This window comes from Giraffa tippelskirchi, chromosome 3, assembly GCF_054371585.1.
Source record: "Giraffa tippelskirchi isolate mGirTip1 chromosome 3, T2T-mGirTip1v1.2.pri, whole genome shotgun sequence".
In the NCBI taxonomy this organism is placed as follows: Eukaryota; Metazoa; Chordata; class Mammalia; order Artiodactyla; family Giraffidae; genus Giraffa; species Giraffa tippelskirchi.
The window spans coordinates 31,018,694-31,307,051 of record NC_137277.1 but is presented as its reverse complement, the minus strand read 5'-3'; the positions used below and the strand labels follow the sequence as shown (position 1 = coordinate 31,307,051).

At 45.4% G+C, this 288,358-nt stretch overlaps 3 protein-coding genes, 1 long non-coding RNA gene and 1 other non-coding gene across 13 annotated transcripts; 3 read left to right on the top strand and 2 right to left on the bottom strand.

Moving 5' to 3' along the window:
• Positions 1-97,019: 97,019 nt before the first annotated feature.
• TRNAH-GUG (transfer RNA histidin (anticodon GUG)) lies at positions 97,020-97,091 on the top strand. Its single transcript has one exon. It is a non-coding gene; the product is annotated as a tRNA-His (tRNA).
• Positions 97,092-100,980: 3,889 nt separating this feature from the next.
• On the bottom strand, positions 100,981-105,136 carry LOC145542239 (uncharacterized). Of its 9 annotated transcripts, none has more exons than XR_014079709.1 (7): positions 104,723-105,136; positions 104,428-104,572; positions 104,097-104,200; positions 103,736-103,905; positions 102,204-102,321; positions 101,340-101,426; positions 100,981-101,232 (listed from the first exon to the last, which is right to left on the bottom strand). XR_014079709.1 is itself a non-coding variant. In XM_081580655.1 (4 exons), exons 1-4 carry the CDS (start codon positions 104,673-104,675, stop codon positions 101,098-101,100), a joined length of 546 nt encoding a protein of 181 aa, XP_081436781.1. In that variant the 5' UTR covers positions 104,676-105,136; the 3' UTR covers positions 100,981-101,097. The 9 variants fall into 9 exon arrangements, 1 of the variants encoding a protein (XP_081436781.1); XR_014079703.1 differs by having other exon boundaries at positions 103,736-103,846; XR_014079707.1 differs by having other exon boundaries at positions 102,216-102,321; positions 103,736-103,846; positions 104,097-104,194.
• Positions 104,575-217,218, top strand: COX10 (cytochrome c oxidase assembly factor heme A:farnesyltransferase COX10). The gene is made up of 7 exons (XM_081580654.1): positions 104,575-104,708; positions 109,387-109,520; positions 111,253-111,574; positions 127,868-127,992; positions 189,824-189,894; positions 203,309-203,541; positions 215,357-217,218. Exons 1-7 carry the CDS (start codon positions 104,666-104,668, stop codon positions 215,758-215,760), a joined length of 1,332 nt encoding a protein of 443 aa, XP_081436780.1. The 5' UTR covers positions 104,575-104,665; the 3' UTR covers positions 215,761-217,218.
• Positions 217,219-232,647: 15,429 nt separating this feature from the next.
• On the bottom strand, positions 232,648-234,714 carry LOC145543018 (uncharacterized). The gene is made up of 3 exons (XR_014080357.1): positions 234,566-234,714; positions 233,629-233,781; positions 232,648-233,384 (listed from the first exon to the last, which is right to left on the bottom strand). It is a non-coding gene; the product is annotated as an uncharacterized LOC145543018 (long non-coding RNA).
• A 7,303-nt stretch (positions 234,715-242,017) lies between these two features.
• On the top strand, positions 242,018-286,334 carry LOC145540846 (heparan sulfate glucosamine 3-O-sulfotransferase 3B1). The gene is made up of 2 exons (XM_081576014.1): positions 242,018-243,867; positions 282,647-286,334. Exons 1-2 carry the CDS (start codon positions 243,320-243,322, stop codon positions 283,263-283,265), a joined length of 1,167 nt encoding a protein of 388 aa, XP_081432140.1. The 5' UTR covers positions 242,018-243,319; the 3' UTR covers positions 283,266-286,334.
• The last annotated feature ends 2,024 nt before the right edge of the window (positions 286,335-288,358 follow it).

Genomic DNA, 288,358 nt, shown 5'->3' with positions numbered 1-288,358 from the left:
CCCCAAATTTTTAATTAATGCCCAGAATTTTAAATATTGGGAGATACGCATGCACACTGATTTTGAGGGCCAGTGCTTTAGGAATGCTCTCCTATCTTTTGCAAAAAAAAAAAAAAAAAGCTACCCAGACATAGATGACTCCAGAACAGATGAATCCTACCACAGAAGGAATTTTCTTTGACTCAAGACCAGACTCTGAGTTTCAGTGTGGTAGCAGCAACACCACGCCTCCATGACCCTACCACCCCCATCCATGACCCTACCTCCAACCCCGCCAATGTCAGGTCAGGTCCAAGCAGCTTTCTGGCTTTATAGAGATGGAGCACAGATGAGGCATCCTCTCCAAGGAATCCCAAAGTAGATATGGCTTCTGAGATTGCTCCATCTTGGAACGACTTGCTCCAGGTTTTCCCAACTCAGTTGGTTAGTGATGACATAGGAAATTATTGCTAGACACCTGAATTCTCTCTCTCTCAGCAACTGGACTTCTTGATCAATTCGGGGACTCCATTCTCCCCATCTTTTTGTGGAGCCTCCTTCCTCATTTTTCCTTTTTTCAGAAATTCTCTTTCAGTGGTTCTAAAATAGCTTTATAGAACAGTTTTTCTTCTGGCCACTCTCCTAGCTCCAATTTATGTCTCACATGTTTATCTCATATTCTCTGTCAAAAGAGAACTTGTGAGATTACATATGATATGCCACATTTAATTTATACAAACTGACCAATAAAGGAGAATTCTTATTTCATTACCTTCTTCCACAACCATCTATACTCATCAACAAGATTGCCCCTTGCCTCCTGAACATGAAGTGCAGTCATTTGTCATTTTAAAATGTTACAGGTAGAAAAGTGGAGATGAAGCAGGACTTTTACAAGGAGAGACTTTTCCCAAACTCCTGTCCCATTGTTGGCGGAGCCCAGGGGACCACACTCATGACCCCAAGCCCAGCACCAAAAAGGAAATAATGAATTACCACTTGCTGAATGCATTTTAAGTGCCAGGTAATGAGCTAAGTGCTTTATAGAGATATATTATCCAACCAACCCCATGATAACCCTAGGGGTAGGTGCCTGCATTTCCAAAGGAGACATCTGAAACTCAAAAATATTAAGTAACTTTTGTTTGTATACCTTGTAAGAAGGACAGTCATTATTCAAACTAGGTCATTCTGATTCGAAAGACACAATTCTTAATGACTACAAGATGGATATAACATCTGAAGGTGCTTTCAGCAGAATAGCTTGGAAATTAGATATGGGATTCTAATGTATCATTGCAGATTCTGAAATATGGTAGTCATGAATTTTCCCTCAACACTCAAAGTGAAAAAAATGCAGTATTCCTTAATTTTCATAAATCATATTAAAATCTGGCTTATAGCCTTGACACACCAAAGTCAACTTAGAGTTCAAAATCAGTTACAATCGAGGCTTTCTCCTCTCTCTTCCACTGGACTTATTTGGGTCTGTAAAAATGGGTGAGGGGAAGTCTGGTCCCTAGAGTATTCTGGTATCTGAAACTTCTGAGGGTCTATATTCCTTCACTATCAGTGATCTTTGTGTCTCCTGGCTTGCTTCCCTGTTTTTCACCTGTACCCAAGTTTCCACTCTACCATCAAACCATCCTCAGATGAGATCTTGCTATCACTGAGCTGTTGAACCCAAGTGGATCCCAGTTTCTTTCTTTCTTTTTTAATTGGAGGATAATTGCTTTATATGTGGTGTTAGTTTCTGCTGCACAACAACATGACTCAGCCAAATGTATACATATATCCCCTCCCTCTTGAGCCTCCCTCTCACCCCTGTAGGTCATCACAGAGCACCGAGTTGAGCTCCCTGTGCTATACACCAGCTTCCCACCAGCTATCTATTTCACACATGGTAGTGTGTATATGCCAGTCCCAAACTCTTGATTCATCCCCCTCTCCATGTCTACACATCCATTCTCTACATCTGTGTCTCTATTCCTGCTCTCTCTCTCTCTCTCTCTCTCTCTATATATATATATATATATATACACACATATATATGACATTTACATGTATATAATTTTTTTCTTTCTGACTTGCTTCACTCTGTAAGACAGACTCTAGGTCCATCCATGACTCTACAAAGACCCAATTTCATTCCTTTTTATGGCTGAGTAATATTCCATTGTATATATGTACCACATCTTCTTTATCCATTACAACACTTTCCCCAAAACTTGATCTAGCAGAGTGACTTTCTCTGGCTTTGGACTGCTGACAGTGATTCAGGATCATTTTTACAGCAAGTTCTCTTACTTAAAAACTTAACTTGGATACCAACCAAGTCTACGTAGCTTCATTCTTAGACTGCCAGAGCACCTCAACTCCTCTGGAAGAGGAGTCTCTCCCTAGGAAAAGGGACAGAACAGCCTGAATAGGAGGACGATTACTCTCACGGGTGTCGGAGGCTGCATATCCATGACTCAGGCTGCAAAGTGCATCCTGGGATGCCAGCCAGTGTAGAGGTCCAATCTGTGGAGCACAGACCGCACTCGGCAGGGGATCAGAAGTCTGGGACACAGTCAGGAGGAGTAACTAAGGAGGTGTGTGTGTGCTCTGGCTTTCGAATCCTGTGAAGACAGAAATCTTTGGCTTTTAGACTTGGCTTTCTGTTCTTCTCCCTCTCAGTGTTGAACACATCAAACTTTAGAAGAAGCTATTTTGCCTGATCTCTTTTTAACGATAAGTACAGTCTGACTGATGTTTGCCAGGTCATACAAAATGTCTCCACAGCCTGCTAATGTCCCAAATTAATCCTCGGTGCTTTCTTTAATAAGATAGAGGAAGCCATTATGGATAAGACATTGTGTTCTTGTTTTGTTGTTTAATCCATCTAGCAGTTTTATGAATCAGATATGATCATTGTCTTTCCTAGAGAAAGAAACTGTCAGGGGAGTGAAAAGACAAGCCACAGTCTGGGAGAAAACAAATTTCAAAGGACATATCTGATACAGGATTGTTCACCAGAATCAACAAAGAATGCTTAAAACTTAATGATAAAAAGCAAACAACCCAATTAAAAATGAGTTGACGACTTTAACCTCACCAAAGAAGGTACTCAGATGGCAAATAAGCTTTTTAAAAAGTGCTCAACATCACGTGTAATTAGGGAAATGCAAACATTAAAATGATAGTGAGATACCACTACACTCATATTAGAACGGCTAAAACACTGATATACCAAGTGCTGGTGAGCATGTAGAGCAACAGGAACTCACACTTTGCTGGTGGGAGTGCAAGATGGTACCACTCTGGAAGACAGTTTGGCTATTTCTTACAAAACTATGATTCAGCTATTGTGTCCCTTGGTTATTTACTCCAAGGAGTTGAAAACTTATGTCCACATAAAAAAACTGCACAGAGATATTTACAGCAGCTTTATTCATAATTACTGGAACTTGGAAGCAACCAAGATGCCCTTCAGCAGGTGAAAGGATAAACTGTGGTCCATCCAGACAACGGAATATTATTCAGCACTAAAAAGAAATGAGCTATCAAGCCATGAAAAGACATGGAGGAACCTTAAATGCATATCACTGAGTGAAAGTAGCCAGTCTGAAAAGATTACATACTATATGATTCATCTATATGACATTTTTGAAAAGGCAAAATTATTGAGACAATAAAAAGATCAATGATTCCTAGGAGTTAGTGAGGGGAGGGAGGGAAAAAGGATTGATAGATGGAGCACAAGGATTTTTAGAGCAGTGAAATTACTCATAATGATGGATATATGTCATTAGACATTCATCCAAACCCATAGAATGTACAGCACCAAGAGTGAGCCATGATGCAAATGATGGACTCTAGGTCATAACAATGTGTCAGTGTAGGTTCATCAGTTTTAGCAAATGGACCATTCCAGTGTAGCATCTTGATAAAGGAGAAACCTGTGCATGTGTGGACACAGGAACTATATGGGAAATCTCCATGCCTTCTGCTCAGTTTTGCTGTGACTTGAAACTTCTCAGGGAAGCCTGGAGTGCTGCAGTCCATGGGGTCGCAAAGAGTCAGACATGACTGAGAGACTGAACTGAACTGAAACTGCTCTAAAAAATAAAGTCTGTTTTAAAAAGAAAGGAAACAAAGACCTCCCTGGTGGTCCAGTGGTTAAGCGTGCGCTTCCAATGCAGGGGCATGGGTTCAATTCCTCATTGGGGAACTAGATCTCACATGTATGACCCCAGAGAAAATATATTTACTCTGAGTTAGAGGACAAAGCCTGGAATGGCCAGAATATGGAGAGAGAGCTGGGTCTGGTGTTCATCACCTTAAGAGGTTTAGGGAATCAGTTAAGGGAGGAGACTGTGTTGGCCTGAAGGACAACCAGCCCAGAAAGAAAGGAGTGAGCAATCCTGGGGTAAGATATGAGAATATTATACAGATCAGAGAAGCTACTTTGAGGATGATATAGGGGGGACTGAGAAGATGGAGAAGGTGGAACAGTTGCTCAGCAATTGGAGAGACTAAAGGAGAAACTGATGTGGGAGTCGAGGTCGAGAGGGGTGATCATTTAAGAGACATGGAGCTGAAGGGGAGGACAGGGCAGGGAGAGGACTCAGGAAGGTGCACTTGGGAAGTTAAAGGCATAGGTGAGCTGACAGATGGAAGAGAGGCTGCCCAGGAGCCCTGGTGGGTGGACTGTGATATCAGAAGGACCACAGAAGAACAAGTATGTTTAACAGTCAGATGCAGAATTTTGCCCAGGAGCTATATCAATATGAACATTTTAGAATGTCATGTGTCTTTTCTATTCCCCTAAATTGAGATCATCTGAACTTTGCTGATTGCTGGTCTAGTTCTAAATACACACACACACACACACACACACACACACACACACACACACACACACACACACACACACGTCCCACTTACTGAGAAAGGCATATATGAGAATGAATTAGTCCAAAAGTGGGACTTCAAAACAGTAAAGAAGAGAGAGGTAAAGTAAAGAGCAAGGGACCAGAGAAAGATAATCACCAATGTCAATCGATCATAATCTCAGATGGCCTGTCTGCAAATGATTCAGTTATTATTACAAATGTTATAGTTGATCAACCCTTGCTTTACAGCAGTTCCTCTGCACCCACTTTTTCCAGTCCTGACAGCACTAAATACTATGCATTATCCTCTTTCTGAAGATCAAATAGCTGAAGCTCAAAGAGGTGAATCAAGAGTTCACATTCAGTAAGTGGTATATTTAAAATTCAAATCCTGGAGTAGCACTTGCGGCAAACTGAATCCTGTGTGTGTTGACCTTAAGTGGATTTGGGGATGATTAAAGGATTCCCTTAACTGTTGTGAAGAAACCAAACTTTAAAAAGTAGTAGTCCACCCTGCAGAGTAAAGACAAATAGTTTTATTTGGTATAAGAGGCACCTAGAAACATGCGGCATTTCCTAACTCTTTAAAACTGCCACTTCTGGAGCACTTCAAGTGTAGTTCTGGGCTAGCTAAGAATAGATTTTTTAATTAATGTATTTTTTTCTTGCTAAGTAATTTTACAATTTGAAAAAAAAATCCCTTAATATGCAATTGGGGATTTTAATGCTCTGTGCTCCGTGAATATATCTGTAGAGCAACCCGCTCAGAGACAGTTCCTCTAGCAGTGTTCTGGGAGTGATGAGTATCATTAACACAGTGTGACTGTGTTAAAGTGAGAGAGTCTTTCACCCAGGGAATCTAACATGCAGTTAGTGTCTTGATAATTAACCCATTGCCCTTGAAAAAGAAGGTGATTAGAAGCAAAGGCGATTAACTCCTTCCAGGTGATTACCCCTGAGTCCCACTTCCATCTCAGAAAGGGGATTCCAGAAGGGTTTGAAGGAAACAGGATGACAGAAGCAGATAGATTGTGCCAGGAGTGCTAACAGTGCCAGGGAGGGCTAGATGGTGCGGTGGGATGTGGGAGGCTCTCTCTTCGTGACTTGTGTCCTGTTTCTTTGACACCTCGGAAACACGGAGAGCCACAGCTCTCAGGTGCAGGGCTAAAGCTAGATTTGTGTTTGACCCCTGGTTGGGGAACTAAGATCCCACATGCTACAGGACGACTAAGCCCGAACTACACAGCTAGTGAAATCTGTGCCATGCAATGAAGACCCAGCACATCCAAAAAAAAACAGCAAACATCTAGAAAAAGGTAAACCATGTAAACAGGAAACAAAAGAAATCAATAGTGTATGTGTCAGGCTATGTAAACCTCAGAACAAAGAAAATTACCAAGGACAAAGAATGAGATTACATAATGACAAAAGGGTCAGTTCATCATAAGACATAACAATCCTGAATATATATGCACATAACAACAGATTAAAAACACATGAAGCAAAAACTGACAGAGCTAAAAGGAAAAGTGCACAGATTCATAATGTAGCTGGACATCCTCTTAAGTAATTGATCAACCTAATAGATTAAGAAAAAAAAAAACAAGCAAGGATATAGAAGGAATGAATAACAGTATCAGCTAACTGTGTCTAATTGACATTTATAAAACCCTCCACCCAACAACAGCTGAATATACATTCTTTTCAAGCACCCATGTCACAGTCTCCAGGACAGAGCATATCTGGATTTATACAACAAACCTGAACAAATTTAACAGAATTAAAATCACACTAAGTATGCTCTCTGTTCATAATAGAATTAATCTAGAAGTCAATAACAGAAATAGAAAAGGGAAATCTCTTAACACTTGGAAATTAACCACACACATCTAAATAATCAAAGTGTCAAAGAAGAAGCTTCAAGAGAAATTAGAAAATGTTCTGAAATGATATGAACATGAAAAAGTCGAAAGTTACAGGTGTAGCCCAACAGTATTTAGAGGAAAATTTTATAGAATTAAATGTGCATGCTGAAAAAGAAAAGAACCTATCAGATCTTCCTTTATACTGAAACTTCAAAATAAACCCTGATTTCTATCACTTCTTGCTGCCTTGACTCTAGACAGCAGTCCACACTATCTTGACTCTTCATACATCGTTATTTTTTATCCGTCAAACAGAACTTAACACTTTCTAGACCAAAGGTTAGCAGCATTTTCTCTAAAGGGCCAGATAGTAAAAATTTTAGACTTTGCAAACCATACAGTCCCTGTAGCAATTACTCAGCTCTGTTATAACACAAAAGTAATCACAGACAATCTGTAAACAAATGATCATGACTGTGTGCCAATAAAACTTTATTTATGAAAGCCAGCTGTGGGCCAGATTTGTCCCCCAGACTGTAGTTTGCCAGCCCTGGTCTAGAATCCTAATGTGGGAAGTTCTAAAGCATAATTTTCTTTTTGTGCTGTGTCTTCACTGAGGCATATGGGATCTTTAGTTGCAGCGTGTGGGATTTAGTTCCCTGATCAGGGATTGAACTCGGGCTCCCTGCATTGGAAATGTGAAGTCTTCCCTGGAGTCCAGGGAAGTTCCCCTAAAACTTAATTTTCAGTCTTCATCTTTACTTATTATAAGCCAAACCACTTTTTTAGGTCATTATTTTACATGATATTATATACCATCTTTTTTTGTCTTGTATTTTATTTACACCATTTAAAAAATATGGTCATATATGCTCTTTCACTTGGCCACAGGTCTGTAAACATGCAACAGAGAAACTTTCTACCCAGGGCTGCAATGGAATTATCCTAAACACCTGAAATCAATATTTCTTCATGTCTGACCTTTCTAGATAATCATCCATGTGACAGAATTGCTCCACAGACACTCATTTTTATCCCCGTAGGAAAACTCAACATTCTAATTAATGAGTCCTCTAATTAAACGTTTTCCTTCACCCTGAACTTTAGCTAAAAATATAAGGACAGGCAAGATGAAGATGAATCAAGCTTGAATTTTTCTTTCTGCTGGAGAACAAATAAGGATACACCCATGCAGTTTGTTTCTAGAAGTTCTCCAGGATGGAAAGAAGTCATCCACCCTTCCACATAGCAGGTGCGGCATACACATTCATGGGAAAAGGAAGGAGGAGCTTGCGATAAGGCAGACAGTACAGCCCAATGGTCCATAGACTAAATCCAGCCCAGAGACATGATGTCTGGAGTTCACACTGGTTTTAAACAATGTGAGCCACCACTAAAAAGACCAGAACATTTTACATTAAAAAATTCAGATTTCCACTTTATCTTTTTTTTTTTAAGATTTTTTTGATTGGACCATTTTTAAAGTCTTTATTGATTTTGTTATAGTATTGTTTGCTTTATGCTTTGGTTTCTTGGCCCTGAGGCACATGGGATCTTTAGTTGCAGCATTCAAACACTTAGTTGCAACATGTAGGGTTTAGTTCCCTAACCAGGGATTGAACCCACTCCCCTGCATTGAAAAATGAAATCTTAACCACTGAACCACCAGGGAAGTCCATCCACATTATCTTTTAAATAGTTATTTCGGGCAATATGGGGACCAAATTATTCCAGGGCAATAACAAACTAAGCTGAACAGAGGCGGATTACTTTTATGTAGAGAGTATTCACTAGTTTTCCACAATCTCCACTAATCCCTATTGTGCTAAATATTGGAGTAAAGTGTCAGCTGTCAATTATTATTGTTTTCACACTTTTTTATAATAAAGAAATATATTTCTGTGACCCATTCCCATCAAAGGCAAGAAAAAAAAGGATTGTGAAGGCCATGGAACTTAAGAAAAATGACATCAAGAACACATCTTTGTTGCCTCTCTGTTTGCTGTAGGTATTTGAACTTATCTCTGGTGCAGGAGAAAGAGCTTAGTCAGGAAGCTGAATTCAGGTGCTAGTCTTAGTCCATATTTAGTACAAGGGGATTTCTGAAGGAGGTACAGACCTGGTCTTGGCCTCAGTTTTTTTTCCCCATAAATTAAAAGCTATTGTATAGGGACTTCCCTGGCAGCCCAGTGGTTAACAATCTGCCTTGCAGTGCAGGGGATGCAGGTTCAAGCCTGGTCGGGGGACTAAGATCACATGCCACAGAGCAACTGAGCCCACTCACCACAACTAGAGAGTCCATGCACCACAATGAAAGATCCTACAACTAAGACTCCACAGAACCAAATAAATTTTTTTTAAACTGTTTTTGTAAAAATTCAAGTGTCTTGATTATAAGAGAAGTAATTAATTAGAATATCAGATGTCATGGAATTGAGTTGAAAGCTGAAGATCCAGGTTCAAGAAATAATGAAGAACCAATACACTGGAAGGCACTTGGCAGCAGAACTCGATGTACAATAGAGCAAACCAGGCAACACTGCCAGCGTGGATGCCGTCCCTGGCCTTTCAAGGACCTGTGCCCCCTGTTCACTATGCACAGTTCTAGCGGGTGATGGCCGTGCTTGGGGTCAGTGGCCTTTTCACCAGTTGCAGAAGCCAGAAAGCAGGCAGATCTGAGAGAAGGAGCCCCCGAGATCCCTTTTATCTCCCACTGCAGAGTGGCTCTAGTGGTAAAGAATCTGCCTGCTAGTGTAGGAGACAGAATGAGACTTGGGCTCGATCCCTGGGTCAGGAAGATCCCCTGGGGAAGAGCATGGCAACCCACTCCAGTATTCTTGCCTGGAGAATCCTACGGACAGGAGCCTGGCGGGCTACAGTCCATGGGGTCACAAAGAGTCAGACACAACTTTAGTGACAGCATGCGTGCAGAGCAGACACCCGGATGTCCAGTCCCACCAAGACTAGACATAGTGTGGGAGAGGTGAATCCTCAAAAGGAATCATCACTTCCCCTCCGACCCCTTGCTTTGTGTTGGAAACTTCTGCTGACCCAAGAGCCCCCTGAAACCCAGCATCAGAACCCCAGGGACGGATAAACCATCAGAGCCCTCAAAGCGGCAGGTCTGTGATGTGACGGGCAGAAGAATTAGTTGAGTTTCCACTGGTCGACTCAGCCCAGAGACTAAGTAGACAATAAATCTTGACAGCCCACTGAGCCATGAGAATGGGCCCCCTGGGAAGTTCAAGGACACCAGTAAATCATTCTCACTGTCTGCTGATGAGAGGGACTGGCTTCCGGGTGACCACCACCAGAGGCAGAATCAGAAACAGTGACCTCGGTGTTAACAGCTGAACGGCTGATCCTCGACCCCGGCACCACTGCATTCTCAACATCCACGGATGCCTCTGCTGTTGGCTTCGCGAGAACATCTCTGCGGCCCACCTCTGTCCTGTGCACTCGTGTCTCTTTGTTCAGCTCAGGAATGCAAGAGGGGAGGCGAGCAGCGCCCCTGTGGCCTCTTAGCATGAGCCATCAGCAGGAAGAAATGAGGAATGTAAGAAAAAATATCATATTTACCAAAGATTTGTTTTGAATAACCAGCCACCTGGGGTAGCAAGGAGCTGGAAGCACATTATAAAACTATTGCAGTATTGAAACAGAGCTGTACGAATAAAGCATACACAACAGTGCAGAAAGCCCCAGATAAAAAAACCATGAACCCTTTGGAGATTTCAGAATAATTTTTTTTTTTTTGGCCATTCTGGAAATATCCCAACCTCACACCATTCTGTTTACTAAGCGTCCTGGGGCTTGTTGCTGTTGTCTGACTCTTTGTGACCCCATGGACTGAAGCACTCCAGGCCTCCCTGTCCTTCACCATCCCCTGGAGTTTGCCCAAGTTCATGTTCATTGCATTGGTAATGCCGTCCAGCCATCTCATCCTCTGACACTCTCTTCCCCTTCTGCCCTCGATCTTTCCCAGCATCAGGGACTTTTCCAATGAGTCGTTTGTTTGCATCAGAGCTTCCAGTTTGCAACTGGAGCTTCAGCTTCAGCATTGGTCCTTCCAGTAAATACTCAGGGTTGATCTCTCTTAGGACTGACTAGTTTGATCTCCTTGCTGTCCAAAGGACTTTCAGGAGTCTGAAACTTGAGGCTTAACTGGTGTTTATATGGAAGGACATGGAAAGCCTGGTTGGCAAATCAAAGTCTTCCCCTTGCAGAAGGGTCTTGTTTATTGTCTCATCTTAACTTGTTCTTTATTTGGGCCTGTGAATTAGCAGTAAGAAACTCCATCACCTCAGAGGGAACTGAGCCACAGGAGGAGCTCAGGTGTGACATTATAAGAAACGCTGTCTCGGATTACAAGTAGAAATGTGCATATCTGGAATTTTTTACAGGCCGCAATGGCAGTGATGATGATGATGATGGCCTTTGCCAGAAGAAAGCAGAGGCTGTAGAGGAGAGAGCTGACCTGGCTTCACGGACCACGGCTTCCGCCCACCAGTCCCGCACATGAGGAGTGGGGATTACGCTTCCAGCTTTGTGTTTACTCTAACCCCTGAAGTCATCAGATTCTGTTGGGCCAAGTTAACAGGTGTCACATAAACTATTTACTTTACACTTCCATTCTAGAGCTCAGAACCAAGAGCCGCTTCCAGATTGTTTCCTTGCTTTTCCTTCCTGTGATTCTCAGAAATGGAAGAAAGGATGTAACGGGTGCTTTTCTTCCCGCATGGAGATGATGCTCAGTTATTGAGCTCCACCTTATGAAGAACCACAAAGAGATTTATATACAGATGCTAAGGATAGGGTGGTATCTGGTATTGAATGGGTTGAAAACCACAACCCTAAAGGGATAAAACATCGTTCAGAATATGAAGCTCTGCTCACGTGAAGAATCAAGCAGGCCTGGATCACCCATCACCTAACGGGAGCGTCCTGAATCCATTTTAGGGCTGTGTCCACAGTGGCCAGGATAAAAGGCAAAAACTGGTCATGCAGAGGCATTCTGAAGGATATGATTCTTATCATCCCATTCAGATTTGAGGCCACAAGGACACGTCTCTGGAAAGCGTGACATCCGACTGTCTGGGTGAGCATCTTTGTGGACTGCACCGAAATTTCCTTTGAATTCCCCCATGCTTCATTTAACTATGATGAAAGTCAAATTAAGCTGACTAAAGCCCCACACACTCTACAGGGGGCCTCACCCTTGGCGTTAAGGATGCCGTACCGTTCGCTCCCATGATAGCGATTTCTAATAATCAACCCGGCTGCTCATCCAGCAAAACAGGCTGGTCGCTCTGTGAGTCATCAATTAACAATGACGGAAGCCTGACTCTGGCAGGAGTCTCTCTCCATCACTCAAACCTGCGCTTTGAAGCGCCACAGGGTTGCCAGGAGCTGGCGTTCAGAGGTTTCTGTTTGAACGGGTAAACTCTCATCTCGGGAAGACATTCCAGGGGACGTCAGGGCTGTCATCAGAGGATCCAGCTGCCGCTGCAGCTCTGAGATAAAGAGCTTCCTCGTCCTCTTTAGAACTGCCCATCATCCACTCTCCTGGCAAGGTTCGCTCGCCAGTTAGTAAAACCATCCCAAGCAGCAGTGACGGGGGTAATTACAGCAGAAAGGCACTCCTGACACAATGTTTTTAAATAAAAAAAGAGGGGAAACAGGGAGAAGAAAGCTTGCTTCAAAGGTCTGACTTCAAATAGATTCAAAGAGGACGACTTTAATTCCCTGCGTGAGTTTATTCAGTGTCCATCCCCTGGTCTAATGGAGTTACCGAGATAAGATAAATCCCTGGGAAGTGGCAGGGATTGCCGCAATTCCATAAACCCTGCGTGGTTCCAGGGAAGCTGAAGGCCTGGTGGTCCAGGGCATGGGCTGTGGACCTCCCTCTTCTTCATGGAATCACAGTCTTAAGCACCAGGAGTGCATTCAAGGCCACGCTGCACCAACTTCTCCCCAGCCCGACATCCCTTGTCGCTTGCTCTTGCTTTCACTTCAGTATTTTCAGTGATGACGAGCTGTATGTGCTGTAAGGTAGCATGATCTTTTTTGAACGGCTCCATTTGCTCAAAAGTTCTCTACAGGAGGCTGAATAAAGCCTGTTTCCTTGTGGCATTCACATGTTGGTTCCAGAATAAGGTAAAGTCATCCTTCAACCAGAGATGGCTGCTGTACTATCAGTCCCCCGGGATAAATAGCCTCAGCACCAACAATTATTCCGTGCAGGAGTCACCCTCCAAACTGTTCTTCATCGGGGTTACTTCCCCTGAGCAGACTAGGGCAAGGGTCTGTCTCCTTCACAACCCCAAGAGGAGTGCTGTTTTCAGCCATGGGTCCCCAGGGGCTTTGCAAGCATTGTCCAAGTATTGTACACTGTGCACAGGTATTGTTATTAAAAAGTGCATGCATGCATGCGTGCTCAGTCGTGTCCAACTCTTTGCAACCCGGTGGACTGTAACCCCCATGGACTAGATTCCTCTCTCCATGGGTTTTTCCAGGCAAGAATACTAGAGCAGGTTGCCGTTTTCTCCTCCAGGGGGTCTTCCTGATCTGGGGATTGAACTTGTGTCTCTTGCATCTCCTGCATTGGCAGGCAGATTCTTTACCACTGAGTCACCTGGAAGCCCCATTATTATAGATGATGGCGACCAGCTTGGTTCCTTATCCAATAAACTCCAAGAAATAGGGGAAGGGTGACAGTGTTCACAGCAGCACTATTTACAATAACCAGGACGTGGAAGCAACCTAGATGTCCACTGATAGATGAATGGATAAAGAAGATATGGCACATATATACAATGGAATACTACTCAGCCACAAAAAGGAAGGAAACTGGGCCATTTGGAGAGATGTGGATGAACCTAGAGTCTGTCATACAGAGTGAAATAAGTCAGAAATAGGAAAATAAATATCATGCATTAACACATATATATGAAATCTAAACAAATGGTACCAATGAACCTATTTACAGGGCAAGAATAAAGATGCAGATGTAGAGAACAAACTTATGGACACAGCAGGAGAAGGGGAGGATGGGATAAATTGAGAGAGTAACACTGACGCGTATCCACTACCATATATAAAACAGATAGCTACTGGGAAGCTGCTGTACAGCACAGGCAGCTCAGCTCGGTGTTCGGTGATGACCTGGAGGGGTGGGAGAGAGGTTCAAGAGGAAGGAGACATGTGTATACTTAAGGCTGATTCACACTGTACAGCAGAAACTAACACAACATTGTAAAGCAATTACACTTCAATAAAAAATAAATTAAAAAAAAAAAGAAGGGCAAGTGGTGGGAAAGTTAAAAGAAAGAGCAAAAAATGTCTCACAGAATGCTTGATCATTTCTTCATTCATGCCAACAGAAATTGCCCATTGAGTTAGCAAATTCATACTGATTGGAGAATAGCTGCTGGGAAATGGAAGATACCTGTCAGCATGCTGGGCGCTGCTGGCTGTTCTTGGGAATTCTACCATTTCTGAGGAACTCCTGAGGCACAGAGACTTCCAGGGAGGAGGGCTCACCTGCAGCTTTCTCTTCTTGCATTGGGTAACGGCACAAATGATGCTCTCCATGGGTCTTAAAGGTCCATCTGTCTTTTCACGCTCATGACCTACCTCCAGAGGCACCCACTGCCTGGATGTCCATGTCCCAGGGGTCCAAGCCTTTGAAACTGAGTTGACTTGTCCAAGAGATTAAAAATCAGTCAAACCGCTGTTGACATGGGCTTTGACTTTGTTCCCTCCACAGACTGATCCAGCCAGCTAGACTTCTGTTAATCTCCGCCCCCTCCTTTGCCAATATTGACACTGGAGGACAAACAGTGTCTCAGGAATAGATCTGTCCATTTGCCTGGAGCCCCAGGTCAGTCATGCTAAAGCCAGAGACACTAACAGAGGTTACAAGATAAGCCCCTCACACAGCGAGCTGTTTGTTGTTTTGACAGAGCAGAGAGGGTAAGGACGCCGAGGACAGTTCATTTAACCTGCCAGTGTCCTTGCAGGAGACAGATGTTTTCCGGAACAAGAGCCAGAGAAGCAAGAACCTCAGCACAAGGCCAGACCGTCCTATCCACGTCAGTAGTTAAGAGACTCGACCCCCAGCACTCAGGGTCCTGAGGCTGACAGATGAGGGGCTGCCATCAGCAACACAGGGCATCAGGACCGCTGGACCCCAGCCGGTCTCCGAGAAGCACCAAAGTCAGCCGTCCTGTGATTCATCCAAATGGAAGCCCTGACAGGCGGGGAGTCTGTGATTCACAGTATCCTTGTGAGAAATGGGCCCGGACACAGCACTGCCCGGCGGATTCAGCCTACGTGAGCGATGCCTGCTGCTGCTTGATGACGTCATCGATTGCCTCCCGCTGTGTCTCTTTTCTGTGCTGCGCACCAGCTTTGAACAATCTCACAGTTTCCAGAGAAGGAGGAAAATAAATGCAAAGCTCCCACATGGATATTTAACACTATTTTAAGTTTATATACATACCCTAAGTCCCCTACAAATGAACCTTCAAGTTGCGAACTTTCAAAGATGCAGACATGCGTTCTATCAGCGTCAGGCGTGAGTGACATTGCAGCTTGCCCTCCGTCTCCTGTTGCTGACAGTCCTTCAACTTTACCGTCTCCCACCTCCGCTTCCTCCTCCATCAGTAACTCTTCCTGCCTGTTCATTCAGTGCAGCCCCTGTATGCAGGCTGTTGTACTATATTACTGTACTTTTCAAGGTGCTATCCTGTAAGATTTAAACTGTTTATTTTTTGTGTTTTTACATATTATTTGTGTGAAAAGTATTATAAACCTACTACACTACAGTACTATATAACGGATTGTGTTAGTTGGGCACCTAGACTAACTTTGTTGGACTCACAAACATGCTCTCAGAATGGAACTCATTTGTATGTAGGGAACTTATTGTATATGTATTTTAAATCATATACATATATGTCTTATTTCTATTGCACATAATAACATATATTATGCATTTTTATTAGTACGCACCAGAGTTGGCTTTGTATTAAAATTATTCATGAAATAACTTTTCAAAATAAAATGATGCATGAATGTCCTTCCCTTCCCTATATATCATCAGCATCTCAGGGGCTGGGATGGTGTCTTGCCCACCTTGGCTTTCTCATGCACTGAAGATGTTCCATCAGTGCTAGTTGAGATGTCATCTCAGTTCAGTGGGCCCATCCCCACCATGCTCTGTGTGGTCTTATAACACTGTTTATTATCCTAATTTCCTGCCTATTATCTGGGTTAGCCTGTTTGTCTTCCTTATCCTGTCTCTTCTGTCCATCCCCGCATCCCAGGAGAGGAAGGCAATTCTCTTCCTCCCCATAGTGGCCACCTTCCCTCAAAGAGGGATCTTGCAAAGCTCCCTCTTATGTCAGCATTGACTCCACAGTGCTCCAGGAAATTACTTTAAACATCATCTGTCAAACACTCCCCTTTGGGGGGTTGAAAGTGGTCATTCGGCTTGATGAACAAAGGATGCAATTTGCTTCCTCCCCTACCTAAAACTTTAAACAGTAAATATTAACTGATAGCAAATTGTAGTCTTCATATGAGCTTGACAGGCTCAGATTTGTATATCCAAATGCATATCTCCTTCTCCAACCTGCTCATCACTGCACTGAATCTGTACTTTTTGCCAGTTTGTTTTATTTCTCTCATTTGTTGTGACAAATAAAGAAGAAACGTCTCTCTTCTATCTCTGTCTACTTCTTCTCTAGTTACTGCTGATGTCTCCTGGAGAAATGCAGTGACATGTAGCCAGTAAATAGTTCCTTTAGAGTAATTCACCAAAGATGTGTTCCTCCATGAAATAGATGCTCTTACAAATACGACAACTTATGCTTTGAGTTTCTAGATCCTTCTGCCTATTAGCCTTATAAAATGCTCAGTTGACACGCACAGTGTCCTATATTAGTAGATACTAAATTTTTGTTCGTTTAATATATGAAGACCCTATTTTAAGTGTCCTTCATCCTGTAGTCCAGCCCCTGACATCCACCAGTTTGTCAGTGTTTCTTCTCACTACCAGAGTAGAGTGTTCCTGGGATGTCTTTACAACAGCTATAATCAGATATTTGCTTAGTAATTTGACAAATATTTAATTCCTATTCTATATCACACTTAATAGGTTGCACAAATGGTTGTTGAATGAATGAATAGCAGAGCCTGGAGAGATCTAAATACTATGTCCTGTAAGAGAGACTTGAAGGACAGCAAGATGTTAATCCAGAAACAGAGGCTCTCAGGATATAAGGATACCTGTCTAAAAGCAATTGAGGGACCTCCTTGGTGGTCCACTGGCTAAAACTCCGCACTCCAAATGCAGAGGGCCCAGGTTCGATCCCTGGTCAGGGAACTAGATCCCACACGTAACAACTAAGAGTTCGAAAGCTGCAACTAAGACCCGTCAGGGCCAAATAAATAAATAAATATTAAAAAATAAAAAAGACCAGAAGAGATCTAAGTGTGAGTTCTGAAACACTTCGGCATGTGAGGTGGAAAAATGACAGAGATTGAGTCGATGGAGAAAACAACATCCAGTGAGTCAGGAGGAAGATGAAGAGAAGGTGGTGTTTGTTTTGAAAGCAAGAGGGAAAATGCTGCCAATGGTTTAAGTTAAGAGGAGGGATGAGAAAGGGCTGGTGACCTTGGAAGTGTGGAGAACACTGACGGCCTTCAAAAGAGGACGATGAGAGACAATGGAGCTCGGCCTTATCACCGTGCTTATACTGGGCTCGCAGAAGCGGGATGGGGAAGGGAGCAGGTTGAGCATGGGAGGGCTTGTGGAGAAGACAGCACAGGAAAGGGTCGGTCCTCACGTTTGCCTTCCAGACCTTGTTCATCGAGCTCTTCACAGATGTTGTCAGGGAGGACATTCACAGGATTAGAGCTGGATGACAAGGACGCCCTCAACAAGAGTCAAGCACCATCCATGAAGGATGCTGGAGAGGCCATGTTTACCATGGAAATGCCTGGAGTTTTGATTTTTACAAAATTATCATAAGATCCTGGACTCTATGATCAGTGCCCAGAGGATGAGCCCCTTCTGCACATTTTCTTTGTTTTTATCTTTTAAATTTTATTTTTAATTGGAAGATAATTGCTTTACAGTATTGTGTTGGTTTCTGCCGTACATCAGTGTGAACCGGCCTTAGGTACACATTTGTCCCCTCCCTCTTGAAACTCCCTCTCCCCTCCCTTCCCCCTCCCTCCCCATCCCACCCCTCTAGGGTGTCACATAGCACTGGCTTTGGGTTCCCTGCATCCTACAGCAAATCCCCACTGGCTATCTATTTTACCAATGGTAATGAATATATTTCAGTTCTACTCTCTCAAATAGTCCCACCCTCTCCTTTCCCCCATTGTGTCCAAAAGTCTGTTCTTTATGTCTGGGTCTGCTTTGCTGCCCTGCAAATAGGTTCATCCGTACCATCTTTCTAGATTACATATATATGTGTTAATATACAATATTTCTTTTTCTCCATCTAACTTACTTCATTCTGTATAATAGGCTCTAAGTTCATTCATCTCATTAGAGGAGACAGACCAGAGGCTGATGTCATTTTGAGTGAAAAGTTTTACTGAGCTGATGAAGGCTTTTTGCTGGCTATACTTGGAACTCTTTCATTTCTTAAATTAAAAGAAAATACTGTAGCAAACTATTATATACAGGATGGATAAACAACAAGGTCCTGCTGTACAGCACAGGAGACTATGTTCCATATGCTATGATAAACCAGAATGGAAGTTATGTGTATAACTGAGTCCCTGTTGTACAGCAGACATTAGCACAACTCTTTAACTCAACTCTCCTTCAGTACAATTTTTAATCCTGCATAATACTGATGTATGTGACTGTCCCAGCTGAAGACTTAGAGAAATCAACAGACCAGGCTCTGCTCACCTGACCTCCTTACCCCCTCCAACCTCCAGCACACAAACATACCATAACCAGCCAGCAGTCATCCCATCGTCTCTTGTAAAGCTGTTTGTTTGATGTTTTTCTTTTCGCTTATTGAAAGTTTTACTTGGGAGTCCAGGACACAAATCTATTCTTCCACCTAGAAGGGGCTTCCCTAGTAGCTCAGCTGGTAAAGAATCCACCTGCAATGCAGGAGACCCCAGTACATTTCCTGGGTCAGGAAGATTTGCTAGAGAAGGGATAGGTTACCCACTCCAGTATTCTTGGGCTTCTCTGGTGGCTCAGACAGTAAAGAATCCACCTGCAATGCAGGGGACCTATGTTTTGATTCCTGGGTTGGGAATATCCCCTGGAGGAGGGCATGGCAACCCACTCTAGTATTCTTGCCTGGAGAATTCCCATGGACAGAGGAGCCTGGTGGGCTACAGTCCATGGGGTCACAAAGAGTTGGACACGACTGAGCGACTAAGCACAGCACAGAAGAGTTCCTCAGGACTGTCGGAATTCCACTTCCAGTGCTGAACTTCCCATAGGTGAAACTTCACAGCACTGTGCACGTAACTCAAAAACAATCAGAAAATAGTGAAGGAAGCACGTTGAAAACCTTTCTCTCTTTGTTCTGGTCACTTACCGAATAGACCAAGAGCAAACAATTTTTTTTAAGAAGCATCAGTTGCCTGGATTAAGGATATACCAATGTAATTTGTGTGCTAAATTGGCTAAAAATCCTTTCTTTAAAATATAACATGTCTGATGATGAACAATAGCCAGAATTTTCAGCTAGTTGATTTTCTTTAATTCCTCAGCATTTATAATTAATTTTTTTTAAATCGTCTAGCAAGAAACTCCCTTTCAAGATATGTATCAGTCATGCAAGTAAAACTAAACAGATTTCTCATCTCCTCTCTGGGCCCGTTGCCAGAATTAGTCATTTTACTAAAAAGCTATTTTGGTAGTGCTTCTGGTTGATTCCTCTGTTTTTTCAGGGTATAGGAATGTGATGTTGTTATGAGAGGGGTTAAGAGCCAGGCTCTGGATTCAGACTGCCCAAGTTCAAATCCTGGCTTTGATTCTAGCTGTGTGATTCTAGGCAAATTGATCAGCTTCTCTGTGCTTCAGCCCGTCTCCTGTTTAAAAAAACGAATTACAGCAACAACCTCACAAAAGTCTAGGAAGAATTACACAAGATCATGCTATATACAAGAGATCTCTCTCTCCCTCCCACTCTCCCTCCCCACAACCTTTACATGCAGGTGTGTGCATGACTGTTTGTTGCCTTCTTCACGACCAGGGAAAGAACACTGGAGCCCAAGGAGAAATGAAAACGTGAGAAACAGGAAATGTAGATCAGATAACACATGATTCCCTCAGTCATTAGGACCTTGTGTATCTTTCTGTGCCTTTTTTGCCCACTTGGAAAATAGAAAATGGTTGCTAAGATCTTCCCTATGGTGTCTTCTACAGAAATATCATGGCAAGTTGTTGTTGAAGTTCATATCTATAAGGAAGGTTAAAATACAGTCTTAAGTAGCATAGTGAGCCTGAATATTAAGCACAGTTATTAGAATCATCTTAGAGCCAGGGGAAAAAAATTGGTTCCACATTTGAAAGGCTTTTCTAAAACCCAAATTTGTACTAATTTAGTAAAAAGTCAACTATCCCAATGTATATATTTATTGCAAACCATTATAATGTTTCAAATGAAAAGTGTATTTTCTATTAAAAGCAAAAAAAAAAAGCCAAGGCAATTAAAATAAGGCTTTGTCAGCCTGCACAGATGTAAGGGTGAATGCATAATTTTCCTGCACATAAAGTAGTTCAGAGAGCTTACCACCTTTGTGCTCCTCTTGAGGTTAGGGAACCCCAAGTTGAGAGCCATTTGCCTATTAAAACCCTGAGTCAGTGCTGATAAGGCAATAGTAGGCTGGCCCGCAAATGTATAAGCAATAATGATATTACTAATCATTTACAACAGCCCACGAGGGACTTCGGAAATAACCTCAGAGCCATTAACTAATGACCTGCCTTTGATAACATCTCCGGTTCTGAAAGCTAAAGGTTAGAGTTCATATGCCAAACTCATGTTGAGAGAATGACACGGCCTGGCAGCCAACTCCCTTCCTGAGCAGGGCCCTTGACGCCTACCTGCTTATCCGCCTGTGCATGCACTTCCAGAAGATGGTAATCTTTATAGCCTTTTAACATGTTTGTAACATCTTTTTTCATTTTCGTTAAAACTATTGCTCAAAGCAGAAAACTTGGAAACTACACAGGAAGGCACAAAAACAAGATGTGATCCACAATCCCACCATCCATCCCCAAATTATTTTATAACATTTCTGGGTTTGTCTCTTCCATTTTTCTACCTATCGAAGTATAAAATTTTACTTGAATATCAGCAAAATGTTAACACCATTGTTTCACCTGTCTTCTTGAATCACAGCCTGTCATAAGCATGTTTCTGTAACAATAGATATTTTTACACCGTTGCGTATACTTTATTTAACTAATTCCTTTCTGTTGGACATTTAGGCCATTCTGAATGTTTCATTGGCTTCCCTGGTGGCTCAGTGGCAAAGAAATCACCTGCCAATGGAGGAGGCAGGGGTTTGATCTCTGGGTCAGGAAGATCCCCTGGAGTAGGAAATGGCAACCCACTCCAGTATTCTTGCCTGGATAATCCCGTGGACAGAGGAGCCTGGTGGGCTACAGTCCATGGGGTTGCAAAAGAGTCAGACTCGACTTAGTGACTAAACAACAACAACAAAAATCCAATAAAACTTGAATTCTGCCATTTCATTCATTTAGGAACATGCTTTGAAAGGCTTCCTTTCACAGACAAAGAGTCTTTTTCCTCTTATGTGCTTATGTTGACAGGATAAAATTTTAGAAGGAAAATCAACATCACTACTATCTACAGGTTTTGGAGCATATTACAGATACAGTATTTCCCTCCAAACTTTAATTTTTATTCTGTCTGGAAGTATGCTTAAGAGCGCTATCCTCACCGCAAGGTTTACCAGTTTCAATAACATTTCAAATGCTGACATGGGACAAAATCATCTCATAGGATTTTCCCTTGCATTTATTTGATTATTAATCAAGTTGCACATTTTTCACATGGTAACTGGTAATTTGTACTTATCTTTTACTGATTCGCTGTATAGGTCCTTTGAACAATTTTCTACCAAGATATTAACCTTTTCCTTATTGATTTCCTGATGGATTTCCTTATTGACTTATTTTATTGTCATTTTATCATGATCATCTCTACAAGGCAGTACTTACAAAGCTAACTCACCCTTTGTAAAGATTGTGTTAAAAATGTTTTATGCATATACACAAAATGGACACTTTTCCATAAATTGAATCCTCCCATGCACTGATGGGATTTATTAACATAATGCTGTCTTTGCTTTTTCTTGCCTTTCTGACTCTTACCTACACCCTCCACATCTTCACCAGGCCTTCCCACAATAACCCATCTTAACAACCGAGTTTATATATTTTTTATTTTTCTCCATTTTTCATAAGTATGTTTCAATATACATACAGATGTAAAAACACATAGAGCATTTTTCCATTTATTATTTCATAAAAATAAGATCATATTAAAAATTTTCTGCATCTTATTTTTCTCACTCAAGGATATCTCATAAAAATCCTGCCAAGGTAATTGGTATAATTCTAACTTGTCCTTTTTAATAGCTACATAAGATTCCCTGGGGTGGATGGGCTATAACTTATTCAGCCATTCTCCTATTACTGATATACACTTTGTTTCTAGTTTTTTGCCACTACAAAAGAGACTGCCATAAACATCTTTGAACAGATACACTTACTTATGGGTGCTTTTGTTCTGATGAGATAGGTTCCTACGACAACTATTGCTGAGTGAAGAAGTATGTTCAATTTATTTTTACATGTATGGGGGTTGGGAAGTTTGTTTCCTGAAAAGGTGGTACCAAGTTACAGTTCCACTAGCAATGTGTAAGAATTTCTCCATAACTGAAGTAGCAATTGGTATTATGGCTCTTTCCAATTTTTGCAAGTTTGAAGAGTAAAACATAACCCTGATCACGCATGAATACGAATGATATATGATAGATGATATGATTTACTGAATGTTCACAGTTTACTTTTCTGAATTACAGCTAATCCCTAGGTCCATTTTTTTTTCATTTTTTTCATGTCAATTTGTATAATTCATATATACTATAGATTTTAATATTTTGTCAGCTGCATTGTAAATAACTTTCCAGAGCTCATACACGTATATGTACTTTGTTTATTGCAGTGTACCTCAAAGTCTCTGTGGCAAAGGACCACAGAGGACCACAGTATTTTAAAATTTTGAATTAATGGCAGATAAGTGTTTTGTAAAATAAAAAAAATCATGGGACTTTCCTGGTGGTCCAGTGGCTAAGACTCCACACTCCCAACTCGGGGGGCCAGGGTTCAATCCCTGGTCAGGGAACTAGATCCCACAAACCACAACTAAGAGTTCACATGCCACAACTAAAGATCCCACATTCTGTAACAAAGATCTGACACAGCCAGATAAATAAATGAATAAATATTTTTAAAAACATGAAATCACACACTTGGATGTGATAGCAAAGTTGAATTGCTGTAAAAGTTTCTTCTCAGCCGGTGTGCTTACTAAGACATAGGTTGGTAGTAAATTGTAGATTGGCACTGGCCCAACCAAAACACTGGGATTAACAATGACTTGTGCCATCTTTTTTTGCGATCAATATTTCACTTTACTTAGTTAGAATATTTCCTTCTCTGGACTTTCTTTCTTGCTTAAGGAGGTAGTTTAAGATTTATTTATAAGAATTCCATTGCTAAGCTTATTCCATTTTAGTCTCTGGTCCTTGTAGATTTTTTTCAGATTTTATTAGGCCCTCCCTTTTTTGTCTGGATTTTTTAGTATTGCAGGATATGGATCCGAGCTATATTTTCCTCCCAATGTGCTATCACATTGCCTTTGCCATTGTGGGAGATATTATGATCTGGCTTTACCTTCTTGTAGATACTGAATCTAGAAGACTAAAATCCTACATTCTTAGATCAGTTGTTCTGTGGCTTCATCTATCACGTGTATTGCACTGAGCAGACACACCCAAGCCAGTCTTGGAGATGAGAGAACAGCCCAAAATTGAGCTGCTCACAGGGGTCCTCGTTTCCTTGGTAAACACAGTAGAGCAGGTATTTTGCTGTCTTAGGGTGGCTGTGAAAGGTTTCTCGAGGTCTTATATTGTAAATGCCAAGCAGTAAGAGCAGCAGCAATGACACTTCTGCTTGAAAAGTCTTGAGTATGATTTGACTTTCTGTGTGGCTGCATAACACCCAGCCTTCTATCTTCCCAGATGGTTTTTTTTTTTTTTTTTTTTTTTTTTTTTTTATAAATTTATTTATTTTACTTGGGGGCTAATTACTTTACAATATTGTAATAGTTTTTGCCATACATTGACAAGAATCAGCCATGGGTTTACATGTGTTCCCCTTCCCGAACCCCCCACCCACCTCCCTCCCCCTCCCATCCCTCTGGATCATCCCACTGCCCCGGCCCCGAGCCCTTGTCACATGCATCGAACATGGAATGGTGCTCTGTTTCACATATGACAATACACATGTCTCAATGCCATTCTCCCAGAACGTCCCACCCTCACCTTCTCCCTCAGAGTCCATAAAATTGTTCCATGCATCTGTGTCTCTCATTCTGTCCCGCATATAGGGTTATCGTTACCATCTTTCAGATTCCATATATATGCATTAGTATACTGTATTGTTGTTTTTCTTTCTGGCTTACTTCACTCTGTATAATGGGCTCCAGTTTCATCCATCTCAGTAGGAAGAAATAGAAGATCTTAACAGACCCAGATGGTTTTAAGAAGCTTCTTGGCCTTCCCTGGTGGCACAGACGGTAAAGAATCTGCCTGTCATGCAGGAGACCCAAGTTCAACCTCTGAGACATGAAGATTCCCTAAAGATGGGAATAGCTACCCACCCCAGTATTCTTGCCTGGAGAATTCCATGAACAGAGGAGCCTTGTGGGCTACAGCCCATGGGCTCACAAAGAGTCGGACACGACTGAGTGATGAACCCTTTCATACTTCACTGAACCATCTCAATAAACTTTTTCATTTAAACTACCTAGAGGGAATTCTGTTGTCTGCAACAAAAATCTTGACAAAACAGTCAATATTAAATTATTTTATACACTGAGATCCTTTACTATATTTACTCTTTTGATTCATTGATCCATTTTGAATGGATCAATATCAATACATTCAAGCCAATTTCATGTCAATCTTATCACAGTGGATTTATATTGTCCAATAGTATTACTGTTTAATTTGTTCATTTAGTATAGTATATGGATTAGCTTCCTAATATATTCTAGAATAAGGTTTACTTGATCATTCTTTTGATTGCAAGGTTTTATTTCCAGTGTATATTTAACATTTTGGCATCTATATTCACTAGTGAGATTAAGCTTCAGTTTTTTTTTCTTGTGCTATCATTTCAGGTTTTTATTTTGTATTTATTCTGGTTGCATGCAGTGAGTTGAGGTGGTTTCTATTTTCCAGGATCTGGAATTATTTAACTTCCGGTGTAACTACCTCTTTTTTCAGACCTGAGGGAGAATTCAGCTATGTTACATCCTTCTGTCAATGCCCTTTCCAATGGTGCCTCTTTAACCATTTTTCTAATCTCATTTATTGGAAATTTTCCTATTCAAATTTTCTACCTCTGGAGTCAAATATTTTGAACTATATTATTATATAATAGGAAATCACCCCCTCCTCCTAAGGTTTTAAATCTAATACCATCAGAGTTGGATGTAGAAATTTTTAGAAAGTTTTTCATTTCTTCTGTATCAGTGACATTTCCTTTCTTATTTCTAATCTTGGGTGTTTTACTCTTCCTCTTTTTTTACAATCAGGCTCGAAAAGAGTTGACTTATTTTGTTGGCCTTTTCAAAGATCCAGCTTTTGAATGTGTTTATCTTTCATGCTATTTGTCTCTAATCCATTATTTATTTGTTGAACACATAAATGCTAGTTATCAACAAATAGGGGGGTTGAAGACCACTGGGGAGAATACGTGTTGAGTGAGAATGGTGAAGCGCTCTTAAGAACATCAATACCTTAAGAGCTGAACAAAAAAAAAGCACAAAGATTTCAAAGACTCAATCTGATAAGTGGGAGAAAAACCAGAGACCAGAGAACACAGGGTCACAGAAACCAAGATAAAAGTGCTTCACAATGGAGAAGATTGTCAACAGTTCCAAATGTTGCCCAAGGCGGGATCTCTTGCCAGAGGACTTAGACATGTCCATTTCTAATGCCTACAAGTAGGTTGCAGATGGTCCTTGCAAAAGTAGTTTTATGGTTTTACGGTCTGACAAGAAAAAAAGTCAGATTTCAGTTGGTAAAAGAGTAAGAGAAAAGTGAGGAAGTGAAGATAATAGTCACAGATAACTTAAAAGACCTCTGGCTGAGTGCTGGAGGAAGGAGAGCAGGGACAGGACATGGAAAAATTAGGGTTAGGGTGGAGAGGCATTTTTATAAAGATGTAAAAGGTTAAGCACATTTAAGTGTTGACAGGAAGCAGCCAGTAAAGAGTTAGGTGGGAGATAAGCAGGGGGAAAGCGATGCAGAGCACAAAGGCAGTAATGGACTCATATAGGAGGGAATCATATTTTCCTGTATTCTAAGGCAGGAGGCTAAGATGTCTGGGGGTGAATGTGGCTAAACCCTCTTTTGTTGACCTGATGAAATGAAGTCATGGAACTTGGACTCTAGTTCCTCTAAGAAGTATCTTGGCAGAGTCATTTGCTGAAAGTAAGTAGGAAAGTGGAGGTTGCAGGCATCTGAAAGTAGAGCAACATTGACACGGGCTCAGGAAGTCCTGGGAGAAAGACCCAGCTTGGGAACTGTGGAAGAATTTCTTGGTTGTGTCAAGAGCCTAGGTGAGTTGAAAGTCACACAGTGCAGAGGCACCGCGCACAGGAATGAGGCAAACAGATGGGGCTAGGTGACACCTACTGTTGTGGGGGACCCTCAAGCCCTGCCCTGTCACTCAAAGCCTCCTCTTCCAGCTTTGCTGTGGGAAGAAAGGAAATAAGCCTGTGTTGGACTTACTGTAACAAACTCTCTTTCCATCTCTCAGAGCCTACTTCCACATTAGAGAGAAAAGGAGTGAACAGGCCTGGGGTCTGTTTCCTCTTACTCGGAAGCAAGTCCTCCCAGACAGCACAGAGATAAGCACCTGCTATCAGAACTACGAAGACCAGGGTGAACCAGAGATAAGAGAGACTGTGGCCTGATGTGGGTCTTATAACAAAAAAATCACAATCTACTTTTAGATCCCAACTATGAGACCCTGGAGAAGGGAATGGTTATCAACTCCAGTATTCTTGCCTGGAGAATTCCATGGACAGAGGAGCCCGGCAAGCTACAGTCTATAGGGTCGCAAAAAGTCAGACAAGACTGAGAGACTAACAACTACACCTTTCAAGAGACTCAAAGCAGAATAAACTCAGACATTCTAGATCTTTAAAGCGTATCTGAAATACATGCATCCCTATGTTCATAGCAACACTATTTACAATAGTCAAGACATGGAAGCAGCCTAACTATCCATTAACGGAGGAATGAATAAAGAAGGTGTACATATATGTGATGGAATATTACTCAGCCATAAAAAAGAATGAAATAATACCATTTGCAACAAGATGAATGGACCTAGGGGTCATTGTACTAAGTGAAGTCAGTCAGAAAAAGACAAATACCATACAATATCACTTATATGTGGAATCTAAAATATGACACAAATGAACATATCTATGAAACAGAAACAGACTCACAGACATAGAGAACAAACTAGTGGTTGCCAAGTGGGAGAGGGAGTGGAGTAGGAGTTTTGGATGAGCAGATGCAAACTATTAAATATAGGATGGATAAACAACAAGGTCCTACTGTATAGCACAGGGAACTGTATTCAATGTCCTCTGATAAACTGTAATGGAAAAAATGTGTAAAGAGTATCTCAGTAAGAAAGTGGTTATATCTATTTATCATCTGTCTATCTACCCACACATCTACCTCACAATGTCTTTTATTAGCTCCTAACTTCCCTCAGAACAAGAATCATGTGATCCTCAACCAGCCAACCTCTTAAGCAGTATTTTAAAAACTGTGGCATTTTAAAGTCACATGAGAATGTCTCTCAAAACATGGTCTTGGACTGACTGAATTAGATCCCTGGAATTGAAAAAAAATTCATTTAAAATCCTCCCTAAGAATCTCCAGGAATGCTCCAAAGGCAGATACCCAGACTGGATCTCAAATCTTCTAATTCTGAATCTGGGTCATACACAGAATACTCTAAGGAGTATTCTGGGGTATTTTTAATGTATTATTAAGGAGTAATTCATTTTGTGATTCTGACGCACATCAAGATCAATCAGGCTTTTCTATCTACACTGGTTTACCTGTTGACCTTCTGCATAAATTTTATTTTGCATAAGGACTGCTTAAAGGAAAGTGTTAGCCACTCAGTCATGTCACTCTTGGCGACCCCTATGGACAGTAGCCCTCCAGGCTCCTCTATCCATGGGATTTTCCAGGCAAGAGTACTGGAGTGGATAACCGTTTCTTTCTCCAAGGGATCTTCCGGACCCAGGACTGAACCTGCATCTCCTACATTGCAGGCAGATTCTTTACCACTGAGCTACCAGGGGAGACCTGCTTAAAAGACAAAGGATGTTAATTGCTCTGAAGCACCCAACAGGAGAATTCAGTGTGGGATGGGGTAGAAATGAGGAGAAATCACCAAACCTTTAGAAGAGTAAAGCCAAACAGACATGGAGGCCAGCAGAATTGGCACATGGTGCTCACGGACATCTGACCAAGTCTAAGTGGGGGACAAAGAGTTACTCTATAGCCCTCAGGGTCAGCGCCCAAAGGTTTTAGCCAAGCAGCAAGTTAGGAGCATTTTGGAGGCCTTTAATGAGCTGTCCAGACAGAGCTGAAAAGACGACATTAGGGTCCCACTGGGACCCTCTGAGGGTCTGTAGTGTTGTGCTGTTCGCTCAGTTGTGCCTGACTCTTTTCAACCCCATGGACACAGCCCACCAGCCTCCTCTGTCCATGGGATTCTCCAGGCAAGAATACTGGAGTGGGTTGCCTTGCCCTCCTCCAGGGGAGCTTCCAGATCCAGGGATCAAACCTGGGTCTCTTGCATTTCAGTTCAGATTCTTCACCATCTGAGCCACAAAGGAAGGCCTTGAAGGTCTGTACTTGTGTTCATGACATACCTAGGCTGCCCTTAAGAATTTCTGCCTGATCCTCACCAGAGTCCCACTGAGCTGAGGAACGAGCACAGAGGGAAACCTGAAGCTGGTCTTTGTCCTGCTCTAAGCCTCATATCCTCATCCCTAAAGCAAGGGGATGGGCCGAGAGTCTCCCTGTACTCCTGCCCGGAGCAGCTTTCTGAGCCTGTGGAAAAGCTGCCAGCCCATCCTAGACCTGAACATCCATGGATCCCATGTAGGTTTAAGAGCAAAGACCTTTCTGAGTTCATGGAAATCAGAATAATAACTGGTTAGCTATCTTTTGGAAGTAGAGTAGAGGCACTTCCCTGGTGGTCCAGGGGTTAAGAGTCCGACTTGCAAAGCAGGGGATGCAGGTTCCATCCTGATCAGGGAACTAAGAGCCCACATGCTGCAGGGCAACTAAGCCCGTGAGCCACAATTACTGAGCGTCTGCTCGCCAGAGCCCACGACCCAGCAAGAGGTCCCGCATGATGCAGCGAAGATCCTGCATACAGTAACTAAGACCATATGCAGCAAATAAATTAGTAAATAGTTGAAAAATAAGATACTTCTTAAAGCAAACAAAACTAAAAAAAAAGAAGCAGTACTATAACAACCTGAAAGTGAAAGTCGCTCAGTCATGTCCAACTCTTAGTGACCCCATGGACTATACAGTCCATGGAATTCTCCAGGCCAGAATATTGGAGTGGGTAGCCGTTCCCTTCTCCAGGGGATCTTCCCAACCCAGGACTCGAACCCAGGTATCCCACGTTGCAGGCAGATTCTTTACCAGCTGAGCCATAAGGGAAGCCCAGGAATACTGGAGTAAGTAGCCCATCCCTTCTCCAACGGATCTTCCCAACCCAGGAATTGAACCAGGGTCTCCTGCATTGCAGGTGGATTCTTTACCAACTGAGCTATCAGGGAAGCCCTAGAGGGGTGGAGAAGGGTGGGAAGTGGGAGGGAGACACAAGAAGAGGGGACATATGTACACCTATGGCCAATTCAGGCTGATGTATGGCAGAAATCAAACCAATATTGTAAAGCAATTATCCTTTCATTAAAAATAAAAAAGAAGAAGATGAGTAGAGTATCAAGGATGAAACAATGTTTGTAGTCTTGCCTCCATGCATGATTCATTTAGGAAAAGATGACTGCTTTCAAAGACATGGAGAGATTCCTTGCATGTCATAAAAGGCTTCCTGTCCACAGGAGGGGGATGGAGAAGGTGGCCGTGGGCCTTGCCAGCCCCGGGCCAGCTCTGTGAGCCCGAGACGCTGCAGTTCAGAAGTTGGCTCCCTGGCAGACACAGGCTGCTCCAGGAAGAGCCAGGGGTCTGTGTAGCAGCCTCGGCTTGCTTGGAGAAACCATTTTCGCCCACTTCTCAGGAGCCAGATCTGGATTCCAGGGCAATTTTATGAGGTGCTACTATAAGGTAGGGAATAGATTTTAACCAAATGTTCCAGAACTTAACGAAGTGAGTGTTGAAAACACCCCTTTGGTAGAATCCCCAGAGCCTGAGGCAGAAATGAAGCCTTTGAGTGGGATGTGAGGTCGGTTAACAGGCGACAGACAGTTGGAGCCAAGCAAGGTGAACTGGGTCAGGGCCTAGGCCAGGTCTTGGGGTCATAGAAAGGGGAAGTTTCCCTGTAATGAAGACATATCACTTTTATCATATAGCAAAGAAAATTCAAAAGCATCAGCCGGACTTGGTATGTGACTCAAAGTGTTAGTTGTTCAGTTGTGTTGGACTCTTTGCGACCCCGTGGACCACAGCCCATCAGGCTCCATGGGATTCTCCAGGCAAGAATACTGGAGTGGGTTGCCATGCCCTGCTCCAGGGGATCTTCCCCACACAGGGACCAAAACTGCATCTCCTGTGTCAGCCCATATAATGTAGGATGATGGAGATATTGTCTGTCTTGATTATGATGATGGCCATACTCGTGCATTTATTTCTCAGAACTCATTGAATTGGATTATGTCAATTACTGTCAATCAATAAATTGAAGGAAAAAAAGTCTTAAAACTAAGGAAGAAGAATAGGTGAGGAAGTTTTGTTCTTTTTAATATTCTTTTGACGTGGACCATTTTTAAAGCCTTTATTGAATTTGTTACAATATTGCTTCTGTTTTATGTTTCGGTTTTCTGACCAGGAGGCATGTGGGGTCTTAATTCCCTGACCAGGGATCGAACCCACACCCTCTGCATTGGAAGGCGAAATCTTAATCACAGGACCACCAGGGAAGTCCCCAGTGAGGAAGCTTTGAATAGGTGTGTTAGTTGCTCAGTTGTGTCTGACTCTTTGTGACCCCATAGACTGTAGCCCACCAGGCTCTTCTGTCCATGGGATTCTCCAGGTAAGAATACTGGTGTGGGTTGCCATTCTCTTCTCCAGGGGATCTTCCTGACCCAGGGATCGAACCCGGGTGTCTAGCATCGCAGGTAGTTTCTTTACCGCCTGAGTCACCAGGAAAACCCTTGAAAAAGTGAGAAGTCCAGAACTGTGGCCAAGAACTGAGCTGAGCTGCCCTGAGGGCCACCTCTCCAGGAGCCATGAGGGCCTCTGGCCAAAGTTGAAGGCAGAGAAGAAACACAGGTTGCTGCTCCTTCCCGCCTCACAATATCACAAAATCACATGTCAGAGCTGGATCACTTTCCTCAAGTAAATTCCACAGAGCACTGACTCCATGAGCTCCTCCCTGAATAAAAAGAATCTGAAGTCAAATAAATTCTGGAGACGCTTATATTGCATTCACCTCTTGCATGAGCACAAGATACATGAGACCAGCACCAGCCAACGGGACTACAATGTCGGTTACATTTGTAATTTAAGATTTTTTTAGAGGAGTCGCATTTTGAAAAATAAATTTAAGTTTAATAATATTTTTATGTAACCCAATATATTTAAAATATTAGCAATCCAACATGCAATATATATAAAAATTATTAATGAGATATTTTTACATTCTTTCTCATAATACTAACCTTTTGAAATCCACTGTGTATTTTAACGCACAGCACATCATCTCAACACAGACAAGCCATGTTTCAAGTCCTTAATAGCCACGTGTGTCAAGAGGCTGCTGTATCAGACAGTGTAGCGTTAGAATATTTAGGGCTCCAAGAAGCCCTACAGTAAAGAAGTGTCTTTAAATTTGTTTAATCCAGTGTTTCCAAAATTTATTTGACCACCATATCCTTTTGGGGGTCAGTTCCATTTATTAGCATCTACTCTAAATGAAGACACTTCAAAAATATCATTCAGTTCAAAGATTGTAAAGATGAGGTCCAAAAATTAGGTATAATCTAAAGACAGGTTGGGTGCGGGGGTGGCTTCCCTGGATTCCCAGTGGTTAAGGCACTGAGCTTCCATCGCAAGAGGCATGGTTTCAATCCCTGGTCAGGGGACCAAGATACCGCATGCCACATGATACACCCAAAAACTAGAGAGAAAGAAAGAAGGAAAAACAGAAGGAAAGATAAGCTTTGACTTGTCAGTACAATGCTTTTGGGTAATCTAAGCTGGCTTTTAAAAACTGGTTGTTGTTGTTCAGTTGCTCAGTCATGTCCAACTCTTTGCAACCCCATGGACTGCAGCATGCCAGGCTTCCCTGTTCTTCACCATCTCCCAGAGTTTGCTCAAACTCATGTCCATTGAGTCGGTGGTGCCATCCAACCATCTCATCCTCTGTTGCCCCCTTCCCCTCCTGCCCTCAATCTTTTCCCAGCATCAGGAAAGAGTACTGGAATGGGTTGCCATGCCCTCCTCCAGGGGATCTTCCAGACCCAGGGATAGAACCTGCGTCTCTTACATCCCCTGCATTGGCGAATGGGTTCTTTACCACTGGCACCAGTGAGGGAGACAGTCCCACATTCCTTAGGTAACCATTCACTCTTCTTGTTTGGACTTAATCAAAACAGCATGTCCACTGTAGAGAACGGACATCGAGAATCTCTGAATAGAATCCTCACGCACGGCATTGGGAGACAGTGCCTCTGGGCAGGAGGCCAGAGCTGCCAGGGTTTTACTGCTCCCATGGGGAAATGCATTCCTCCAAGCATGACTCAAATCTCCTGTGGCTGATGCTTATCTCGGGGCCAAGGCCAACAGCATCCCTTTTTCTTTATAGCAACAATTAATTTCCCCAGGGAGTTTCAGCTATATTTCATAAGAGAAAATTTACCCAAGAATGTGGAGAGGTGTGTGTCTGTGTGTTGGAGAACGTGTGGGTGCTCCTATACCTGTCTGAGTGTGACATCAAGTAGCCTTGAATGCGGCACACTGTGTTCTCATGTCCTTTGGGACTCCTGCTTAGTGGAAAGCTAGGAAGCATCTGCAGAATAGAATGAAGGAAAGAGCTGAGAGCTTTATAAAAAGGTACACTCAGAGCAGGCTTCCCAGGTAGCGATAGTGGTAAAGAACCCACCTCCCAACACAGGAGACTTAAGAAACACAGGTTCGATCCCTCGGTTGGGAAGATCTCCTAGAGGAGGGCATGGCAACCTACTGGAGCCTGGTAAGCTAGGGTCCATAGGGTCGCAAAGAGTCAGACACAACTGAAGCGACTTAGTATGCACTCATGCAAATTTATAGCGCCCCTCCTTTGCCTGAAAGGACAAAGAGCAGTATGCACGCAGAGAACGAGTCATCTGCAGTGGCCTTGCCTGGTCATCTCATGGACTTGTCAGCTCACTGTGTGCAGGGAGGGAGGGGGTCTAACAGAAAGATACAAAAATAGGGGCTTTCCTGGTGGTCCAGTAGTGAAGACTTCATCTTCCAATGCAGGAGGTAAGGGTTTGATCCCTGGTCGGGGAGTTAAGATTTCACACGCCTCATAGCCAAAACACCAGATCATAAACAACAGAAGCAATACTGTAGCAAATTCAATAAAGACTTTAAAAATGGTCCAAGTCAAAAAATATATATATCTTTAAAAAGGAGAAGAGAAAAAGAGACACCATTGTTGATGATCAAGGAAGATTTAAGACGCCTTCAAACAGGACACCTCTCCTCCCAGACCCGACACCTGGCTGAGGCTGTCACTGTCAGTGGCGGGGGGGGGAGGGATCTTAGACAAAGAACTTGGAAGGGACCCAGTTAGGGATCATGAGATCAGAGGCACAGAACAGACTGGATCAAGTCATGTGCAGGTTGTGAGTGCTGGACCAAAACGGAGATCAGAGGAGTCAGAGGAACAGAGTCGCATTTCTAGGATGCAGGCTTCATCTCATGGATGCTGGGAATTGACGAGGCATCCAGAGAGCGGTCTCGCTTTATCCTTCTCCCTCGTGACAGAGGGAGGAAAGCACAGGGGTGTGGGATGGACGTATCCTGGCTTCTTCAGCATGATCTTCTCCTACTTCTTCCTTCCCTCATTACAACAGCAAAGAGACAAAACACAGACAAAGCTACTTAAAATATATTTCTCTATGGTCTCTCTAGTCCTGTCTGCTTTTCCCCATTTAAGTAAAAAGGTCTCTACCCCATTCCCAGCTTTCATATAACTTACTAAATATTAAGAGTTTTGCTTAACATTGTACAGCACAACCATCTCTGGTAGAATCTAAATTCCAAGCGGGGTCATGCCTTCCTTTTTCTGCATATTGAAGCAGAATATAAAACTATTTAGAAATAAAAACACACAATGGTCTTAAAATTCCTGCCTTACGAAATTGAGGCTGTCAGTTCCAGCTCCCCCTTATCTGAAGGAATATTCGGGCTACGCCAACATGGAAATGAAGCATCTTGACAGCTCCTCGTGGGTAATGGTGCAGAACTACTTGTATTTAACATTCCCACTTCGATTCCATTAGCACACGGAACTCAGTTTTCTTGATCTGCCAGGGAGAAGTGGAACGAAAAATCAATATCCCACCAAAAAGCATTGATGGGATTTTTATCTCCCCTCAAATCACAAAGGAATGTCAGGTCCCTTTACAGAGAGACTTCCCCAAACAAATTGCAGGTTGTCGCCATGTAAACTGATGTCATATGAAATCCAGAGTTGAAACAGGTGCCCCCTCATTATATTTCTTTTTCCTTCCTTGCAGCATATATTTCATGTTTGCATTAGTGCATTCAGATGCCAAAAAGATAAGCGCTTTAACAACCCTGAGACAGAAGTCTGTGGAGGCGCTTGTTAATATTAATAATAGCTTCAGTACATTTCCTCATGTTGTAAATTCCAGCTTTCATATCTTTCCAAGAAGTTCCTCCCTCCATCTCGGCAGTGAATGATCTTGCCAGGAGGCCCGCCCCCAGCCCTGACTCTGGCCTGGCTTTACCAAAGTGCAGCTTCCACTGTAGGAATGAGTGAGGTGCTGGTGCCTCAGCTCCCTTGGCAAGGCTGATCCTCTGCTTCTCCCAGCGGAAGCCTCGTTCTCCTGGACCCTTCCTGGCCCCCAGGGCCATTCCTGCTTCAGCTGCCTTCTTGGACTTGAGCTTATGCTTGTCTGGGCTTCATCGGCTGCTTCACTCTCCCACTCCCGGCCCATCGTCTGGCTGATTCACAGGATCTGCAGACCCCAGCCTCGCCTGGAGACACGGCCAGCGCTGCCCCGTCTCTCCCTGCCTTTCACCCTCACCGCTCAGAGCCAGGGCCTCCAGGGAGTGTCCCCCGGGTTTTGAGTGTGTGCTTTTTGTGTCAGAACAGGGAGCAGCAAGCATTTCCTACAAAGAGCAAGAGAGTAAATATCTTAGAATTTCCTCTACAGATTGATAGCGATAGATTAGATAGATAGATGGGTAGATGGGTGGATGGATGGATGGAGATCAATAGATATATACAGATAGAGATCATATATAGATAGATACAGATATATAGAGAGATAGATGATAGATATACAGATGGATGGGTAGATGGATGGATGGAGGGATGGATGGATGGAGATAGATATAGATAGAGAGATGATATATAGATAGATATAGATAGATAGATGATAGATGATAGATGGATGGGTGGATGGATGGGCAGAAGGATAGACAGAGATAGACAGATAGCTAGAGATAAATACAGGTAATAAGGTTTATTGTGAGAACTGGCTCACATGTTTATGTAGGCAGAGAAGTCCCACAGTCTGCCATCTGCAGACTAGAGAAGCAGAAAGTTTGTCATTCTGTCCAAGTTAGAAGGCCTGAGAACCAGGAGATCTCGTGTCCAAAGCCAGGAAAAGATGGATGTCCCAGCTCAAGAAGACAGAGAGAAGTTGCCCTTCCTTCTCCTTTTTGTCCCTTTTAGGCTCCAAATGAACTGGATGATGTTCACCCCATTGCTGAAGGTGACCTTCTGAATCAAATGCTAACCCCCTCCAGGACACCTCACAGACACACTCAGAAAGAGCATTTCACCAATTCTCCAGGCCTCATCCGTCCAGTCCGGTTGACACATAAAATTAACTATCACATCCCATGATAGCAGCCCTAGGCAAAGTATGTAAACACCTGAGCCAGGTGATGCTCCAGCAAAATTGCACACACAACTGAAACTTGAATCTCACCTGAATTTCATGAGTCGCAACACGTCAATTCCTTTTTGACTTTTTAAAATAGTTTTAAAATATAAAAGCCATTCCTGTCTCAGGGGTCCATATGAAAACATGCAGAGGGCCAGTTTGGTCTGCAAGACTCTGTTTTCTGAGCTCTGTGTTAGAGATTTCAAGTAAGCATCTCCTATAGTCACCAGTGGAGAGAGGGTGCTCAAACCAACAACAAAATATTAATTTGTGAGTGAATTTAGAAAGAACTAGGAATGGGGCTTCTCTGGTGATTCACTGGTAAAGAATCCGCCTGCCAATGCAGGATACTTGGGTTTTATCCCTGGTCTGGGAAGATCCCATATGCAGCAGGGTAACTAAGCCCATGCACCACCTCTACTGAGCCCGAGGACACTAAAGCCCATGCTCCACAACAAGAGAAGCCACTGCAATGCTAAGCCTAACCCTAACCCTCACACCACAACTAGAGAAAAGCCCAAGCAGCATCGAAGACTCAGCACAGCCAAAAATACATAAAGATTTTTTAAAAGTGTAATTAAAAAAACAAAGGATGAGGAATGAATGATGGAGTGAAGGACTGAGTGAAGGAATGAAGGAATGAAATGAGTATGAAAAATATCTAACCAATCCCAGGGTACTCTGAAAATGTCTTTGATCATTTCTGTTTGTAATTCCAGCCTGAAGTTTCACCTCAGGACGCCCCTGCATCCTGTTTTTAACCTCATAAATGCCCCCACCACTCACTCATCCCACAAAGGCCTTCTGAACACCTGCTGTGGTACAACCAGGCTTGGCACCAGCCACTGAGGACAGACCAATGGATAAGAGAGGCCCCACGGGACTCAAGCTCCAGAAGGGGCTCTAAGATATGGAGAAGGAATTATATTAATGCCTATGAGACAGTCGAGGGCTCTGGAATCACAGGGGCTGTTACCAGTTGAGGCAGAATCAGGCTTCAGTACAAGCAAGGAAGGTTGAATAAGATGGGGCAAGTGGACCCTCCAGCTTCCATCAAGACAGGACTGACCCCTTACCTTCTGATCAGATCCAGCCCATGTAAGGCAGACATAAATTCTGGAATCCTCGATGGGGTTGAGCCCACAGGGTGTTTTATGGACTGAATGTTTGATATCTGCCAAAACTCCTATGTTAAGATACTAACCTCCAATGTGATAGTATTTAGCGGTGGGGTCTTTGGGAGGTGGGTGACTCATGAGGGCAGAGCCTGCATGGATGCCCTTTATTAGAAGAGGCAAGAGAAGATTATTTTTCTCTCACTCACATGGAGATACAAGGAGAAGATGGCATCTATGAACCAGGAAGTTGGCTCGCACCAGACACCATGTCTGCCGGTATCTTGATCTTGGACTTCCCAGGCTCCAGAACTGTGAATATTAAATGTTTGCTGTTGAAGCCACCCAGCCTGTGGTGTTCTGTTCAAGCAGCCCAAACTGACCAGAACCTGCTGGGTATTCAAAGCACCTCTCGGAAGTTCTCCAAGAAATCCTCTCATTGTTCATTTGCATGTTCCTCGGTTATAAATTCCGAGGAGAACTTGAGATAAATTTTAATCTGAAAACATATGTAAAATATTTTCTTCAAACAAAGAAAACCCCAGCGGCCATGTGGTTCTCTGAAAGATACAGAAAATTTCTCAAAATGGATGTTTCTCACATGGCCCTTAGATAAAAGTCAGGGAAATGGCATTAAATCTTAACGGAGTGGAAGCATTTCTGAAGGGGACTGAGATAATATGGACCAGACACAAGGCTCTCTGAAAAGCTAACTCAATACTGGCCCTGAGCTCGAAAAATGTGGATGAATGGATGTTTAACATGAGCCCTCGGTGCTCTCGAACACACGTCAAATGTCTCCAGCTAGCTTCTGGCAGGTGCCGAATCAGAGCAAATTAATGATGGGTTCTCTGAGGCATCCCTGAAATGTCAGTGGGTCCAGCTTTAATCATTGAAAAGCAAGGCCAGCCTTCCAGGAAGGTGGAGAAAGCCAGGTGATGGGAGAGGCTGGAAGGCCCACCACCCTAAAAACATCCGCATGCATCCAGGTGCCACAAAGACAATGCGCCCTTCCTGAGAGTGGACCTGATCGCATCACCGCCCTGGTTCAGCTCTCTTCAGGGAACTCCCCTGCCCACATCAACTTCCAAACAGAATCCACACTCCTTAGAGTGATATAAAGAGGTCTTCCTCGGGGGAAAAAAAAAAAATTAAGTTAGATCTCTACCTCATGCTTTAAATCAAAATAATTTCCAGATGGGTTGAAGAGTAAAAATATAAGAAATAAAACCTAAGAAGAACCAGGAAAAAAAAAAAGTAGGGAGAAGTACACATTCTCTGATCTAAGGATTGTAAAGATTTACTAAACGTGCCACCTAGAAAAGACAGGTAGTTTGGATCATATAAAAATGAGAAAGGCCTTTTGTATATCGCAAAAGCGAAACCAGTGAAATTGAAAGGCAAGTGGCGAATAGAAGATATGTTGTTATTTGATGAAGAGTTCATGTTTTTAAAATGTAAGGAGGACTTTGCAAAGGAAGAGGAGAAAAAGATAAATGCGGCAACAGAAAGAAAAAAAAAGGGTACAGGGTATGGAAGAAAGAGAAATTCAGTGATTTATTCGACAGAGATTCATGTCTGCTCCATGCGGAATGCTGCATTCGTCAATATGCACACGGCCTATAGGCTGAGGCTGAAAATGCTCTGCTTTGTCCGCCAGCAGAGCCCCGCCGCTGGGAGTGTTGGCTGCCTGAGTCCCTCGGTGGACCTTCCTCCTGCAAAGGTACCGATCACTCCCAAGGTGGTGTCCCTCCCCTGGGACAGCCCGCACACAGTGACTGGTCAAAGGAGGGGTTACAACAATAAGCCCCCTGGCCTTGAGTCAGGACAACTCTGAAGGTGACTCAGCTCTGCCTCTCTTCCTCCGCCCAGTCCTCCTCTGCTCCCCAGCTTTCAGGTGACGCCCCCAAGGTGCTTCCCCATCTGACACACGGCAGCCAACCCATCTCAGGTCTGTTTCCAGGGCATCTTCCTTGAGACAGGTGTTCAACTGGAACAGTGATCGAAGAAATACAATGAAGCTGTCTTTTGATTTCCCTTCCTGCAGAATGAAAGGAGGGCCCATAAAGGAAAACGACAACCAGGAATTATAGCAAAGAGCCAGAGACACGGACAAAAGAGAAAGCTACAGATTGGGGGTGATGATCAACTGTAACAAAGAATGCAGAAAAGGAGAGGGAGTTAAGGATTTTCAAAAGTGTCCCTTGAATTTACCAATAATAGGTTTTTCATAACCTGGGAAAAGAGTAGCTTTGGGGGAATGAAAGATGTCAGAGCTTTGAGCGGGGAGTGGGAGTTGAGAAAGAGGTGATGACAGATAAAGGTGACCCCTCCAAGATGTAATAATAGTTTATAAACATGCAGGGGAGTGTTCATGCTCATGATCACTCATCCATGTGTGTATGTGTGTGTGTGTATGTGTGCATGTATATGTAAATGTGTGTGCACGTAATGGCCAAGTGAAAGAGTTGGCAAAATTTTTCTGTAGAAAACCAAATAAATATTTTTGGCAGACCCTATGATCTATGTCACAACTATTCAACTCTGCCATTGTAGAATTTTTACAACACATCATTTCATGGTCTTTGGTGCATCTCCTTGGAACAGGAGTTCTAGAAACATTAGCTTGCATAAAGATCAGCTGGAGGGCTTGTTGAAATAGTTGCTGAGCCCCACCCCAGAGTTTCTGAGTAGGTTTAAGTTGGAACCTGAGAATCTGCATTTCTAAGCGATAACGCTTCACATTCTTAAGCGATAACGATGGTGTTGGTGCAAGGACCATGCCTGGACAAGCAGTGCTCTGGGCATCACTGCAGATATTAGATCTTCCCACTAAACTGAACGGGCCCATGGAAGAGAACAAACACATTTGCAATTTCTTTTCAGGATCACCTCACTCTCTCAGACAACTCCATACAGCTCAAGATGCAAAAACCAAGAGGCCACTGCCCCCGCCCCCTGTATATAACAACCTACCAGCAAGAGGTAAAATTGATATACAAGCATTTACTCTGGATTTTTTTCTTCCCAGGAGTATGTGAGAAGGTTCCAGCTGCCAGAACAAAAGGGAATCATCCAAATTCTTCAATTCAAGGATGTGAAGACAAATGTTAAACCACCAGCTTGCAAGAAAGTGTGCTGAATTATTGTCCTTGTTGTTCAGTCACTTCACTGTGCCCGACTGTGACCTCTTGGACTACAGCACACCAGGTTTCCCTCTCCTTCACCATCTCCCAGAATTTGCTCAAACTCATGTCCGCTGAGTCGGTGATGCCATCCAACCATCTCATCCTCTGTTGTCCCCTTTTCCTGCCTTCAATCTTTCCCAGCATCAGGGTCTTTTCCAATGAGTCAGCTGTTCACATCAGGTAATCAAAGTATTGGAGCTTCAGCTTCAGCATCAAGTCCTTCCCATGAATATTCGGGATTGATTTCCTTTAGGATTGACTGGTTTGATCTCCTTGCAGTCCAAGGGACTCTCAAGAGTCTTCTCCAGCACCACAGTTCGAAAAGATCAATTCTTTGGTGCTCAGCCTTCCTTATGGTCCAGTTCTCATATCCGTACATGACTATTGGAAAAACCATAGCTTTGACTAAGAGAAACCTGCGTACCACAACTAGAGAGTAACCTTTGCTCTCCGCAACTGGAGAAAACCCGTGCAGCAGCAAAGACCCGGCACAGCCAAATAAATACATAAAACTATAAAAAAAAAACCTGAAAGACAGCGATTTACCAAAGCACAACTGGGCTTAGAATCTGTGTCCTATGACTTCCAGCCCAGGGTTCCTTTTGATCCATCACCTTGGTTCTTGTGGCCTCAAAGGCAATGTCACTACAACTATTGAGCCTCTTGAACTTCCTATGACAAGGGCTTGGGGACTCGTGTGCCGAGTCCAGCCCCCTTTATTTCCATAAGGAAGTCCCTAATATTTATGTCACAGGAAGACAGACAAGGCACGACTTTGCTCCCCACCCCCATCTGCGGCATCAATAGTAAGCTCTCTTGGAAACATCTTTCTCCTCAGTCTGAAAAAAAATGTTTTCCTGACTTGGCATGCTCACAAATACTACAAAAAAAAAAAAAAAAAGATTAAATTTACTTTTAAGTTACCAAATGCACCATGCAGGTCTGTAATTGACCATGAGAGTGTCGGGAAAATATGATCTATCCTCTATAAATCAGGAAACCTTAAACAGGCTCTCTAATCGTAAATGCCGATCCTGGCAGTGTCCAAAGAGGCTCATGTTTATAAATTGTTCCCTGATGTTTTAAGTAAGTGCACAAACACAAATCATACTAAGGACTTCAGAAAAGACTTAGCTGTGTGGCAATTTATTATAAGCAGTGTAATTTTCATCAGTCAGGCAGCCCTAGACTGTAATTACCTCTCCACCAAAAGAGTTACAATTGCTTTCATTACATTTTCCTAGTCATATGCTCGTCTGGATTGCCACAGAGACACTGAATGGAAAATGCATTTATTTATTGTTAGTCCTCCTAATGGCTCGTTACTTGGTTTCTAAAGATGTTATCAAGTCACTTGCTTTTCCTACCCCTCCCACCCCCACCGGTAGAGGACAAAAGAGGTCCAACTTGAAAATCTCCACTCACGTGGAACATCCAGGAAGGGCCCAGAGTCTGCTGATACCCCAGCTCTGGCTGAGGAGTCGCCATCAGCCTGGCTTAAGTTCAAAACGCTGTGATTAATTAAAACCACACGCCACTGAGCACAACGACCAGCCTCCCGGTCACAACTGAAAAGAAACCACATTTTGTTCCCTATAGTTAGAGCTTTACAGGAACGCTTAAAGGACTCAGAAAGTGACCTGACAGCCCAGTCTTCCACATGGGTGGGTGGGTGGGTGTGTGAATTAGAGAGCATGGTTGCACCTTGGACCTCAAAACAAGCAAGAAGCAGGGGGCATTTTCATCCCCCGCCATGTCCCTTTTGGTCCCTGATGCTGTCAAAGAAAAATCTGGAAACAGAGATCCTAAATTTGGAGGGTGGACGTGGCTGGGAGATGAAGAGACCTGGTCTGCACGGTGACACATGAGCTTATCAAGATCAAGCATTTCGTCAGTAGATCAAGGGTTTGCATACTGCTCAGGGCAAGACTCAACTCCGGGCTGCGTCCATAGAAATCTTCCCACGTTTCAGCTGTGTGCAGGCAACTCTGCCGCTGTGACCTTGTGCAAGACCCTGGACCTTCAAAAAATCTGTGCTCCCTGAAGGTCTACTGAAGAACCAATGACAGGAATTCAAAACTTCGACTCTTTCCACTGTGACATCAAACTCTGGATGCATGAGAAAGGAAAGGGGTCATGTGTCAGCACCAGGAGAATTCCCTTCTGATGATGTTGGGTTTTTTCTTGTCTTCTCTCATTTAAAGCCATGTCACGACCTAGAGAAGGACCAGCCCTGCCTAGGAACTCCCCGCTAGCAGTGTTGAGAAGTTCAGTTCAGTTCAGTCGCTCAGTTGTGTCTGACTCTTTGTGACCCCATGAATCACAACACGCCAGGCCTCCCTGTCCATCACCAACTCCCGGAGTCCACCGAGTCGATGATGCCATCCAGCCATCTCATCCTCTGTTGTCCCCTTCTCCTCTTGCTCCCAATCCTTCCCAGCATCAGGGTCTTTTCCAATGAGTCAACTCTTCACATGAGGAAGGATGTAATAAACAACCCAGAACCATAGAATGTTAACATTTTCTAATTCAGAAAGACGAGAGCAGAGTGATCTACTTTGTGTTCCTATTTTACAGATAAGAAAACAGAGGTCCAGAGATTGTCAGTCACAGGTCAGAGTTCCAGAAATGTTTCAGAGCCAGCCTCCCAGTGACCAATCCCGAATCTGTCCCACCGAAGTCCATCCGTCCTTGGAGCACTTGATGATTGGCTTGCTGGGCATCATTAGGGAATGGCATTCCGTCGACTTTGCCCTGCACAATCCAGAGCAGGCACCTTCCTGAGCATGTTAGATGAAGTGGCTCAAGACAGGGGACCCAGTCATTGTTGTTTAGTAGCTAAGTTGTGTCCGACTCTTTGGGACCCATGGACTGTAGCCTACAAGGTTCCTCTGTCCTTGCGATTTCCCAGGCAAGAACACTGGAGTGGGTTGCCCTTTCTTACTTCAAGGGATCTTCCCACCCAGGGATTGAACCCGTGTCTCCTGCATTGGCAGGCAGGGTCCTATAACAATGAACCACCCGGGGGGGCCCAGTGGACCCAGTAAGTGCTGCTAAATCTGAATGCCCTGACTTCTTTTTCTACTCTTCCCTTAGAATTACTCTCAGGTCTGGATGAAGGAGGGGCTTCCCCTATGGCTCAGCAGAGAAGAATCTGCCTGCAGTGCAAAAGACCAAGGAGACGTGGGTTTGATCCCTGGGTTGAGAAGATCCCTTGGAGAAGGAAATGGCAACCCACTCCAGTATTCTTGCCTGGGAAAGCCCACGGACAGAGGAGCCTAGTGGGCTATAGTCCATAGGGTCACAAAGAGTTGGACATGACTGAAGTGACTGAACATGCATTGGGAGCAGGAATAAAATCTCACTCTTCCAGTGTGGACGAGCCCTGGAGATACCATCCAGGGAGTGGGACCCTTCGCATGAGGTGAGCAGGCAGGTGTGTCCCCCACATGTCCAGCTGCTGGGAGCTTGGAGCAGACTTACCCCCATCCTGAACGGCTTCTCATGAGAGTGGGGGACAGGCCGAGTGTCATCCCACCCCCAAAGGAGCCCAGGTTGGTTGTGCCACCACTCATTAAAAACTCATCCAAAATGCCTCCCAGTGACAGCTGGGCACAAACTCATCCTTCATACAGCTGGTTCACTCTAGGGAGAAATCCGTGCCGTGCACAATTTGTTGGCTGGAAGGGGTCTTGCTTTTGGATGAGCTTGTCACTTCTGCAGAAATCCTATACCCCTCATTTCCCCTCACTGGCTTGCATTTCACAAATGGCCACATCATTTTGTCAAATTGTGGAGCCACTTGGAAATTGGGCGTAGAGTTTTGCATAATCATTCATGTCATGCCGGTGACACTCTGTGATTATATATAATGGTCTCCGAGGAGTCCCAAGGCAGGGGAACGCTACCTGGCTGGCCTCACAGCCAAGTTCCATTACCACCATTTCACAGAGAAGGACCCCGAGGGGGAAAATCTCTCCTTCTACACTGGGTCCCTGTGTTCAGCTTGAGGCAGTGAGTTAGTGCCGGGAAAATGAAACAGTAGACTTTTCTAAAATCAACCCTCTTGAAAACCATCTCAGTACAACTGACTTCTGAACCTAGATGCAGAAGCCAAATTTCACTAAAATTTCACCAGGTAGAGGAGAAAAAAGTCAAGTTTTGCTTCAAGACAATTTCTTTCTGTCTCTGAAGATAAAGATGTAACCATTTCTTAAGAATGAAAAGATGTTCGGGCTTTTTTTTTTTTTCTTTTCAAGTCTATGTATTTTTAAAAAATAATTTGTATTTATTTCGGACTGTGCTGAGTCTTTGTTGTTGCATGGGCTTTTCTCAGGTTGTGGCAGTATCAGGCTAGTCTCTAGTTGTGGTACACAGGCTTCTCTTGCTGTGGAGCAGGGGCTCTAGAATGTGCAGGCTTCAGCAGTTGCAGCACGTGGGCTCAGTAGTTGCAGCTCCTGGGCTCTGGAGCACAGGGTCAATAGTTGTGGTGCATGGGCTTAGTTGCTCCGCAGCAAATGGGATCTTCCCGGACCAGGGACTGAACCCATGTCTCCCACATTGGAAGATGGATTCTTTACTACTGAGCCACCAGGGAAAGCACTTTATGTATTTGAAGTTGAAATACAATTGATTTACATTATTGTGCTAAGAATGGAAAGAGATTAGGAGCAGTGAATATTGGGTGACACAGGTACACAGACGTTCATTGCTATTCTCACTACTTCTCTATTTGAAATGTTTCATATTAAAACTTTTTAAAAGTGAAGCATGTGATGTTTCAGTTTGGACGTATTATGAAAACTTTTGCTGCTACTCTTCAGTCACTAAGTCGTGTCCGACTCTTTGCAACCCCATGGACTGTGGCCCCCCAGGCTCCCTGTTCATGGGATTCTCCAGGCAAGAATACTGGATTGAGTAGCCATTTCCTTCTCCAGGGGATATTTCCGACCCACGGATTGGACCCAATCTACTGCTTGGCAGACAGATTCTTTACCACTGAGCCACCAAGGAGAATGCTGCTACTGTTTAGTTGCTCAGTTGTGTCTGGCTCTTCGAGACTCCATGGACTATAGCCCACCAGGCTCCTGACAATGCTGTTAAATTCCAGACTGTATAGGGGAAAATACATACCCCCAGGGAATCCCAGAGAGAAGGAAACATCTCTAAAATGTGGCAAGATGAAAGGGCAGAGGTATCCTTTGGGGGAAGAGTCCCATGGAGGCAGTAAATCCCAGGAAAGAGAAGGCTGTGTGTTATGTCAAGGTGCATGCATGCGTGCTAAGTCACTTCAGTTATATCCAACTCTTTGCAACCCCATGGACTGTAGCCCTCCAGGCTCCTCTGCCCATGGGATTCTCCAGGCAAGCACACTGGAGTGGGTTGTCATGCCCTCCTCCAGGGCATCTTGCTGACCCAGGGATCAAATCTGCATCTCTTATGTCTCACTGCATTTACAGGTGGGTTCTTAACTGCTAGTACCACCTGGGAAGCCCCCTGTCAGGATAGATCGGTTTTATACAGTCACACAGAGTTTCCCAGAGCCTGCCTTAGTCAGAGATGCAGAATGGGTCCCCTACATCCCGGAGTGGCATAGACATGATGCAAACACCTGCTGGACTAGCTGGAGCTGTGCAAGGGAAATAAGGACCATCTCAGCAAATGCTGTGTAAACAGATCACACCATGAGCATCATTCCCCAGAACCTCTTTGCAATGCCTGCTTCCTCCTCCCCCTAGGCATCGCAACCCCAATACTCGGGCAATAGAAACTGAAATTAATTGAACTACAGAAAAGTCAAGTTGCATTCATCACACAACTGAAATATATAAACGAAGATCCATACCTGCTATGAGCCTGTCCCAGAGCCATCCTTTCCCATCATCGTGCTACCGAATTCTGAAGTCTCTGCCTAATAATCACCTCTTCCACGGACATTTCCCTAAAGATTCTAATGTGGAATCAATCCTTAATTCTCTCTCTTAATGCCTGTAATACTTCATCTATGCCCTCTGGTTTTAGGGCTTATTTATGAGTTGCTTTAGTCACTTGTGTCTCCTGTGTGTTCGACTTACCTCACCATAGACTGTAAATCCTTCTGGAGCTGGAATTACGCGGTCCCCTTTTAAAGGCTTTCCCCAGCTCAGCTCAGGACCCATCGTACTAGGTGATCATCTCTAATGACTACAGCATTTACCACTCTTGTGTCTAATGTTTTTAACCTCTGTGTTACAGTAAACATATTGGGGTATTCTTGGCACTCAACTTCCTTCTTTTATTTTTTGGCCACACCTCGCATTGTGAGGAATCTTAGTTCCCAAGCCAGGAATCAAACCTATGCCCCCTGCATTGGAACTGTGGAGTCCTAACCCCTGGATCACCAGGGAAGTCCCCTGGTTCTCACTTTCTATACCTATGTGACCTTTCATTATGACAGTCTGTTTCTATGTTAATGAAATCACAGAGCAATAACAACCCCTGTGAGATGCCGTGAAGGAAAGGAATAGATACTTTCATTTCTCTAAGGCTCTTCTTGGTCTCAGACCCCTTCATCTTTGCCCACCTGCATTCTGGATGTGAGAAAAGCTCTTCTATGGCATCTTGGTGCCTTCCCTGGCTGCCAGGAGTGGCCAGGAGACACAGCTTTGTCAATGAGATGGAAGAAGCTTGCTGGGGACTTCTGGAAAGGCTTTCGTGTGGGCATGCTTAGTCGCTCAGTCATGTCCGACTCTTTGCAACCTTATAGACTGTAGACTGCCAGGCTTCCCTGTCCGTGGGATTCTCCAGGCAAAAATACTGGAGTGGGTTGCCATTTCCTCCTCCAGGGGATCTTCCCAACCCAGGGTTCAAACCCAAGTCTCCTGCATTGCCAGGTGGATTCTTTAGCAGTGAGCACCACCTGGGAAGCCAGAAAAGCATTAGCTTTTCCCAATAATGGAGACAAATGTGACTAGTGAAACCTCCTCTTTTCCCATCTTCCTGCCCAACTTGTGGATTCTGAATGCGGTTCCTGAATTTGTGGGACATTTACTAAACCAACTCGAGATTATCTCTAAACTAGCTCTAAATTGCTTTTCCAATTTTCTCTCTTACAATTTCCTTCCATTTGAATCAAATTGACTTTCAAAACTTGTTCTTCTCAAGTCTGAGTTACTTTGGTTATTTTGTCTCTTCTCTACTGAAAGATCCCTCACCATTTTAACCCAAATTTTTAGACCCGGGCAAATCTGCCTCATTGGAAAAGCTGCCCTTTAACAAAATCATCTCTTCCACCTGGAGCCTCATAGCCTTTCTGACCCGACCACTTACATAGGCATTTGCAGAGTCCGTACAGTACTTCTTATTTTATTGCCTTTCTTTGATATTAATCCATATTCCAGTTAGGTTATTAGTCCATTCAGATTGCATGTTCTATTTCTTTGTATCTCTCATAGCACCCAAAATCACTGCAGATGGTGACTACAGCCATGAAATTAAAAGATGCTTGCTCCTTGGAAGAAAAGCTATGACCAACCTAGACAGCACATTAAAAAGCAGAGACATTGCTTTGCCAACAAAGGTCCATCTAGTCAAAGCTATGGTTTTTCCAGTAGTCATGTATGGATGTGAGAGTTTGATCATAAAGAAAGCTGAGTGCTGAAGAATTGATGCTTTTGAACTGTGGTGTTGGAGAAGACTCTTGAGAGTTCCTTGGGCTGCAAGAAGATCAAACCAGTCAGTCCTAAAGGAAATCAGTCCTTAATATTCATTGGAAGGACTGATGCTGAAGCTGAAACTCCAATACTTTGGCCACCTGATGTGAAGAATTGACTCACTGGAAAAGACCCTCATGCTGGGAAAGATTGAAGGCAGGAGGAGAAGGGGACGACAGAGGATGAGATGGTTGGATAGCATCACCGACTTGATGGACATGAGTCTGAGCAAGCTCCAGGAATTGGTGATGGACAGGGAAGCCTGGAGTGCTGCAGTGCATGGGGTTGCAAAGAGTCAGATACGACTGAGCAACTGAACTGAACTGAACTGAACTCAATATGTACTTATGGAATGACTGAATGTTATTATGTTTGCAACATTCTTGCCTTGTCATGAGACGTTCAAAGTATAAACCTATCCATCCCTGGCTGGATAGAGAATGGAGGTCTGGCAAATGAGTAGAGAAATACAAGGGTAGTTTGCATGATGAGTTATTGATATGGGTTGTGGACTTGTCTAAGTAGGGTGCTTTCCAAGTCAAGATGGGACAGGCTGCACTATGGTAACATACATTTCCAAAATCCCAGTGCCTTGTAAAAACAAAGAGTACAATACAAGTAAAGGGAGGAGAAACAGAGTTTTTGTTCGTCAGAATCACTTGGGACTGAGCCAGACAGAGGCTATACTTAACTTGAAAGAAAGCAGGACAGTGCCAGTCAACCATATGACCAGGTAGAGGAGAACCAGATTACTTGAGACCAACACAGGTGCTAACCTTGCCTAAAAGTATATCAACCAACATTCTTTAGCTGCAGCCAATAAAAGTTGTCTCTGGTTAGCTTGAGCAAAGAATAAATCTATGGGAAAGGGAGGGGTAGCCCACAGAATTAAAGGAAATCTACCTAGAAGAGAACAAGATCATGGCCTCTTCTGAGCATACAGATGAATAACCAGATTGACAGGCTCTTTAGAGAACCTCCAATAATAAGACCCAGCTACAACAATATCTTTGTGTTATTTGTTTAACTGTAAAATTCTTAGATGAGAGCATCTCATGGGCTGAGCTTGGACCATGTGCCACCCTTGATCAGAGATGAGTAAGTACTTGGAACAAGACTCCCACTAAGACTGTGTGCAGTGAAAGAAAGGGTAGCAGTCAAAAGAGAAATAGGACACTGTGAGAAGAAGGAGGAATAAAGGAAGACAAGAAAAAGCTACTCGTGTCCACTATGCACAGACAGTTGTACAATAATTTAAAGGCTGGTGGAAGTATAGCATGCCTATGCAGCAAGACATCACACAAGGAGTGAATATCTGTATCCCCTATCCAGACACCCCTAAGATCGTAACTTCCTCCTGGTTCTCTTCTTCCAAAAAGAAGTCTATCTCCCACTTTCCTCCTCAAGCGTGAATCCTACCTTAGGACATTAGCAACAGCATACTATGATTGTGGGGATAATTCATGGCTGCAATCAAAAGGCAAAAGTTTAACTGAGCAAAGTCGTGTGGCTGATCTGAAAAGCTTTCAGCGAATCCACGGCTGATTTACTCCTGTCTCCCCTGGTAGGAACTGAGTCTGAGCACAGATGATGGGATGTGCAGTCCTCTGTATGACCAGGGAATGGTTTAACAGGTGACAGATCAGCCATCCCAAGAAACTCTTTTCAGATTTCCAAATGACAGAACCAGAAGTAGTAGCCCCAGGACTGACAACTCAAGGCTCATTCACCAGAAACAGGAATATTCTGGAATGCTATAGATGAAACCAGACTCTCTACCTCTGACCATTACCCCCCAAAATATTCTGCTCCAACAAAAGCTTAAATGAAAGAGATACTTTTGAACTGTGGTGCTGGAGAAGACTCTTGAGACTCTCTCGGACTGCAAGGAGATCAAATCAGTCACTTCTAAAGGAAATCAACCCTGAATATTCATTGGAAGGTCTAATGCTGAAGCTCCAATACTTTGGCCACCTGATGCAAAGAACTGACTCATCGGAAAAGACCCTGATGCTGGGAAAGACTGGAGGCAGGAGAAGAAGGGGGATGATAGAGGATGAGATGGTTGGATGGCATCGTCAACTCAATGGACATGAATGAGTCTGAGAAAACTCTGGGAGATAGTGAAGGACAGGGAATCCTGGTGTGCTGCAGTCCACGGGATCGCAAAGAGTCAGACACGACTTAGAGACTGAACTGAACTGAAGAGCTAGCCAGTTCTTTTGCTGGGGTCATTCTGGCATCCGCAGTCTGCTGCGCATCAGCTAGGCAGCTCTGCCCACAGGGTTTGGCCAGCTGAGAGGACAACCACTGGGTCCCTCATCATCCTATGGATGTTCCTGGGCTTCTTGTGGTTTCTAAGAGTCTCAGGAGAACAAGCCTTAATGCACAAATGCTTTACAAGCCTTTGTTTGCATCACAATTAATAGTGTTCCACTGGCTGAGACAAGCCACACAGTCAACGGGTTCAGAGAGGAGAGGGACAATCTCCACTTTTTGGTGCAAGGAACTGAGGTGGTGAATTGCAAAGATATGGAGAAAGGAATAGATAAAAATCTATGGCCATCTTTTAAGCTTCCCTGGTGGCTCAGTGGTAAAGAATTTGCCTGCAATACAGGAGACCCAGATTCAGTTCCTGGGTCAGGAAGATCCCCTGGAGAAGGAAATGGCAGCCCACTCCAGTATTCTTGCCTGGAGAATCCCATGGGCAGAGGAGCCTGGCAGGCTACAGTCCATGGGGTCACAAAGAGTCAGACACGACTGAAGCGACTAAATGACAACAACAACAATGGCCATTTTTTAGTCTTCCCCAGAAGGCAACTTCTGCTGATACTCCATGGACCCAACCTTGGAAAACATGGACTAAGCTACCCGATGTGTCCACTCTCCGTCCAGCTGGCTGACTTCTCCACCTGAGTAATATGGCAGGAGACAACTATGTCTAAATCTCTTACTACTTTCTGAAGGCTGCTAGGGGAACAGGTTAGCAGATGGGTGCTCTGGCCCGGCGAAATAGACATTTATCTTGCCTCGCCAGACTTGGCCATCTGCCCTGACGCTGCTTGCTCCTTTAAAATGCAGCGTTAGCAGACAGAGACCCCTGTGCCACACACAGACCTTGGAAAGACAGGCTGGTTTTCCGCGAAGCACATTCTGCTGATGGTGAGGCAGTTCAAAGTGGGATAAATTAAAGTCCTTACGTAACTCAAAGAATTCATTTGTCTTTTGATCCACCTTCTACTCTGACAAATGCTCCCTTCCCTATCACATTCAAACACACACCCCCTTCAGAAGCTGGTAAACGCATCCCCTGGCAAGGAATGGATTTTCCTCGTACTCCGCTATCTGAGTGATAAAAGGGTTTCATGTCCCAGGTTCATTTCTCAGTAACTAACTCAGATACATCCGACGCAGCGAAGCGCCTAAGCTCTTTCTACAGTTATTAAACTGTTATCCCTAATTCCTCTGGAGACTCAACCTAGCAGCGAGGAGACTCCGAGGGCACTTTCCTATTAAATCTGCATTTTGCACAGAGAGATAAAGCAGACCCCTTCGACCCTGTTTACAGAGATGGCGGAAGAGCCCCTGCAGACTGCTGGTGCTGTCAGCACTTTTTCTCTGTCAGAAAGGCTGCACAGGGTGGGCCCCCACGGCTCATGGCCCAGACACAGCTACAAACTTTGCAGACTTTTCTAAAATTCTTCTGGGCTTCCTTGGTGGCTCAGAAAGCAAAGAATCTGCCTGCAGTGTGGGAGACCTTGGTTTGATCCCTGTTCCGGAAGATCTCCTGGAGAAAGAAACGGCAAACCACTCCAGTATTCTTGCCTGGAGAATGCCATGGACAAAGGAGCCTGGCGGGCCATAGTCTTGGGTTCATAAAGAGTCAGACATGACTGAGCGACTAACACATTCACACACACTAAAACACTTCCAAGGTGGGAGCTCAGAGTTGCTGGGTATGATGAGAACATCAGAAAGCTCAACCAACTGCCAAGAGACAGAAGTTCCTAGACACATCTGTATAAAGCCGTATAATACTCTGGAGACAGACAGACATACATGGTGTAAGATACAAGCAGGGTCTCCAAATTGTGTGCACATCTCTGGAGGGGGTATAAGACAATGCATTGGTGTATAGAAACAATACATTAGAATTATTTATTTTTGTTTTAAAAAGAAAACAAAAAAAGACTTCCCTGGTGGCCCAGTGACTAAGACTGCATTCCCAATGCAGGGGGCTTAATACCTAGTCAGGGAACTAGATCACACATACTGCAACCAAGAGTTCTCATGCCTTAATTAAAGATCCTGCATGCAGCAACTAAGACCTGGAGCAGCCAAATAAATAATGTTTTTTGAAAAGAAATTAAGGTTTTCTAGTTTCTAAGATACAGATTGCCTCTGGCACTCTCATGAACCTGCTATGTGAAATGGGGCAAGTCTCCTAGGCTACAGGTGTCCACAACAAGAAGACATCCCCTCCCTCATCTATGCTTTAAGCAGATTTTCACATTTCACAGTTTACATGAGACTGGTAAAATTAACATAATGACTATGTGATTTATTTTTTTATATTTTTAACTAATTTATTTTTAATTGAAGGATAATTGCTTTACAATATTGTGTTGGTCACTGCCATACATCAACATGAATCAGCCATAAGTATATGTTTCCCTCTTGAACCTCCCTCCCACCTCCTACCACATCCTATCTCTCTAGATTGTCACAGAGCACTTGATTTGAGCTCCCTACGTCATACAGCAAATTCCCACTGGCTCTCTGTTTTATGTATGGTAATGTATATATTTCCATGCTACTCTCTCAATTTGTCTCACCATCTCCTTCAGTACATATATGCAATAGAATATTATTCAGCCATAAAAAGAATCCATTTGAGTCCATGCTAATGATGTGGATGAACCTAGAGCCTGTTATACAGAGTCAAGTAAGTCAGAAAGAGAAAAATAAATATCATATATCAACACATATATATGGAATCTAGAAAGATAATACTGATGAACCTATTTGTAGGGCAGCAGTGGAGATGCAGACATAGGGTATGTGATTTATTTCAACACTTTCAAAATAGACCAGTGGCTTAAAAGGATTCTTGCAAAGATACTAGAATTGAAGATAATACTGATTCTAGAATTGAAGATACTACCGATAATGTAGACTTAACAGCAACAGTGGCCAAGCAGTCAGTCCAACTGCTGTTTGATCTCTCTGTCACCTACACAATGAGGAAAAAGAAAAATGAATGGAGCTAATTAGATTTGACAAAACTTTGAAATATGAGTGTACATGCACTATTGTTGATGACAGCCCTTGTGCAAAGTACAATGAGGTATGAGCTAATGAGGGTTGGAAGCCTGTAGGGTGAGAAAGACAGTTTATTGCTTATTTCTAATTATCTCAGCCTCTTCTAATTTCTATTTTGTGCATATCGCATAATATAAATGAAGATGCATATGTTGGAATGCATGGTAAAGCATTTTTAACCAATGGGGTACACAGTCAGAAAGAATTTGGACTGAGACCACATGGATGGACCTAGAGGGCATTGTACCAAGTGCAATAAGTCAGACAGAGAAAGACAGATACCAGATGATCTCACTTATATGTGGAATCTAAAACCAAAACAAAACCAAGTTCTTAGATAAAAAGAACAGATTGGTGACTGCAGAGGCAGGAGAGGGGTGGTGAAATGGATGAATGGAGTCAACGGTTACAAAATTCCAGTTATGAAATAAGTAAGTCTTGGAGATGCAAAGTGTACAGCATGGTGACTATCATTAATAATACTTTGTTGCACATTTGAGAGTTGAAAAGTCCAGTTTAAGAAGAAAGTGAAGACAATCGCCAATATTGGTGTGGTCCAGAGAAAGGTGCCTATGAATTCATAGGTTTTCAAACCAAACCTAGCATATTTCCCACTCACCACTCAGTCTAAGAAAATGAAATTGAGAGTGGTTATGGGAATTATTTCACTTATGAACTATTATAGGTGTTTGTTTTAACTGAATTCTGTCATCCCAGATCCCCTAAACACTGTTTAGAGACTTTCCAAGAGCAAGTACAAGGCAGAGACATCTTCTTCTGATGGTGATAACAACACTACCTCCACCACTACTGTCTCACTGTGCTTCTTGAGAAAGGGTCCTCTGCTAAGAGCTTTATGTGTATGAACTCACTTATTTACTCCGCACAATAACCCTACAAGGCGTAGTGGTGCACAGACTCTAAAGGTGACCCTAGGACCCTCACCTCCTAGTGTTCATACCTTTGTGTAAACACCTCCCCCCTGCAACTTTGAGTGGTGGGTAGGACCTGGGACTTGCATCTGCTCAGTGGAATACAGCAGTGATAATATGATAACATTGTGATCACGTTACACAACAGCTTGAATTCCTGAAGCCTCTATCTCCCTAGCTACTCTTGAGAAAGCAAGTGGCCTTTGGTTGGCAAATGGCCAACAAGAAAATGAGGTCCTTAGTCCTACAACCACAAGGACATCCATTTTGCTAACGTCCTCAGTAAGGTTAAAAGGGGATCCTCCCCCTGTAAAATCTCAGATGAGACCTCAGCCCTGCCACACACTTGACTTCAGTCTTGCCAAGGATCCAACTGAGCTGTCCCCAGACTCTTGACCCACAGAAACTGCGGACAAGAAATATGTGTTGTTTCAGGCAGCTGTGTGTGTAGGACCATTGATCCTCTTCTTGGCAATAGATAACAATACCAGTGGTGTGGATGTGTATGCGTGCTAAGTCCTTTCAGTTGTGTCCGACTCTTTGTGACCCTATGCATTGTAGCATGCCAGGCTCCTCTGCCCGTGGGATTCTCCAGACAAGAATAGTGGAGTGGGTGGCTGTACCCTTCTCCAGGGGATCTTCCTGACCCAGGGATCAAACCTGTGTCTTTTACGCCTCCTGCATTGGCAGGTGGGTTCTTTACCACTAACGCCACCTGGAAAGCCAGTGATGTGGATATCTGCACCCTACTCAACAGGAGGAAGGTCAAATAAAGGTTCACATAGTGAGTAAGAGGCAAGATGAAAAATCAGAAAGTCTGGTTCTAGAAGATCAGCCTTGACCACCGCAGGTCACTGCCTCTGCTAACACCAACTAGCCCACCTGTCTCACTCTCTCTCCCAAGAGTGGGAACCCCTGTCTTGAAGCCACAGGCCTCGTTAGAGCACCAAACTCAATCCCTCACAGCCCCGGTGCCAAGGCTTAAGTATGGCATTTGTGCCAGCACCCAGGAGAGAGCAGAGCAGGGGTAATGAGCCATGGTACCCCCCTCCCCACCCTCCACCCCCTACCAGCAGGGACATATGGGAAGGAGCAAAGCTTGGTAGCACACCAAAGGCTCCAGCAGTCTGTGCTCTGAATAAACTCTGCCAGTAACTCGAGCGTCCCCACATATAAAGCAGGACAATAAGTCTGTGGTGGTCACAGAAAGAATCTTGGCACCGAAGTTCACAGACTTAGGCTCTGATCACGGTTCTGCCAACCGGGATGCCGTGGGAACCGGAGGAAGTCACTTGACTCTTCTGGGCTCTGCTCTCTAGTCTCTAGAAGGAGGGTCTGGACTGGGGCAGTCTTTGGGGTTATTGATTATTTTTCTTGTCTTTCTTTTTTATTTTTATTTTTTGGAGTATAGTTGCTTTACAGTGCTGTGTTAGTTCCTGCTGTACTACAAAGTGAACCAGCTATACGTACGCATGAGTGAGTGAGTGAAAGTCATTCAGTTTCACCTGACTCTTTGTGGCCGCATAGACTGTAGCTGGCAGACTCCTCTGTCCATGGGATTCTCCAGGCAAGAATACTGGAGTAGGTTGCCATTTCCTCCTCCAGGGGATCTTCCCAGCCCAGGGATCGAACCCAGGTCTCCTGCATTGCAGTCAGATTCTTTACTGTCCAAGCCACCAGGGAAACCCATATGTACACATATATCCCCTCTTTTTTGGAGTTCCTTCCCATTCAGGTCACCACAGAGCACTGAGTAGAGGTCCCTGTGCTTTACAGTAGGTTGTCGTTAGTTCTCTGTTGCACTCATAGCAGTGTCTATGTGTCAATCCCAGTCTCAGTTCATCCCTTAATCCCTTCCCCTTTGGTGTCCATATGTTTGTTCTCTATGTCTATGCCTCTATTTCTGAAGCAGTCTTAAAAGTCTCCAAAACAAAACAAAGCATAATTTTAAGGTACTGTCTTGGTTTGAATTTATTCGATGTCTTTCTCCCCCTGCCCTGGACCTGAAAAGGCCTCCTTCATTTCGGTTACCTAATTTATAACCCAGGTAATAGATTTTTCAAAGGAGAAAAAGCTGAGGGGAAAAAAAAGGAAAAGAAATATTGTGGGGTAGCTATAAGGAAGGATGGCATTAATAGCCATAAAGAAGAAATTCTGACCCAAAGCTATGGAAACCCTGAGCCTTCAGCCTGGGCATTTTCTGCCCACCGTCCGCTCAGAAGCCAGGGCTCCCTCATCCATACGTTCTCTGGTAGACTGAGTCCCAGCTTCATGACAGTCTTATTTTTTCACTGAATGCATGCAATGAATGCTAAACCATAATCTCTTTTTGCATGCCTCAGTTCCAAATTCAAAACCGGAGGCGAGAGCCCACTGTCTGAAGCGGGCGAGCTGTGTCGGCCGCTCCACCGGCCCAGCCAGGCGGTCCTGCAGTCCTGCAACTTTTTCCGTTTCACACTTTGTCAAAATGCATCACACGCAATGCAAAGAAATGGCTGCTGGAAACTCCCTGTTTTCCAATCCTTTTACCCTCCAATTGTTCTTTTTCTCTGAGGCTTGGCCATCCTCAGAATAGGCTGGGGTCCCTGACTGGGCTGCTTGCATCTGAAAGCGGGGTGCCCGCACCCAAGAGTGGGGTGGGGAGGTGCCCATTGTCCTGGGCCCTGGGCTGCCTGAGATGCTGTTTTCCCATTACTCCAGGCTGTTCCCATACTATTAAAACTTGATCCTTTGAGGAAGGTATGGTAAAAAGAAAGTAAAGCAGGCATTCCCAAGAGAACCCTCTGCTGGCTTCAATTGCACTAGATGGTCATCTGGCTGCTGGCATGGTCCATGAGCCCGGCCGGCCTCTCTTTCTTCACCCCCACCAGGCTAGGGAGGGGCAGTGCCCTCCAGCCACCCTGGCCATCATGTCCTTTCTCAAGAAAAGGGCCTTTGCACACATGGTTCCTCTGGTCTGAATGCTCTCCCACTAGATCTCTCCATGGCTACCTCCTTCCTTTGTTGTCTGGGGAATGAGCCCAGTGAGGTCACCCCTGAAACAGCAGATGCTGCCCTGGTCAGTGATGGCCAGGCACATGGCATCAGTGATTCCTGGTGCTGGCACCAGTGTCTCAGACAGGTGGGACACTCAGACCCATCAAGCATCTCTGAGCACTGGAGCCCAGTCTGCCCAAATGCAGGGCTGGCTGGACATGCCAGTGAACTTTGCCCTAGGAGCAGCCTCAGTGCACACACAGCGTTCCGCCCCGCAGCTCACATAACACCGGCTCCCCAGGACTTGTGTGGTCCTTCCTTTGGCCTCACACCTTTGCCAGTTGCATCCTTCCCTGTCCCACTTCCCCATTCTGTGCTGGTACTTCCTGCCACGACCTCCCGGCTAGACCGCTTACCCACACATCTTCATCGCAGAGCCTGGTTCTCAAATTTCTATAGGTACGTCCGCACGCCTGCTCCTTCCAGCAGCCTTTCCTATTTTCTTCATGGCTCTTGATCCCTAAATATTTTTTCTGTGTATTTAATTGCTTGCTCTTTTGTATGGACTGATTTCTCTGCAATGAGAGAGAAAGCTCCACAAAGGGAGTGTGTCTGCCTGCACTACACTGAGCATAGCTGTTGTTGTTGTTCAGTCGTTTAGTTGTGTCTGAGTCTTTACAACCCCATGGACTGCAAGATGCCAGGCTTTCCCACCCTTCACTATTTCCCAGAGTTTGCTCAGATTCTTGTCCATTGAGTGGATGATACCATCTAACCATCTCATCCTCTGCTGCCCCCTTCTCCTGCCTTCAATCTTTCCCAGCATCAGGGTCTTTTCTAGAGTCTACTCTTTGCATCAGGTGGCCAAAGTACTGGAGCTTCAGCTTTCGCATCAGTCCTTCCAATGAATACTCAGAGTCGATTTCCTTTAGGATTGACTGGTTTGATCTCCTCCATAAATGTTTGTTGAGAAATGAATGAACCCTTTTACAGCTCACCATGATTCTGAGTTGTTCTTTGTCTTTCAGTGGAATTTTCCTCTTAAGGCTCAAGCTTTTCTACAAAGCCCTTCTACACATCTGACACCTCTGCTAAAGGAATTTAAAGAAACTGGAAAATTCTTCCCAGTGCCTTAGAAATCACACTCCAGTGACCAAGAAGCCCAGTGTCCACCGGCTCTGGGCGCCCCAGTCCTGCAGGTAAGACTGAACTTAAAGGGCAGTTAGACAAACAGTATGATAAAAATTAAATCAGTGCTTGAATTCTTGGGACAATGTAACTACTGGAACTCTGGACTCTTGCCTCAAACTGAGCTTGTATATTTCTGGCAGATGAAAAGCATGCTTGTCCCTAGTGGCCATTCTTTGCCCTGCAGGGTTTTCTCTGTGGTTAGCTGGTCTTGCCTGACCCATTTATCTAAACTTTCCTGGATACAGGGCACCAAAACCTCTCTCTGTTTGTTCACCTTGTGTTTCCAGTGTTTAAGGTAGTTACTATACACAGTGGACAGTCAATAAATACACAGCGGTTGAATGAATGAATGGATAAATGCATGAATCTCACTCTTCCCAGAAGGAGAACCGCTAAAACCCATCAAAGGAACCCATTGACTAGAGCAGGATCTCAGAAGCCCCTGTGGAAGCAGCAGTGACAATGACTAGCCCACCCAGAGAAAGTCACAGGGTCCAAGGACAGAAGACACACGGCATTTAAGGAGAAACATGGGATTTCCTGTGACTTCTGCACAGGCAACCGTGAGTTAGCCTTAAACAGATGGGCTCTTCTCAAGAAGGCTCCAGAATTAGGACCTTACTGCCGGAGCTGGGTTATGTTAACTTTACCGGTCCCACTCACTGGGGGAAAAATAAAGGGGAGGAAAAATCTGGGTGGTCAGAAAGCCAGGGTGAAATCCTTTTAAAATGTCAGATCATGCTACACTCCGGCCCCCGCCTCACTCAAAGGCAGATTCAATCTCCTTACTGTGTGGCCCACAAGCCAGAGACGACCTTCCTGTGGGACCTTGAGCATGGGTCCCTCTTAGAACCTCCCTCAAGTGAAATCTATATAAGGCACACACGAAAAGGTGCTCGACATCACTAGTCATTAAAGAGATGCAAGTGAAAACCACCACAAGATGCCACGTCACACGTATCACTAGGGCTATTGTCAAAGAAAACAGAAAACAGCAAGTGCTGGCAAGGAGCTGGAGAATTTGTGCACTGTTGGTGCGAATGTAAATTGATGCAGCTGCTGATGAGCCTCCAAACAGTATTGGAGGCTCCTCCAAAAAAAAAATTAAAAATAGAATCTCCATGAAGTGAAAGTATTAGTCACTCAGTCGTGTCCGACTCTTTGCAATCCCATGGACTGTAGCCTGCCAGGCTCCTTTGTCCATGAAATTCTCCAGGCAAGAATACTGGAGTGGGTTGCCCTTCCCTTCTCTAGGGGGATCTTCCTGACCCAGGAATCAAAGCTGTGTCTCCTGCATTGCAGGTGGATTCTTTACCATCTGAGAATTTCTACATGATCCAACAATTCTGCTTGTGGATAGATGCCCAAAAGCAGTGAAAACAATGACTCAAACAGATACCTGCCCTCACTGCTGCATTACTGACAAAGAACCAGGATGTGGAAACAACCTAAATGTCCATCAGCACATGACTGGGTAAAGAAAATGTGGTCTATACATTCAGTGGACTCTTTGTTGTTTTTCAGTCATTTAGTCTTGTCCAGCTGCCTGCAACCCCATGACTGCAGTAGGCCAGGCTCCTCTGTCCCTTACTACATCCCGGAATTTGCTCAAACTCATATCCATTGAGCCTTAAAAAGGAAGGGAGTTCTGACATGTGCTATAGTATGAACCTTGAAGACACTATGTTAAGTGAAATAACCAGTCATGAAAGGACAGATGCTGTATGACTGAACTTATATGATGTCCCTAGAGTTGTCAAATTCCTAGAGACGGAAAGTAGGATGGGGGTATCAGGGGTTGATGGAGTGGGTTGGGGGGTTATTGTTTAATGAGTATCGAGTTTCAGTTTGGGATGATGAAAAGTTTCTAGAGAGGGATGGTGGTGATGACAGAACAACAACGTGAAGGTACTTAATGCCACTGAACTGTACACTTTAAATTGGTTAAAATAGGGACTTCCCCAGTGGTCCAGTGGCTAAGACTCCTTGCTCCCAACGCAGGGGGCATGGGTTCATTCCCTGGTCAGAGAACTAGATCCCACACGCCGCACCCAGAGATTTTGCAAGTTACCATCAAAACAACATGTATGCCACAATGAAGATCGAAGATCCTGCATGCCGCAACGAAGACCCAATGCACCCAAATAAATTAATATTTTTTAAAAATGATTTAAATAATAAATTTTTTGTTGTATATGTTTTATTACAATTAACTCCCCCCCCCAAAAAAAAGAAGTGAAGAGAGTTGAGGATTCAGCCAAGCTTCTGGCTTTGGGACAATAGAAGATAGCGACATGCCCCACTAAAGAAAAGAAGAAAGGAAGAGAGCAGTGTCCTTGATGGCCACAAGTCCCCTGACTGGCGCTGCCTGGAGGAAGTGTCACTGCTATGGCCGTGTCAACCTGCCTGCCCGGGCCACTCAGACACTGGCTCTAATGACTCTCTCAGCAAGCTGTCAGCTTCTTTGGCTAAATGAACTCTACAGACAGATTGCTTGCTGCTGTTTAGACAAAGCTAATTCTGCCAGAAATAATGAGAGTGGCCTGGCGTGGAAGCGTCAGATCATGAATCACAGAAGTCAGGGTTCTCTCCAGTCCGTAGCCAGAAATGCCACCCCCTGGATTAAAAGGAAGGAGGCCCTGATGAAAGCAACAGAATGGATGAGACTCAGAAGCAATCTGCTACATGAAAGAAGTCAGGATACTGAAGTGGTGATGCCTTTCAAAGGAAGCTCTGGGTAAAATGACTCTCTGATGAAAAAGATTGGAACAGTGGTCACCAGAGTGAGGGGATGGAGCCTGGGGTGTGTGGCTAGCTGGGAAGGGCCACCAGGAAACTTTCAGAGATAAGGGACATGTTTTCTATCTTAATAAGGGTTTGCGCTAGATGATTCTATGGTTAAAACGCAAACAATGTGCTGGATCTATTCATTTCATTGTATGTAAATCTGACTTCTTAAAAAGAATGCACTTGGGATAGACATGTATACTGTGCTGTGCTTAGTTCACTCAGTCATGTCTGAGTCCTTGGGACCCCATGGACTGTAGCCCACCAGGCTCCTCTCTCTATGGGGACTCTCCAGGCAAGAATACTGGAGTGGGTTGCCATGCCCTCCTCCAGGGCATCTTCCCAACCCAGGGATCGAACCCAGGTTTCCCTCATTGCAGGCAGATTCGTTTCTCTGAGTCACCAGGGAAGCTTGGACATGTCCACACTGCTTGGACACGTCCACACATATTTAAAATGGATAACCAACAAGGACCTACTGTATAGCACATAGAACTCTGCTCAACGTTATGTGGCAGTCTGGATGGGAGGGGAGTTTGGGGGAGAATGGATACACGTATATGTATGGCTGAGTCCCTTCGTTGTTCACCTGAAACTATCACAACATTATTAATCGGCTTTAGTCCGATATAAAAGTTTAAAAAAGAAAAGAAAGAACCGCACAAGACATGGAACTCTAGTAAATACTTGTTATGTATGCAGAAGTATTGATGTCTACAACTTACTTTGAAATGAATTTAAAAATAAGATGAACTGGTATGTTAATATATGGGCAGTGGTGAGACAGAAAGAGCAAAACACTGGCAGTTGAGTCTAGGTGTCAGGTGTATGGGTGTTTATAATTCTTTCAACTTTTATCTAGAGTAATAAACTTGCATATAAAATGTGAAGGGGAATAAAATTCTAGTTAAAAAACCTTAAAACACTCAGTTCTTAGCACAGTATAGGATCAGAGAATGTTAGAACTTCATGCCCATCTGATAACATCTAGAATTATGGTTCTTCTTTTTCTTTCTCTCTCTGTTTTTCATTTTTTATTTTTTTGGCTGCACCTCATGGCATACGGGATCTTAGCTCCCTGGCCAAGGATGGATCCCATGCCCTCTGCAATGAAAGCAAGGATTCTTAACCACAGAACTGCCAGTGAAATCCCTAGAATAGTGATTGTTAAACTGTTTCCCCCCAAAATGTTTCATGGACCTCCTGCCTTTCAAGAAAAAAACAGCTCTCCTTAAATACATTTTACATTTTGGGATTCTGTGTAAGATTTTTGTTTGAAAAAATGCTTCCGCTACTTGAAAATGTAGCTGCCTCTCAATCCTCTGTCATCAGCACTTGGGACTGGCCAGTCTTGCCAATGGCTGCCCCTCATGCCGATGTGTTTGAGCATCCTTCATCTCCAGGCACTGAAAGCCAGAGGCAGCCCAGCCCTATCATTGTAGCAATTAAAAATTTTTTTTTACTTATTTTTTCTTGGCTGTGCTGGGTCTTCATTGTGGCTTCAGCTTTCTCTAGCTGTGGTGAGCAGAAGCTGCTCTCTAGTTGCGGTATGCAGACTTCCCACTTCGGTGGCTTCTCTTGTTGCAGAGCATCTCTGGGGCACGAGGGCTTCAGTAGTTGTCCCCTAGAGCACAGGCTCAATGGTTGTGGTGCATGGGCTTAGTTGTTCTGCAGCCTGTGGGATCTTCCCGAATCAGGGACTGAACCCATGTCTCCTGCACCAGCAGGCATATTCTTTACCACTGAGCCACCAGGAAAAGCCCTGTTATAGCAATTGTTAATTCTCACAGTCATCCTGGCCCCCACCCACACTGACTTGCTCACATCCCTTTGCCCCCACCCCCAGTAACTAGCACTACTACATTTAAGAAGCTCAGGTCAACAGGTCTGCCCTTCGGTGGAGAAAGCCGTCTTACAGTAGCCCCTGGCCTACAATTCTTCTTGAGCGTGAAAAATGTTAAAGGAACCCTGAGAGGCTTGTTTCTACCACCCAGGTACTGTTCTCCTTGGGAGAAACGATTGTCCTCCTGACTTCCCAGGCTGAGACAGTGCTGGCCTCCTAGTAAACAAATGGCTTCAGATACTTTCACATCTTAACTCCAGAGAGAAAAGGACTGTCATGAGCATGCCAACATCTGTACATCTGGTCTACCCACAACTCTACTGACTGTGAACAATGAATAAATTGGTGTTCTGGTACCCAAAAATAAAATTGAAAAAAGACCACCATGCTTAAAATCCTTGGTGAAATCCAACCAAGGGAGCAAGTGTTAAGGCACATCTTTGGCTTACACTTTTGTTTCACCCTCTACGGGGGAAGGTGGCACTAATAGTAAAGAGCCTGCCTGCCAATACAGGAGATGCAAGAGACACAGGTTCGATTCCTGGGTCGGGAAGATCCCCTGGAGAAGCAAATGGCAACCCACTCCAGTATTTTTGCCTGGGGAATGCCATGGACAGAGGAGCCTGGTGGGCTACAGTCCCTGGGGTCACAAAGAGTCAGACGTGACTGAGCACATGAGCACACACTAAGGGGGCAGTGGTTCCGTGGCACCCCATCTTCTCCAGACAAACTGCTTTTCCATTGTTTTCAAGTAAGAATGTGCAAATGGAAAATGAGTGGAAAGCGAGCTGGAACAGATGTCTAATATCATTAAAGCTGCCTCCAAAAGAATCCAGATCTCAGATTGGTATATTAATGCTCTATTTATCTTTAAGCACAGATGGATATTTTTATTAGTATTACTTTGTTTATCTGGTTTCAGGAAAGGTTAGCCCAGGGGGCAGATGCCTGCATTACAAGAGCGCATTCCTGCCGAGAGTCAGAGGAGAGGGGTTGCCTTTTCTCTGGAACTTTAATTAGAAAAGCCAAAGTTATAAATGTTGGCAGCTCTCGCCCAATCTAATAAGGCCAGTTGCAACAACAAACAGAAAGACGAATAGGACATTGGCAAGCCAGTGCCTCCCCACCTCTCTTCCTCAGCAACCCAAGAGAAAAACAACATACCACCACCTCATTCCCAGATGTAAAACAGACCAGGACAGAGTCCAAGTTCTCAGAAAACAGACACTTCATAAGCATCTGTTATCGGTGAGGACAACCAAGAGCAACAAGGCCGTTACTGACGTCCCAGTTATGGATGCATGGACCTTCCAGAAGCTTCTGGATGAAGCAATTTCTATTATGGACTTTGTGACTTTTATTATTCAGCAGTGTGGGATCCTGGGGGGAATACCCAGTGTCCCTGTATGGTCGTTACCTCTCAGTTTGTTTTTCTCTAGAGTTGATTTCTAATTAGTCTCTCTTTTTAAAGGACTTAGTGGGATTATGGATCCACTTTCACAGGAAATTTCTCACTGGGTTGGATTGTTGTTGCTGTTCAGTCGCTAAGTCATCTCTGTGACCCCATCGACTGCAGCACGCCAGCTCCTCTGTCTTCCACTGTCTCCCAGAGTTTGCTCAAATTCATGTCCATGGAGTCAGTGATGCCGTCCAACCATCTTGTCCTCTGTCATCCCTTCTCCTCCCACTCTCAATCTTTCTCAGCATCAGGGTCTTTTCCAATGAGTCAGCTCTTTGCATCAGGTGGCCAAAGTATTGGAGCTTTAGCATCAGTCCTTCCAATGAATATTCAGTACTGATTTCCTTTAGAATTGACTGGTTTGATGTCCTTGCAGTCCAAGGAGACTTAGAAGATTCTCAAGAGTTTTCTCCAACACCACAGTTCAAAAGCATCAGCCTTCTTTATGGTCCAACTCTCACGTTCATACATGACTACATTGTACTGTGTATTGACTACGTTCCCATTCTCATAATAAAGTCCTCAAGGGCAAGTCTTCTGTCTGACTTGCTTTCTGGCCCCGCTGCACCCCTTTTAATCAAGATGTGCCACCTGGAGTACACTCACCATTTAGTGAGCCGGGAGGTCTGGGCATGTCCAGCCTCCCTCGGCCAAGGTGCAGAAAGCCCTGAAGAGCCCTCTGGAAGGAGCCTGCCCTGAGAGAGGAGGTGAGCGGCCCCTCACAAAGACTCAGTCATGGCGCTGAGGCTCGGGTTTCAAGAAGAGCACAATGTCGGTCTTTCAGGGTTGCCTCCTTGCCCACCCCAGGGCTGTTTACTAAAAAAATCTAGAAGGTGCTGGAACACAAACAGCACAATTTAAAAATCCCTGGGAAAACACTGCGGGTGAAGAGAAAGCATTCTCCAGCTTCTGAAGGTCTCCCGAGGAGAGACACGCGGCTGATGGTCTGGTGCCTTGAAGATTGTTGTTCTTGTTCAGTCACTGAGTCGAGTTCAACTCTTTGTGACCCCATGGACTGCAGCAACCCAGGCTTCCCTGTCCTTCACTGTCTCCCAGAATCTGCTCAAATTCATGTCCATTGAGTCGATGATGGCATTCAACCATCTCATCCTCTATCATCCCCCTTCTCCTCCCACCTTCAAGCTTTCCCAGCATCAGGGTCTTTTCCAATGAGTCAGTTCTTCGCATGGCCAAAGTATTGGAGCTTCAACTTCAGCATCAGTCCTTACAATGAATATTCAGGGTTGATTTCCTTAAGGATGGACTGGTTTGAGCTGCCTTAAGGATGCAGCTCACCAGAACCTCATGGGAGCGGCAGAAGAGAAAAAAATTATGCAAACGTTACCTAACCATTTGTTAGGGAGCACATTCAAGTATCACCAGAGACTGCGCTGGAAGTCATTTGTGGGGAGCAAGGAACTGCAGAGGCTGGGGATGGGACACCAGCAGGTGGGGACCAGCAAATGTGGACGGAAACTCAGATAACACAGCAGGAATAAGGAGATAAGAGAACCGGCGTGTTTACAAAAGAATTTTTCAGCATATATACATCTCCCAGGTTCAGGTCGCTGTGATTAATTGGTTCTGTGGATTTCTCTTGGTTGTATAAACCCAGTCTCACAATTTTGAGTCTTTTTGCTCTAGGATTAACCTGTCTCCTGGGACCTCCATCCCTTCTTATGTGAAATTTTCTATTTTTCAATCCTCCCCCACCTCCACGTATAGCTTCCCAGGTGGCACAGTGGTAAAGAATCTGCCTGCGTGTACAGGAGATGAAGATTCAATCTCTGGGTCAGGAGGATCCCCTGGAGAAGGAAATGGCAACCCACTCCAGTATTCTCACCTGGAAAATTCCATGGACAGAGGAGCCTAACAGGCTACAGTCCATGGGGTAGCAAAGAGTTGGACACAACTTAGCAATTGCACACATACCCCTTTGTATTACATCTATTTGCGTCATCACTCTAAGGCTGCTACAAATAAATCTATTGAGCCAAGGGGGCTCACGTCACCGCTTGTAAGAACCTTTTGTCACTGTCCATATTTCGAATATCAGATACTAGCAGAGGATAAACCCCTGATGTCCCTGGCATTTTAAAAACTGGTGGACATAGCAGCAGGAGAGAGGGAGGGCAACAGAGAAGCTAGACTATCTTGTTTAACTGCTCCCCATTTCTTACACCAGACGATTATTAATTACATTTGTGCATTGATACAATTTGCTAGTTTTCTGAGTAGGCGAGTAGTGCTTAGTCATCTTGGTGTCCTTAACTGTAAATGAAAAATCACCCAGCGCTCCAAGCCAGAAGCGAGAAAGATAAATAACACCAGGAAGCTAGTTGCTGCCCGTCTGTCATAAAATTTCATTAGTTCTGACAGCCTGTACAACATAAGCCATGAGGGATGCTAACTGTACTTCCTCATCTCAGCTGCTCCCATAAGCCACCGGTGCTGCACGGGCCAGAGGAGGTGCCTCCTGCCAGGGTGCAGAGATGAGGGCCATGTGAGCCTTGGTTGGCCTCAGGATGGCCACCCAGCAGGGGGATGCCATTCACTCAAGATTCCCACTCTAGGGGGTGAACTCGGAGCCCTTCTAGTTATGTGGATGAGCTCGCGCTGGAGTGCTAAGACTCCATCTATCCAACACAAGGGAATGGACAAGCCCAGGAGGAAACCACGCCAGGGAAGGGGGAGGAGCCCTGACCCTGGCTAGTGAAGGGGGGCTGAAAGTTGCCACAGTGACCTTGGAGCCTCGTGGGCATTCGTGTCCTGGAAATCGGGGACAGCCTGGGGGCCCTAAGAGGGCCCTGGGGACCCTGTGGGTCTTGGGTAACTTGGCATAAATTAGGATAATGACACCTTGCTTCCTCTTCCCTCCTCTGCTCTTCCCATCCTGAACAATTCAGCCTTAAAGCCATCGAGGGGGTCAGAGTGAGGGCCAGTATCTGTGCTGGAACGGGAGGGAAGCTCAGTGGCCAGAGTCCTTCCGAGCAGGAGAGGAGGGCATCCAATGAGGGGAGGCTCAGCCATGGAGGGGGAAGGGGGATCGGTCACACACAGGAGCAGGGATCAGATAAGTAAATCAGTTACAGAAATGGGGGCTGGCTTCACTGTCAGAGAAGGGGAAAAGGAGAAAGCTAAAATGAACCCTGTGCTGGGACTTCCCTGGTGGTCCGGTGGTTAAGGCTCCAGGCTCCCACTGCAGGGGGTTTGATCCCTGATTGGGGAACTAAGACCCCACATATTGTATAGCCAAAAATTAAAAAAACAGGAAAGCATAAAAATAAAATAAATCCTGTGCTGTTGGGTTGGAATTGGAGAGAGCAAAGCGAACAGGTAGTTTTCAATTACTGAACCAGAAACAGAAATAAATACAGATGTATATACACATTCCCTCACTGCATCAATAAGAGAGCTTAGAAGCAGGAGAACCCAATAGAGATAATCATACGTTTCTTCTCGTGGGATGACTGGTAACAAATGTTTAAACATGCCCGTGGCATTGTTATCACCATAAAGGGAAAAGCTGCCCGGAATGAAGTGGATACCAAAGGAGGAAAGGAAAGAGACAGAATCCCAACGACTTCATTTGAACTCCTGGATCCAGTCATGCCTAAAGCTTACACTGTAAGAGAACACATTTCTTCTTTCCTTTCTTGTTTAAGCTTTTACTTGAGTTGCTGTTGCTTGCACAGGAAAGCATTCTGATTACTAATTCACTCAACAAATTCCTGATGATTGGTCTTAGTTAAATCACAACCTCAAATATTCCAAGTATCTTAGTTTTTTTGAAGGCATTTGCGTATACCTGCAGCCATTCACTTAGTAAATATTTATTTGGTGTCCACTACATGTCAAGCATCATTCTAGGTTTTTAGGATACAGCAGTGAAAGAAAGCTGCCAGAAATCTCTGACCTGTTACACTGACTTACTAATGAAGTGAGACAGACAATAAACAACATACAATAGCTAAATAGAAGTGTGTAAGTGCTAGAGTGAGGGGTGTGGAAAAGAAAATGTAGAGCACTGGGACTTCTCTGGTGGTCCAGTGGCTAAGACTCTGCACTCCCAACACAGGGGGCCCAGGTTTGACCCCGGGTCAGGAAACTAGATCTCATGTGCTGCAACTAAAGATTCTATATGCTGCAACTAATACTCTGTGCAGCCAGATAAAAAATTAATTATACATATATATAATTATATATACATATATATATATGCGTGCATGTGTGCAAAGTTGCTTCAGTCATGTCTGACTCTGTGAACCTATGGACTGTAGCCTACCAGACTCCTCTGTCCATGGGATTCTCCAGGCAAGAATACTGGAGTGGGTTGCCATTTCCTCCTCTACATGATCTTCCCAACCCAGGGATCGAACCAGCGTCTCTTATGCCTCTTGTATTGACAGGCAGGTTCTTTACCACTAGCACCACCTGGGAAGCCTATGGGAAGCCTATATTGTATGTATATAATGTAGAGCATATGAAGAGGGTAACAGGCATTCCAGCATAGGAAATAGCGTGCACTATTTTAAACAGGGTGGTCAGTGTAAGACGCAGCCAGAGGTGACATCTCAGCAAAGCCTGGGAAAGGCAGGGGTGTGATGGTCAGGGAAAAGAGGAAGCCTCCAGGACAGAGGCCCTGAGGCACAAGCAGGTCTGGGTGTTCCAGGAACAGAGCGAAGTCTCTGTACTGGGGAGAGAGTTGGGAGCCAGGGGGTCACAGAGGGAAAGGTCAGGGCAGATTAGGTAAGACCGTAAGGGCATCTTAAGCCATCAGCTTTGACTCTGTGTGAAAGGAGTCAGCAACAGGTCATTTTCAGCAGAAAATTGGTGGTGTCGGGTGTTGAAAGGATCACTCTGGCTGTTCCCTTGAGAATGGTCTTGGGGGCAGGGCAGGGGTTGGGGGGAGCCGAGAGAACAGGTGGGATCACCATGTGAGGGATGCTAGGGGCTCAGCCAGGGCCCTTCCAGGGACAATTGGGACACAAGTGGAGGATTCTGTGCCTAAGCAACCATCATCTCAAGACCCAGAGGAGAAGTGGCAAGGTCTTCCCCCTGCCATGAAAAGGACTTCATCTCACAGACGCCCTCCAAGGGTCTTAGGGTCCTCGGGGTGACCAGACCACGTGCTGAGAAGCTCTGGTATGGAGAAAGGTTCCCGTTTATGACCTCAAGGGCAACGCCCGGTAAGGAAAGACCGGGAGTGGAGGAGCAGATCTTTCTGCGGAGGCTGTTCAGTTGCTAAGTCGTGTCCGACCCTGCTACCCCAGGGCCTGCGCCGCATCAGGCCTCCCTATCCTCCACTATCTCCCGGAGTTTGCTCAAACTCATGTCCACTGAGTCTATGATGCTATCTGGAGAAGCTGAGCAGCTGTTACATCACTGGCAAAGCACACGAACAATTCCCAGGAAATAAACATAGAATCTGGGTAACAAAATAAAGCCCAACCTTTCTTTTCCTCTGTGCAGAGTCTAGTCTCTCTTGCTCAAAGAGGGCCACGTGTAGAGGCCTCATACTCGGGTCTTCAGTCCAGAGATCTTGTTGTGAAATGGCTGCAGCCAGCACCTCAGCTCCAGGGGCAGCGTTCAGAAGTAGCCTCGTGGGACACCAGATTCAAGATAGCAGCAGTGAGCTGTGTGTGGTGACGTGGCCCGACTCTGTGACCTCAGGCCTCCTGGAGAGAATACTGCCACATCCCGTGAGATCCTACACAGGGGTCCCCAACCTCTAGGCTGGAGACTGGTACCAACTATCAGATCACTGGCAGCATCAGATTAGAAGCAAAGTGAAAGTGAAAGTTGCTCAGTCGTGTCCGACTCTTCGCAACCCCGTGGACTATATAGTCCATGGAATTCTCCAGGCAAGAATACTGGAGTGGGTAGCTGTTCCCTTCCACCTTCTCCAGGGGATCCTCCCAATCCAGGGATGGAACTTGGGTCTCCCGCATTGCAGGCAGATTCTTTACCAGCTGAGCCACAAGGGAAGCCCAAGAATACTGGAGTGGGTAGCCTATCCCTTTTCCAGTGGATCTTCCTAACCCAGGAATCGAACCGGGGTCTCCTGCATTGCAGGTGGGTTCTTTACCAGCTGAGTCACATTGGAAGCAAAGTGCACAATAAATGTAATACACTTGAATCATCCTGAAACTATCTCCACTCCCTTCACCCATGTTCCTGGAAACACTGTCTTCCGTGAAATTGGTCCCTGGTGCTAAAAAGGTTGGGGACCCCTGAAGAAGCAGCCCCTCCCCCCCACTTTCAGGGAAGCACATGCTAAAGAGGGAGCGCCCACTTTCTCATACTCAGTGCAGAGAACAATGCTTGCCTTTGCTTCTGAACCCAAATCGATCTCTTTCTATCGGCTCCAAAGAAACTGAGCAAGAAGACCTTCATGGAGGTCTGACTCCAAAGGGTCTTAATAGTTATATTTACCTTGGAGTCTCAAAGGTAAATTAAGATTTTATTTAACTTTTGAAAACTTTTACAAAGTTAACTGATATTTAAACTGTTTATTGGAGGGTGAATTTCTAGGTGAAATACCATAAAGATCAAGGCAAAGGATCTCAAAACCTTAGCTTGTAATTCTTGGCCCTGACTCCTCCACTGCCCAGTTCTCCAAGGAGTGTGGTCTGGTCACTCCTGGGTGACCCTGAGACCCTTGGAGCATGTCTATGAGATAAAAACTACCTTCATAATAATAGAAAAGTATGATTCGCCTTTTTTCATTCTCATTCTCTCATGAGTGCATGGTAGAGTTCTTCAGAGAATACGTGGCCTGTGTTATCACAGTAAGCTGAGTACAGGAATGGATAGGAGAATACTGTGGTCTTCTGTTAAGCTGTGATATTGTGATATGTGTGCAGTAAGTCATGTCCAACTCATTGCAACCCCATGGACTGTAGCCCACCAGGCTCCTCTGTTCATGGAATTCTCCAGGCAAGAGTACTGGAGTGGGTTGTCATCTCCATCTCCAGGGGATCTTTCCCACCCAGGGATCAAACTCGCGTCTCCACTGAGCCACCTAACAGGAAATATATATTTGGTCTTTGTTCCCAGCTTCTGGCACAAGACTTTTACTTTAAATCTTTGGGACTTCCTGAGTGATCAGGGTGAGAGGAGTATCTTTTGTGTTACAGAATGAGCCCCTTTCAACCCAAGTTTATTCTAATGAGGTGACTCTTGGTGGCTTCCCTCAACCAGCCTCAGGGTAGCAGCTGGTTGCCAGAGGAACCAACCACGTATTAAAGGTTTGGGACTCCCAGCCCAAACTCCCCAACCTCCAGGCAAGGGACAGGGGCTGGAGATTGACTTAATTACCAGCAGCCAAAGATCTACTCAATGACGACTCCTTAACAGAACCTCTATTCCAGCTTTGGGATTGGTGAACACGTGGAGGTGGGAGGGCAGTGTGCTCAGAGGGGACATGGAGGCTCTCACGTCCTCCTCCCCATCGGTCCCTGTTTGGCTGTTCATCTGTACCCTTTATAATGAACCAATAAATACAAGTGCTTCCCTGAGTTTTATGAGCCATCCTAGAAAATTATAAAATACAAGGAGTGGGGGTGTGGAAACCCCAGTTTATACTTGGATGTTAGACTACAGATGGACACCTTAGACTTAATCGGCGTCAAATTTGGGGGCAGTCTTGTGGACTTTCCTGGTGGCTCAGTGGTAACGAATTTGCCTGACAATGCAGGAGACACGGGTTCAATACCTGTGTGGGGAAGATCCCCTAAAATAAGGAGGAAATGGTAACCCATTCCAGTATTATTACCTGGGAAATCCCATGGACAGAGGAGCCTGGTGGGCTATGGCTCAGAGGGTCGCAAAGAGTTGGACACGACTGAGCAACTGAACAACAACTTGTGTGAAGTGAAGTGAAAGTCACTTAGTTGTGTCCGACTCTTTGCGACCCCATGGACTGTATAGCCCATGGAATTCTCCAGGCCAGAATACTGGAGTGGGTAGCCTTTCCCTTCTCCAGGGGATCTTCCCAACCTAGGGATTGAACCCAGGTCTCCTGCATTGCAGGCAGATTCTTTACCAGCTGAGCCACAAGGGAAGCCCAAGAATACTGGAGTGGGTACTCTATCCATTCTCCAGGGGATCTTCCCAACCCAAGAATCGAACCAGGTTCTCCTGCATTGCAGGTGGCTTATTTCAACTGAGTTTTGAGGGAAGCCCCAACTTGTGTGGCTGAGCCCTTAACTTGTGGGGTCTGATGCTAGTACAGTGTAAGTAGTGCCAAAACTGGAGTGAGTTATGAGACACCCAGCTGGTGTCAGAGAATTACTTGCTGTGTGAAAAACCCACACAACTGGTGTCAGAAGCATTGTGAGTGTGTGAGTCAAGGAGAAACACAGGAGTGTGTTTTTTCCCCAACAAGACCATGATATGTTATGTGTGTGTTTTTCCCTAGCTCTGTCCTCTGAGAGAAGCTTGAAGCATTGACACTTCAAAAGCAAAATGCATGGACCGCCCTGGTCTTGATTTCTAAAAACCATTACGTGTTTGCTAACAGAAGCCAGAGAGCCTTAGAGAATTGGTCAGGGTGGGCAGCCTAGAAGGTGGGCCTGAGAAATTCTGCTGTGATGAAGGGAAAGATGGATTCTAGTTGATGGGCTTGCGTGGGACGGTCACGGGAAGTGCTTGTCTTTAATTGAAGTGCCAATAGCCACACGTAGGATGACTGGAACCTGGAAAAGAATAATGACTGCACTTAAATAAGTAAAAATCTATGATTCCACACTGACGATAATAGAGAGGAAAGGAACAATTACTTTTGATTTAGATGATACAAATATGATGAAAAACTTTAAGAAAAATAATTTTCCAAATATCAGGGTAGTGGTTGTCTATAGGGAAAGGGGAAGGAGTTGACTAGTGATTAACACAATTCACTTTATTTACATGATTTGTGGATATTTCTGCATGCATCTTATTTTTTTTTAAATAAACACACACAAAAAAAACAGTGATTTAAATCTGTCACAAAATATGTGTGTGTGTTAGTCATTCAGTCATGTCCAACTCTTTGAGACCCCATGGACTGTAGCCTGCCAGGCTCCTCTGTGAGTGGGATTTTCCAGGCAAGAATCCTGGAGTGGGTTGCCATTTTCTCCTCTGGGGATCTTCCCAACCCAGGGGTTGATCCTGTGTCTCCTGCATTGTCAGATGGATTCTTTACCATCTGAGCCACCAGGAAAGCCCATTACAAAATATATGACCCATCGAATAAAGCCAGAAAGATGAAAGATCAAAATTAATTACCTATGGAATTATAGATGATCTTTATATTCTCTTCCTTTTTCTAAATTTTTTTTTTTTGATGTGGACCATTTCTAAAGTCTTTATTGAATTTGTTACAATGTTGCTTCTGTTTCATGGGAGTTTGGGGGTTCGTTTTGCTTTTTTGGTCACGAGGCAGATGGGGGTCTTAGCACCCCGACCGGGGATGAAATCTGCATCCCCTGCAAAGTCTTACCCACTGGACTGCCAGAGAAGTCTCAGATCTTTTCCTTTTGCCTTTCTTTTTTCCTAATTTTCTGTAATAAATATACAGGACTCTAATAACACAAAGAGCACAAGGCCAGCAGAGTCTGCACAGAGCAGCATGGCAAAGATCCATCACTTTCATGATGGAACAGTTTGCACCTCTATTTTTTCTTGCATAGAATCTTTCCACTTTTCCTTCTTTATTCTTTAAGAGATGTTGTAGAAGCAGAAATTTAGTTACAGATGGAGCACAACTCTTTGACTGATGCACTTGGAATGCTTTTTCCAGATCAGTTTCATTTCTAAAACAATGGAAGAGAAGAAGATATGAAAATGTATGAGGTTGGATGGCGAAATAATGAGACTTGGATCTTTTTTTTTCAATACCAAAATGTATCTGGAACTCCTCTTGAGTTCTTCAGAGTTAAAGTCACATTTCTTAAGGAGCCTCACTTACATAAATCTTTCAGCTTTGAGGGTGGATTTCATATCTGGAAACAACCAAAAATCACCCAGAGCCAACTCTGATGAATAAGGTGGTTGATCAAGCAGGAAACTACTTCTTTTTTTTTGTTGTTAAAAATGAGGTGCAATTGTGGAGTGATGAGATAGAAAATATAAACTAGCTCAGAAGTAATTCCAAAGTGGAATTCCTTAAGTGTTTTGAGGCAATTTTGTGAAAGGTAAAAATGTAGAGCTTCCTCAAGCAAGTATTATGAAAGAACAGTCATTTGTCATCATCATCTTTTATCCTTTATTCTCACCAAATGAGGATGTAACAATCTCAGCCCCCAGATTCCCTGGGCCCATCACTAAACTCCCCCAGCAGGACCCCTCACTTGCCATAACAGTGTGCCCTCTCCCATTCTAGAAAGTGGTTTGAAATTCTGTTCTTGCCTCACAGAACCAAGTGCAATCATCCATAATTTTCCACACTTCGTTAAATTTAAAATTTTAGGGTGGGCATCCTAATGTCTCTGGACAGAATCTCTAGCTGATCATTCCACCTTCCATCCTCTGAAACTCTGTCTTGGCAAGTAAGGAACAATTGTCTCTGGTTCGCTAAAACACAGTGAAGGCCTTGTCGCAGTCTCTGGGTTGGGTTCCTCTCTGTCTTAGGATGGCTGTTTGCTCCTGGGGTCATTTGCCACCTGGACTCTTCTCTCTGTGCAGCTGGAGACTGGAAACTAGAGGAACCAGCACAGTTCATGTCAGAACGTGCCTCTTTCCAGTTTTAGATGCTGAGTAGTTTCTTCTGTGGACTTCCCAAGTGGGGCTAGTGATAAAGAACCCACCTATCAATGCAGGAGACATAAGAGACCCAGGTAAGACCCCTGGGTCAACGAGATCCCCTGGGAGGAGGGCATGGCAACCCACTCCAGTATTCTTGCCTGGAGAATCCCATGGACAGAGGAGCCTGGCGGGCTACAGTCCATAGCGTTGCAAAAAGTTGTGCACGACTGAAGCGACTGAACACGCACAGGTTCTTCTGTATCACAAACCCAGGCCACTCCCATCTCAAGGTAACCTTTCCAGCAGGACACTCTGAGTCTGCAGGGAGACCAATAGCCCTGATCCCACAATCTTCTGGAATCTCTCTTTTCTTGACTTTTATTAGAGTATAGTTGATTTACTATGCTGTGTCAGTTTCTGTTGTACAGCAGCGAATCAGTGACCCATATACGTGTATCTGCTCTGTTTTAGGTTCTTTTCCCATATAGGTCATTACAGAGTATTGAGTAGAGTTTGCTGTGCTATACACTAGGTCCTCATTAGTCATCTATTTTATGTACAGTAGTGTATATGTGTCCAACCCAATCTGCCGATTTATCTCTCCCCCACTTATCTCCTGGTAGCCATAAGTTTATTTTCTACATCTGTGACCCTAATTCTGTTTTGTAAATAAGTTCATTTGTACCCTTGTTTTTTTTTTAGATTCCACACATAAGCACTATCATATATTTGTCTTTCTGTGTCTGGACTCTCTTGATGAGAAAGTAACCCAGTGTCTGGGAGTGTCGCTGATCTGAAAAGAGTAACATCAAGCCAAGTCCCAAGGCTCCGTCTCCCCCATTCAGAGCTGAATATCATGCCAATGGCAGGCTGGCACAAAATAGACAAATCCCAGCCTAAAAATTCCAGTGAACTTTTAAATAACTACATTTCAAAAAAACTAAAAGGAATGGGTGAGGAGTTAAGGCTGGGAGAGCCGCATTGGCTGCACATTTCCTTAACTAGACTCAGTGTGCGCTGTTGGTGGAACTTGGTTCTAGTTTCAGCAAACAGTATTCATTTCAAAGGCCCCCTTATTTGTCAAACTAAGTTTATAAACACAGCTATTTGCTCATAAATGTGACCTTTAAATCTCATTGCTCTAAACACAGGCTTAGCTTTGTGCAGGCTGAGAGGTGGAGGATGGCAGGGGGTTGCCTAGAGAAAAGCCTCGAAGGCTTTTACACAGCCCCTCCCCAGTCACTCAGACCTTAAACAAACCCCCATGGCCCATTTCTGCCCACGACTTCACCAGCCTTTCCATCTAGTCAAAGATTTCTTTTAATTTTTTGAGTGTGCTGTATGTGCAAGGTGCTAGGTGAACAGAGCCAAGACATAGAACTTGAGAGAACATTCATCGTCTTTCAGGACTGCATGCAGGGCCATAAGACACCCACACAAATAGTATTAACTGTGGCAACTTTTGAGAAGTACGGTGTGAAACAGGTCTGGGTAAAGTCACACTTTAAGATCCATCTGCCCTGTGATGAGTTGGACAGGAAGCTTTTGAAGATGTTGACATCTGAGTTGGTGCTGGAAACAGTTATTATTTTGGGAAGCAGAGAAAACTTGAAGATTGTTCTAAGCAGAGCAAGCAACATTGAGTGCAGCCAAGGAGCAAATTAATACAGTGCGTTATTATGTATTAAGCACCTCATGTGTACAAGACATTCTGCTCTCTCTCATGGGGACAAAAAAAAAAAAAGGACAAAAAGTTCCATCAAAGCACATTGTTCAATTATTTCAAAAAGGAAGGTTTATAATCTTAAATAGTTCATGTATCAGGACTTCAGGCTTCCCAGGAGCTCAATGGTAAAGAATCCGCCTGCCAATGCAGGAAATGAGGTTTCGATCCCTGGGTAGGGAAGATCCCCTAGAGAAGCAAATGGCAACCCACTCCAGTATTCTTGCCCAGGAAATCCCGTGAACAGAGGAGCCTGGTGGGCTACAGTCCTTGGGGTCACGAAGAGTCGGGCACGACTGAGCACACACGCACGTCAGAACTGCATGAAGCAGGAAGTGGTAAAATGATAGATTACAGCACATTCGGACACCATCTAAAAGGCTGTCAGCTCATTCGAAGGCATTATCAGTAGTCTCGGACCCAGAATGCAGGGGTGGGAAGAGAAATAAGGCTGAAAAGGTGGTTAGAAGTAACTTGACGAGGTATCTTGAATGCCCAAATTAGAGATTTACAGTTTGGTTTGAAGACACTGGGAGGCGTCATTAAGGATTGAAAGGTGAACACAGCTGTAAACAATGTTTGGAAAAGGAACATAGCAGCAAACTAGGCAAGTAGATAAACCAAAATGAGGGAATATTGAGGAAAGGAAAACCAAGTAAGTTTTGGTCAAAGGCCTTTGTTTAACACTTATATACCAGGTAGTGCTCTCTTTGGGCTTCCCAGGTAGCTCAAGTGGTAAAGAACCTGCCTCCCAATGCAGGAGACATCAGAGACTCAGGCTTCATCCCTGGGTCAGGATTCCCTGGAAGGGGGCATGGCAATCCACTCCAGTATTCTTGCCTGGAGAATCCCGTGGACAGAGAAGTCTGGCAGGCTGCACTCCATAGGGTCACAAAGAGTCGGACACAACTGAAGTGACTTAGCATTCAAGCTTCTTATTCCTCCTCCAAGACCCGCTTCATCAACCAAATTAACGAATATTTTTTTAACATACTGAAGATATGATTTCACCCTGACTTCCGGCTTCTGCTGGTGAGAAGTTAGGCTACTTTCTAGGTGATCTCTTTACTCTTCAGCTTCATTTAAGATCTTGCCTTCGACGTCCAGTGTTCCACGGTATGTCCTGGTAGGCTATTCTCTTACACATCCTTTTTAGAACTTTGACTTCCTGAATCTCATCCATTCTGGTCATTTTCTTATCCATCATCTATTCCTTCAAACATTGACTCTACCCTCTCCCCCTTCATTGTCTCCCCTCCTTTTGCATTTCTGATTAAACTCTGTCCATCTCTTTTAAGCCTTTAACACTTACTTGTATCTATTTGCTAGCTCCGTACTTCTCTCTTCTCCTGGGTCTTATCTATTGTTAAGTTCAGAAGGTGAGTTTTAAAGTTTCATTTATGTTATTTTTTATTTCCAGAGGAAGTTTTATTTGACTTCTCCAAGTCTACTTGATCATTTTTATGGTTCCTTGTCCCCTGCTCATAAGTTTAATCTCTTCTTCATTTCTTTGGATATGACCCTTTTACAACCTGTCTTTGACAATTCCAATATCTGAAATCTTTTTGTGTTTCATATTGATGTTCTTAGTTTCTGTGGCCTCTCAATCATGGTCCCTTGCTTCATTATTATTTTGGCATTTCTTGTACAAACTAGGATCTTTTGGAAGTTTTTGCAAAGGAGTGTTTTGAGGCTTAAAGATGGGTTCTTCAGAGAAACCCTCAAAGAGGGTTCATGTTTGTGTCTGCCAGATGCCAGCTGGCATGGCTAACCCAAGATCACTTTTTTTTAAGTTTTTTTTATTGAATTTGTTACAACATTGCTTATGTTTTTTGTTTTGATTTTTTGGCCGTGAGGCATGTGGGACCTTAGCCCCCCAACCAGGGATCGAACCTGTACTCCTTGCAGTGGAAGGCGAAGTCTCAACCACTGGACCCTCAGGGAAGTCCCAGCCCAAGATCACTTTAAATCAAATTCAAGGCTTGAGAATTTTTCAGAGATTTCAGTTAGTCTAAAATTTGCCTGTAAAATCATGTGAGGAATAGATAGGCATAAACACAATTTCAAAGGGGGCCTTTTTTTTTTTTTATTTTTCCTTTACTTGGCATACAGTTTCAATCAGGAAATTTTCTTTGATGTCCACCGGGTGTCAAAAGAATTTCTAATTCAATTTTACACGGGTAGGCTTTGGACCAAGGAGTAGTCCCGGCTTTAATGATGGAGTCTGCTATTAAACACCACACCTTGGGCAGCTCCCAGGCCATGTCTTCTGCCCCTTGAAGCTTAAAAAACAAAAGCTTTAGGTCACCAAGATCCAGCAAATATTCTTTAGTTCTCTGCTCATCCCTGCACACTTATACTTTCACTTAATTTTGGCCTCTAAAAAATCCTTATTTGTATAACAGCTTAGCAGTACAGGCTTTTAAAATTTTGATTGCATTTTCACCAGACTTTTATTGTTTTTAGAGGGACAGTGGGTCAGAGCTGCAAGTCTGCCACCCTGTTGAAAATAACTGTCTGAAATATTTGTTTTCCTAATGGCCTCTCCTGATATTGAACTATGTGTAAATAAGGTACCATGACCTGTTTATGCATCACCATCTCTGTATGAGGAGTTCAGTAAGGGTTTGCTGATTAAATTTAGTAGTAAATACAATTTTGATTAAAGCACTCCTTCAAAGGGATACAGGTTTCCCAGGTGGCTCATTGGTAAAGAATCTGCCTGCCAATGCCAGAGACGCAAGTTTGATCCCTGAATTGGGGAGATCCCCTGGAGGAGGAAATGGCAACCCATTTGAGTATTCTTGCCTGGGAAATCCCATGGACAGAGGAGCCTGGCATGCTACATCCCATGGGGTCTCAAAGAGTAGGACACAACTGACCAACTAAACAATAACAACAACAAAATCAAAGGGATACACTTTTATTTTATTTGATAACTGAAAATTGAATGAGTCACATTCTCAAAGTTTTTTCTTTAGCAAAAAATGACTTTTGTTGCAACTTACTCTACTTTCAGGGAGAGGAAAAAACAATTTAAGGAAGGGTGGCAGTACATTCAAGGCAAAATCTGGAGGAAAGAATTTAGCATGCTCAGAGAAACTTCATGACTTACAAACCTCCAGAAAAAAAAGAACTAGAATTTCATTTTACGTCAGTCATTAGATAGCGCCTTATGTTAAATGGTGGCTATTTTTTTTTTTTTTAATAAAGGAGGCTTAGCAAACTCTTGGTTATAAAATCCACTTGTAATGGACACATACTTTAAGTGGAAAAAACACCCCAGAGTTTTGTGATCAAATATTTTCTTATGTAGGAAGAACCCCCAAATCTTTACATGAACACAGATCCAGTCCAAGCAGAAATTCCCTCAGATGAACACTGTGTTTCCAAACTTGGAAGAGAAGCATTCTCTGCTTATTCAGCTGCAAGTGCCACAAATAAATTAACTATATGGAACGCGGTGGTGGTGGTGCTCGGTCGTGTCCGACTCTTTGCAACCAATGGGCTCCTCTGTTCATGGAGTTCTCCAGGCAAGAATACTGGAGTGGGTGGCCATTTCCTTCTCCAGGGGATCTTCTCTACCCAGAGATTGAACCTGAGTCTTCTGGGTCTCCTGCATTGGCAGGCAGGTTCTTTACTAACTGAGCCATCAGGGAATACATACACACACATACACACACACACACACACTCACACACACACACACACACACTCACACACACACACATGCCTGCACAGAGCTGTCTTAGTTTAGCCATTCAGCAATGAGTATCTAGGACCAGGAATAGTCACAGAAAGACCCAGAACTTGGGTAAGAAAACTGAGGAGTAATGTGGGGGGAAAGAAGTATACCAACTAAAGGAGGCAGGAGTTTTGGCTCCAGGAAGTAGCAGCCTTGGATCACATGCATAGCCTCCCACTAATAACATACAGAAATGCAGGATAAAATATTACAGGTATTTAAATATCTATGACTTTCACAGCAGAAAATGGCACGATAGTTCCCCAAAAAATTAAACATAAAAATTACTGTCTGATCCAGGAACTCCACTTCTAGAATATATCTGTGCCCAGAAGAATTGAAAACAGGGACTCGGAGTGATATTTGCACATCTGTGTTCGTAGAAGTATTATTCACGATTGCCCAAAGGTAACAAAAGTCCAAGGGTCCGTATGTGGATGAATGGAAAGGCAAACCATGGTTTATACATACAATGGAATATTATTCAACCTTAGAAAGAAAGGAGATTCTGACACTTGCTCCAGCATGGATGGAGCTTGAGGATGGTATGCTAAGTGAAATAACTGAGGCTCAAAAGGATTGTATAAGGACTTCCCTGGTGGTCCAGTGGTTGAGATTTCGCCTTCCAATGCAGGGGTTGTGGGTTTGATCCCTGGCCAGGGAACTAAGATCACACATGCCTTGGGGTCAAACCTCCCCCTAAACATAAAACAGAAGCAATATTGTAACAAATTCAATAAAGACTTTTTAAATGATCCAGGTTAAAAAAAAAAATCTCCAAAAAAAAAAAAAAAAGGACTATATGATTCCCCTATGTGAGGTATCTCGAAGAAAGAAATGGCACCCCACTCCAGTATTCTTGCCTGGAGAATCCCAGGGACAGAGGAGCCTGGGGAGGCTACAGTCCATGGGATCGCATGAGATAGCAGATGACTGAAGCAACTTAGCATGTGAAGTACATAGAGTCACCAAATTCACAGAGACAGGAAGCGGGACGGTGGTTGGGGGGGGAGGGGAGTGACGGGGCAGTTAGTGTTTGGCAGCTGTGGGGTCTCAGTTTGGGAAGAGGAAAAAAGTTCTGGAGGTAGAAAGTAGTAATGGTTGCACAGCAGCGTGAAAGTACTAAGTGCCAATGACCTGTACACTTAAAGTGGTTTAAGTGGTAAATTATATGTTATGGAAAATTTATTGTAATTAAAAAAAAAAATCTATGGCTGTGCTCAAAAACAAGAAGGGAAAGCATACAGGTCAGATGATGGGAGAGGGGTGCGGGCCCCAGAGGTAGGGGCATGACCCCACACCCTAGCCATGGTGGTGCGGGTGGGCGTGGGTAGGGACTTATCTTATCTGGCTAGTTAGGAATTTGACCCTTGATGGATTGCTAACTCAGTGAAAACTAGGACTCAAACCCTGCCCGCTGGTCCAGAGGCACAATATGGAAGTTGTCTCAGCCGTAACTCTCACTGGAAAATCAGGAAACTGAGTCAATAAATAATTCCCCCATGAAAACTCAGCATCGCGGGCCAGTGTGTTTAGCGTTTGCTGTGCCCTGCATTCACGGTGTGGGAAATTCCTGAGCTGAAAGGTGATGTGAAATCGCTCTGGGGCTGGGCTGGCTCTGGGGTGTTCAGAAGAAGCAAACAGAGCGCACAGCTCAGGTTGCCAGGAGTCCCAAAGGAAAATAAAGTCCCTCTTGTAATCCCAAATTACAAAATGCACAGGGAAATGATTCATTGTGAATGAAAGTCAACAGAGAAAGGAAACATGGAAACTAGAGTCCAAACATGTAAGTGAAAAATAATCTGAAGGAGAACACAGTGTGACAGGAAGAAAGAAAGGGTTTAAACAGCACAGAAATAATAATGTGGAAACAGAATTGATGAACTGGATGCCAAATCTAGGTGAACTGCCCAGAACACAGATGGGACTATATTAGAAGACAGGAAATTTAGAGGACAAGTTAGAAGACATAGAACAGAGATTGAAAACATTCAACATACGTTCAACCCTTGAACGACACAGACTTGAACTGAGCAGTAGGCTTATATATGGATTTTTTCCCATAAATACATACTACAGTACTACACAATCTAAAGCTCCTTGAATCCTTGGATGCAGAACCAGGGGTCTCGAGTAAAGTCAGACATGAATTTTCAACAGCATGGAGGGTCAGCACCCCCAACCCCCACTTGTGTAAGGGTCAACTGTATCTCTAATAAGAGTTCCAAAAAGAGGGAATAAAGACAATGGAGTAGAAACAGTGTTCATAATGACAATAGTTGATAGTTTTCCAGACTTGATAAAAATAAATAAATTCTTCAGATTAAAGAAACAGGGCAAGTCTAAGCATAATAGATAGAAATACATTCATAGGTAGGCTCTTCAAAGTGAAATGAGGAAGCCAGAATACCCAGGAAGAAAAGATAAATTATCAATAACAGAGCAACTTAAAGGGCAGCAGAATTTCTTACAGTAATATCGGAGGCTGGAAGGTGCAGAGCAACAGTGTCAAAGAACTGACAGAAAATAATTGCAACTTAGAATTCTGTTACCAGAGAGTAAAGGTGATGGGGAAAAAATTAGCTATATGCTTTTTATGAAATATAATGAAAAGGTGAGTGATAAAGGTCTGAAAGCTATATACCAGACAACTATTAACTGAAAAAAAGCCACTGTGTTGACTTAAGTAACAGATAAAAGAATAATTAAGGCAAAATACGCCATTAAAGATAAAAAGGACACTACATATTAATAAAAGGGAGAATTTATCAGAATGCCGTATTAATCATATATGCACCTAAGAATTTAGCTTCAAAATATATAAAGTGAAAATTGATGGGAAAAAAAGGAAATTACAAACCAGCAGAGTGTAAGAGGTTAATATTCCTTTCCTAGAACTGACAAAATAGCAGACAAAAAGTAATGATAGAGACTGTTTGCACAAACACAATTAACAAGCTGATTAAAGAGACGTATGTGGAACTCTGAGAATTAAAGAATGTTTTCAAGTATACAAAGAATATTTTAAATAAATTGACCATATAGTATGCTACCAACGAAGTCCGAACAAATGTGCAAGAATTGATATCCTACAGGTTACATCACTGCTAAATCACTTCAGTCGTGTCCGAATCTTTGCAACCCCATGGACCATAGTTCTCCAGGCTCCTCTGTCCATGGGATTCTCCAGGCAAGAATACTGGAGTGGGTTGCCATTTCCTTCTCCAGCGGATCTTTCTGACCCAGGGATTGAAGTTGTATCTCTTACTTCCCTGGCATTGACAGGTAGGCTCCTTACCACTGTGTCACAGTAACATTAAAAGTCAACAGCAATAATAAAAATGATTTAATATGATTGGAAATTTTTAAAAATGTATCTTTAAGCAACTAATGAGTAGAGAAGAAATAATGGAATTTTAGAACCAAACCATAATACAAATGTTAAATACCAAATCTGGAAAACAAGAAGTTTTGTGTGGCTAAATGTTTTCCAGGAGGCTCCCAGTGTTGGTGTGTGCTAGTGTGTGTGTGTGTGTGTGTATGTGTGTGTGTGTGTGTGTGTGTGTGTGTGTGGATGGCGAGGGCAGGGGAGTACACTTGTAGCATTTGCCTACGCATAGTATGAATGTCCCACCAGGTCTATTTCAAATTGTCAACATCAAGTGTGGCATTGGGAAGAAATACACAAAATGAACTCTCACAACCCAAACTGAGCTGGCTACTGTTAGTTCCAGGACACCATTGTAAGCAATTGAAATGTAGCTTTAAATGCACAGATGTAACAAAGAGGAAGGATTGGAAAAGATTAGACTGTTCTTAGAAAAAGAACAGGGCAGCAGAGTAAACCCAAAGGAGTTAGAAGGAAGGAAATAATAAAGATAAGAACAGAAATTAATAACATTACAAACAAAGACACAGTCAAAAGGAGTAACGAGAGGGAAAAAATGGCTTTTTTGGAAGACAAATTAAATACGCAAACATCTGGCTAACATGATCAAAAGAAAAGAAATTAAAGTAAAAATAAACAACAGTCTGATTTGAGAGAACATAATAGAGACGCAGTAGAAAAATAAAAGATAAATGTTACGAACAATGCCAATAAACCTGAAAATGCAGATTGGAAGGGCAACTTTCTGGAAAAACACACTGATGAAACTGACTCAAGAGGAGATGTGAAATGTGAGCATACGTGTTGCTATCACAGAAACTGAATCAGCCACATGCCTCTTGCTGCTGCTCTCTTTTAAGACACATGCAGACAAGGTCACCGAGCCTGACTGGTTTTACAGGTAACTTCTGCCTTCAAGAGAGGGATAATTTTACTGTTATCATAATATCATAAAATTGCTTCAGAAAAATAGAAAAAAAAAATCCATCTGGCTCATTTTATGGGGCTATTAAGCCTTGAGACAAAACTGAAAAGTTTAGTCTCCTTTCATGCATGCACAAAGAGACAAATGTAAAACATCACATATTATTTTTAAAATCTGCAAAGTAATTTCTTAACTCCCTGCTAATTAATATTTATCCAAGAATGTAAAGATGCCTTAGAAGGTAGATTAGTATTATCATTACATTAATAGATGAAAGGATAAAGATCATTTCAAAAAACGCAGAAAAGACATTTAATACCATCCAACAATCATTTTTGATTAAACAAAGATACCTGCTCCAGATAAATAAATAAATCTTCTCAAGGAAACTAGGAATAGGTGGGAACTCTCTCAACTTAAGGAAGTATGTCTTCAAAAGCCCACTGCAAATATTGACGTTAACAGTGGTTTTCCCAGGAGTCATATATAAATGTGAGAGTTGGACCATAAAAAAGGTTGAGAACCAAATCAATGCTTTTGAATTGTAGTACTAGAGAAGACTCTTGAGATTCCCTTGGACTACAAGAAGATCAAACCCATCAGTCCAAAAGGAAATCAACCTTGAATATTCATTGGAAGGACTGATGCTGAAGCTGAAGCTCCAACACTTCGGCCACCTGATGCAAAGAGCTAACTAACTGGAAAAGACCCTGATGCTAGGAAAGATTGAAGGCAAAAGGAGAAGGGGCCAGCAGAAGATGAGATGGTTGGATGGCATCACTGACTCAATGGACATGAATTTGAGCAAACTCAGGGAGACAGTGGAGGAGAGACAAGCCTGGTATGCTGCAGTCCATGGAGTTGCAAAGAGTCAGGCACAACTGAGTGACTGAACAACAACAACAAAAGTGTTAAAAACAACACAAAAGTGTTATAAACAACACGATACCCCCTTATTCCATTTTAAATGTCAGGCTATAGGTCCTAGCTAACATAATGAGAAAATAAAAGAAAGCTAAAAACTGAAACATTTATAGCAGCCGTATTCCTAGTGGCCCCAAATTCAAAACAACCCAATTCTATCAACGAGGAGATGGGATAACAAGTTGCGGGTGATCCAAACGATGGAAGGTTATTCAGTCATACAAGGATGGATTCCTGATGCGGGCAACAACATAAATGAAACTGAAGACAACACTGTGCTGTGCAAAAGCAGCCAGTCCCCAAGTAAAATATCCTGTGTGATTCCTTCATTACAATATTTAGAAACTGGAAAAATTGATGATAATTACAAAAAAGCAGACTGTTGGTTCCCTAAGGTTGGGAGGAGGTAATTGACTGCAATGGAACTTCTAGGAGTGATGAAAATGCTCTGTATCTTGATTGGGGTGTTCATTGGACAAGTGTGTATAGTTGTTGGCAAAAATTGAACCAAATAGGTAGGACCAGTGCAATTTATCAGCTGATCAGTTCAGTTCAGTTGCTCAGTCATGCTTGACTCTTTGCGACCCCCTGGACTGCAGCATGCCAGTCACCTGTGCATCACCAACTCCCGGAGTTTACTCAAACTCATGTCCATTGAGTCAGTGATGCCATCCAACCATCTCATCCTCTGTCATCCCCTTCTCCTGCCTTCAATCTTTCCCAGCATCAGGGTCTTTTCCAATGAGTCAGTTCTTCGCATCAGGTGGCCAAAGTATTGGAGTTTCAGCTTTAACATCAGTCCTTCCAATGAATATTCAGGACTGATTTCCTTTAGGATTGACTGGTTTGATCTCCTTGCAGTCCAGGGGGACTCTCGAGTCTTCTCCAACAACACAATTCAAAAGCATCAATTCTTTGGCGCTCAGCTTTCTTTATAGTCTAACTCTCATGTCCGTACATGACTACTGGAAAAGCAATAGCTTTGACTAGACGGACCTTTGCAGGCAAAGTAATGTCTCTCCTTTTTAATATGCTGTCTAGGTTGGTCATAGCTTTTCTTCCAAGGAGCAAGTGTTTTTTAATTGCATGGCTGCAGTCACCATTTGCAGTGATTTTGGTTGATCAAGTAATTAATTAATGATTAATTAATCAGTTGATAATTAATTTCAAATTTAAAAAACACAGTAGACACAAAAAGCTGAAGTCTGCGGAAAAGGTATAACCTAAATAGCACAAGGAACACACATTTACATAGACTATCCAGGAGAATCTGCAAATAAATATTAGTACTAATAGGAAAGTTCAGTAAGTTTCCTAGAAATCAATATACAAAAATCAATGGTTATTGTTAAAGAACATTATTAACCATGACAATAAAAGCTTTTAAGGTGCCCAGAAATAAACCTGACAAATGATGTGTCAGATTTTTATGGAGAAAGCAACAAAACCTTATGGAAGGGGGAAAGAAATAAAGGATTTACTATAATCATGGCTGGGAGGGGTCAATGTTACAAAGCGTACAATTTTCCCCATATTTACCTATGAATTCAATATGATTTCAATAAAAATCTCTGTAGAGTTTTGCAAAGAACTTGACAAGAATATGCTAAAGAATTGCAAAGAAAAAAGAGGAGGAGAAGGGAGAGGGGGGATCTTTTTGCATACTGGTGTTCATTAAAAAGCCACAGTAGTAGTTTGAACAATGTGCTATTGCAACAGAGAACAAGGACCTTAGAGACAGAATGACTTAGATATGGAAGTCTGAAATATGGCTGAGATAGCATTTCATGTTGCTAGGCAAAGGATGAATGATTTCAATAAATTATGCTGGGACATCACCATACAGGAAGACAGGTCTAACTTTCACTTGAAATAGGGTAAAAATGACTATCTACCTTTTTGTTATACCCCCCAAATCATCTAAATGTTAAAGCAAAATTTAGAAAGAAAATATAGGAGGCTATCCTTATGACATCTCAATACTGTCATTTCTATCTAATGTGCCAAAAGTATAAATCATATTGAGAAAAGAAAATACTGGGAATACGACTGTCTCAAACTAAGAACTGCTGTGTATCAGGACAATGAAAAGAAAATCAAGAAAGAAAAGAAAGTCAATAGCCCCTATAAGGTGTATACAACCCATGCAACTAGTTTGATATAACTGAAATATAATAGAATTCCAAACAGCCAAGCAAACAATACTAGCAAAGAAGCACAAATAAACAAATGGAAAGAGGTTTCAATCTCTCTGGTAAACAAAGCAAAATCCACACTAGAATAACAAAATACCATCCCACACCTATCAACTGACAAAACTCAATAATCAATAACCAGCAATCAATCAATAATTCCAATACTAATAAGAACAGGTGAGGCTACTGGGAATAGCTTATACAGTGTTGGCATGGCTACAAATCGATTCTACTACTTTGGGGCATGCCAGGGGTCAAAGAACCCACCTGCCAATGCAGGAGACTCAGGACACATGGATTCATTCCCTGGGTCGGCATGATGCCCTGAGGAAGGAAATGGCAACCCCACTCCAGTGTTCTTGCCTGGAGACTCCCACGGACAGAGGTGCCTGGTGGGCTACAGTCCATGGGGTCGCAAAGAGTCGGACATGACAAGCACGCATGCACACGTTTGCCACAAAGCAACACATGCACGAGGAAAAACGTGTGAGACTGTTCACTGCGACATGGTTCACAATAGGAAAAATCTAGGAAAAAGCCACAAATGTTATCAAATCATATACTATAAGAAAGTATACAAATAAATCTGATGTATATTTATCATAGATGCATATATATTCAGAGGACATATATACTGATCCCCATCAATATGGGGATCGTGGTGGTATATGGGGCACCCATATTGCCTGGGCCAGAATCCTGGCTCCTCTGGTCACCACCTGTGTGACCTAGGCCAGTGACTTAACCAATCTTTCCTGAGCCCCTCGGCTAGAAAATGGGGGATAAAAATAGTCTGTACATCGTCCCATGTCTGTGGAAGGCTTTAAAGGGGTTAATGTAGGCAAAATGCCCAGATAATGGCCAGCATATAGTAGATTTGCAGTTTCTTTATCATAATCGTCATTATTCTCCTCATTAAGGCAGTGGTTGCTTCTGGGGAGGGCGGGGAGGGACGCGGACAAACCTAAAGCTTTATCTGCAAGGAAATCTGGCTACACGTGAACACACATTCACCCTGAGTTTACTGTGAGTTTGTGGCCGAGGGTACCGCGTACCCAATTACTTGTCACAGAACTTTCTAGACTTCACTGTGTGTTTCAAATAGTCCATATATTAAAAGTTTGTTTTTTTTTAAGTCGAAAGACAAATGACCCATGGAATATTATGGCGAAATATGTTTAAATTGCCTTGTGACTGTGAGAGGAAGATATTGTAGGATCGTATTTTTGGACTGACACGACATTTCAGACACAACTGAGCCACTTAGCGCACACACACACCAGAATCCCTTACCATAGAAAAATCTCTAGATCTAAAGTATGTTAGAAAAAAAATCTTTAATTTCATAAGAGCAATCTTTCTTTTGAAATAGCCGCTCACATCTGAATAGATCTACTTTACCTCTGCGCAAACTGACAATACACAGAGAAAGACAGAACATCCTTTTTTTTTTTTTTTTTTTACTTAAAGTGTTTTATCATGATTATGACTAATGACAATAGACTTAGAGTTAGTGGAGTCTAGTTCAGTGAATCTTCACTGCATTTGCCTTTGAGCATGGTGATTTCTGATTTGATGGTTTATCTTTAGATTTATTGATGAAAATAGAGTTACCTTGGAGATGATGGAGAGCAAGCTGACCTGTTCACACTTGATGTAACACATTTTGGGATTTGTGGACAGAGCGCCCAAGGCAAGTAGGATTCTAAGTCATGGTGAGTGTGCCTTTTGCCTTCCTGAGGACCCAGAGGGAGAGGAAGAGTGGTAAGCCTTGGCAGGAAGGCAGCAACCCAGACATAAAATACCTCAGCTCTGAATGTGTCCACTGGAGCAGAAATTTATTAAAATCCTGTTTTAGACCATAAGGCACACACATCAGTGAAGCAGCAGCTCCTGCTAAGTTAAGTCAGGTTTGTTTTGCGCTTTGTTGCAGTACTTTTTTTTTTTTAATGAAACTGTGAGTGGTTGAGCAGCCTTGGCTTTAAAAGGAGTCTCTCGAGGACCCACACCGTGACTGGTTGTAGCAGAACAGCCAAGTTGTTGCCTTCTCCATAAAACCATTTGCGAGCTTCTCACTATGGCTGTGTTGCACTTCCCTCTTCAGAAACCAGCAAGGACCAACTTGACCTGTAAATAGAATCTCTTCCTTCTTATAGGATGGTCATTTCAGCTGAATCCCAAGTGGAAGAGTTTCATTAGATTGGGGAAAAGGGGGAAGGCAGGTGGAGGATCAAAGAAGCTTTAAGGAGAAAGAGGGTGTTTCTGCTTCTAGAACTTCTTCACCATCCTTATTATCAGTTACTGTCTATAAGGCTATCTGCTCCTCCTCCCCACTTTTCATGGGATCCTGAAGTACTAGAGGAGGGTATGACTGCATTAATATTCTAAATGAGCACGTTGACTGTCAGGGTCATGAAAGACAGGAACAATGGAGAACCATCACATCCTGGAGGAGACAGAGAAGATGTGATATCTAGAGGTAGTGTGGGATCCTGGATCAAATCCTAGAGCAGAGAAAGGACAACAGTAAAAAAAAAAAAACAAAGAGGAAGTCCAGGTGAAGCCTATAGTTTGGTAAGGGATTTTGTACACTGTTAGGTTCTTAGTTTTGATGAATGTATCACAGTTATTTCAGATACAATTGGTAGTGTGTGAGTTACAGAAAAGCAATCTTTGTCGCTTTACAACACATTTTTATTTTTTCTAGGCATTAAAATACACTAAATAAGACCAAAATTAAAAGTAAAACATTCAAGAAATTGGTTGCTGTGTGACAGACGTGCAATGTGTTTTTCGCCAATAAAAATTGTTAGTTAGTGTTAGTTGCTCAGTTGTGTCTCTTTGCGACCCCATGGACTGTAGCCCACCAGGCTCCTTTATCCATGAAATTATCCAGGCAAGACTACTGGAGCAGGTAGCCATTCCCTTCTCCAGGTGATCTTCCCAATCCAGGGATCAAACCCAGGTCTCCTGCACTGCAGGCAGATTCTTTACTGTCAGAGCCACCAGGGAAGCTCAAAAATGGTGGTTGCAGAATGTTTATTGCCTGTGGAATCTGATACCAGCTATGCTGAAGAAATTCAGAGACCTCACTTGGCTAGTTGAAGATAAATATGATGTCCAGTGCTGGGCTATCTGCTCCTTGTCTCTTCAGGGCGTGAGAAAATTCAAGTATGTCACTGGAGACACTGTTACTCATAACCCACTTCCTGCACGGCAGTTTATTTACCCGCAGTGTTTTGAGCAAGAACTAGAGTTCTGGGGAAGCCAAGCGGTAGGGTGGGCTTCCCATGTGGCGCTAGTGGTAAAGAACCCGCCTGCCAATGCAGGAGAGAAAAGAGATGCAGGTTCCATCGTTGGGTAGGGAAAATCCCCTGGAGGAGGAAATGGCAACTCACTCCAGTATTCTTGCCTGGGAAATCCCATGGACAGAGGAGCCTGGCGGGCTACAGTCCATGGGGGCGCAAAGAGTCCGACACGACTAGTGACTAAACAACAGCAACAACAAGGGGCAGGGCATGGAGGTTATAAGGAAGCCCATCTAGTGAGGTCAGAGGGCTTCCGTGTGCATTGGGAGTTCTTGTCCTGGGAGTTCTAGAACCTGTTGAACTTTCTCTCTAAGTCACAGTGAAAAAACGGCAGTGAACCCACAATTGGCTAAGCTACCCCAATCTTGGTAGAATAGAAGCTTGGATTAGGAGATAAGTGGTTATGAAAAAAAAAGGAATAAAATACACCAAAGAAGATAACATTTCTTGCTTGCCTGTCTCTGTGGCTTGAGAATCACACCTGCTATACTTTCTGCCTAGCTGTGTACTGTTACTTACTTTTGAGACAGAGATTTCTAACACCATGAAACATCATGTTTTAAATCAGCTTGTTATTGCTATTTAGTCGCTCAGTCATGTCTGACTCTTTTGTGACCCTGTGGACTGTAGCCCACCAGGTTCCTCTGTCCATGGGATTTCCTAGGCAAGAATATTGGAATGGGTTGCCATTTCCTTCTTCAGGGAATCTTCCTGACTCAGGGATCCAACCCACATCTCCTGCACTGGTAGGTGGATTGTTTACCACTGAGCCACCTGGGAAGTCCTTTAAGTCAGCAGTTAGTGCATATTTCTATATTTCTTAACTTGGCAAATGAATTGGTTTATTAAAAAAGAAAGGTGGGGGTTTTGGTTTGTCTTTTTTTTTTTTATGGCATAATTCTCAACAACAGCCTTGAAGGAGTTCTTAAGCAAATTCAAGCTTCCCTGACACTCAATAATGGATATATACTGAAGTTGTATATTTTGGACAAAGTTTTCTAACAATATAAATATTTCATAATTTCTTGATAAAATAATAATCAGTATTAAATACTATTTTTCTGTGAATTTTAAAAACACCTTAAGGTACCTAAGTTCAGTGTGTTCATCTTCTTGTTTTTAAGGAACAAATTAGTTTCAGTTCAAATGAAATAGGACAAAATTAAAATAAAATAGGACATTTGACCCATTTTTAAAGCAACAGCCCAGTAAATAAATGCAGACATGGTAAATAAAGGTGTCCACTACCTTCTCTATAAAGCAATGGTTGGAAGTGATGAATCAAACAATTTGTTTAATACAGTAGTTTTCCTATTTGGCTCTTTTTCTAAACTCTCTTCAGCTCTCCATCATTTGCACCAAATTTGCCCTAGTTATAATTTGAAGGGGACAGTCATGGAAAAGTCCTGAGAAGTGTTGTCAAATTTGTTTCCTAATTGAGACACATTTTTTTTTTCTAGTATGGATTTTCTCCTTCTGTTTTCTGTGCTTAAAAACCTCTGGGGACATCCCTAGTGGTCCAGTGGCTAAGACTCTGTTCTCCCAGTGCAGGGGTTCAACTCCTGGTCAGGGACTCAGAGCCCACATGTGCCAACTAAAAGATACTGCATGCCACAACTAAGACCCAGTGCAGCCAAATAAATACATAAACAAATAAAAGTAAATACTTCTCAAAAAGCCTCTGGTATGCAAAAAAAAAAAACCTTTCTGACTTACAAGTAAAAAACAAGAAAAAATATACATCATTTAAACGTCTCTTTCACAAAGATGTACATCTCATAGGTGCACAGATTCAAATATATACCCTGGAATCTAAAGTACCCAACTCAGATAATAGCATAATCTATTTTAAATCAGAAATGTTTTGTTTTTGCTTTCTTAGTTCTCCCACCCTGCACTCAGGAATGTAACGACCTCAGCAAAGGGGCAATGGTTATTTATCAGCCTGTTTGAAAATTCTGTTGTTATGGAGGACTTTCTCTGCTTTAGGTTTTCTCTTTCTCTACTCTAGATAGAGGAATAGAAACAGTAATAAAATGATAACTGAGGACCTGCTAGACACAGAGAATGGTGTTTGGTACTTTAACTGCACCACAAGTTTAATGTATTTAAGTTGCTCTGTAAGTTGTATACTGATCCCATTTCACAGATGAAGATCAGAAAGGTTAAGTGGCCTAAGACTGACCAGGCAGAAAACTGTCATGGTCAAGCCTGCTTCAGGTCAGGTCTGTCCGGCTCCCTCATCTTTTGCTTTATTCTCTCTCACCCCACAATTCACAGTTATGTAGCTTCTAACTTGAACTCCATAGCTGCAGGCATTGCGGTGTCTAGTAGTTAAGATGGGAGAGTGGTGGGATTAGAAAGAGAATAAGACTGGCTGTGTGTTGATGGTTGCTGAAGAGTTACACCTGCCCCTGTTTGGGTAGGGTCAAATCACTCTGCTTTTCATACATTTTGAAAATTTTCATAATAAACTGAGGTGTATAGGAATGTTCATGTTCTATAAAGACATTCAATGGATATAAATGGCTCATCCCTAACTGGGACATTACAAAGGGTCCCCTCACCCCAACTGGCCACACACACACACACACACACACACACACACACACACACAGAGTCACAGAGTTAGAAACTTGTTCTACCAAGAGCAGTGCCTCCCTTCATTGCTCAGCCGTAAAGAATCCGCCTGTCAACGCAGGTGATGTGGGTTCGACCCCTGGGTCGGGAAGATCCTCTGGAGGAGGAAATGGCAACTCACTCCAGTATTCTTGCCTGGAAAATTCCACACACAGAGGACCCTGGTGGGCTACAGTCCATGGGGTCACAAAAGAGTCAGACACGACTGAGCAACTAAACAACAACAACAAAAGCAAGAGCAGAACAGATGTGAATAAGTCCTCAAGGTACAAAGCAGGAGTCGGGAGACCTTCGTGTCTCCAACACGTATCATGTAAGCACAGCGCTCAGCCCCACTCAGCATCTCAGCTCCTCTCTGTTTGCTCAAGCCCAGCCAAAGCCAAACAGGGATTACCAGCAGGGAGAACTGCAAATGTTTGCAAACTGTGAGCAAATTAGGAGAAAGCCCTCGATTTAGCTGTGAATGATGGTGCGCAGATATAAATAAACATTGTTCCTAGCGCAGATTCTGTCAACACCTCAGCGCCCTGGACAGACTCCTCCAGAGGTAAAAAAGAGAGTGTTCCTCAGCCCTGCTGAGCTCCAAAAACCACCTGAGGGGGCACACGCTGTACTTGGCTGAGCTTGTCTGCAGACTTCAGCCCTTGGAATAAAAAGCTACCACAAAGTATGCGGCCAGCTCTGAAATATGTGTGTGTTTTCAGGCAGCCATGAGGGCAGAACAGGCATTCATTTTTGATCCACACGTCAGAGTCTGGCAGTGGCCACTCCAGGAGTCTCACTATTTTTTTTTTCCCCTCCACCTTCTCCATTTTTTAAGTGATACATACTTAATGGACACGAATTTGAGCAAACTCCTGGAGATAGTGAAGGACAAGGGAGCCTGTGCTGCAGTCCATGGGGCCTCTAAGAGTTGGACACATGACCGAGCAACTGAACAACAAAACAAACACTTGTTGTAGAATATATGTATTTTTTAAATACAGAGAATTAAAAAGAAGATTTTAGATTGCCTTAATTCTACGAGCCAGAGATGACCGCTGCTCATTTTGAACAAATGTTTCTAGAAATTTTAGGGCATATATAAACTCCCTGGAATTAAAACAGGAACATACTGTAGGTAGCTTGCTTTATTCATTCAGATATAGCCTGTGAATATTTTAATGCCTATAAACGACCTTTACAACCATATTTACAATCTCTGTGCATATGGATGTAAAACAACTTATTCAGTCAGGACATATTGGTTACTTACCAAGAATTATTACTGAAACTTTTCAAACTTTTGCTCCTAAAACTGAGATTGGATGATGATTTTAATAAATAATTATTTCTACAAATGTATTATTATTTCCTCAGGATAAATCCCTAGAAGTAGACTACCCAGTAGGAACTTATTGAGACATTTAACAAACTGCCCTTCAGACAGAGTGCAGTCGTCAGCATTCATAGAGATTGATTCCAGAACCTGTTTTTTCTAAAGTCCGTGGATGCTCAAGTCCCTTATATAAAATGATGTGGTATTTCCATAGGACCTATGCACATCCTCCCTTACACTTTAAATCATTTCTAGATTACCTAAAATGCATAATACAAGGTAAGGGCTTTTCAGATGGCTCCGTGGGTAAAGAACTCTCCTGCCAAGGCAGGAGACATAAGAGACCCAGGTTCAATCTCTGGGTTAGGAAGATCCTCTGGAGAAGGGCATGGCAATCCACTCCAGTATCCTTGCCTGGGAAATCCCATGGATAGAGGAGCCTGGAGGGCTATAGTCCAGAGTCTCAAAGAGTCAGACACGACTGAAGCGACTGAGCATGCGTGCATGCACAATACAAGGTAAATGCTATGTAAATAGCTGCTGAAAGTGAAAGTGTAGTCACTCAGTCATGTCCAACTCTGCGACCCCATGGACTATAGTCTGCCAGGCTCACCTGTCCATGGGATTCTCCAGTCAAGAATACTGGAGTGGGTTGCCATTCCCTTCTCCAAGGGATTTTCCTGACCCAGTTATCAAACCCAGGTCTCTTGCACTGCAGACAGATTTTTTACCATCTGAGCCACAAATGGTTACTGGTGTGCAGCAAATTCAAATTTTGCTGTTAGGAACTTTCTGAAATCAATATATATATATATATATATATATATATATATATATATATATATTCAATTTAAAGCTTAGTTGGATCCACAGATGCAGAACCTGTGGATATGGAGGGCCAACCATAAATAAATTTATACTCCTCACGTCCCTACACCCTTATCACTTTCTTTAATCTTCGCCAATTCCAGTAGGTAGAGACTGTAACAGATTTTCTGAATTTCTACTTCTTTGATCCTAATGATACCGAAATTTTATGTTTATCGAAAAAGTGTCTTTCCATTCATATTATTTTCTCATTCAGTATGTCTTCAGATTGATACCTCTGTAGTTACTGTGATATGGGAAAACATGCTTTTTTAAAAAATTATGTGCTTCCCTGGTGGCTCAGTGGTAAAGAACCTGCCTGTGATGCAGGAGACCTAGGTTCAATTCCTGGGTCAGGAAGGTCCCCTGGAGAAGGGAATGGCAACCCACTCCAGTATTCTTGCCTGGAGAATTCCACAGAGGAGCCTGGCAGGCTACAGTTCATGGGGTCACAAAGAGTCAAACACGACTGAGCGACCAACACTTATTTACTTGGCTGCCCCCAGGTCTTAGTTGTGGCACACAGGATCTTCCATCTTCATTGTGGCATGCGGGACCTTTAGTTGCAGCGTGTGTATGGGATCTAGTTCCCTGACCGGGGATCTAACCCAGCCTTCCCCCCGCCTCCCCCGCTCTGCATGGCAAGTGTGGAGTCTTAGCCACTGGACCACCAGGGAAGTTCCGGGAAATCATGCTTTGATTTATCATCGTATTACTTTGTACCAGCTAGGAGGTCCATTTGCCTGTAGGTGAGGAAGGGAACACAGACTGGATGGGAACTTCACCGCGGTGCCTGGAAGACTCCATACCTGTCATTCCAGCTCACACTCAGCGAGGGACTCGGGCAACACTCCAGGGCAGTATTTCCCGACTCAGACCCATTTCCTCAGTTTGAAGCCAGCTTCACGGCTGGCCTTCTTTCCTTAGAGCAGGAATTCATTCCAAGTGTAAATGCGACTGAACCCTTGAAGCAGCCTCTCTGTCTGTACCTGATACGCTGGCTTCCATGTTCTGTTTGTCCTGGCTCCTGGCCCCTCTGGCTCTTAGCTTGGGGAGGGAGGTCGTGGTTGAATTTTGCTTGGCGGCTCCTCCTTTCTCTATACACGAGTTTCGCAGATTGATGGGCTCTTTTCTCACCTGGACTCAAATTTGCAGAAATGATAGCCAAATGGGCAGACCCTCAATTTGAAAGGCAGACGTCTTTTTACAGAGGATTGGGAGGGAGAAGTCATTAAATGGGCGAATGCAGATCATTATTTTAAACCAGTGATCCTTTCATGGCTGTTTTCACAAGAGCTTGAAAAAGATTGAGTGGAAATCCAGATGTCAGCCGAGGGAACCAGCTATCTCCTCCTCTCCGCTCTCTGTATGTGGAAGGGAGTAGCACTGTGAAGATTTACTTTCCCACTGCAATTTTCCTTAGGAGATGGAAATGATTATGGTCAGTTTCAAACCATATTTTCCCCCCAGTGGCAAGAATCCGGAGCGCTAGCCAGAACCCACTTTCACTTGTCCTTCTTTATGTTCACTCCCGTGATGTCCTGGCTCTCAAACACCCATTCATGGGTGAGATCTTATCTTCAGAAATAAGTTCTTCACTCCTCTGGGGTAAAATATATTAAACACAAATATTTTTTCATAAAGCTAAACTATTCCATTGAAGTAGCTATCAGATTATATCCGTTTTAATATTTTTGGCATTAAAATGGTCGATCTTTTATGAAGCCATTATGTGGACATGAAATGGTAGTTTGATTTGTTACAAATGCCTTTATGAAGTTAAAAGCTGGCAATCCCTACGCTGGTTTCTAAATTATTTTTGCGATTTTTTTTTCCTAGTCTATATAATCCCAAACCCTCTGAACCACTGGAATGTATCTTCAAATAGTTTTCAACACGTGGAATATTTTCTGAGCCCTAGAATTTCTTGAGAATGCCTGCCTGTCCCACTGGAAGACAAATTGCTGGGTATAAGGGTCTTAGCTCACAACTTTTCCCCCCTCAAAATGCTGTGTGGAGTCACTTGGCATCTAACTGTTACAGAGGAAGTGTCTGAGACTGGCCTGAAGTTGTGTGCTCTTGTAAATAAATTGTTACTGAATGATTGCAAGATTTTCTCCCCACTTAGCACTTCTCCTGCTTGAGGCAAAATGTTCCTAGCGCCTTCTCAAGACGGGATATTGGTGGCTGGTGGACACAGGGCTAGATTCTAGCATCACCCAAGTTCAAATCCAGCCCTGCACTTTATACCTATTGTATCCTTAGTGTAATGGGTTGAATTGTGTCCCCCAGAAAGATATGCTGAAGTCCTGTACCCCACGACCTAGGAGTATCACCTTCTTTGGAAATAGGATCTTTGCAAATATAACCAAATTAGGATGAGGTCATTAGGGTGGGCCCTCATCCAATTCGACTCATGTCCTTATAAGAGGGAAATGTGGCCAGAGACACACACAGAGCCTAGAATGCCTTGTGAAGACAGACACACAGAAGGAAGATCACCAGGTGAAGACAGAGGCAGGAAGGATGCTCCAGAGAGGCTTCAGATGGAGCATGGCCCTGCTGACACCTTGATTTCAGACTTCCAGCCTCCATAACTGGGGGATGGTACACAACTGCTGTATTAAGCCACCCAGTTTGTGGTACTTTGTCATAGTAGTTCTAGTACAAACAGATTTCTTAAAGACTGTGACCTCCAATGACTTGATCTATAAATGTGCATAATCCTGTGTTAGCTGCAAGATTGTTGCAAAAAAGGTGACATGTTATTAGATGAGACAAGCTATGTAAATTCTGAGACAGGGAACAACCTAAGCGGGGTTGTCTGTGGTTTTATCATCGTCATCATCACTACAACCACCACCCTCAGCACCATCACCACCACCTTCCTTGAGGACCCTTTCTCCTGGGAAGTCTTGCTTTCTTTTTCTGTACTCTTTTGACATTTTTATACAAAGCTTATGTGATTTTTAAAATAACAATAGAGTCATTTTGCTTAACTGTGGATGCCTAGGCCCACCCTCAAAGGTTTTTGATTCAGTAGGTCTCTGGAATGAGCTTATTTGAAGGTGTCCAGACATGAACTGTCATTAAGTTTGGAAAGCGCAACGGAATTGATGTGGTGGACCTGGTATTGGTATTCCTGTTCTATAAACACAGAAACTGAGGTCAGAGGAAATTGAACCCGAGTCAGAAAATGCAAAATCGAATAATTTTGGGGGGCTGGACTTCAATAACTTCACTTGTTTGATGAAATGTGAAACTCGACTAGTAGGGAAAAGGCCAGATAATGAGGACTCTATAATACATAAAATATGGGAGACGGCCCAGAATTAGGATTAAGAACACATGCCTTGGAAATCAGGCAGGTTTAAATTCTAGTTGTGGTACATGCTTTCTAGCTATGTGAACTTGGAAAAATTATTTCTTTCAAAATCTTTTAAGATCTCAAGCTCATCCTCTGAAAATGAGAATGACACACATCTGGGTTCCTGTGAAAGGTAAATGTCATGTTAAGGAACTTAATACACAGTAAGTGCTAAAGAAATGGCATACTTTTGGCAAACATGCATTGATACTTACTTCAAAAAAACCAACATCTTCATCTTCTGCTATTGTTTTAAAGGTACAAATGTAGGGGGGGAAGAAAGTCCATAGATGAGAACTAGTAACTAACTTTAGAAAAGGTGTAACTGTTTATGTTTTCCTAGTAGTTTGCTAATTATTTTTGTTCTGAGAATCTTCATTTTCTGCTGTTGTTTTAAAGGTACAAATGCAGGGAAGTATCATGCCTCCATAGATGAGAAGAAGGAACTAAAGTTAGAAAAGATGTGATGTTTATGCTTTCCTAGTAGCTTGCTAATTCTTTTTTTTCCTGAGAATAACCTTTTTGAGATCCTTCTTATTAATTTACATTTTAGCAAATCTCCTTGTACCTTGGAATTCTCCAGTTTAACGTCAACAGGTCATTTACCAGAACATGTAAGAATGGTTTTTAAGAGTTTCCGGTAGCTAACAGAAACCTACGTGTTTATGGATGCTCGTTATGTGTTATGATTTTCCCAACCAGTAGTGCCTAATAGGATTTGTTTCCTGCGACACTTGGAACATCTTACCATATTCTTCACCAGGCTTCAAGACTCTGAGCAGGAGGAAACCCAGAAAGGAATGCTTTCCTGATGTGGACCTTCTGACATCAGCGAAGGAACTGGGCACACATTCAACAGCCAAGAAACAAGACGGGAAGCTAGTTTGCACAAAATTGCCTCTTTTATTTGCATGTCATTTAAACCACTGTGGACTGACATCCTAGGAGAAACAGCCACGCTACTGAGTCTGTGCTACTTTTGTGAGACGCAATATGCATCTCAGCCATCTGGAACAATCTGGGCTGTTCTCCACGTCGTCTTCCTCAGCCAGCTCTGGGGCAGGACCCTCGGCTCCCGGGTCCCACTCGTGACTGTATCATCCGGGATGCAATGAACGGGAAACCCAGGAGGCAGCTTGAGCAGAACAGCCCACTTACAGTCAAGTTTGCAGACACAAGCTCCAGTGGTGCCCCAGCAGCCCCAGCAATTTCATCCAGAACGTGGGCTCTCTTTTTTCTCACCCTGCCTCCCTCAGCAGCTTGTTTCATCACTTCACAGCTGCAAGGCGGCTGCCTCAGTGCTGGGGATCCTGCTTTCAGCCCTGCTTCCTGGGGAGGAAAGGTAGGGGGAAGGCCCAGAGCCCTGCCCTATGCACGCCCAGCTTCAGCAGTAAAGGAGATTATTCCCAGCCATCTTGCCCAAACGAGAGTTTTCTCTCTCTCTGGGACCAGAACTGGGTCACAGGGCCTCCCTGGCCGTCAGAAACTCAAGGCAAGTGTGACTGAGATTCTCTGACGGACTGGAGGGAGGCACTCGTGACTCATCTCCTGGGCTGCCCATACTGCTTCCCCAAATATCAGAGTCTGCTGATTAAAGAGGTGGAAGGCCACAGCAGGGAACAGAGTTAACTCTAGCGCATTCCCCGGCTGCTCTGCCATTTCCTTTTCCTGCATTCCTGAACTGCTCTTTTCCACTTCTGATATCCCCAAGCTCCTGGATGGAATCAGCTCTGGGGTGGAGAGCTGGAAAAGGGCACAGCTGAGAGGTAATGTCTGATTGGAGTGACCTTACACCAGGATCCCTACTGGTCACCTTGAAGGAATTAAGTGAAACAAGGAGCCGATCTAGGTTATTCGAACTTGGAGAAGGTGGATTTGTACACTTATAGACTTCCCAGCAGTAAAGAACCCGCCTGCCAATGCAGGAGACATGGGTTATCCTTAGGTAGGGAAGAGGCCCTGGAGAAGGAAATGGCAACCCACTCCAGAATCCTCGCCTGGGAAATCTCATGGACACAGGAGCCTGCGTGGGGTCACAACGAGTCCAACACAACTTAGTGACTAAATAACAACAACCTGTACACTTAGAGCGGAACAGCTGTTCACCTGAGAACTCACAGAGCTTCTCTGTCCTGGCTCCAAACACCCTGATCCTGGGCCTGCGGTGCTATCATCGGAAGTCTGCAAACCACACTAGCAGGCTCGCCACGCCCACTGCTCTGCTCTGCCAAGAAGGGACAGTGATGCCTGAGGATGGAGGGGAGGGGCTCCCGGGCTCCTTCCTTCCTCCCACCTGAGGCTTCAGGGCACCTCCCTCCCCTGCTCCTTCACCGCATTAGCAGCAGCAGAGGCTGCATGCAGCTTTCCTAACACCTGAAGCTCCCGCTTGGCCGGGTGGGCACCGAGACCAGAGCACTGGTAGAGCTGCGCCAGTTCCTTTTGGTTTTTACACTGTGATAATCCAGAACTCGTCCTCGTCCCCAGGCACAGAGGCAGGAGCGATTCCCGAAGCTGCTACCTGGGTGACACCTTAAGAGTTCTTTTTTCGCCCTTTATATGACCTGGGTAACAACTCTGATGTGTTCATCTCTACGTTAAATTCTACTGGTGCGATTTCCGTCTCTGACCTGACTTGACTCAGCGGCATTGCCGTGAAGCCACGGGCAAAGGAAAGGTCCTGAAATATCCTTGGCTCCCAACACCAGAGCTGCCTACTGTGACAAGTCAACTTTACTAAGCCTCCAGAGAGGGCAGGTAAAGCCACTGCTTATCATTGAGGCCCTGAATACACACAGGCGAGCACACACATACACACCCAGGAGCCCTGAGGCCGTGAGCAGAGCCTCCCCTGCCCTCCACACACCCAGACACACACACACACCCTCCCCCCCACCCCCAGGAGCCCTGAGGCCATGAGCAGAGGCCCCCCCCCACCCCCGCCCTCCTCCAGGGAGCCCAGCTCACAAAGGACCTGAGCATCCACCTTTTCCCAGGGGCCCTTTCTAAGCAGGAGGCCTCCCTCAAGCTAGAAGCAAACAAGGCCTGTCTTGTCACCACCTATTCAATCGGTGAGTTAGTATGTCTTCATTTCTCCATTTAGGAGTGGAATGGCTGAGTCATGTGACAGCCCCTTAACTTTCTGAAAACCTGCCAGACTGTTTTCAAAGACAGCTCCACCATTTTCCATTCCCATTCGTGGCATACTAGGCTTCCAGCTTCCCCACACTCTCACTTTGGTGTTATCTCTTATCTGTACTTTTGACTGGAGCCACCTCAGGGAGCATGAAGTGATATCTAAAGGAGATTTTAAGTCACATTTCTCTTACTGCTAAAGATGTACACCATCTTCTCATGTACTTACTGGCCACCTGTATATTTTCTTTGGAAAAATTCTATTCATATCCTTTGCCTATCCTTAGGTTTTGAAATCTATTTTGCTTTTAGAAAGATAGCTCTGTGTCAACTGAGTGTATTGTGCATTTTAGGTTAGGATTTTGTCTACAGAAAGCTAGGTCTTTATCTATTGTAGTAAGTTCATCAAGGCTTTGAAAGAGTTAGCACCTACTCAGATGACACAAATGGCCACCTACAACCTTATCACTGAAGACACAGAAACTACCCTCCTAGAACCAAGTTACCTGTTTCTCTCTCCTCTTTCAGAAGCTGAATCTCTTTCCTTCAGTGCACTGTTACTTGCAGAATTCCAACACCAAAACCAGACGAAGGGAGAGCTGCTGACCACTGTCCTCCTAACCAGGGCACAGATGCTAATTTAGTTCTTAGCGGTGGCATGCTTCCGGCTGGCTACCTACTGCAGAGACATCATTTAATTCTCTCAACCATCTTAAAGAATATATACTACTAGGATCTGCGTTGTGCAGCGACAATGCCGAGGTTCAGGGGACTTGGGCCATTTGCTTAACAGGTCAAAAGGCCAGAAGGTGCAGCCAGGGATACAGAGGTCACTCCAGAGCCCGAAATCTTAAACTCTGCACGCACCTTCCTCATCCCGAGATGCTCAGACGATTCCTCGGGGTGGCTCGGGGTCCAGGAGCCCGAGTTCATCGTTTTCCGCCTTAACGGCGATTATGGTAACGCTGTAACTGACGGTGAGGGAAGGTGGAGGCACCGTCCCCAGAACCATTTCCTCCTGGCAGTCCAGAAGGACCAGGAGGTAACTGCAAGCTGCCCGCGAGCAACCCCCAGCCGGCCCAGCCCAGCCCAGCACCAGGCCCCTCGGTCCCGCCAGGGATGCAGGCCTCGGGGCAGGAGGCGGGGGATCGCCGTCGCGCGCAGCCTTTCCTCGGAAGCCTCTGCCACCCTCGGGTACCTCGCGTCCCTGCGAAAGCACCTCAGATCCCGGCCCCTCTGCCGAAGGCGCTCTACTCTGCTCTGCGGTCTTCCTAACCACTGCCGCAGCTCTCCACTTCCGCCTCGCGCCCGCCGGAAGTGACGAACAGGACGCGTCGCTCTTCCTAAGGAGGGGCGGGGAAGGAAGATGGCGGCGCCCAGCAGCCGGTGAGGAGAGAGGACACGGGGCTCCCAGGGGGCGGCTGGACTCTTGCGTGATGGCCGCATCCCCGCACACTCTCTCCTCACGCCTCCTGACAGGTACTGCACCTCACCTCGGGCACGGATTTGGGGGAATTCTCTTCTCGTTGCCGCGTGCTACACCGTGGTTCCGCCTGTCTTCAACCTTGGGAGCCCTTGGCGAGGTCGGCTGGGGCATCGGTGAGGGAAGTGACCTTCGGGGCGGCCTGAAGTGAAGGGGCCTCGAAGCTAGGGCCTAGTCTTGCATTGGGGTTCCGGTGGTCCGCACACCGCGTCCATCTCCTAGCCCCCGGAGGTGGGTAGGGGACGCGATGTCTGGTGCTTCTTTCAGTTTTCAGAGGCTGGAGGCTCAGGAGAGAGGAACCTGGGAGCTCCCCGAGCCTCTTGGCTTCTCGGGGCTTTAGGTTCTAGCGATGTGTAAGTTACTTGTACGTTGCACTTGTAAGGACCTGGCAAGTGTTTTGCTTCCCCGCCGCCCCCCCCCCCCCAATCCGGAAGCCTTGTTCCAATATAAAGGGTCATGATGACAATAATAAAGACGGTGATCACCTCGGACAGGGGGCCATGACCATCCCCCGCCCCCCAGGCTTTTGTCTTTCTACCATTAGCGTGGTCCCTGATACAATCCCACCACGCCAAGGACCTGTCACAATTACATGTTTAATGTAGATGTGCTTTCTTGCCCTTTGGCTGGGTCTCAGCTGAAATGTTTCCTGTTAAGAGAGGCCTGAGCACACTATCTAGGTAGAACCCCCGCCCCTCTCTTATCACATCACCCTGTTCCCTTCATCATGGTTAGAACAGCCTTTGATTGCTTACTTATAACCGATTTACCTATGTGTTTCTCCCAGCTGCAAGATTGAATCTTGTAAAGGCTGGGACGGTTTCTCTCTGGTTCATCTCTGTGTCTCCAGTGCCCGAAACAATACCTGGTTTGCATTGTTGGTGCTGAGTAATTATTTATGAGTGAATGAAATTTGTCCTGATGGAGACATTAAAGTGGAGGTTGGGAATTGTTTTGTCCCCAGTAGTTTAGGGCGATAACTGATGTGTGAGAAATGTGTCACTGGTTGTCCATATTCAAGATGGACTCCCTTTGGAAATCCCAGAAACTTTTTTTATTGGCTGAGCCACGGGGCTTGTGGGGTCTTAGTTGCCCAACCAGGGATCAAACTCAGGCCCATGGCAGTAAAAGAATGGGGTCTTAAACACTGGATCTTTAGGGACTTCCCATCTGGCAACGTTGATCACAATTACTCTGAAATCCCTTTCTCTTTTTTTCTAATAATATTGTTATTCTGTGTGTCTCTTTTGGCCGTGTGATCTCAGGGCATATCAACTATATTTTCTGGAATTGAGTTTACTCCTCTATAAACTGAGGCTGTTCAGCTAGATGATCTCAAAGGTCTCTTCTGGTTCAAAGGGTGTGAGGAGGGTGAGAAGTGGGAGTGTGTATAGATGATGAAAACAAGATTGGCAGAGATTTGAGCATTGTTGAACCTGGGGGATCAGTAATGGGGGCTCACTGGATTCTTCTGCTGTTGCATATGATTGGAATTTTCCACGATGAAACATTTTATTTGAAGGGTCTGTGGTTCTTTTTGAATTTGTTACCTTCTCCCATCCCTGACTGTGAATGTTCGATTCTGACGCTAGACAGTCATTCTCAGACTTTCTCCCATCCCTGACTGTGAGTGTTCAATTCTGACCTTAGACACTCGTTCTCAGAGAGCTCATCCTTTCTTAGTGCTGGAATTATCTCCTCTGTAGGGAGGTTTTTTTCCAGCATGCATTGCTCAAGATGGGGTGCTTTTCTGCTTTCATTTCTGTATTTTCAGCTTCCTATAGGACAGATCTACCGCTCTACTCAGAATTCCCCAGTTCAGGAAGTGGGCTGCTTATGGTTCAAATGGTTTGTTGCTATATCTGTCTTTTTGATGCTGGTATGGGAGGAATTAATAGACAGCCTGGCTTCCTCAAGCTATGAACCAAAACATCACCAAAAGATCTGCTATTAAGTGGTCTGTGCAGCCTGCTATGATACACTTGGAAGATCTACTGTAAGCGCTTGGTATGGAGGCAGCACGATGGGAAGCGGGCAGAAAGGTACACTGGGACTGTATCAGGTGTCTACATGCCCTCCTGGGTATGGTCATGCCTGACTGTTCTTCAAAAGCTTAACAGTGTTTTATAGCCATTGAAAACTTTCAGAACCTTTCCATTTCATATCCATGCACTTCATTTTTAAAGCCCTACAATCTTGACTCAGTGTTGATGATGAATAGTGGGTGTGATCATTTGTGTCCATATTTTTAATGCATTTGTTATAAGCCATGTGTACCTTCTAACCTATATTTCTTTATACTGGGCCAAATGTCTTTAAATTTCTGGACACTGATTGTTTTGACTAAATGAAGTGTTTTCATCATTTAAAAGTGCTGTTTCCAAGCTGGTTTTGTTTCCATAAAGTCTTGTTTTTAATCCACATAATCTTGAGAGATATTTTCCAAGATGGTTCTTTTCCTCCCAGGAACATACATTTCTCACTGGACCAGTGGAACTCACAACTGGTTTTGAAATTAAGGCGTCGAACCATGAAACTTGGTGTCTTCTTGACATAACCTTTTAATATTGAAATCCTGTTATCCCAAAGAACAATGTCAAGACAAGAAAGGAAAAATACATACCATCAGAAAAAAGATAGACTATCAGAGGACTAAATCAAAGGAAATTTCAATCAGTGGACTGATTTCAACACTACCATTCCTTCCTATACACATATACAGACACCACATATTCATGGATGTGGAAAATAAGTATGTCGTATTTACCTGAGGGCCGAGGATATGATTTCAATGAAGAGGGGACTTATCTCCAGTCTAAGATAATTGCCGTGGTTACCATGGGGTGGTGATAGCTCTCCTTCCCCCTGTCCAGGTGAGTGATGTGGGCGACCCAGTCATCAGCCCTCATCTCATTCTTATATGGAAGACAGTCTGCTAGGTGTTGTAGCAGAGGTCAGGACAGAGTCCCCGCTTTCAATGAATTAAAAAAAAAAATGATGTAGAAACAATCTGCATTAAGAAGTGCTACAAAAAAGAGTATAAAATGATAGAGTACTTGAAAGAAACTTCGACATTTGACAGGCAGAGTGGAGACAGGACGGTGCAAGCAAGGAGTTGCATAAACAAAGATAAGCAAACTGAAATCATGGGGGCAGGACAGAGAGTCACACGTACATGTTTGGGCAAATGATGTGTATTCTGGGCTTCAGAAAGCCTCTGGCTCTGTGGGACTGGGATTGGAAAGGAAAGGAGTTCACCAAAGTTAGGACGAGTGATTTGCATCCCACAACTCTACGGTATCCAAGTGTGAGATGATAAGGGTCTGTATCTCTCAGCAGCAGGGAAAGAAGTGGACCAATTTGACCAGTGTTTCTGAGTTGACAGGAGCTGATGGTTATTAGGTGATGAAGGAAGAATTCAAGGTGGTCTTGGAATCTCAAGTAGACGATGGTTTTATCTGCAATAGAGGACAGAGTAGAGATAAGGGTGAGACTAAAGTGTTCTGAGAGACATATTACAAGCCATCCACGTGGAGATCCTCAGCAGATGGAAACAGACATAGCAACTCTAGAAATGGCTTGAAGATTAAAAATTACCCTAGGTTTCAGGAATGGGGAAGTGATGGGTGGCTGAGAACCAGGAGTCCTTAGGATCATGGAAGCCACAGGAGAAAAGACTTAAAAGAAGAGGGGGGCGGGGATGTCTGTGCTGTGTTCCTGTCAGAGGCTTTCCCAGGATGGGGCTTTACACAGAAGCATTGGGTTTGTTGATATTTGAGAGAAGGTTTAGAGACGAATGACTAAAAGCCACATTTGGATACACCGAAAATAGCTTCTTCCTAACCAGCTTGATAGAGTCATACTTTAGTGAGAGTAATTTCCTCTGTCTTTTAGTTGGCTTACCCAATATGGCCAAAATATTAATCTGAAATTTATCTTCCGGTTTACTCGTATTTCCTGGAGGAGGAAATGGCAACTCGCTCCAGTATTCTTGCCTGGAGAATCCCATGGACAGAGAAGCCTGGCAGGTTGCAGTCCATGGGGTCGCAAAAGAGTCAGACACGACTGAGCGATTTCACTCACTTTATTGTTATTTATTGAGAAAAATTGGGCTTCTCATTTTATCCTCTTTAGAAAGTGACCAAGCTGATTGTTATACATTTTATTCTCTAAGAGATTGATGGTTTGGTCATTTCAACGTTTGATGTGATAAAAGCATAATGATCCTGAGGGCTTCCCTGCTGGCTCAGATGGTGAAGAATCTGCCTGCAGTGCAGGAGAGCCAGGTTCAATCCCGGGGTCAGAAAGATCCCCTAGAGAAGAGAATGACTACCTGCTGCAGTATTCTTGCCTGGAGAATCCCTTGAACAGAGGAGCTTGGCGAGCTACAGTTCATGGGGTCGCAAAGAGTTGGACACGACTGAGTGACTAACACTTTCACTTTTAATGATCCTGAGATGAACAAATTCCCTAACCCTGCTGGAAAATTACACTAGACAGTGAGCAGGGCCGATCGATACCGTTCATTCATGAGTCTGGATCAGGTCGTTTCAGAGTTCTGACCCATCGCACATGCACTGCCCACCGTGGTGCTGGCCCTGCTGCTGGGTCGGTCCACTCATCGCTTGGTGAGACATAATGGCCAGTTTAATTTTTTTCCTCTTTCTTTGATAGGCTGGGGAGGAGGATGCATCTGGTATCTAGAAAGAAGAGCCACGCGGGAGTCTCCTCGTAGGTTCCTGCATCTTCTCAGGAACGTCAATCAGCAGTGGGTCACATTTCAACACTTTAACTTCCTTCAGCGCATGGTAGGTTCAGAAGACCATGCTCACTGGGCTCTCTGCCTTTACTTTCCCTGTATGAGGGGATTTCAGAAATTCCTGTTGTCAGAAGAGCTGAAACAAGTACTCTTTGAAAAAGACTTTTATTTCCTGCCCTCTTAAGTTTTTCCACAACGTTAATCCCTTGTTTTGATTATGCTTAACTGAAACCAGAATAACTCTGGTGTCTTGAATTTTAAAGTATGATCTCGACCTTATTGATTAAGTCTGAAGAAAGATGGAAAGCTGCTGGCATGTTTTGAGTAGGCCACAGTTAGGAAAAGCTGAACTGTTATAATTCATTTTTTTAAATTCTTTAAAGTTCTGTGAATACATCAGTAATACAGATATAATTGCTTCAAGAGTAGGACCTCCCTGTTATCTTACATCAGTAGTGAGATTCAAACATGCACTTCTGAACAGATTCAAACAAATTGAGTTCTTGTGATTTTCTGGGTGTTTTACAGTGGGCATTCATAATATAGCCGTCTGTTTGTAGATCTTGGACCAGGTTGACTCCATGTTGTCGTCAGCATGGTAACTTACATTTGCCACTTTCTCAAATCATAAAGTATCGTAGAATGAAGAAACCACAGCTAAAAACTCATAATTTCAGTGCAAGCCTGAAAGAATAGCAAATTCATAATCTGAAGTCCTATTTGACATTTCTCTCATCTTTTTTTTTTAACCTTACAATGTCCATTTTAGCTTTTAAAATCTTTTAATAAAACTCCTTTTGATGAGAGATTTTAGTTTCCAATAATAATCAGACTTGTAAAGTTGAGGATGGAAGATAATGGATATTTAGGAGAGAAACTCAAATACATAGGATGCTTTTTTAATGTAAACAGAACTCTGAATTCATTCTGGAATTTGTAACTCCTTCCTAAGACAAGTGTATGTAATTTCAAGCCTTCGCGATATAATTGGAAAAAGTCACTTAACTAGTTATCAGGAAAGGGCTTCAGTTCTAGGAGCATCTGTAAGTAACTAGTTTTTGATTCTTGGCTCTGTCAGATTGTTTCCAAGCCTTGGTTTCCTCATTTGAAAATTAAAGTGAGAGATACTAGCAACAATCTGTCTTCTTTCACAATTTTTGAGAAGACTGAATGAGATACGTCTCCTGTAAACTCTAACGATGTATGTTGTGTAAAACTGTAAAGTGCCTCATGGATGTTAGCCACCGTTACTCCTTTTTGTTAGTAAGTACTAGAGGTTGTCTGAGTCTTCCGCCCAATTCTCTCCACACACCCACTGCCACGACGGTACTGAGCCCTAGGCTCTGCCCCCTCCGAGCCTCTCTGCACTGCTCGCTGGGCAACAAGGAAAGTCAACAGGTTGACTTGGGCTCTTGAGTTCAGAAAACTTTTGCACTGTATTTGGAATGTTAAACCTCCAACTTCTGAGTCCATGTTGGGGGAAATTCTGGGCAAGACGAATAAGAAATCAATTTATCTTTCTTTCAGGGAACTTAAACCCCTAGGATTTTTCTAAGTCATAGAATCTGAAAACCAGTTAATTGTCCTCTCCATATCTTAGTAGAGTGATCCCCACGTAACACACTCTGATAGGAGTTATTTCAGCGAGTATTTATAAAGATGCAGGAAAATCTTTTAAGTACTGTAAAAGTTGGACTGATGTAAGGTGTTATTGAACAACCACTTAAGAGCATTTTGGGCTGCAGTTTCCTAAGTAATGTGTACCTTTTTTTGTTATTCAGTATGTCACACAACTAAACAGAAGCCTCAAGCAGCAGATAAAAGCGAAGTCAGAGCCAGCAGAATCTCCTTTCCTTGAAAAAACTTCTTTGGATGAGGCTAAAGCCGAAATATGCGAGATGAGACCTCTTGTACCCACCAGCCTGTCTCTGTCCAGAAAGCCAAGTGAAAAAGCATTGATACAACTAGAACCCTCCTCAGTAATCAAGGGCTCCATAGCTCTGGGGAAAGAGACAAAAGAAGAGAAGCAGTGGAAAGAGATGAAGCTGTGTGCGGACGATTTGCCAGGAATTCTGGCCCGGCTGTCCAAAATCAAACTCACAGGTACTTTGGGATTTTTCTTGGTTTTGTCACTCTTACTTAAAACTATTCTTTTAGTTAAACTACTAATTTTATTACTGCCCCCAAAGGAATATTTTAAACTGCAGGTCCTCTCTTAGTATTTTTTCCTCTCTTCAACTTAATTGGGATTTGAAATCAAATTTTTGGAATTTTGTTTATGCAGAATTGTAAATAGTATTACCCTGAACATATTGTGGGGTTCCTTGGTGGCTCAGTGGTAGAGAATATGCCTGCCAGTGCAGGAAACCTGAGTTTGATCCCTGAATGTGGTAGATCTCCTGCAGAAGGGAATGGCAACCCACTCCCAGCATTCTTGCCTGGAGAATGCCTGTGGACAAAGGAGCCTGGTGGGCTACAGTCCATGGGGTTGCAAAAAAGTCAGACACAACTGACAGACTAAACAACAACAACAAAACATTGTATTAAAAAGAGTCTCTCTTTTACTTGCAGTCAAACGAAATGTCTATCCTGCTTGTTTCCTTGTCTTTTGTGTGTTTACACCTGCTGTCCTATAAAGACGCAGTAGGAGAATGCATCCTGATTCAGTTCTGAAACCAAGAAAGGCCACATTGCTGGGCTTGATGGGCCGTGAACCCACAGGCACCAGGAGCCCCAGCTCACTGCTGTGGTTGCTTCTCATAGGGCCTCTGGGATTGTCCTACGTATCCACGGATGTACATTGCTTCTCTGCAAAGAGTTTGGTACCAGATGTTTTTGCTGAATCCTAGCAGACTGCATCAAATTTTATTGTATCTGCTTGGGTATTAACCCATGAGTCATGTCGTTCGGTTGTTACAGCCACCCTGGGAGTCTGGCCGAGCTTCATTGTCATCTCATCTCATGGCTCAGCCTCAAAATGGCTTATTCTGTGCTAACCCTGTTAGAAGGCATGTTCTGGCCCACCCTGCAGGCTGAAGGCCTGGTCTCTCCTTTCCTTCTTGGATTAGAATAGTGGTGATTCAGTTGCTTAGTTGTGTCTGACTCTTTGCGACCCCATGGACTGTAGCCTGCCAGGCTCGTCTGTCCATGGGATTTCCCAGGCAGGAATACTGGAGTGGGTTGCCATTTCCCTTCTCCAGGGGATCTTCCTGATCCAGGGACCAAACCTGCGTCTCCTGCACTGCAGGTGATTCTTCACCGCCAGAGCCACCAGAGAAGCCCTTGGATGAGAATAAGGTGGAGAATACAGGTGGGGAATGGGTGGATAATACAGTAACGCTAGGTATTCTTCGAGGACAGAAAGTGGTCAGTAATGTTACTGAGGCAGAATTGGGAAAGGAAAGAGATGAGACAGAGCATTTTTGAAGTAGAGAAAATCAGGGAAAAAATAGTGCTTGTTTGTTTGTTTTTCAAGAATTGAGCCTGAAATTCAGGGTAGAAGAAGGTAAAGAGATGACCTCTTTCCTCAGCAACCAAGCTCACTTTAAATCTTTTTGGGGGGATGACAAATAGACACAGGAATTTGACAAAGGAGCTGGGGAATCACAGTAAGACTTGCACAACGTAACTAACAGTGAGCCGGATCGCAGGTGCTGCCTCTGTGTCTCACGATGGCTGAGCAGTCATCACATTCCTGCAGAAGTTATCTTGTGTCACTTACACAAGCAGTGTGCGAATCATGTGTTGACATGTTAAGAATGACCCCAGATACGATCGTAAGGATGTCACCCCCAAGATGAGACCGCTCTGTCTGCAGGTGTCGGAAGCGAGTTCCCCCAGCAGCGGGACCATCTTTCTCTGTGTGCACGGCAGTATCTCCCTCCCACCCGGCACGTTACTTCTCTTATCACCCCGCTTCTGTCAGTAATACCAGCATTCTTTACTTCCCCCAGACGGGAAACCCTGGAGTCAGTCTCAATTCTTTGCTCTCCATTGAGAGCGTCACCTCCAGTCTCGCCTCCTTTGTTAGCCCTGCAAGTTTCCGCACCCCCTCTCCGCAGGCTGAGGTCCAGAACCCCTGAGGCATTTGGTCCTAACTGCCCTCCTTTCTGGCTCATCTTCCTGCTGTACTGACTTTGCTTTTCTCGTCTACTCATAACCCACTCGAGAGTACCTTCCCTTCACGGTGCCTCCTACCTGAACTCTGCCCGAGTTTAAAGGAACGTGGTGACCTGGAATGATTAAGCTTTTTCCCTTTCCCCTGTCCCCCATTCCCACCCCTGTCCTAGCAGCCAGGCATGTCCCTCCTCCCCACCGTGCTCAGTCCTCCTGCCTCCTTGGAGACCAGTCTGCCCCCATATCCAGTCAGATCCTTTCAAGGGTTTTCCCTTAGTCCTGCTCTGGCCTGCTCTTGGCCGTCAATAAATAAAGAACATCAACATTTCATCCATCATATGCATGAAAATATTTCTGTCACATTTTGCTTTTTCTGTTTACAATGTTTACTTGGTGATGTTTTGTTCTGTTTTATTTTGCCCCATTGGAATTTTTAACTTTCGTGTATTAAGCCTTACTAGTTTTTTTAATGCTTAGAAATATTTTCACTACCCTGAGGTTACAGAAGCCTTCGCTTGTGTTTTTTTCAGACACTTCTGTATTTTTGCTATATTCTTTAAGGTTTGGGGACCATGTCGAAGGTATTTCACTCTAAGGTGTAGGGGTGATTGAGAAAACTGGTGATAGCACCGTTGAGCGAGGCTTGCCTCTTTTTGTAAAACAAGTTTTATTGGAACATAGCCACAGCTGTTGGTTCTGTGCTCATGGCACACTACCTGGGCAGACTTGAGTCATTGCCTCAGAAAAGTCATGGCCTGGAAAGTGAGTATAGTGACCTCTAGGCCAGAGTCCCTGCTCTCAAGTCATTGCTCTTACTAGTTCAGTGACCTTGAGCAAGTTCCATACGTCTGTGCCTCAGTTTACCCATCTGTAATGTGGGATTAGTAATGATAACTTACTTCCCAGGGCTGTACTGAGGGTTAAATGGAATGACATCTGAAAACTGCATAGAAGCGACCATGTTAAAACCTATACACCCATTTCTTAAATAAAAAATAAATTCATCACCCGGGTGATGTAACTTGCAGGCTCTTGGGTTTGCTGCCCTGCCCTTGGAGAACTTCCAGCCCTCTGCTTGGAAGACTGGATGAATGAGATTGTGTTGAGACTTAAGAATGGCAGTACTGAAGGGAGGAGAACCAGGTGTGAGGGGAGGGCAGTACTGGACACATGGAATTGGAGTTGCCCAGGGAGCGCTAGCTGTGAAGCATGGGACCCCCGGGCTGGAAGAGCATGGGATCTTCAGCATAGGGTTGACCTGAAGCCATGGTGGTGAGCAGGTCAGGTGTAAAGTAGCCAGAGCAGAAAGCCAAGGACAAGACTTTGGGGCCAGTCTGCTTTTAAGGACTGGGCGGAGTGTGTAATGGGGCCTGCAAGGGAATATGTGGTCAGAGGAAGCGAAACAGGAGAGGGCTTCATCATGGAGAGGGCCCATAAAGGAAGTGATCAACACTTAGATGCTAGAGGTCTCCTAAGAAGCCTGGCCATGGAGTTGTTTTATCTGGCAGTTAGGAAGTCAGCATTGACAGGCTGCTAAATCAGGAGCTAATTATCAGTGTTTCTTCTTCTTAGAGTCTCAAATGAGGTACTTTTAAATATTTAATTTAAAATGATGTCTTAAAGTTTGTTTTCATAATGCTTAGTTCTTTAAGGGTGTATGGGAAAGGGTGATAGTTGGTTTAGGATCAATTTGGGGGGTTAGCAGGGAGCATCTTCCTTCCATTAGTGTCAGCTGTTGTATTGCTTTTTCTGTTGTGTACCTTTAGAGTGTTGTGATCCAAGCAGGGCTTCATCCTTAAAACATGGTCTGAAATCTCCAGCCATGACTAAATTGCTCTTTTAGCGGTGGTTGTGCTGTATGTAGGGTGTACGTTGACTCATCAGTCTGCTGAGAAGCACGCATGGCACATGTGTGTGTTCCCATGGCGCTTCCTGGACACTATCCCCAGGGATCAGATGCTGGAGTCCTGGGACGGAACCCAGAGCTCTGCACCTTGGCACAGGTGCAGATGATTGCATGCAGGTGGTCCTGGGCCACCCTTCGAGAAAGCGAGGGAGGCGCCGCGCTGGCAGAGGGCCGGCCCAGACCCCCATGGTCTGACGGGCGTGAGGGGCTCACCCCCTCCTTCCCGTGAGAGCCTGAGCAACCCTGGCCACAATTGGCATGGGAGCAGCTGCGGGGGGGGGGTGGTCTGGACCACACAGGAGAGGTGTGCACGGGCGAGATGCACACGTGGGTCGGGGAGCAGCCTCCCCTGCAGCCACAGATGGAAAAGTCCCGGCAGTAAACGTCTCTGGTATCATTTTATATATTCCCTGCCCCCAGTTTCTAGATGAGCTAATTGAATTCAAGTCATTTCCTTCTGCTTTTTCCATTTAAAGAGGCAACACCCTTTGAGTGACCCCCAACTCTCTTATTTGACCTCTTACCTCCCTGTTTATTTTATGATTTGAATTCATACATGTCTTGGAGTCAGCAGGATTTTTTTTTTTTTTTTAAAGAAAATCCCTGGTGTTTATCAATTGGTTTCTTTTGGACTCTTTACATCTTGGGCAATTCATTTATGGCTCATGATAGCCAAGGCAGAAATACCTGGGAGGCAGCGATCGCTTTGATAGAACTTGTCTTTCTTCCTTCAGCTCCTTCATGTATAGCTGTAACACACCGAGGATAATAAGCTGTAGATAAGGAAGAGCCACGTAGTGACCGTGTGTCCCTTTCATTTGTAGGACAGCAGAGTAGCAGCAGGATGGGGCTTTTGCATTTATACCAGGATCTGGGCCAAAGTCTGCAGGAGCTAATGCCATTTAAAGATTTGTTTTTTTTCTATGAAAGGAAGTAAGACTGAGTTTATAAAGAAGTTATAGTGTGTCTCCCTTGAGTTTCTCTTGCCAGCCGAACTATTTACAATATGTTTTTGGAGTTTGTTGCAAGGACCACACTGGGGTGAAGAAATTTTATTTGGATTAGGATCATAAGACACTTTGGTGACTCAACCGAGTTAACACTTAATATGGGTCAATAAAAAGCAGAAATTTTTTCCTGAATAATGTCTGTGCTGAAAAGCTGCAGCACGTTTTTTTCTGAGACCAGAACACTAAAATAGTTTGTTTATTGAAGCCAATAGATTAGGCTGTTGACAGAACTGATGTGAACTGCAGCCTGCCAGTTTTTGGACTCCTTTCTCCAGAACCTAGAATGCTGCTTTTTATTAAAAGGAAAAAAAAACCCAAGAATAGAGGATGCAGTTTTATTTTAGGTTGCTTGTAGTTTTTAAAGGTCAACGTACTGTAATTATCAGCTCTCAGATACCGCATAAAGGATTTTTCACATTTTCCTAAAAATATTGTATTATAGTTTCTTAAATTTTAATATATATTTTGAAATAATTACCTTAATATTTGTATGCTTGATAAATGTTAAAGCAGTATTTTTTCATTACTGAGTTTTACTTTTAGAACAAATAGAAAATACAGAGAAGCCAAAATGGAAAGGATGGACTTTCCTTATAATTCTAAATATAATCATCCAAATGATACCTGTTTTGATGATTTTGGTATATTCTAGAATGTTTTTCTGGGGCTTCCCTGGTGGCTCAGGAGACCTAGGTTCTATCCCTGGGTCCGAAAGATCTCCTGGAGAAGGGAATGGGTACCCACTCCAGTATTCTTGCACGGAGAATCAATCCCATGGACAGAGGAACCTGGCGGGCTACAGTCCATGGGGTCACAAAGAGTCGGATACAACTGAACGACTAACACGCACACACACAGAATGTTTTTCTATAGATGCCATTCAAATACTTTTGTTTTTTAAATGAAAATAAGATCATAATGTAAATGTTTTCTACAGTTAAAAAAAAAAATCCTAATTCTGTGAATATCTTTTTGTGCCACTGTTTTTGGTGGCCTTTTCTTTTAACGAGTAGTGTTTTGTGAAGATACAAAAGCGCACGAGAACACCCCTCCCAGTGTGACGTGGCATCCCTGGACGCCTCTTTTGCATTTTCAGCTCGAGGACGGAGACTCTCAGTCTGTTACTGGTAAAACATTCCTGTGGCCTGAAGGAGATGCAGAGGGAGCTACCAGCGGGGGAACTTCTGCTCTAAAGAGGTTTTTCCAGTGTGGTTTTGAAACCACCGTGCCAGCGCCCTGCTTCCCAAGTCTGGTTTCTCTCGTGGTCTGCCTCCACTCTCAGCACACAGGGTGTCTGTGCTCAGCGTTTTCTCCAGCGCCCCTGCCAGGCATACCCGCTGTGGGGGGCCGTGTGGGTGGGGGCCTGCCCGTCGGGTTGAGGTCCTCCGTGTCACCTCCGCCTCATCTTGGTGAGAACGACATCAAGGAAGGCTCTGTATCCACTCTGCTCTGGCTCCTTTCCAGGTGTTGCAGCTGCCCCAGCACAGTCCTGCTGTTGCATAAAGTGGGTCCAGGTCACCGCAGTCCACCCTGGCCTCTGCTCCTCCCTCCTCACGCTCCATAGCAGCCAGAAAGACAGGGTCCCCTCAGATAGCCTTTATTCCCCTCCCAGGCAGCATTAGTGGTAAAGAACCCACTTGTTAATGCAGGAGGCATAAGAGACTCGGGTTCAATCCCTGGGTCGGGAAGATCCCCTGGTGAAGGGCACGGCAACCCACTCCAGTGTCCTTGCCTGGAGAATCCCATGGACGGAGGAGCCTGCCAGGCTACAGTTCATGGGGTCCCAAAGAGTTGGACACAACTGAAGCAACTCGGCACACACACAACATCCATTTTCTCACCACTTGGTCATTTTCTGCTATTCAAATAGTGAAAGGCACAAGTCAGCCCTCAGCATCTGTCTTCAGTTTCATCTCATCTGTACTGTATTTAACAAACATTTCTTGAGGGTTTTAGTATCCACTCTTTACCTAATTTATTGCTGATGTAGGGTTTTTCTCTAATTTTCATTTTTATTTTAACCATGGTTTCTGGTAGGAGTGGGCCATGTAGATGCCTCAGCCAGTGTTCCAAGTTAGATGAAAACTATTTTTATCTGGGCTGTTCTGTTTTCTGATGATGTCATTGCTTTAAATGCGGTTTGAGATTGATTCTTTCCCAGCTGAGCTACCAGAGAAAGAGCCCAAGATTTATTGGATTGATTTTAAGTATAAGATGGGTGGTAGATGCTAGAGGAATGTAGAGCTAAATTTCATGAGGATGATAGTCATTCTCAAAAATGCATTGACAACTTTTATGAAGAGAAGGAGAAAAAGCTATGAGTTGAGAATGGGCTCAGCTGCATGTAACTGAAAACTTGAAGAACAGTAGCTTGAGCAGATGAAGTGTTTATATACTCTCTTCTATCAAGGAGTCTGAGATCAGGAGTCGAGAACTAGTGCTCAAGGATTTTGTTGACATAGTTGGCCCCTGCTCTTTGCTCTGTTCTCATTAGCGTCTGGCTTTTGTCCTCAGGGCCACAAGATGGCTGCCTCTCCTCCATCATCATGTTGTATTCCAGACAGAAGGAATGAAAAAAGGGGATGATGTGGAAAGGCAGAAACCTCTTTAACAAGACTTGGCCTTTTTAGGGAATTCACTGATGGTCCAATGGCTAGGATTCTGTGCTTTCACTGCCAAGGGTACGGGTTCAGTCCCTGGTCCAGGAATTAAGATTGAGCAAGCCGGGGCAGCCTTTTCACTTGGAAGGGGAAGGTTTTGATAGGAATATCTCCTTACATTTCACTGACAAGGGCTGTACAGCAAGCATGGCTTCTCCAGCTAAAAGGGAGGGGGTAAATAATACCTCTATCATTAAAAAAACAGAGCATCTAAGTCCAGCATGGTCAGGGCTGTCTGCAGCCAGCTTCCCTGTGTACTCAGAGCACCCACCAGGCTGTCTTTTTATGCAGCACGTCCCCTCCCAGGAAGAGGATGCGGGCTGCCCGGCTCTCCACCCCCAGTTTTCCAAAGACAGTAGAACCGCACCTCTAGATCTGCTGTGGGACCACACCACACATGCGCTTCCCATGCAGCGTGTTGAAATAAAGCTGCTTTGCCGCCTCGACATATACTTTCCCAGGGGAGGTTATAGGTGTGTGCCTGTCTGTCGGTAGTCTTCCCCAGCCATCTCGATCATCAGGTACATGTTTGAGACTCCTCCTGTGTGCTGGGGAATTGTCCACACTAGACTGTGCCATGGAGGAAGACCAGCTGGCCCGAGACTACAGGTTGATGGCGAAACTTCAGCAGAACAAAGAAGCGAGTTAGGCGGTTCTTCTTTCGCTCCTTTGTTACTCTTAGAAGTCACTGAGGGCCTGGCATCCTGTTAAATTTTCTTCTTTGCCCCAGACTCCATTATCTGCTTAGAGAACCCCACTCCCTTTAGTGGTTCTGAATCTCCATGTGTGGTCCAAGCTACTTGGAGTGCTTGTTATAATGCAGATTCCTGTGTCTCGTCTCCATAAACTCTTTCACAGAGGTCTGGGATGGAGGCCTAGGAATCTGTATTTTAATGAAGGGCCCTGGTTGGCATGATCCCCAGAACCTACTCTGAGAAATTATCTGGAGAACTCACTCAGCACCCTCTCCACTACCTTGGCTTCATTCTCGGCAAACCACCTTGCTCCCCATTTCAAACAAAAATAGAGCTTTGGTTTTCAAGTGGGAACTCTTGGTTTATCTGGATTCTCACAGGTCACTGCCTGTTCTCCTCTCTTCCTGTCTCTTCTCCCTGCCCCACCTCCTATCAGTGGCCAGCCCCATCACAGTGAACCCAGGGAGTTCTCTTAGATTCTGCACACACACAGGCCTTCCCCCTCCCTGGCGGCTGTGTTAGCTGCATCTCTGGAGGGAACCAGACGATGGCTTCCCAGCCCTGCAGGTGCCTGATTATCGTTCTGGGGTGTCCTCGAGGGCTTAGTTTCTAGTTCAAAGTGAAATATGGTAGCATCTCACTTAGTAAGGTTAAGGAATGAGAAATTTATACAAGTGAATGTAAAAGAATGCTACCAGGTTATCTGTTTAAGTGCTAAAAAGTTTTTGCACAATAGCATTATTCTTTTTTGTATCTTAAGCAGGGGATGGTAAGTTTGGAGATTAAGAATGAAAAAAGAGGAGTGCTAACGTAGCAGTGTTTTGTTAAAACACAAGGCACGTTTTTTTATCTGTGTTCACATGGGTGGTGCTCTGTCTTCAGGGGAGGTGGGCAGGCCATCTGGTGCCCCCTCACCCTGGGGCCCCGTGTCACTGTTTCTTCTGCCTCTAGCACTCACACCTAACTCTCCTCCCCCTTCCCAGGCCAGCTACTCCTCATCCTTCAACTTCAGCTTTGACCTCAGTTGGAGCAGGCGTCTAGATCGGGAGCCCTCATCTGTCACAGCGTCCATGACTTCACCCTCTGATGTGCTTTCACAGTGTGTTGTGTCTCCACCAGCCTGTGGGCACCACGAGGCAGGGACCACATCCATCTCCAGGGCCTCACTCCTGCCCTGCACATAATAGATACTCAAAAATTAGAAGCTCATGGGGGAAAAAAAGCTGAATGAACTCTCTTGCAAAAATTTGTAGAATTTAAAACACCTTAGCTTTTTAAGTACAAATAATCAATTATTTTCCTGTGATGTAATAGTTGAATATTTTGTTGTTCAGTCGCTAAGTTGTGTCCAACTCTCTGCGACCCCATGGACCATGGCACGCCAAGCTCCTGTGTCCTCCACCATCTCCCAGAGTTGGCTCAGATTCATGTCCACTGAGTTGGTGATGCCATCTAACCATCTCATCCTCTGTCGCCCCCCTTCTCCTCCTGCCCTCAATCTTTCCCAGCATCAGGGTCTTTTCCAATGAGTCAGCTCTTTGCATCAGGTGGCTGAAGTATTGGAGCTTCAGCTTCAGCATCAGTCCTTCCAATGAATATTTAGTGGCAGCTGTAAAGTATTGTACCTGCAACAGGTGACCTTGGTCCACTGTGTTTCATATTTCTGTCTGCTTTTCACCATGTCACCTTCACCTGTTGTCATTGATATGAAACAGAAAAATCTTCATTATTTTAGTAAAAACTGCTCAACTAACAGTTTCCTCTTGCCAAACTGATTTTTCAAAAGGACTGTTTTTACTTCTTAAAAGCTTGATAAGCATCAGTTTTATGGAAACATTTTTAGTTAATTATAAAGATCATAAAGTGTTGGTTATTGAGTATACTGAGAAGAAATGATTTTGTTGAAAAGGAAAACTAAAAATAGGATGACAAAGTAGAAAAGCTTCGACGGTTCAAGGAAAAACTGTGATTGAAAGAACAATCTTAGGGTCTCACCCAGTGTTGCCTGATTAACTTGGATGCAAACAGCTTTTCTGGATGTGTTTCTTTATCCAGACCTGATAGCTACTCCATCTCCCTCTCCTGAATGCCATGGATGCAAACCAAGTGCTTCCTGAGAAATTTCCTGGGGTCTGAACTTAGTGCCTCATTTTGGTAATAGTGATGCTCAGTAAATCTGAAGTTAGGAGTTTCAGTTTGGTCCTGGATTTTTAAGACCACTTCTGGTCACTGAGTATGAAAAAAAGAAAGAGGAAAACTGGAAAGCCCTGTGAGTTCCTAGTTTTGCAGCTGTGTTATTAAAAATCTCCATTAGAAGTCTTTATCTTTTAACCCGACGTGGTCACGGTTTGTAGTCACTCTCTGATTGATCATGTTTAATGTAGCTGAGGAAAAAAGTACCCTGTCTCTCATCAATTGACTTTTCATCTGAACAAAACAATAAGCGTAAGAATTACCACCTTCCTCCATACGTGTGTGGGTAACAGAATTGTCAGAACGTTCACGGAACGTAGCCAAGCTGTGAAGCCTGCAAGACTCACTTAAATTAGAAATTGAGCCATTTGAAGCTTATGGTGTTAACAGAAATGAAAAGAGAGGAAGAAGTCATAAGTACAGCTATCAAGTAAAAAATACATGTTCGTTTGAAAATCAGAAAAGACCTAATTCCTGCCTTTTAATTAAGTTGTGTAGTTTTGAACTTTGAGATCCGTTAACGAAAACATTCCATTGCTTGGAGCCACCGGTGAACAAAGCCACACACAAATTCATTAACTGTCTGTTCTCTGGCTGCTTTGTACATAAAAGAGATTTAAAGAGAATACACCTCAGGTCTGTAAGATTTGGGTTATAATATTGCATAGTCCCTGCTCTCAAGGATAATGAGATATAATAGATCACAAGGATAATTTGAAATCTATAGAGAGTCTCAAACTCTCATTTAGTCAGCGGTTTCCATCTTTCAAGCAAATCTTTTATCAGAGTTGATAATTATCGGAATTGATTTATTGGAGTTTTGTTTTTCACTCTAATTCTTTTTGGGGCCAGGGCTGAAAAACAGTGAGGCAGTGAAAGACAGAGATGAAGCAAGATGTAGATGACCAGTTTTTTAATATCATCTTTATAGTTATTTTTAATGGATGATCTCAGAAAAGAGATAAAGTTCTTTTTAATGGATGATCTCAGAAGGTACATGAGCACCTTCATTATGCTTGTGCTCAGAGACCAGCAGTTCTCAAAGTATTGAGCCTTTATCAAAAAAAAAAAAATCATTCTTGATTAAGCCACTGCTTCAAGAAAACCTCTTGCATACTGGAAAAGGGAAAACCTTTCAGCGGTTGCTTGCTGCTCTGGAAGCAGACCGTCAGCTGGAGCTGGGGCGCCAGGGCCCACGGAGCCACCCTGTGCAGGGACAGAGCCCCCTAGGTGCAGAAGCAGGGGCATGTGCCTGGTGGGTGGGGCGAGGGGAATTTCTCCCCTCGGTGTGGGCTTCCTGCTTGGGGACTTGTGGCCATTCCCCTTAGGATCTCTGCTGCAGGAGCATCATGGCTCGTGTGCAAGGATGCCCTGAAAGCACAGCTGGCCTGCTGGTGGTGATGTGATCAGCTGGGTGGTGTGTATGTGTGTGTATCTGCTCAGGTGGCTCAGTGGTAAAGAACCCGCCTGCCAATGCAGGAGAAGCAGGTTTGATCCCTGGGTTGGGAAGATCCCCTGGAGAAGAGAATAGCAACCCACTCCAGTATTGCCTGGAGAATCCCATGGACAGAGGAGCCTGGCGGGCTACAGTCCATGGGGTCACAGAGTGTTGGACACGACTGACCAGCTGAGCGCAGCTGGTCTTCCCTTCCTTCAGTGGAATTTTATTCTGAAAATGTCTTTCTTTGCAGGACTTGTTACAGTATAATCCGTATAGCAGAGAGCCATTTATCATGTGTAACTCGCATGACCCTTGGTCAGGCCTAGGGTTGAGTTCACTGCCCTTGGCTGGCTCCTGGATCTCCACGTATAAAATCGGACATGCTGCCCACCAGTGCTTGCCTTGCTGCTTATTTTAGAGCAAGCCTCTCCAAAGTTTGTTAGTCATGTATTTTATCAGTAAAAAAATTTTAAGTGCATGTATGTATATTTATAAAATATTTATGCTATTGTATATAAATGCCATATGTAACAAAAATGTATAGTTATTACTTGTAAATAAAATTCATGTGCTCTCACCCAAATGTATTATATTCATTTTATGATATGCAAAATATGCGTTTTAGAAGAAAGGTTAAAAAGTGAAATATAAATGAAAGTTCTCATGTTTTCTTCCCATAACCCTGAAGTATCCACACCCTGCTTTGAAGTGCAGGGTTTCCGGGGTTTAAATAAATGTAAAAGCACTTTGGCATTGCAGAGTGCTTCCCAAATGTATGTTTTGTTTTTGTCATCATCATAGTTAGTCCACAGTTAGTAAGGACTGCACTGTGGTCCCTCCCCTGGATGTTATAAAACTGGGGCGCGTGGAGCTTGTGTGAAGTGTTTTGTTGTTTGCAAAGTTCCTTAAGGCACTGCTTTGAAACATTAAGTCTATGCATAGTGGCTGGAAAAATAGATCATCTCGAACCACATTTTAACAGTTACCAAGAGCACCACTTTTTAGGCCCTGAGGATTTGCCAGGCACTGGCCTGAGTGCTCTTGTTATGGTAGAAAACTAGTGCGTCTCTGAAAGGTGTCACTCGGTGTGGACAGGAGCGTGGAGGTCCCGTGTGGCTGGTCCCTGTGGATGCCGTACCTGGAGAGACAGGGGCTGGGGGTGGTGGCATTTGCATGACTGAAGGTTGTGCAGTGTTGCTCCAGAGATAGGAGTTACACCCAGAGCTAGGTATTTCAAGGGAGTTGTCTTGACTTGGTCTGGAACAGAGGGACAGAGAGACAGACCCGTCCCAGAGGAGGCTGCCCTGAGTAAAGCATCCATCCCTCCATCAGGACAGAGATTAGGCTGGCTGACCCCAAGTGCCCTTTGACCTTGTGCCATCCTTTTCTTCTCTGAGTTACTGAATTGTTTGGCTCCTTTGCTGTAATCACTTAGGTTTATTCCCTAGTGAAGGCCTGTGCCTCCAGGTGATTTGCTCTACCTCCATCTGCACCACTGCCGCCCTTCCCAGGCTCTCATCCCTTCCCTGGGGCCCTGCAGGCCTCTCCGTGGTCCCTGAGCGATCTTCCCTCCACTCCAGTCTGTCCTCTGTGTCCCCAAGTCTCGTCTTCCTCAAATGCCACCCTCCTTACAGTATTACTAGTTTTCTCTTACTGCAGAACAGGTGAACACATGCTTTGCAGGTTAATACAGCACAAAGCTGTTATTTTATAGTTTCTAAAGGTCAGAAGTCCAGGCACGACCTGGCCAGTTCCTGCTCAGGGTGCCTCCAGGCTGAAGTCACTGTGTGGGTCGGGGCCTTGCTTCTCACCTGGGGCTCAGGGCCACTTCCGGGCCCACAGTTGTTGGCAGAGTCCGTCTCTGTGCGTCTCTGGGACTGTGGTCCCCAGACTGCTCTGCTTCTGGGGGCCGCCTGGGCTTCTCTACCACATGGCCCCCAGGCAGCCCACTTCAAGGAGGTTTGCTTTCTTCTGGGCCAGCCAGGACGTGCCTGCTTGTGACGGTGTGAAATTAAACAAAAACTTTTTTTAATTATAGAGAACATAAGAGCTTCTCCCAGAGGAGGCAGGCAGACCAGAGACCATATCTGGTGGCTCCTCTCAGTGATGTTGGCCAGTGGGAGGAGGCGGTGTGGCCAGTCTTAATGTCGGACCCGGTGTTGGTTCCAAACAGAGTAGAGGGCAGGGCTGCAACTGTGCCGGGTGTCAGGGCTGCTTCCTCACCCCGCATCTCCCCAGGTACCTGCGGAGTCTGTATGGGGTAGACACCCACCCACGAGCGGGGTTGCTGTGGGGGAGTTCATCGGAGTGGGGGTGTCCCTCTTCCCTGGGTCTCCAGAGTCCCCCGTGGGGCTACAGGACAGCACTCCTGGGCCTCTACTGGATGAGTCAAGCTTCATCGGCCACATTGATTTTCTGTTTATTTGTGAAGGGACAGAATATGAGATTACCAAATAAAATATAATTTCCAGTGTTATTAATGAAAGACTATATTACATTCACTTTTAATGAGATCCTGGTGTTGCAAAATGATTCTACGTAATGAATCCCCCAGAAATCAATGAAAAGTTTAATTACCGTCATGGCAGTGCTGTGCGAGAATATTGCTTCGGTCAATTTTACAATTTATCAATTTTCTTTCCCTTTCTCTTTCTTTAATTGCTTTGATGAAATAAAAATACATTCTTTGTTAGCTTTTGATCTTTTTTTGGAAATGTGTTACAAAATTCAGATTTCTTCCTGTCTAGTAATAATGGCCCCTGTCATTTTTTTATCTGTGTCACCATTTACAATTTGTATATTTTTATTTATTTATTTTAATTTATTTATTTCAGTTGGAGGCTAATTACTTTACAATATTGTAGTGGTTTTTGCCATACATTGATATGAATCAGCCATGGGTTTACATGTGTTCCCCATCCTGAATCCCCCTCCCACCTCCCTCCCCATCCCATCCCTCTAGATCATCCCAGTGCACCAGCCCTGAGCACTTGTCTCATACATCAAACTTGGACTGGCGATCTGTTTCACATATGATAATATACATGTTTCAATGCTATTCTCACAATTTGTATATTTTTAAGTGAGGCAGTATTTCCATTTTGTAGATGTAATCATTGTTAAGTCTTACTAAAACATTGTCCTTTTCTCTCTGTCAGTTTTTTTTGCAAACTACTTGCTATCTCTTCTCAGCTCAAGAGTTGACCCATTAGTCAAAAATTCGATGTTTTGTGTTTATTGCTCATCACCCAGTCAAGCTCTGGGGGCAAATAGAAAGAAAAACCATTGGTTTTGCGCAACTACATACCCTTTTTGATTCAAACAAAGTGAATTTTCTTCTTACAGTATTTTTAGTTTGACATTTCACCGATTATGGTACTGTCTTTTCCAGCATGATGGTAATTGATTTTTTAAACCTATTTACAAAGCACAATGCAGAATGTCTGCCTGGTTTTTTTGGAAAGATCTAAGGTTGTTCTTTATATTGGTAACTCTAGATTTTGCTGACGATATACTGAGAAAGTCATCCCTTCTGTGTGTCTGGTTCCCCATGGCACTGCCCTCGTTCCCCGTGGGTTGATAGTCGAGCCTCTCAGATGGTCCCTCTGTGTGTTGTAAGTCAGGGTGCCCACTGCTCCCGGTTAAGCAGCCAGTGATAGATGGCTGCTAGATAGACGGGTGTTAGATAGATAGACGAGTGCAGACTCCTCAGCTTGCCGTTCTGCAGTCTGACAGCCACCACCCTGCCTCCTCAGCCCCCAGTAAATACTCCTCCTTGCCTGGCGCAGTGGGATCCCCGAAAGTAGCAGTGAGCTAGACAGTCAGGGTGCCTGCCTCCACAGAGCTTATATTCCAGGCGGAAGCCAGAGAGTGCCGGGAAGGAAGCTCAAGGGCACTGTCAGCCTGGAGGGCTTCCTGCACATGAGATGATGGGGCAGTTCTCCCTAAGACATGATCTCTAAGACAGGACCTGGAAGATGAGGAGGATCCAGCCATGGGAAGAGGCAGAGGGAATAAAAAGTACAAGGACTTCGAGGCAGAATAGAGCCTAACCTGCTCAGCACAATGCCTCACGTCCAGCATGGTACTGATTGTGGATTAGGTACGCAGTGAGTGTTTGTTGAATGAATAAGTGAATGACTGGATCTGAAACACCGGTCTCAGTTTTTACTCTTGAGTGTAATGGCATTTTTCTATAATGAACATAGAGTTTTTAGAATCGGAATGATGTTCTGTAAAGCTTAATTTTCCAATGAAAGGTCAGCCTGCAGGCCGTGCTGTTCCCGTGGGGATTGGTCCGCCTGGAGGCGGGCTTGCGTGGCCAGGACCCTCCGCCCTGCCTCGTGACAGCCCCTGCTCTGTTTCTGTGTTGCAGCCCTGGTCGTCAGCACCACCTCGGCCGGCTTCACTCTGGCTCCAGTGCCTTTTGACTGGTCCTGCTTCCTGCTTACCTTTGTTGGAACAGGCCTGGCTTCCTGCGCTGCCAACTCCATCAATCAGGTCAGTGCAGTACCTTTTAGCTGGGTCAGGCTGTCGTCACTTCTGAGATTGTCATATTGTAGCATTTAAAAAGAAAAAGAACCCCCCCAAATCACTCCCATAGCTGGGAAGGTCCTGTGAGCCTGGAACACTGTGTATCCTGCAAGGTCTGGGGCCCAGAACCAGTCTGTCTTTTTCTTTTCAGGTGAAAGGTTTTCAGGTATATTCAGAAGTGAGAGCAATAGAGTATCTTTCTTAAATGACCAGGGTTTGGGGTTGGAAAGTGTTTTTTAGAGGGACTTCCCTGACAGTCCAGTGGTTAGGACTCTGTGCTTCCAATTTACAGGGTGCAGGTTTGATCCCTGGTTGGGGAACTAAGATCCCACATGCCACATGGCACAGCCAAAAAAATAAACTAATTCATTCAATTAAATTAAAATACTTTATTTTTTAAAAAGTGCTCTAGAGCTGTCAGACTCTCTCCTCTTTTCCACTTCAGGCACATTCCGCCAAGCTTACATTATTATGTGTTGTTCTTCCTTTGGTTTGACTCGTTTGCATTTTAAAATCACCACTATGCAAAACAGTGTATTTTAAACATGCACATCCACCTTTAAAAAAAAAAAATTCTTTCATTCAGTCCTCAGTAAACTTGGCCTGTGGAATCAGAATATAATATATCAGAAAATTAATTAGCACATTATTTTTAATGCTTCTTCCTCTCCCTATTATTTTAAATGTCAAAATAATTGTCTAAAATGCCTTCCCCCCACTCTGCCTCCTCCCCAGCCTGGTCACTGCAGTTTGTGCCCTGACCTGTGGCTTTCTCATAAGATATTGTGATGGAAAAGTCTTGGCTAAAATGTAAAGAAAGTCATTCTTCTAACCAGAACACCCAAGAGGAGTTGGCACGGTTTTAAAACAGGAATTGAAGTTACCAGCAGGAAAACAACTTGGCCAAGTGGATACATGCGCTGGTAGTCTGCAAAGCATGAGCCTTTTCATTTGGGAACACCTAGAATCAGTGTGCTTTTACCATGTGTTATCAGCTTCTTGGAGAAGGGTCAATCCATTTCAAATAAACTTAATTTTCTGTTCTGATTTTACATCAAAATGGCGCTACAGGAGGTTCAAGCAGCCCTACCCCCCGCCACTGCCCCCACCGCCCCTCCTGTAAACCACAAGCCATCTCTTCCTGTTGCACCCTCCATGTTTCCCTGCAAAGAGATTGATGACGGTTTCACAGTGAACACGTTTTTAATGACGATTTGAATAAAAAGCAGTATAAGCAAATTGGGTTTATGTGACTATTTGTGGGTCTATTTTTCAAAATATTTTTAAAATTATCACTTGTATGTATTCAGTAGTTATAAATCCGGGTCATGAGATTAAGCCAGGGAAGCATTTTGGTTTTCAGGCTCCTGTTAAAAAGTTGAAGAGCTGTGTTTATATCCTTGATAATATCAATTGCTGTCTCCTGTTCAAGTTATATAGATTTTAAATAGAGGCTTCGGACAAAAGGGTGGAGACTCAGAAAATAGCAACACAAGTTCATAAACATCAAATGGTCCTTAGATACCTTAGATATTAGAAAAGATGATGCAGAGTGAGGGACTTCCCTGGCGGTCCAGTGGTTAGGACTTTGCCTTCCAAGGCAGGTGGTACGAGTTTGATCCCTGGTCAGGGAGCTAACATCCCACATGCCTTGGGGCCAAAAAACCAAAACATAAAACAGATGTAACAGATTCCGTAAACACTTTAAAAATGATCTAAATCATCAAAAAAAAAAAAAAAAAAAAGATCTACATCAAAAAGTCTTTTAAAAAAATACAGACTGGCCTTGAGTTGGAGCTACCTGTCCCCCCTCTCCCCCCACCATCACCACCAAAAAGAATAAAAAGGTGGTCAGGGATTCATGATGGAGTAAAACCATTCAATTGTAGAAAGGAAATATCTGGCGGAAATAAAGTGGGATGATTTATATTAGGCAGAAGTTTATTATGGAAGCTGAACATAAACCAAGGTTTTAGAAATGTTTTAAGTTGAAATGCGTTTAGATGGCCGTGTTATTTCACAGTTGGTAGGAATTGAAGCAAACTTCAATTCCTAAAGTTTGCTCCAGGGGCTGAGTTGGGTTCTGTAGGTTTTAAACTGCTGGGGAAGCCGCAGTCTCCATAGGGGGATTCTGTCTGTGATGACAAATGTCAACAGTCTTGTCCTGCCTCCTCCTCAGGCTAGTGTCCTAGCCCTGCCTGCCTCTCATGCACACAACTGTCCCGCTCTTCTTCTAGAACTTTCTCATACCCCCCACAGGCCTCATCAGTGTTGGGCATGGCGTCCACCCTCAGTCAGGGCTGTTGGGCGCACAAATACTTTCCTCATCCTCTGCTGTTTATCCGTATTGCTTCCTTCCACTTGTCTTGGGCTCTGATTTCATTCGGAAGCCTTGTAATACTTAAAAAAATCTCACTGATTTCCATCGTTGGATTTCATCGTTATTATAGTGTCAGTTAGCTTCTCAGATGACAGTATTTTCTAAATTAACATTGGGAATATTTTAATTCTAGTGTTGCTAAGCAGTCTCATAAAATTAAAATAAAGGAATGAGAGGCCATTTTCATCAATGCTTTTCTTTAGCATCAAAGAGCACAAGGCCACAAGGATTTGCATGAGCTTTTGAAAGCAGGCAGAGAAAGAAACAGTCGAAAAGGACGAGCTTCCTGCTTTTGTAAAGGAGCTGGCATCCCACTAAAAGAATGCAGAAGTGTGGTTGGTGTGCAGGACGATCTCCAGCTTCTGATAGAGTTCTGTGGGGAGAAAATGTCCCCTGTCACATTTATAGAAGGATTCAAGTAACATTTCATGTTTTTTTAAATACTTCTCATTGCTGTTATTCATTTAGTTCTGAATGTTTCTTCTTTATACCCTACTTCTGTGATCTCTCTGTGTAAAAGTAGGAAAAATAAAGCTTTGGAAAGCAGTTCTTAACATTTCTTTAAGGAGGGAAAATGAGATTTAGCTTCTGATTTATGAAGTCCTGACTAATGCATAAAGAGATACATGTATATGTAAGAAACCACTAACATGAAAATGTAAAAAGCAATTACACCCATATTTTGTAAACCATACACATGCTTCATTTAAAGCCATAGGGCAGCTTGAGAGTGGGAGTGCCTTCCAGGGATGAAAACAATCCATAAAATTCAGCGACTGGAAAATAAAATGTTATAGATGGCCTTGACTGATCTAATCTTGAGAAACGAGAGGCCAAAAGGAAAAAGCTGAGTGAGCTCAAGTAGAATGGATTAACAAATTGAAAGATAAAAATTATCAGAAAACTATCATCACAACTATTTTGATTGTTTGACATGACAGATACTGTTATAATAAGCTGTAAGTGGGATTATAATTGCACTCATCTCACACGCTAGTAAAGTAATGCTCAAAATTCTCCAAACCAGGCTTCAGCAATACATGAACCGTGAACTTCCAGATGTTCAAGCTGGTTTTAGAAAAGGCAAAGGAACCAGAGATCAAATTGCCAACATCTGGGGATCATCAAAAAAGCAAGAGAGTTCCAGAAAAACATCTATTTCTGCTTTATTGACTATGCCAAAGCCTTTGACTGTGTGGATCACAATAAACTGTGGAAAATTCTGAAAGAGATGGGAATACCAGACCATATGACCTGTCTCTTGAGAAATCTGTATGCAGGTCAGGAGGCAACAGTTACAGCTGGACATGGAACAACAGACTGGTTCCAAATAGGAAAAGGAGCACAACAAGGCTGTATGTTGTCACCCTGCTTATTTAACTTATATGCAGGGTACATCATGAGAAACACAGGGCTGGATGAAGCACAAGCTGGAATCAAGATTGCCGGGAGAAATATCAATAACCTCAGATATGCAGATGACACCACCCTTATGGCAGAAAGTGAAGAAGAACTAAAGAGCCTCTTGATGAAAGTGAAAGAGGAGAGTAAAAAAGTTGGCTTAAAGCTCAACATTCAGAAAACTAAGATCATGGCATCTGGTCCCATCGCTTCATGGCAAATAGATGGGCCAACAGTGGAAACAGTGGCTGACTTTATTTTGGGGGGCTCCAAAATCGCTGCAGATGGTGCTTGCAGCCATGAAATTAAAAGATGCTTACTCCTTGGAAAGAAAGTTATGACCAACCTAGATAGCATATTAAAAAGCAGAGACATTACTTTGCCAACAAAGGTCCGTCTAGTCAAGGCTGTGATTTTTCCAGTAGTCATGTATGGATGTGAGAGTTGGACTGTGAAGAAAGCTGAGCGCCGCAGAATTGATGCTTTTGAACTGTGGTGTTGGTGAAGACTCTTGAGAGTCCCTTGGACTGCAAGGAGATCCAACCAGTCCATCCTAAAGAAGATCAGTCCTTAGTGTTCATTGGAAGGACTGATGTTGAAGCTGAAACTTCAATCCTTTGGCCACCTGATGCAAAGAGCTGACTCATCTGAAAAGACCCTGATGCTGGGAAAGATTGAAGGCAGGAGGAGAATGGGACAACAGAGGATGAGATAGTTGGATTCCATAACCGACTCAATGGACATGAGTTTGGGTAAGCTCCGGGAGTTGGTGATAGACAGGGAGGCCTGGTGTACTGTGGTCCATGGGGTCGCCAAGAGTTGGACACGACTAAGCGACTGAACTGAACTGAAGTGGGATTATTTTACTTATGTTACACATACATGAATTTTTTAATAAAGAGCAAGAGTGTATGTCAATAAGTACATATATACAGGTTGAATTTTAATAATGACATACTGTTTCATTTCACGGCTGTGCCACAACTTTCTGAGCCAATCCTCTACCGTTTTAACTTTTTGCTCCTACAAGTAATGCCATACACACTTTTGTTGTTAGAGGACAAAATACTGGAAGTAAAGTTGCTGGGAGAAAGGCTACCAGCCAAAGCATGTGTGAAAATGATTTAACTCTGGAATGTATGATTGTAGCAGAATAATTAATTTCTAACATTTATGCAGTGCTTTAGTGTTTACAGAGTATATTTACACAAATTATTATTTAAACCTTACAACCCTATGGAATAGGTGGTGTTATTTCCATTTCTATTGTTAAACATTTTGTTTTACCATTGAATCATTCTTTTTTTAAAAGCAACATTGAAAAAATTATTGTGCCATTATATCCCAATAAAAAAGGTGAATCATTGTAAGTAAAAATATTAAATAACTACCATTGCTTTATGAACGTGAAAAAAAAGCCACAGGAAGGAAGAAACTATTATGCAAATTAAGTGTTTATTGCAGAATCTGTAAGAAACTATAAATAAGTAAAAATGACATTTTAAATTTTGTGTCTCACTTGTGCCTGGCACTGTCCTGTGTGTTAGGGTCACAGTAGGGAAAAAGCAACAAGCCCTGCCCTCGTGGCCTGTAGCCCAGCACCAAATAGATCCGCTGCTTAACATTTTGATTTATGTTATTGCTGTATAGGCCTTTTTCACACACATACCTTCAGGCGTGTATTAATATCTCACAGAAATGGTTTATGTAATATGCATAGTTTCTATATATTTTTTCCTTTAAGTAGTATATCACGAACGTCTTTCCATGTCAATATTTGCCTTATAGCATGATTTTAAGAGTCTTCTGTAGATGTACCATGATTTGTTTAATCAGTTTCTCCTTGTTTGACATTTTAGGGATTTTCAGTTGTTGCCCAGATAAATAATCCTGAACTGAAATTCTTGTAGCTGAATCTTTGAACCCTGTCCTTCACTATTTCTTTAGATAGATTCCTGAAACTGTGATTATACTAAAAGATACATAGTTTTCAAAATAGAAAGTTAAAATTAAAAATGATGTGTGTTTTAAGTGCAGCTAAATTTCTTCCTGAAGGTCTTTTTTTGTTTGCTTTAATCTGCTTATACTTCCATTTGGTGCCATGGGACTGCTCATCACTGACACTGAAATCTGTGCTGGGTTTATAGGTGTCCTTAGATGATGCCCTTTTAATCCAAGGTGTTCTGATTACTCAGGAGGTAGAGTTTGGGGTTTTGTTGTTGTTGTTGTTTTAACGAGAGACTTTTTAAATGCTTATTTGCTGTTTCTGTTTGTCAGTGTTTGCCCATTTTGCTGTTGAACATGTGCCTTTGTTCAAGAGGTCTTGCTGTCTGTAGACTGGATTAACTTTTGTCCTGTAGGGTTTGAATATGTTCTGTAGCTTTTGGGGGTTTTTTTTGAAGTGCAGATGTTTCATATGTTAACTCAGTCAGATCTGGTAATTTTTAATAGAGGAATTCTGAGTCTCGGCACTCCTGACGTTTGGGCTAGAAAACGGTCTTTGGCACTGGGGGGTGTTTCCCAGTGTCCCCTGTCTTTGCCAATGGGGTGCTGTTGGCACCGACCCTTCCCCTGCCCCCCCCCCCCCCGCTAGTGTGACAAATGAAAATGTCTTCAGACTTTGCCAAGTGTTCCTTGGGAACCACAGTCCCTCAGATGAGAACCACCGCTTTGATAATTTCTCCTTCTGATTTTACTTGAGATGGTTTCGGCCTCGGGCATCCTGGCTCACATTTCTTCTGCAGTCACTGCCCGCTGATGGTCAGGTTGACCACACAGCCTGGTTCATGCTGCTGTTCTCCTGAAATGACTCTTCATGCCCCTTTTGACTCTCAAGTGTTCCAATTCAGACAGGCAATCGCCCATCTCTCTATTCATAGCCCACCCACACTTCACCTCTTTCACTGTAAATGAAAGTGAAAGTCGCTCAGTCATGTCTGACTCTTTGTGACGCCATGGACTATACAGTCCATGGAATTCTCCAGGCCAGAATACTGGAATGGGTAGCCTTTGCCTTCTCCAGGGCATCTTCCCAACCCAGGAATCTAACCCAGGTCTCCCGCATTGTGGGTGGATTCTTTACCAGCTGAGCCACAAGGGAAGCCCATGAATACTGGAGTGGGTAGCCTGTCCCTTCTCCAGTGGATCTTCCCAACCCGGGAATCAAGCCAGGGTCTCCTGCATTGCAGGCAGATTTTTTACCAGCTGAGCCACAAGGGAAGCCCTTCACTATAAATGAGCTGTGGTAAAAGCATCTTCGTATCAAAATATTGGGGCTCAGGCACTGGCTTTTGTCCTCTCAAGTGCACTGACTGGACCCAGGCCACCTGGCTTGCCTCACTTTCACCCTCTCTGTAGGCACCTGTTGGACCTACTGTCATGCCAGTCGTGGTGCTGGGTGTGAGCACCTGCAAATCAGACAAAGAGTATTTCCCTCCATTACTACTCCGCCATCAGTAAACTGTTCAAGAAGTTTGATGAATTCTTTAGTTGTTACAATATCCCTGGCAGAGATGGATTACTACGGTTGTCACTTGCTTGCAGGGTGCATTAGTTGCTCAGTCGTGTCTGACTCTTTGCGACCCCATGGACTGTAGCCCATCCGGCTCCTCTGTCCATGAGATTTCCCAGGCAAGAAGACTAGAGTGGGTAGCCATTCCCTTCTCCAGGGGATCTTCCCAACCCAGGGATGCAACCAGAGTACCTGGCTCTGTCAGTGGGCAACCTGGTGATTAGAAATATCTTCCTCCTACTGAGCGGAGGTCGGCCTCCTCCTGCCTTCAGCCTGCGGGTCATCTTCTGTCTGTGAAAGTGCTGTGTCCCTTTGTCCACGTGACCATGCTCCCAGTTACTTTCCAACTGTGGTTACGGGCACTTGTGTTATTGCAGGGGAACCCTTAACTCCTTGATATCGGTAAGTAGGATTCCCTGATCTCGAGCAACCTCTTCCCACAGCAGAGAGCGGGCCAGCAGGGTGAAATTGCCTAGGAAGTCATATTGGAAAAAAGGAATATTTACAGGGGAAGTGAAGGGAAGTAGCAGGAAGTTTCCATCATAACAATAGTCACAGCTGATACTTATTTCACACTTGTCAGATGCCAAGTCATGTTCTAAGCATTTCACATGTATTAGCTAGGGTTTGTTTAAATCTAGGTTTATAGGATTTCAGAAACTGACTCTTTTGAAAGATCAAATGGATGACAAATGAATTCATAACCTAGACTTAGCTCTAAGAAGAACTATTGATGTTCTCTGAGACGTTATTTTGGAGAAAATTACAAGAAAGGCCCAAAACGTAAGTCAAGTTTCAGATCTGAGGGGTAGGTTATAATTAGAAAGGTAAAGGCGATAAGGCTCTGTTATCTTTGGGGTCTGGTGTATCTGTGGATGTTGAAGAATTTTTATGAAAGGAAATGAAAGAGATCAAGAGGTGTGAATGAAATGGGGTCAAGAAGAGACGTGTTTTTTGTTTGATACTGACAATGCTTGAGAGACTTTTCACGGCTGAAATAAGGTAAAAAGGAAGAGCTTTGGATAAAGAGCTCTGAATTATAGGGTGGGCAGGGCAGAAGAAAATCCACAGGCTTTTAAACTGCAAGAGGGGAGACAGATAAAGATTTTCCTGTTTTCCCAGCGAATACGAGATTAATATCTAAAGCGTCTCTCTCCATTTTTGCTTTCTCTGATGTTTCTTTTGTTTTGACTCTGCAGTTTGCCTTAAGCAATAGGAACTGACTTTCATCTTCCATGGTGGACAGAAGTGGTTAGGGAACCCGGTGTTGTATCCTGGGTGAGTCCGACTGATGTCATCGAGCGCTGGCGATGTGATTTATAGAACATCATGTGTATAAGAAAAATCAATATATGAGAAATGTATTTTTCTCCTGAATGTTGTGACTCATTGGACTTTGATGTTTTAACTGGTGGGCGACTCACATTCCCTCCAAGACCTCTAAAATCCACAACTTGTGGCTCATTCAGACAACCCTGATTAGCTACTGCACTAGGTTGGGTCTGCAGGGTCTCTTGAGTAGCACATGGGAGTCTCCAGCTAAATGTGTTTTTCATAGAAGGCAAATGATGAGCATTACTGAGCAACATCAGAAAGAAAACGCACATTCAATGCTGAGTCTCTTTTCCTGCATTTATATATATATAAAACCCCAAATAGTTCCTAAATTACATTTGATTCTCTGCTCCAGAATGATCCAGCTGAGTCAAGTGAGTTTGGCACAGGAATTCATAACCTAAATACCTCCAGGTGAAGCTCTGCCTGCAGATGTAGAGACGACAGTAGTCTGAACATACGTTCATAAACAGTGTTTATGATTTACGTGCCGCATTAACTGGCTGTGTGGTGGTACCATCCCATTGTGTTGTAGAAGAATGAAGTGACGCCTAGCTGTGTCGTTGATCACACACCTGAACCTGACGGGGTTGAGAGCAGAATTTGTGAATGCGCCCCCCAGCTCGCTGCTTCCTCCCCTCACTTGTAATGTTTTAGTCTCGGCACCACTCAGATGAGGGCTGTTACCACTAAACAAGTCACCTTTGCTCAGGTGACTGCTGGCATTCTCGCTATGGAGCCTGGAGGTGAGGGGACCTTCATGGGCTGGTGACATCTCCGTCTCTAGTGAGATGGGAGGATTTGAGGCACTTATCTCTGTGAAAGCCAAGTGCTCCGTTAATGTTAACTGTTGTGATTGTTGTTAATATAAAAGTTTGGCCTGTTTTGGGCCCGCTTTGAGAATTTGGTTACCATCCATTTGTCTCCAGTTAGGGTCGTAATATGGAGAAGGCAATGGCACCCCACTCCAGTACTCTTGCCTGGACAATCCCATGGACGGAGGAGCCTGGTAGGCTGCAGTCCATGGGGTCGCGAAGAGTCGGACACGAATGAGCGACTTTACTTTCACTTTCCACTTTCGGGCATTGGAGAAGGAAATGGCAACCCACTCCAGTGTTCTTGCCTGGAGAATCCCAGGGACGGGGGAGCCTGGTGGGCTGCCGTCTATGGGGTCGCACAGAGTCGGACATGACTGAAGCGACTTAGCAGCAGCAGCAGCAGCAGCAGGGTCGTAATGTAGAGAATGGCAAGGAGACGTGTTTGTTTTCCTCAGTGCACTGAGAGCCTTGGATTAGCCTTGCAAACTATAATGTGTGTGTGTGTGAATATGCGTATTTATTTATTCCTAGCGTGTAATACCTGCCCACGGTGTTTGAACATGTGGTGACTTAGGCTCAGCAGGTGTCATTCGTGCTCTGCCATTTCAGCGGCCTGTGGAGTTGTGTCATCAGTTCCAGTAAATCTAAAAAATATCGGTGAAAAATATTGGGCTTCCCTGGCGGCTCAGACGGTAAAGAATCTGCCTGCAATTCAGGAGACCCACCTTCGATCCCTGGGTCAGGAAGATCCCCTGGAGAATGGAATGGCAACCCATTCCAGTATTCTTACCTAGAAAATTCCATGGACAGAGGAATCTGGCAGGCTATAGTCCATGAGGTTACAAAGAGTCAGAGATGACTGAGCGACTAACACTAGTACTATTGAAAAAAATGTTGCTAAATCAAAAAAGCAGATATTTAATTGAGACTCTCATGGAGATAGCAGAAGTGAGGCTAATTTGGGTTTCTGGAGCTGGGCTTTGTGGCTGCATCTCTGAGTAGTGGGTGGTGCTTGACTTGATTTGGGAGATAGAAACCTGCTTCCTCCCTGGCTGGCTCCATCTCTCCAGCCAGCAGGGGTCAAGTTGAGTTTCTTCCCAAATTATCTTTCTTTTCCCCAAATCTTCAGTTATGTTTTGCCTTTCCCAGTAGCTTGTTCTGAATCCCGTCAGCTTGTCTGTTCTCTGCTCTGAACCACAGACCCCCTCCCCCGACCCTGCTGTTTTCTAGGTTAGATGGACTCTTCATTGATGGCACTGATGTCGAACCTGACCATGTAGACTGACCCTGGGAGACCATCTCGTACTCTCTTTGCCTTACTCACTGCTTTTAAAGTTTAACACATGAAAAAAAGTGGATGCTTTAGTATTCATACTTTAAAATCGGAGTCATTTGATGGTTCTGAATTCCATACCAAATTCCCAGACTCTTGAAGAGGAATCAGCGTGTCAGCGGTGGACAGTGGAACAGGTCTGTGAGACCTGTGCTCTTGAGAACAGACCGACTTCTGAGAATCCTTTGTCTTCTGCTATTTCTAACCAGTAAAGGAGCTCCATACTGCTTTAGGCAAGCTATCAGACCTTTAAAATGTGTGTGTAAGTGATTAAAGTAAATCCTAAAATTCACATTGCCACGACCACCCAGCCCTGTCTTATCGATTTTCTAAGAAGTTTTAGAAAATACTGTTTGGCAAGAAGGGGAAATTGCTTACCTGTGTGATTAATCTTAAGGAAAACCTTGCGCTGGCATTTCCTTTAGATGCTATGCCAGATTTCTCCCGGAAGCAGCAATCACAAGGGGGAACAAAGACATTCTGAAGGATCTGAGTGATGGAACGTAAAGATAGGATGAAACAAAAGAGAAAATTTAGTAGTTAATAAGATTTATGTATACTTGTAACACAGAGTATCTTTGTAGCTTAAAATATACTGTGTAACCTTACAATGCTAAGATAATATGCTTTTATTCCAATGAAATTCCTTTAATCCTGGAGGATGTTTACCTGCTAGCTCATAAAAAAGGAAACTACCGCTGAAATGAAAGTCTAGTGTAACATCCTAATATTTTCATTAACGTATCTGAGTAAAAATTATGTTAGTCTGGTGTTGCTTTTAGCAAAACTATGGCTGGTGATCTAGAAAATTGCAGTTGTTCATATTACTGTTATTGGGTGAACTAATAAGAAGGATTAAACAGTGCTGTGTATAATTACCTTAAACAGCTTTCTGAAGATATGTGAATAAAGATTTCTCTTCCAAAGTTAATGCTGTCAACTCCTAATTTAAAATAATGGGGATTAACCAAAACATCGGGTGTTAAGAATATAAAACTATCTTAAGTCCAGATTATCAATTCTTATAAAAATATTCAGGGATTTGGTAAATTAGGGTATTAGTAAGGGACACTTGTATTAGTAAGAGACTGAGCATGGATTCTACCCCTACCCCCTAGATTTTCACTTACTCTTGAATAAATGACTGAATGGCAAAATAGCTTATTTAAATAAGCATGTGGTTAACTTGGAACAATTAGACAGGCCTTCAATTCAAAGTCTGACATGTTTTCGCAGAAGAAGAAAAACAGTTCCTAAGTTTTTTAGCAGAGAGATATTTAGCCATCCTGGCTTAAGTACAGTCAGCTTGTATTAAAAAATGACCCTTTCCCTAAGTGCTCGGTGAACATTTAGGCTTTAAGACTTTGCTTTAATGCCTTTGAAAGTCAGGAATATGCGACTGAACTAGTTTTCACTTGCACAGAATTTTGTTTATTCTGCCTAGATCAAGTCAGAATTATCAAGGGGGGTGGGGGTAGGCTGTTGCAATCCCCTTGATGTTCCCCTGCCTGGTGGAAAGAAGTTCTTTAGGTAGTAGGAAATGCTCACCCAGTGTGGCCATCTCTTCTTGAAAGTTATTTTCAGGAAGGATCCTCACACGTGTATCGACTCCTTTCACGAGTGATCAAAAAGAGCAGCCCCCAGTGGGGCAGAGGAAGGCAGTTGTATAAATAAGTGCAGTAAAGCAATACAGCACCCTAGCTCTCCACGGGGCTAGAATTCCGGCAGTGCCGTAGGTGTACAAAGGAGGGGTCGAGAGGGGTCATTTCAGCCTCTGGAGGTCAGGAGAGCCTCCTGGAGAAGGGGCCAGAGTCTCTGAAGGTCAGGTGGGCACTTACCATGTAGATGCTATGAGGGGAGGCCTTTCCAGGCAGCGAGAAGGTCATGAGTAAAGACCCAGAGACGTGAAACGTCAGCCAGAGGATGCGTGTCCATCATAGCAGAGCAGAAGCCTGAGACGTGGAGTGGGGAGGATGCTGTGAGGTTCCACTGCAGGGCTTTTTTTGGGGGGGTCAAGCACCCACACTCCCCTGTAGGTGCTGGGCAACCGCCGGTGGGTGGTCATAAAGCCATCACACTGGCTCTCACGCTTTTGAGAGGGTAGAGAAGAAAGTACTGTGTGGTCCAGTCCCTCTCCAGCCCCCACCTTCCACCGCAGGGATCACAGCTCAAGTGCCAGCCACACAGCAGACACTCCCTGGGCGCCTGTGTCATGTGCTTGGCTGACAGGAAGGTCAATTCTCTCTCGGAGTCTACGTGGAAAAGCAAAAGATGGGCAATAGATATTTTAACAAGGAAACACCACCAGGCAGAGGGGGGGACCGTGATGAACAGAGGGCCAGGCAGTGCAGTGGCAGCCGGCCCCACCCATTCCCTGACCCCTGACCTGCATCACGCCCGCACCGTCCCTTCACGGTGCTCTTCATGATTTGTAAGGATGTGTCTGATTGCCCTTGTCTGTTTATCTGGCACAAGAGAGGTGCTCAGAGAGGTCAGTAGGCTGAGGGCAGAGCCCAGGCTCAAAGAGCTGGCAGACCAGGCTGGAGTGCCAGCTCTGCGTCTACCTGTGACTTGGGCACCTAATTTTCTCAACAGAGGAGGTTGCTGAGAAAGTTAAATAACATTTGGTTCTTAGAGAAGGGCCTTGTACTTAGAAAGTAGGCAATTGATGTTAATTATTATTACTTTTTTTGCTGGGCTTCCCTGGTGGCTCAGACGGTAAAGAAGCCGCCTATTGTCCGGGAGACCTGGGTTCGATCCCTGGGTTGGGAAGATCCCCTGGAGAAGGGGATGGTTACCCACTCTACTGTTCTTATTAATAGGAATTTATTGAATGAGGAAAGGAGGTAGGCAGATTTTCTTTCTATAAAAAATTGTTTAGCCATTCTGTGAAGCAAAGCTGAAGGACAAACCTGTTCAGACAGGAAGCAGAGATCATGAGAGCCTGAAAGGGCACCATTAGGAGAGATATCAAGTTAGAGGACTCTATCCTTAATTCAATGTCCTAGTGCCGAAAAGAAAAAAGTAAAAATGTAGTCGCTCAGTCGTGCCCGACTCTTTGCAGCCCCATGGACTGCAGCACTATCTGTCCTTCACTGTCTCCTGGAGTTTGCTCATACTCATGTCCTTTGAGTCGGTGATGCCATTCAACCATCTCATCTTCTGTCGCCCCCTTTTCCTCTTGCCCTAATCTTTCCCCCAAATAAGGGTCTTTTCCAATGAGTCAACTCTTCTCATCAGGTGGCCAGAGTATTGGAGTTTCAGCTTCAGTATCAGTCCTTTCCTTCCAATGAATATTCAGAATTGATTTCCTTTAGGATTGACTGCTTTGATCTCCTTGCTGTCCAAGGAACTCTCAAGAGTCTTCTCCAGCATCACAGTTTGAAAGCATCAATTCTTTGGCGCTCAGCCTTCTTAATGGTCCATCTCTCACATCTGTACATGACCACTGGACAAAATAAATCCTGGGTAGAGGTGGAATGGTGGATAGAGTGCCATCTAGTGAGGTGGGGAACACAGAAGAAGGCGTGGGTCTTGGCAAAGAAATGATCGTTCAGTTTGGGGTTTTTTTGGGGGGGGCGTATTTTGGGTAGAGATGGGTAGAGGCAGCAGGAGACAGAAGGAGAACATGGAGCTGATACCGGAAGCTGGCGGTTGGCAGCAGGCGAGAGTGAAGGAATCGGGGTAGGGGAGAGCAGCCTGGACTTGAGGACAGTGGAGGGGGCCGCAGTCTGTGGGCTGGGAGTGGCGTGAACATCCAGAGAGTTTTCTGTGACAGAAAGATAAAGATCTTGGACAAACAGAAGGAAGTTCTGTCAGAGACCAGTGATGGATCAACTCAGAGTAAAACCCCAGGTGCCCTCTAAGGGTTGCCCTCCTCCCCCTGGCAGCCTTGCTCACCCGGCTCCAGCCACGCAGCTTTTTGCCCCCATCCCCTGCTCCTCAGGAAGTCTCCTGCCCAGGAGTCCCACGGGTTCCTGCACCCACCACCTCCTCACAGGTGTCCAGGCTTCATTCCAGCTTCCGCTTCGGTAAAGGGCATGCCCACCCTCTGCACTCCTCTCCTCTCCTGTGACGCGTCCTTTGGTTTCTTGTCTGTTTCCCCCACTTGCAATGTCGGCACCACAAGAACAGAGCCTTGGTTTTATCCTTAAAAATGGGCTGACACATCGTAGGAGCTCAGCATATGAATAAGTCGGTGATGAATGTTGCTTACTGTTTGGTGAGAGAACTGATGTCAAAAACTGACACAGAGACTTTCCTGGTGGTCCAATGGCTAAGACTCCACACTCCCAATGCAGGGTCCCAGGTTCCATCGCTCGCTAGTCAGGGAACTAAGATCCTGCATGCTGGAACTAAGATCCTGCATACTGCAACAAGATCGAAGACCCTATGTGCTGCAACTAAGACCCAGTTTGGTTCAGTTCAGTCGCTCAGTCGTGTCCGACTCTTTGCGACCCCATGAATTGCAGCACTCCAGGTCTCTCTGTCCATCACCAACTCCCGGAGTCTACCCAAACCCATGTCCATCGAGTCGGTGATGCCATCCAACCATCTCATCCTCTGTCGTCCCCTTTTCCTCCCGCCCCCAATCCTACCCAGCATTAGGGTCTTTTCCAATGAGTCAACCCTTCGCATGAGGTGCCCAAAGTATTGGAGTTTCGGCTTCAACATCAGACCTTCCAGTGAATACCCAGGATTGATCTCTTTTAGGATGGATTGATTGGATCTCCTTGAAGTCCAAGGGACTCTCAAGAGTCTTCTCCAACACCACAGTTCAAAAGCATCAATTCTGCGGCGCTCAGCTTTCTTCACCATCCAACTCTCACATCCATACATGACCACTGGAAAAACCATAGCCTTGACTAGACGGACTTTTGTTGGCAAAGTAATGTCTCTGCTTTTAAATATGCTATCTAGGTTGGCCATAACCTTCCTTCCAAGGAGTAAGCATCTTTTAATTTCATGGCTGCAGTCACCATCAGCAGTGATTCTGGAGCCCAAAAAAATAAAGTCTAACACTGTTTCCACTGTTTCCCCATCTATTTCCCATGGAGTGGTGGGACCAGATGCCATGATCTTAGTTTTCTGAATGTTGAGCTTTAAGCCAACTTTTTCACTCTCCTCCTTCACCTTCATCAAGAGGCTCTTTAGTTCTTCTTCACTCTCTGTCATAAGGGTGGTGTCATCTGCATATCTGAGGTTATTGATATTTCTCCTGGCAATCTTGATTCCAGCTTGTGTTTCTTCCAGCCCAGCGTTTCTCATGATGTACTCTGCATATAAGTTAAATAAGCAGGGTGACAATATACAGCCTTGACATACTCCTTTTCCTATTTGGAACCAGTCTGTTGTTCCATGTCCAGTTCTAACTGTTGCTTCCTGACCTACATACAGGTTTCTCAAGAGACAGGTCAGATGGTCTGGTATTCCCATCTCTTTCAGAATTTTCCACAGTTTATTGTGATCCACACAATCAAAGGCTTTGGCATAGTCAATAAAGCAGAAATAGATGTTTTTCTGGAACTCTCTTGCTTTTTCGATGATCCATAGGATATTGGCAATTTGATCTCTGGTTCCTCTGCCTTTTCTAAAACCAGCTTGAACATCTGGAAGTTCACAGTTCACCTATTGCTGAAGCCTGGCTTGGAGAATTTTGAGCATTACTTTACTAGCATGTGAGATGAGTGCAATTGTGCGGTAGTTTGAGCATTCTTTGGCATTGCCTTTCTTTGGGATTGGAACGAAAACTGACCTTTTCCAGTCCTGTGGCCACTGCTGAGTTTTCCAAATTTGCTGGCATATCGAGTGCAGCACTTTCACAGCATCACCTTTGAGGATTTGAAATAGCTCAACTGGAATTCCATCACCTCCACTAGCTTTGTTCGTAGTGATGCTTTCTAAGGCCCACTTGACTTCACATTCCAGGATGTCTGGCTTTAGGTGAGTGATCACACCATTGTGATTATCTGGGTCGTGAAGATCTTTTTTGTACAGTTCTTCTGTGTATTCTTGCCACCTCTTCTTAATATCTTCTGCTTCTGTTAGGTCCATACCATTTCTGTCCTTTATCGAGCCTATCTTTGCATGAAGTGTTCCTTTGGTATCTCTAATTTTCTTGAAGAGATCTCTAGTCTTTCCCAATCTGTTGTTTTCCTCTATTTCTTTGCACTGATCGCCGAGGAAGGCTTTCTTATCTCTCCTTGCTATTCTTTGGAACTCTGCATTCAGATGGGAATATCTTTCCTTTTCTCCTTTGCTTTTCGCTTCTCTTCTCTTCCCAGCTATCTGTAAGGCCTCCTCAGACAGCCATTTTGCTTTTTTGCATTTTTTTTCCATGGGGATTTTCTTGATCTCTGTCTCCTGTACAATGTCACGAACCTCTGTCCATAGTTCATCAGGCACTCTGTCTATCAGGTCTAGTCCCTTAAATCTATTTGTCACTTCCACTGTATACTCATAAGGGATTTGATCTAGGTCATACCTGAATGGTCTAGTGGTTTTCCCTACTTTCTTCAATTTAAGTCTGAATTTGGCAATTAGCAGTTCATGATCTGAGCCACAGTCTGCTGCTGGTCTTGTTTTTGCTGACTGTATAGAGCTTCTCCATCTTTGGCTGCAAAGAATATAATCAATCTGATTTCGGTGTTGACCATCTGGTGATGTCCACGTGTAGAGTCTTCTCTTGTGTTGTTGGAATAGGGTGTTTGCTATTACCAGTGCGTTCTCATGGCAAAACTCTATTAGCCTTTGCCCTGCTTCATTCCAAGGCCAAACCTGCCTGTTACGCCAGGTGTTTCTTGACTTCCTACTTTTGCATTCCAGTCCCCTATAATGAAAAGGACATCTTTTTTGGGTGCTAGTTCTAGAAGGTCTTGTAGGTCTTCATAGAACCGTTCAACTTCAGCTTCTTCGGCGTTACTGGTCGGGGCATAGACTTGGATTACCGTGATATTGAATGGTTTGCCTTGGAAACGAACAGAGATCATTCTGTCGTTTTTGAGATTGCATCCAAGTACTGCATTTTGGACTCTTTTGTTGACCATGATGGCTACTCCATTTCTTCTAAGGGATTCTTGCCCACAGTAGTAGATATAATGGTCATCTGAGTTAAATTCACCCATCCCAGTCCATCTTAGTTCACTGATTCCTAGAATGTCGACGTTCACTCTTGCCATCTCCTGTTTGACCACTTCCAGTTTGCCTTGATTCATGGACCTAACATTCCAGGTTCCTATGCAATATTGCTCTCTACAGCATCGGACTTTGCATCTATCACCAGTCACATCCACAGTTGGGTATCGTTTTTGCTTTGGCTCCATCCCATCATTCTTTCTGGAGTTATTTCTCCACTGATCTCCATTAGCATATTGGGCACCTACTGACCTGGGGAGTTCATCTGTCAGTATCCTATCTTTTTGCCTTTTCATACTGTTCATGGGGTTCTCAAGGCAAGAATACTGAAGTGGTTTGCCATGCCCTTCTCCATTGGACCACAATCTGTGAGACCTCTCCACCATGACCCATCCATCTTGGGTGGCCCCACACTGCGTGGCTTAGTTTCATTGAGATAGACGAGGCTGTGGTCCGTGTGATCAGATTAGCTAGTTTTCTGTATTGTTAGTTTTAGTGTGTCTGCCCTCTGATGCCCTCTCGCAACACTTACCGTCTTACTTGGGTTTCTCTTACCTTGGGCCTTGGGTAATTCCTCTCGCCGCCGCCACCGCCGCCGGCCCCAGCCCCCGGCCTGGCCTAGCCCCTCTCGGCTGCTGCCCCCGGCCCCCGGCCCCCGGCCCGGCCTAGGCCCTGTCGGCCGCCGCCCCCGGCCCCCGGCCCCCAGCCTGGCCTAGCCCCTGTTGGCCGCCGTCCCCGGCCCACAGCCTGGCCTAGCCCCTCTTGGCTGCCACCCCCGGCCCTCGGCCCCCGGCCTGGCCTAGGCCCTGTCGGCCGCTGTCCCCGGCCCCTAAAAAAAAATTTTTTTTTAAATGACATAGATAAACGTAAACTCACAACTGTGGTGAGCGGTTAAGGCGTTCAGGACACACAGAGGAAGGTGATCGGGGGTGATGCTGGAAGCCTGTGCTTGACCTCAGCACTCACCTGTGTCTTCTTGTGGATGGCATCTGGGCCTGAGGAGGGACTTTCCTGGGCACAGATCTGACTGGGCAACCCCCTTCCCGATAGGCTGCCTAGTTCCTGGGACTCTTAACAGTGTTTGTAGGAAGCAGTCTTGCTGGAAAGTGAGTATAGACATGCCTCAGAGGTGAGGGATTTTTTCTTAAAGCTTTTCCGTGATTGCAGGGAGCCCATCTCAGTTACCCTCAGCAATTTTTTCCATTTTCAGAGGCAGATGCTTTGGACTGTCCTCCTCCCACATTTTATTTCTCATCAGGCTGCGAGGTGGCCTTGATGAGCTGGAAGGCGAGGCCTGGACGAGGGAGCAGCTGCTACGTTTGGCCCGAATCAGAGCAGAACCCGTGCAGCTAGAACCTCTGTCTTTTTTTCGGTAGACGCTTGGGTTTTCCTGGGAAATTTCCTGAGCTTTCAATATGAAGTGTTGGCTCATTTTTTTTTTTTTAAATCCCATGTAGACCAGACAAAACCTGCCAGTGGATTGAATTTTCCCTGAACATTCAAGGAAATTCTTTGGTCACCCCCAAGACTGGCCTTTGAAATAGGACATAACAATTTATGTATTATCATTTGTCAACACTTTTTTTCAAGAAGAAGAAAAAAAAACCTGCCTTCTGAAAATAGGATTCTTCACAGCTAAATGGTGGCATGTACTTTCCTCCCCTTATTTTCATTACGCCAAGAAAAGCAAAGCACAGAATATCTCAGTAGGTTAGATAGAATCAAGCTACTGAATCTTTTATTGTTGTTGTTTAGTCACTAAGTCATGTTCCATTCTTTTGAGACCCCATGGGCTGTAGCCCGCCAGGCTCCTCTGCCCAGGGCATTTCCCAAGCAGGAATACTGGAGGGGGTTGCCATTTCCTTCTCCAGGGGATCTTCTTGACCCAGGGATCAAACCCATTGGCAGGCAGATTCTTTACCACTGAGCCACCACTGAATCTTAGCTTGGAGATGAAGTGCCTGGCTTTCTTGAACACCTGTGTCTTCTCAAACTGTACCATGGAAGAGCTCATTATTTTCAATTTAAAAAAATGGGGTGTGGTACTGCTTTAGAATCCAAAAGGTAGAGTGGAGGAAGGTCAGCTGAAAATTGCTTCAAGAAACAATTTGAAATTTTTCAAATTGGAAATTTCAAATGTGTTTACAATTATTTCTCTACCAATGGTGGTGGTGGCATTATGTTTCAGAAAGTGCCATTAACTGTAAGATAGTACCACACAGCATTCTATGAAATTTAAGTCCGTTGAGTACCAGCACCTTCAAAGACAATAAAAATTCCAGCCTGCATTTATCTATCCCCCTGTGAGAAGTTACTACAACGGATATTGTATCATTCCATGTGAAATTCTTTACCTTAATCGTCTCTCATTTATTTGCAGTTGTCTGAGGTCAGTTTTCCATTTTGCAGTTGTCAAACAGCTGTCAAATTAAAACACCAGATCCTGTGTTAATTTACATTTCGTGCTGTTCTGTATTAGTACATTTCTTGGCTTAAGTATTTAAATAGTGATCCACATGTCTTAATCAGCCTTTCCATGATTAGCCCATTTTTTTCCCCACAAATGTCCACCTGCAGATGAAGTATGATACTCTAAGTATCTTTATTCTTTTCTAAGCGTAGTTTTAAACAATTTGCATGAACTTTTAACAAAATCACTTGAATTAGCCAGTTAATTACACTGTTCCTTTCACAAGAAGAGAAAATCAAATCAATATAAACATGTCATTCTTACTTTCTTTGTCATGCCTGTTTGCCTCCTTACTTTTATCACTTCTGTCAAATTGAAATCTAAACAGTCATCAAATGTAGAATTCTGGATTTGCTTTCTAAATGTGTGCATAGGAGAGTGTAAGAGTAAAGAACTCAGCATTCATTAATAGTTCATTGATCAAAGACTTGTCTCTGGATGTGCCATTGATGTTTTTACAACAAAGTGTCTGAGGCTGCCAGCAAATGACATTGACATTGTCATCCTCTATGAAAGAGGTGTTAAAAGGCAAAGTGAGATGTCTTCAATATTTTAAGAGTTTATATGAGCAAAAATCCATGCAAGCTGGGCGACACCAAACCAGAAGTGGTTAGGGGTGTTCCCCCAGCAAGAACCAAGGAAAGACTTTGCACAGACAGAGGCCAGTAAAACCAGGAAATGGTCTGATTGGCTGTGGCTGCAGGGATCACCTAATTTGGGAACCTGGCTGGCTGTTTGTGATTGGCTGTTCTTAGGTATTGAATCCTTCACCTTGAGACATTTACAGGCTTAGGTTCTGTTTTGGGTATGCATGCTGCTGAGGTATTAGAGAAATCTCAGTCTAATGGGCTCCTTGTTTATTGAATTCAAAAGAGGTCCACTATAGGTGTTTGAGGAATATGTCGGAGTTAAGTAATTTGATGAAAGAATCACAGTCATAAGCATATATAATTCTTAGTGACTTGATAGAAAACACCTTAAATGGTTTTCCTTAAGTACAGCCATGAGAGATTAGTATGTGGTAGCACAAAAATATTCCCATATTATCAATGTAATTAACCTTTTGCACTAAGATCATTTTTTTCCAATCTCTTGTTTCATCTGTTTTTTTTTCCCCAATCTCTTATTTGTTTTCTTTTCATTTTATTTTTAATTGAAGATAATTGCTTTGTAATTTTGTGTTGGTTTCTGCCGTACATCAACATGAATCAGCCATAGGTATACATATGACTCCTCCCTCTTCAATCTCCCTCCCACCTCCCACCCCATCCCACCCCTCTAGATTGTCACAGAGCCCCAGTTTGTGTTCCCTGAATCATACAGCGAATTTCCACCAGTAAGATCATTTTAATCAGTATTTGTTTAGTCCATGTTTTCCATAAACTTTTGTATTAGGACTTCATTTAACCTCTTCTGGGTTTTGATGCCTCCTACTCTCATCTCATAATTCCTCTTTGCTTTCTGTGACACCATTTTTTAGGTTGCATGTTATGTTTTACACATCCAAATGTTCCCTAGCCTTTGAGTCCCTTTTTGGCTGTAAGGGCATTTTTTATTTATCTTAATCCCTGGCGCCCGGCACTCACTGAAGGCTGTTGAATGAGAAAATGAGCTGGCAAATGATCAGGTAGCTCAGTGGTCAAAGGGGCCTAAGTCAACATTGTTGCCCTGGGCATTTGTTATTCTAACCTCATGGCAGCTGTTAGCTAAAAAATCACATTTTACAAGGTAGAGAAGAGGATAATCCTATTGTTTGTACAGATTGTCTCAGAAACTTATTAGTCATCTTTGAAAGGGTTAGCATTAAGATTGCAATAAAACAAGTTATATTAAAATTGAGTAATACTGCAGGGGCAGATAGAATCAAGCTTAAGTTAATGATGATGTAAAGTTATTTCTAATAGCACAGTAGGTTTTCTCACACAACACTAAAGAGAGTGTTTATTCCTTTCATCTTTGTCATTCGAAGACTTTTAAAAATTATTCTTCACCAGTTGGTATTACAAAATGATTTGGAGGTCATGAGTTACGTGTTCTCTGTGCTTACAGCAAGTAGCTATTAGTAAAAACCTAGTCCACTGATGCATTTCCTCATAGAAACTTCGTGGGGACTTCCCTGGCCGTCGAGTGGTGAAGAATCCTCCTTGCAATGCAGAAGACTTCACAGTGAATGTTCTCGGTAGTTGAAGGCATCCAGTTCACTCTCAGCTTTTAATATACACGCAGGTTCTATCCTGGCCTGGGGACTAAGTCCCCACATGCTGTGGGGCAGCTCAGCACACACGCCATAACTAGAGAAACCCGTGCATTGTGACAGAGACCCAGTGTAGCCAAAAAACAAAGAGAGAAAAAAACTTCATTACTGGAGGGAAAAATTAGATAAAAAATATAGAAGCGCAGACTCTTCACATATCCTGCTGCCCACTCAGCAGTTCCACTTGGATTTCTGTGAGATGCCAACAGAAAGGCAACTTCTAAAATCCAGCTTCTGGTCTTTCCCCAGAAACCTGCTCTGACTGCCCGTCTCAGCTGCTGTCAGTCCAATTGATGGTTGCTCAGGCCAGAGACGGGAGTCATCCACGGTCCCTGGTTTTCTCTCAGACCTCAGATTCAGTCCATCAGGACATTATGCTGATTGTGTACACACACACACACACACACACACACACACACACAGCTGTGGAGGTTGAGGAATGGCTGGAAGATGGTTGGTATGACTTGCCTGGGTTATGCACAATCTCTCACTGGGGTTTGCTGCTTGTCCAGCCTGTTGTCAGCACAACATTCTGGCGCTCAGACACGTCCGACTCTTTGTGACTCCGTGGACTGTAGCTCGCCAAGCTCCTCTGCCCATGGGATTCTCCAGGCAAGAATACTGGAATGGGTTGCCATTTCCTACTCCAGTGTATCTTCCCAACCCAGGGATCGAACCCGTGGCTCCTGTGGTTCCTGCGTTGCAGGCAGATTCTTTATTGCTGAGCCAGCTGGGAAGCCCCTGACGTCCCAGGGTGACCTAAAACCTGAGTGAATCAGCCATCCTCTGCTCCAAGCCTGCCAGGGACCCCCTAGGCCCCGGTGAGCACCCCCCCTCCTGCCCCTAAGTTCAGTTTCTTCACATCAACCAATAGACTTTTCTCATCTTACTTATCTTGAAAAAAATGAAAGTGAAAGTCACTCAGTTGTGTCTGACTCTTTCTGACCCCATGGACTGTATAGTCCATGGAATTCTCCAGGCCAGAATACTGGAGTGGGTAGCCTTTCCTTTCTCCAGGGGATCTTCCCAACCCAAGGATTGAACCCAGGTCTCCCTCATTGCAGGCGGATTCTTTACCAACTGAACCACAGGGAAGCCCAAGAATACTGGAGTGGGTAGCCTATCTCTTCTCCAGCGGGTCTTCCTGACCCAGGAATCAAACCGGGGTCTCCTGCATTGCAGGCAGATTCTTTACCAACTGAGCTCTCAGGGAAGCATCTTAGGTCTCAAGAAAAGGAAACCAGTCTTAGGTTTGTAATGTGTTAATTACAAGTATTTATTAGTCATTGTACTTTCTTGTTTGTCAATGGCCAAGGCTGTCCTGTCATGTCTTTTGTCTATTTTAGCATGAAGACATTTTCTTTTCAAATGACACGTAAAGGCCTTTGGTGTGTGTAATAATTTGTTGCAGACATTTTTCCGAAACTGTCCTTGACATTGCCCTTTATTTACATTTATTTGTTATTTTGGAGTATAGGGAAGCCTTAACATTTTTAAATATTCAAATCTGTCATTTTGTGATGGTGTCTCCCTTGGGAAGGCTAACTAGAAAGGCCATCTACCTTAAAAAAAAATAGGTTGTGAGGTAGCGATTTAACTTAATATGGTTTTAAATTGTTAGCTTGTCCTTCCAGGGATCATTTTAAACTGCCAGTCTTAAAATAGCTACCATTCTATTTTATTTGGATTTATTTCTATTTCACTAATCTGTTCCTTCTGTTGTTTCCAAAACCACACCCTTTAAAGAAGCTTATCTTTATAATGTATTTTGATATCTGTGGGGTCAGAGGCAACTCTCTTGCAGTGCAGTTCTTTTTTCAAGACTTTCTTTGGGTGCTTCTCATCAGTTTATTATTTCAGATGAAGTTGAGAATCATTGTTTTGAAGTATTTTTAAGAAATGGGGTTTTCATTAGAACTGCATTGTATGTGCGAATTCATTTGTGGAAAAGGCATCTTTGCACTATTCAGTCTTCTTATCCAAAAGCATCTCCCAGCTCCTAAGACTATTTGCTAATCTGCCTACAATGCAGGAAACCCAGGTTTGATCTTGGGGTCGGGAAAATCCCCTGGAGGAGGGCATGGCAACCCACTCCAGTATTCTTGTCTGGAGAATTCCATGGACAGAGGAGCCCGGTGGACTACAGTCCATGGGGTCACAGAGAGTCGGACACAACTTAGCAACTAAGGGCTGGAAGATACGGATATAACATGAAACAGTATTAGCTAGACCAGCCAACGTCAGATGGATCCCAGCTCCAGAAAGTTTAAGATATAGGGGAGAAAACCACATAGAAGAATCAAAGGAATACACAGGGGTTTGGTTTTTTTTTTTCCTGTTTGCTCACACTTTATATTCTTAGTAAATGTAATTTCTAAACTTTAGACCTTTTCCCTTTTTTTAACGTTCATTCCTAAGTTTTCTCAGTCAGCTCCTAGATTTTCAGTTTCTTTAAAATCAAGTCCCAGAACTTCCCTAGTGGTCCAGTGACTAAGACTCCGTGCTCCCAATGCAGGGGGACCGGGTCAGTCCCTGGTTAGAGAACTAGATCCCACAAGCCACAACTAAGACCCAGTGCAGTCAAATAAACAAAAAATCAAGTCCCATTTTTCCCGTTTTTCTGTCTCCATCTACCTGTACTCAAGCAGCTTTTTCTCCCCCATACAAGTATGTTGTCGTGTCTTCTTTTACTTCTTTTATGTATTGAGAGTAAAAAGCAAATGCTTTCCAAAGATTACTTTTGTTATTACTGGTAGGATTTTTTTTCAAACGTACATTCTACTACCTCTCAGTACTGTTTCCACTGTTTGTGTGGGCAGGTTTCAGCGGCCCCACTGGTATTTCCCCCGTTTATTCCCCACTCAGCTAACAGAGGTCTCTGCAGCCCAGATCTGCCCTGGTGCGGGCTGTGCAGGGCTTCACTTGAAACTGCAGGTTTAGTGATTTGCCACCGTGGGTTCTCTCCCCTTCCCACCAACTCTGCTGTTTGGGGCTCTTCATCTGCCCCCAGGTGGCATCTCCTGGTCCTACCTCCCATATTTTATGTAAGTTTGTAGTTCATGCCTTTATGGAAGCAACTGGTTCATGTATTCGACTTGTTTTCAACTATTTTGTCTTGTATATGTTGATATCGGTCGCTGGTAAAATGCAGATAGTAATAATGGCATCTGCCTTTATCAAGTGCTGGCATTGGAGATGGGCAAATGAAACATTATTTCTGTTCTTGCAGCCTAGTGGGACATAGATATGCCTGTGCGTGCGTGCTAAGTCGCCTCAGTCGTGTCTGACTCTTTGTGACCCCGTGGACTGTAGCCTACCAGGCTCCTCTGTCCAGGGATTCTCCAGGCAAGAATACTGGAGTGGGTTACCATGCCCTCCTCCAGGGGATTTTCCCAACTCAGGGATCGGACCCACGTCTGCTGCACTGGCAGATTCTTTACCACTAGCGCCACCTTGGAAGCCCAGGAAGTAGATACACACACAGGTAACTTGGGTTGAAGGTAGAAAATAAAGAAGAGAGAAAAAAAAAAAGAAAATAAATAAGAGAAATAAAGTTGCATAGGGTGTCTCAGAAGAAAGATGGTCTCAGGCTTCTAGAGGTTCAGCTGGGTAGAGTGCAGGATTTGAGGCTGAGGAGAGGATGAATCCAGTTGGAAGAAGTAACCTGAGCCTGGGCACTGCACGGACGTGACTGGGCCATACGGAGAGGGGGCACCTCTGACGGCAGGAGACAGAGGGGAAGTCGCTGGTCACAGACCGGAGCCAGGCCATCAAGTGTCACAGTCTTCAGTTGGGTCTGCTTCAGTAGCAGAGTCACTGACTGGGAAGAGCCTCGAGGCGAGTGGCCAGTTAGGGTATTGTCACCATGGCCCCAGTGACTTAGGAAACAGGAACCTCAGAGATGATGGTGATAAGGACAAGGAAATGGATTTGGGGGAAAAGGGGGCCTTTGTTCTAAGAAATTAGTTCACACCGAGCTTTGACTGTACTAGCATCCAAATGCATCTGCTGGCCTGGGTGGCAGCCACCGCACTGTGACCAGAGTCCCCTTCCTCCAGGGACACACAGGGCTGAGAACCTTTGGCGAGCTCTGGCAGCCTCCTATGTGACGTCGCCGTCACCCCGAGGAGCCCGTTGGTAGCTGCCATCTGTGATGACTCCGAGTCCTTGCTCGCTCACTTTTCATAGTTTGTTATAGTTTTATCATAGTTTCTTATAGTTTTATCATAGTTTCTTTGCTTAACGTTTTACAAATAGTGAAACTCAAGAGATGTTTAATACAGTTATAAATAAGACTGTGATAAGAGGAAATATTTTTCCTGGACTTTTTTATGATGAGGAAACGATCAACAATGCTTTTTCATAAAATTGGGGAAAAAAATTTTTTTTTCTAAGAGACGCCAAGCTTTCTCTTTAAATCTCTTTAAGTAGTTAATTCCCTAACTTCTGCTTTCACGGAAATTTCAAAAATGTTAAAATTAGGCTGTGCTAATTTTAGGCATATTTGCTTGCCTGAAGATCATTTCTTATGCATTCTTACTCTCATCTGATGCTCCAGTGTGGTGGTTGGGGGACCACGAACTTGTTAGTTGCTGATCTGATTAGAGTGGGTCACGTCAGTGGGAAATGAACCTGGTCGGCTGGCATCCTTCGTTTTGGATGATTTTTCTTTCTGTAAATGTTTTTTATTGGCACGTGTCCAATTTGACGAGGGAGCCGTGAGGGTGATGGTAGGAGGCCTGCTTCTCTAAGGGGGGTTGTGCCTGTGGGTGTCCATGAACTCTTATGAAAACTCATCTCCCTCTAAGAACCTCGCCATTATCAGAGCTGTAAATATGGGACTAACATTTAACTGCTGGATGATGCCCCTTTTCTCATTTCACACAATTCTGTCTGTTCGGGTGTGTTCCCAGTAATCTGCTTTCATCTTCCATCTAATCTGCTTTTGATGTTGTTTAGTTGCTCAGTCCTGTCCAGCTCTTTGCGACCCCGTGGACTGTAGCCGCCAGACTCCTCTGTCCATGGGATTTCACAGGCATGAATTCTGGAGAGGGTTGCCATTTCCTTCACCAGGAGATCTTCTTGACTTCATGGATCGAACCTGTGTCTCCTGCATTGCAGGAGGATTCTTTACCACTGAGCCACCTGGGAAGCCCCTATCTGACCTGTTACTAGATTGATTTTGAGGGTTGGTTCCTGTCCACACTGGAGCAGTATGAATGCCATATGCCTCAGGCCAGGGGTCACCCTGATTCTGCCACTGTGCCCACCCAGGTGTACCTCCACCCCTAAGTTCTTGTGACTCCTTCCTTGTCAAATAGGTTATGCTTTAAATAAATATATATACAGATATATAATTTAAATGTATATATTTTTTTGCTCTGCTTGTGGCCTGCCAGGCCTCCAGGTGACTCACTGCGTCCTCCAACTTCAGCTTGTTGCTCCACAAATAACCATGATCATAATGATGCTAATAATAGCATCACTTTAGGTCGCCAAGCACTTTATGTCCATCATCTGATTTTATCTTCATAGCAACCCTGTAAGCCAAGTCTTGTTTTCACCACTAGACAGATGAGAAAACGGATACTCAGAAACTTCCCTGGTGGTCTGGTAGTTAAGAATCTGCCCTTCAATGCAGAGGACTCGGGTTCAATCCCAGGTTAAAGTAGAAAATTTAAAAAGAGAGCAGATGTTCAGAGAAGTTAAGTGATTTCCCCGGATCACTTGGCCAAATGACAGACCTGGAAGTCCTTCCAGTTTTGACCGAGTTCAGAGCCCTCTCTTGACCCTGACTTACCCACCAGATTTCCAGCCTTGCTTTGACCAAACCTCAACACCTGAGACACCTGGTCCCAGAGTCTTACCGCCCCTTCACCAGCAGTGGTCTCTGGATCTGCCCTGCTCCTCTGGGGTTTCTACGTGAAGACTGGAAGCCTTGACCCGTCTGTCTGCTTTCCACTCTCTCCCTGTAGTTGGAGGTCTTCTAGGCTCAGGGCTGACTGCAATCTTGGTTGGTGGCAGTGACTGTCAGGATGCTCTGAGGAAGAAAGATGCCCTTGGCCGACTAAAGGAAGTCCTACCAAGTGACCGGGGTGGCTGAGACTTAGCCTCTCGGTCATCACAAAAGCCAAGTGCTGGATGGTCCACTGACCAGCATACCATTGATTCAGTAAACCATACTGAATTAAGTATGCATCTGCCAGAAACCAGCTAAATCCACCCTGAACCCTAAGAAGTTGAGCTAATGTTTCCAGCACTTGCCTTTGGGGGAGCTGCCCCTACATGGGGCCTTCCTGCTGCAAGAAGGTCTTGAGTGCAGAAGCCAAGCCCATCCAGCTTCTGGAGAGGATGTGGATGGAGAGAGGGCCACGGGCAAGCACTGCCTGGCTTTTCAGGGGCCTTTCACTGTGCACAGAGCTGTCTCCTGAGCCCATCTTTGGTCTTCCTGTACCCCCAGCTCTCCGAGGTGCAGAGAAGGGGGCTGAGCAGGAGCACTGCTCGGGATCCTGAGACGCTAAGAGTTGAACTCATCATGCCAGGGGCACCAGAGCCCAAACTTGGCCTTTGTTTCTCCCGTCACAGCACCTGTCCACCTATTCACAGTGCGTGCAGGGAACGTTTGGTCTGGGGAGGCAGTGGTTTCAGAGCTTTTCTCTAAGCTGCAGACTCAAAATCCTTCCTCATGAATCTGAATTTCCCTAATCGTAACTCTCTTCTCAACAGCCTCAACACAGTAATTTTCTTAAGACTGTTGGAGTCTAGAAATGGACTCACATAGGTCATATTATTGATGCACAAGCTGTGAAAATGAAAGCTTTTCTCAGAACTCAGGCCTTTTTTCCCGGAGCGGATAAAGTAGCCCGGAAAAGGATGGAGACATACGAAACTAATTTGTCTGATTAAAAAGAAAAATTTTATACCCATCATAAAACTAGGAAGGCAGTTTATAAGGAAAGGCATTCAATAGAGAATGTGAATGTTATTTCTGTGGTCTATTTGGTATGACATGCTAATGCAAATCGTGTATCCCAAAGAAACTGTGAAGTTGAGAAAAAAATCCACTCTACTCCAAGTTAGGCAATGTGAGACGGTGGGAGCAGGGCGTTCTATGCAGAGAGCAGAGTTCTCATGCTGATGGGGGTGAGAAGGGGCGCCAGCCTGCGAACAGCAGGTGCCTGCAGTATATGTGCAGAGCCCTTGAAGGATCTCTCATCAGTCTGTTTTTAAGTCAAATCATATGATGTGCAGATGTGGACCATCAGCCCTTCATTGTCAAGTGCTTCTCCCTGTTCTCCTCTTTTCTTGGTGCTTACGTCAGTGGTACCCAGCTGTGAAACTCGACTCACCCTGTGTTACTGAAAAGCAGATCCAGTGTTTACAGCGGTTACAGGTGATTGCATGGGGTTGGTTTCACGTCTCTCTCGTGTTGCTGCCACAGTGGGTCTCTAAAGAATAAACCAGGTACCTGACTCCGGTTTTCTGCTATAAATAGGTCAGTTGTTGCATCAAATACTACAGAGTGACCACTCTGTTAGACTCGGACAGCTCCATCCTAGCTATAGAAAGAGCTGCTTCATCTCTTGAACTTGGCATAGACTTTGTGAATTGTGAGCAGCCCCTTTAGAGAGACTGGTATTTAGTGTTTATTACACATCAGTGCCACTCCATCAAGGATGGAGCAGTGGGAGAAAGTTTCAGTGAAGTGCACCTTCTTCTAAGAATCCACCAGTGGTTTTTCCCCCTGATTTCCGTGAACGGAGGATTACCATGAATTGATCTAGAGTTGATTATTTTTTCTCACTTCACTCAGAACATGAGCTTGGAGGTGTTGCCGCCTGGCTTGCCAGCCTTTGTTGGTGGCTGTTGGTCCCTGTGGTCCATGTCACACGTGTAATTTGTTAATGGGCCTCTTGATACTTAGGATGGTGATTCATCTCATGGCATCCGTTGTTAAATGATTACTTGTGGGAATTACGTACAGAGGGGACCTGTCCGTCAGGGTCTTGCCATCAGGGGTCCAGTGCCCGGCACCCTGCATGCTCCGGATGCCCCTTGGCTCCCCTGCCCGCCTCTCCCTGCACTGTCCCAAGTGGAATCTCCATCCTCACTCTTAGCAGCCATGTGAGGGTTGGTTGTTTGCAGTCTGTGAATGTGGCAAACACCAGGGATTTTTGTTGTTGTTGTTTAATGTTGAATCAGAACCAGTGTATAAGTTATACGTGAAAACAAGTGTTCCCCAATTTTAGAAATGTTTCTTTTCATGTAGAATTGTTTCAGTCTCATTCTTTCTCCTACTGCGTTATCAGTTTTCACTTTGGTTTGAAACCCAATAGAAAATGGCCAGTAAAAGCAGGTGACAAATTGATTTATGAGACGCTGGTTGGGTTTCTTCCCCCCTGAAATGTGAACAATGAAACGTGAACTTCATCTTTAAATGTATTTACACAGGTTGTCACTGATGAATGCACATTGGTAAAATAGCTCCAGGAATGTTTTTATCCTGTCACCTCCAGTTGAAATGTTTCACGGGGGCCATAGTTTTCAACACACACTGAAAATAGCAGGCTCTGCTCCTGCAGCTGATAGAAGGTGACAGCGTGCCCTTCTGGTACCACGTTGTCATCTGATTAATAAAAATGTAATAAGGTTCCTGAAACCATCAAGAGTGAGGTTTTAGGTGCTTATTGGTGATTCTCACAGCGTTCAAGCCATTCTTTGCCAAATTAGCCTTGCACCAAGGAGGTTCATTGAAAGAAAAACATTTGGGCTATTGAAAAATAAAGTTTTACTTCCATACCAAAAACCACATTGTAAAATTTAAAACATGTTCAGAGGCCGGCGTCCAGAGCCAGACAACGAAACGCAGCTCTTTGGGGAGGAAAACAAACTGGAGCAGGGATTACAAAGGGAAATGCCTAGACTTTGAAGAGCTGAACCAGGCCTCTGGAGCCGAGGCCTGTGCGTCTCCACATCCATTGTCCAGCCCCTGAGAAGACTTCACAGCGAATGCTCTGGGTAGTCGAAGGCATCCAATTCACTCTCAGCCTTGAAAATACACGTCAGCCCTTAAGTCGGGTAGACAGCAGCACTAATCATATTAAGCACAGTGTCTGAACTCACAGCGAATGCATAATTAACACATTGTTTTAGGAGACCCGATGTATGAGTCAAGGGCAGGCCTCCACTCACAGTCCTGTGGGCGAGGAGGGGGCCATTCCTGGGGCCGCCCCTACCACCACGGCTAATGCCGGGCGCTAAATCTATTTTGTTACACCTCTAATACGAGCCAAAGCCATCAGAGAACCTCCATTAAAGTGTTCGCCACGGAGAGCCCTCTCTGGGATAGTAAATGCTAATTCAGTGTCAATTAGAAAAATGCTCCCAACAAAACACCGCGATTAATAAGGGGGTACTTGTGTTGATTCATTGCTGGGTTTTTTTTTTCCCGCCCCTCATTCCTTATAAGGATGCATCTTTCATTACTTTCTATTTATTATTTTAAATATGTTTAGCTTGAAGGCACTTTACCATTTTATCTTTCTTTTAAAACTTAGCCAAATGTTTACTTCTCCATCAATATCCATTTAAGCTTAAGCCATTTGGGTCTCACTAATTTAAATTCCTTTAGTGGGCCCATTGAATAAAAGGTTCAGTGTATAAACTCTTGAATTACGGCATTCAAACACACTTTTAGAAGTTTTTGATTTCTATAATCCTCTTCCCCATTTTGAAGATGTGTAGTGTATATTTTTAAAAAAATAAATCCAGCTTTAATAAACATCCTGTTACCACAACTAATTAACTGAAAGTAAATCTTTCTCTCTTTGCAACTTTCAGACTTTATACAGATGTGTTTAAATGTTAATAGGGCATTCTATACTTTTATTGGTATACATTTTTTAAGCCATTTAACTGAGCCAAGTGTGTTTAATGGTGACAGTGGTTACAATTCTGTTGTTGTGTTTTTTTTGATGAAAATCATCTTTATTGAGCTCACTATCATGAGTGTTTGTAGAGGACTGGGGGTTGTTGGATGGGACGTGCAGTAGGGTATAATTCGATGGGGTGAACTTGATAATATTCCTTTGGTAACATGGTGTTTAATTCTCTCAAGCTCTTGCAATATTAGAATCTATATATATTTTGCTCCCTGTAATGTTTGATTAGTATTTAAAATTGCAAGAAAATATTTAAGTATTATTCAGTATGGGCATTACTGAAATATGCCAAATCATATTGGTTTGGTTTCTGACTTGTTTTTAACTTTAACTTTGTTAACTTTAACTTTGTTAATAACTGTAATTCATCTTTCCTTAAATCATAGAATCCTATGTCTGGTGCAGAGGACTGAAAGTCCCAGGCTTTGTATTTAAATCTTTGAAATATAATCTTGAAAGAAAATAGTTTAATTTGACCAAGACTATGGTATAAGTTTTGAATTAACTTCAGCTCTTTTAAAGAAAGTTCATTTTAAAGTAAATTATGAAGCAATGTATGAATTTAAGCTATTTGCTTTCTACTATTAAATCAACTTCTCTACTGTAGGTATATGTTTTTGTGAGTTTAATGTTTTGAGTAACTTATTTTCTGAAGACTGTTCTTCCTGTATCTACTTTCCTGGTAGTAAAGTTATACCATTGAGACATTCGAATGGGATTGGCTACAACTCTGCCATAATAAGCATATTTCAGCTATTTATTGTTTTTCTCTCAGTTTTCTGATGTTTTTACATACTGATGGTGAAGAGGGAGAGATAAGATATATTCTAATGAAAAGCCTTAACATTTATAAATGAAAATAAACCAGACTCACTTAAAATACTCTCTCCCTAGAGGAAGTTTTAAGATTACTGAAGAAAAGTTCAAATGCAGTAAATACATTCTACTTCTTATATTCAGATAGGTCAAGACTAAGAACTAGTTATTTGAGCTAATGAGTTCTATTAAATAAAAATGATATGTGTGTGAGTGTGCTTCACTAAGAATTTATGCATTTTGCCCTATGTTTAAATTACTAATATTCTGTACTTAAAGATAAAAAGTAATTTTTTTTTCTTTTGTCTTGCACATTTAGGTATTGTTCTATTAATTAGATGCTACTGAGAAGTTACTGTTTTGCCCTCGGTACCAAAACAGTCTGGTAACAGGGCCACATCAAAGTTAGCACCACCTTCAGAAGTATTTTTAATTTGTTCAAAAGTTGCATTTTTAATAGTAATTCAAATCTTTGTGTGAGTGTGTGGTTTTTAAATTACAGCTTGGAACCTTAAAGCCCTAGCCAGTACCTCAAATTTGTTGCAGATGCTGTATATAAATCGGAATTATCTTTTTTTTTTTACAGTGTAAACATTTTCTGTTTAATTTTACTCTTTTTGATACCTCTCATAGTTTAATAAGCAATTTCACTTAACTGAATTTTTAATTAAAAAAAGATATGAAAAATTACCATATGCTTATGAGTAGATTTTAAACCACAAAAGGATTATAAATTAATGTTGTTTCATCTACATTTTAAAGCTATAGTTTGAGCATTTGCATTTTCAGCTGTAATCTTTTTTCCTTTAGTTTGTCATATACTTACAAGATAAAATGTGAGCTCTGAACATACTCATTTGACAAAAAGCTTTTCCTGCAGTCATTAATAAAAAACACAAAGTGTCAGATAGCTTTGTTTCAGCTGTGAGTTGATTATAATTCATGCTTATTATACTTCTTATACTGTTTTATATTTCTGGACAGCAATAACTTCACAAATATTCTTTTGGTGAAAATAAACCATCAAAATTGAGTGACTTATGATACAAATTATGAATTATCCAAATAGGGTGTGCCTATTTGGGGATTCTCTAATTTTTTTTTTTTTGCATGTGTGAATTCTTGTAAAAATGCTTTCACCTCAAATATTTAGATAATTAAATAAAAAGGTTCTTGGAGGAGGCGGGCAGGGTGCTTTGAGAGGGGTCAGTTAAGTACATTACGGATGGATTTATGATTGTACAGCTGGACTGAGTTACAGCAGGAGTACAGAACCCAAACAAAAGTGTTCAGCTTTAAGAAGAGTGTATCTCAAGGTGCACTTCTAAAATCTGTATTTCTACATTTATTTTCTTTTAAGCATCCGTTTTGCATTAGTAAAAATTAATCTTTTTCTGTAGATTTAAGATACAGCCAGGCACATCAGGCTTCAGTTTTAGTTTGCACAAATGAAATTTGTTCCCTTTGATGAAATAGTACTTTGTTTTTCTGCATCACTGTATAAATAATGTAACCTTTCCTCAGCCGATGAACCCCTTGCCATGAAGAGCTATTTATTCAAGTTCCCAGTTTCTCCTACCTGAGTCCCGTTGTTTGATTTCTAGTTATACACATACTGACTGAATCAGCTTAAAACTTCCTGTGGTCTTTGCATCCTTTATAATCTTTGCCAGGATCTTACTCTTTGTGGTTATGTAGGAGAGCTATTTTTATTTTAGGCTTATCTGGGTAAACCAGCTTCTTTAAGCCGCCTATATTTTTGTTTGCCTTTACCCTGTTTCTTCAAGGCCTTTTGAGAAAACCACTTGTAATCGCCTCAATCATTTTCTTCATTGTGCTGTAAGCCACGTGCCCCTTTAGCAAAAGAGGTGAAGATGCAGGCTATTGGTGCTCAACAAAAACAAACTTCCTTACATGAAAAGCATGTCTGCAGGAAAGTCCACTTTTGCAGAACTGTTTTAGCAAGACGTCAGGATGACTCTGGGTGAAATAGAGCCAAATAGGATCAGTGGCTTTGTTTTTATTTATTAAAAAATAAAGATTGTAAGCCTCCTCCTTTTTCAGCCTGAGGATAGACTTGTATAGGAAACCCTGTAGTCGCATATTGAGAAGCCCACATAAGTCAGCCTGTGATACTCCTCGGTCCCAGGTGTGCCCACCTGTGAGTCCAGCATCTTCTCGCATCTCCTCTTCTCCTGGGAGAATAGAGCGGACGTGCCGAGGTCAGCCCCTGCCAGTCAGGCGTTCCAACAGAAGGCAAGGAAGTAAAATCCTCTGGACATAAGTGGAGTGTTTTTACTCCCCAGTTAAGTTGCACTGAAGAAATAAGTATCCTGTGAATGAATGTGTTGTACCTCCCTCAGAATAATTCCTCCCTCCTGGGAAAACAGGCTCCCCAGGTGGTTCAGTGGTAAAGAACCCACCTGCCAATGCAGGCGACTCGGGTTCAATCCCTGGTTTGGGAAGAGCCCCTGGAGAAGGAAATGGCAACGCAAGTATTCTTGCCCAGAGAACCCCATGGACAGAGGAGCCTGGTGGGCTGCAGTCCGTGGGGTCACGGAGAGTCGACACGACTGAGTGATTGACACTTTCACTTTTACTTTTCTGGGAAAACATCGCTCTCATAATTGTAAAATGTTATTACAAGTCAAGGCACTATTATATTCTTGTTATTGAGTAATTTTGCCTCTTTTAAGATAAAATCTCAGTAATGCTTATCAGTGATTGGAAGATTTGAAGCCCAATCACTGCCTCTGTAATGAGCACCTTGTTTTTAATAGACAAAAGCCCATGTAATCATATACTAGTGAAGGTCACAAGTTTGGGAGCAGAACAGGCCTAGAATCAAAGGCCAGCTCTACTTACTAGGGGTGTTTATATGTCACTACCAACAAAACCCCATTTTTCTCACATAGAAACTGAGGCCTTTAACGTCTACGCTGTAGAATTTTTCTCTAAGAATTAAGTGAGGTCTGGTGGTTTTAGAACTTCCTCCTTGGTCATCCTCATCATCGTGCTTGTTTTCTTGGCCATCATCTCTGTGGTCCTCACTGTCTTGGCTGTCTCCCATCTTAAAATTTTAAACATCTTCCTCACAATTAAATACACCATCTCTCAGCTTAATCCAATAAATAGAAGCCAAAGGGTGCAAGTTTTAGGCACAGATTTTCCTTTAGAGTTTCTCTGGGGATTTCCCTGGGTGGGCTGGTGGACTCGGGGCTTGGGGAACTAAGATCTGCATGCTACACGCCACGGCCAAAAAAACAAAAAATTTCTCTGATCACTAGTAAAGTAGCTATGCTTTCCATACACATGCACACACACTCACTCACTTGGGTAAATATGCGAGGAGACTCAATAAAATATTTAAATACCTTTAGTAGTAAAAAACCTAATACTACTATTGAGACAAAAACAGCAGTACAACCAAAGTCAAATGCAAAAAGGTAGAAAACCACACTTGGTAACACCTCAGATATTTTATTTGTCAGCTGATGTTCAGAGTTTATATCACAGAAGACCATTTTGGGGATATCAGACATGTATAACGTGCACAGACTTCCTTGGTGGTCCAGTGGTTAAGACTCTGAGCTCCCAATGCAGGGGGCACGGGTTTGATCCCTGGTCAGGGAACTCTGATCCCGCATGCCTCTTGGTACAGCCAATAGAAAAAACTGTATAATGTACAAGAGGGGACATCAAGACGTCGAAGACCGTGTGTGAGATTATAAGAATGAGTTCTCAGGACCCATTGGTTCCTGTAGAGCCAAACGGTCCACTTTAAACATAGGGATAAAAACCTTGTATGCAGGGCTGCTAGTTTGTAGACACTGGCTGTTAACCTATGGGTTGGTAAATAAGGCAGCCTTTCCCCACCCCATCTCCGCCAACCCAGGACTCCCTGGACCTGAGAGCAGGGGGTGGGGGGCGAGGGGCAGCATCCCTTTGGATTGGCCCCAGGCCCATGCTGTATTGGTGGTTAAAAAACATTTTGAATTGCCCCCACTATGTATCACTGACATGTTGTGGTTCAAAACTTGGCATCAACAAGTCTTTATAGCAAAAAGGACCTGCGTTGTATGCAGTTAAATCTTAGCCCAAGAGAAAATCTCAAAGCAACCAAGCAGGATATGACACACAGAGACGAAAATGGCACAGACCTACCTGTCTTCATTTTGCCTAAGGTTTATAAAAACGAGTGTATGCAAAAACACTTCCAAGTGAAATAATCTACGTGAAAACATTATGTAAGCTGTGAAATGCCACTTAAAGGTAATTTATTAATAAATCTTTGAGGCTGAAAATTTCAAACATTCCGTGACAATAGGTTGATTCAAACTAAAAAACTGTTGAATGCCGAGTTCCGGGTGAGGATAAATAAGCACATAGCATATGCCAGGCGAAGATGCTATAACTACACGCTTCCCTAATTAACCTGTACAGCAGCGTGGAGTGCCAGGTATGGGTGTCCTGTTACAGAGCCCAGGAAACAATTTGAGGAGACACAGAAAGCCCTGTCTTAGCTTGTGTTTCCTCTCTGTTCCCTGGCTGATTTCTTACACCCAGAGGAACTTCTCTGCCTCTGACTTTTCTCCTTTCCTGGGCCCCTTTGTTGTGGTTTAGTCGGTCAGTCGAGTCTAACTCTCTGTGACCCAATGGACTGTAGCCGACCAGACTCCTCTGTCCATGGGATTCTCCAGGCAAGAATCCTAGAGTGGGTTGCCATTTCCTTCTCCAGGGGATCTTCCCGACACAGGGATCGAACCCAAGTCTCCCACATTGGCGGGCGGGTTCTTTACCACTGAGCCACCTGGGAAGCCCCCTTGAGAACCTAGTTCAGTTCAGTTACTCAGTCGTGTCTGACTCTTTGCGATCCCAAGAACCGCAGCATGCCAGGCCTCCCTGTACTTCACCAACTCCCGGAGTTTACCCAAACTCATGTCCATTGAGTCGGTGATGCCATCTAACCATCTCATCCTCTGTCGTCCCCTTCTCCTCCTGCCTTCAATCCTTCCCAACGTCAGGGTCTTTTCAAATGAGTCAGCTCTTCGCATCAGGTGGCCAAAATACTGGAGTTTCAGCTTTAACATCAGTCCTTCCAATGAACACCCAGGACCGATTTCCCTTAGGATGGACCGGTTGGATCTCCTTGCAGTCCGAGAGAACCTAGGGAGACGTTAAAACTGCCTCCGTGTCTGGCGGGACCCCTTAGCAAAAAATCAAGGGAGTAGGAGAGGGAAGCTGCAATTCACAGCTCATTTTCCTCAGGGAAACTTAAGTCTTTACCCCTGGGAAGGGGCTCTCTTCTGGACCCAGCTTTTCCCAGGGAGTTAAGGTCGCTGAATGTGACCAGATGATCTCATTGGACCATCAGATATGCTGGATGGAGCCAAGGGCACAGATGCCATTCCATTTCAAATACTCGAATCGCAGTAATTCAGAGAGCAGTGATACTAAAAACATTTTGAAACAGGTCTTTCCCTGAAAATTATTGTACAGCATTGTCACCATGTGACAGCAGTAAATGCACAGGACTGTTTGGACAGACTCAGTGCCCAGGGGAACGCTGCTTTGTAAGTTGCAGGGCTGACGTTCATCGGTGGGGAGAGCGATTACAAAGGAGACTCTGAAACCAAAGTCAGTAGCTTGTTGACAGAGTCCCTTTCATTCAGAGGGTTTTCCAGCTAAAAAAAAATTGGGGGATTAAATGATAAAATGAAGAACCAATGAGTTGTTTACGACTTCTTTCTAACTAGACATTTCCTTAAGGATCTGTACATTTTCATCCATTGTATATATTTTAAAATGCTTAAGCCTGCTTTTGTCTGGGTTTCCTTTTCCATAATATTCCTCCATCCTGAGTTAGAATTTAATCACGAACAAAATGCCACATCATTCTTTATCCAAACATCATGAAATCATTGCAGATGAAATGAGGAGATAAAGTAATTGGATTAGAAATGGGTGGTTTAAGTTTACAGCATTTTATTATATCAGGAATTGTTGATATTTGAGACGTAGACTTCCACAGCTGCACGATCACTTGTGCCTAAGATACTTGTATGAAACCAGGTTCTGTGCTTTTGTTATTTTGAATTCCGAGGGAGGATAAGTGTAGATGGTCAAACTATTCACCTGAGAAAGTTTTATCTGAAGTTAAACAACGTATCAGTTTTAAACAACGTGGAGGTATGATCCTTTATACCTTAACTTGATTCTCTGCTTTCTCTTACTTTGGGTTTGTAAGCAATTTAATGAATGGTCGTCATGGTATATGAGCATAATAGTTTTGTTTTTCTTTTTTAATTTTCCATCCATAATGTTCTCCTGATCTTAAAAAATAAATTTTATGTATTGTTTTCCATCTTACAATTATTTTGGCCTATTGTAGGATAGTTTTTTGATGAAGTGTTGCATTTTCACTTAGTTTAACCTCTAACCTATTAAGTCATTTGAGAAGAAAAAAAAATTATTTGTTGCCTTAAGAAACTATATCAAAGAATAATCCTGGTTATTTTTACTTATTCTCTGCTTATGTTGATGCTAAATCATAGCATAAGAAATCTTTAGATAATAGATAAAAATTATGTACTGTTACTATAGACATTTAATAATCTAATGTTGAAAGAATTGTGTCATTAGAACTTTTTAATCGTTCTTATTTTGAGCTTAGTTCATTTTAGATTTAGTTCCTAAAGAAAACAGTACAATTCGGTCAACTGGAGATTTTGTTGAACTATTTTTTTAAGCTAGAAATAAATATAAATTTACTTAATTCTTCATAATATTATTTTTTATGTATCTTCATAATATTCTTAATCAAAAAACTAAAAGAGATTGTCTAAATAATTTTGTAAATATGATTACAATGAATAAATTATTACGGGAAGAAAAGACGTGTTAAAAATAATCCTCAATATAGTTTTATTTGTACTTTTAGCTAGCTTCTTATATTAAACAGAGAATAAGAAATGGAAGGAGAGAGTAGTGTGGAGTCTAACCTAGCAAATCCCTTGTTTGAGATAAATAGAAGTCAAGAAATTCCATCTTATTCTTGATTTTGATAATTAAAAAAAATGTTACTTAAAATTTTTTTGTGTAGTGAAGATAAGCAGGCAGAGTGGGAGAAAAAAAAAAGAAATAGCCGTGAAGCAAATACAATACAAAGGACAAACATGAAGACTAATAATTTCTCGTGTTTTCTTTTTCCTTTTATGTAATTTCCTCTCAGCCTCTTGCAGGTTAGTTGATTGGACTGCAGTGCCAACCATGGCAAAAGCCAGTTTTCTTTTTTTTAATTTATTTATTTTTAATTGGAGGATAATTACTTTACAATATTGTGTACTTTTTAAGTTAAAAATGTGTAGTGTGGTAACTCCTGTAGCTTCCCCCTCTGTTGAGGGGATGTGTGATGCTTGTAAAATTCTTTCCAGAGGAACCAGGTGAAGCTCGGGTGAATTTGAAAAACTCTCCTAGAATTTCCCAGCAACCTATTAAAAATAAGCCATTTATTCACTAGGTTTCTTGATTAGAAATGATAGAATAAAACTTTAAAACTTTGTATTTTAGTAATTAGACTTTGTATCCATCTAGTTGGATTGGGCTACAGGTTACTTTTGTACTTTCCATGAAAATAAAAAAATCAAAGATGTCATAACTGTAGTTTGTTGAATGTATTTTTTAAAATAACTGGAAGTATTTTAGAAATGCCTATTTAGGACTAAATAAGTGAATTGTTAATAAATTACTTACGTGACATACATTAAAGGCAGTTTTGAGGAAACCTCTGTTTATCGATTAATCTGTATTATTGCAGCTACAGTTAAACTATACTAATATGTACTAACTAGATTTGTGAAAGCTTCAATTTATGGAATATTTTTGAAGAAATCCAATATTATTTTTCAAATTAAATCAGAATAGTAAAGTGCTTGAAGAGCTTCTTTTAATTAGGAGTCATCTTTGAGTATGGGTACTGTGTCTTTGTATGCCCTTATCATAGCTAATGGTGTGATTCATTGAGTTAACAAAAATGGTCTGTAATTTTACTCAATGTGTAATACAGAGTACTTGACAAAATATTTAATATATTTGAAGACACTTCAACAATTTTTATCAAGTATTTTAAATGCCTGCTGTCACTACCAACACCAAATATTATTTAAAATGGTATTCTATAAAATGAAAGATTTTTCTACATGAATGTCAGTTTCACCCTGATTCCAGTATGGATGATGGGAATGACTAATTAAGTAAAGTTTAAATTCATGAAACTTTTATCATAGTTGAAATCAAGGAAGGAAACATCCTTTATTAAAAAAATTATCTGTAATTCAGATTTTTCATTAATTCTAATAAAATCTTAATTCATGAAGTTTTGGTCTGCATTGACTTTGGGGGGCATAAGTGAGCTCTGTGTTGTCATATAGAAATCTTTTCTTTTTGTAAAACATGATGTAGATGCTGAATGACTTAACTTTTACAGAGAGGAACCTTGGTGTTCACCACAGTTCTTTGAGTCAGTGTTAAATTGTAAATATTAATAATAAGTTTTCATTTACTTGTAATTAAAAGACTTCATGATATAGACTACATAATGTCTTCAAAATTCAACAGATGTTAATGTCTGAAGGGAAAAGCAATGATTCTTCACAATCCATTCCATCTAGATCTTTAAAGAGTATAGTTTCTCACATTTCATCCAGTCGTCGCTGACACTTGTGACCTTCTGGAATATTATTGATGATACGCTTACATGCTTGTTAACAAATTCTTAAAGAAAATCGAGATAAAAATACAAAGTTACACTCTCTGTTTGCTTTAGTAAACAACTCGTGTGTTAGAAACTGTCTGTTTTCTGGAAAAAGTTAACTGGGTCTTAGAATTACCTTAGTGGTTGCTCATATTGGGAGATGAAAAGCATCGTGTTTGTCAGATAGGGTTTCAGAGCACAGAATGACTCTGTACGAAGCCTAATTTTGCTTTGTATGTGGGACACAGATGTTTTCACCTTTAAAAAGGGATCACAAGCACATAAAAAGGAAATTAAACCTGTTCCCAAGGAGTATGTCTGGTGTGATACACTTTCAGAGAGAATTTTGAAATCAAATGGCTTAATAAGGGCTGAAAAAGCCAGCAATGCCACTTAACTTCAGTAGCAGAAAGTACAGCTCTCAAAGCGATAGTTCTTGGCTAAATTAAATGCCCTTGGAGGTTTGTTTGTTTGTTTTTAAATTAAACTCTTTACCTTGAAGTCATTATAGACTCACATGCAGTTGTGAGAAATGATACAGAGAGATCTCATATACCCTCCACCGGGTTCCTCTCCATAGTGGTGTCTTGTAAAACCATCACAACGAGTCAGGATACCCACACGCCTTTGTGTTTTCAGAATGCTTTTTGGTCCACACAGCCAAATTATAGCACTATTTTTTCCTTTCATTCTGAATAAAGAGCAACTGTGCATAACTATGCATATAAAAATTATCTTTAAAATATATATATGATGAGATCTCTGTTCCTACGTTGTGGGCACAAAGATCCATACTGTAAAGCCATTCATTTGTGAAGAGTTGACTCTTACAGATAAATTTACGTGAAATGCTCCTTTTTTTCCTCCACAGTTTAGTTCATTGGTTCTGTTGACACATTTTATTTTGATTTTTTTTTTTAAATCAGAGGAACATGCAGATTATATTAAGTTGAAATATTTGAATAATTTTGGCAATTAACTGTTACCGTAATGATAAAAGTTTCTTTGGAGCTCATGCAGCTATTTCGTTGGGAACAAAAACGTATTGGCATGTGGCAAGCACACTACTGGTTTTAAACGCTAGATTGGTAATTTTCAGGTTTTATGGATATAAAGAATCACCTGCAGAGCTGATGGAGAAGGTAGCCCCCTGTTCCCACTCCTATGTTCTTCTGTTTTAGAAGGACAGGGTGGGGCCTAGGGCTCTGCGTTTGTAATTAAGCATCGCAGAGGATTCCCATGCACACGGCCCCTGAACTGCACTTTGAAAAAATGCTGTATAAGACATTGAGGCTCTCTAGCGTTATATTGTAGAAGCAATAGACTATTTATACTTTTCTCTAAATGTATATAAAGAACATCATCTTCATTTTTCAGAGTTTTGTCCAAATTTGGAATTACTGTTTCTCATCATCTTACTACTTAACCTATTGGAATTTTTAGATTTCTTTTTAAGCTGAGATATAATTGACATGTAACATTATATTAGTTTCATGTGTACAATATAAGGATTTGATATTTATACATATTACAAAATGATCACCCTACAGTTTCAGGTTTGTTTTCCTTGTGAAGAGAATTTTTAAGATCTATTCTCTTAGCAACTTTTAAATATACAACACAGTCTTATTCTAGTCACTATGTTGTATATCAGATCCCCAGGATTTATTTCTTCACTGGACTTCTGTACATTTTGACCACCTTCACCCATTTCAGCCATATTGAAACTTTTAGATTTCAGGACTGTAAGTCAGTCACACCTCTGATTGAAATCTTTTTCAAACCTAGAAATGTTTGGCATTTGCACAGTAAACAAAAGAGGTTGGAATAGAGATTGAGAACTACCCTAAAAACTCTGCCTTTGATAATTGCATTTAATCAAGTATATAAAATATAATATTTAATCAAGTAGTTTGTTTTTTTTTTTTTTTTCTTTCCCTTCTAGTCTTTTTTGTGTTTTTTTAAGTAAGGACAGAAAATTAAAAGTAGTAATTTAAGGGTTAGAGATGAAAATAAAGAAGAAAATGCTGGCGTTAAACAAAAAAGGAAAACAAAGGTGATATATTTTTAAAAGCGGAGAAGTTAGAGCAATCTGTGAAGGCAGGCACCCTCAGTTACTACAAACAATGTCAGACGAGGCTCAGAAGTAAATATTTTTGAAAGCTCAGAAATAGAAATTTTAGAAACATTTCCATCAAAATTTGACTTTAATTTTACAAACATTTGGCTATTCAAAATAGAAAATTACTCTGTTAATCTGGAAAATTAATTTGGGTACAGCAGTTTCTTTTTCAGATATGACAGAAAAATGAGGTGTGACTTACGCACTTGACCTTTGAGTAATAAGCGTCCTTTCAAGGAAAGACTGGGTAATTACGTAGACATCTTTCTAGATGTTTCTCTCGCTGTTAACCCAACCATCTAGATTTGCTTTCATGCATTACCAGTCTGCTTCACCCTCTTTTTTGCAGTTGTCTTGGCTGCAACTGTATACTGATATTTTCAGAAAATTTCTCACCCTAAAGCCCAGTTGAGTCTTTGGTTGTTCGACTGCTATACTTACTTGTTTTCTTGATATGTGCGTGTCAAAACTTAGAGTGAATCTCCTCCTTCAAAATACAGTTTTTGCCAGGGTGCTCTTTTTTTGTAATTATCTTATTTATGAGGTTAGCAGAACAAGATGTCTACCGTGACTCACAATGTTAGGAATTAATTTAGGAATTAATTATAGTGAAAGAAGACAGAGAAAAACATACATGACTGTAGGCTGTTCATACAGATATTTGTAGGTGCTGATGGCTTCATTTTCACAATCAGTGCTGTATTAACTTAAGCCTTTTTATAAAGATGTGAAGTTTAGTTTATAGCCTATGTTGAAATTTTTTTTAAATCAGTGAGAAGCCACATGTGGTGATAAACAACTAAATGGGTAAATATGCGTTCGTTTTGTTTTGTTTTTCTCTTTTTATGTAAATTGTTTTGCATAATGTTAGTGATAACACTGGAAGGCAGGCCCTCTCAATGCTGTGGAGAATGTAAATTGGGGTAATCTTTCTGGAGGGAAATTTTGGTAGTTTAATATTGTTAAAAATGTATATTCTCTTCAACCAAGAAAGTCCATTTCTAGAAATGTTTTAAAGTAAGTTATCAAGATACCTGCAAATATGATATGTATTAAAATCTGTTGGACATGATTTCAACATGCAAAATGGACTCAGTTAAATTATGTTTTATCCATATAATAGCATACTATGAATATCGTAAAAGTCAACATTTCCAAATAACACTTAATGACATGAGAAGTTTGTGAATATTATAAAACAAATATTAGATTATTAGAGTGAACACAATACATGTATGTCTGAGTGGTAGATCCGAAAATATTTATAGCTTTTAACCTAGTAATTTTCCTTTTGGAACTGAATATATACAAAGCGGAAGTAAACAATTAACACTTCTTTTAAAAATTGAGCAAAGATAAGGAGAATAAAAATAATTCTCCCTGCAAGAGTTACCATATATTTATAATGTTTTAATACAGAAAATCTTAAGGATAGTATTAAGAGTGAGGTTAGGAGTCTGATGCATGCTTAGCTATAGACTATGAGAGCCTTCTAAAGCAAATCACTTTAAAATAAATGAGTGAATGTAGGAAAAACTAAATAGCATTAAGGTAGACTGGAAAGGCCATGCTCTGGGTGTGCGAGGACAGGGGGACTTGAGTCCTGATGTTCCGGGCAGTGGGGCAGAGTGGGGATTTTTCAGTCCGATGTTGGGAAATCACCGCTATTTTCAGCTGTCAAGTGCAGTTTATGTCTAGATTCATCAGCATGTTCTTAAATAAATTGCTAATATTTCTGGGTTTTTTTGCGTTTCATGCAGACCTGCAGTTTTGTGATTTTTATCAGAGCTCTTTAATTCCAAGCCGTTCTTGAACAACAGAGACATTCAAACATTTCTTTAACATATTTCTGCAACCTAGCAATTTTACTACATTATTGTTTAGCTGCTAAGTCAGGTCCCACTCTTTTGTGACCCCATGAGCTGTCCATGGGATTTTCCAGGCAAGAATACTGGAGTGAGTTGCCATTTCCTTCTCCAAGGGATCTTTCTGACCCAGAAATCGAACCCACGGCTCCTGCCAAATCTTCTGCATCACAGGCGGGTTCTTTACTCTTGAGCCACCAGGGAAGCCCTTTACTATGTTAAAATAAACTAAATCACAATTCTGTAATTTCAGTTCTTTCAAGTATTTCATACAGTGATGACCATTAAAAGGACACACATGAATAAAATTTCCTTTCAGTTCAGTTCAGTTCAGACATTCAGTCGTGTCCGACTCTTTGTGACCCCATGGACTGCAGCATGCCCGGCCTCCCTATCTATCACCAACTCCTGGAATTTACTCAAACTCATGTCAATTGAGTTGGTGATGCCATCCAACCGTCTCATCCTCTGTCGTCCCCTTCTCCTCCCGACTTCAATCTTTCCCAGCATTAGGGTCTTTTCAAATGAGTCAGTTCTTCGCATCAGGTGGCCAAAGTATTGGAGTTTCAGCTTCAACATCAGTTCTTCCAATGAATATTCAGGACTGATTTCCTTTAGGATGGACTGATTGGATCTCCTTGCAGTCCAAGGGACTCTCAAGAGTCTTCTCTAACACCACAGTTCAAAAGCATCAATTCTTCAGTGCTCAGCTTTCTTTATAGTCCAACTCTCACATCCATACATGACTACTAGAAAAACCATAGCTATGACTAGATGGACCTTTGTTGGCAAAGTAATGTCTCTGCTTTTTAATATGCTGTCTAGGTTGGTCATAACTTTCCTTCCAAGGAGTAAGCATCTTTTAATTTCATGGCTACAATCACCATCTGCAGTGATTTTGGAGCCCCCCAAAATAAAGTCTCTCACTGTTTCCACTGTTTCCCCATCTATTTGCCCTGAAGTGATGGGACCAGATGCCATGATCTTAGTTTTCTGAATGTTGAGCTTTAAGCAACTTTTTCACTCTCCTCTTTCACTTTCGTCAAGAGGCTCTTTAGTTCTTCTTCGCTTTCTGCCATAAGGGTGGTGTCTTCTGCATATCTGAGGTTATTGATATTTCTCCTGGTAATCTTGATTCCAGCTTGTGCTTCATCCAGCCCAGCGTTTCTCATGATGTACTCTGCATATAAGTTAAATAAGCAGGGTGACAATACACAGCCTTGACGTACTCCTCTTCCTAATTGGAACTAGTCTGTTGTTCCATGTCCATTTCTAACTGTTGCTTCCTGACCTGCATACTGATTTCTCAAGAGGCAGATCAGGTGGCCTGGTATTCCCATCTCTTTAAGAATTTTTCACAGTTTGTGGTGATCCACACAGTCAAAGGCTTTGACATAGTCAATAAAGCAGAAATAGATGTTTTTCTGGAACTCTCTTGCTTTTTCGATGATCCAGTGGATGTTGGCAATTTGATCTCTGGTTCCTCTGCCTTTTCTAAAACCAATTTGAACATCTGGAAGTTCACGGTTCAAGTATTGCTGAAGCCTGGCTTGGATAATTTTGAGCATTACTGTAGAAGGGAGTATGTATCGGTTTATAGCTCTTGTCTAATCTTTTTCAATACACATACACAGGCGTTATACTATATATGGCATGTTATAATTTTATTTTTTCTCTTAATACCAAATCATGAACTTCCCATGTTACTAAATATTATTTGCTTTTAAAAGGTTTTTATCAATTTTGTATGTTATGCTGTTTTATAAATAAAGCAAAATTTGCATTAACTAAGCCCACATTGTTGGATATTGGAATTGTGTCCAATAATTTATAACTGATTCCACTGCAAGTGAGCATATCTTGGTTCTTTTTGAATAGAATAAGATCATTTGAAATGTATTCTCCAGATTATTGTGTTATACCCCTAATGATAACTGCCATATTGGTTGCAAGAAATGTTACTTTAGGTTCTTATTTCTTACCTGTGAAGGGTTAGCCCAACCATTCTTAAGCAGTAGCTGGACAAGTAAACATAGACTTTAAAAAAAAATTTTATTGGAGTACAGTTGCTTTACAATGTTGTGTTGGTTTCTGCTGTACAGCCGAGTGAATCAGCTATACACATAAATATATTTCCTCTTTGGGTTTCCTTCCCACTTAGATCACTGCAGAATATTCGGTAGAGTTCCCTGGGATATACAGTATGTTCTCATTAGTTACCTATTTAATACATAGTATCGATAGTATCAATCCCAATCTCTCAATCCATCCCACCTACCCCCTTCCCCCTTAGTATGCATACATTTGTTCTCTACGTCTGGGTCTCTGTTTCTGCTTTGCAAATAAGTTCATCTGTTCTATTTTTCTTGATTGCACTTATAAATGATATTATACAATATTTTAAATATAAACTTGTGCTAAAAGTTCTCAGGAATCTTATACCCCAGTCCTAGTGGGCCAAATTTTGGACGTACCAGTCTTGAAACTCAGAGTCTTTCCTCCCCCTGAACCTGACTTTCAGCAGTTATCATCTGCATTTCTGTGAATCTTACCGTGCTGCCTCTTATTAAATTATAAATTAAGGATCTTAGGGTTGGATGATATCACCGACTCAATGGACACGAGTTTGAGCAAACTCCGGGAGATGGTGAAGGACAGGGAAGCCTGGCATGCTGCAGTTCATGGGGTCGCAAAGAGTCGGACACAACTTGGCGACTGAACAACAGCAAGGATCTTATCTCCCGAGCTGGACTTTGATCTGGAGCCAGGGTCTCTGTCTCTCAGCACCTTAGAACCTCCTCATCCCTGGGGTGTCTCATGCTCAAGCCTCCGGTGCCGGATGGCTTGTAGGACCATGATTGAGCACAAGGGACTCAGCCTGCCCAGTTTCAAATCCAAGCTTTACAACCTTGGTTAATTCCTTGTCTGGGCCTCAGTTACCTCATCTTTCGAAGGAACACAATGGTAATACTTACCTAACAGAGATAAGGCTTGGGATTTTCCTGGCAGTTCAGTGGTTAAAACTTCACCTTCCGATACAGGGGGTATGTGTTCAATTAACCAAGACTTCAAAAACAGTCCATGATTTTTAAAAAAATATTTTAAAAAGAAGATGGGGAGGGTGGGGGATGTGATAAGACAATGCACAAAACACTGAGCCCAGGCGTGGAAATAGTAAACCCCCTGTGAGTGACAGCCACTAATGGGACATTATTCCTGATTTGTTCAGAATAAGTCAGTGCATTGCTTTAGCCTTATCAGTATTAAGAAGGCACTATCCCATTGCTGTTCTGTCTTTGCTTGTCCATTACATTCATTTGGTTATGAAACCTACTATAGGTTTTCATCTGCCTCAGGTTGTGACTGGTTATTATGAGAAGCTAACATTTGAATGAACCCTCACAAGATTAGCCAGGATCTGTCAATTATTTCTTTCATAACAAATTTTAAGAATGTTTCAAATGGAATTACCTATCTATTTTTGTAATGTCTAAACAAGACAGTGGTTTTTTGAAAGTAAAATAAAATTACATAGTGATTACAGGCTAGATATTTTGTTCATCAGCATCACAGCTGAAAGTGGGAAACTGCAGGTGTGCACACATGAGGCTTTCTGTTGACACCTAGAAGAATCCCTCTGTCGCCTCTAATATTTAATATTGGAAAGGGTTTCAGCTTGTAGTCCTAGCTTGCTGGTCTCAATGTCTGTAAATTCTTGAGCAGATTAGAGTATGGTGTAAAAGTAAAAAATAAAAATTCTGAGAAATATGGCCTTAGCAAGCTACAGCCATGAATAAACAAATAAAGCTATGGAAAATATAATTTTGAGGAGAGTTCTTAAAAGTGAAGAAACCTTTTCTAAAAGGAGCTTCTTCTCGAAGTCTGTTTGACCTGGCATGTTTATAAGGACTTTCTCCCTCAAACTAACCTTCAAAAGCATTTGTGATGAAACTTCTACGTATCTAATGTGTTTTGGAAAACCTAAAAAGATTTAATGTGGTTGGGAAAATGTAACATTTAATTTTTAAAAAATATTCCCAGACCATCTGCAAATCTTTTTGAATGTAGCCACATGTATCTGTATAGTTTATTCTCTGTGCTTATTATTTTTCTCATTATTATAATAAAAACAAAATTTGGAAAACAGAGCAAAAACCCATAGACCCAGCATTCTGGACAAATTATAAATTACAAACTGCATTGTTAGTGTTTGAAGCATTTTTCCAGGTTATTAGAGTCTTAATTATCATTTTTAATGACCGCCTGATAGTCCATAAAGTTGTCTTGCCACATTTTAACCATTTCTTTAGTTCTCTTTCAGTGTTTATCTGTTAGAAGCAACTGCAGCAGACACTTAACTTTTCAAAAATATTTATTTATTATTTCCTTATTTTGGCTGCATCGGGTCCTAGTCATGGCATCTTTTGTTGCAGCTCTCGGGCTTAGTTACCCCGTGGCGTATGGGATCTTAGTTCTCTGAACAGGGATCAAACCAGTGTCCTCCCTGGATTGGGAGGTGGATTCTTAACCACTGGACCACTAGGAAAGTCCCCAGTTAAATTTTCATCATGTAGTTTTCTCCTCTACTTCTAGATCATTTCCTTAATATGTTGTTTCAGAAGTGGAATTTATTAAAAACGAACTAAACTCATTCAGTTTCGAGTTCCTTTACTGCCCTTCATAAAAATGTTTTCTTTTTTTTTGTAAGTGATATTGAAATAATATATTCTTATTTTCATGTTCCTGTTTGTTTTTGTTTTAATTTCAAGCATTTTATATTCTTAATAGTAATTTCATTGACGTGTTATGAAGCAATACAAGATTTAGATTATTCAATATTGTGTAATATGTGTGGCCAGTAACCTTCAGCCAGCCTGTTCATTTAATTGCAATATTGCATCTGATCTCTTGGTTGCATAGCTTTCAAAATCTTGATTTGTGATGGTAATTTTCTTAAAAGAAAATAAACTTCTAATAGAATTGATTTTAAATTCTAAAAATTAAAAATGTTTGTCAGTATGATAAATAAAATGATGTCTCAAATATATTTAATTATAAGAGCTATCATTTTGAAAAATATGTTAGTATAAACTAGATTCTGCTTTATTTCTGTTCCTCATACATTCTTTCAAGAATTCATATGCAGATATTGTCTAGGATCTTTAAGCCTAATTGTAAGTCATAGTGCTGTTTTCTCTGTTAAAGATCAATTGACAAAATCTCAACTCTTTCTTCCAAGAATGACTTGTCTTGTTAATTTGTATTATCCCTGTAAAGACGGCCTTTTAAAGAATGAGAAGTATGTTAGTCGCATCTCATTGAGGAATAAAAGTCACTGTCAACTGATAAACTAAAATAAATGGCTTAATGGTTAGGTAATTTGGCAGGCTGTTTTTTATAAAGACACTCATTATCTAACATTAATTTTTTATCATTACAGATTTAATTATAAAGGGTCTGTTTACCTTTCCATTTGTTGTGGATTTTGAGGGGGTGGTCGTGGTTATTGTTACTTACTATTAATATTTTATCCTGGCACATGAATGTAGGATTTCAATACCTCACAGGAGAGAAGCAGTACCTGATATGGAAGATTTTTTGAAATATAGGAGAATTGTGGTCCATTTGGTATTTCTAAAGTAAAATCTCTGATTGAATGTGCATTCAAAGAAGTTCTTACATGTTTTATGTGTAAAATGTGACCCTGGGTACTGGGTCCCCATCACCGCATGGAGGCTTCCTCCTGCTGCTGTCCTGCATCACCAACAGTAGAGAGGGAAGCACACATCTCTTAGAAAACCTGCCCTCCCACGTGCCGTGCCAAGTCGCTTCAGTCATGTCCGACTCTTTGCAACTCTGTGGATGGTAGCCCACCAGGCTCCTCTATCCATGGGATTTCCCAGGCAAGAATACTGGAGTGGGTTGCCATGCCCTCCTCCAGGGGATCTTCCAGACCCAGGGATCGAACCCATGTCTCTTACATCTGCTGCGATGTCAGGCAGGTTCTTTACCACTAGGCCACCTAGGAAGCCCTCCCACGAGAGTGTATTTAAAAAGAAACTGGAAAGAAAGGTGGTCATTAAAATCAAAACCTTTTCTTAATAAGTGTTTCATTAAGACATTAATGCTCTTAGAAAACTAGATTGCCACTTCACACAGATCGTTGTGCAAACGTAGAGAAGCATGTATATTCCCGATATTCTAAGAATTGCCTCTGAGGCAGTGATACAGACAGGAAATACATGGACATGTCATCAGTTACAAGTTCTTTAAGTACTGGAATTTGATGGCCGGTAAGTGGCTTTGCCATTCATCTAAGCTGCATAATCATACTAATAAATTCACAGACACTAGTCAGCTACTGTAATTCATGGGCATTTTTAAATGTTTGCCCACTTTCTGGGATCACATTAGTATTTAAAAGAAAAGTTAGGCATATTTAAGATCTCTATATGCTGTGTTTAATTAAGTTAAAACTTTTAAAAAGTTTTCATTGAAAAACTCAAAATGAACCTCAAAACTCTATTCTACCTTTTCTTCCTAGAAACTCTGAGTAATCTGGAATTTTTATCCACATATCTTAGAAAAGGAAACGTGTATTCCTAGGCTGCTTTTCACAGGAGGGCTGAAGGTATTCTGTGTACAGATGGAAAGCTTTTCTTCTGTGGATCGACCACTGTGTTATTTTGGGGTCGTTCTGTAAGGTGGTCGGTGCACCTGTTCTGCTCTCAGAAAATGGAAACCATGTTGCGTCACTAGTTTTTGTTTAGCTTCGCAGGAAAGAGGTTATATATACTTCAACTTTTGAGTGTCCTAGGAAGTTTCCCAGTATCCCATCCTTGTGCATGACAGGTATCTTGCCCTACCAAAAGGATTTTCAGCCGTTTCCTGTCTTTCAGCAAAGGAACAGTAGGCCCAAGTCTATGCTGAGATATATATTCTGAATATATCAGACACAGAATTGAGGCATGTCCAGTCATCAGACTGAAAGAAAAGCAGTGGGAATAGAGGAACAGAAAAGACTGTGAAAAGCTGTCTAAAGTGTTCCACTTAGTGACGACTTATACATATAACACCTGTGTTCCCTTCTTAAGGCTTTGAAAATGCCCCAGTATATTTTATGTGCTATTTTATGTTTTGATACAAGTATTTTATCTCTATTACTATTTTGATGTAATAGTCATTGTTTTTATTCACCATTCCAGTTTTTTTCTCTTTCACTTAAGTTCCTAAAGAAGCACATTTTGTAATACACCTGCTTTCAACAAAGACTTTCAAAAGCTTATTTAAAAATAATTTTAGCTAATTGGCAGGAGACTATTTGAGAATTATCCAGGAAAATGGGCAGCAGAGAAATTTTATTGAAGTTGAAATGCAACTGTAATTGTACCCCCATCGTAGAATCTCAGTGACAGAAGGAAACAGGGTCATTCAAGAGAGTTTTGAGTCACTTTGCTTAAGATAATATAGTAAGTAAGGTAGTTGCTTACTCACAAACATCTCCCTTTGCACCCTCTAACATCTGAAGTTCAAAAAATAAACCGTAATCTTAGAAGAAATGTGTTAATCTTCTAACACGTTATTGAACATTTATAGAAAGCACATGTAACTGTTTTCTTTTAGAGTATACATTCTCTGATAGGCAAAATGAATGAGACGTATTTTTTCCCCATTCCCCTGGTCTCCTCCTCTCCGCACCCCCACCCCCCTTGGGTGTCTGGAGTAATGCGATGATTAAACCAACAGGTGCCTGGGTGCTGGCGCAGGCTGGCTCCGGGCCACATCCAGTCAGTTGAGATTCTGTGTCACTCCAGGTTTCGGCGTATCGCCGTGTCCTCACTGGAGAAGGGATCACCCAGTTGAAATACATACTGCAACCCCTCAAGGATTAAGTGTATTTCCTTCGCTTTATAGTTCAGAATTTTACAGTTTCTTTGTTTGGAGCATCTCAGATGGCTTAATGATTTCTCTGGCTCCCACCCTCCAACCCCACTGGGACCAGATGTTATTACGGCAGCATCTGAGCCTTTGCAGATTGGCCAGTTTTATTGCTCAACTTGTGATACCACCTTTTCTTGTCGAGTATCATCATTCTGCTATGGATTCCTCTGCAGAAGGTGATTTTACTTATTTCTTGCCTTTTAAAATGTTCATCTTCTATGCTCCAGGTGGCATTTAAACTCTGTATAGTATTTTAGGGGACTATTTCAGAGGTCAGACTGTTGTATTATCACCATTAATGGTTTCCGTGAACATGCCTTTTTTTTAATAGTTGTGGAGGAATCCGCAAGAATTTATTAACTTGCTAGTCTTGTGTCCTCATTAGATTAGGATGAAGTATCACTAGTTAAGGAAAGGTTTTTTTTTTATCTGTGAAGTCCGAGTTCAAAGGTGAGCTTAAAGAAAATATTTGCGATTTAGTCTGTTCACATTAGTCTCCTTTAGTGGACATTCATGAATTTATTTATTTATTGTTCTTCAAAACTGGCCATCAGAATTAACTATTTTAAAAATTGTTTCTGCAAAGATAGAATTATAGTCCTTGGCAGCTGTTAGAATAGAAATTCCTTGGAGTTTATTGGGAGATTTCTGGAGAGTTCTTAACCTTGCCACAGACACCTCCTGCTACTAATCGTGCTGGCTAAGATGAGGACCCCAGACTTCACGTCATGTTAGAGACCATTTCCTTTCATTTCCAAATGCTCACCTTGTGCTCACATCAGCTGATGATGTCAGGAGATGTTCAGGGTTGGAGGAAATGAAGCACATTGAGGTATGGATAGCAACAATGCAGCTAAAAGACACGGACTGGATGTGCTGTAGGGAAAGGGCTGACACGTGGAATAGGTGTCCTGGGAGATGGGAGGGAATGGGGTGGCCAGCCCAGGTGGAGGGAAGGTGGAGGTTGCATGTGGGCTGAGAATGCTTCCTGCCAAGTTGCTTCAGTCGTGTCCGACTATTCAACCTCAGGACAGCAGCCAGCGAATCTCCTCTGTCCATGGGGAGGGTTGAGAGCGAACCAGACTAAAAACCAACTCTATGGAAAGGAGAAGAGCCAGTGGGCTAGAGAGGTCAAAGGGGATGGCCCGAGAGTGAGTGGTACAAGCCCCTTTGACGCTGGTGACTGTGAACTTGTAGTGAATCCTTATGGTCCTGTGGGTGGTTGTTGGGCAGAGCTCCACAGCTGAGGTCCGCACAGAACACCAGAACGAAGGACAGACCCCTGCCCCAAGTCCTGCACTGATGACGGATGCAGCGTGGCAACAAGGATGGGTCCCTGCAGAGAAACGTGGGAGACTGTGGAAGAACTGACAGCAAACCGAGGACCCAACAAGAGGTTCAGACCCTGAGAGCAGAGCATGTCAGGGGAAGAAAAGAGAAAGGTGGGAGAGGTAAAGGGGCAGGAGCTTCTGTGAAGGGCTTTCCATGCCATGTGCAAGCGCTGGACTTGACTCCCTGGGCAGGAGGGAGCCATGGAGAGCTTTGTGCTGGGAACTAGAATAATCAGGTCTATACCTGAAAAGATGGTGTTGACTATTGTGTGAGAAACTGATGGGGGTGGGTAGCGGTCAGTACTGCAGACAGGAAGTGTTGGGAGGCGTTGTAATCTAGGCCAAATGATAAGATAGTTGCCTGAATGAAAGAAGTGGCACAGAGGATGGGGAAATGGGTGTCCTTGGGAAATATTTAGGATCCACTTTTCACCCTGTGGTTCTTTCTGGGGGAAACAAGGTTCGCTTTGTTGGCTAAGGCTTCACTAATATGGGGTTTACAATGGATACGTTTGGTAATTCTTTATTGGTTAATCGAAAGAGAGTCTGTTCAAGTTTTGTATTTGTCTCATGTAGGTAAAAATTTTTAGTAATTTTTCCCCCTAAGTAGAAAATACATGGTCATTTTAGACAGTTGTAAGATACAAAAAGAGTAGTCACCCCTCCATCCTCTCTACCCAGTTGTAAATATTTCTGTGTACTTTCCTTTGATCTTTCTTCAGAAAGCAGTGTTACAAATTGAGAGCCCTCTGGTAGGAGAAAGGGTTGACCTAGAACACCATTTCTGAAGCTGCTCAAAACCAGTATGACTTTTTGAGTTTCTTTTACTCACAGAATGTGGTCGTTTAGGGCTCTAATAAGTGTTATGTGACCTTTTGGGGTGAAGCCTTAAAACACAGCTTAATGAGTGATGGCTTGAGTAGCAGATTTGGAGGAGGACTTTGCCCCAGTCACCATGTGTGAACACACACACCTTATTTCAGATACCTCATGGGGAAGAATCAATGGCAACAGTGAGTCCCACTTAGTTTGTTGATTCCTGGCATGGCAGTGGGATGCTGGTACCAACCAGCGAGCCAGGCTGTGCATATCTTAACTGACTTGTGAGCTGCGAGCAGTGGTATGTGAGACCCTGCTGGATAAAGGTGCCCTCTCAGGACTCTAACTTATTTATTTAACATCCCTTTTAACTTGGTCTGAGACATTATCTTGGACCTGGGAGGCTTTGGGCCGTCTTGGAATGACAAACACTTGTTGACAGCTTTGAGAAGATGGATGGAAAAACAAACTCCGACAAGGTTCATGCGTTTGTTTTTCTTTTGAGTCTTTAGAAGAACGTCACCCCCGTTATTTAGCATAGAGAAAGAAAAAAGTTGCACCTTGTTATCAAAGTCAATATTTCCTGAGCCTGACTTAAGGACAGCTCTAGAATATGTCTACTTTTTGCATAATGTATAACTAATCAGAGTGGGAATAGGAAATTCATCACATGGGCCGAGTTATATTTCTCCCTACTTTGGTGTCTGTTTCATTTTAGCCCACAAAAATTCAGTAGTATCTTACGTATGTAATTATCTGTTAGAAGGGTTAATAGGTATGTTTTATATCAGAGCAACATCTCTTTGGAGTAATAATAATTATCTACTAATGTAAAAAGTATGGTATAATAGAAGAGTGAGGATCTTATGTTTGTTGTTGTTTAATCGCTCAGTCGTGTCCAACTCTTTGTGACCTCACAGACGGTAGCCCACCAGCCAGGCTCCTCTGTCCATGGGATTTCCCAAGCAAGATTACTGGAGCTGGTTGCCATCTCCTTCTCCAGGGGATCTTCCCAACCCAGAGATCAAACCCTCTCTCCTGCACTGCAGGCAGATTCTTTACCACTGAGCTAACCAGGGAAGCCCATGTTAGGTATTTAATAAATATTTATCTCTTGGTATAATAGTGACTTGTATCTACATGTGGCTATGAGGAGGAAAAAATGATCCATTTACCACTCTATTAAACAGATAGAACTATTGATTCCCACACTGATTCTGAGACAAGATTAATATAAATTATTTATTACATTTCTATTGATTAATGCTTCTCAGTCTTAAACTAGGACGGAGGTGGGCAAGTTATTTTACAGGTATGACGTATGAAATGAAATGATTTAGGGCCATTAGCTTCGCAGTGAGTTAGAGATAATTTCACTGCATCTGTCTGTCTACCGTCTTCCTGTTTTCTTCTGATGATAGAATTTGTCTTGGAGAAGGCAATGCTTGTCGTTTGAGTGGGGTGCTGTGTCTCTGTGTCTCTCCACCTGCTCCCTCCCTGTGGTCACATCACCCCCTCGTCCCTGGAATTCATGGCCATGGTTGTTCTGGACTTCTGTTTTGGTGCTGTCAGGAAATAAACTTTTCTCCTGGGGTCACTAGGAGCTTGAGCGTCTAGGGCTGCCAGGGCCATTTTGCTTTCTGGAAGACCTCTGTACGCGGGAGCACCTGGAGGAGACTCGAGAGATGGAAAGAGCCAGAATCACGGCAGTACATGTGACGCCAGATTCAGAAATTCCTAAAGCAGGCACAGCCCCGTTGTAGGACATAAAGCCCTGTTTTTCTCTGAGCTGGTTTCGGTTGTGTTTCTGCCATTTGCAACCCCAAGGGTCTGCCTCGTAGAACAGCTCCTGGGATAGTGGAGGGCAGGAAATGGAGAGGAGCATCTGAGAGATGGGAAAGTGGATAGTAGGGTCAGGACCCTGAGTAAGAGGGGAGATTTTCGATGAAAGGAGTTCCAAAAGGTTGATGGGTTTTTACGAGGGAAAGAGACTGGGACAAAAACTTATTTTGGAAATGAACATAAGCGGAAAAGAAGTTGTTTGTTGAGGAAAAAGCACATATCATTCCCTCCTGGACAATGCAACTGCTCTCATGTTTGACGTCCTTACAGTCTTCCTCTGTTGGGATGTTGGAATTAAAGGGATAGACCCATAGTGGGTTGGCTTAAGCTGGAGATCCCCTGGAGGAGAGCATGGCAACCCACTCCAGTATTCTTGCCTGGAGAATCCCATGGACAGAGGAGCCTGGTGGGCTACAGTCCATAGGGTCACAAAGAGTCGGACGCGACTGAGCGACTTAGCATGCATGCATGCAAGGCTAGGAAAGGTGGAGATGGAGCCTTGGAGGTAATGGATCCAAGGCGTCAATGTGGGACCTCTCCTCCACTTCCATTTATCCTCCTCCTTGGCCACAGGCAACCCAGGAGGAGGGAGGACATACTTTCCTGGCCTTTTTAAATCCCCAAGCAGAGACTCTGTTTGAATCAGATACCCGCTTAGTAAACCAGCTACTGTGTCCAGGTATGGGGTAAAGCATGGGATGACGTGGCCATTTGAGACCTAATGACCAGAGCCTTCACAGAAAGGGCCTGAGAGGTTGTTCACGTGCATTCCCCGAAGCAGCGAACCACTGCGGGTGTTATTCAAAGCAGGGGGGATGCATGAAAAAGCTGGTGAACAGTATGTTCTAAGGGCTGGTAAGACTGCATTGGTATTTTATTTTCAACATCAGTTGCAGAAGTTTTACTTCTCTGGCTCCAAGTAGTTGAAGCCAACTGAAACAATAATAACATGAAAAGATGATAAAGCACAGGGAAAAAAAAAAAAATGTGAGTGGATGAAGCCAGCTCTGTGTTCTAAAGTGCTTAAGTGTCTCACCTGAAGATATGCTGCTTTATGTTCTGGGAACATGGCTTCGATAGCCAGACCAAAGCCGTGAACCTAACCGAAAGGTGTTACATAAAATGCACGAGAAGCAGCATGACAAGCTCTGATCCTGTGGTGCCGGGAGGACTTGTCGATCCCTCCCTGAAAGGACCCGAAGGTCTTGGTTAGCTGCTATTTCTACCCAGATGTTGCTTGTCCTGATACATTTCAGCATCCGTGAGAGTCAGAAGCTGGTGCCAAGTTGTGGCACCCAGGGGTTCAGTCGCTGCGCCCTAGACCTCAGTTCCCATCTCTGGATGGTTGACTTGCCAGGAACATAGAAACGATAACATCTCTTTTTCATCCAGATGAAATAATTCAGTAGAATTCCTGAACTGAGTGTGTGTGTGGGTGTGTGCGCACAGACACTCAAGAACTGCCAAGAAAGTTATTTACACAAGAGTTTCTGTGTTATATTGGATAACACCTTACCCACATTTAAATAACATGATTTGTAATTGGAATCCTCATTAGTCCTGTGAAATCAAATTAATAGGTCATGAAGGAAAGATTATTAGAAATACTTACAGAATGTGTTTGAATACTGAGGGAGGGAGGGAAGGTGAGCAGACGGGATGTGTGTAACTTGAACTCCTTCAGTAGGGAATATAGACTCTCACAGGCAAAGAATTTTTTAGCACTTGTAAATCATTTCAAAGTGTAACTCACTCTACAAATAGGTTTATTTTCAGGAATGGTTTACTTACTATGTCATTTATTGAGTGCCTATTTGTATAGCTCTCTTTGACATTAAGGATGATGAATTCACACATCTTAGGAAGCCAGTCATTGAAATCATAGATAAGGTAGACATATTGAACAGTTTTGTTGTGTTGTTGTTTAGTTGCTCAGTTGCATCTGACTCTTTGCGACCCCATGGGCTGTAGCCCGCCAGGCTCCCCTGTCCCTGGGATTCCCCCAGCAGGAATACTGGAATGGGTAGCCATTCCCTTCTCCAAGGGGATCTTCCCAACCCAGGGATCAAACCCACAACTCCTGCATGGCAGGTAGATTCTTTGCCACTGAGCCACCATTAACTACTTTTTTAAACAGTGGCCCTGTTGAAAGTAGTAGAGAAGAGGTCTGTATCAGTTAAGGTTTGATCAGGATGCGGGAACCACTGTGAGTGATACGAGGGTGTACCATAGGGGTTAGGCCTGGTACATATCCTGTTAAGGATGCTATGGGCTGGTGCAACCCTGGGTGTGATGCAGGCCTTGTATCTGGTGCTGAGCCTGAGGAAGGCAGAAGAGAGCAGGCAGGAGTGACCCAGAATCCGCAGGAGGATCCCAAATGTAGGAGAGCAAACTGGACCACGGTGTCCATTTCCCGCTGCATTTACACCTGCACCTTTGGTGATGCAGGTGACCTGAGGGAGAGGGGTGCACTTGGCCATGGAGCAGCACACAGATGTGGCCCGAGGTCACAAGACATGGACGAGCTCGGGCGTGGCTGCAGCCCGGGGAGGTCCAGCAGAAGCTGGGGCAGCTGCAGGCCTGGTGTCCCTCAGGGCCAGTGGTGCAAGCCAACAGGTCCCAGCTGCTGTGTGTAGCCACAGTCATGCCTGACCTCACGCCAGTTTTGCAGGTGTAAACATGGCTGCTCCTGCATTCCCACCTTCCAGGTGCTTCTGCAGGTGCCCCAAAGCTAGAGCTGGGAGGAGGGGCGTCTGGGTGGCCTCATTCCCAGTGAGCTGAATGGACACGGCACTGACCCCTCAAGGCTCGCCCTGGTCAGCCTGGCGCTCGACACACCCTTCAGTCATACTTCCACATAAGGTGATGGCAAAATAATTGTATTAGTAAACAGGATGAAATTCTCCCCCTTACAACCAACAAGTCACTGATGGACTCCTTGAAAGAGGAGGCAAAGCCCCTTTATTCATATCTAGGGCATGTTCATTTCTCTTCCAGCTGAGTCGCAGTGTCCCTTGGTTCTCTGTCACTGTAATCCTGTAGCACAAGAGTAAATACTATTAACATATATTCAATGGTAGGTAATAGGGGCCTTCCCTGGTGGCTCAGTGGTGAAGAATCCACCTGCCAAGCAGGAGACGCAGGTTTGATCGCTGGGTCGGGAAGATCCCCTGGGGAAGGGAATGGCAACCCACTCCAGTATTAATAGGCAAAACTGAGAAACAACCCCAGTATCCAGCACGTGAATGGATGTACAGCTGAGTTATGGTCTCCCTCTGTCCTTTGTAACTTCGATACTGAAACGTGAGAGTAAATGCTGTTGACATTTATTCAGTGGTAGGAGAATGGGAGACGATTAAATGCTTGTGTACAGCCCTATCTGACTTATTAATATTTCCTTCAGACCTGGCCTTTGACTCCAGCAGCCCATTTTCTGAGGTCAGCTGATTCTTGGTTGATTCACAGGCTTCAGGATGCATGAAAGATTCTGAAATCGTGTACAGCACTAATGCTCTAAACCTGAAACAGTGGCTTTGAAGAATGCAACCGTTTACTTAAGACGGTTTTCAAAGTATTGCATGTTCCCAACAGAGAACTTTTCTCTCAAGAGTACCAAGAGTATTCTCAGTATCAAAATTAAAATGGAATTTGCTGTGGAAAACACTGTAGAACTAAAGCAGAAAGAAAATAACTATTTCATGCTGTATTTAATTTTTTTTCAATCTTTTTGCAGTTTTTTGAGGTTCCGTTTGATTCAAACATGAACAGGACAAAGAACAGACCTCTGGTTCGTGGACAGATCAGGTAAAATCATGAATGTCTGTCTCTTCCATGTTACAAAATGTTCCTTTGTGCGTCCATCTCAAATCATTTCCCTGTATTTTTTAAAAGTATTTATGTATTTATTTGGCTCCATCAGGTCTTGATTGTGTCCTGCGGGATCTTTCATTGCGGTGGTCTCACTCTCTCACGGTGGCACGTGTGCTTAGAGGCTGCATGGCATGTGGTACCTTAGGTCCCCGACCAGGGATGGAACCCTGGTCCCCTGCGTGGCAAGGCAGATTCTTCACCACTGGACCACCAGGGAAGTCCCCTTTTCCCTGTGTTTTGCCTTGAGTAGTAAAGCAAGAAGAATATTGCTGCACCCCCCCACACCCCACACCCCCGCCCCTGGCCTCACGAGCACAGCCAAAATCCATGCTTGTGTCATCAGCGTTAAGACAGAAGGTTGTCCACCCCCTGGACATAGAACCCTCTCCGTTCTCCACCTCTCTTCTCTGCAGAGTTGTCTTGAAGGCAGATGCTCTGAGGGCCCAGCCCTGTAAATACAGACTTTTCTTTTATTCCCTCTTAATGTAACTCAGCCATCCTTAAACTTCAGTGGACCTAGTCATTGTTTCCCAGAACTGTACATACATAAGCCTGCGTGTCCTTTATGGTGACTTCAGGGGATCATGAAGGATGACTCTGAATGGAATCTACTTCCACCTTAAGGCTGACCTACATGGGCTGAGTGGACTGCAGCTCGCAGCGTCTTGAGAAAGTCCTCCCGGGGCTTCCTTCACCAGACTTCATGCTCATGCCTTGCTTTTTACTGAGCTACTGTTTGTCTCTGACGTTTCAGATATTGGAAAAGCTGACAGTGAATACATACTTGATAAACAAGGCGTATTGAGATAACTGGCTAGTTTTGAAGTAGTTACAGTAAAAGCACACCCTTTACATCTTAGGCCACAAAAAATTCCTCTAACATTTTTGAGAATCAAAAGGAAAAAAATCTTTACAGCTAAAATGCCATTTCATGGCCATAAACATCCATGACATTGCATTATTCTTTGCTTCGTTTTCCCAAGGAGAATACAGAGGACAGCACTTTTAACTATCTGTCGGTTACCTACATAAAATGCCAATTCTGCGTGTCTAAAATTTTTAAGGTTAAAAAATAAAAAGCATTAACTATTTGGGCAAAGACTGCTTCTTATGTCTTTAGCGGAAAGAAGAAGCATTTTTGTATGAAGATGACATGTGCGAACCCCTCCTCGCTCTCGCAGGGCTGGTTGTGAGTTCCTCCGGTGGTCTCGTCCGGAGAGCAGTAACTGCAGGCGACTGGTTCAGTTTCCTGTGGAAACACTTGACCCCCAGACCCTCTGCTTTTTACTCTGGCTCCAGGCCTCTGTGGCAGAATTATCTATCAGAGTCTCTAATGGCTCGGGGGCCACCTGATGAACTTGAGTACAGGGTCCTCCACATCACTGAGGAAGCATTCCTGAGGCCCAAGGCCGGACCGGAGTCTCAGTACATTTGTTAGAGAGCTTGGCGTCTGCGTCTGAGGACATCTGGAGAGAGGAGCTCCAGGGTCAGAACGGCGCTCATACCCCCAGGAGCAGCTCCTCCCCACAGATTTGACCTCTGTTAACTGGAGGCCACACCCCTGCATCTGTGCCCCTGAGGCTGAGCGTCAGCTGTGCCCAGGGGACCAGAGCTCTGGAGTCTGGATGACGCCGGGGAAAGGGGGGTAAGGTGGGGGCAGCGGAACTTATCCAGGGCAAAATCAAGACAGAGTTTGACGCTCCGAGCCTCCCATTCGTCTGTTGTTTTACATCCTCACGAGTATCATCCTTCCTTCCTGCTGCTTACCTGTCACACACGTGTCCAGTGTCCCTGAACGCCTTCTGTGTGATGAAGCTCTGCGTTTTGCTTGCAGCACTGGTCCTAACTGGATAAAGTGGGCTCTGTGGTTTTTGAGTGGCAGAAGGGAGGGGTTGGAGGATGAGGAGTGGTCCAGAGTAAATGTCCTCAGAAGCTCCTCCTCAGACAGCCCTTGTTTCTTCCGGGAGGGTGGGACCAGGTGTTGTCCACCGCAGGTTATTGCCGCCAGAATCTGAGACCTGTTTTTGGCAGCTGGGGACCCCGTTCCTGCCTTCTGATCCCCAAGCTCAGGGCCTGGAGAGCAGCTTGCAGAGTGAGGGTCCTCGGCTCAGCCTCCCTGGGCCTCCAAGCACCTCTACCAGCCCCACTGCCCCACTGGGTCCTTCCCCTCTGACTTCATATGCGGAAGAGCAGTCCTTCTGTCACAGAGAAGAGCCTGTTCAGTCAGCTGCTCCATCTGGTTTTGCTTCTCTTCTCTTTTTACCGCCAGTCTTCTAGAAGGCATGGTCCCCTCATCCCTTCCACCCCTGTGTCCAGGCTACTGTTTGCTTCCACCTTGTTCCTCTCTGCATGTTGGGTCTTCAAGCCCCGAGCGTGTGTGCTAAGTCACTTTAGTCGTGCCTGACTTTGTGCGACCCTATAGACCCTATAGAGGAGCCCACCAGGCTCCTCTGTCCATGGGATTCTCCTGGCAGAAACACTGGAGTGGGTTGCCATGCCCTCCTCCAGGGGATCTTCCTGACCCAGGGGTTGAGCCCTCGTCTTTTATGTCTCATGCATTGTCGGGCAGGTTCCTTACCACTAGTGACACCTGGGAAGCCCCTTCAAACCCTGTTTCCACTTAAATTGACTCATCATCAAACTGGGAACCTCGGCCTTGACCCCCAGGCCTGCCAGCCGAGTCCTCTGTGTCAGGTCCAAGACCCGGTGAGAGAAGATTTGCTGGCTGAGCCCTGTTCTAGTGCCCAGGGCCGAGGGCAAGGTGTGGGGGACAGTTAAGCACAGGTGGAGGGCTCGCGGGGGGATAGCACCGAGACCACTCCTCCACGGCTGCTTTTTCCAACAGCCTGCTCCGCCCTTGGCCCTGATTCTGCTTGGTTGCCTTCTAACTGGGGTCCGCTGCCCCACCCAGAGCACCCTCTGCACATCCCAGTCCTTCTCTGATTCATAGTCAGAGCCTCGGGGAGACGTTCTGAGGGGTGATGTCAGGTGCACGCCTCCTGGACTCAGCCGCTCTTCTGTAGGAGCATCTCCTGGTTCTAGTTGGGGTTTTCTGTCTTCTTTTCACTCTCATGTTAGTTTTCAGACAGAACAGAGATACACACCTTTCTCTAACTTGAAGTCCTGCAGACTCATATTTCTAAGATATATATATATATAGCATGTGTATTTTTTTTTCTAAGTAATAACCTTTTTTCCTGGTCTCTCCTAACTAAAATTAATCTTAAGGATGTTAAGACCAAATGTTTCTTCTCTGTATTTTAGAATTAAATAATTCCCTTGTTTAATTCAATTCATTAAGAATGTATTGATTACCTAGAGGGGAACTGGCACTGTCAGTTTTATTGTTAAATCATGATCAAAAGGCCTCGAATCTTTTGGAAAAATTATGCCAAATGCATAAAATGCTTAGCAGATGAGATGGGGCAGCCCATAAACATGGATCGAGGGAAATGGAATGAATTGGTACAAATGAGAAGTCCTCCAGGAGGTCAGAAAGGGAAGACTCAGATAAAGACCAGCTGGGCAGTGAAAGCTCCCTGAAGAAATCAGACATGGGCTGGGCCTTCTTGGTTATTTTCATTCCGTCTCCTTTGAATTATCCATTTTCCAGCTCCCTCATGTTGACAGGGAAAGAATACACGTCAGCGTTACTTTTCCCAACTTAATGGATCCAACGAGAGTGATCCAGAACTTACAAGCTTTAGGTGTGGGCTGTGAGCAGAGAGATGGAGCGATAAGAGCAGAGAGGAAGGTTATTCTTCGAGGGGATAAATTAAAACACTCGGAATCGGGGCAGCCCATACCTGGTTGTGAAATGAGTGTTGAAGATTGAGTTTTCGAAGTGAAATGAATGGATTGTTTAGTTGGCATTATTAACTTAAAGAACGAGGTTTAGCCAAAGTATTATAGGGATTTACAGGAGACATTTTTCACATTTACTGAAGGTTTTACCAGTAAGCACTTAAGCAAATGTAAACATTTAGCAGGCTGCAGGGGACCTGGGAATGTTATTCATCCCCCTGTCACGCTGGTCTAGTAGACACGTACCGGCCCGGGTGAAGCTCTGCAGGGTCCGGGTGGTTATGATTAGTCTCTCGGTGTGTATATACTGCAAATGTAATAAGAGCATAAACATTTTATAAGTGTAGAAATTTCTTTTTCTTTAGTGTTCACCAGTCATTAAAAGTGGCAGAAAGAACAGATTTGGTCTCAACTTTAAGAACAGTGGTGCTAATGTCCAGAACTTTGTCCTTAAAATAAAATCATTGCATCTTGCCGAACTGTAGTAGGAAGAACAGGCAGAAGAAAATCTGTTTTCGTATCATCATTCAGAGTCATCACAGTAGGTGAATGAGAGGGACATGGGTGTCTCCTCAACATTAATCTCTCTCTCTTTCTCTCATTGTCATAAGAAGGAAGAATGCGTTCATGACTTTTTGGAAGCATTGTGAGTTGTGAATATTTGTTGACAGCAGTCCTGGGCATGGGAGATCCTTTGGCCCCCAGGCCCCTGTTTACAACCAGAAAATACCTACAATATTCTAAGAACCATGAATATAAAGAGTTAACTATCACATCACAGTTACACAGCCAATCCCTTGCAGTCACGTGAGAAATAAGTCATAGGAGCAAACACCTTTATTAATAACCTGGAATCATTTGGTCTAACCTCCTGTCACTTCACTTCCTCTCTTTTCAAATGTGCTGTGCTAAGTCGCTTCAGTTGTGTCTAACTCTTTGCAACCCCATGCACTGTAGCTGCCAGGCTCCTCTGTCCATGGGATTCTCCAGGCAAAAATACCGGCGTGGGTTGCCATTTCCTTTCAAATGAGACGATGTGAAAAGATTTGCCATCATCAAATGCTACTCCCGTTGATTGATGTTACGGGAGCAGTCATCTTAAGATCTCATTCTCTGTCTTGCCTGATTTGTAAAAGTTTGTTTCAGTCAACATTTTGGGCCCCAGCCTTAGGTACAGGGCATATAAAGATGAATGGTACAATGTCCATCAACAGATGAATGGATAAAGGTGTGGTACGTATATATGATGGAATACTGCTCAGCCATAAAAAGAAGTGAAATTGGGTCGTTTGTAGAGACATGGGTGCACCTAGAGTCTGTCATACAGAATGAAGTAAGTCAGAAAGAGAAAAACTCGTATCATATATTAACCCATATATTTATACAGAATCTAGGGAAATGGTACTGATGAACCTATTTGCAGGGCAGGAATAGAGACACAGGCACAGAGAAGGGGCTGTGGATACAGTGGGGGAAGGAGAGGAGGGTACGAATTGAGATAATAGCATTGACATATATACATCACCATGTGTAAAACAGATAGCTGGCCGGAAGCTGCTCTATAGCACAGGGAGCTGAGCTCGGTGCCCTGTGATGACCTAGAGGGGTGGGATGGGGGTAGAGTGGGAAGGAGGCTCAAGAGGGAGGGGGTATATGTATACATACAGCTGATTCACATTGTTGTACAGCAGAAACTAACACGGCATTGTAAAGCAAGGATATTCCAACTAAAAAAGAACGTGCAGTTTGTACCAAGGTTCTGGAATTCTTAAGGAGACTATTCCTATTCATTTCTGTCCATGAAAACCAAGTTTCCAGTGTAGTGGTCCAATCTCAGTGTTTTCTCACACCCGTGAGGATAGGGACCACCTAATGAATTCCTCTATCACCCTCAGGTCCCTGGAAGATCCAGGGTCCCTGTCTCACCTGTTCACCTGCTTTTATGATCTTTCATAAATTCGTTTCAGCAATATCCACTTACAGAGATATTAATTCCTCGGTTCTCAATAAAACCCATCACAGCTAATGTGGTAGATTTGTAAGAGCACCTCTTTTCGAAACAGTTATTTGTGGAGACGTCCCCAAAAATCTCAGGTCAAAGCTCAAATGTGGGATTTATTCAAGAAATTAAAGTTAAATTGGTTTGGTTTGATTACGCTTTTTAGTTTTTTTTGTTTTTTTTTTGAAAGGTAATTTTATTTTATAATTTAAAAATCATTTATTATGGAAAAATGACCAAGCAGTATGAGATTAGTTTTTGTGTAAACCAATTACCTGCAGAGCTGCTTAGAATATAACGCCTTCTTGATTTCATATAACATTTCATAGACCTCTCTGACACATTGCTTAAACAGAAAGGCCACATTTCTCCAGTAACTCATTTAAAAGTCAGGCAATTTAAATTGTGTTTAAGTGGAATAAGTAGGTATCAAATTAAAGCTTGTATATTCTCATTTGTTCCTAATTTCTATAGAAAATTACACTTTGATAGAGCTACTAAAGGTTGGTGTTTAATAAACAAAGAAGTACTAGATTTTATGGGACGAATAAATAATTCATAGAAACGTGTTAGCAAATTTACCCCCACTCGGATCTATTAGCGGTAGCCTTGGGCAGGAAATGCCCGAGTAGAAAGACCTCACACGGGTGCTCAGTAGAAAGGTCTCTCCATTTAAAATGTAATTCAGTTTTGGATGTGAGTTTGGAAATGAACCATCATTCTACCCTCAGCATGAGCCATGAATCTATTTGCATGAGTGAGTGAACGGATAGGAAAGAATTTTTTTTTTTTTAGTTCAAGAAAATTGCTGGACCTTTTCCCACCTCCATTCCCCATCCATTAAGTGATGCTGTTTTCCTTATTTGTACTTTTTTTTTCCTGTTTTATTGACAATTAGAAACGTTCGCAATGTCGTCACACCCATTCAGCTGCTTTTATGATCTCTCCGTCATAAATTCGTTTCAGCAGTATCCACTCACAGACATATTAATTCCTGGGTTCTCAATGAAAGCCATCACAGCTACTGTGATAGATGTGTAAGAGCACATTTTTTAAAAATGTTTTGCATGTGATCAACCTAGTTTTTCCTGGCTCTGATTTATATTTTTGTGATTTGCTATAATAAAATCAAATTCTTGATTTAAAGTTATAATCGGAGATAGAAATATTCTTCCATTATAACTGTTATCTTTAGAAATGTGTTTCACGCCATCATACCTTTATGATTTATAATTAAGAATTGACATTCTGGAGGCCCTCTTTCCCAGCCCAGGGAAACCCAAGGAAGCTTCCTTATTAACCTTCCTTCCGGTCTTAGGTCTAGAAATCAGGCCTCAGAGTAGCACTTGAAGTAGAGATGAACTGCTAAAGAAATTAAATGATGAGTGGAGCAAAAAAGAGTGATAAAAATGTAAACAAAAATTTTGAATGAAGAATAACTGATAAAAGGAAAAATAATGGGGCAGAGGGTGTCCTTCTCCAGGCTCAGGGTCCTTACCAGAACCCATAGGAACAGGCAGAGGAGGTGGGTCTTTTGATCAAGGGCTGAGCAGTATGATTAGGAGAAAGAGTATGATAAATAATTGACCTAAAATAACAAGAAATCGGTGTTTGACAAAATTGCCCTTCAGGTCTTTGAGATTTAGCTCTGAGCATATTTTACAAGAGTAAGGCAGAAAACTGTAATTGTATGTAACCAAGATGAGACATGATCATACTTTTCTAATCTTTCTCTGTATCAAAAACACATGTCTTTATTAAAACAGCTAAATTTAACCAACTTTAGTATCACCATGATATTTAAAGATTTCATGGTAAATCAGAATTAAAAAAAAAAATAACCCAGACACCCCACTTGATTTATTTTTCTCTTTATTCTTGCTCCTCCTCTTCCTGTTTCCAGTTTCAAAAAGAGCCCTTTGCTTCTTTCACTGATGTATTTTCACTCTAAACAAAGATTCTAACCAAAACCCTCACTTTTCTTTTATTTAACTCTTTTATTCTGCCTTATTTCAAACAAGGCTTCCTTTAACTTGTAAGCTATGTAAAATGTAACAAAATTGTCCAGGAAAAAAAAAAAAGTCAAAAAAAAGCTGACCGCCGAAGAATTGATGCTTTTGAACTGTGGTGTTGGAGAAGACTCTTGAGAGGCCCTTAGACAGCAAGAAGATCCAACCAGTCCATCCTAAAGGAGATCAGTCCTGGGTGTTCATTGGAAGGACTGATGTTGAAGCTGAAACTCCAATACTTTGGCCACCTGATGTGAAGAGTTGACTCATTGGAAAAGACCCTAATGCTGGGAAGGATTGGGGGCAGGAGGAGAAGGGGACGACAGACGATGAGATGGCTGGATGGCATCATCGATTTGATGGACATGGGTTTGGGTGGACTCTGGAAGTTGGTGATGGACAGGGAGGCCTGTCGTGCTGTGATTCATGGGGTCACAAAGAGTCGGACACGACTGAGTGACTGAACTGAACTGAACTGAACTGAGAGAGAGCCCTGGTGTCGGTCTACCCAAGGGCACTGGGCAGAAGGGGGGCCTGCTCCCTGCCATTCTACTCTTCTCCATGTGGGTTTGGGGTGCCTGGAGGGTAGATTACAGGTTGTTGTTTGTTATTGTTTAGTCAATCAGTTGTGTCTGACTCTGCAACCCCATGGACTGTAGCCTGCCGGGCTCTCTGTCCATGGGATTCTCCAGGCAAGAATACTGGAGTGGGTTGCCATGCCCTCCTCCAGGGGATCTTCCTGACCCAGGAATCGAACCCGAGTCTCCTGCATTTTAGGCAGATTCTTTACCATCTGAGCCATGGGAAGCCCTCTCTCAAGTGAGCATGTGATTGAAAATTGTATAGTGGGGTGATGGCAAGTCACTTTGCTCAAAAAAAGCACCTAACGTGGACTTCCTCTGAGAGGAGAGTGAATGGTGTCCTCCCTGGCAGGCAGAGGGCTCCTTCTCAGAAGCAGGTCAGACCCTTTTCTTCCTCGATTTAAGAAGCAGAAAGGACTTCTGCCCAGAGGCCTCCCCATGGCCTCCGCGACCTATGCTCTCTGACCCCTCCCACCCCTGAAACACGCTTCCCCACCTTTTGCCCGCCCCCCCATCTGTCCATCCAGGCTTGGCTTAAAAGTCCCTGAAACCTCCTGTGTCCACCCCAAACCCCTGTTACCCCAGAACTGGGTTCCTGCTCCCTGGTGGCTTGCTCCCCACTTGACTGTCCTGCCTATCTTACTGTCTCCCACCCCAGGATAATCGCCCCCAGGATGAAGACCATGTCTGTCTTGCACAGTGTATTACATCCAAAGCCTGTCCCTTTTTATGAAAATAATTTGTGCCTCCCAGTCATTTCCATCTCAGGGGACACAGTAGAAAGTTAGGCTACGTATGCAGTGGTGTGAACTAAAGGAACTGTGAGTCCACGGGAGCTGCTCCAAGCCAAAGGCCACCAGCCTAAAGACCCCAGCAGACCCCAGAAGTGGTCAGTAAGTGGCATTAGATCAGTGTCCCCCACGTACTGGTTAGAGGGGAACCCCCAAGGTACATGAATGAGCCCAGAAGGAAACCTGAGTACAGGTCCTGGTTCCGAATCTCAGTTTCTCATCTGTAAATGGGGATAAGACTGTTTCAGTGAACTTGTTTGAGTTTGTTCAGTTTTGTTTTCTTTTGAATTTCATGCCCAGTGTTGATACAGATCCTGGGAATAGACTTTCTCATACACCGCTGGGAGGGAGGTAAAGAGTATAAACTCTCAAGTACAGGCTGGGGTACAAGTCAAAACCCCTAAAAATGTGCACTTCATCTGCCCCAGTGACCTGGGAACCTAGTCTCAGAATTTATCATAATCAGAGCTGTAAACACTGACCTGTCTGTAACATATTCATCCTAACATTATTTCTAATTAAAACAATGGAAAAATACTAAGTGGACAGACTGACTGAATTTATCATGGCCTGCCCACCAAATAGGCCATGTAGCTATTAATGATAATTGCAGGAGGATTCTTTACCAGCTGAGCCACAGAAGAAGCCCAAGAATACTGGAGTGGTTAGCCTATCCCTCCTCCAGCGGATCTTCCTGACCCTACATTGCAGGCGGATTCTTTACCATCTGAGCTATCAGGGAAGCCCCATTAATGATAATGATGTAAAGTAATTCTTAATGGCATAGGGAAATTATTAAGACATATTGAAAATAGAATAACAAAGCCACAGTTCATTGTGTTCTCAGTTGTTTTTAAAGTAGACATATCATTGGGAAAAAAGCTAGAAAGATATAAACCAACATGTTTCTTTGAATAGCTAATTTAGAGTATTTTGTGTGATTTTCTAAATTTAGTTCTAAATGTTCTGAAGTGAATGTATGTTACTATTATAACATGGTTTTTTACCCTCCCCCTTTTCTCAAATGTAGGGTGAGAATACATACTTTTTATTTTATTTTTTTTAAGTTTTAATTGGAGTATAGTTGGTTTATAATGTTATGTTCGTGTCAGGTATGCAGCAAAGTGAATCAGTTACACATATACATATATTCACTCTTTTTTAAGGTTCTTTTCCCATATAGGCCATCACAGAGCACTGAATAGAATTCCCTGTGCTATTCAGTAGGTTCTTATTAGTTATCTACCTTACATACAGTAGTGTGAATATGTCAGTCCCAATCTCCCAGTTTATCCCTGCCCCTCCATCCCCTGGTAACCGTAAGTTTGTTTTCTACCTCTGTACTCTACTTCTGTTTTGTAAATAAGTTTGTCTGTATCATTTTTTCTTTTTTAGATTCCACGTATATGTGGTATTGTATGGTATTTGTCCTTCTCTGTCTGACTTACCTCACTTAGTATAATAATCTCTAGGTCCATCTATGTTGCTGCACGTGGTATTCTTTTATTCTCCTTTATGGCTGAGTAATATTCCAGTGTGTGTGTGTGTGTGTGTGTGTGTGAAGCATCTTCTTTATCCATCCCTCTGTTGATAAACATATATGCTTATGAAAAGTAAACCACAGGAAAATAAACTTCACAAAATTAGCCACTGGAGCACCTTTGCCCACAACATGAGCCGACCCCGGCTCCTTGGACCAGCAGGAAGTGGGTCCTCCAAGGATCCAGGTGCTGAGGATGGTCGTGGCTTCCTGGGTAAATATCCTCATTCTTGTCTACGTGCCTTGTCAGCCTCCCCTGTTTTCATTTGTGCCGCTGAGCGCAGATTTAAACACCAAGCTTGAACCCCATGATTCTCTGTATTCTGACAAGGGTCAGAAACTAAACTTCTGGGTAAAATCACCTATCTCAATCAATTAAGTTCAAATGGGCTTTTGAGAAAGGTCTTTTCGTAACACTAATACCTTTGAATTGATGGGCTTCCAGAGCCCTTGGAGAAGGAGTGAACAGTTTTTTGGTTTTTTTTACACAAGGTCCAATTCAGGAAAAATAAAAATGTTTATGAGCCACATTTTTCTCCCACCCAAAATCAAACTAGCTTTTTAGAGTGCCATAGGGGGAAAAATATCTTTCTTGTAAGCTATAAACTACCTGATTGAAAGAAGAGCAGATATAATGCTTGCCCCGCTTTTCAACCATTTCGGGTCTTCTTTCTAGAGGCAGCCCCCTCCCCTTGCCTCTGGGAGATTGTGTTTTCTGCCCGACAGGAACACTAGGGAGTCCAGGTCCAAGGTGTGTCAGGACCAGAGGGTGTGCAGCAGGAGAGGGAGGGACCAGGAGGTGGAACAGCGGGCACAGTCGCTCCATGGGCAGGCTTGGCCTCGGAGAGGACGGCTGGAACCTTGGGGGAAGGTAAACAAGGCCGGTGAGGTGAGGATCCAGGCACTCAGTAGCCGTGGAGGCAGAAGGTAAAAGCCAGACCAGGGAGGGGATTATGCAAGAGCAAAACTGGAGAGTCTATCTTGAAAAATGAGAGAGAAAATGGGGGGGAAGAAGTTGAGATGAGGGCATCTGTCACTGTTACAAGGAGCGAAAGCTGTCTCTTGAAGGGCCGGAGTCTGAGAAGGCAGGAGAGGAGCTGCCACCATCTGAGGATCGGGAAGTGAGATGAGCCCTGGAGGAGCCCCAGCTATGGGTCTTCGGGTGGGAGGGATGGAGGGACAGGCGGCCCCTAGGGGGCATCACAGATGTGAGATGCAAAGGAGGTTGGGGAAAGGGGATGGTGACTCACTCTCAGATTGAACATGCACCAAGTCTCGGGTGTGGTTAGAGGGTCTCCATCACCATTGCCAGGACAACAACATACCCCTCGGGTGTTCTCTCTTTCCATCAAGACTCCCATTTCATTGACCTCCACCTGCAGGCCCAAGCAGTCATAGCCTGGGAGAGAGGGATCAGTGCTGGTCCCCAGGTCAGCATGGGAGCCAGGATTCTGCGAGGGTCCTACCCCCTTCACATGTCAGCACCTTGACACTCCCTGGTCTCCAGCAGGTGGGCTCTGCTGCCCTCCTGCCCTACCTCCAGCTCGTCTTGTTCCTTGAGGGGTGGGCGGGCAGTGTCCCAGACACAGGCCATGCCTGCAGGGGACAGATGGCTGCCCTCACCCCGCTGGCCTCGCCAAAACCAGAGACCCTCGAAGCTGTGCACTGGCGACTCCTGGGCCCCGTGGGCACATGCTGGGGCCTGGGAGTGAACCATGGCTTCTCCTCGGGGAGCAGGCTCGAGCACCTGCTTAGATTGCTTCGGGAAGAATGAGGACAGGCAGGTACTGGTGGACCCAGTTCATCCAAGCTCCCACAAAGCCTTTCACAAGATGCCACACAAAGTCCACTTCAGAAAGCGGGCTCTGTTGAGGAGCAGGCTTGGGGTCATCTTTACGCTATAGGTGTTTATTTGACATACAGCCTTGTGCCACCTCTTTTGAAAGTCACGTGTCCATAAACCGCACTCTGGCCCAGGAAGTGCTGTCACTGCAGACAGTCTCCTCGCTGCATGGAGCTGTTGCCATGTCAAGCCTGTAATTTATTGCACGTAGGTGCACTCAGACATGCTAATCTTACCCATTATTGCTAACTAGGAGATGTTTTTAAATAAAGGATAAATAAGTGGGGAGAACTCTGCCAGAAGTAAGATGCTGGTTGTCCCCATATACTGGGTTCCAAGGGGTTCATCCGTCGCAACCACTTGCTTCCCACCAGCTGTACAGCTGAACCGTGTGCAGAACAGGCACGTGTCGGGCGGCCCTCCCCTCAGCCCAGGGAAGAGGGGGCTGTCGTCGCTACTGCCCAGATGAGCATGGCGAGGTCGGGACAACCCCCGGCCAGGGAGGGGTGGGGCAGGGCCTCCCTTCAAACCCAGGGTTCAGAGGCCTCCACCCTCCCCACTTTGTAAACCCCAGTTGGCAAATACAGGAGGAGCAGCTGCACTCTGGCAGGCAAGTCCCTCCTCATGTTAAATGACATCCAGAGGATGTCCTGGGCCCAGGAGGAGGCCAGGCCAGCACTGCCCCCAGCTCACTCCCCGCCCTGGGCCTGATCGCCCCGCTCAGCTCTGACCCCGCACACTGACCACCTGACAGCGCCGTGTTCTCTGCTCTCTCTTCCAGCCCGCTGCTCGCCGTGTCCTTCGCCACATGCTGTGCCGTTCCCGGAGTCGCCCTGCTGACCTGGGGCGTGAACCCTCTCACGGGCGCCCTGGGCCTCTTCAACATTTTCCTGTACACCTGCTGCTACACCCCACTCAAGAGGGTCAGCATCGCCAACACGTGGGTGGGGGCGGTCGTGGGGGCCATCCCCCCCGTCATGGGCTGGACCGCGGCCACGGGCAGCCTGGATGCTGGTGAGTGTTTCAGCCTCTTTCTCCACAGGCCCAAGGCGTGGGTGCCCTCCGCGCCAGCTTCCATGGGCGGCCACTGCGAGTCAGAGCGCGCTTCCTTCCCTGGGCTGCGGTACTTGGTGGTAGACGTTTTATTCTGTGCTAGCGCTTTGCCAGGGGCTTCTCCGGTGGCTCAGTGGTAAAGAATCCACCTGCCAATGCAGGAGACATGGGTTTGATCCCCGAATCTGGAGGAGGAAATGGCAGCCCACTCCAGTATTTTTGCCTGGAGAATCCCATGGACAGAGGAGCCTGGTGGGCTACAGTCCATGGGGTCGCAAAGAGTCGGACAGGACTTAGCAGCGAAATGACAACAGCAGTCCTCTGGCAAGAGCACGAATGTGGCCATGGGAAGCACTGAGTGCAAAGCTGCAGGGTGACCATGCAGCCTGGCCTCTGGGTGAACAGACGCTCTCTGCATAGAGAACGGCTGGGAGGAAACAGGACGACACGTAGAATGAGAAGAAAGTGCCTGAAAGTCAGAAGCCAAGTGAGGCCTGCCTGCGGAGGGTCGGCCCACATCCTGAGGAGGTGTCGGGGCTGGGCCCCTGCCCGCCTGGCTCAGCAGACGCAGCCCCGTCAGCAGGCTTCTCCCTCCCCCAGAACCAGGTCGTTTCCCCCTCTTCAGAGAGGACAGACTAGTTTCATTAGTTTCTAATTTATTTTTATATGATTTGCTTAAATTGTTCATGCTGTCTACAATAAAACCATTGAAATGCTCCTCCAGGTTTTTGGCTGGGATGTCACAGCTAAATTTGTGGGGTGAAAATAGGTCCTTCTTACCATCTGTAAGGGAAGTTTCAGAGTCTAATTAGTCAAGTAATTAGTGTTCCTGACCGACACTTAGGAAGGAAGTGGTGAGGTTTCTTGCAGTCTGTGTAAGGACATATTTTTCAAATGAGCGATCAGAAGGCTGGTGACCATAAACCGTTGCCCCAGAAGCCACATCCCTGAGACTTTCATAAAAGCCCTTACACTCCATCCTGGCGAGCTCACAAAGGCGAGGACACCTTCACTGGACGGTCTCTTAGAGAAGCTTTAATATCCTGTAACGGCGGAGTCTCACAACACTGCAAATATAATATCCTAACGCGTACTTGCTGGTCTGTTCTGTGACGAACCTGAAACCAGAGTCTCTTGCGAGTGGGAGGCAACGGTGGCCCTGGGGGAGGGGGCGTCTGGGTTTGGAACCCAGGCGCCCCCTTCCCCGCTTAGCTTTTGCCCTTCAGAACAGAACCTGACCTCAGGCGGCCATCTCCTCGCCTCCCACATGAGGCTGTAATGGCTCGTCTCTCCCGGAGCTGTTGTGAAGACTCCGTGAGTTGTTGTTACGTCTTCCTCATTCATAGAGATGGTATATTAGTGCCGATGAAGGAAGGTCGTGAGATTTCGTTCATCTGCAGACTCTGAGCAATTCCTAGTTGTGACCTGGCTGTGCTTTGCAGACAGAGAGATACCTCCTGGCTTAGTAGGGAAGAGCACTGGGGTCTCTTGTTGTTGTTCAGTCGCTAAGTCATGTCTGACTCTTTGCAACCCCATACCATCTCATCCTGTTGCCCCCTTCTTCTTCTGCCCTCAGTCTTTCCCAGCATCAGGATCTCTTCCAGTGAGTCATCTCTTCACACCAAGTGGCCAAAGTACTGGAAGCTTAGGCTTCAGCATCAATCCTTCCAATGAATATTCAGGGTTGATTTCCTTTAGGATTGACTGGTTTGATCTCCTTGCTGTCTCAAGAGTTTTCTCCAGCACCACAGTTTGAAAGCATCAGTTCTTTAGTACTCACCCTTCTTTATGGTCCAACTCTCAACATCTGTACATGACTACTGGAAAAACCAGGTCACTAACAGGGTCTGATAGTGACCTCTGTCTTGGGTGAGGGAAGAGGGGGAGGGGAGGGCATAGGTCTGGCATCCCTAGACTGGGTGATGTGTGAGTTTCTCCCTCAGTTTTCAATTGTAAACGTTTAAGTGCACACCTGAGCACCTCCTGCTCAGATTCCTGCTGCTCAGCTCTGCCTGGATCCCGAACCTTGACTAGCCCCAACTAGCCTCTCCCGCCCCTCCCCTCCAAGCCTTTTCAGTGATGCCCAGACATTTGAAAGCAAGCAGGTGGCTCCCTGGCTCTGCCTCCCCCACATGCTCCATTCCCACCTGGGTCCTATTCAGTTTCCTCAAACCTGGCACAAGGAGCAAGGCACCCCAAACTGCCTTTTCTGTCTAGGGAATCCCAGCCAGGGCCGGGGTCAGGGCCAAGTGTGACAGCCCCAGGGGCAGGTACCTCTGGAGGGATGCAAGGGCAGTCAGCCTGGGGCCTTGGAGAACTCGACCAGCTCTTCATGCCGGGTCCAAGGACCTAGGTTCCCACTGAAGGCTGGAGTCTCCATCATCCCTCCAGCAGTTTCCCGCGAGGAGCTTGGGCCTCGGCACATGTTGGCTCGGGCCGCATCCCCGGAGGCCAGAGAGCAAGCGCTCCTCAGGTCCTCCCACTTAGGACGCATATCCAGGCAGAGCCCTTGTTCGGCCACAGTCTGGATCTGGCTCAACAGCTAGTGGTCATATTTAAAAATTTTTTTTCCTTGAATTTGAGTTATAGTGTTTCTGCAATCCAGATCTCATCATGTGTGTACAAACTCATTCACGCAGAGCAGCTCAGGCCAGGCTGTGCTTTGTTTAGACTGCAGCCCAAGAATCCATGTTCAGTCCTAAGCAACAAGCCTTCGACTGCCTGGACTGACCCTGGTGTAGCACAGAGCAGCCTGACAGGCTGTGTAACCACACACACAAGGTCCTTCTGTGGCCTTTGGGACTGACTTCTGTTACATCCCTTCGCTATAGATCTCTAAGGGACACTGAGGGGCACACAGTAATGGCCTGGTTTACTGCCCCCAGAATCCTAATCCACCACAGATCAAATCAGACACCTAAAGCCTCATCGGGCTTTCCCAGATGGCTCAGTGGTAAAGAATCCACCTGCCAATGCAAGAGACATGAGTTTGATCCCTGGGTCAGGACAATCCCCTGGAGAAGGCAATGGCAACCTACTCCCGTATTCTTGCCGGGGAAAGCCCGTGGACAGAGGAGCCTAGAGGGCTACAGTCCATGGGGTCACAAAGACTCAGACAACCTGGTGACTAAAACAACAAAAATCCTTATCAGGTTTATACGAAAAGAGTGATACTACTTCACGTGATGCTGCAGATTGCTTCAAAAGCTTCAAAACATTGATGTGATAAGCAGAGCCAACTCAAGCTAAGCCGTAAATCTTTGAATGAATTGGATAAATGAAACAACGAATCAGTGAATAAGTACCTTCCATTTTAGAGATGGAAAAATTAACATATTCTGAAGTCAGTCACCAGATATCGATCGACAAGTATTTCTCGAGCATCAGCTGTGAGTACAGGAGGGAATGACACACAAAAAATAAGCCAGGATCTGAGAGAATACAGTTGAAAGATTTGTATTCCTGGGACTTTAGGGACTAAGTTGGCTAGCGTTTTATATAGTTTTGTCACCTTCAAGAACTGCATTTTCTAATGTGGAAGTCACCAGCTGGAGTCCAAAACGATGGTTCTCAAACTTCAGCACACATCAGTGTCCCTGGATGGAGGGCTTGTTAAAACTCACGTTCCTGGGCCCTGCCCCCAGAGCTTTGATTCAGTAGGTCTGGGATGGGGCCTGGGAACCTGCATTTCTAACAAGTTCCCATGTGATGCTCAGGCCCCTGATCCAGGGACCACATTTGAGAACCGCCAGTCTGAACAGACAGAACCAGAGAGCGTTCTCACTGCCAGAATGCCCTGGAAACACCAAGGGATTTGGACGGAGGGCGTGGCAGATGGTCCCGTCACTGATGCAGTATCAGGGTCATTTCTGTTATCCACCGAGGTGGTCATATCTCTTCTGGGTTCTTATCTTAGGGGTCGTGTTTGTTTGAAGGAGCCCTTCTGAGGGGAAAAAAAAAAAGCAGCCAGAAATCTTCCTTTTCTTCTGTGGCATCTCCAACTCTTCTTGTCTTTAAACCTCCAAAGACTAATCACCGCGGAGCAGCCGTGAGGACAGAACTGTTTGGAAATCTCTGCTGAACTTGCTGCTGTGGGGCACAGGGAGGGGGCCGTGTGGAGAGGGGCAAGGTGGTGAGAGAGGCCGGGCTGCTGGGCTCACCCACTGCTGAACCATCCCCACAACCGACTGCATGCAGGGCCCTGAGAGATGCAGTCACCAAAACCCAGTCCAGTTCCCACAGACTCCTCCTGTCTCAGCACCTTCAGGGAGACGCGGGCAGGCGACCACTGAGCAGAGAGCTTTAGCGGGGCCTCTGGGCTCTTAAATCGGCCCCCCAAGGCTGTCTGTGAAGACTTTGGAGCCAAGTGACTTCTGAGATAAGTCATGGCCTGTTTACTTGAAGAGGGGAAGTGCTTTCCAAGAAGGAAGCTTGTGCACAGGGGCCAGGAGGCATGAGTGCCTACACGGGGACGTCATCCATGCCCTCCTCGCTCCAGCTCACTTTCCCCAACTGGTCAGCTAGGACTTCACAGTCCAGCTCCAGCACTCCAGACACTGCCCCTGACCAGGCAGACCTGTGCTAAAGCCCTTTCCTGGGGCTCAGTGGACAGTGGTCACAAGTGAGGGGCCGCAGCTGAGGGCCATATGCGATGGGGATCCCCAAGCCTCACCTTGAAGGTCCTGCCTCGAAGGAACTGGCCACCCCGTTGGGAGGAAAGATACCAGATTAAGTAGCTGCAGAAAACTGAGTGCTTCACAGACGGCTGACGGAGTAAAGAAATCCCATGTTTGGAATTACCCTGCCCCCTTCTTAGCGTCTGGATCTTTCTGTGGTTTTGTGGTGGCCACAGGGCCATCAAGACCTCGGGGCCCCGAGCACTGAAGGGCCTGCTATCTGGCCTCCAGCGAAGACATGAGATAAGCATGAGGACAGCCATGGGCTCTAGTTTCCTTCCCCACGATGGCATCGTTGCTGTTTGCTTCGTTTTCATCACACGTGAGAGAGAACTTATCCTGGTGGTCTCGATGCCCCAGTGGTGAGGGTACAAAGCCTGTGCTGACCCGCCCCTTGGGAATCCAGCCCAGGGTGGGAGGGGTGATTGTGAAGCAGGATTGGGGGGCCAGGTGGAGGGTGAAGACAAACAGATTAATGGGTGGAAATTGTAAAAGCTAAACAAACGCTAGGTGTTCTTGGTGTCTGCTGTTTTGCAGCTGCACAAAGAACGGTAAACAGGTGGCTCTTCTCTCCCAGGGGAATTTTGGTTTCAGAGGGGCCAGCGCCAGCCAGGGCTCAGCCCAAAAACACTCTTTTGTGTCAACAGAGGTGACCATGACAAGGGGTTTTTCCTGTGTCCATTCTCCTCTGAGACCCTTCCTCGCACCTGCCCAATGACTTTGCTGCTTTTTTTTTTTTTACTTCTCTGCTGTTAACAGAAAATATTAAAAATGCTTACCAACTAAAACTCAGGAAGATCGAGTAAGAGGGCCGGCCCCTAGCACAGCCAGCTTGCTGTCCGAGGTGTGGAAGTGCTTGCTTTGACTCTGCAGGCTGTGGCCAGTGAGGAGAGTGGTGACCTGCGGGCCGGGCCGTAGGGAGGGTCGGGGGGTTGGGACCGTGGGTAAGGGCCTGACAGCAGACACTCTGGCTCTGGAGCCACACGCATTAGCCTCTCGACAGTGTTTATCTCTAGCGACTGTCTAGTTTATCTCAGAGGCTTCAGGCTAAAGTCCCTGCCCTCCCCTCCTCCCCCTCCCCCACGCCAAAGCCACCTCTCTTCTCATCACCCCCATTTCTTAAAAAGGCTCAGATTCTGTTTTGTCATTTCCCTAAGTCTGAGTAAGTCCAAGGTCTTTGGAGTTTATGCGATGGGTCTGGTTACTGGCTCGTAGAGGTTTGTGAATCACCTTTGGTCTGTAATTCTGATGTTGTGTGGTCGACATGCATTATGTCAGCCAACTTGCAGGTACAAATGAGGACTTGGGAACAAGCTCTTATCAGGAAGTGACACTTGACAGACGGATGGTTCTAGTAACAAAAAGAGAATGAGGATTTTTAGCCTCTGCTGGTAAACTACAAAATGTTAGATACTGTCTCACCTTATTTACCTCCTTTATTCCAGGATGAGAAGGTAGGACAGAATTCATTCACTCATTCATTCCGCAAATATTTATTGAGGGCTTACTAGTACCAGGCGCCGTTTAACCCAAGCACTTTTGAAGATTCTGTTTAAAGTGCTGCCTCACTTCGAAATCAGACTAGAAAATGAGTGAGCTCCTTTCGTGTGAGATTTTTCCATACCTAGCCTTAGAGCATGAGATTGATTAAGATAAATGACATTTCTAAAGACAGGGTGAACAGGGGACATTATGGGAATATTAGCAAACCAAACAATACTTAGAGCTCTATTCTCTTCAAAGCCGAAAAAACAAACTTCTAAGCAGCAAGGGATGAGAAACACCCCACGAGCCGGAGGTCAGCAGTATAACTGGTGACCGTGGGGTACACAGCGTACGGCCTTGTCACCCCTGGGTCACATAGCTGGTCAGGATCACAGGAGCTGGGCCTCGGTGGACGAGTACAGAGGCAGTTCTGTTCAGCAAACAGATTCGTATTTGTGTGATAAAGGGACAGACCTTCAAGTGTGAGCTGAGACGTGGGGAGCAGGTGAGGAAACCCCCAGGGACTGGGAGGAAGAGGAGGGAAGCCCTGTCTTCCTGGGAGTCAGGGCTGTGTGCTGCCTCTGCTCTCGACTTTGCTTCAAACAAAACTTTGAGGGGCTGCTCGTGGGTGGCGGGTGGGGACCCTGACAGGAGAAGGGGCAAAGTGTGAGCATCTCCCCCTCCTTGTCTCGCCTCTTCATCCCTTCCAGAGAACCTTCAAGGGCAGCTGGCCATTGCCTACCCCGTTTCCTATTTTCAGGAGACTTTTCACCTTTCTTGTGTCGCCGTGCACCTTCTGTGGCGTCCTGGAGGCTCACACACGGGAGAGGCTGATAGGTCTCACGGGCGCCTTCGTGTTCACCCTCAGAAACAAGGCTTTGAAATCGCTGGCTGTGAAGCTTCAGGCTTGGCCAAGCCCACCCCCCAGCCAGCCCCCAGTTTACATGAGCTCGTCACCCCGAAGCTCCCAAGGGGTGCGGGGCGCGTGGAGAGGGAGCCCACTGTCCGGGGAGGGAGGACCCCCGAGCCCAGCACAGGCTTCGCTGGGGCCGCCTCTCTTCCTCCTTTTCAAGGCCCTGCGTGGACAGCGGCTGGCAGCGAGTAGTTGGGGTCGGAGTGGGAAGGGCTGAATGTGAGCCCACAGGGCAGCAGAGAGAGCAAGCGAGCTGAAACCACTGAAGTCCATTCCAAAAGAGTTGGTTTCTGGAAGAGTTCCAACAGAGCTGGAGCTCTAGCTTGGAGCGTCTCATCTCCACTGTGTTGGGAACTCGCTCGGCTGGGATCACCTTGCCTCGGTTTGCCAGAAAACGACGGAAGTGCCTCATGCTGTGAGCCTGAGCGCAGGGTGGGGCTCTCCGCACATGAGGGCGGTGTGGAGGTGGCTGAGAGAGGCTTTGAGAGTATTTTCCAGGAGTGGCTGGGAAGACTGGCTGGCCTCGCTCACCTAGGTGCCCCCCTCGTCGGGGAGGGGCCGGGAGATAGGAGTTCTCCTCATGTCTGCACGCACAGCACAGTCGGCGAGCTCCTGTGTTCTCTGTGTGTGTGGAGGGAAGGAAGGAAGGCCCCCGACCCTCGGACCTCCTCCAGAAATGCCTGCAAACAGGGTCGTGGAGTTGTCCATCCTCACCATCCTCTGGAGAGTCATAGACACGGTTGCAGCAACCATCACAGACTGCCATATTCTGCGTATTCATCAACCCACAGATATTTGAGTAAAAGGAAGGAAGCACACATGCCTTCTGGATACGATTAAACCCAGTAGATATGAAGATTCTGCAGCTAGGCAAGAAAATGAGGAAATACTTTTAAAAGGAGAACACACATGGCTTGTGTGAATGGACTGAAACTCAAAGAGACCATCTTCAGATCTCAGGTCACATATCACCTCTTCCAGGAAGCCCTCCCTGACCTCCCCAGGGCCGACTGAGGTCTTGCTCCTGTGAGCTCCCCTCAAGCCCCGCACCCCAGGCTGTGCCTCGTGTGTTGTCTCTGTCCTTGGGCAGACTGTAGCAGAGAGAGGGCCTCGAGGGCAAACCAAGCCTGCCCTATAGTGGGTGTGCAGTCAATATCTGTTGTCACAGAACACAGGCCCAATACAAGCTAACTGCTCTGTGGGGGCAGGGGTGAGCAGAGGCCTTCGAGTCAGGAAACTGAGGGCTTTATGTTTCCCTCACAAGGAAGGTGGGTTCCCCCAAGGCACCCGGACTAATTCCAGGCTTCCTGTGCTCGCTCGCCTTATCTAGATGGAGACAGTCATTTGTTTCACATCTTTCATAGGAGCTGAGGCGCTGCAGCCGGTGGAGGAGAACTGTGCGGGGGTGGGGACGTGTGATTACAATCCATTAAGGCTAAGCTGTGATTTCTAAAGCTCTTTTCATTTGTGACAGGAGCCAAACCCCTACCCCAATTTCCTCCCCCCCACCCCAGAGGAAGCAGCATGTTACTCTTAGGAAAATAATTTTTTTTTAATTACGTTATTTTAAGGAGAAGCATAACTGAAAATGTGTATTGAGCAAAACAGAACACTCCCGCTGGCACACGAAAAAAGAGAGCTTTTGAGAAAGACAGGCGAGACGCCACGTGGGAGCCTGATGTTTCCACCGTTTGCCGCCTGGTTTCCCAGCTGCGCTGGCCCTTTCCTGGCCATTCCAAGAGCAGCACAGCTCCTGAGCCCTGGCTTACCTGTCCCCTCCTCTACATGATCGGGATGCCAGTCCCCAGGGGACACAACCTGGTCCTGTTGGTCCCCCTGGGGCTGGCGCTGTGCTCAGAGCCTCCCGGTGGCCGGTGCCCCAGGAACCAGGCACACTGCCTCCTCCGTGCCGGTCCCTCCGACATCTGGAGACGGCTCTACTTTGTCATCAGACCCCGAGGGAGAAGAGGGCCTTCTGTCGCCCTGTTTTCCACTTCACTTGTACCTGGGTGGTCCACCCTTGCCTTCTGTCTCAGCTAATTCCCTGAGGGTGCTCACTGTCAAGAAGAATATCGTCTGTGTGTTTGTAGGAGAACAAACTTTTTTTTTTTAAGGCACCAGCACTCTTATCTTAATAAACGGACTTTCTCCATCCAACAAGCCTTCCTCTCCTCCCAAATGTGGCCAACATTCTGATGACCACCAGGCATGCGTGTGTGCTAAGTTGCTTCAGTCGTGTCTAACTCTTTGCGACCCCATGGACTGTAACCCACCAGGCTCCTCTGTCCATGAGATTCTCCAGGCAAGAATACTGGAGTGGGTTGCCCTGCCCTCCTCCAGGGGATCTTCCCGACCCGGCGATTGAACCCACATCTCTTATGTCTCCTGCATTGGCAGGCGGGTTCTTTACCACTAGTGCCACCTGGGAAGCCCGATTGCCAGGCAGAGTCCCCTGCTACCAGTGTCAGTCACTGTTTGGCAACAACTTTGTAGGAGAAGGTGCCAGGGATGCAGAAGAGCCTCAGGCAAGTTAATTAATCCTTCTCATCTGTGAGGTGAGGGCAGCCCTGCCCATAGGAAGGTGCCGGGAGCATGAGAGCCCAGACATGTTTCCTTTCCATGGGGCCTGTGGACGAGCCGCCAGGTCTTCACGAGGCAGATGTCTGATGGGCAAACTTAAGACAGCCTCTAAGAGAACCTCCACATCTCCACCAAGAACCGTGCATGTCCCCGCCTGGAGGAAAGGCATCAGTGTCTGCCCCTGTCACCCCTTCCTGGTGACCCCTGCACTGGGGGCTCCGCCCTCACCCCCCTGTCTACACACACACACACACACACACACACACACACACACACACACACACACACACACACACACACACACACACACACACACACACACACACACACACACACACACACACACACACACACACCCCTGCACTGGGGGGCACTGGGGGAGATGCCCTCCCCATCTGGGGTGCCCCGTGACCCAGCCCTGCCCTCACCAGCCTGTCTACACACACATACACACACACACAACCTGACTACAGCCTTCACGTCGCCCCAGAGACACACTGAGCCACTCTGCACAGGATAGTAGAGTTGGTCATGGCTCTCCGTTGCCTTTGGGAAGGTCTTCCCTGAGCGGTCACCCAGGTCATGCATCCTGTTGCCCTGTTTGATTCTCTGAGTTGCAACCATCAGTGTCACTGCACTGCACACTCCCCACCCACTGGACTCCTTGCTGGCCGCTGCCTCTCTGGCATCCAGGGTTGTCCCCAGCAGGAGGCAGGCACCATCCTTTCTTTGCCAGCAGACTGAGCAAATAGAAGCTGCTTCTTCTACTGTTCAAATTGGAGAGTGTTCTCACGAACTAAGATGTATATGTGCTAGTTACAGATAGAGTGAGAATGGACGAGGGGACTTGACAGCCTGCCCAGACCATGCTGGCCTCTTAGTAGGTACTCGGGGAACATGTCCTGTGTACGGAGAGGAGGAATGAACCTGAACTGTTTTCCCAGGAGTGGCTGCAGCCCCCTCGGGAGACTCGGCCCCATTGCAGCGGGGGAACCAGGATGAAAATCAGAAAGGCTCCCCCCGAGTTCCTCCTTCACCTCTTGTTAGAGAACTTAGCATTGTCTGATTTGTTTGCTTCGTGAGGATTATGTGTTATTTTAGTCGCTCGTGTCCAGTCTTTGTGACCCTGTGCACTGTAGTCCACCAGGCACTTCTGTCCATGGAATTTCGCAGTCAAGAATACTGGAGTGGGTTGCCATTTCTTTCTCCAGGAGATCTTCCCAACCCAGGGATTGAACCCAGGTCTCCCACATTGCAGGCAGATTCTGAGCCACCGGGGAGCCCTCTCCTTATGAGGATTATAAAATCTACCTAAAGTCCTACAGTCATATTAAGTCAGGTGACAGAGTATCTGTTAGTAGGAGGTGCTCAGTAACTGGTAGCCTTCACCCCAGGGTTTTTTAGGGAAGCCCCAGCTCCAGCGAAGACATGCTCAGGTGTTCACCTGTCCTAAAAAAACTGCAGATGACAGGCAGGTGACCACCCTGCCCTGGGCCCCAGCCACTGCGCGCTCCGGGTTCTCCACTTGCACTGTGGAGTACCCCACCCTCCCGGCGGTGACGGCAGTATACCCGTGCGCCCTGTCTGGCATCCCCGCATCTCCCGGGCTGCCGACAGGGACTCTGGTTCTGTCAGTGGTGCCGAGTAGGGAGCTGCCGGGAGGGTCCTTCCACCTTTCACCCAAGCCCCTCACTCGCAAGCCGGCTGGGGGAAACAGAGAGAAAAGCTCAGCCCAGCGTTCCTACCGGGACAGTGCTGCCCTTGAACGTGTCCTCCCCCTTGTTGTCATGGTGTGGGCACGCGGTGGGGGGTGGGGGGGTGGCGGCGCGGGCAGGAGCCGCAGGTGCTCAGGCCCACGGGAAGCCAGGTGCCCAGGTGCCCGGCCTCCCACCCCTGCGGTGAAGACGTGGGATGCGGGAGAGGATTCAGCGCCCCAGCCCGTCTCCTCCTCCATCTCCATCTCGGCCTCTGGGCAGAGGACCCGGGCGAGGCTGGGGATGCGGTGGGAGTGGGCGCAGCACCCAGGCCGGGTCGCCGTGGCGGGGCGGAAGGGATGCCTGAGGAAACCTCTGACAATAGCCTGTCTTGCTTCCCCGTCTCCCCCGCTTCCCTCTCCATGCAGGGGCCTGTCTTCTGGGAGGGATCCTCTACTCCTGGCAGTTCCCTCACTTCAACGCACTGAGCTGGGGCCTCCGTGAGGACTACTCCCGGGGCGGCTACTGCATGATGTCCGTCACCCACCCGGCCCTGTGCCGGCGCGTCGCCCTGCGCCACTGCCTGGCATTGCTCGCCATGTGTGCCGCCGCGCCCGCCCTGGACGTCACCACCTGGACCTTCCCTGTCATCGCCCTGCCCATCAACCTGTACATCTCCTACCTCGGCTTCCGGTTCTACCGGGACGCGGACCGGAAGAGCTCCCGGAAGCTGTTCTTCTGCAGCCTCTGGCACCTGCCGCTGCTCCTGCTGCTGATGCTCACCTGCAAGCGGCGGGCGGGGGAGGTGGGCGCGGAGGCGCCGCAGAGCTGACGGCCGCCCACTCTGGGAAAAGCAGAAGACGTCCAGGGAGACGCGCAGGGTTTTCGTTTTTTGTTTTGTTTCATTTTTTCACTCTGCTGTTAGGCAAGAAATATTTTGGTTATTCCAAAGCACCAGGAGCAAAATAGCTGCGTTTGAAACGAGGCTGTAAAATAATTTGGTGCTCAGTGACCACTGGACAACTTTTTTCATGGTGATATCCAAAATGTTCCCCAAATGAGAATCGGGGTGGCTCTGTAGATTGACACAAGGAGAGGATGGATTTGTTTGCTTGTTCACCTGTTTTCCTTTGAGGGTTGTTACAGAGCCCTTCCTCCGACCCCATCCCCTGGTTAGTCTTCTCCCTCAGGTCGAAGTGCAGGTTCACCTTGCTTCTCGGCCCTCCCCACCTGCCGGCAGGGAGGCCAGACAAGGTGCTCACTCGCACGCTGGTATCTGTGGTTCCGTGGCCTCTGGTCCCTCACAGGCTGCGTCAGAGTAAATGCAGCTGCCGGCTGCAGCCCCTTTTCTGTGAATGAGCCGGGCCCAGCTCCCTCTGCCCCACACATTCTCAGCCTCAGACCCCCTCAAATGCTAATAGAACACCAAGTGCTGGCTGCTGCCCACCTTCTCAGGGAGGATTCAAACGGTTACCTGGGAATGTCAGACCAGCCCCTGTCCCCACCCCGTTAGGTAGCAGCATTTCAGAAACCCCAGGGAACCGAGGGCATCTTTGAAGTCCACTGTACCCCCACAGGTGGTGTCAGAGCGGTTCTTTCTGGAAGGAGCATGCTAGACTTAAAGCCAGAAGCCCCTCCAGCTCTGACCCACCTCTCCCTCTTCAACCACTGCTGCAGTTGTCAGCTGGGCTCAGGGCCCAGTGAGAAGGGAAGTCAGAAAGGGCTGAGCTGGGTCAGCCAGCCCTCACATCCTTGTTCCTTTGGTGAAAAACACATTTCCACCCTGCTATCTTCAGGTCTCAGAAATTAGCCTCCACACAGCCAGCGGCTTGGAGAGCCAGAAGCAAGAGCCAGACCTCTGTTGGGGATGCTTCTGGCCCCAGGGGGGTGCATGGGTCCCCGCAGGCAGGGGTGGCCTCCGTCACCAGCTGTTCCCCCAGCTCCCCAAGTCCGCCTCATCATCCAGTTACGGGACGTCCCATTTGCCCGAAGGCCTTGAAGCTTAACAGAATCTTTTAGTTACTCTGTCTCCGGGTGCACTGCTGCCCTGGGAGGAATTTATTTGGGAGTTTAAGCCACACTCAGACAGCCCTGGCAACATGTCCCTTCTCTGAAAACTGAAAGCGATTGCAAAGCGATTGCAGGTAGCATCTGATTTCCGACTGCACTTACTTGGCTGCGTTCAGGTCGCGCTGTGGGAACTGACAAAGGCATGTCTGACGGGTGGTCCCCAGCCCACAGATCTGTAAGGCGCGTGGGTTCTCTCTGCTGCAATAAACCTGCAACGCGAGCCGCAGTGTGTGTGGCGTCATTCCATTCTGTCTGCGGCTCCTAGGAGAACGGGTGACACTTCCCTGGCTGTCACGAGCAGCCATGGGACCGGCAGGGCGGGGGTGGAAACGAGCAGCAGGCGTGCCTGCCGTAAAGAATCCCCCCGCCCCGCACCCTCTGCTCAGAGTCACCCAGTCTCCCTTCCATCGCCCTGGAAGTAGGCCTGGGGGCCTCCCTGACCTCCTGACCTGTTGTTCTCCTGCTCGGAATATATAGTGCCTGCTGCACAGTCTGCACAACGAACGGTGCCCCTGCTCCTCGGCCCTCGGACCCCAGGACGAGAACCTTCCGAGCGAACCCCTCACTGCCCCGCCCTCGTCGCTCTCACACCTCCCTGGGGCCACCCTGCGAGGACCGCCTTCCCAAACCCTGTCCCCTGGTCCTCACGGAAATGTGGAATTCATGCTCCCAAGAGCTCAGACCGCTGCTCGCTAATCCAGGCCTCTGGACATCTGGGGCTTCACCTGCAGAGCCAGAGGCTCTGGTCCTGACCACTGACCGCCAGCACTTGCCAGGCGGATGCAGCCCGGGCACCCGAGCATCCCCCCGGCAGGTCTCCGAGTAATCCTGCCGTCCATGCTGGGGCTGCAGGAGCACGTGCAGAGGGCCTCCTGAGACTCAAGGCTAAAGACAGGAAGGTCTGAGTTGGCTCACACCAGCGTTTCCCTGCCCATGTCGGGAGCCGAGCCTGGGACGCACGGTCTGGACGTGAGTGTCACTCAGCCCTAAGGCCATCAGGCCCCCGGGCTGCAAGGGTAGAGGGGTCACACAGGCAGGAGCAGGAGCCGGAGCTTCAACACAGGATTGCACTTGAACTTGGGTTATTTCCTAATACAGCAAACTAATGACAAGGAAAAGGGCCGTTCCAATTCCCTATTTAGCTTTTTAAAAAACACGACTCAACACAATATTCCTTCTGACTTGGAAAATTGTAGCAGCTTCCTTTTAGTAAAAACACTGTATCTATTATGGATGAAACCTAATTTCATCCAGAGTCCCTCTCCGTGGACCCACAGTGAGGGGGACGCTGTTGCCCGTTCCCACAGTTGGTTTGTCTTTTCAAACAGAAAAATGGGGTGCATCTTGCCCAATACAAGTATCTTCACTGCACTTTAAATACATTTTGAGTGCCCCAGGCCCTGATGCTGGAGGAGAAATACAAGGCTGTTGGAGACTGCTTTGCTCTGAGGATGTATGGAGTTGAATTTCCCTCTGACAGTTTATTTTTCTGTCAATCCATCCTCATCTGCTGTTTGTTTTGCTAAGAAAATAGCTTGGGATTCAGGGCTTCCCAGGTAGCACAGTGGTAAGAAATCTGCCTGTAGTGCAGGAGACATAAGAGATACAGGTTCCATCCCCGGGATGGGAAAATCCCCTGGGGGTAGGAAATGTCAGCCCACTCCAATATTCTTGCCTGGGAAATCCCATGGACAGAGGAGCTGGTGGGCTGCAGTCCATGGGGTCGCAAAGAGTCAGGCATAACAGCACGCACGCACGCACACACAGCACTCCTGTGCCCCGTGCAATGCCAGGACCCGAGCAGAGCTTGTTCTGCTTGCTGACTCCAGTGTGATGGGAGACTCACTCCTCTGAGTTTAGTTGGAGCTGGAGACTGTCCTCTGACACCCACCCACCCCTTCTGGACACACTCTAAACAGTAGGACCCTTGTAACTGACCACAGGAGGAACTTAGGGGAGAAAAGGTTTGGGGAAATGCCCACTTGACCTTTCTAACAACATGCTCAGAGCCCAAGAGACAAGAGAACGCACTTGACTTAAGAAGTAGGTCAGAGGGCTGCTGCCTTGGTGCTTTCTCTGCCATGATTGGCCAGCTAATGATCCCCCACAATGCACTTCATATGTCAAGGGCACACTTTCTCCATCCGTCTTGTGGGATCGATGGTGACAACAAACAGGCAACTAAATACAAAGCAAGTGGAAAACAAACAGGGTCCGACGATCATTCAGCTTTGCCACGCGTGCTTTTGGTCTTTTCCCATCAGCTGTCAAACATTTTAAATAAGTTTATAAACTGCCAAGAGGAAAAGGTAAGTGGGAGCAGTATACTTTTGCTTCTGTTTTCTGGCCTCGCTCCTTGCAGGATCTTAGTTACCCAACCAGGGACCCAATGCACGCCCCTTTGCAATAGAAGTGCAGAGTCCTAACCATTGGACCATGAGGGAAGGCCCTACTTGCTTCTTTTTTGTTGAAAACCCACTCATAATTGTCCTCATGCTGGACAGATTACAATTTCCAACCAAATGTAAGAGCTAAAGAGGTGTTCTGGATCAAAGAACCTCCGACACTCGCTTCCTAATTCAGGTTCCGTCACTCTGTTGCTGGTCCCCACTATGCACATCACAGGACGTCTCGGAAGTCCGGCGTCTGGCCACAGGTTGAGCCCCCTGTAAACATTCTTCGTGTCTGACCTCCCCTCACTTCCTCCACTGCCACCCTCATGGCCTCGTAATTTCTCTCTCCCTTGTCCCCACTGCTGAGTTGTCCACGTAGCAGCCATTGCGGTCCTGCCAAGGTTCCAGGCAGATCACAACACGCCCCTGTTCTCCATCTCCCGAGGGCTTCTCTTCACTCCATGAATAAAATGCAGACTCTCTGCAGGGCCTGTGAGGCCCTCCAGGATCTGGCCCTGCTCCCCACTCTGATCTTTGAACCACCTCCCCCCAACCCTCCTGGAAGCCTCTCGGTCCCTCTTCCTGGGCTCCTCTCCCACCCCTCCCCCTGGATCACCCCCTGGCCTCACTGAAATGGCTGATAGACACTCTGTGTCCATCTCTGTATTTATCTCATGACTAATTCATTATCTGTCTCCATAGAGCATAAGCCCCGTGGAGGCAGGGATGTCATCTCCGCAGTACTTTCTCCAGTATCTCAAGTGATTCTCGGCAAATCAGGTGCTCAGGAAGTGCTTTCTTTCTTTTTCTTGTTATAAGCACATTATTTGTTTTATTTTTTTTCTCTTAAATTTTTTATTTTGTATTGGGATATAGCTGATTAACAATGTTGTGATAGTTTCAGGTGGATCTCAAAAGGACTCAGCCATACATATACACGTATCTCTTCTCCTCCAAATCCCATCCCATCCAGGCTGCCACATAACATTAAGCAGAGTTCCCTATGCTATATAGTAGGTCCTTGTTGGTTCTTTATTTTAAATATAGTAGAGTGTACATGTCCATCCCAAACTCCCTATCCTTTCCCCCCATCCTTCCCCCCACTGGCAACCATAAGCTCATTCTCTAAGTCTGTGAGTCTCTTTCTGTTTTGTAAGTTCATTTGTATAATTTCTTTTTTGATTCCACATATAAAGGGTATCATAATGATATTTCTCCTTCTCTGTCCAACTTATTTCACTCAGTATGATAATCTCTAGGTTCATCCATGTTGCTGCAGATGACATTATTTCATTCTCTTTAATGGCTGAGTAATATTCCATTGTGTCTATGACCACATCTTCTTTATTCAAGGAAGTGCTTTTTGAGTGAATAACCCCTTCTTGGCTACAAGAGGCCCATGTAGTCAGAGGGACGGGTCTGTTAGCTCAGGTTCAAGACAGAACTGACTTGGAAAGCCGTTTATAACAGGTGAGAAGATGGCTTGTAAACCGCCCTCACCCCACTGTTGGGGCAGTCCCTGTTCCCACCCCCACCCCGAACGGGACAGTCTGGGGCTGCACTAACCAGAGGCCCTCCCCCGCTTCCAGGCCACCACCCACAGCTTCTCTCATTTCTGGGATCTGCCTTCTCTAACTGCAGACCACCCCCCACCCACCGCCATTCCTGCGGTGTCTCCTGGAGCGGGGGTCACTCACCTGTCCGTTCACGGTTTCCCCGCCTACCCTCCCCACAACCATCAGGTCCCAAGCTCAGTGATGAAAACACATTAGCTTCTCATTGCTGGGTCCACAGGCACCTGGAACGGAAGGGACTCAGTAGTGACCACATGGTGATGCCTCTTCAGTGAGCAAAGGAGCCAATGGGTGGCTTTAGGGAAGGAGCCAGAGCTGGAAGTATACTTGCCTCTGCTCCACTGGGACCAGCACGAGGTTGGGGCGTGGGGTATAGGCCCTGTGGGACTAAGTCCAGGGCAGATACCGCTCTCACTGTTTCGGGAAGAAAGTGGCCAGAGTCCAGCCAAGATGAGTTACTATCATTCCTTCCTTAAGTTACTCAGCCTTTGTTTTCCAAAGTGCAGTATATGTTCACTCTTTCCTGTATCTTCAGGGCTGTCTTGGCTCGACGACTTGGCAGCAAGGCGTTCTTAGTCAAGTTGGCTTCTTGGACACAATTTCTCTCTCTCTCTTTGCTTTTTCAAACACATTCGCAGAGAATCTAGTGTCTGGCTCCATCTTCTCCCTTAATCATAACCCACTCCCGGCAGGTGAGTACCAGCACATGCATCCAAGTCAGCTTAAGAAATGGGACCCCCAACCCGGCTCATGAGTTGGAAGTGGTAACCGAAAGAAGGAGGACCCCAGGTGCAAGACAGCAGGCCGGCTAGACTGGGGGGTGAAGATGGTGCGTCAGGGTCTCGGTAGAAGCCCGTCTGTCCTCAGCAGACGGCCGGCTCTACCCACAGCTCCTCTCTCTAAAGTGAAGTTCAGAACTGAGTCGAGGCTGTTCAGGGTGGGGGTGGGGGGTGGGGGAAGCAGGGGTTGAGACAGGAAATTTTGAAGGGGGCAGAGAAGAGTGCCTGGCAGAGTAACCCCATCCCAAACATCTAAAGAGGGTCCAGGTGACAAGACAAACAATCCCCGGAGCATTAGCCAGGCAAACACAAACAAGCCCCCCACCCCAGCTTCAACAAACAGACAAACACAGACCAAACAAAGCATCCTCGAGAGAAGAAGCCTGCCCCTCTCGTCCACTGAGCAAGTGACCGTCCAGGTGCCGTGAACTGGGCCTGGTGTGGGACAAAGGGGCAAACCCAGCCTCAGCCCCGACTGAGCTGGAGCTTATGCTCCGGAGAGTTCTGGGGCAAGGCGGGGTGGGGGGTGGGGCAGACGCGGGAAGTAGACAGACGGGCCATTCCTGCTTCTGCCCTGGAGTCCTCAGGTTCTAGTTTCTTTGACCAAATAACTAATTGGCCATAAGGCAACTCTGTTAGAGAAATATAAGAGGGACTTTAAACACAATGAGAAATGAATAACAAAATTAGACTATTGCAAAATCAAAATACCTGAACACATTTAAAAAATGTGTAGGGAATTCCCTGGCATCCCAGTGGTTAGTTCTCGGCATTTTCACTGCCCAGGGGCCTGGGTTCAATCCCTGGTTGGGGAACTAAAATCCTGCAAGCTGTGTGGCATGGCTAAAATTTTTAAAAATAAATAAAAAATTTTAAATTAAAAGTAAAAGATGTATAGATTCATGGCAATACTGTGCAAATAACTTAATTTCCTTTGTGGATTGGACCTCAGTGCTAATCTTCCAAATCTTTCATTCATAATATTAGCCTTTTTTTTTTTCTTATTTTGTTTGTGGGTTCATCTCCTCATTTGGCATCACGCTGCTTATTTTTCACTAAAATTTCTCCCTGCAGTAAGAGACATGTCAGTTCCCAGACCTGAGTTTGCACTGAGCTCCATCTCATGCTGTGAGCCCCTCTCCTGCTCGGTGTCCTGGACACGGGGTCAGGTGGCCTCTGGACAGACATTCCAAGTCCTCCAGGAAACCGGGGTCCGGCTCCACACCTTCAAGATCCTCAGCCTCTCTCCCCTCCAGTGCAGCGAGTTTCAAGATAAGAAACCAACTCGGTACAAAGCATTGTGATACTTTGTGCTTTAGAAAAGACTCAGGCCTTGGAGTGATAGGTAGTTGGGAAGATGGAGGACGGGAGAGACCCCAAGGGGGTCTGGGCAGAAGAGTTCAGGGCACAGAAAGAGGTCCACACTTTGGGCAGGGGGAGGGGGTGACTGGCAGAGGGACGATCCCGGGCTGTTCCCAGGCCAGGGAGGCAGGGTGGTGCTGCTCCCCAAGAGGGCCCCCCCCCTCCCTGGCTCATGTCCTCTTCCTGTCTATAGTCACTGTTGACTCAGACTGTTGGGCCTACCTTCTGTGGGAACCACCTCCCCACCTCACCCTGTCCTCCAGCCCCGATCCACACATAACCTAGCCTCCCTGAAACAGTCCTTCCCTGGTGGCTCAGATGGTAAAGAATCTGCCTCCAATGCAGGATATCCTAGTTCAACCCCTGGGTCAGGAAGATGCCCTGGAGGAGGGCACAGCAACCCACTCCAGTATTCTTGCCTGGAGAATTCCATGGACAGAGGAGCCTGGCAGGCTACAGTCCACGAAGTCGCAAAGAGTTGGACACGACTTAGCGATGAACACTCACTTTGCACTGACCCTCCAAGCGTGATAGGATGGCCTAGGATCCTAAGCCTCTGCCCAAAAGGTTCCAGAGCAGGAATTACGTCCCCACACTCCACCCTTCCCTCCGTCTCCCCACCTGCTGAGTCCCTCCAATCTGAATAATCCAGTGACCTATCCACCCAGAGGACCTGAGCTCACTTTGCAAATAAGGATGGAACTGTTTGCCCTAAAACCTACCTAAATCATGGCAGAGACTCATTCAGGCCTCTCAGACTGAATTTGACATTTGTTCGCATCCAGACCTAGATAATCTATATAGAACTGGGAGAAGAATTTACAGCTAATGTCATAGCAGAGAGTGTCCTCATTAGTTAACCTTTAACCTACCTTCCTGTACCAATTTAGATTCATAATTTCCAGTGACAGGAAACTCAACTGAAACTGGCTTACGAGAAGTAATATATTGGTTCCTGTAGTTGAAAGATCCAGAAACAGCTGACTTCAGGCACGGCTCGATCCAGGCGACAGAATGTTCTCTCTGCTTGTCATTGGCCCCACTCATAGCAAGCTCTCTCCCCTGAAGAAGTAGACACCCCCGGACACTCATTCATTCCTTTATTCACAAATATCTGTCTACTACGTACCTTGGGCCAGGTGCTGGGGGCACCACGGTGAACAAAGCAAACCTCCCTGCCTTCTGCCTGCCACACCTCGAGAAGAAACAAGAAGCCCTGGTAACTGTGCTCCCCCCTGCAGTGGGCGGCTGGGTGACTAGCGGCAGCTTCTTGTTCAAGACTAGAGAGAAAGGAAGTCTTGACATTGAGACGCTGGCCCTGATTAGCCTGACTTAGGGTTTGGGCTTATTCCTGATCCAATCAGCCTGGTTCACATCCATCAGCCCATGTATGGGACACAACTGTCCCCACCCATCATGAAGTTTTGAGAAACCTGCTAAGAAGGGGCTGGGCAAAGGGGAATTGCTTTGCAGTTTGGTCCTCAGAGAGGCCTTGAGGTACCAACAGTGAGGAAATGGACCCCAAGAGAGGCCCAGCAAAGGCAGTGCCCAGCGACCGCAGATCCTCAGATGCCCAGCACCATGAGGGCAAGCCTGATCATATACCACCTGTGGTTCCCAACTCATTGTAAGGAAAAACCTCTTTATATACAGGCATGGGTGAAGGTCCGTTTATTCCAAGGCCATTAACAAGGTGAAAACCCAGGGCGTCTCACTACCTGCTCTTTACAACAAGTCAGCCGCACCCACGGGACTTCCCAGGCCTGCACCCTCTTCAGAGAGGCGGAGTCATCCTCAAAGCTAAGTCAGTTCCCGTCAAGACCGTTTGCATCAGCATCTTTCAACATCAGCTGCTTTCTTCTTCAAGTAAAGTGCTTCTTGGAAGACACTTTCCCATTCTCAGGAAATTGTTTAGGGAACACTTTGGATGGAAGAGTCAGGAACGAGCCAGGCAGGTCTGTCTTCCAGCCGCTCTGACCCTGAGCTTCTGTGAGCATCAGGTTCCCCTCTGCTCAGCATCTGCCCAGCTTCTGGCCAGAAACTCGGGACATGAAAGCATCTGCCAAGAGCCTGGCTCCCCCACCCCGGGCTGTGGTCCCCTCCCTTGGAATTGTCCCCACTCCCTCAGCTAGAAAGGGACACTGGGCATTCTCCATGAGGCATTTTAATGCTAATTTATTGAGTCCAAAAAGAGGAGCCCAACAGACGTGGTCCACTGGGCAGGATGTAGTGAGTTTGTTAGGCGGTGTGAGAGGCTCCTTGGCAGGATATTAAATATTACCCTGGCTATTCACAAGCACTTCATATTTCAAGAAAGGAAGGGAGGCTAAGGCTGTATCCCATAAATCAGCCTTTCAAACAGGCAGAAAGAGGCAAACATTTGATAAATCTATGTCATCGTGCTCGGAGATCAAAGGCGCTGACGTCTGCACTCACGCACCCGGAGCTCCGGCAGCAGCTCCAACGCTGAGGCCAGGCGGCTGGGGAGGGAGGACTTGGCTGGTTCTGATCTGTGATCAGCTAGGGCTCCGGAGAGGAGGGCCTCCCCCTTCAGACTCTCGGTTGAGACCATGGTCCCTCTGCTCCCCGAGCCCACTACACTGTGAGATAAATGAGACCAGGGATAGACCCGCAGCCGCCAGCATCGACAAGGTGAAAACATATTGGCTGCTGGGCACAGCAGGAGGCCAGGTGGCCAGCCCCCTCTAAGGAGGGTCCCATCCAGCCCAGGGCTCCCTGGGTCTCAGGCTTCACTAGCCCCACCCCATCCCGGGCCCCCACCCCCTCCAGTTTAGCGCCACCCCCCACAGCCCCGTCCCTTTTCTTACTCTTGTATCCCCTTTGCTTCCCTCGAGCTTCTATTTGACACTAAGGTACTACTGGAAGCCCCACAGAATGAATGAGCTCCAGAAGCTCTGACCCTGGTGCCCGTCTGGACAAAGGGACAGGTGGATAACTTCCTCCAAACACTGCAGCTTAGAATTGATGGGAGATGCTGAGCCACTTGGCTGGGCTTCACCAAAACCCAGAGGCCTGTGCCCACCCGCCTGGTGTATCAACTATCGCCTGAGATCTAGATTTAGGAGCTGGCCACTAGGATTTTCCCACCTCATTACTTGGGACCTAAAATGGTCCCTTCGATGATTATAATCCCCGATTCACAGATGAACAGGCTGGAAGCTTGGCTTCAGCTCCAGAAGAGTTTTAAGGAAGCAGGAGGGACCCGTGGCCTCTTGCTAGCCTTGAAGTGCCCACAGGTGTTCCTAAGCTGTTGATTGTGAGCAGGCTCAGCAGACATGGACAGAAATCTTCTTTCTTTGTCGGACACAGATGACAGCTCCCGTGGAAGCATTCTAGGTCTTAGAACGGAGCTTCTCATCCTCAGCTCAACTGACGTGTGTGTGTGCTAAGTCACCCAGTCATGTCCCACTCTTTGCGACCCCATGGACTGTAGCCCACCAGGCTCCTCTGTCCAAGGGATTCTCCAGGCAAGAATACTGGAGTGGGTAGCCATTCCCTTCTCCAAGGGATCTTCCAGAGCCAGGGGTTGAACCCAGGAGATTTTTTTACATATATATACCATTAGTGCCACATGGGAAGCCCCAGGTTTCTGGTTTAGGCAATTTTGAGGATGTTTAGGGCTTGAAGGGTGAGGACGAGGTTGAGGACTGGAAGGGGAATTCACTGTAGAGGTAGTGGGACCCTCTTCCTCTGGGTCTGGAGAGTAGAGTGAACCAGAAGGTAAAGAAGCAGATGGTGTGACGGTCAGCTTCGTGTGTGTGTGTGTGTGTGTGTGTGTTTAATTGAAGCACAGCTGATTTACAATGTTGTCTTAGTTTCAGCTGTACAGCAAAGTGATTCAGTTATACAGATATATTCTTTTTCAGATTCCTTTCCATTATAGACTACACAAGATATTGCATATAGCGCCCTGTGCTACAAAGGAGGTGCTTGTTGTTTACCAGTGTTATATGTAGTAGTGTATGTCTGTTAATCCCAAACTCCTACTTCATCCCCCCACCCCATGAGACCCCTGCCCCACGTGGTGGTTAATTTTACGTGTCAACTCGGCTGGGCTGCAGGGGGCCCGGATATCTATCTGCTTAGATGTCATGCTGGATCTGTCTGTGCAGATGTTTCTAGATGAGATGGACATTTGGATCAGTGGACTGAGTTCAGCAGCTCACCCTCCCCAGTGCGGGCGGTCCCCTCCAGTCCATGGAAGGTGGGAATAGAACACAGAGGTGGGGGAGGGAGAGGGGCCGTCTGCGCCCTGTCCTTCACCTGGAGCATCCCCTGACTTTAGACCCTGTCGTCGGCTCTCCTGCATCGGCAGCTTGTCCACTGTAGGTCTTGGAACTTATTTTCCATAACTGTGACAGCCAATTCCTTACCAACCAGCCAATCCCTCAGTCCCATTGGTTCTGCTCCTCTGGAGAACCTGTGCTAGTCCAGGTGGGTTTTAGCAGAACAAATGAGTAAGGAAGATATCCTTGCCTGATGCTTACTCAAGCTTTCTCTTCCTCACTCGTCTGTGCTTCTCTGATGTAGAGGAGGCTGCCGGTTTATTTTATTTTTTTAAAATGATATTTATTTATTTATTTGGCTATGGTGGGTCTTAGCTGTGGCGTGTGGAATCTAGCTCCCTGACCAGGGATCGAACCCTGGCCCACTGCACTGGGAATGCAGTCTCAGCCACTGGACCATGAGAGAAGTCCCCACCCTGTTTATTAACCTTTGTCACCTCACTAAGAAGGGATCCTAGCGGTTTAGAAAGTTTCAGTGAGATGAGCAGGGCTGTAGACAGAAGGCTGTAAAGAGTTTTCATAGAGTCTTTATGTAATTGTCAAGGACTTGGCAACTTCTGGGTTTCCTCTCAGGGGGTAGATTTTATATCTTTATATCACACCTACCTGTGACCAGAACTGCCCGGACGGAGGCTGCCGAGGCTGAAAAATAAAACAAAAATATTTATATGTCAATTTTATAGACTCTTCCCAAAGCACTGTCTTTATTTGTGGGTTATGGGCAGCCAGCTAGATTTAGGAAGACTGATGGTTGCTCATAACACTTGGCACAGTGTCTTCTGTCTAGAGCAGTCAGACTAATGTATTTTGAGGCTCCCGTAAGAGGTAACACCATTGCCACCCAGAAAATAAACCCATGCCACTATAGTTCTGCAATTTCAGAGGGTCCATGCACCCCCCCGGTCTCTAATACAGGGCATGCATGCATTCGTGCCCACTCGTGTCCAACTCTTTGCAAACCCATGGACTGTAGCCCACCAGGCTCCTCTGTCCATGGAATTCTCCAGGCAAGAATATTGGAATTTCCTTCTCCAGGGGATCTTCCCAACCCAGAGATGGAACCTGCATCTCCTATGCCTCTTGCATTGGCAAGATATTTTCTCACTGAACCACCTGGGAAACCCCCTAATATGCAGAGGTGACTCTTAACGGATTTTCCTTCACTGTTTTCAAGTGTCTTACTTACGCTGACATGTGTTTCATCTCGGGCTGACTGCCTCAGAGATTTCCAAGACCATATATATCCATTCCGTCCACACTCTGATGGAGAAACCACGCGATTAGGAGGCAGACAGATCTGAACAGGAATCCGGGTCTGGCCCTGGGCGCTGTGATAGCAGGGGTGTGTTCCCGCCTCGCTGGGCTCCCATCTGTAAAGTGGGCACAGTTCCTGCCATTTCAGAAGTTGCGGGAGGGGAAACCGGAGTAAAGAATTCATATGCTTTGCTCTGTACTGGGCTGCCCCATGGAACTGTTTGACAAATGATTTCCCTGAATTGCCCAGTTGTTCTGGCCTCAGGCAGACACAGCCAGCGGCTCTGAAGTAGAGTGACATTGGAAACAAAGCCGCAAAGCCTCCTTCCAAGTGTGTCAGCCAGGCAGGGCGTCTACCTGAGTCCCGCTGCCTCCCTCCTTGCAAGCGTCTGGTCCTTTGTTTCTATTTTGGTGCCCGGTTCGCCTTCACACAACAGTGCCTCAGGTTCGCCTTCACACAACAGTGCCTCCTAAAGGGGACCTCAGTCTTCCACGCACCCCACCTCCTCCTCAGATCTCTACTGCGCGTTTAGTACTTCATATTTCTGTTCTTGTCTTTCAAGGCTGAGCACGTGCAGTTCACAGTGTCCAATGGCATCGACTACAGAACATATTTATGGGGTGGAATTCTCGTCCCTCCACCCCCCGCTTCCCTTTCCTCTACAGGAGCCCCCAGGTCCTCCTGGCCCCTTCCTCCTGCAGGAGCCATGACTTAGGGCCAAACCAGCCCTTGTGTGCTCAGTCCCTTCAGTCGTGTCCAACTCTTTATGACTCTATGACCATAGCCCACCAGGCTCCTCTGTCCACGGGATTCTCCAGGAAAGAATATTGGAGCGGGTTGCCCTGCACTCCTTCAGGAGATCTTCCCGACCCAGGGACTGAAGCTGCATATCCGGCATTGCAGGCAGGTTCTTTACCACTAGCGCCACCCGGGAAAGCAGCCCTTACCCCATGTGTGTGAGATTCCCAGGGCTGCTGTAACCAGTGACCACAAAAGGAGGGGCTTAAAAAGGACAGAAACGTGTTCTCTCACAGTTCTGAAGTTCCAAAGTCTGAAGTCACTGAGCTGAAATCGAGGTGTTGACAGGAGTAACCGCCCTCCGAAGCCTCTAGGGGAGGCTCCCTCCTCACCTCCTCCAGTCTCTACCTTTCCTCGGTTTATGGCTTATGACCATCACACTCTGCCTACTCTGTCACATTCCGTCTCTCGTGTGTGTGTGTGTGTGTGTGTGTGCGCGCGTGAGCGCGAATCTCCCCCACCACCAACCTCTCTCATAGAAGGACATGTACATCCTAAGCCAGAACCCACCCAGACAACCCAGGTCAGCCTCCCCATCTCAACACCCTTACCTTAATCACATCTTTTGCTGTCTAAGATATTAGCCACAGTTTCTGGGGGTTGGGGCCTGATATCTTTGGGGCACGTTTTTCAGTGTCATCATCAGCACCTAAAGCTCCAGCCATTCATTCATCTGCTCAGTTCTTGCCAGATAATCCCTGTTAACGGTCCCTTCCCACCCGCCTTGGGTCATCTCAACCCTGTATTTATGTCTCTTTTTCCCTCCCCATCCTGCCACCATCTGCATGGACAATAGCCTCCATTTTTAATGAGCCAGTAACTCCCTTTGATCTCACAGTCCCCAGCCTCGGCCCACTTTTCTTCCAACCTCACTTTCCACCTGGCACCTGCACACAGACCCGCTCCTTAGGTGTCCTTCCCCCTCCACACAGGTGTACAGGAGGAGCTGGGACACACACTTGCTTACCTGATGTCTCCTCAGCTGCATCTTCCACTCCCGGTCTTTGTGTGGACAGTCCCATGGGTGTATTCGTTTGTATGCGGTTCCTAGAGCCGCTGTCACAAATGACCACATGCTTGGTGGCTTAAAGCAATGAAATGTACTCACTCGCATCCTGGCACTCGTGGCATAGGTGGCCTCACTGGTTCCGGAGCCTCTGGTGGAGGACCGGTCCCTGGCTCCTCTAGCTTCTGGGGGCCCCTCGGCTCCTGGCTGCAAACTCCAGGCTCTGCCTCCATCTTCATGTGGCCTTTTCTCTGTCCTCCTCTTTCCTCTGAGGACACTTGTCACCAGATGTAGGGTTCACCCTGATCCAGAATGATCTCAGCTCAGGATCAGTAACTTCATGACATCCGTAGAGACCCTTTATCCAAACAGAGCTGCATTCTCAAGTTGTGGGTGGGCACTCCTTCTGGAAGACTGCCATGCCATGCACACCTCGGCACCTGTCCAGCTTCAAATGTGAAAAACACAGCACACAGCAGTGCCGCAGCCAACAAAGAGCCAAGCAATGCAGGCTGGAAGGCTGAGGAAGTCACTCCCAACTGATGAACCTTGACCAGCGTGAGACAAGAGAAAGAGGAACCCCCCTCCAGCAGTAGCTAAACCTCCATCCCATCCCATGAACCTCTTTCCACTCTTCTGAAGATGGCTATTGGGAAATACATTAAATTAAAAATAAAGACGTCTAATGAACCAGTCTGCCCATCTCTTTCAGCTCTCCTCTAAGTCACCGCCCACAAAATACTGGCTCTCCTCTCCTTCCCTGGTCTCACTTCCCATGGCCACTTAGAAGAAGGACATCTGCATTTGCTATTTGGATTCTGTACATCAAATAGATTTTTTTGGTCCCTCGTTTCCTCCATCACTACCATCTTTTACGTTTAGTTGATTTTTTTGTAGTGACACACTTCGATTTCCTTCTCACTTCCGTTTGTGTATCTTCTATAGATATTTTCCTTTTTAAAAAAGAAAACTTTTTATTTTGTATTGGGGTATACCCTATTAACAGTGATGTGATAGTTTCAGGTGAACAGCAAAAGGACTCAGCCATGGATATACATGTATCCATTCTCCCCCAAACTCCCCTCCCATCCAGGCTGCCACATAACATTGAGCAGAGTTCCATGTACCTACAGATCTTTTCTTGATGGTTACTATGACACATTTAAAGTCTTAAAGTTATAACAATCTAATGCAATTGCTATCAACTTAACTTCAGCAGCACATTCTCTGCTCTCATACAATTCCTTATCCACCTCTTTAATGTTATTATTGTTACCAAAGATTACGTTTGTACACTGTGTCCAACATCATATGATATTGATTTTTATGTGCCTGTCTTTTAAAATATATAGAAAATAAAAATAATACTGGCTTTTTTATTGGCCCATGTATTTACTTTTATCAAAGATCTTTATTTATCCAACTTTAAGTGGCTCTCCAGCATCCTTTCATTTCAGTGTGAGGGAGTCCCTTCATCATTTCTTACAGAGCAAGCCTGAATTCACCAAAACAAACTTTCTCTGGACTTCCCCAATGGGATCTAATTGCTTGAATCATTGCTAGGTAGTATCTGTGTTTATACTCAGGAGTCCTTGAGGCTAAAGACAGATGGAAGGTCATGAAATGCTGCTTTCAAAGGTCATTAATTCCTTCCTGGATGGAGCCAAGGGCTCACCAAAGCCTCTTCCAGATCTGTGTTCCTACAATGCCAGCGCACAGTGCAGTAATCATTCAGGCTTCCTCAGTTCCTTTAGGGAATAAGTGTTTGTCTCTCAGCCACCAGTTAGGAAGGCCGGGAAGTGGGGAGAGATTCCATGTCTATGGCTATCTGTTTCCAACAGAATTTACCCTTAGTGTCCATGTATTAAGCTAATCTGTCTTCTTCATTTGTATAATGAATAGATACCTTTATTATACCTATATTTAAAGCTATCAAGATGGTTCTGCAGATTGTGAGTTGTGTGAAGGTATGTACTGGATTTATCTTTGGAAAAGACCCTGCTTCTGGGAAAGATTGAAGGCAGGAGGAGAGGGGGACAACAGAGGATGAGATGGTTGGAAGGCATCACCGATTCAATGGAAATGAATCTGAGCAAACTCTCGGAGATAGTGGAGAGGCCAGGTGAGCCTGGTGTGCTGCAGTCCACGGGGTCACAAAGAGTCGGACATGACTTATCAACTAAATGACAAATTTTTATTTAAAATTTTTTTTGGCCGCACGATGTGGGATCTTAGTTCCTTGATCAGGGATCAAAACCATGCCCTCTACATTGGGAGCATGGAGGCGTAACCACAGTCCACCAGAGAAGTCCAATGGACTGCATTTCTGTTACTAACATAGGGACTAGCCAAAGAGGTAGTTCAAGAAAATACAAATACATGAATGAATAAACGAATGAATCAAGACTTTGAGCTAGTGGAAGATCCAGAAACTCACTCACTTTAAAATGCAGGAGCTCTAAAGCAGACCACAGACTGACATTAAAAAGTATTTAAGTGGGCCATTAAGTAAGTTATTACTCTCATGCAATAACCCAGTGTGCTAAATTACTTTAGTTACTTTGAGTAACAATAATTTGTTGGCCACTGACTGTCAGTCTAGGATGGTGCCAGGCGCCAGGGCAGGGTTGGAGGAGGGTTTTCACAAAGTGGGAGAGTTCGTCTGTGGATAATGATGAAATGTACCAACAGGAGAAATCGACAATGGTCCAGGCTTCTCCCTGAGGGAGGCTGGACTGGGAGTCTCTTGTGCGGTGGAGTGGGGGCCATGGGGGATGAAGCTCTGTCTGGCCCCTTTTGCTGCAGCTTAAATGACCTTCACTTTGTTGAAAATCAGTGTTCACTTCCATTAACAAGAGTCAGAAGTCTCTTTGACGCAAACATTGTCATTTCCGCTTGGGCTCAGGAACTCTCTGGAAGAAACAGAGGTTTGTAAAGGCCAGAGGTTGCCAGTTTGAGTCTCTCAGTCTGATCTACTTGTGTTTGACTTAATGACCCCCAAGGCTCTTTTAAAATTTTATTTCAGACATATAACTTTTTAAATCCCCTCCCATATAAAATGCAGGCAATTTCACATAAAAACCCAGTTTTCTATTTTAGCTTTGCTGGAAAAATTAGAAAATCTGGCAACACCGACCTACCAGCCCAGAGGTGTACCTGCTGCTTCTCTGTCTCCTCAGTCTTCCTCTCTCACCCGGCCAGGCATGGTCTACACTGTCGGCAAAGTTTCAGGACACGTATCTGAACAGGAAGCATTCAAGTGATGCTCGTGGGGAACATCCGTGGGGGTGGAGGGCAGGAGTGTGCTCCCTGGGGGGTTAGATCAGAACATCTGAGTGTGTTTTCAGCTCCAGAGGTTCTGAAGGCACCCCCTCTCTACTTGCTCATCTGAGAATCATGGGCCATCTTGAGTTACAGAGCAGAGGAGGGCACTGTGGCAAGGGAGAGTGAGGTGACAGTCATTTACTTGTGATGCAGAGAGCCAGCATATCCTAGATGCCAGCATGGGGCTGGGACCAACTGCTCTAAGCCCTGATGGCATTACCATCCATTTTACAGAAGGAAATTGAGGCACAGAGGGATTACTAACTTTCCAAAGAGTAGTGGGAAAGCAGGTGACAGAACCAGATAATCTCATCCAGATTAAATCAGAATTGAGAGCCACAAGTGCACACAACCAAGAACCACTCTTTGAGCAGGAGAGGGACAGGCAGAAATGAGTGATGATGAGTAGAGTTAATTAAGATGAGCACAGCAGAGCCCGTGGGCTAAATACTCATTGAATTAATGATAAAAGTGATTTCCTCGGAGAGAATTTTTCTCCAGGACAGTATGTTGCTTTCAACACACGAGTAACTTCCTCAGGACACAGAATTAGGGAAACCAAGCTGCTCTGGGTTTTATAAACTAAGCTAGTTCTTAGGTAGATTCACTTTTGTACTTTTGTACCTTCCAAATGGAAATGGGGTTGAAAGTCTGATGCTGGGAGTTTAAGAGGTGGGCAGACCACTATGGGGACAAAGCCCACCTTTCAGGCTCAGAACTAATTGTCATGCATGGATGATAGAAGTCAGCATCACTATTTTATACTCACACTCTTACTTCACAAAAAGTACCAGGTGTTCCTATTCAAGCGGGTTTCCCAAAAGCTCAAAATTCATCAAGTGCTAATGGAAGTCAACAGGAAATCCATCTTTGTTGGTTGTACAGCCAGTTTTTTTCCACAATGCACTTAGCAAAGCCAGGGAGACCGGGCGGGGCAGGGAGTGGTGTTTATGATGATGAGCAACTCACTTATCTGTTACGTCTGTCTGTTTGGTGACTGTTGGGATTGGAAATGAGGAATAGGTTACGAAGGTGATTTCCAGAGGGAGAAGTGGAAAGCAGAAAAGAACTGTCAGAAACGAAAGAGGACAGAGCGTCGTCCATCGTGAGTGGGTGTGACACTGGCATGAGACTAAAGGAGCCACGAAGCAGAGCTGGAAACCTCTGGAATCAGCAGCCTTTTGGATGCAAACGAGAACAAGAGGTAGTATGCGTCTGCATTTATTAAAGGCAAGCTGGGAGAAACTGGTGATGATATGCAAAAACACGGTCACAAACCCCTGGCTCTGGGGACAGTTCCAGGCTGAACATGTCTCAGGACTTAGAAGGGATCACAAGTAATATTTCAGCAGCTTTGGTCTGAGAATAATCTGCGTGTGATACAAGTCTGTGGCTGTTGGTCCACACGACACTATGTCCAGTGACTTCCTGCCACTTTAAGAGGAATCAGCGGGAAATATCTAGAACCATATACAGACCTTTGGGAAATAAGTTATAGGAAGCACTGGTGCCCCCAGACACCGCTGAGGATTCTCAGGGTTCCTCTTTAGCCAATAAGCAAGGAGAATCTGCTCAAAGGTTTTCAGGTGGCCACTTGCTGCTTGAAAAGAATGGGAGAAAATAATAGCAAACGAAGCAACAGACAAACAATGAATCTCAAAAATATACAAGCAACTTCTGCAGCTGAATTCCAGAAAAATAAACGACCCAATCAAAAAGTGGGCCAAAGAACTAAACAGACATTTCTCCAAAGAAGACATACAGATGGCTAACAAACACATGAAAAGATGCTCAACGTCACTCATTATTAGAGAAATGCAAATCAAAACCACAATGAGGTATCATTTCACACCAGTCAGAATGGCTGCTATCCAAAAGTCTACAAGCAATAAATGCTGGAGAGGGTGTGGAGAAAAGGGAACCCTCTTACACTGTTGGTGGGAATGCAAACTAGTACAGCCACTATGGAGAACAGTGTGGAGATTCCTTAAAAAACTGGGAATAGAACTGCCATATGATCCAGCAATCCCACTGCTGGGCATACACACCGAAGAAACCAGAATTGAAAGAGACGCGTGTACCCCAATGTTCATCGCAGCACTGTTTACAATAGCCAGAACATGGAAGCAACCTAGATGTCCATCAGCAGACGAATGGATAAGGAAGCTGTGGTACATATATACAATGGAATATTACTCAGCCATTAAAAAAAATACATTTGAATCGGTTCTACTGAGATGGATGAAACTGGAGCCCATTATACAGAGTGAAGTAAGCCAGAAAGAAAAACACCAATACAGTATACTAATGCATATATATGGAATTTGAAAGATGGTAACGATAACCCTATATGCGAGACAGAATAAGAGACACAGATGCATAGAACAATTTTATGGACTCTGAGGGAGAAGGTGAGGGTGGGACGTTCTGGGAGAATAGCATTGAAACATGTATATTATCATATGTGAAACAGAACACCATTCCATGTTCGATGCATGAGACAAAGGCTCAGGGCCGGGGCAATGGGATGACCCAGAGGGATGGGATGGGGAGGGAGGTGGGTGAGGGGTCCAGGAAGGGGAACACATGTAAACTCATGGCTGATTCATGTCAATGTATGGCAAAAACTTACAATATTGTAAGTAATTAGCCCCCAACTAAAATAAATAAATTTATTAAAAAAAAAAAAAAAAGAAAAGCTCTTTAAACTCCCTGAGCAGATGACTGTAGGGCATTCACGCTCCTGGGTGTGGTTTCTCCAATTTCTAGGTGTGCTCTCTCTGCCTGCAGTAAGAAGCTGTCTCTGAAGGTGGGTTTCAGTACAGATCAGATGGGTATCTGAAAAAGGTCCCACTGTGATGGCTGAAAAATACAAATAGGTCAGGATTTGAAGGGCATTGGTAAGGAATCTGGATTCATGTTCTATTTTCAAAATTAAATGCTGATGTGATTGAAAATTCCCCATCTGTATTACATCAGATGCCCCTATCCATTCTATAAGCAGGGCTTATAAACTATAAAAAGCTTATCCTATGAATGTGTAAAAATACTGCAAGGTGCACTAATTATTAAAGAAATGTAAATTAAAAAACACAGTGAGGTCTCACCCATTAGGATGGCTGCTATGAGAAAAAATAAGATAACAATTGTTGGTGAGGGTGTGGAGAAAGTGAAACCTTTGTTTTCACTTTGGTGAAAGTGAAACATTCCCGCCCCGTTGGTAGGAATGTAAAACAGGGCAGATGCCACGGAAAACAGTATGGCTGTTGCTCAAAAAGTGAAACAGAATTACCACAGGATCTAGCAATTCCACTCCTGGGTAGATATCCAGAATAATTGAAAGGGAGGTCTTGAAGAAATGTGGCTATACTCTTGGTTATAGCAGCATCATTCATAATAGCCAAAAGTGGAAGCAACTCCACTGTCCATTGATGGATAAATGGATAAGCAAAGTGTGGCTTATATGATGGAGTATTGTTCCAACCCTAAATCGTGTCTAACCTTTTGCAACTCCTTGGACTGCATCATGCCAGGATTCCTTTTCCTTCACTATCTCCCGGAGATTGCTCAATTCACGTCCATTGAGTCCACGATGCCATCCATGGTTTAAGGATGGAATATTATCCATTCTCAAAAAGGAAGGACATTCTGACACAGGGCACAACAGAGAGAAGGAGGCTTGCTTGCTCGTGTGCTCAGTCATGTCCTACTCTTTGCGACCCCATGGACTATAGTCCACCAGGCTCCTTCTGTCCAGGGGATTCTCCAGACAAGAATATTGGAGTGGGGCTGCCATTTCCTTCTCTAGGGGATCTTCCTGACCCAGAGATTGAACCCATATCTCTTATGTCTCCTGCGTTGGCAGGCGGGTTCTTTACCACTTGAGCCATTAGGGAGGAGCTAGAGAAGGAGGGAAATACATCAGGTCGGGCTCCTGGACAAGCGTGTAGGTTGCCCTGGGACCAACACCTGGAGGAGGAGGCGGCAGCGAGGCAGGCTTGGGCAGAGAGAGACTCCAGCTGCGACTCGAGCCCCACATCCTCTGCCTACCCAGCAGGAGGCTCTCAGAGATGCCTGGAGCTGGCTAGGACGACCAGGCCTTATCCCCCTGGTTGGTTATTGTATGTCCCCCCCCACTCCCACCCCTGCCTGGGAAAGGGCATGACCTCCGGCCTCTGCAGGAACCCTCTGCAATCTGGAGGGACTGACAGCTGGAGGCTGTGTGCCAGCAACACACTAGCAGCTGAGACAGCTCATCCTTCACTGACCGGGACTGGGTGGCATGTCTGTGTCCACACAGGAGGGCTGATGATTCAGGGGAGAGGAGATGGGAGGTGAGAAGGGCTGAGGTTCAGAGTAGGCTTGGGGCTCACTCTGTGTCAGGGTAGCTAGCCCGCAGCTTCCTCCATTGTGACAAGAAGGAGGAAGGAGGGGTCGGGAGGAGTCAGGTGGGTGCTCGTCTGGTGGTGTAAAGGTGTGGACATCTATGTACTCAAAGAGGTTTTGAGAAATGCCAGAGGGATCATAAGAAATGTTGTCTCAGGGGCTGGGGAAGTGGGCCTCCTGGGGACGCTTTGAGAATCGCACCCTTACATGTCCGTGGAAGTTTGTGGAGGAAAAATTAAAGCTGGACCCATCATCTGTAAGACATGACCTCCTCCAGTGCGGGCCCAGAAGACTGTAGGCAGGACCGGCCTTGGAGGATTTCCACAGCCAGGAGAACTTGATGGAGAAAGAAGGGGCTGACGGCATCTGGAGCAGAGGAGCACAATGACAGCCAGTGGTACTGGGGTTCAAAAGGAGTGTGTGACTTATTCAAAGTCACACAGCTGGTAAATGGCTGGGAACCAGATTAGGCAAAGTAATGCAACCCTAGTGACAAACTTCCCTGGTGGCTCAGATGGAAAAGAATCCGCCTGCAGTGCAGGAGACTGGGGTTCGATTCCTGCGTTGGGAAGATCCCCTGGAGGAGGGCAGGGCAGTCCACTCCAGTGTTCTTGCCTGGAGAATGCCATGCATAGAGGAGCCCAGTGGGCTGCAGTCCATGGGGTCACAAAGACTGAGCAACTAACAGTGACAAAGTCAGGGTCCTGGCAGGAAAGCTGTGGGACATCACCTGAGTAACGCACAGGTTGTATAACAGAAGGACCACTTACAAAGATGCTGGAGGGGAAGGAGAACCTGGGGAGAGCACGGATTTGGCGCTGGAAAGGGGAGGAGTTATCACTACCCTAGATCTGCAGAGGCGAGCAGACAGCCATTCCAGAACCTGGTGACAGCAAGGTAGTGTAGGAGGACTTCCCTCCAGGGGCTGTGTCTTGCAGAAGACAGAAGTTGCCAGCCTTTGATGACCCAGCCCAGAGGGAGCCTGTGGACAAGGGAAGCCTGAGGACAAGGGAAGCTGCAAACCCAGAGCACAGGGGACAATGGGAGGGAGCTGGAATCAGCACAAGACCTTGACTCCTCAGGACATCAACCACCAGAGTTCTTTTCTGGTGTTTTTGGGCACCAGAGTTCTTTTATTCTTAGGACAGGAGCAGCCATCTCTCTTCTGCGATGTGCTGAAGGTCCTCCTGGGACCTCGAACTGCCAGAGCCCCGGTGCCGGGGTGATGGATCCAACTGAGGTCGCTAGACACACTGTCCCTCAGGTGCAGCTGGAGAGCAGCCTGGGAAGCCATTTCCTTCCCGCCACTCTGTCAAGGGGTTTCTGATGGCCAATCTGCTAGCCTGCCTCTAGCCCTCAGCTCGGATCGGCGCTCTTCGAGAGGACAGGGGACTCCGAGGCGCGCCAGGGACAGCCCCATGGAAGTTTGGGCGCCGTGACCCCCACCCCCACCCTGCAGCTGTCGGAGCGCCCCCCTGCGGGCGGGCATCTGGGCGCAGCGGGGCATAGGGTGGAGGGAGCTTGCAGCTGCCAACTCCGGGGTCGCCTGGCTGGGGGGCAGGGAGGGGACACGGGTTCCGGTGACAGGAACCGGCTCCGGGCCACCAGCTCAGGCAGCCCAGGAAGTGCGACCTTTGCGGCGAGCAGCTGGGGGCCCGGCCGGGGGAGCCGGAGGGTGGGCGGGATGAGTGGCAGGGGCCGGAGCCCAGAACCAGAGAACCTTCAGGCGGAAAAGACCACGGGGATCCTTTGGCGCAAGTCCCCTGCTTTACAGATGGGGGAATTTAGCGCCAGAGAGTGAGCCGACAGGGTAGGAGGCAGCGGGAGGTGAAGAGGGACAGGAGGTGGCCCCTGGGGCGTCTTATGAGTTTCTAAGGGAAGGGGCTGCCTGCCAAGTTAGACCGTCCGTGGTCCTAGGTGAGCACCCCATTAGGTAAGAGCAAAATAACCAACCCAGAGAAAACAGCCCTTCCATGTGTGCTGAAATCCCATTCGCTCCTCTCTGGGTTTCCCGGGGAGGAGGGGGACGGGGGGTGGGTGTGTGTGCAAAACTTATGCATAAATGTATCCAAGGGCAGACTTTCTCGCATCTGGGTGGTCGCGTGGCATGGGGACCCAGCACTGCTGAGCATAGGTTAAGGGCAGAAGCTCCAAGTGGGTTCACGGTCGGCTGTGCCGACAGATCCTTGCATGCTGACCTCGGGTCACGCATCAGCTGATTGGGACGATGGGGAGAGACGGCTTTGACCGAGGGCAGAGCCAGCAGCGGCCGCCGCGCCCGGGGATTTCGGGGAGCTCTTTGGGGCTGACCAGCCGAGTTGGGAAGAAGGGTCAAAGCGCAGGGTCGCGGGGCAGGGCTGCTCCGCCCGGCTTAAGTGCCCGCCGGGCGCTGCTCAGGCCAGGATCACCGCGGACATCAGCTCAGTGCGTCGACCGTCGCTCGGCGGTAGGGATCGTACGCGCTCGGCTGGCCTCGGCGGCGACTTGGCCCGGGGTCGCTCTGCTCAGCGGCGCTCTCCTGGTAATTTCCGATGCCCAAGTTTTTGCTTCCACCTCCTTCTTCCCTTCGCCCCCGGAAAAAAAATCCTAAATATATCCGGCGAACTGACTTTTTTTCTTCTTTTACACTGGACTTGGCTAACCCTCAGGACAGGGACCATTTTTAATTAGAATTATCAATTTAAAAAACCAAAAACAAACTATAACATTCATACCCAACCACGCCCAAAGTTAGCCATGTGGTAGCTACAATTCGTGTGAATACGCACAAATCATAAACCACTATCACCCACCCCCAAATCCACAGAAGTCCACAAACTCAAAGCCGCCTAGAGATAGCAGACAGTGACTTCCATTTCCCGAAATAATATGAATTTGAAGAAACGCTTCGGAGACACTAACATTTTCCTTCTCGCTTAAAAAAAAGAAAAAGAAAAAGAAAAAGTTGGCCTAAGCTAATGCTCAGAAATACATTCTCATGTTTCAGAACTTTAAAATAAATTAGTAATAAATTAATGTAATTAAAAACTAAGGGGAGATAAGTCACTTTCGAAGGAGAGGGGAGAAGAGCGCTGGGAATAAAATTTCCCTGCGAATATAAAAGGGGGAGGAATCTTCTTCCTAAATTACTTCCCCCTCAGACACTCTATAAGAAAATGTCTTGGGCTCCAGAGTTACCAGGAGGTCTTCCGGAGCACAGCTGGGCTTGAGGGCCGGGTGGGGGCCACAGGGTCACCCGAATCCTCCGGGGTCGCCGCTCCTGCTCTCCGGCAGACTTTCCAACTTCAGAAGCTCGCGACTGAGGGGCGTCCTCGGTGTGCTCCCGGCGGCGGGGACCAGGACCCCGCGGCGAGACTGCGGGACTCGGGGAACTTCCTCGGGAGGGGACATAGCGGCAGGGGGACCGGGGCTAGGCGGTTCCGCCGCCCGCCCGCGCGCATTGGGAAGGGAGCGGGGGCCGCGCTCAGCCTGGGGCCGCGTGGAGGTCGGGATCGGAAGGAAGGTTCTGTCCCGGAACCACGCGGGGCTAAGCGTGGGAGGCCCGCTGACCCCTCTGGGGCCGAGTCTTCTCATCCAGAACTTCCTGAGTGCCGCCGGGGTGAGCTGAAGCTTCCAACCGGAACGCGGCGCATTGATGCAGCAGCGAGGCCGCCGCCAGGCCGGGACGGGTCACTCTACCGAGGAAACTCCAGGAAAGAGACTTGGAGTGGACTTTAAGTACAACTCCGGGATCGATTTGCTCCTAGTTGACTTTTGACATAGAAAAAAAACCCACCTAATACTTCGTGTAACAGGTCAGCAAACAAACCAAACCGACTCCTGATGCAGGCGAACGTTGGCTTTGATATTTATTCATGGGAAGGGAAGAGAAAGTTTTCTACACCCAACGTCCCCAACAACTAATATCCAGACAAAACTTTCACACTCACTTTTCGGCGCCGGGAAAAATTCCCGCAGCCTTTAACTCCCTGTTAATTTCTCCCGACCTTTCTTTCCTCAGCACTTTGGGAAGCGAGGGAAGAATTTTTCCTAAGGATAGTTCCTCAGGAACTATCTAACGATCCACCGATCGCGTTAACCTGCTGCCCGAGAGAGATCAACTCCCAGGAAAGAGTAAGAAGGAGACTTAAAAAAAAAAAAGGTTCGATAGCGATTTCCACTTAAACTTCCTAAACCCGTGCCAGTGCCGGAAGGGCCCCCCTCCGAGTCCCGGCGTGGGGTGGGCGGGCATCTCCGGCCAGACTCTCGCGCTTCCACCCCTTCCCTACTTCTAACGCGCACACACACCACAATCCCGCCCGCGAACCATCTGCCTGGGGACGCGTGTCCGTACACAGGGGCAAATGCAGCCGAGCTCGGCTCCTGGGGAGGGAGTGCGGAAGTGCACGCGGGCGCCGGGGTGCAGCGATCGGAGGGTGGGTGCTTTCCCTGAGCGCGCCGTCTCTCCAGCATCCTTTCTCCCAGCTGCGCCTGTCACCAGCCCCTCGTTCCGCCCCTCCAGGCCCGCCCCTTGCCTCTCAGCCAGTAGCAGCCTCCGACTGCTCTCCACCGCCCCCAAACCCTTTCCACACCCCCATGTTCCGGGAGCTGGTTGGCTGCCGAACCCTCAGCTAAGCGGCGGGATTTGCATGGCGCCCCGGGTTTCTGGTAGGTGGAGCAACCGATCACTCCCAGTGGCCAGGCCCGCCCACTCTGCCTCGGTCTCCGCCGCTCTTCCTGCGCAGTCCTCCTTCGCAGCCTCCGCCGGAGAAGCGCCGGGGCTGCACTCAGAGCTCGGTTCACAGGACCGCGAGGAGGCAGCCCCGGCGAGCGGCCGTGCGGCGCGCACAGTCCAGAGGAGTCGGAACGCCGGAGTGTGGAGCTCTGCCGGCCACGAGCGCGGCGTCGCAGCCCCAGGCCAGCAGTTGCCACCACCCAACCTTCGTTCCAGTTGTGGCTCCTCCCGGCAACATGTCAAAATCCGCCAGCCGTGCAGCTGCCGCCGCCACCTGGGGCAGAGCAATAGCGGCGACCGCGGGCGCGCGGGGCCAATAAGCCAAACCGTCCGGCGTCCGGGGAACTCTCGCCGCGCTCCCTGCTCCGGCGGGCCCTGCGCCATGTGCTGAGCCATGCCCCTAGCCGCGCGCGCGGGCAGCGCATGGGGCAGCGCCTGAGCGGCGGCCGGTCCTGCCTCGATGTCCCCGGCCGGCTCCTGCCGCAGCCGCCGCCGCCCCCGCCGCCGGTGAGGAGGAGGCTCGCGCTGCTGTTCGCCATGCTCTGCGTCTGGCTCTACTTGCTCGTCTACTCGTGCGCCGGCTCCTGCGCCGCCGCGCCCGGGCTGCTACTGCTGGGCTCCGGGTCCCGCGCCGCCCACGCCCCGCCCGCCCCGGGTCCCGACGGGCCTCCGCCGAGGCTGCCGTTCCCGGCGGCGCCAGCCACCCAGTCGGCTGCGGGCGGAGAGATGGCCGAAGGCGCCGCGAGCCAGGAGGAGCAGAGCCCCGAGGCGCCGGACTCCCCCAGCCCCATCTCTAGCTTCTTCAGCGGGTCCGGGAGCAAGCAGCTGCCGCAGGCCATCATCATCGGCGTGAAGAAAGGCGGCACGCGGGCGCTGCTGGAGTTCCTGCGCGTGCACCCCGACGTGCGCGCCGTGGGCGCAGAGCCCCACTTCTTCGACCGTAGCTACGACAAGGGCCTCGCCTGGTACCGGTGAGTGTCCCGGGCAGGGCCAGGGGCTCCAGCCGCGATCCTGACGGGGAGAGGACGCGGACGTGGCATGTACAACCGGGGAACTGACAGGGCTACAGCTTCGGACCACCGGGGCGGGAAGGGGAGCCGAGCGACGACCTTTCGGTGCTAGCCCGCAGCGCCGTACCAGGTGCGCTGGGCTCCGCTCTCGCCCCAGTCTGGAGACACTTCTCCAGGATATCTGGCGGCTCAGCGGCCCACGGTGCCCAAGGATTAATCCGGCGATCTTTCCTCAAGGAAGGAGGCCAGCGACTGGGAAGGTGCTCAGAAAAGCGCGCAACCCTCTAACTGTGGCCTCTTCCCAAACGAATCTCGTGTTTTATTTTTCCTCTCGGATCCGGGACGGTCTCCGTCCCAGACCAACTTCTAGAGCAGCTTTTACTGTCCGGATGGGGTTGGGGTTGGAGCGGCGCCGTGCTGTGGAGGCCGCGGGGAGTCCGTGGGGAGTCCGTTCACTTTCCGAAGGGGGTCAGTCCGCTCGCGGCCCGGCAGCCTGGGCTCCGGAGGGCGAGCGGGCAGGCGCGCGGCGCGTGGAGCGGTGCTGGTCCCTGTCGGGCAAAGGCGCGCACTGCAGCCGGCGGGAGGCGCGCAGCTTTGAAGGCTTCCCGGCGCCCCAGGCACGGCCCACCGGTTTCCGCCTCCCCAGCCCGGGCGCTGAGAGACCCGGGGCAGGGACGCCTGTCTCCGGGGGCCTTTGACGCGCCGGGGTGCAAAGAATATTCTGGGTGCATGGATTTGAGAAATGCGGGTTGCGTGGGCTTCCTTAAACTCGGTTCTCGGGTTGGGTTATGGGTCCGGTTCCAAAGGGACATTGTCCCCCACCCCGGGAGTCATAATCACCTCTTACCAAGGCCTCCCGCAGTCTTTGGGGGTGAGCTGTTGGGTTGGTCGAGTTTCCGGTGAGGCGCGCGTGGGCAAGGGGTCCAGCCTCCGGCCTCAGGAAGTCTCGTCGCCAGCCAGGGGTCTGGCCCTTCTCCCTGGTCATTGCCTCCGACCCCCACAAACATAACTCCCTCGACTCGCCGGCACCCCTCCAGGCCCAATCAGCCTGCAAGAGGCTGGAGATTTCGGAAAACAAAAGAGGAGAGTCGAACCAAACCCCATCCCTGCCCCCATCCCCTCTTTGGGGCCCGGGAGAGCTCGAAAGATAAAAGGGGGCTGGCCGAGCAGATTAAAACCGCTCTCTCCCCAGCCTCCCCCTCCCTTTTGTCCTAACGTTTTTATTATTGTCAGGAGTTGCCCAAGTCTCGAGGTTTAGCCAGCCGTGACAGTCACCCTTCCCACCGTCCCCAGGCTCTGGACACCGGTTGTTGCGAATGGTGGCTCTGGAGCCCGGCGCCTGGATGCTTGTCCCGACCCGGGCAGCTAGCGGGGGTCACCTGCGCTCCGGGCGGCGCGCGGAGGAGCGACTGCGCCGGCGCATGCGGGTGCCTGGCTGGCAGATGGGGGCCGCGCTAATTGCCGGCTATTGTCATCGACTGTATTGTTGTCGTTATTCCAGCCACCACCGCTCCTCCTCCTCGGGGGATAACGATTCCGGGGGCCGAGGCAGGCAGGCTTGTTACTAGCGCCCTCCAGGTAGAACCCATCGGAGGCCGGAGGCAGTCCGGCGTTTTCGATCAGACGCGCCGGGGGCCGGGCTGGGAGGAACTGGCAGGAAAAGAACTAAATCCTTAATGTCGGGCGGTTCCAGCAGCACCTGGGCAGGCAGTGGAAATCCCCACAGGAAGACTCGCGCAGGCTCCTGGGCGGCCGCCCTCCACCTGCCACGTTCCTTTTGATTGACTCAAAATGCTGAATAAAGAACGAAGTCGCCCTGGCTGGCCGCGCGCCTGCAGCCGCTCGCATCGTGGCCCCCGGGGCGGCTGGGCTTGAGAGTCGCAGGGGCTTGGCCGGCCTCGGGGCGGGAAGGAGGGGGGAGAGGGGGCGAGCGAGAAGTGCCTTCTCCCCCACAAGTCACCTCGCTACACTGATGGGCCGGACTGTCCGGCCCGGAGGCCCAGCGCCCGCGGCGATTACCCTGCGGAGCGCGGCGGGAGGAGCGAAGTGTAAAAGTCGCCGCTCACCCCCAAAGCTGGGTTCCGGGGCTGCCTCGATCCGCGCGGGGCGTGGCCGCAGGGTTAGTGGATTAAGGAATCTTTTCAATGCCATCTGCTTACTTACAACTTTTAAATTAACTTGGAATATTCTGAATGTCTGGGCAAATGTGTGGACTTAATTATTTTGAAGGCGGTCGTTTTAACTTGAAAAACAGACCACACCGGGAGAAGAAGCCTAACCCAGAAGGCTCTTCCAAAAATCAGGTGTGCAGGGAACAAGGCGCCTTCTTCGCCCCACGCAGTTCTGTCCACGGGCCCCAGTCTGCTGCTGGCTAGAGGAGCTCTGCTAGGCTGCCTCTGTGCCATCAGACACTGGATTGGAGAAGTGTATAAATAATAATTAGCCAGCGTTGCAGTTCCGAAACAAGTAGTTAAAACAAATCCTCAAAGCTGGAAAATAGGAAACAGGGGAGACATTCTGAAGGCAAGGATGGATGGTTGAATCCAAGGGTCAGGATCGGTCATGGGTTGGAGAAGGAGATTCTGCCTGTGTCTGAGCAAGCGGTTAGTAAGTTTCAGGGATTGAGGCACAGGCCGGGTGTGGGCCTAACCGGTAACCCAAGGCCTGGGCAGATTTGCTTGAAGCCTCCCAAGTTGATTGTAGTTCCTTTCATGTGGCAAAATGAGACACCATCAGCCCCAACAGGCGGGATCCGCCCCGGGGGCCACGATGCGGGATCCACTGTGAGCCCACAGTGGTGGCGATGCGGAGCTGACCTGCTATTGCCAAAAGTCGGGAAGTTTGCCACGGACTTCGTGCATGCCTGTTCAGTCACCGCTTTCTTCACTGCTGCCCTTCAACTTAAGAGTTTGTTTTAGTCGGGGATGCAAACTCTTCTGGGTTTACTTTTCCAGTTCATCACTCAGCTTACTCTTGAATCTGGCCTCCCAAATTTAGCAGGTACTTATGAGGATCCCACAGGAGGGGCTTATCAGGACTTCTGGTGAAACTGGCCCTTACCTTCTGTCGCAGGGGGTGATAGTGTTTGAAAAACAGAGACAGGTGGTTCAAGAGAACCTCACACTTGCCAAGATGGAGAAACACCCACCCGGTACATTTAGGCTTTCAGCATTGATTTAAACTGTGAACAATCAGTCAGTCCTGTCTGGCTCTTTGCAACCCCATGGACTGTAGCCCTCCAGGCTCCTCTGTCCATGGGTTTTCCCAGACAAGAATACTGGAGTCGGTAGCCATTTCCTTCTCCAGGGAATCTTCCTCATCCAGAGATGGAACCCAGGTCTCCTGTATTGCAGGCAGATTCTTTATCATCTGAGCCACCAGGGAAGCCCAAAATTAAGTATATATATTCTTTAATTGTTTCTCTTTTTGATTTGGCTTAGGTTTCATAGATTGTCACAAATTTGAATGACCTCAGTTTGGGATTTAAGTTAGCCAAATATGGTGTAACTATATATTTTTTTAATATATGAAAATATTCCTTAGACTTTCCACCCTGACTCTTCTTTCCATGTTTGGCTATAAAAACTAAACTGACATTTTAATGCTGTGGCCACATTAAAAAAAAAAAAAGTGCAGTGTGTGTGTGTGTGTGTGTGTGTAGTTTAGTAAGGTTGGCAGCTGACACTTACTGAATGTTTTCCCTATGTGCCAGTAACTGTTTCAGGTTTTACAGGATTAGCAAATTTAATCCTCATCATGATCCTGGGAAGCCTGTACTTTTGCAGATGAGGAAACACAGGCACAGAGAGGTTAAGATACTGGCCTGAGGTCTCACAGCTAGAAAGTGGCAAAGCTGATACACCAACCCAGGCAGTCCTGCTCCAGAGGTCACTCTGTGCCATTCTCCCTTGCTTAAGTGACAAAACATGATATTGGTCATATATGATGAATTCATAACTGAGTTGCTGAGGTTTTTTTTTAAAGGGTTGGAGTTTTCTGTTGCACCTCCAGTGACCTCAATGAGGGTTGCTCACTTTGTCATTCAGTGTAAAAGAAGACCAGCCCCAGAACAAGATAGTAATAGTAAGGACATCCAAAATTGGTTTATAACCGGAGTGAGGGTAATTACATCACCCGGGCAGTTTCCTTTCTCTGCCTGCACCACAGTGAGAATCAATGGAGTCATTAAAATGACAAAAATATCCCCAAGCATAAAGATGGAGAAAACATGGCAAGTGTCCCCACTGAGAGTAAATTTATTCTCCTCCATTTGTCCTCTTTTAAGGCTGGGAGATGTGGGAGAACACAGGGTTAAATGAGATGTTCTAGAAACTCCTGGAATGAATTTATTCATTTAAGAAAGTACAGTGCTTCAAATCAAGACTGAAAACGTGGACTTCTTAACCAGAAGACCATTACAGAACTTACATTTTGAGTAGAGTGCTTTAGTATTAGAATCTAAAACCCAGTAACTTCAGAAATCTCTGTCTGAAAAGCTTATACCTGAAAATAGCAACTTTCCTTACATTTTAAATTTAACAAATGCTGAGAAAACTAATTTCTCCCCTCTTTATCTAGTCTGTTTTCAGAAACTTGGTGGCAAAGACTGTTTCTATCTTCCCTAAGGGAACTTTAAGATAAGACCTGATTGGGAATAATCTTTTTTGAAGTAATTGCATTTTTTCATTCCACGAGTTTAAATCAAATATGCAGCTCACTTCAAGCTGCTGAGTGAAGATCAAAAATCTACATTTATATGCAACAATTTGAAATACAAACCATCTTGTTACAAAGCTGTCAAGATTTATTAGCAAGACAGTGTAGCATGTGTTGGATTCTGTTTTCAATTAGACACCTAAATTAGACCATAAAATGGTTGATTAATCTTTTACAAGTTGAGGGGAAAATATAACATAAATTAACCTAATCATAAGTGTTTTCCCAGATGCTCTGAGTTAATAAAATAGTCAATATTAAATAGCAACCTATTTGTTTTAAGTAAATAAAATGCTGAAGTTCATGAATTAAATTACACTTATTATTTTCCAAATGATATGCTATTATTGAACTCATCTCTAAAAATCAGGTTGCAACCCACATCATTAAAAATATGTATCAAAATAGAATACTGCAATTTGACTAAGCTACTAAAATAGATTTTGCTTTTTTAATGGAGCCAGATTATTGAAAATTTTCAACTTAATGTAGCCTAATATTTTAAAATATTTATCTTTTATAAATATAAATATCTTTTATATTTATAAAAGATATTTTTCCCAGCTAAAGTTGTATTTATTGCTAGATATTTTTTAAAGTAACCCATCACAAGCTTCTGTTTCTTTTTTTTTTCCTGCTTTGCTGTTATTATTTTTTGTTTGAAGAAAAACTTTTAGATAGTTTGAAAAATTAGTATATCACAAAAACCTCACTCCAGATATATATGCTGATGTACTGTTTTGTTGAAAATGTTGTAGGACATAAGGTTTTCTGATTATATGAGATGACTCTTTGAATCACCAAAATTATTTAGAATTAAAAGCACTCAAAGAATTAAAAAAAAAAAAAAGCATTTATTTAAAGCTTCAGGACTGAAATACATGACCAGGGCTGCCTGCCCATGGCTTTCTATGTCAGTAGTTTTTGAATACTTTATGCTCTCAGTTCTATGAACATGGAAATTAAGTTGATTGACAGAAACACAAAATGTCCAGTCTCAAGGCACAGCATAATGAACACTTCTTTTGCTGTGAATAGACTTAGTTCCCAAATAGGGTGCTACTTATCTCTTTTAACAGTCAGTGATTCCAGAGAGTAAGGGAAATTTCAGTGCTAAGCTGTTGGGATAGTCAGGCATCTCAGCAAAATGAATTCCCCAAGTATGTGGCATATTTTCGAGGGTAATGAATACAATGTGCTGCCTACCTCAAATGAAAACATTTACCATGACCAAAAAGAAATAAGATACTGATATCTTTGAAAACTCTTCGGGAATAGAACGTAAAACTTTAATATATATATATAAATATATATATATTTAAAAGATGACCTTATTAGAACTCTTCTATTCTTCTCAAACTATACCAAAATAAAACTAACATCAAATAAAACTGATATTAGCGTATGTTGCTTTTTCTTTCAGATTTTAGACTTGGGGAAAAGTTTAGGATGTGAGGAGCAATTACCAGCTTATTTGATATGTTAATAAATAATTTTCATTCCAGCCAAAAGACTGTGAAAATACATATAATGCTAATAAAATCCCCCATTAATTTTCTCCGTATGGTGATAAGAGTGACATTGGTTTCCTTTATATCTGAAATTCTTCCCTTAAATACCCATTTTGTGACTTGAAAAATATTAAAAGTAGCCAAAGTTTACTGGGGCATTAAAAAATTGTGCTTCACTGTGTCAAGTATGAAGCATTTTTAAATTTTTAAATTGCAAAGCTGAAATGCAGTTTGTTGCCTCCCAAAGAGAGCTGCTTTTAAAAATATGAGTCCAGGTCTGGAGAGAGAGAGCTGGCATAAAGAGTACTGCCAGCAAGGCATTTATATTTTCTGTTGCATTTTAAAAGTGTGTGTGTGTAGACAAGAATTTTCTGTGACTTTAAGTTAATACATTTGTTACAGAACAGATAGACTCTTGGCACAAAATATTTTTGTCCTAACTATAGCAAATGTGTTAAGACTCTAATTTTTGTACACTGCATTTCAGCCCAAGCTAGACTATTTATTGCCAAGGGGTCACTTCTTTTAAACTACCCTTTGAGTAGATGTGATGATGCCATACGCGTTCATCAAGCAACTTGGGGGCACATGATCCAGAATTCCTGTTGTGTTTTTCCCCCAGATCTTTGCCCCACAATACTTAACAGGATTATACTTGCTTAGAAACTCACAAAATGTGGAAAGATAGTTCTGGGCAACATGAAGCTTGGGGCAACAAATAGTGGGAGAAAAAAAGGTACATATACATTGGGAAGAGAAGATTTTTCACGCACACTCGACTTAATGAATGGGGGCGGGAGGGAGGGTCTGGTGACAGAAGTGGCCAACAAGTCCCAGCAGGCCCGACAGGCCACGTGTCTGCTCTCTGGCAGCCATAGGGGTGTTTGCGCGGAGCCCCCGGATCTAGAGGGGGTGGGCGATGCGCAGTCAAAGGCGCGAGACGCGGCTCCTCGGCCGGCTGGCTTCGGGGACTAGAGCGCACGGCCCCTGGGTCGCGTGGGACCCCCGCATCTGGTCGGAGGAAGCAGATGGCGGCGCCGCCTCGTGTCGGGGGCGGGGCCCGCGGCACGGCTGCCCCTCTGCCCCGCGGGTCGCAGGCCGCGGCCACGTGACCAGCCGAGACGCCGCGCTCGGGCCTCACCTGTTGGGCGCAGCTGGGTCAAGCATCCCGCGCTCGCAGGGGGTGGTGCCGGCGGGCCTGGTCCCACGCTGATTGGCCCGAGCAGGAGCCGGGAGGCCAATGGTAGCCCGTCTTAGGGATGGCCCCGCCCAGAGTGGGGCGGGCGGGGGCGCGCCCCGCCCAGAGTGGGGCGGGCGGGGGCGCGCCCCGCCCGCGGCCGGGCCGGGCTTCCTAGCTGCTGCGCATCCTTCCCGCGAGCTTCCTGGATGCTGTGAGCCGCTTTACAAACTGGGCTTTTCTGCTGATCTGTGTCTCTTTGAACGTTTGCCTCTGTTGGGTGGAGCAGTGAGGACGCCGGAGTCTGAGTCTGCCTTTCCTGCGTCCGCGATGTCGGACGTGCGTCTGAATGAATGAATTCTGTAGATCTGGGTGTGGAAGCTTTGTCTTTTTAGGGCCTTATTGTGGGTGGGGAAGAGAGTGGGGCCGTTTTCAACCTGCATGGCTCTTTGCTTTCTTCTCCTCACTACCACTCCTCACCTTTCTCTTTTGGGGGTAGGATGGGGTGGGGTGGGGTGGGGAAGAAATATGTAATTCTCAGTTCACTGACTTCTATAAGGGATACTTAAAATGCAATTCAGCAAGTAGAAAACCAAAAATAGGTTCATTCCTATAATATGACCCTTTAAGTGACAGGATGAAGAGGAAAGATGGAGAAGACTCCAACGGACAGGAGAGGAGGGCAAGGAAAAGCCAGTAATTCTCAGCCCCCTTACGATTCTGGGCCTGTCCTCCCCAGCCCATCCCCACAGCGCCCTTGGGGTCCTCGGGGACACGCTGTCCCGGGCGCCCTCCGTCTCTCTGCCCCGTGCCGGCAGCCTGCAGCTGCCTCTGCCTCTAACCGGAAGGAATGTCTTCACTGGCAGCCTGGAAGCCTTTCTGCTCCTCCAGCCACACCGGTGGGCGTCTGGGGAGTGGGGTGAGGGGGGCCCGCACTAATAAGCTGACCTTGTTCAGGCATAATCTGAGCTCCTCTCGGGGTGAACTTTACACGGGCGCTGAGAATTCTGTGGGTTTGGATGAGGGCAGCCTTGGCTTTCTCAGGTGGCGCGCAATTGGTAAAGAATCCGCCTGCCAATGCAGGAGATGTAAGAGATACGGGTCAGGAAGGTCCCTTGGAAAAGGAAATGGCAACCTACTCCAGTGTTCTTGCCTGGAAGATTTCATGGACAGAGGAGCTAGTGGGCTACATCCCATGAGGTCACAAAGGTCGGACAGGACTGAACACACACAGCTTTTTCCTGAAAGTTTTTTCGGCGGTGCAGGAGATAACCTGTCCTAAAAGTGCAGGAACTCATTTAGGACATTGCTTACTGCCAGAGGGGATGCTGAAGGAACACAAGACTTGGCCCACATGTCCATTAAAGTAATCACCCTGAGGGAGACCACACACCCAGCCGACAGAGAAAAGTAACCTCCAGATCACTCCTGGTGCCTCTCCCTCATCTCCAGCTAAAAGGTCTCTCCCTACTAGTCCTCCTTCTTCTGGCTGGAAACCCTCCCCTTCTGACTGGAAACTCAGCCTGGCTCAGCATGCCCAGCCATTCCACTCGAATGCTGGTGCTTGCTCTGACTGTTTCATTCTCTAGGCCCTTAGTGTGTGCTGGTGCTGCAGTTAACCCAGATCCACAAAGAAATAAACATCCTGTTCCAGCAAAGAGTGTTTATAGATGCCCAAGTATGTGTGTGTGATCCGGGGTAGGAGAGCAAGGTAAGGAGCTCTCCTCACATTGTCATGGACTTGAAATGCTTATTGGAAGAAGGGAAAGGTGACCACTTGATGTCTTTTTCTATTGGCAATGAGGGCTTCCCAGGTGACACTTGTGGTAAAGAATCTGCCTGCCAATGCAGGAGACACAAGAGATGTGGATTCAATCCCTGGGTTGGGAAGATCCCCAGGAAAAGGAAACGGCAATCCACTCCAGTATTCTTGCCTGGATAATTACATGGACAGAGGAGCCAGGTGGGCTTACAGTCCACAGGGTCGAAAACAGTCGGACACAACTGAGCATGCACTACACTACTACATAGTCAATGAAAAATAATACAATCTTATAAATCATGTGTACCTTTTAAAAAACTTACCCAGCAAACACTTACTTCGTTGTTGTTTAGTCGCTAAGTTGTGTCTGACTCTTTTTGACCCCATGGACCGTGGCCAACTAGACTCCTTTGCCCAAGGCATTTCTTAGGCAAGAATCCTGGAGTGGGTTGCTATTTCCTATTCCAGATTGAACCTGTGGTTCCAGCCTCATTTACTGCATTGGCAGGTGGATTCTTTACCACTGAGCCACTGTGCTTACTTTGAGAGCTTGCATTTATTTATTTGTTTGCTTATTTGCCACACCGTGCGGCATGTGAGATCTTAGTTCCCTGACTAGGGATTGAACCCATGCCCCCTGCTGTTCAAGTGTGGACTTAACTGCTGAACCACCAGGGAAGTCCTGGTTGAGTACTTCCTTTTACAAATATATACATAATCTTTATTTTTTAGAGCAGTTTTAGATTCACAGCGAAATTGAGTCAAAACACTGTATACGCCCTGCCTCTCATAAGCACCACACACTACACCCACCATCAGCCTCAGCCCCAGAGCTGCACTTTTGTTCCCACTGATGAATCATCATCGTCCAAAATCCTTAGTTTGTATCAGGATTCACTTCTGATGTTACACATTTTATGGTTTTTGACAAGTATATGATGACACATATCCATCTTTAGTGTGTCATACCCAACAGCATCAATGGACATGAGTTTGAGCAAACTCCGGGAGATAGTGAAGGACAGGAAAGCCTGGCGTGGTGCAATCCATGAGGTTGCAAAGAGCTGGACATGACTTAGTGACTGAACAACAGCAGAACCGTATCAGTGCCCTTAAAATGCCCTGTTTGAGCACTTCCTTTTATCAAGGGCTCTCCCAGGCAGCACTTGAGGTCCCAGGGAAGATCAAGAGACCTGAGCTTGTCCCTTTGTCCCTGAGGGGCCCATGTTCATTGCTGAAGTAAGATCTACAGATTCAAAGAGCTGTCAGAGCAAGTTCAGGACAAAAACCATTAGTCCTGTTGAACCACTAATACATCTAAAAATCACTGGAAGGAGACAAAGGAGTGTGTAATAAAATAGTGAAAATTAAGAAATGTGATTTTGTATCTCACTTTTCTGGGGATGCTTTAGAGAAAGCTGAGAAGGAAGGAGGGGGATGTCAGTTACTAGGTGATGCAGTAGGGGGAGAAAACAGCCCCTCCTTAGCAAGCGAGGCATGCTGCCTGCCGGCCAGCGGCTGGAGCCTGTTTCATTTTAGCAGCCTGTTTGCTGTGTGATTTCTGCCAGTTTACAGAGGAGGAAAGGGGCACTCACAGAGATGGCCATGGTCATCCACCTGTACCTGTAGGTGGCTCAGCCGCTTGAACCCAAGGCCTCCCTGAGGGCCCTTCAAACTCCACAACTAGGAGCTTCTCTCCCGGGCTGAAATGCAACAGGACATTCCTTCTGGAGCAGATGAAGCCCTGTCCTTTGTTGTTTCTTTCTACCCACCCCACCCCAAACACAGGCCTTTCTATATTAAAGTGTCCCCAAGATTATATTTTTTTTCCTCTTTGTCTGCCCCAATTTATGCTCAGTCTCAGCCTTGCCTGTGTTGCAAAGACGTGTGCATGGGTGCTGGTGGTTTTCACGCGTGTCACCCCTGCACTGACCCCAGCCTCTGGCGTCACCCCCAGTGCCCTTCCTCCTGAGGTAAGATCTGTGTCGCTGATGCCCCTTTTCTGCCCTCAGCCCGCCTGCATGTCCTCATCCGCCAGCCCATCTCTTTCTCTCACCTGTTCCTGGAAGCTGCCCGCCACGAGCAGGACACTCAGGTTCTTAGTTCTCAAGGTGACACTGAAACCCTCTGCCATCTCCTGCGACCGCATCATCTGACACCGCACCGCCCTCGCCCCCGCTCTGCACACTCCCTGTTGTGTACCATCCCCAGTAGCTGGCAGGAGAAGATCTTCCCCCAGAGCAGCCCTGGCCCACGGCGTTGCTACCTTCCACCAAGAACTCAGACCTTACTCTTCAGGCCATTAGCCCTGCTGCCACCACCCCCGACCCGTGCCAGAACCACCACGTGCATAGATCCACGTGCATGACATCCTCTGCCTGCAAGCACCCGTCAACACATCTCACCCCAACCCCAACACGGGGAGAAACTCCATAGAAATTGAAGTACCTGACGGAATTCTGCTGTTTCAGCCACCTCTCAGCATGGCCTTGATACCTGTATGCTTTATCCAAAACATCCCTCCATTGTTTCCAGGAAGTGTTCTCTCTTTTCTATATTATTTGAAGAAAATCCAGATATTGTATTATTTTATCTGTATATATGACCTATATATATACTTAGGCTTGCCACGTGGCTCTAGTAGTAGAGAACCCACCTGCCATTGCAAGAGCCACAGAAGACGTGGGTTCGATCCCTGGTCGGGAAGATCCCCTGGAGGAGGGCATGACAACCCACTCCAGTATTCTTGTCTGGAGAATCCGCATGGACAGGAGGCTGGGGGGCTATAGTCTATGGGGTCTCAAAGAGTCAGACATGACTAAAGCAACTTAGCACACACATATATACATATATATGTATTTCTTTGGTAACTTTTATTCATATGCCTATGAAAAAGTGTACTGATCGTTAAGTGTGCACCCTCATGAATTTTCATAGGCCACATCCCTGTGTAATGGTGGTTCTGGAGTCCCCAGGGCCACACCCGTACTCCCTTCTGGACACTATCCCTGTCCCAGGAATGACCACTGTCCCGCCTCTTACCACTACTGATTGGTTCACCTCTTGATGGACTTAAAATGAATGAAATCCTTGAATGAATATTTGTCAGTTCAGTTCAGTCGCTCAGTCGTGTCCAACTCTTTGCGACCCCATGGACTGCAGTACACCGGGCTTCCCTGTCCATCACAAACTCCTGGAGCTTACTCAAACTCATGCCTGTTGAGTCGGTGATGCCATCCAACCATCTCATCCTCTGTCATCCCCTTCTCTTGTCTTCTATCTTTCACAGCATCAGGTCTTTTCCAGTGAGTCAGTTCTTCGCATCAGGTGGCCAAAGTATTGGAGTTTCAGCTTCAGCATCAGTCCTTCCAATGAATATTCAGGACTGATTTCCTTTAGGATTGACTAGTTTGATCTCCTTGTTGTCCAAGGGACTCTCAAGAGTCTTCCCTAACACCGCAGTTCAAAAGCATCAATTCTTTGGTGCTCAGCCTTCTTTATAGTTCAACTCTCACATCCATACATGACTGCCGGAAAAAGCATAACTTTGACTATACAGACCTCTGTCAACAATATTTATAGTGTTTTAAAAACATGCAAATTCTTTGCTGATGTTGACAGATTTGGAGATTGCACATACAAATGCAGATATTCTGTTCTTTTAATTTTTACTTTATATTGAAGCATAGTTGATTAACAATGCTATGTTAGTTTCAGGTATACATAGTGATTCAGTTATACATATATATGTATCTATTCTTTTTCAAATTCTTTTCCTGTTTAGGTTGTTACAGAGTATTGAGCAGAGTTCCCTGTGCTGTACACTAGGTCTTTGTTGGTTATCTATTTTAAATATAGCAATGTGAGACTTCCCTGGTGGTCCAGTGGTTAAGAATCCACCTGCTAATGCAAGGAACACGGGTTCAATCCCTGGTCCAGGAAGATCCCACATGCCACAGGGTGGCTAAGTCCATATGCTTAGAGCTGATGCTCTGCAACAAGAGAAAGCACTGCAGTGAGAAGCTGGCGCACCCCAACTAGAGAGTAGCCCCTGCTCTCCACAGCTATAGAAAGCGCATGTGCAGCAATGAAGATCCAGCACAGCCAAAACAACAGTCCCCCCCAAACCCCTTCCCTTTAGAAAAATAAATATAGCAGTGTGTACATATCAATTCCAAACTCCCAGTCTATCCTCCCGCCCCTAGTTTTCTGTTTTTGATGAGGGATCTGACAGTTCTGGGCTTGCCTCCTCACGGCAGCAGCTGGCTGGAACTGGAGAACAGCTGGGTCTGTGAACTGGGGTGGGGCTGGCATCTGTCTCTCCCTTGAACACAGTCCACACTGTTCCTTATTGTCTCACAGTAGGGTCTAGCTACCAGCTTCTTTCACCGGCTTCCATCACTGTGCCCTCAGTAGGCTAATTGCCAGTTCAGCTTCCCAAGAAGCTTATGATGTCTGTTTTCAAAGGTAAGGGCTCGTCTCTGTGCTGTATATACAGAGCAGGATGTCTGATGATGCTGGGCAAAGGGGCGAGGCTATTTTGCACCCTGCCTTGTCCCGGGTCGCCCCCATGGTCTCCATCTATGTTATCATCACCCCAGGCTGACTGCTCTCCCCGCATGGAAGCCTGAGAAGTAACTGCAGGGCCATGTGGAAACACTGGCAGCCTTGAGCCACAAACAAAGCCAATAGCCTTTTCTTCTTAACATGCATTTTCCCCTCTTTGTGTCAGGGCCAAGGGGGGAACACTTAGAAGTGTTCTTTGGTGTCACAGCGCTGGAAACGAAGGAAACTTTCAGATTGGGTGTCGCCAGCAAGGGAGATGAGTGAGACCTTTTATGGAGTGAGATGGGGATTAGTTTCCCTGTTGGTACAAACCTTGAGTTACAGGAGGGTGGATCTGCATTTCTCTCCATGCGTTCTGCTTGCTCCAACGACCTTGTTATCTCCTGACGCACTTAGCAAGGACTCCTCCTCGTCCTGGGTGAAATTCGAGTGCCTGTGTGCGTGGCCCCCTCACCCTGCCTGGGGGTGGGGGAAGAGTCTGGCTAGGGTATTTCCCACGGTCTGGAGATGAACAGTTTCACACCATAGTGGGGTTCTCAATGGTGTGTTCTTGACTAGCTTTTCACTCTTATCACACTTCCTTTCCTATAAAGTTACGTATCTTTTATCGGGACACTTAATACCCACCTTCTCTTTCTATGGGACTGTGAGCATCAGGCAGTAACGACACAGCCTTCCTGCCAAGTCATGATCAGAGCGTCTGGGTGGCTGTCCTAATGGGACTTCCCTCGTGATTTGATTGCATCCGCCAGACAGTTTGAAACAACTGGGATGGGCCAAGCGGTATGAAAGTACTTGGAAAAATCAGATGTTAAGCTGTTGTCAGTCATTTCAGGGAGCTCACAGTCTTATGCAATGGGCTGTAGTGATAATATAGAACAAAATGAGAAATGCCAGAGGAGCAGAGAGAAGAGGACCTAAAGGAGAGGTCACCGTTGAGCTGGGCTTTGATGTATGCATAGGAGTTTGCTGGCTGATTATCCCAGAAAACATTCAGGGTAGAGCCGCTCTGTGGAAAAGGCCCAGAGCAAGGCCTGGTGGAGTGCTATGGACATGTCGGGGATGGGGAGAGGGTGCAGGAAGCCGGCTCAGAGGCAGAATGTGATGTTGAAGCTGGGCTTTCAACTCACTGGGAGATTTGGGGGTGAGCAGAGCCTCCCATACTGAAGAAATTCAGACTTTACACAAATTATACATTTGAATCATATGAATGTATTTTTAAGGAAAATGAAATGATTTGGTCTTTCCAAGGCAGAGAAAGCAAGAAATGTATATGGATGGTTTTTTGGGGTGGATAACACGCAACCGCACTGGATGGTTTGTGCGAGGCTCTTGGAATTCCAGGATGAGTCTGTATCTCCATGGTGCTTAGGAGGAGGGACAGAATCCAGCATTCGTCTCTGGGGACTTGGATGACTGTCCCAAAGGGCTTTGGGGGAAAGACAGCCCTTCTTCCCAAGTCCCATCTGGGCTGCAGATGTGGGAAAGGAACAGATGGCTGCAGCCCACGGGCAGAGCTGTCCAGCCCCTCCTCTGGTCCCCGGTTCTGCAGTGGAGGCAGCCCCGTCATTCCTCTGAGGTGAGGTTCTGAGCAAGCAGAGGAAGCCAGGAAAGGATGCCACGTGGCCCCTGCTCCCTGGCCCTGTCGGGCAGGGCTGACCCTGGCCATTGTCTCAGAACCTGGGCAGATCCGAGAGAAGCACTCTGGGCTCCTGGTTGCCAGTGTCCCCAAAGTGATATAGTCCTATTCCCACCACTTACCATGGAGGAACTCAGTTAAGCTTGGGAGTGGCCCATGTTGGCTTATAAAGGTGATGGGAGTTATTGATCAAGCCTGGCTTAGAATTGCATTTCCCTGATCCAGAGGCTATTTCAGTTTAGAAGAACCAGAGCCAGAGGTCACGGGGTGGATCCAGGAGAGTCTGGCCAGGGGCTCTGGGTAAGGGGGCTGCCAATGTGACCAGTGTCAGGCCCTGTGCCCTGGCCCTGTCTCTCTCCATCCGTCCCCTCTGGTAGGATGTTCTGTCACTCATGGTTATTTTTAGGGTTGTTTTCTTCCAGTCCCAGCTGGAAACAGAAGTAGGGAACAGGCTCATGACTTTTTTTGTGTTCTGTTAAAGGAGCATTTGTGTGGAAGGGAGGATGAGTGCCGGTTTCCTTGAGACTGAAGCTTGCATTTGTTTTGAGGACCCTGGTCAAAGCCACCTCATCCTACCCCAGATGGTGTCTTTGGAGGACTCTTCACTGGGGGATGGGAAGTGCCAGGGCTTGGCACCTAGGGGCATGTGTCCTCCATGGTTGCTCAGCCCCTGGCTGTGGCAGATGGGAGGCAGGTCCCAAATGCTGGAGCTGTGGACGCGGCGCTAGTGGACAGCTGTGGTCTGGGCAGCAGGTAAAGATGCTCTTGGGTGACAGCACCATTCAGGTTCAATCCCACTCATTTATAGCACGTGACCTCCCTGAAGAACTTTCCGGCTCCTGGTTGCTTGTTGATTACATTCTAATTTAGATTGGGGCTGTTCTGTCTCGACTCTAAAATCCTTTGGCTTCTCTCTCCTCAGTGAAATCTCTCGAGAGGACAACCTGGGGGTGGCAGGCATTAGGGGTATCCCCACAAACCTAATGCTGAAGCTGAAGCTCCAATACTTTGGCCACCTGATGCGAAGAACTGACTCGCTGGAAAAGAGCCTGATGCTGGGGAAGATTGAGGACAGGAGGAGAAGGGGGCAACAGAGGATGAGATGGTTGGACGGCATCACTGACTCAATGGACATGAGTTTGAGCAAACTCTGGGAGATAGTGAAGGACAGGCGAGCCCAGAGTGCTGCAGTCCATGGGGTTGCAGAGAGTCGGACACAACTTGGCAACTGAAGAACAAGAACAACACAAACCCTGTGGATTGTGTCCTTTGAAAACCAGTTATGGGGACAGAGAATTGTGGACAGATCCAGTTGGTTTCACTTAGCTCGTGGTGTCCCCGGATTAGAATGGCCACAGGTGTCAGCTTTTTTTCCTTATAGTTGCACGTTGATTTTATTAATTTACTGAGCAGCTATTCTGTGCCATGCTCTGTGGATGCAGCCACTTATTGATCTCACAAATATATTGAGTGCCTATTTTGTCAGCACTGATCCTGCCCTCCTGTCACTTACATTCTACTAGGGAGATGGGCGAGAGACCGATACGCAAGCAAACTACCAGAAATAGGAGCCATGAAGAGACATAAAACAGAGAGAGGGGATGGAGAGTTGTGGGGGAGAGGATGATGGGAGAAAAGGGCTATTTTAGGCCTTTTTAAATGGGTAATGTTGGGCAGAGACCTGAAGGAAGAGAAAGGATATCTAGGGTCCCTGGTGACAAGAGCAGGCCCCTGTGAGCAGCCACTGTGATCAGAGATCAAAGAAAGAGGGCAGGTTAGGGGCAGAAAGGAAACTCTCTGTGTTTAGTCTTGTTCTTAGTGTGAAGCGGTGCCCGTTGGGGGCTCTGTAAATGAGGGCAGGGGCAGGGCTTAGCCTACCATGTGGATATTGGGTATAGAGTGTGTGAGCAAAGGCAGGGGGTGAGGTGGCTAAATACAGTCATGTGTAATGCAGACAAAAAGAGAAGGATGCTCAAGGCAAAGAAATATTGCAGAAGAAGGAGTGATTAAATGTAAGTGGGGAAGGATCTTCCCTGGAAAGGCTTCAGAGAGGAGGGTTTTGATGGGGAGGTTTGACGGATGAATAGGAGTTCGTGTGCAGACCAAGTAAGGAAGGAGGTCTTACTGGCAGGAGGAACACACGTGAAAAGGCAATGAGGTTTGTGTGAAAAAGTGTCGTGGATGAGGGAAGGACCAGCAGAGGAGAAAGGAAGGCGAGGAAAACAGCATCAAGGAGACTGAGGTCTTTGGTGAGCAAGCCTTTAACAATCAGGGGGCCACTAGTACAGTTTATCGTGCATCTTTCTTTTCCTCTCTGTCAAGTATTTCAGCTTGGAAGAGGTATTTACAAGGTGCCGCTGAATAGTATGAAACAGGAATTGTTTTGCTGGCAATCAGAGAAGATGCCATCCAGAAAAAAAAAAAAAAGGGCTGGCGTTAGGAGCCTCTCAGGATGAGCTCGAAGACCTACATCCTCTTAGCTGCGTGCCTTTTGCCTGCCTGGATGGAGCCTGTCATTAGGGTAAAGCCCAAAGCCGTGTAATTAGAAATTCTACTTCTCAGCTCACGGACCCGCGGCAGGAACAGCCCTGCAGAGGCTGGTTCCTGAAATCTTAGGATCTGCGCGGACCCAGCTGCCAGTGCCAAAATGCCAAACCCGGTAATTATGAGGTGGCTTTGCAAGCACACACCTGTTGTGAAGGTGCAAGCAGGACCTGCTGCCCCCTCACTGGGCAGATGACTGTGCACGGAGCATCCCCGAGGATGCCAGTTGTTATGCGTGTGTTTATCCTCTCCCTCCTCACCCTCCCCTTTCTTTCTAATCTTTCTTTCTAATCTGAACACTTCTTACCCTGTCTCTTTCTGAATGCTCCATTCCTGACCCTTTCGTCTCATGAAGCCACGTCTTTGGTTATTTCACTAGGAGTGGCCCTGATGAACTGTGCTTTTCTCCGAAAACCAAAACCAAGAAAGTAGTCTTGCCCCTTTGGCTGTGTTGTTTTCCTCATCGTTCAAAAGAGACTGCACTGAGGGGCCCGGCTTGGAGGGTGGGAGTAAGCTGCGTGGTGGGGTGGTGTTGGGCGGTGGAGTTTTTTTCCCCAGGATGGCTCATCAGATACTTTCCACTCGACATTCCTGGTTTATAGCCAGGCTAATTTAATTTCCAGCCGAGAGGCGACTCCCCACATGATGGTAATCTCAAACAGTTAATGAGCTAGAAGAGGAAGCAGCCTATTGAGTTGATTCTTAGGGGCTCTGCTCCGTGGCTTCGCAGGACTAATTTATCAGCCTGTTTTTCTTGGTTGGAGAGACTTGTTCAGCCTGGCACAGCTTTGTGTATCTCCCCGCTTCTAAAGATGGATTGAGCCATGACTTCTGGCCTCTGGACATTTAGAACCAGCTCGCTTTGCCTTCTGCACCTGGTTTGTTTAAAGAGAACAAGGAGAGCAGAGTGGATGCAGCCTCTGTCTGTGGTACCTGAAGACACCTTGTGAGAAATCCTAGCTCTTTGCTTGTCCCCAACAGAGTGGAGAGCAGAGCCTTCTGGGCGAGCCGTGTAGAACCATTTCGGTCTTTGAGGTTGGTCTTAGGATTTGGGGCAAGTGTTTTTTCTCCTGCAGAACGCTGGAATTTTGAGAGATTTCTTTCTTTCTTGGGCTCGATGTGTGGCATGTGAGATCTTAGAGATTCCAGAGAGCACAGCCTTTTCCCCAAATTCTCTGCAACCCCTAAAAGTGGGAGCACTCTGCTCTGAAGGCACGACTCTGAGATTTGCATGCCTGTTTTGCAGGCAGCAAGGGTAACATTCTGTAATGATAATTAATAAGCCCCATTTCTGTCCTGAGTGAGAGGAGAACCCTCTCTCTTCAGAGGAAGAGGGGCCCCAGGAAAAGGGGTCCTTCCCTGGATAGACACTGTATTTGTTTCTTAAAGAAATCTCTCAGAATTCCACATTCATGAAGACAGCTTAAGGAGATGTGGTATGTACATATACAATGGAATATTACTTAGCCGTAATGAAGAATGAAATTCTGCCATTTGCAACAACTTGGATGACCCTGGAGGGTATTATGCTGAGTGAGATCAGTCAATCAGAGAAAGACAGATACTGTATGATATCACTTTTATGTGGAATCTAAAAAATAAAACAAACAAATGAAATTAATAAAACAGAAACAGACTCACAGAGAACAAACCAGTGGTTACCATTGGGGAGAGGGTGGGGGGAGGGGCAAGATAGAAGGAGGGGATTAAAAGGTACAAACTACTATGTATAAGATAAATAATCTACAAGGATATATTGAACAGCACAGGAAATCTAGCCAATAGTTTATAATAACTTTGAATGGAGTATATGTATGAAAATACAGAATCACTATATTGTTTAACTATAACTTACATGATATATATCAACTATGCATGCTAAGTCACGTCAATCGTGTCTGATTCTTCACGACTCCGTGGACTGTAGGCCACCAGGCTCCTCTGTCCAAGCAATTCTCCAGGTAAGAATACTGGAGTGGGTTGCTATGACCTTCTCCAGGGGATCTTCCAACCCAGGGATCGAATCCCCATTTCTCTGTCTCCTGCATTGGCAGGCGAATTCTTTACCAGTAGCACCACCCAGGAAGCCCAATACTTCAATTTTTTAAAAAAAGGGAAAAGAAAAAAGATGGTCAGGACTCCAGTTCTTGGCATCCTTACACAGTCAATTAATTCCATGCTTTGTTTTGGTACCTGGCGGTCCTGCCTGCTTCCATGTGACAAGTTAATTGATGTGCATTCAGCCAGCCCAGGGAAACAGTGTCCTTGGGGGGAGCTGGGGTAGGGAAGGGAGGTATATTAACTTCCCAAATGTGCTAATGGGGCAGCAGAGAGGAGTCTCTTGTTCTCCTCTTTAGGAGTGTTTGCTCACGGGCTTAGTGCTGTGTGTTCCCAGCCTGGATTTGGAAGTGGATTCATTTGGGAGAGTAGCATCTTAAAGGTCTTTATTTGGCTTTGTCAGTGAATGGAGGGCAGCGCTGAGTGTTGCAGGGAGAGGCGGCCGTTGTTCACGACCCCGGCCTCTGGCTGGCCTGCCAGGGAGCCTCGCACCCCACCCGGGCTAATCTGTCTGGACCCAAAGCTAGCTTAGAATCTGAGGTCGTGTTCACCTTATCTCCATTTCCGCTTTTTACATGGACACTGAATCCTAAGCCCTCTTTTTATATCATTTCTGGGCTGAGCACCTTCATTATGTCCTGACTTCCATCCTGAAAACTGGGTTGGAAGCCACAGTTTCTGGGGGTGAACTCAGAACCCATAAGCCTCCCGCCCTTGATCCATCTTGCTTAAAAAAGTGAAGGGCTTTCCTCATCGCTAACCTGGTTTCCTTTTTTCCTTCCTTCAATGTGTTTTCCAATCAGCTGTCCCGTCCTTTTCACCCCCACAGCCCCTTCCCATTCAGATCTATGGAATTGCATTTATTCTGTGTCTACCTTCTTGAACACGTACTTCCGGTGGTGTTTGAAGGATACTTAAAGGGCCATGAGCACATAAGATATGAGAGTAAGAAAGGAGAATCCAAAGTGGGGGCCACAAAGTGGACATGACCTTCAGCTTCATGGCAGCCTTCACAGATAGACGGGCCTCAGTTACACAAGTCATTCAAACAAGCTGTTTGCTCAACAGAAAGCATGACTGTTCTTGGTACTAAGATGGGAAGGTGGTTGGTATCAAGAGGATGCCATGGGGTAAAAGCCACTGGTGTTGGTAGCACTCTTTTTATATTTATTTTATTGAAGTATAGTTGATTTACAATGCTGTGTTAATTTCTGCTGTATAGCAAAGTGTGTATATATACACACATTATTTTTCATTTTCCTTTCCATTATGGCTCATCACAGGATATTGAATATAGTTCCCTATGCTATACAGTCAGACCTTGTTTATCCATTCTACATGTAATAGTTTGCATCTGCTAACCCCAGCCTCCCACTCCATCCCTCCCCACCTCCTTAGCAACCACAAGTCTGCTCTCTATGTTTTGAGTCTATTTCCGTTTCATAGATAAGGTCATTTCTGTCATATTTCAGATTCCACATATAATTGGTAACATATGGCATTTGGCTTTCTCTGTCTGAATTACTTCACTTAGTGTGATAATCTCTGGGTCCATCCATGTTGCTGCAAATGGCATTATTTCATTCTTTTTTATGCCTGTGTAGTATTCTGTTGTATGTATGTATGCATATGTATGAAACTGAAAGTGTTACTCGCTCACTCATGTCTGACTCTTTGTAACCCCATAGACTGTCGCCTGCCAGGCTCCACTGTGCATGGAATTCTCCAGGCAAGGATACTGGAATGGGTAGCCATTCTCTTCTCCAGGAGATCTTCCCCACCCAGGGATTGAACTCTGGTCTCCTGCACTGCAGGCAGATTCTTTACCATCTGAGCCACCGGGGAAATCCATGTGTGTATACGCACACACACACACACGCACACATGCACACATACATACCACATCTTCGTTTGGATAGCACTCTTATGAAAAGTACATGGCTAATCCAGGCTTTTGGTAAAGGATAATTTTCTAAAAGCAAAAGGTAAAATCATGATTCATCCACTTACAATGTTAAGGATTATATTTCCTTAATGACCATGTTAAGGATTTTATTTTACTTATTATTAATGAGAGAACCTGACAGCTGTTACCATTGGTCCAAAGAAGTCAAAAGAACCTAAGTTTCCTTGGAATAAAGGATAAAGGAACGTTGAGATGACTTTACAAGCTGGCGAAACTGACTTTTCCCATGTAGTGGGTAGTGGAGAGGGAAATCCACAGAAGTTCCACCAGAAAGCACTTATTTGCATGCCTGTGGTCAAGAATCATATTGCCTTGCTGTGTTGTTACCTATAATTTACAGAGTTGCAAAATATCTCAAAAGCAATAAGAAAGCTATCTCCAGATAACATGCTACACAGTTTTCCACTGGAGATGCCCAGTAATCTTTTCTGCTTATTCATTTTCTTTACACCATCTTGTATCAAGCTTCAGTAGCCTCACAGAGTTTATCATCAGCTAACAGCCCAGATCTGTCTCCCCCACTCCTGATATACCTTCAAGTCGCTCACTCCCATACTTGATGTGGCTTCTCATTGTCTGAGATCAAGTTCTTTCTAGCAATTGTTCATTTATTTATGCACCCTTCATTCACCTAAGAGCCATTGATTTTGGCCACAGTGCCAATAAGGCAGAGTCCAGGCTTCAACCCCCTGCAAGTGCATAATAGCAGATAGAGAAAGGGTATGCTAACTTGTGCGTGTGTGTGTGTGGGTGCACGCACCTGTGTGTATTTGCAGGGAGGCTGATGGCAGGATGGGATCATGAGAGGGGAGCAAGAAGTGCTAACCCAGCCAAGGTTGGGAATGAGTGCTGTAGAAACATACTAGAAGGAGGAGGACTCTGCTTTCCCGTGGCTGGGGTGAAGGGTAAAAATGGACGTATGGGACAAGCATGTCCTTTTGGAAAGGCAGGGAGATTCCCAGCCAGGAAACTTGAACATCTTGTTCAACATCATGAGAAGCTGTGAAGTTTTCTAGGTTTGGCTTCTGGAAAAGATGTTGGGGAAGCAGTGGGGGGAGGGCTGGGCAGAGTGGAAAGGGGGCCACTCCAGCCTGCTTCCTAATCATTGTAGTCTTATTTCTCACCATTCCTCAAACAAACAAAAACAAACTTCAGTCCAAGCCCAGTGTCTCAACCACTGCCTTATGTTCCTACACTTGGGTATCTTTTCTTCTTGACATCTTTATTCCCCTTGGCCTTGGGACCAGCTCAAGGAAGCTGCAGACATCCAGAAGGATATGACTTTTGGATGCTTGTTTCGCACATTTCAATGCAATATCTATTGGGGAACTTCCTGGATGTGGGATTTCTCTTCAAATACACAGTGAGCCCCCAGAGGGCAAGAAACATCCCTGTGAATGATACCTTCATGCCATGTCACTGATTCCTTAACCATCCATGAGCTATCCCACCCACATTCCTAGTCCTTCACTGATTCCTTAACCATCCATAAGAGATCCTGCCCACATTCCTAGTCTTTCCTCTTGTGACCAGGGGAGAGACATCTGGGGTCTCTCACCCCACCATCTCTTGGAGAATGCAAATGAATTTTAATAATTAAAGCAAAATAATAAGTAAAATGACAAAGGATAGAAGTCAGCTCATTAGAATCTTTTTTTTTCCTGTTAACCTCTGCAACCACTTATTATTTGAATAGCGAAGGCTTTTTATTATTGTTGTTGTTCAGTCGCTAAGTCGTGTATGACTCTTTGCGACCCCATGGCCTGCAGCATGCCACTCTCCCCTGTCCTTCACCATCTCCCAGAGTTTGCTCAGATTCATATCCATTGGTGGTTTATTACCGGCCCCCCCAAAACTCTGGGGCATCCAAAGTTCAAACGTGAGAGGAGCTCATAGCTGGCATCTGTCCCTCAGGTGAAATAAGGGACTTGTTCTTTGCTATAGCTTAGCATGCAAGGTCAAGACCTTCTTTATGTGGATGGCCTCTTGATGGAATAGTGTCACTTAACGTAATGGGTGTGATGGTACATAAATGTTGCTCTAGGACTAATTACTTTGGGCATTCAGATCCTGATATGGTCACCATTTTCAAACCTTCCCCAAATGGTAATTTATCATCCCAGATTGCCCCCAATTCTCTTTACATACTTGCCCTGTGACCCCCAGTCATTAGCTTTAAGCACTGCAAGTTAATTTCCTTTCATTCATTCATGTGTTCATTCAGCAGATTATTTTCCAGTGCTTCCTATCCCAGGTTTTTTGCCATTTTTCTTGTATTTCTTTTGAAGATGTACCGTCTTTACGATGTACTGTCCAAAGAAATACAAAGCAAAACATGGCAGGCCATAAGATTGAACCAAACATCTTGTTCTTAGAAATCATCATTAGGCTTAAAAGTAGTTACAGGGTTAGTTTTTCACTGGGGCTAATGCAGGGTAAAAGGCTAATCTCACTTGTAATTCTTAGCAGCCCTCTCACTAACCATTTGGTTATTTGATCTCCCTGGTGCTTACAGTTTTGTTCTCTTGTGGGAGTTGTGGGGTAAGGGGAGGGAATGCTTTGTGTCAGGAACAGAAGAAAGGCTGTTTTAAGACTCACCATCTACCAGAAAGTTCTCACAGAATATGAACAGTCATGAGGGGATGTGCTCAAATAATCCAGAACACTTGAGCAAAACTTCAAGCCTCCAAGACTTTACATTTCTCCTATCCTCGGACATGAAATATACAGGCAAGTTGGACTCTGTTTAGCAACAGATGTATTGAGGTTTTATAAAAAATGGTGACTGTGACAATAAGTGAATGAGACTCTGAGGAGGTTGCACTTACCTTTCTCCTCCTGAAAACTGGCTCTTAGAAGCCTCCATCCTTTCCAAACTGAGAGCCTCCATAGTGTAGGAGAGGGTGGACTTTGACGGTATCTTTAGAGTTTCCATCAGCCTTGCATGTCACTTCTTGTCTCAAGACACCTTCAGATCAGCTTCAAGCACAAGGTCAGACCCACTGGGAAGAAACAAGTGCTGCTGCTAATAGGTGTGTGAGATAAGAAACTGCGGGTCTTCTTTGTCTGCAGCATCTGTCTCCAGCTTAATACACTCCCAGGGATGTTCTCTATGGGGAGAAAGCACCTCTTTTCTTCTCTAAAATGTTCTTAGCTATTTAGAGCTTGTGATAAGGGGAGTTTATTTGCTCTCATTTCCCATCCGTTGAGCTTCACTCAAACTTACGTCTGGGGTTTTTATTGACCTAATTTACTTTATACTGTTTTCAGCTGATAACCATAAAATGGGGTTCTGTTTGTCAAGTGGAAGGGGAGCGGGGAGCAGGATGGAGCCATTGTCTTGGACTTAAGAGTTGACTGGGGTTTCTCTCATCCCCGACTCCCGCTGGCTCCGCAGTCAGGGGGCAGGAAGGTGACGGATTATGTCAAGTCTTCACTCTGTGGATCTGGTTTCAGCAGTTGGGTTGTTTCTTTTCATCAGCCTCAGATGGCTCCTTCCCCTAAACGGACTGTTTTACTTCAGGTAAACCTCATTCTCTGCCATGGAAAGAAAGAGGGAGAAAGAGAGAGATGAGGAAGGAGAGCGAGAAAGGAAGAAAGGAAAAGAGAGGGAGGGAAAGAAGGAGGAAAGAAAGAGAAAGAGAGGGAGAGAGAAGGGAGGGAGGGAGGAAAGAGAGAGAGAAGGAAGGAAGGAAAGAAAGAAAGAACCTTCCAAGGTAGGATGTGTTCATATGAAAGACTGCCTCATTTCCTGCTCCTCTTTGGCTTGGATCATCACATCCGTTCAGTGATGTCAACGCAAGAGGGGGAGTTTGGTTTTTCTTGGTTGCCAAGGTCCTATCAGGGGACTAAGAAAGAAGGTCCAAACATGGGATCCTTCCTGGCACAAGTGAAGAATTTCAGGAAATGGAGACTCTTTCAAATACTTGTTTTACAAGAGACTTTGAATATGAGAACCAGTGTGGAATTTCTTTCTCCTTAGCAATATTTCCCTAGAAATCTCCCGAGTACCTAGAGCCGTAAGTCAAAGGAGACAAAGTGGGGCCATGAGTGGGGGTCATCCCACCTCACCCTTAGGTAGGGTTTTGCTGTGTTAAGAGCTTGTCCACATATGAACTACAACTGAGTCTCATTCTTGTTTTTTTTTTTAATAAACAGGAAAAACATCTCCATTTTACAAATGAGGAGAGACAGCTCAGAGATGTTAGACAGAAGACCCATAGCCTGACCTTGAGCCCTACTTGCCTTTCTGTTCCCTCAGGCACCAGGTTGCCTAGTTTGAGGGTGCCCTTGACAGTAACCTCCGTCTGAATTACATTCTTGGGGTTGACCTGTATCCTCAAGGTGCCTGAAGTACCCTTTGTACCTATTCAATCATTAAATATTTATATAGATTCTCCTTTACCGACTTGTGCCAACCTACGACTGGCTGGGGAAGGTGGTGGCATGAGGGTATGGTGGGAGAAATGGAGATTGTAAGGGTCCCCTTATAGAATTTTAGAGCCAACCACCCTTTTAAACCAGTCCCTTCGCTTTTTAAAAGATTTTTTGATGTGGGCCATTTTAAGTCTGTATTGACTTTTTTTTACAACATTGCTTCTGTTTTATGTTTTGGGGTTTTGGCCACAAGGCATGTGGGATCTTGGCTCCCCGACCAGGGATCAAACCTACAGCCCCTGCGCTGGAAGTTGGACTCTTAACCACTGGACCGCCAGGAAAATTCCCATTAACTTTTTTTATTAGTGTCAAAGTCAACCTTTTTTATGATCAAACTTTTTATTTTTGTATTGGAGTATAGCCAGTCAACAATGTTGAGATAGTTTCAGACAGCAGAGACTCAGCCATACATATACATGTATCCATTCCTCCTCAAACTCCCCTCCCATCCAGGCTTCCAGGTAACACTGAGCAGAGTTCCCTGTGCTACACAGTAGGTCCTTGTTGGTTATCCATTTTAAATACAGCAGCGTGTACATGTCCATCCCAAACTCCCCAACTATCCGTTCTCCCTGTCCTTCCCCCTGGTCACCATAAGTTTGTTCTCTAAGTCTGTGAGTCTGTTTCTGTTTTGTATCACATTTTCATGTATTCTCATTTGTATCACATCTTTTTACAATGGAATACCACTCAGCTGTCAGAAAGAATGAAATCATGCCATTTGCAGCATCATGGATGGACCTAGAGGTTGTCATACTGAGTTAAGTAAGTCACCCATTAATTTTTCTACACTGAGCCCGAAGCTTTGAGTGTCAGGTCTTAGGCTCTTGTCAGCGGCTGCATGGGAACCAGAGCCCAGGGCTTCAAGCATCAGTACCCAGTAGACCTCTCTATGTCGGGAAGCCCCCTCCCCTTATCCTGGGTGCAGGTGGGGGGCGGGGGTGCACTTCCCTGGGTGGGGAAGTGATTTCCATCCACTCTGTATTGACTGGCGGTGCTGAGTGGTTCAATCTTGAGTGAGGGTCTGTTTACTAACATTTGTACCTGGTTGCCAAGATCACAGGGGTGGGGGTGGGGTGGGGGGAGCCTTTCTTGGGGTGAAGCCTGAGCTGGGAGAGGATTTCAGGAGCCTGTGAAACATACCAGCCAGTGCAGCCACCTGAGGGCTGGCCCTTTGTTGCCAGGGAGTCACCCAAGCAGAGCCGGGCTCCCAGCACCCCAGGGAGAAGAAGCAGATTCCAGAGGGGAAGCCCACACCGATCAGAGGTGAGGGCGGGTTGGGTCTACACAGAGAAGAATCTGTCCAGGGAGGGACAGCCTTCCCACATTGGCTGTGCTGCCGAGGTCTCCTCTCTCTGAGTCCTGAGCTCTGCCCTCACCCCCCTGCCCACGGACAGGCTGATTTTACTTTCTAAAGACTGTGCTTCCCAGAAAACTTTTTTTCCCTCTCTTTCTATTGATCAAAACCAATTTTTTTTCCAGGAAACGGGGGACACAGATTACTCTGATTTCACATGGTTTGTGCCCGCACACAGTGAGGTCTAATAAACACGAGCAGTGCCCCAGAGCGCCCAGACACAAAAGGCTATTAGCTTTTAATTGAAACCCTCCCTCTGCCCCCCAACCCCCCCAGCCCCTTCCAGGAACAGGAACTCAGGCCTTTGTGAAGCAGGGTCTATAGTGGAGGATTCTGCCAAAATGAAAGGAATCTTGGGTTGACCCAGAGCTGCGAGATGCTCTTTTGAGCACCACCCCCTTATGGCACTCAAAGGCTTTTCATTTTCTGAGCAGTATTGAAATTCTCATACAATGGAGGCCAAATCCTTGCAGTGGGGGTTAGGGGGTGGGAGGGGGTGAAAGGGGCGAGGGCTGGCAGAGGAGGGGGCCTGGGGGAGTCCATCCTTTGTTTTGTCTCTTCTTTCCTACCCATTACCTTTAAAAAAAAAAAAGTAAGTAAAAAGACCCAGTAAACTTTATAATGAATAATGACATCACTTCCGGGAGCCCAACTGCTCCAGGGACCAGAGAAACAAGGAGAACAACAGACTATTTACAATTTCATTTTAAGTTATTTTCAGCACTCCCAAAGGAGCTCTTTGATATGCAAACATCTCGCCCAAACGGAGATAATTATTTATGGAGATGTGTGACCCTTTGAAAGGGAGCTCTCTCATCCTTGGGCTCAGAGACTTCCTACAAAGGAAGAAGGTTCCAGATAAGAAGGGGCCGAGCTGATCCCCACCTTCCCCCCAGCCCTCCTCCCTCCTCCCTCCTCCCCAGGGAAGAAAACTGCTTTAAAGATGAAACTTCCCAGGGTTACCACTTACAGCTTGAGTTACAAGTCTCAGGAGCGAGCGTATCTCCTCATCCACAGCCGAGGTTGCAGGAAGAGTTCATTTCTCATCTCTGCGGCTCTCATCTTCTGGAAGGGAACAGAGGCCACAAGCCTGGACCATTGTCTTTGTCCCCCATCCACCTGAAGTCCACTGTAACTTACAAACTCACAAGGGAGAAGGACGCTGCCCGGGGGACAGTTTGGGGTACTCACCCGGGATGGAGGTTCAGGACTGGTAGACAGGCCTTCGGGAAAGAGGACCCCAGCTGCCCACACTTGTCACAGCAGAAACCCCTCTGATTAGGATGGTAATGACCCTGGAGACTGCTCTTTTTCTTCCCCCTGGATTTTCTTTTTTGAAAATTTTTATTTTTTTACTTACTTTTGGCTCCACTGGGTCTTCATTGCTGCATGGACTTTCTCTAGTTGTGGCGAGCAGGGCCTACTCTCTAGTCGCCGTGCATGAGTTTCTCATTGCGGTGGCTTCTCTTGTTGTGGAGCACCGGCTCTACAGGGCGCATGCGCTTCAGTAGTTGTGGCTCACAGGCTCAGCTGCTCCGTTGCACAAGGGGTCCTAGTTCCCAGACCAGGGATTGAACCCACGTCCCCTGCACTGGCAGGCGGATTCCTAATCACTGGACAAACAAGGAAGCCCCTCTCCCCAGTTTTTCTTTTGAAAATACTCTAACTCCAGAGCACCCAGTGCCTGCTGAAGCCTGGGGACCCATCCCCCTGCCTCTCCCCCCAACTTGTCAGCATCTGTTACCTCCTGGACTGTCAGCAGCTTTGCACTCTTCCTCCAGGCAGCATCCCCTCCCCTCCACGCCCCCAGCAGCCCTTTCTGCCCTTTTCAAGTTGGCCACTTGAGTGCTTCCCTGGCCTCAGTGATGGGAGGTTGAGGCACTCAGCTAACCCCAGCCTAACTTCGTCCCCTGCGGACCAGGCAGGGCAGTGGGCTTGTGAGCCCAGGAGGAAAGGCTAAGCGAGGGGCCTGGGCAGCCCGAGCAGTCAGATCCCAAGAACCCAAGGGCATCGTTTCATAAAAGAAGGCTTGTTATGTTTTGTTTGTTTTCTGAGTTTAGTTTTTGTCATATATTTTCAAGGCATAGTTGGAGATTTAGTCCCTTATCATGCTGCTTACAGGTTAAGATGTTCTACCTGTCCTCACAGGTCAAGATGTCAAAGGGTTTTCTCTCTTCCTGAGTGGTTGGGGGTGCAGGAGGCAGCATAGAGGATGCAAAGGTGCCGTGACCCCAGCGTCCCAGGAGGAGCCCTCGGCCCGGAGTCAGAGGGGAAAAAAGCGAGGGTACGGAAAGGACTCACATGAGTACAGTGCACTGGCGCTGGTGGCCCAGGCTGAGGACCGAGGGTGCGTGACCCCGTCTTTCCCAAGGAGGAAGCCATAGTCCACAGATGGGAAGAGGACAGGCAGGATCTCAACCTTCCTCTTTTTTTTCTTTTTTAAAGCAGTTTTAGGTTCATTGCAAAAATCAAGCAGAAAGGGCAGAGTTCTGGAAACCAAGCATGGGCATTCGAATTGGGGTTCAAGAACATTCCCATGTGCTTCCTGCTCCCCTTCAAGCACAGCCTCCCCTACCATCGACACCCCCCATCAGAGCAGTCCACTGGTTACGGCGAGCTCACACTGACATATCAGGCATCATCACGCCAAGTCCACGGCTCACAGCAGGGTCCACCCTTGCTGAGCTATGTTCTGTGGACTTAACTATGTGACATGTTGCCATGTGTCGGTCACGACAGTATCGTTCAGGGTGTTTTCACTCCTCTGTGCTCTGTTCAGCATCCTGCTCCCCGCATCCCTGTGATCCCAGGGCTTTTGAGTTTTGCAGCTGATACTTGCGGATTTAACAGCTATTATTAAAAAATGGCGCCTCAATTGTTTAACCCTTCTAAGGGGGAACATCCTTATTTTACACACCGATTTGGGACTGTGAGAGGAGGTTTGACTCTTTACTATCTGTTTGCAGGGTGGGAGGAGAGATGTAACCTTCCTAGAGATGCTGATGATTCTGTTTATAAAGGTTTCTCCTGGCCACACAGTGGGCCTTTGAGCTCTTAGAGGCTGGATGTGGGCTTTGAAAGCGAAAGTGTTAGTCACTCAGTCATTTCTGACTCTTTAGTTACCCCATGGCCTGTAGCCTGCCAGGTTCCTCTGTCCATGAATTCTCCAGGCAAGAATACCAGAGTGGGTAGCCATTTCCTTCTCCAGGGGATCTTCCTGATCAGGGATTGAACCCACGTCCCCTGCAATGCAGGCAGTTTCTTTACCATCTGAACCACCAGGATGTGGGCTTTGGGAACAGCTAAAGATGATGCGGCATCGTTGCTTCCTGGCCTGTGCTCCCTACCCTGAGTTTGTCCTTAGGGCAGCTTATCAGAATTTGACCTCCTCTGTGGTACTGATTTACAGACCAGGAAGCCAAGGACACAGGGATGTGGGGGTGGGGTGGGGGGTGGGGACAAGCTAGTTAGGAGCCAGAACTGGAAGAGAGACAGAGACCTGGCAACAACTTGTAGCTTCTTCTTCTTTTAAAGCAATGGTAAATAGATTTGTGATGTCAAAATGTCTAAGTCTGTATTGACCATTTTCTCTTCTCAATCAATATTTCCGTCCCAATGGTATCAACACAAGGATTTGGGCAGCCTAGGACCATTTGTAAGGGGATTTGCCTTGTGCACAGAGTTCGATTTTAGATTTTGATGGAAAGGAGCAGTGCAAGAGAAAGAGTGGGGAGTGATGGAACTGAGCTGGATTGTGACTGTGATGCTGGCTGTTAGACAATTCTATGCGTTTGTCCAAAGTCATAGAACTGGACAGAATGATGATTTATGCATGTAGGTTAAAAAGTAGGTTCTAAAAAGGAAGGAAAAAGATCTTTATTGGATGTCAGGAAACATGGGAGTATTTCTTTTATCTTTTTTTTTTAATTGGAGTATAGTTGATTTACAACTAATTTATGTTAGTTTCAGGTGTGCAGCAAAGGGATTTAGTTGTACATATACCTGTCTCTATCTATTTAACTATATTTTTCTTCAGATTCTTTTCTCATATAGATCATTATAGAATATTGAGTAGCATTCCCTGTGCTATCCAGCAAATACTTGTTTATCCATTTTATCTATACTAGTATATATATATATATATATATGGGGTGTTTCTGGAACCAAACAAAGAGATCATCCTCCCCTCTTTCTAGTTTTCCTCAGTCCCAGAGGGAGCTGGGCCCACCCCACCCCTTTGTGGCTTGCAGCTTTGTCTGCTCTCTGAAGTTCAAGTTCATTCACTTCCATCATCTGTTTTGTGTCAGTGTCTCAGCATCTGTTCGGCTGTAGTGCGGTGGGTTACACCCATCTCAATAACCTTCCTCTTTTTTCTTGCGTAACTTGCCAGTTCCAACAATAAGTTCACTTGCTGGACTCTGGGAGCCGACATGCCATCCAAAGAAAGAAAAGAAACAGGAAAAGAAAATTAGGGCAACGTTGGCTGCTGAAGAGCATCAGAACTACAAGGCTTCCAGAACTTGTCTGGTTCATTCAAATTGCCTCCGCCTATTGGCTTGAAGGTTTGTTTTTAAGAGTCTGCTTTCCAAGGTAACGCAGAAGAGCCCCGTCGAGACATGGGCTGTTCATTGTAAACCCTGGGCTTCTCCAAAGCCCGTGACGGCCACGCCCCTCGGGAGGCTGAGTCCACAGGTCAGCTCTCAGCTACTCCTGAGTCTGGCGAAGGCACAGGTGCAGGGAGCGCCCAGACCTGGGGCTGAGATTCTATATCCTCAAACCTGACTCGAGACATCCTCCTGGTTCACCTGCCACAAGCCTGGGAAAGAGGAAACGGCCCAGTGGTCATTTTGACCTCAATTCATCTTAGTTTCATGAGCTTTTCAAAAATGAAGAGACCTTAGTTTCATTCTAAGCTATGAATTTGGCAAAAACATAAATCAGATAATTCGGGGCTTGTACTATTCTTCACCTGTTTGTTTTTTTCTTTCTTCTGTTTATGTTGATATTATCTAACTTTTGATGATGAAAGAGTTAGATGCATCTTTTAGTCTCTCATCACACGAGTTTCTTCTAGTTCTTTCAGTTTGCCACATTTTGTTTTACTGGGAGCCTGATTTGTGTTTGATAATTAGCTCGGTGCAGTGTGTGTGTGTGTGTGTGTGTGTGTGTGTGTGTGTGTGCACATCTCTCTGCATCTGCACACATGCACGTCTTTGTTGTTGTTTAGTTGCTCAGTTGTGTCTGACTCTTTGTGACCCCATGGACTGTAGCCCACCAGGCTCCTCTGTCCATGGGATTTCCCAGGCAAGAATACTGGAGTGGGTTTCCATTTCCTTGTCCAGGGGATCTTCCTGACCCGGGGATTGAACCTGTGTCTCATGCATTGGCAGGCGGGGCATCACCCTCCCTTTGGGGCCTGGTCTGCTTTGGGGTGGGGAGGATATGACCCTGAGTTCTCTAGATTTCACTCCAGGAATTTGGTTCAAACCCTGCCTTGGATTAGCTGAACAGCTTTTGTTCTTTTAACAATATTGTTTTCTTGATTTTTTTTCCACCATGGGGGGCCTCCATCACCACCCAGCACCGTGCCCCACCCCCCACTTGTAGGTGCACATGGCATCTGCAGAATAAGGGGCTGAAGTGCAGGGCAGCTGCCAGGCTCATGGATGCCCCAGGGTGACAATTTCCAGCCGGCTGCAGGTTGGCATCATCAGAGAGATTCCCCTGTCGGGGCCCCACCCACAGGGGCTTGGTTCCATGGGTCTAGGGCAGGGTCCGGGCATCCAGCACCGTCAGCGTCAAGGCTGGATCCCGCCACCGCCGAGGGGCCCATCGCTTTCTGTTGAGTTTCCTGAAACATGTTGAAAGCCTGAAATACCTGCTGCAAATCCTCCAGTTTCCCAGGTTCCTGCTCCGTGGTCCAGGTCTTTTGAGGGCCCTGATGCTCCCAGACTGGTCATCCCCAGGCCTGAATGTCGTGAGCGTCACCTGAAACCTCTGCTTAGCATCTCTTCTTCTTGTCCTGAGGATGGGTGGGCAGGAGCATGCCTCTTCCTGAGACTTGCCCCAGAGAGACCTTTAGGTCCACTGGCTTCATAAGCACCCTGGGGAATGTGTGCCAGGTGTGGAAGAGTGTCCCTTCCAGCCCACGTGGTGGAGAGGGGAGGATGGGGTGGGGGGCAGCCTCTGGCAGGAGGAACTACTGTTCCATCCTGTCCTGACCCCCCAGCCCCATCCTTTGCAGTTAGCAGCAAGCGTGTGTGAGCCTAAGACATCTATTATTTTGAAATCTGACTCATCTTTGAACAATTATGATCATAGTCATGTGATTCTAGCCCTGGAATACCTATTATTAAGATGCTAATCTCCAAATGAGAAGAAGAAATACAGGTATCTCTTTAAAGAAAGGACAGGTGTGTAGCTCTTTGTACATTTCATCATAGTAGGAAAAACGCAGAAGGCTGGGTGGAGGAGGGTGCTGATGGGGGTATCAGAGGGCCCGACTCCGGGTCTCATCTCTCGGCCTGCTGGGGGGTGACCTTCCCTGTCAGCCCCAGCTCCCTCCTCAGTAGGTTGGGGCTGGCAGTGCCCCCTTGAAGGCTTGTGCACGAAGGATTAGGTGAGGCATAGTATGTGAGAGTTTCTCTGGGAGCCCCAAAGCGCCGCCTAGATTATTAGCTGTGGCTATCAGTTTGAGAAACTGGCTTTCCTAATGAGCTGCTCAATTAAACTGCAACCCGCCTGCTGGCTTGGGAGGCCTGCCTGCGGCTGGAGCCACCACTGGAGGGGTCACTGGGGTGAGCTGCAGGGCCCACATAAGGGGGGGGCGTCACGCTCAGCCATGTCTCCATCCTTTCTTCTCGGAGCCACTGCTGTGCCCGGAGAGGTTCTGAGTTCCTGGACAAGAGAGCCTGGCCAGTGAAGGGTGGGGGTGGGAGTAAGCTGATCCCAGGAAGTGAATGGAAAAGGGCTTCGCTCCAGGACCAGGGGTGCCGGGGGTTGGGGGGGCCAGGGGGGAGGGTGACAGAAGAACTGACGGAGGCAAGAACAGGGACTTGCCTGTAACTGCCCAGAAGGGTCAACAGCACACTACTTGGGCCGTGCTGGGGAGGTGCCATGCTCTGTCTGAGCCCAGGTCCCGGGACCAAGGGAGGGGAGGAAAAATAATTTTCCTTTCATGCTTCTAGATTCTTAGCTGAGACCACTCCCCCCCTCAGCCCCCTGTAATAAAAGACAGTCAGCAGAAGAAAAACAAACAAGTTTAATAACATGTGTCCCTCCTGTGTACAAGAGAGATGCCCGGGAAACCTGAGCAAGTCTTGGAAACAGCCCAAGCCTCCATCTTATATGCCATCTCCAGCTGGAGACAAAAGAAGATTTTTGGAAGAGGGAGGCCAGTTCTGGGAGGTGGCAGGGAGAAGCCCAGCAGATAAGGGCACAGCTGTTGGGCAGACTTAACTCCATGGATACGAGATTCTAGAGATGTAGCCAGTCTTCTCCTCCTGGTACAGATAGGAAGACGCTCTTGTTACTCAGTTGCTTGCTGCTGCTGCTGCTGCTAAGTCGCTTCAGTTGTGTCCGACTCTGTGCGACCCCATAGACGGCAGCCCACCAGGCTCCTCCATCCATGGGATTCTCCAGGCAAGAATACTGGAGTGGGTTGCCATTTCCTCCTCCAGTGCATGAAAGTGAAAAGTGAAAGTGAAGTCGCTCAGTCGTGTCCGATTCTTCACGACTCCATGGGCTGCAGCCTACCAGGCTCCTCCGTCCATGGGTTTCCCAGGCAAGAGTACTGGAGTGGGGTGCCATTGCCTTCTCCATTCAGTTGCTTAGTCGTGTCCAACTCTGTGACCCCATGGACTGCAGCATGCCAGGCTTCTCTGTCCTTCACTATCTCTCAGAGTTTGTCCAGACTCATGTCCACTGAGTCTATGATGCCGGGCAACCATCTTATCCTCTGTCACCCCCTGCTCCTCCTGCCCTTAATCTTTCCCAGCATTTCCCTTATAAATGTAAATGTCTCTTACTAAAAGGTAGCATTTACTGGTTTTCAGAGCTTTTCAACGTCCACTGTTTCTTAAAAATAATCAGCCTAAAATAATCCTTAACCCAAAGAGACGTATTTCATGTGGCGTATTCTACTCCCCTCCCCCCGCCTCAGAAATGCACCTGGAAACCCATGGAGAGGACTCAGGGAGCACCTGCTGAAATGTTAGAGAACCCGGTAGCATATTCATTCGCCCATTAGCTGCTCTGTGTCCACACCATGCACACCCAGGGAAAGGTGGCTGTGTGGCCTACAGAGGATGGGGACTAAGAGTCGGCGTCAACAGTTCCCCAGCTGTTATTTGATAAACAGAGAAAGTCTTAAGACTCTGAGTGCTTGCTGATATCTGTGTGCAACCTCTGGACTGTCCTGGGGAGATGGGGTCCCTTGGAGCTCATACCGCAGCATGGCGGGGGTCACCCAAGAATCTGCCCCGGCCCAGAGATACATTATGGCCAAGAAGGCTGTGCCTTTGGACTGTAAGATGGTGACCATTTCCTGTTCCTTTTCTGCTCGTCCTGGTATGGGCTCTCTCACTTGGCCATTTTGTTCTGCGACCGCCAGGCCCTTGTTTAAGGACGTTGAGGGGATGCAGGCAGCAAAGGTTCAGAGGTGGTTCTGGAGCCCAGGTGGGCAGAGAACCACGTCCACTCTTCCTGAAGCTTTGCCTGTCCCAGGGGCATCCCCACGGCTCCTCTGCAGGTGAGCCAAGGGAGTGACCAGTTTCTGCATGTGGGGCTTGCCTCCTTACACCCTTTCCCTGACACTGTCAACAGTAGGGAACTGACAGCCTTTCTTTGGCACCAATTAGCTCCCAGGCTCAGTCCCAAGGAGAAACTCTGGGTGGTGGACATCATCCTTTTTCTCACGGCACGGACCAAATGAGAAAATGGAGGCATGGACAGGTGAGGGGCACACACGTCAATCCATGGGGTGCTGAGAGTCAGACCAGGGGCTGGACTTCAGTGCCTGTACTCAGTCACTCAGACCCTCTGAAGACAGACCCCAAACCTGCCCCACGTGCATGGCCCTGGAGAATGTGGCGGGTGGGGTTTTCTTCAGTCATAGGGGTAGCACTTGGATTCTGACTATTGAACCCTTTCTTGTAGACTCAGTCTAGATGTAGGTGGCTGAACACGGGGGAAAAAACTCAGACTTAATCAGACTCGACCTGCTTTTGAGGGAAATGCAAGATAAGTTGAGAGCCGGGCCCTCTTTAATCCTCCATCGAATTAGCCTGATGACAGGGCTACCTTCATCTAAGTGGTAAATGGGCAAAGTGGGTCAATCCAGCGTTAGCTTAAGCTGGGGCTGGTTGCAGGGTTGTGGGGCCACCCCCCATCAAGGAGAAGCCCGCTTCCTCTAATTCGCTGTGAAGGAGGAGTCTGTTGCCCTTTCTGGCTCGTGTAATAAGAGTTTATATCATCATTTCTGTAAACATCTCCATAGAGCAATTTTGGTCTCAGTAGATTAGGGATGGCTTGAAGCTGGACGTTTAGAACATCCTGAGTGTTAGTTGCTTAGTCACGTCCGACTCTTTGCGACCCCATGGACTGCAGCCTGCCAGGCTTTCCTGTCCTCCACTATCTCCTGGAGTTTGCTCAAGTTCTGCCTATGTAGTTACATTTAAATTATGTGGCAATAAATAAACATCATACAAGTCCCTCTCTCTCTCTCTTTAAAAATATTTATTTATTATTTATTTTGGCTGCACCGGGTCTTAGTTGTGGCACTTGGACCCTTCATTCCCTGACCAGGGATCAAGCCCAGGACCCCTGCATTGGCAGCGAGGAGTAAGTCTTACCCATGGGACTAAGACTCTCTCTCTTTTTTAATTATTTATTTTTAATTGAAGGATAATTGCTTTACAATACTGTGTTGGTTTTTGCCGTATATCAACATGAATCAGCCATAGGTATTCACATGTCCTTTCCGTCTTGAACCTCCCTCCCACCTCCCACCCCATCCCACCCCTCTAGATTGTCACTGAGCACTGAATTTGAGCTCCCTGCATCATATACCAGGGATCTATAAAAAATAGATTTCCACCAGCTATCTATAAAAAGTGGAAACTGAAGTAGTTTTGGAGGCTTCTAGAGTTGTGTCTCAGCAAATTCTCTCTTTGCATCAGTGTATAGTTCATCTGACTCCTCCGGATTTTTTGGCAGCTGCTTGCCTCGAGGCCTTCAGGGATGTTTTTCACAGTGAAGGCGTTTGGTCAGTGGTCACTGTGATGATGCTAGTACACCCTGACTGGTTCACGGGACATTTTCGTTCCCATGTCCACTGGGCTTTTGTCCCAACATGATAAGCACAGCAGGGCAGGATAGGGAGGACGCGTGGACGCCAAAATCTCCAGGAGCCCCAGGTGATATTATTTTGAAAGGCACATATCCAGAGGTGAGAGGTCTCTGTGTTCTGAAGTCAGATATTCGGGGCCATCTAAAAGCTGGATACCCCCCAAAATAAGGGAGAGGTGACACCAGGGAGAAGATCTAAGAGGTTGAATCTTACTCCTTCTGCCCTAAATTAATGTGCCTTCCCATCTTAGGTGGAGAGCATCTGGCCTCCAACCTTCAGATGGGACGTACCTAGTACCTATATCTCTCAGCTCTGAAATTTGACTTGCATTTTTTATGTTTCTACAAACTGAAATTAGATGGAGCCACGATTAAAAGTGGCGACATTGCCCCCCGGTGCTCTCTGATGACCTAGAGGGGTGGGATGGGGGGACGGGTGGGAAGGAATCTCAAGAGGGAGGGGATATATGTATACATACGGCTGATTCACGGGTGTTGTACAGCAGAAATTAACATACTGTAAAGCAGTTACCCTCCAGTTAAAAAATAAATCAGAAAAAAAAAGCAAGAATAGCAAAAAAAAAAAAAAAAAAAAGTGTTGAGACGTGTGGCCAAAGAGCAGTGACCTCTGACCCGCCCCGGTCTGTTTGCTCTGCGCAGGGACCTGATGCCGAGGACCCTGGATGGCCAGATCACCATGGAGAAGACGCCCAGCTACTTCGTGACGCGCGAGGCGCCCGCGCGCATCTCGGCCATGTCCAAGGACACCAAGCTCCTGGTGGTGGTGCGGGACCCGGTGACCCGGGCCGTGTCGGACTACACGCAGACGCTCTCCAAGCGGCCCGACATCCCCAGCTTCGAGAGCCTGGCCTTCCGGAACCGCTCGGCTGGCCTGGTGGACCGCTCGTGGAGCGCCATCCAGATTGGCCTGTACGCCGAGCACCTGGAGCGCTGGCTGCGCCACTTCCCTGCCCGCCAGATGCTCTTCGTGAGCGGCGAGCGCCTGGTGCGCGACCCGGCCGGCGAGCTGGGCCGCGTGCAGGACTTCCTGGGCCTTAAGCGCATCATCTCGGACAAGCACTTCTACTTCAACCAGACCAAGGGCTTCCCCTGCCTCAAGAAGGCGGAGGGCAGCGGCCGCCCCCACTGCCTGGGCAAGACCAAGGGCAGACCCCACCCCGAGATCGACGCGCAGGTGCTGCGGCAGCTGCGGGATTTCTACCGGCCCTTCAACCGCAAGTTCTACCAAATGACGGGCCACGACTTCGGCTGGGACTGATGGCACCCCCTTGGGCTTAGGAAATATTGAGAGAGATTATATGTATGTAAAATGTACAGAAATCTATTTTATAATAATTTATTTTTAATTCATAAGCAATTAATTCACTAAGCTGCCTAGCCACACTCTTAGAGAGTCATGTAATCTGTTAACATTCCAAAGTGTTTTCTAATATTTTCTTCTTGTCCTCGCGATGGATGGTGCTTCCATTTTTTTTTTCCCTCCTTTGAGTTTTCTTTCTACCCATTGTATTTAAAGAAAAGAAAAGCACAACTTGAGATTTTTGTTGTTACGGGTATGCAGCCTTCGATCACTGTCTGGATGCATTTGCCGGTCTCCCTGGCTGCCTGGCCACCTCTGGGAGCTCTGAGGTGACAGACCGCCACGTGGCAGCTTCTTGGGCCACTTTCTGACACGTCCAAGGGCACAGACTCCAGACCACAGCGCTAGGTCTGCACCCCCCCCCCCGCGCCCCCCGTACCCCCCAAGTCCACTCAGCACCAGGGAGAATCACTACCTTGGCAGGGACATACACGTCCTCTTAGAGTCTGCTGATGAGGGGTCAAGGTCATGGACTTTAGCTTTTGATTTTGAAGGCTGCCCCCTTGCCTCCTCTTCTGCCCCATCCCCAGTTCATCAGCCAGCTTGAAGTGTATGCAACTGTCAGCCCCCCCGACACCTCCTTTCCCAGGTCCTGTGCTTGGCTGCTGCTTTAGAAATAAAGATGTTCCCTTCTAATTTGCATGCGAGTGCATCGTGCTCCATTCTCAGGCAGACAGTTTCTGCCTTGACACACCAAAGAATCCCCTCGGCTAGCAGAACAACCAGCACGAGAACCAGGGGTGCCAGGTGTCGAGACCTGAAGGGGTCAGGTGCCTCCCCTCCTGACTCCACCAAGATGCCAGGACCAGCCCCCGTTTGGGGTCTGGAATTCCTCTCCCTGGAATTTCTAGCTCATCTCAGACAACATGGTCTGTAGCCAACAGCCAGACAGAACCAGGAGTGGCTCTTATAAAAAGAGACTGGGAACGCTGGCCCCGTGTTGCCTATGACACTCGAGCCTGGGCTGTCTCTTGTTCTAGCCAGGCCCTGGCAGGAGAGGTACCAGCCTTGTAGCTGTTGATGTGGAATGCTCTCCTCTGCTTCTCTCTGGAGGGAGCGGTGGGGTGGGAAGGCCGGGGGAGTCATTTGATGCTGACCAGCTAGTGGCTGTTGGGTAACCGTATAGCAATATGACATAATAATAGTCTCTTCACTTGATCCTCAGTTTTCTAACCCAGAATGGTTCTACCGTCAAAGAATTGTCATTTGCGTTATACTTTCATCAAGGAATATATGGGAAGATATTGTCAACCTGATTAGGTTGCAATAGTTACAAATGACACTTTTGTCTGTTCTATGGGATAACTTGCTCGCTAGAGAAACAAAACACTGGTCTTTAAGGGATGTCTTGTGGATAAGCTGGTTTGTCTTTGCCCACGTAGCTAGTTTGTGCTTAGCAGCAAAACTGTCATCATGTAGGTTGGGTGTAGGAGGATGGACATGGGGTGGGGGCAGGGAGCTGTGCATTCCTGAGACGCTGTAATCATTCCATAGCTTTGTTACTGCCTCTGCCAAGCCGAGGAGAACCTGCACTCAGGGGAACTCCCATAATCACGGGATGGTTCTCCCTTCTTGCTGCTTGGGTGTCAGAGACATCCTCATAAGGGTGCTGATTGATCATACATTTCTCCAATCAGAAAGCTGATTAGAAATAAAACCGGGAACACCTCCTCTTTTCCATTACAGCAGAACATGGCTTCAAGTCAGGGTCAATCCACAGCCACCACCTGCTCCTGCCCCATCTGCTTTCTGGCCACTCTGGTGCCCTGCCGTGGCACATGATGTCCAGTTGCAGAGAAGTTCAGAGAAGGGCTTGCCACAAAGCAGTGGGGGAAATGCACACAAGCTTCTCCTTCCCCTCCGGGTCCCGGCTTGTCTTTCCAAGCTGGACCATTTTTGATTAAGTTGTTTATTCTCTGCCTTAAAACTGAAACAGGAAATCCTCAGCTTGAAGGAGGGTCATTTAGTCATGAACACTGAAGTGAGTCAAGGTTCCATTCTAGGTCAAATCCTTGAATCCAAACAGATGTCGGTAATTAGCACTGAAGGACTAGAGTGAGTTTTCCCGTGGAAGACAAATAAATCAGATTTCCTGTGCATCTCTTCCGAGGGATCTGAGGGCTTGCGGTTTCTGACTGCTCCCGACGGCTCCCAAGGTTACACCCCATCGCGTGATACTTACTACAGGGCCCACATGTCTTCCTCCTGGAGAAGTCAGGCAACACATAAAATCAGGCCTTAAATTTCTTCCTGTTCCAGCCATCTGCAAGACCACCAACTTAACTTTTTAGCTGCTAGAAGGCAACCACCATATCACCTCTTGGCAAATTTTGTCCTAACTCACGTTTTGGGTTTCTTCCAGGTTACGGGAAAACCTCTGATATTCATGAGGTACTCTTTACTCAGTGTGTTTAAAAACAAACAAAAATGCTGAGAAAAAATTGAAGGTTTCTGTTGTTCCTATCTAGCCCACGCTGTCTTTGAGGTGTTTGTCCGGTAGTCTGTGAACTTGGTACATGGGACCTGGAAAGGTGTTTAGGTACACTGACTGCATCGTAAGCATCTAGTTGGAAGATGAAGGAGCCCTCAAGAAATTGTCTCCTTCCTCCTAGGAAGTCACTCTTGAGTGACAGGTACATTATAGACATTGGAGAAACAGAGTTTCAGATCCTGCCAGGATATTTTCATAAGAAAGGAAAAATGGAAGAGTCCATTCAACTAGAAACATTCAGTGTCGAAAAGGCCGAGGTGGAAGTCGATGTCTTTTTCTTTTCATTGATCAAGAAAGATGGTCAATAAAACTTCAAGGTGTGGTTAGATTTTTTTTTTCACTTTTGTAACATTAATTTATGACTGAGTTTCATTCAACCAAGTAATCTGAAATACTGTGCAAATCCTAGCTGTTTCCTCTATAACCTGGATGTTAGAATAGCCAATATGAACAAAAAGGAAAAAAAAAAAATTAAATCAAGTATTTTGTCCTATGTATAACACAAATTAATTTTACACAGAGAAAGATGTTTCTAGGAAAATGAAATTTGGCAATTCATAATATTTCTTTGTATGAACAAATAAAATATATTTTACCAACTCGTGGGTACTTCTGTGTTTTATTATGTGTTGCGGATGGTCAGGGACGTGGTAGTTGTTGTTCAGTCACTAAGTTGTGTCCAAATCTTTGTGACCCCATAGACTGCAGCCCGCCAGGCTCCTCTGTCCTCTGCTTTCTCCTGGAGTTTGCTCAGATTCACATCCATTGAGTCCGTGATGCTATCTAACCATCTCATCCTCTGGTACCTTCTTTCTTTTTCCTTCAGTCTTTCCCAGCATCAGGGTCCATATCTTTAGCAAACAACCTGTTTTCTTTCAACAAAGCACACCATCTCCATGTTATATGGGTTATTATTTACTACTTTAAACATTCGATTCATTCTTCTACTTGATATTTTTAAATTTTCAGTTGAGATTTACTTTCTGGTTGCATTTTATTTTATTGTTATTTTCTAAAAATATTTATTTCTTTGGCTGTTGTCTTAGTTGCGGCATGTGGGATCTTTAGTTTTGGCACGTGGGATCTGGTTTCCCGACCAGGGATCAAACCTGGGCCCCCTGCAGTGGGAGATGAAGTCTTAGCCACTGAACCACCAGGGAAGTCCCTCTGGTTGCATTTTAAAGTAGCCAACATTAAGTTAATAAATTAAGGCTCAAGAATCCTGACCTCTTTTTTTTGTTTGTTTTATAAGCCACTTTATTGAGGTGAGATTGGTATACAAAAAGTGTGCATGTTTAACGTATACCACTGGATGAGTTTAGTGTAAGTACACACCCGTGAAACAAACGCCATAAACATAGCCATCACCTCCAAAAGTCCCCCCCCACCATTTTTATTTATATTTGTGTAGTTAGAACATTTTACACAAGACCCACCCTCTTAGCAAACTTAAGAATTCAGTATAGTATTGTTAACTATAGGCACTATGGTGTATATTAGGTGTCTTGGATTTGAATCATCTTGTGGAGCTGAAATTTTATTCAATTTAAAAAGGAAACATCTTAACAATTTCAAGTGAATAGCCATTCTCTCATGCCATAAAGAAGAGATCTTAATTAAAAGCATAAATATTAATAGAACGAAAACTAATTGACGCTAGTAATTTCTAGTTATGTATAACTCAAACCATGTTTGCCATAAGCTAACCTCTGCTCCTGGCAAAGGTCACTCCTGTTGAAGGCTCACACTTAACCTGAGATATACATCTTGCCATGAAGGAGGGAAGAGAATTGAAGAGGGAATGATTTGCTTTTTGGGGTTGAGTCCAGCTTACCATTTTGGAAAGGCAGTGAGAAGAGCATCCCTCCAAATGGGAGGATGCCTGCTGCTCAGCCAAGAAACAGGTCTCCGGTTAACACTTGGTACTGAAAAGCCTGCATTTTATAGAGCTCGCTCCTTCAAACCCAGGAGTATGCCACTGGTTGATGTATTCGTGGGTCTTGAGTGCTGACCTGACCTCGCACCCCAGCCCATCAATTTCTTGCTTTTTCTACAGAAAGGTAATAAAAGGGACCTAAAATCTACTCATTAACCTGATGGCACAGTTTAGAGCAGTATTTCTCAAGCTTGGGCAAATATTCGGATGACCTAGAAAGGTCTTAAAAATTACTGACGCTCTAACACACCTCGGAACAATTACGTTAGACTCTCTAGGGGACAAGGCCCCGACACTGGTACACTTAAAAAGCTCCCCGAGCTTGGACTTGGAGGGCATTGTGCTTAGTGAAATAAGTCAGACAAAGACAAACACCATGTCATCTCACTTATGTGTGGAATCTAAAAACGGCAAACTCTGAGAAACAGAGCAGAATGGTGGTTACCAGGGGCTGGGAGTGGAGGAAATGGGGAGATATTGGTCAAAGGGTACAACATTCCAGTTATAAAAGCTTGAGTATTTAACATATAGTTTGGTGATTATAGCTTATAATACTGTATCCTG

What these genes read in the sequence shown, in the direction of transcription:
- COX10 (XM_081580654.1), top strand. Translation starts at nt 104,666, where the DNA reads ATGGCCGCATCCCCGCACACTCTCTCCTCACGCCTCCTGACAG. An exon ending in CTGCCAACTCCATCAATCAG is followed by an intron (nt 127,993 to 189,823) that starts GTCAGTGCAGTA and finishes ATCTTTTTGCAG; the next exon opens with TTTTTTGAGGTTCCGTTTGA. An exon ending in CTGGTTCGTGGACAGATCAG is followed by an intron (nt 189,895 to 203,308) that starts GTAAAATCATGA and finishes TCTCTCTTCCAG; the next exon opens with CCCGCTGCTCGCCGTGTCCT.
- LOC145542239 (XM_081580655.1), bottom strand. Translation starts at nt 104,675, where the DNA reads ATGCGGCCATCACGCAAGAGTCCAGCCGCCCCCTGGGAGCCCCGTGTC. An exon ending in AGCATCTCGGGATGAGGAAG is followed by an intron (nt 101,427 to 104,096) that starts GTGCGTGCAGAG and finishes TTTCCTCCCCAG; the next exon opens with GAAGCAGGGCTGAAAGCAGG. An exon ending in AAGCTGCTGAGGGAGGCAGG is followed by an intron (nt 101,233 to 101,339) that starts GTGAGAAAAAAG and finishes GTTCTGCTCAAG; the next exon opens with CTGCCTCCTGGGTTTCCCGT.
- LOC145540846 (XM_081576014.1), top strand. Translation starts at nt 243,320, where the DNA reads ATGGGGCAGCGCCTGAGCGGCGGCCGGTCCTGCCTCGATGTCCCCGGC. An exon ending in AAGGGCCTCGCCTGGTACCG is followed by an intron (nt 243,868 to 282,646) that starts GTGAGTGTCCCG and finishes TGCTCTGCGCAG; the next exon opens with GGACCTGATGCCGAGGACCC.